A 285,201-nucleotide genomic window follows, 5' to 3' on the forward strand; every position below is an offset into this window, starting at 1 on the left:
AGACTAACCCTTCTGTGACAGTCCTTTGGGCCAGCTTAAATACATATAAGTACATAAGTATTGCCATACTGAAACAGACCGAAGGTCTATCAAGCCCAGCATCCTGTTTCCAACAGTAGCCAATCCAGGTCACAAGTACCTGGCAAGATCCCAAAACAGCTTCATTTGTTACCATTCCAATCTCCCTCTAGGTGTTCCTAACGCAAGTCACATGACATCAGTAAGAATATCCTTAGTTGGGAAGGCACAAGGCTGAAGAAAGCCAAAGACAAGACTGAGGTACAGGTAGATACTGTGACTTGGCCTGTGACCAGTGACAGAGTGTCACTGGGGATTAGAACAGAGACATATGGGGATTAAGTAAGTCTCTTGCTTTCACACACAGAGGACAGTGACAGAAATGAATATAGAAATGATGCACATGGTGTTAAGCAAGTCTCCCACCAGATCACAAGGATAAAAGTACAAGAACAGCACTACTGTGTGTGGAAAGGGAAGGTCCTCATGTACCAACAAATGCAATCAGAGACCAAGAACATGTGGTAAAAAGATACAGTACTGGGTCCCACTGGCTTGATTTAGAAAGAATTTTCAATCACATTATGGGGTGCTGCCTGTGCATATTACACCTTATGAATTCCAGAAGGCGCTCACTTTGGAATAATGCAAGTATTGAGGCAAACATTAGCAGCGAATCTGCTCCAACATACCCTGAGATTTACCGTATTTCTGTCATGGTATGTGCAAAACAAACTGCCCAGAGACTCAATGATAGAGCTGGGGATTAGAACCCTGGCCCAGATCACATTTATTTATTTATTTACAGACACTTGCTATACTGCCTTCACTAACTTGACACTAAATTAGCAGAAGAAGAAGGGGCCCTTTTACTAAATAGTGGTAAGCATTAATGCGTGCTTGTCACAGGTTAAAATCCACTACCGTGGGGTGTACTCAGACATCCTGCAGTAGTTTTCAGACTGGTGCGCGCTTCCTACATGCTAAAAAAAATGAGTTTTATTTTTTAGTGCTGGGGGTGTGTTTGGGGGCATAGAGTATACATGCCCAGTGCTAATCAGTTAGCGCAAATACATCGCTGCACACTAACCGATTAGCACGAGAGCCCTCACCGCCTAGAAAATAGGCATCAGTAAGGCCTCCCACACGAATGGCCACACGCAAATTGGGAAATTAGCATGTGGCCATTAATGGTGAAAATAGGAAATGTGGCCATTTTTTTCTCAAAATCTGTTTATCCAGAATTTAAACATACAGTCCTTAACCCTCAACCATTTTCCCGTACAAACATACAGCAAGATCACTTCACAAAATAGCAAGGAACACAGCTATGCCCCCCCACCCCCCAAAAAAAGGCCTATATTGATCACTCATTGATCTCATAACAGACAATAACTTTGTAATTGTCCTTAATTAAGGAAAGGGAAAGGGAATGGGACTTATATACTGCCTTTCTGTGGTTTTTCCAACTACATTCAAAGTGATTTACATATTATATACAGGTACTTATTTGTACCTGGGACAATAGAAGGTTAAGTGACTTGCCCAGAGTCACAAGGAGCTGCAGGTGGAATCAAACCCAGTTCCCCAGGATCAGAGTCCGCTGCACTAACCACTAGGCTACTCCTTGACAAGGTTGCCCAGAAAGGTTCCCATGTTTGGCAGAAACGAGTGCCAGGTATAGAGTCCAGATATTCTACTGAGTGGCGTTCCATAGAAAATTGTTCAAAACTTGACAAACTGATGGGAGGGTCCGCTATGAGCTATTTTTGCAGGCTACACTTTGCCCCAAGAGCCGCACGTTTGAAATGCGGTCATTTTACAGCTGCACTAAAAGTGGCTTCAGCATGCATGAATCCCAGACGCTAGTCATAGTGCAGGCCACTTTTTAGCACAGCTTAGTAAAAGGTCCCCGAAGTGTGGTAATCCCAGGAGTGCAGCCACATCTGCATTCTCAGTCAACTACGAGACAGGAACAGATATCTTAAGTGTTGTCTTGTTTGCTTGTTTTAAGTTAATCAAGGTAAAATTTTATAACACTTCTTTGATGTACAAGACCTTGTAACTGCATCCCTGGAACTGCTAATGGAAATCAATCATGGGCTGATGCTCAGAACCTTTAGCGCCGGTGCTAACATGGGCAGAATGGTCAGAGGGCTACAGTGCAGGAAACCACAGCAACGCCAAAGATTATTTATTTATTTGTTATTATTATTATTATTTATTGCATTTGTACCCCACATTTTCCCACCTATTTGCAGGCTCAATGTGGCTTAGAGAGTGTTGTAATGACAAAGTCATGACAGGATATTGGAAACAATCAAAAGTAAACAGAGGATAGATGAGGAATTAGAGAAGATGGAATCTTTGTGTTTTGTGTCTTTAAGGGTTCTTTTTGTAGGCTCTATTGAAGAGATGTGTTTTCAGAGATTTGCGAAAGTTGCTTAGATTGTCCATAGTTTTTAGGGCTGGGTGTAACCCATTCCATATCTGTGTACTTCTGTAGGAGAAGGTAGTGGCGTATGCCTGCTTATATTTAAGTCCTTTACAGCTGGGGAAGTTCAGATTGAGGAATTTGCGGGCTGATCTCTTGGCATTTCTAGGCGGTAGGTCCACAAGGTTAAACATGTACAGTGGGGCATCTGCATGAATGATCTTGTGTACGATCGTGCAGATCTTGAATTCGATTCGTTCCTTGAGTGGACGCCAGTGAAGTTTCTCTCTTAAGGGTTTCGCGCTTTCGTATTTGGTCTTTCCAAATATGAGTCTGGCTGCGGTATTTTGGGCTGTTTGGAGTTTCTTGATAGTCTGTTCTTTGCAGCCAGCGTAGAGTGTTACAGTAATCCAGGTGACTAATTACCATAGATTGTACCAAGGTGCGGAAAATGTTTCTCGGGAAGAAAGGCTTAACTCTTTTGAGTTTCCACATCGAGTGGAACATCTTTTTTGTCGTGTTCTTCACTTGGGTATCGAGAGTGAGGTTTCGGTCGAATCTTCAGGTTTTCTGAAATAGGAAGGATGCAGTATGGTGTGGTTATAGTGGAGTAATTGTTTGTGTTGTATTGAGAAGTGAGTACTAGGCATTGAGTTTTTTCTGCGTTGAGTTTTAGCTGGAATGAATCTGCCCAGCTATGCAAGCTTCTGAAGCTTTGGTTGATCTCTCTGGTGATTTCGTTTAGATTGTGTTTGAACGGGATGTAGATCGTGACATCGTCTGCATATATGTAAGGGTTAAGGTTTTGATCGGCTAAGAGTTTGGCTAGAGGTATCATCATTAAGTTGAAGATGGCTGGTGAGAGGGGGGATCCTTGAGGAACTCCGCATTCTGGTATCCATGGAGGTGATCTTTCTGTGTCTGTTATTACTTTTGTACCCCACATTTTCCCACCTATTTGCAGGCTCAATGTGGCTTACATGGTACCGGAGAGGTGTTGATAGACTCCAGAGTAAAACAAATACAAATAATGGTTAAGTTGAGGTAGGAAGGGTAGGGACCACATGAAGGAACAAGTGGTGGGACCATAAAGAGGATAGCAAGAACAGATGAGATTGTTTGGTGATCAGTACAGACTGTGGTGTTATAGTGTCGCAGAGTTCAGGTATTTAAGGTGGGTCGGTGGGGTAAGCCTTTTGAAACAGGTGGGTTTTTAGTTTTTTCCTGAATTGGAGGTGGTCATATGTGGTTTTCACGGTTTTTGGTAGTGCGTTCCATAGTTGTGTGCTGATGTAGGAAAAACTGGATGTGTAGGTTGATTTGTATTTTAGCGCAAATTGTATTTAAATATAATCAAACGGATGTAAATGAGGTCATTTGCTATTCCCTCCCAATGCTCAAAGAACAGCGCATGAACCCTGCCCTTACCACTGGAAACCTAATGCCAGCTCAGAGATGGCATTAGGGTGTTTGAAGAGTGGATTTCTAATGTTTTTCAGCTTTAAATCTGCCAGTTTTAATTTATTTCAGAAGCAGAAGGAAGCCCCTGCAAGCTGGCAGTGAAAAACGCATGTGTAGGTCTGAGCACACCCGAAAGTGAAAGCACATATTAGCGCCTCTTTTCCGCACTTAAATATAAGCCTTTCAAGTGAAAAAAAAAATTGTTGAACAGCTTATAGTTAAAGGCACGGAAGAGTGGCGCTGATGTGTGCTTCACTTCCTGGTTTGCCTGGGCACGTGCTTACCGTAAAACTTCGGAGCATGCGTCAGGCATGTTCTTCTCCCTTACTTTCAGGCTCACAGCGTGCATACCATTTTCATACCATTAGTGTTGAGTATCGAGAAGCTATGTTTTGGCACTGTTCCCTGTAGCGTGGGAGTTCTCAGCATTGGACCATCAGTTTTGCAAATGAAGTGCCACATCTTCTGTAATGGGTGTGGCTGTTCCAGGTGCTGTCTTGCCCTGCCCCATTTAACTATGGTATATTTGCAGTGGCAGATGATAACTGCCATCACATTCTCAAAGATCCAAACTCACACTGTTCACATCATGCCCTGTGATCTGCAGATGTGGGATCAGAAGGTGAGGGAGTGAGGAAGAAAAAAATGTGGAGTATGGCTGGAATCTGAAGCAGAAATCCAGTACAAATACCTCCAGCCCTGCCTATGTGGCCCAGTGCTGCCAAGCTGTTAGCATGCTGAACAATAGATGGAAGTGCTTTGTATGCATAAAGGCCCAGTCTGGCCGGTCTCTATCCAAGCCCAATAATAGCTGTTATTACTATTTTCCTGTAATTTGTTTGTCTTTTTACCTTAATCATTTAGTGCAGTGTGCTTCATTGCAAGGCCTGGAGGTCAGTGGCAGCCCCCATTGACCTTAAGCGTGGCCTCTTGACTCTCCCTCCCCCCCCCTCCCAATCTCCAGACTACTGGTACTACATCCATATCAGTTCATACAGCTCCATAAGTTTGAGTTACATGTTTCTATTCCTAGGATTAGGCCTGGGTCTGCCATCATTACAGAGCACCCTTATATCCAGGTTATAAAGGTCATACAGGAGGATCAGGATGGATTTATTTACCATCTTTTTGAAGGCATTCACTATTGAATCTTGTTCCCCTTACTGGCTAGAGCAGGGGTTCTCAACCCAGTCTGGTTTCCAAGATACATATAAAGTAGCACATATGAGTTTATCTTTTTGGGCAGACTGGATGGACCATACAGGTCTTTATCTGCCGTCACCTACTATGTTACTATGTAATGGTTAGTACAGTGGGTGAAAAATCTGGGTAACTGAATGTCCCAAAGACTGGGACTATGGACCAATGTCTTGTGCTTTTAATGCCTTCTTACTTCAGTTCAACTGTGACTACAGTGCCACCCTGTGGACAATAAACTGCTTATCTGGATTATTGTAACACGGTGCACAAGCCTTAACTACTACTACTACTTAACATTTCTGCCCTTTTGAAAACATTTCAGTCTGTACAAAATACAGTGTTTTAACTCATGCTTGAAGATTTGATATACCATCATTGTCTACTGATTTCATACCACATTCAATATAAAGTTTTTGATTCTGACCCTACATTGCCCCTGTACTCTGGAATTCCCTTCCATGACCACTATGTTTGGAACCCTCTTAAGTTCAGACTAGTTTTGAAATTGCACCTTTCTCTACCTTTCCTGTGTGTGTGTGTGTGTGTGGGGGGGGGGGGGGGGGGGGCACGCACGTCGGTAGACACAAAAATGATTTACAATCCGTTTTACTGTTTCTTTCTTCTGCCTTTTTCTACTACTTATCTATTCTACACATCTCTTCAACAGAGCCTACAAAAGTCACCCTCAATGAAACAAATCATTCCTTAAACCACCCAAGTACACCAAAACACCTCTCACACGACCTTACCTAACACCTTCTATCTAAATTTCCTCTTTCACCTCAGCTTATGATCGACTGTTTTCTTATTTCAATCTACTTTATTGATGGTGTGCAGTATAAAGTCAAACAAAACTACAGATGAAACACAAAAAAACATAAATAGTATACAAAGTCAATACAACCAACACCATCAGAGCATTTTCCCCCATTTTAACCCTCTTCCCTCCCCCTCCTATCCCACTCTACTCATCCACTACACCAGGCTTGTCGTGTGGTGTCCTTATATTGCAAGACTACCACTACCCAGTGGCCCTAAGCGTGGACCAAAAAAAAAAAAACAACAGAACTCAACAAGGTCCACCGATGGTCTGTGGTCTCACCACCCCGGTGGACCTATCACTGCCTCATTACCGTCATGTCACTGAGTATCCGTTCAAGGTCTTTGTGTAACACAGTGAATTACTGACCCCACCTCCAGATAGCACATATCCCACAGTCCAGTGGTAGTGGGGGGGGGGGGGGGGGGGGGCGGAGCTCCACCCCGTTATAGTTCAAGGGTCTGCAAGGATACTAAAGGTACCATTACAGCCTTCTCAACAACTCTTAGTGATCAAGAATTGAATATCCACTGCTAGGACTGAATCAGGAGCCTTCACACACACACCCTAGGCACTGCAAACCCGCAGAACCTGTGCTCGACTGTTTTCTTAAATCATGTAATGACGTTCTCATTTCTATACTCTGTAAGCCACATTGAGCCTGCAAAAAGGTGGGAAAATGTGGGGTACAAATACAATAAATAAATAAAAATAAAATTCTACCCTATCCTATTAATAATTGTAGTTTCTTTCTTCTTTTCTTTCAAATTTTATATTAATTTGTAAACTGCTTTGACTGTACTCATTGAAAGGCAGTATATCAAGTGTTTTTAAACATTCTGTGACTGAAGAACCTGGAAATTTTCATGTTGGTAACCATTGCAATGAGATCCAACTAGATACCACCAATGTCTTATGATGTTCTTGAAGGCTTCCTCTGCAAGACTGCATTCTCTGAATCCAGAGTATTTCTGCTTAGGAAGTCTGCCTGGACATTTTCCACTCTGTCAAAGCCATGAGATGACATTCTGCCCAAGTCACAAGCATGCTCACCTCCACTGTGATATGATGACTCTCGGTAGCCCCTTGACAATTCACGTAGGACAACACTGATGCATTATCGGACAGTACTGTTATTGCCCTGTCCCAGATCAAAGACAGAAAAGCCTGCAGAGCCAAACACATGGTCCTTGCTTCCAGATGATTGATTGGCCAGGTTGCCTCTTCTGCCATCTCATCCTGACAAGCTCCCTAGCCTGTGAGGCTAGCATCTGTCATCACTACTGTCCAGATTCATACCTCTCTCTATAGGGGACCCTGAGTCACCAAATCAGACTGTCCCCTCACATTCTGAAAGGAGTATTCAGATTCTGAGTTTGGAGTGACCACCAGGACAACAGGGCTCTGTGCAAAGGATGTACATGAGCTCTGACCCATAGTACCAAGTCCAGAGTTGCTGCCATTGATCCTAGAATCTGGAGATATCAAGGCTGTGGCCTTGCCATGCTGCATAAGCCCGATCTGTGACCTCAGTTTCTTTGCTTTGTCCTCAGTCAGGAACACTCCCCTGCAGTGCTGAAATGTACCCCCAAATACTACTACTACTACTACTATTTAACATTTCTAGAGCGCTACAAAGTGTACGCAGCGCTGTACAAACACAGAAGAAAGACAGTCCCTGCTCAAAGAGCTTACAATCTAATAGACAAAAAGTAAAGCATTTAAATACTCTTAACATCTGTGATAGGCATAACTTGCTCTTGGATGGATTGCTCGTCCAGCCCAACTCCTGAAGAATTGAAGCACTCTCACTTTTAAACTTGGCCCAGATTAGCCAGCTATCGAGACAGGGGTGTATCATGATCTCCACATTATGTACAGCCACCATTACTGCAACCATCACCTTGAACAATGTCCTCAGTGCTTTAGCCAACTTGATTGGGAGAGCACAAATCTGAAAATGCTGACCCAGGACTGCGAAACAAAGGAAGGGCTGACATTTTTCCCAAATAGAAATAAGGTACGTTTCTATCAAGGATACGGATTGTCAGGAATTGACAATCATGGGCTGAATTCAGCCTGGATATTCGATGCTTAGTCATGTCCAGGTACTAGCATTGAATATCGAGGTCAGTGTGGTCAACCAGAATTTAACAGGGCACCAGCCAGTATTCATGGTCAGGTTGCTTTTTGCTGTCCTGTTTTGTAGACTGAATATTGCCGCTAACTGCTGTGTAATTCAGAGCTTATTTCAGTTGCACTGCATTGCTCAGTGACACTGAGTATCAGACAGCTGGCCCACTACCTCTTCTGCCCTCTTAAACCATACCAAATAGTGACCCTTTCTGTCCTGCTGAACGGATGAAACAGAGGGAGGAGCAGATAGCCCATCAAGTTGGAGCACATGCTTATGCCCAGAAACCCTTCTAGACTTTTCTGGGCTCCAGGAGACCAGATCCAGATTGGACACCCATATATGACTTATTTTATCCATGGAGAAAACCTGCTATCATGCCACCAAATCCTCAGGAGCTACAAGATGATCACCACTGTGTCTCTGGTAGGGCTTTTTAAAAATCTTGTATGTAGTAGAAAAAAAAAATCAAACCTTATAAAATGCAGGTTTATTAACAATACAAATTACAGTATTAAAATCCACTTTTAAAAGCCTCTGTCCATACCATCCATCCTCTCACACTGCTTCGGTAATGCCACTGTGCACTAATCAATCATGACACAGGTTTCTGTTAACATGGGCAAGAAGATTTGATTCGGCAGAGAAAAGGAAGGATCCCAAATATGTTTTTTAAAATTCTTTATAATTTAATTACTGTTTGAAATCCAGTGACACTGACAAACACACACGCATATGGCCCTCACACCAGAGGTGGGCAGGCCGGTGCTTCTGACCTCTTTAATAAAATACAGTACTAAATGGGCTGCAGTTGCTACAGACATGCGTCCCAGGGATCAGAAACAACAGTGATTCAATACTGAAACAGTACCACCAGAAAGAGAGACATTGTTCCCTAAGTCGTAATTCTTGAGTCCATTTTAATGCTCAGTACAAATGTCCAGGCTGCACACAGTTCCTCAATCTCCCTCTGCAGCAGGCTCACTGGAAGAGTTTGTCTTTTGGAAGTCTGCTGCTACCCGTTGAGCGAATGTAGTCGAGCACAGTCTGTGCAGAGACCACTGGAATGTTTCTGGCTATGGCTCAGTCCTCCTCAGTGCCGCTTCCTGAGCGCTCCTGCACAGTGAGGAAAGGCAAGGCAGTGTTAGTCCAGGGTGGGATGCTCGTGTAAGAATTACTGAATTGATTTTTAAAAATAAATATCTGACTTTCAAACAAAAAAACACACTATGTTTCACTAACAAAAGTATAAACAATATTGTGTATTTTTCAAGACAAACCCAACACTATGTAGATGTGTAGTCCTTTCTCTCATTTCCCCCCCCCCCCCCCCCCCCCCAAACATAACACTCCCATTCATCCAATCTTTTCATGGATTGGCCATCTTCCTCTTGTAATACCCCAGAACAGATCTATCCATAGATTGTTTTAAATTGGCCCTGCCAAAACACACCAGCAGTGACCTCTGGAGAGCATGGCCAACTGTCCAGGTCTATGAGCTCTCTTCTCATTGTACATAAAAAGTGACTTTGGTGTAATTTATATGGTCCATCTGTCAGTACACCTAAATCTTTTGCATTAGTGGGATACATGAAGCACTATGGTTACCTCCTCATGCTCTTCCTCACTGTCATCGTCACTGACCACTGGTTTGGCCCGGGACCCCCGACTGGTGCGCCTGCGCCCCTTCAGACGCTCCGCTCCCTTCTCCTTCCTGCTCAGCTTGATCTTCACTTTCACAGAGCGAGCTGTATAGAGAAGGAATCACAAATGAGCATTACAACCAGGGCCAGAAGCTCAGAAAGCAAGAGCAAAGATACCTTCTTAAAAAAAAAAAAATTCTGTATTTAAAACCTTGTCTCTTGCTCTGAAATTCCCATGTTTCAACCCCAGCTACCTGCAAGCGCAGTCTGATGACTTGTACCACAAGAGCACTTCTTTCTGCCCTCTTCCAGGCACTTCCCCTCCCTTGCCTGTAACTCACATTCTGATTCAGAACCCTCCTCTTCCAGCTCCTCCTCTTCTTCGCTCTCCTCCCCATCAGTCTCCTCCTCCTTTTCAATCTTCTGTCGCACACTGGTGAAGACGGACTGAAGCACTATGGAGTCCTCGTAGATCTAAAGTAAAAGTGACACTGGTTCAATGAGGGGTGCCCCATATTTTGCTTGCAGTCTCCCATTTTACTTCAAAGCCCTAGAGCGTCAACCTCCTTTCCCTTGCTCCACCCACTCTGACCATTTGCACAGGAAACTGCCCTTTCTCTCCTTACTGAGTACTCTAGTGCCCTGTATTTCATGGCTTATATTAAAGAGAATGCAGGCCATCATGAGAAGAGAAAGAGAGTGAAATTACTCCCAGTATGCAGACTTACTGACTGTATAGCCACAGTAAAGAACAGCTAGCAAACGAGTCTGTGGCTTACCAGTGAGCCCTCTAGGTTAAATGTCTGGGCATTCTGACAAAGCAGCATGACATCCTTCTCCAGGTCATTGAGGCTCCGATACTTGTGATTCCGAATCCGCTCCTGAGGAGAGGAACAATGATCACAACTTTCCCACTATGCCTGTCTCCACAGGACATTGCTAGCTCAGAGAAAGCTTACAAAATTAGCCATGTATTGACAACAGAGAAACTTCTCATGTAATACCAATAAAATGCTACACTGCTAGACAATCTTCACCCCAAGCCACTAGGTTGAACCCTGTAACTTTTAGAATCCTGGGCCTGCAGATCCTGTAGAGAAAAGGATGAATTTTACATAGTGTAGCCTCAGCACAGGGACTGCCAGGGCACTCAAAGTGCTCTGGTTCTCAAGGGGATCAATCTGTGAAATTATTAGACCAACTGGATGCCACTCTCAAATATGAATGCAGCCTTACAGAAAGGTGTGTATGACACACCTTGATCTTTTTGAAGTCCACAGGCTTGCGGATCAGCTCATAATATTCTGGCAGTTCCTTCCGAGATGGCAGCTGGATGAAGACTTCACTAAGCTGCCGCCCACTGCTGCTGCAAGATGGAAGAAGAGCACCAGATTAAACAGTAGAGTGGAAGAGTAGCCTAGGAGTTAAATCTGTGGGCTAAGAGTCAGGGTTCAAATTCTGATGACACTCCTTGTGACCTCGAGCAAAAAAATCACCTTCCACTGTATTAGGTACAAACTTAGGGAATAGGGAAATTCCTACTGTAACTGAATGTAACTCACCTTGAACTACTACTGAAAAGGCTTGAACCACTAGCTTTGTACAAAGTGAACGTCACATCCTCAGTAAGGAGACAAGCATACATGTAGAACAGATATCCAGAACAGCAGTAGCGTAGCCAAACACAGTATTCTGGGTGGGCATACAATTCCCCCTAGCATGCGCTTTCTGACCCTGCCCCACAACAACGACTCCAAAGAATAAAGTAAATACTTGAGCTGGCGGGGGATCCCCAAGCCCCGGCAACTGAAGATGTCCTCTGGTGATTTTCCTACCTGCTACAGCCGGTGGCACTTTCCATCCGTTGCTGCTGTGCTGGCCTCTCCCCTTGTGCACATGCTCAGTTTTCAGGCATGTGCATGAGGTGGTGGGGTGGAGGATTGGTACTGCAGCAATGGGTCGAAAGCGCTACCAGCCAAAACAGGTAGGAAAATCATTGTTCTGGCTGCCGAAGGACTTCTTCAGTTGGGGCTTGGAGATCCCCACCAGCCATAAGGGTGTCAGAATTTTCGGGTGAGCCTGAGACGAGACTGGGTGGGCCCCTGCAGAACAGGTGACCCAATATTCTGGGGGCAGATGTTTCCTTGTCATACACACCTCTCTTTATATTTGATCACAGCGTCCACTATCTTCTTCATCTTCTTAGTGAGGTTGGGTGGGTTAGGAGACAGTTTCTCGGCAGGAGGGCGGCCACGCTTTTTCTTTTTGTCCTCATCCTTGTCACGGCTGCGGGTACTGGTGGTTGGGGTGGAGCAGCTGGGGTCAAAGTCTCGCTTGCGCTTCCGAGAGGACTTTTTCTGCCGCACCTCCTCCTCAATCTCTTCCAGCGTGCCCTCCTCAATGGCCTGTAGGGGAGCAGTAATTAAACCAGTTCCTATGAACTGCAAGAATCCCTCACTAGCTGCTGTTTTGGTTTGATCCCTCTTGTCATAAGCAGCGGAATGGGAAAACTATACAGACAATTAACCTCTACATGTTTTCTTTTGTCAACATTCTTATAAACATTGTTGTCAAAGTAATGGAAGGCCTATCAACTTATGGACCAGAGCAAAGTAAAACTGGTTTTACACACGCACCCTGAGATAATGTTCTCTGTACATGCATGAGACACAATACCTTCAGCCACTGTTTCTCTGTCAGAGAGTCACTGTAGTCCACTTCCTTGCGGTGCCGAGAGCCACGGCCAAACATCTTCTCTTCCTCTTCCTCACATGTCAACCTCTCCACCTCTGCGTCATCCTTGATAATCCAGGATGGTAATTCATCTTCTTCAATCAGCCGTGGCTTACGCTTAGGGTTCCGAGCTTCCTCACGCCTACGGTCCAGATCCATGCGCTGCATCAAGAGAGTTCTGGAGATATGAGAGTCTAATTCTCTCAGATTCAAAGTCAGAATTTAGCCCCATCAGCCACCCTGATTAAAAAGTGATGAAAAACAGCCCCACCCTTCCACCCAAAACTCAAGGCTCACCATAAAGAGATCAAACTCCTCTTCGTTTCTGGCAATCATCTGATTTACTGTCTCATCATCAGGAACCTCATCTTCTTCCTGTAAGATATAAAGCCTCATTGTCCAGGTAGGGATGAGCAAACTGAAGCAGCACAAATCCACCATGTGCAAAACACATTAAAACTCAAACACGTTCTACAGCCTACCATCCCATCACTTGTTCTAACCACTCAACTGCAGCTACTGGAGTACACTGCATGAGACATTAACAGTATCAAGACTGGAATCTGGGAATCCTCAGCCCCATCCGTTCCCCCACCTTATCCTCACCTATCAAAGCAATCTGGATAACCTCACTTCCACTCCCCATCATGCCCATCCCTATTCACACAGCAACACAGGAGTCCTCATTTCCAATGCTTCCCCATGCCTGGAGGTCGTTGCAGCCCCCACCTCCCGCAGGAACCCAGGAGTCTTTCCTGTCATCCCTCTGCTCACCTCGTCCTGTTCCTCATGCTCCAGGATAGCCTGCAAGAATGCTCGCCTCTCATGGCTGGAGGATTTCTGGTCAAACATGCCAGCCTGGATGACCTTCTGATCCACATTCAGCTTGTATTTGGCAGCGGCAAGTATCTTTTCCTCCACGCTGTTCACAGTGCAGAGTCGCAACACACGCACCTCATTCTGCTGACCAATGCGATGAGCCCGATCCTGGGCCTGCAAGTCCTGTAGAGAAAAAGCTGAACGTCACACAGTGTAGGTACACACCTTTACAGGGACTCCCAGAGCATTCACAATGGCCTGATTTTCAAGGGAATCGATCTGTAAGAAGAACCCACATTATCAGACCAACTGGATGCCACTCTTATTTGCACCATGAACGTTCCATGAAGCTGCCTGGGTCTGTGCCTCCATTCTGATTGGCTGTGCCTGGGACTGAAGCCTCGGATGACGTCATCCAGAGAGCCCAAGCAACAGCAGTGCGGGCCCAGGCAGCTTCATCGAACGTACAGGGAAAATAAAAGCAAAGAAAAAGAAAGGGCAAAAACCAGAGGAAGACTCCCTGGCTCACGAGCCGCTCTCTCCTGTGCCGCCTCGAACCCTTCACGCAACAATGGCCGTCCCCACTGCTTCTGCCCCGCGCTTCCTACAGCGTGCAGCCCAGGATCCCTGGCTCGGCGCCCACGTCTTCCTCTAGGTAGCGCGATACAGCATGCCAACACCAGCCCGCCTGCACAGGAATGCACACGCAAACGCCAGCCCGCCCACCCAGGAGCGCGAGACAAGTTGCAGTCTGCCCCGAAAAAAAGACCAAACCCGCCAGATCACCCGCCCAACCGCTGCAAGTCAAAAGCGGCAGCTGCCAAAAAAACCAAAGCTTTCAAACCGCCCAGCACTGCGAGTCCACCTGCAGCACGCCCCGCGAAACTGTCAGCCAGCCAGCCTGCTGCCACTAAAAAACGGCAACCACATAAAAAAGATTCACAACTGCAAACCAGGTAATAGGAAACGCGATCTTCAGCCCCACAAAAAATTCAACAAACCCATCACTCCAACCTCCCCCTCTGTCATTCTATTAAAAAAAAACCCAACATATATTAAAACAGTTCAGGTCAAAACAAACACAAATAGATAAAACCCTTGCTAGCGCCTGTTTCATTTGATTGAGAAACAGGCCTTTCTTACTAGTATATGAATATTTAATATGGAGATCAGGAATACCAGGCCCAACAAAGACCACTGTTTCAGCCCCACTTGTGTTCTGTTAATAGCAAGGCACCTGCAACCAGGCCTAGCATTCACAAATATTCACGGTATGTAATTATATCCATTAGGTGCTACAACCCAGGGGCGTAGCTATGGGTGGGCCTGGGCCCACCTAATCTCAGCTTAGGCCCACCCAGTTTTCCCTGCTCCTCCAATCAGTGCACAGCCAGCCTTTAGCCCTGCAGCAAACAGGAAAGAGTAGCACTTCTCTCTCCTTCCAGCATCGTGGCACCAGCCACCAGGTATGCCCCCCCCCCCCCCGAGCCTTCCAATCCCCTGATCCGTCGATAGTGTCAGTGAGAAAGCAGTACACACGCTGCTTTAGACCTGCCCGAGAAGCCTTTCTTGCTCCTTCAACTTCCTGTTCCCGTGTAGGAGAGAGAAGGGCTTCCAGGCAGGGACAGGTCTAAAGCAGTGTTTGTACTGCTTTAATTAACCACCATATATTAACTGTTATTCTGAAAGGGGTCACTGAGCACGGCTGTGAAAAGGTCAGGTAAACAAACAGCCACTGTGCTGTTTTGAGGGTCTGAGCTGCTTGTTTAAGAGCAGCTGGGTAAAAGAATAGTTTTTGCACTGTTTGCAGTTGAAATCGGTAACCGGAGCAAAAACGAAACTGAAGCCTGTGGCTCTCCAAAGCCTTCAGAAAAATACTTTCAAGCAATTAGCACCCTCTTGACTTGTAAAGCTAAACATTAGGATGGTGCATTCAGTTAACCTTACTCTTTCATAATGGGCTTGGGTCCTAGGTAGGTGCAGAGTTTGTTTCAAGGGATCCACTGGTCTGAATGGCTGCATGTTAAGTCTTTTTTTTCCCTAATGCAGCATAATTGTATGTGAACTGTAGAATTTGCATATATTTAGCATTTATTTCCCTTTGCAAGAAAGTTCACAGTGGTTTGCTGCTTAATTGCCCTTTTCCATGGATGGATTCCACTGTTCCACAGTGCAGCAAGTGCCTGGAATCACCCAAAATGTCTTTCCCCACCCACAGAGGAGGACTTTATATTTCTTTACAGAGATATAATACTTAATTTTCAGTCCTAATAAGAGCTGGGAGTCAGACAGGGGCAGATGGTGGATGGAAGGGGCAGAGATAGAGGGCAGATGTGCATGGAAAGGGCAGGGAGAGAGGGCAGACACTGGATGGAGGGGACAGCAGAGAGGGCAGACACTGGATGGCAGAGAAAGAACGAAGACAGATGCTGGATGGAAGGAAGACAGTGAAAAGAAGATGAGGGAAGCAGAAACCAGAGACAACAAATTGTAAATAAAATATATATTTTTTATTTTTTTGCTTTAGAATAAAGTAGTATTGTAGCTGTGTTAATAAATGTTTATAATAGAACATATAAATAAGGTAATCTTTTTATTGGACTAATTTTAATACATTTTGACAAACGTTCGGAGAACAAAGCCCCCTTTCTCAGGTCAGGATAGGATACTGTAACAGCACTAAACTGTATTGACCTGAGGAAGAAGGTTTTGGCCTCTGACAGCTAAATGTATTTGTCTAATAAAATGGTATTATTTTATTTTCTATATTTGTTTTATTTCTATTTGTTAATTTGTAAAGTGGTGATTGGTATTTTTCAAATTTACATCTGCTGTCTTTATGTTTTGCACAGTACTAGGGTACATTTTCTGTTTCTGTGGTGTTGCATTGTATGCAGAGTCTGGCATCTTGGGGGTTCAGTTTAATTTTTGTCTAAATAGAAAGTTTATGATTACTTATTTTATAGTGGATTAGGGTGTATTTGTGTTTGTGAAAAAGACATGGCTTTCAGTTGGCATTGACTGTGCAGGATCGACGATCTGTACTATTCTGTCTGGCTTCGTTGTACAATAGGTGAATTGATGTTCTAGTGCTCACTGAAGTGTTTAAGATGCTTTCATTTTCCTTGTGTGATTCACAGAAATGACTGCTTCCATATCATCAAGCTGATCAATCCATAGACTGGTGGGTTGTGTCCATCTACCAGCAGGTGGAGATAGAGAGCAAACTTTTGCCTCCCTATATGTGGTCATGTGCTGCCGGAAACTCCTCAGTATGTTCTCTATCTCAGCAGGTGGTGGTCACACACAGCAGTAGCTCTGGCTAGGCCTCCAAGCCTAATCCTTAGGTTTTGTTGAGGCCTGGGGTTGAGGGCTCTTTTGAGCAAGTGCAAACCTGGTGGTGCCAGGTCCCTCCTTTTCTCCCCCCTCCCGCTGGCTCCGTTAAAAAAAAAAAAAAAAATTTTAAACGTCCTTAAAGGCGTTTATTTCGACGTTTATTTAAACGTTCATTGCAGCTACTCACTGGGACACCAGTTCGTTACAGCTCGGAGCGGCAAGCAGGTAATTTTACCTTTTTATAGCGGGCAGGGGGTTCCCCGATTCTTCTCCTCGTGGCATATGGCGTCGGAGGGCGAGGGCGCAAAGGGTCGCTCCCCGGATCGCTGGAGCGCTTCTAGAGGGGATGCGGGGGTTTTACAGCCTGATTCGCCCTTGATGGGTGACAGTTTAGTGACCGATGAATGTCCCGGTCCTTCCTCCGGCGTGGCGGTTTTTCCCCGCCATAAACGCCCATCCCCCGCTCCTCGCCTCCGCCATCTTGGCCGGCCACGCGGCTCGGACGGCTTCTTCGTGGGCCGCCCTTGAGGTTGGAGACATTAATGCCATGAACGCCCTTAATTTGGGCGACGGCACAAAAGCGGCTAAAGTTAAGCGCCGTTCTTCCCGCGCGGCTCCTTCGCGGAGTGTCGCGCCGGACGCCATTTTGGATGCGCAGCATGTCTCTCCCCCGCTCTTGCGAGCGCCGGTTGAGGTGCGTCTAGGGCTGTTGCCCAGGCTGCGGAAGTGCACAGTCTGGGGGGTTTCTCCCCCGAGTTTGTTTTGCTGCTGCATCAGGCTTTCCTCATGCAAAACGCTGCCCCTGCTCCCTCGTCTGGTAAAGAGGTTGAGGTTCCCAGAGGTAACGCCCTCGGGTTGATTCCCAGGCCTTGGAGGACTTTGTCTCCTCCGATGTAGATGAGGGCAGCGTGTCTGAGGTCTCCCAACGGTCCTTTGCGGATTCCTTGGAGGAGATAGATCCCCGCTCGGATGGAGCGGATGACCCCTCTGCAGCGCGGCTTTTTAGCCCAGAGGATTTGCCCAACCTGTTGTTACAGGCCATGGACACTTTGAAGATTTCCTCTCCGGAGGACGTCTCTCCCTCAGCCCCTGTTGGCTCTGCCATTATGCTGGGGACGAAGCGCCCGCCTAGAACCTTCCACGTGCATGATGCCATGCACACCTTAATTTCGGCTCAATGGGATGTCCCTGAAGCGAGCCTTAAGTGGCTAGGGCTATGTCCCGCCTCTATCCTTTGGCTGTGAGTGAACGTGAGGCCTATCTGTGGCCTACCGTGGATTCTTTAATCACTGCGGTGACTAAGAAAACGGCTTTGCCGGTGGAAGGTGGCACGGCCCTGAAGGACGCCCAAGACAGAAGATTGGAGGCGGCCTTAAGGTCGTCCTTTGAGGCGGCTGCTTTAAGTTTGCAGGCCTCAGTTTGCGGCTCCTATGTGGCCAGGGCGTGCCTGACTATGGTGCAGCGGGCTTCCCCCTCGGATCATTCCTTGAGGGCTGATTGGCCGGCCCTGGAATCGGGCTTAGCCTATTTGGCAGACTTGCTGTATGATGTCTTGAGGGCCTCAGCTAAAGGCATGGCTCAGACAATCTCTGCGCGGCGGTGGCTTTGGCTGAAACATTGGTCTGCTGACCACGCCTCTAAATCCCGCCTGGCTAGATTGCCTTTTAAAGGCAAGCTGCTCTTTGGGGTCGAGCTGGACAAAATCGTGACCGATCTCGGCACGTCTAAGGGCAAGAAATTACCAGAGGTCAGGGCTCGGGCTAGTACTCGTCCCGGTACCTTCAGAGGACGGTTGCAGGAAGCCCGTCGGTACCGCCCGGGCAAGTCGGGCTCCTCTGCCCCTTCTTCCTTCAAGAGGAATTTCTCCCCCAAGCAGCATTCCTTTCGCAGAGACCGCCGTCCCGGAGGTGCTCCCTCCGGTCCTCCCCCAGGGTCTCGTACCCAATGACGGGGCCTTGGTCCACGCCCCAGTGCAGATTGGAGGACGGCTGACCTCGTTTCTGGGCGAGTGGACCACAATAACTTCAGACGCGTGGGTGCTGGAAGTCATCAGAGACGGCTATAAGCTAGAGTTCTGCCGACCCTTAAAAGACGGGTTAGTACTCTCTCCCTGCAAGTCTCCGGTCAAAGCTGTGGCAGTGCAGCAGACCTTGGACAATCTGATCCGCCTGGGCGCGGTCGTTCCGGTGCCAGAAAGTCAGCTTGGCAAGGGACGTTACTCCATTTACTTTGTGGTACCAAAGAAAGGAGGTTCTGTCCGGCCTATCCTCGACCTCAAAGGGGTCAATCGGGCCTTGAAAGTGCGGCACTTTCGCATGGAGACTCTCCGCTCTGTTATAGCGGCAGTGAAGGCAGGAGAGTTCCTGGCATCCTTGGACATCAAGGAAGCGTACCTGCATATTCCCATCTGGCCTCCTCATCAACGCTTTCTGCGTTTTGCAGTCCTGGGCCGACACTTCCAGTTCAGAGCCCTCCCATTCGGGTTGGCTACTGCTCCGCGGACCTTTTCCAAAGTAATGGTGGTCATCGCGGCCTTCCTACGAAAGGAAGGGGTACAAGTCCATCCTTATCTGGACGACTGGTTGATCCGAGCCCCCTCTTATGCAGAGTGCGGCAAAGCTGTGAACCGGGTAGTTGCTCTTTTGAGCTCCCTGGGATGGATCATCAACTGGAGAAGAGCCAGCTGCGCCCGACTCAGTCCCTGGAGTACCTGGGAGTTCGATTCGACACCCAAGTGGGCAGAGTGTTTCCTGCAGACAATCGGATTGTCAAACTTCAGGCTCAAGTGGACTAGTTCCTAGTAGCCTCTCCTCCTCGGGCTTGGGACTATGTGCAGCTGTTGGGCTCTATGTCGGCCACGATGGAAGTAGTGCCCTGGGCCAGGGCTCATATGAGACCACTTCAACAATCTTTGCTGCGGCGCTGGACTCCGATGTCGGAGGATTATGCTGTGCGCCTTCCCTTGGACCCAGCAGTGCGCAAGGCGCTGAGCTGGTGGATGCAGACAGACAAGTTGTCTGCGGGAATGCCTCTGGTGACCCCAGAGTGGATTGTCGTCACGACGGACGCCTCTTTGTCGGGCTGGGGAGCCCACTGCTTGGGAAGGACAGCGCAGGGGCTCTGGTCTCCTGCAGAGGCAAAGTGGTCTATCAACCTCCTGGAACTCAGAGCCATTCGGTTGGCGCTTTTGGAGTTCATACCCGGTACTGGTGTTGAAGCCTGTACGGGTCCTGTCAGACAATGCCACGGCTGTGGCCTATGTCAACCGCCAGGGAGGTACCAAGAGCGCCCCTCTAGCCAAGGAGGCTATGAATCTTTGCCAGTGGGCGGAAGCGAACCTGGAGCAGCTTTCAGCGGCCCACATTGCCGGAGTCATGAATGTCAAGGCGGTCTTTCTCAGTCGCCATACCTTGGAGCCCGGAGAGTGGCAACTATCTGCTCAGGCGTTCTTGGACATCACGAAGCGCTGGGGCCAGCCGAGCCTAGATCTGATGGCGTCATCGGCCAATTGCCAAGTGCCGCGCTTTTTCAGCAGAGGTCGGGACCCTCGATCCCTGGGAGTAGATGCTCTTCTCCAACAGTGGCCGACACAAGAGCTCCTCTATGTGTTCCCGCCCTGGCCCATGTTGGGCAGGGTGCTAGACCGGGTGGCAAAGCATCCCGGCAGGGTAATCCTGGTGGGTCCGGATTGGCCCAGACGTCCCTGGTATGCGGACTTGATCAGGCTCTGTCGACGATCCTCTGCGGCTGTCAGTGGAGCAGGGCCTGTTACATCAGGGTCCCGTGGTGATGGAGGATCCCTCCCCCTTTGGTCTTACGGCCTGGCTATTGAGCGGCAGCGTCTGAGGAAGAAGGGCCTTCTCAGACAAGGTCATCGCCACTATGCTAAGAGCGAGGAAGCGCTCTACTTCTACTGCTTACGCCAGGGTTTGGCGTATCTTTGCAGCGTGGTGTGAAGCAGGCTCACTTTCTCCCTTCACTGCTCCAATTTCTTCAGTGTTGGCGTTCCTGCAAGAAGGTCTGGAGAAAGGCCTGTCGCTCAGTTCCCTTAAAGTCCAGGTAGCGGCTCTGGCTTGCTTCAGGGCCGCCTGAAGGGTGCTTCCCTGGCTTCGCAGCCAGATGTGGTGCGCTTTCTCAAGGGAGTTAATCACCTGCGCCCTCCTCTGCACTCAGTGGTGCCTGCGTGGAATCTCAACCTGGTGCTAAGAGCATTGCAGAAGCCGCCTTTTGAACCCTTGTCAAGGGCATCTCTGAAAGACCTGACGTGGAAAGCAGTCTTTTTGGTGGCTATCACTTCAGCCAGAAGAGTTTCCGAGCTCCAGGCGCTCTCACATGTCGAGAGCCTTTTCTGCAGTTCACTGAGGCAGGAGTGACTATTCGCACAGTGCCTTCCTTTCTGCCCAAGATTGTTTCTCGCATTCCATGTGAATCAGCAGCTCTGTCTCCCTTCCTTTCGTAGGGAGGACTACCCAGAGAGTACTCTGCTCTTAAATATCTGGATGTGAGGCGAGTCATCATCAGATACTTGGAAGTGACCAATGATTCCGGGAATCGGATCATCTGTTTGCAGGTCCTCGTAAGGGTCTGCAGGCTGCTAGCCTACAGTGGCAAGATGGGTCAAGGAAGCCATTGCAGCGGCTTATGTGGCCGCAAGGAAGGTGCGCCTATCCAGCTGAAGGCTCACTCCATGAGAGCTCAGGCGGCCTCGATGGCAGAGGCCGGATCCGTCTCCTTGGAGAGATATGCAAGGCGGCAACTTGGGCTTTCGGCTCATACATTCTCCAAGCATTACCGTTTGTCGGTGGCTGCACGGGCGGTGGCCCGGTTTGGAGCTTCAGTGTTGAGGTCAGGGATTTCAATGTCCCGCCCTGGGTGAGTACTGCTTCGGTACATCCCACCAGTCTATGGATTGATCAGCTTGATGATATGGAAGGTAAAATTATGTATAATCATACCTGATAATTTTCTTTCCATTAATCATAGCTGATCAATCCATAGCCCCTCCCAGATATCTGTACTGTTTTTATTCTGGTTGCATTTCAGGTTCAAGTTTAGTCTTCAGTTACTTCAGAAAGACTTCGTGTTCAAGTTTTTTCACTTGGATTCTTCAAGAGTTGAGACGAGTTTGTGTTACAGTGAGCTGCTGCATTCCTCTCCCCCCCGTTTTACGGGGCTGGATTGAGACATAAATTCTGCCGGCACTCCCTCCCGCTTCGTGCGGCTGTAGGGCAGCTTTGTACCCCTCCCGCTTCGGCGGTGTTAGGGTCAGTCAGCTCCTCCCGCGGTTGCGGTTGCAGGATAAGCCAGATCCCCCGCATCGGCGGGTGTGGTGTCCCTCCCCCGCTCCGCGGGGATGAGCTGGACGGATTCCCCTCCCCCACTTGTGTGGGGATGAGCTGGGTTAATTCCCCTCCCCCGTTTCGGCGGTGGTGAGCTGGGCAGAGTGTCCCTTCGTGGGTGTAATTCTCTAAGTGCTGAGTCCTGCAGATGGAGCTTTGATATCGACATACTGAGGAGTTTCCGGCAGCACATGACCACATATAGGGAGGCAAAAGTTTGCTCTCTATCTCCACCTGCTGGTAGATGGACACAACCCACCAGTCTATGGATTGATCAGCTATGATTAATGGAAAGAAAATTATCAGGTATGATTATACATAATTTTACCTTATGGTATGGTAGAATTGCTCTATAGGTCCTGAGTGTTTTGTATTCTTGGTATGGTGGTTTTAAGGTTTGCAACATAGGTTCCGAATATGTATGTGGTTTATGTTGCTGTACGACAGCTGTTGGGCAGACTGTTTATTAAAAATTATTTAGGATCCCCCCCAAAAACCTACTCACACCCTATATATACATACTGCCCACCCATATTAGCTCTGGGCCCACCCAAAATGTCAGGTCTGGCTACGCCACTGCTACAACCAAGTTAATTTACACAGTTTGCTACAGCTGTTGAGGACTGGAAATATGGCAAACCTCAAACAGCAAGTGACGAAGGCAGGTGTGAATCCCTTGAGCAACCCAGCTACTCTCTGCTTCGGATCAGGCTATCGCAGTTTGATTCATGTATGGAATAATTTCAGATTTGGCTCTATCATGTAATGACAACCTAAATACAAACTTCTGGAGGAACAATCCCTATTGTCACTTTGGTCATTTTAAGTATATTTTTTGCCCAGCAATTTCCTCCTTTCAGCATTCAGCTCACTTAGAACTAGGATTGCTACCCAGTGGCTTAAACCTTCATGCCAGTTCTCAGCAAGTGACCATAGACTGCAAACTCCCTCCTGAAATTAGTATGTCTTCACCCCAACTCTGGCCACTAGGTGTTAACCTTGAGCAATGACTGGGTCTACCCTCCTTCTTCCAATATCCTCAGGGAAGGGAAAACTTAAGCCAGGACTGGAACCCAGATCCTTCACATGGTAGCATAGAGCTCTGTGGCTGAGTCACTGAAGCCCAGGAACTGTTATTCCCTGATGGAATTAGTGCTTTCCTAACCTGATGTGGGTTCCAGTCGCTGTCAAAAATTATGACCGTGTCGGCAGACTGCAGATTTAAGCCCAGCCCGCCAGCTCGGGTGCTCAGCAGAAAGATAAAATACTCTGATCCCGCCTCATTGAATGTTTTCAGCAGCAAGCCACGGTCCTCTGCTTTTGTGGTACCTGCAGAAAACACCGCAAATTGGAAAGTGTTTAGAGATGTTACCCAATGCCTGGTAACGGCCAAGCTCTCCCCCCCCCCCCCCCCCCCAAGTTCCTCATTTATCTTAATGCCTTTGTCTGAGACTCTGATGGACATGCTGGTCCTGTCATACCCACACACACAGTGTGGGGATGGCATTAACCATGCCATCCACTGGCTAGGCTCTGGTTCCTAGGTGAGGTCCCACCTACCATCAAGTCGGAGATATTTAAAACCACGATAAGCAAAATAATCCTCCATTATCGTCATGAGTGCAGTCATTTGGCAGAAAAGCAGCACCTTGTGGTTGGTTGCACGTAACTTTGGAAGAATTCGGTCTAGGAGCTCAAATTTGCCGGAGGCTCGGTACAAGTCTAGTCTGATTCATGGAGAAAGCCAAACAGAAAAGCCATGAAAGATCAAGTACAGACAGTACTTGCAGCCAGATATGTTTGCATAAACAGAGCACCAGTACTTTAGGCCAGACATCAGCACGTACAGAGTGCTAGTACCTGAAGTCAGACACTTTATCATAATAATAAAGAGACACTATGTCCCAGCAGGCACATAGCACATGTTAACTGAACCAGACATACTTCATTACTCCCCATCGCCCGAAAGCCCTGATCCCAAGCATATACTCCCAACTCTTCCACTCACCCCTGCACAATTCCACCCGTGAATCCTAAATGCTCCGAGAAGGATTCCTAGGACAGAGAAAAAGAAAAGGCACATAGATGAGAAGCATCACAAGCTGAAAGTCATCAGCAGGTTCACCAGAGGCATTCCAGGAAAGGGGGCACAAATTTACAATTTTCAAACCGTTTGCCTTGGGTTACTTTGCTGGTTATATTGCTGGTGTGAACTTGCTATGGGTACATGGATATTTATGCCTGCTTTTTCATGGAAAATAATGCAAATAGAATTGGAAAATGCAGTCTATGCAGCTGATCTAAACCAATCCCTGGGACTGCCACCTCTCAATGCTGCTGAAAGCATGCACAGTGTGCACCACCACACAAACTAACGGGAGGACTGAGTAACAGTAAAATGCATTGAAATGTTGTCTCCCCGTGGACAGTGCTCCACAAGAGTCTGCCAGGGGCTCTCACCTCAATCTGCTGGAACATGTATGGATGGTTACAGATCTTCCTCAGCTGCATGATGGTGTTCATCAGAGTTTTAGTGCCACCTTTGCCCTGAAGAGACATAACATTGTGAGTTGCCTGCAGTACGTGTGACTGCCCTACACACAGGACTCCACAAACCTCAGGCGCTAGGATACCATGATACTTAGAAATTGCACTATAGCACCTGGGATTTTGTTTCTCTCAATGCTTGTTTTTCTTGCATTGTTTGCCATTGAACAAGGGTTCTTATGCAGTCTGCACTGTGCATCTTGGCTTCCAGTAAATTGAAGCTGAACAACAGAGGAAGATAAGGTAAAGGATAGTTTATAGTTTATTAAAACTTGCTATACCACCCACTTTTCTGCGGTACAACCAAAGTGGTTTACATATTACGATACAAGAACTTTTGTTGATCTTGTGAGACTTGAGACCATCAGACAGCTCTAGCACCCCCTGGTCTAAACTTACTGTAGCTCAGCCAAATGGTGCAGACTGTATAAAGGCCCTGTCTCTCTGGCAGGGAAAGCATCAGTAGACAGAAAAGTAAGGGAAGCCTGGAGGCAAGCTAGAGTCTGGGAGATGCATCAAGCCTGCTGCCTGTGGGGGTGTGGGATGGCCATTTAGAGGATGGGAAATCTGAGAAAGAGGCAGGGTGGAACGTGGTGGTGGTAGGGACTCAAGCCATGAAGCTCATTTCTTCAGATGCAAGCATTGGGGGCAGGGGTGCCAGCATGTACAGGGAAAGGAGCTGCTGGCTTTTGCCAGTGACATACACTGGGTGCACTACGAGTCTGATTTACTCCACTTTTTTTCCCCCATACACACTGAAGGAGAAAACAGCCTTAGTTGATCAGGTTCTAAAAGGGGCAGAAGACTCCAGTCTTGAAATTATGTGGGGAAATGGGTGCTGGGGGAGAGGAGCACAGAGAGGCCTCAACCTCTACCGCTTAGGTTTTGTGGCTGACCCCTAGATTTAAAGAATAATTATCAAGGCCTCATGTGACACGGTTGTTAAATAACCCATTGACAGACCTTTTTGTCCTTCTCTGATCCATCAGTGAGCAGGACACCCTTGGCCTGCATGTGTCGATACAGCACCCTCTGCAGCGCAGACATGTCACATTTAATGACATACTCCACCTGAGAAAGAAAGGGAACCAGCAATAACCCCAACACCAAATTAGAATCCAGTTCTGCTCCAGTCATTGACATGTTCTGCTCAAGGTGGCAGATTTACAATATGGTTCTGCTTGTAGTGACAGGATTTGAAACTAGCTCTCCTCCAATGAGGCTGCCATAACACCCTGAGAAATGGAAACAAAACTGAGTCCCCTGATCCCCAACTTTAAATGAGAATAACAGAGTAGCAGCTCTCTGCCAATACTTTGCACCAGTTTCTTATCTAGAAACCAGTGGTGCCATCACTCATAACCTTGGTTCTTTTCTCTCTTACCTTTTCTGGAAGCTGGGCCTCCACCTCTTTCTTCAGCCTTCGCAGGAGAAAAGGCCGCAGCACTTTGTGAAGACGCCGAATGATTAGGATTGTTTCTTCCTCATTTAAGTCCACCTGTGATGTGGCATGAAACAACAGGAGAGGAGAGGAGAGGAGAGGGGAGGGAGTAGACAGCAATTGTAAATTGCAGGCATTACAAAGACATTTTTAATCCACTTTCTCCAAAACAAAAATACAAAAGATGATACAGTATTCAATCACTTTGTAGGCAGCAGCTCTTCTTAGGTACAGAAATCTAGTATGTTGCTAAACTCCATATGAGGCTTACATGGATTACTGCCACTCACCACATTCACCACTGACATCACACAAAGTGCATAAACCAACTATAACTCTCATACATGGCTGCTGGCTAGTGCTTTGATGGCTACATTTGAAATGGAGAAATTAGGTCTTACCTGATAATTTTCTTTCCATTAGTCCTTCCCACTATTCCAGAACCAAATGAGTTTTGCAATTCGGACAGACTGTGCTTTTTGGTAAGCATGGCTTCCAAGCCCACAAGGAGAAATTAGATCTTACCTGCTAATTTGCTTTCCTTTAGTCTCCACCTGCTGGTAGGCGAGCACAACCCATCAGTCCAATCCTGGTCCGGTCCGGAGGGACGCTAAGGAATTGCTAGATAGCTAAAGGAAACTATCGATTCAGTTTATTTGCTTGTGAGGAACCAGGCTCCCCAGGCCTTGCAGCCTCTTTCTACAAGGCATACAGTGACATCCCTGGAGATTACCTTACTGTCTCTGGCGGATATTTGGAAGGTGGTGACGTGGTTGATGCTACATACCTTTGCCAAGCACTACAGGGTGGATATTACAGTGCGCTCAGAAGCTAGTTTTGGGACTCGGTCCTCAGGGTGGCGGCGTCAGGATCCCACCCGCTCTAAGGATTGCTTTAAAACATCCCACAGGTTCTGGAATAGTGGGAAGGAGAAATTAGGTCTTACCTGATAATTTTCTTTCCATTAGTCCTTCGCACTATTCCAGAGGCCCACCCAAGGTTTCTGAGATGTTTAGTCATGCAAAGTAATGGTCAAATAACTGTCACCTTGCACGGTGCTTCCTGCATATCTCTTGCTCTCTACAAGTTTCCAGAGATAAGAGAGGTCCTCAAGGGGAGGGGGGATAGGGAATTAGGGGGGGAGAGAGGTATTAGAGGGGAGGACGATAGGCAGGGAATGGGGTCACTCATAAATAAAAATTAAAAAGTTGAAGTATATTTTGTATTTGATTATGCATGACAAATCTATTGTGTATTCTTTGTTATGTACTTGGCACATTGCTATGTGTAATTTTGTATTGAGAATGTGTTAGGTACGCTATGCTCAGAATTAACAATGTTCAATAAAAACTTCTAAAAAAAAAAAAAGGAGAGGTCCTCAGATGTTTGCTCGAGTTGTTTAAGGTTGTTGTTTTTATTCTGAGTTTCTCCTTGTCTACATAAATACTGAGGAGCAGGACTGGATGCCAAGAGAGATGTGTCAGCTCAGTTTTCAGTTCACTACTATCCCACAGGCTCTGGAATAGTGGGAAGCTACATAATGGAAGAGAACATATGGACACTGCCCTTTGCACTGAACACTTTGGAAATACTATATACAGGGCAAACAGGTTTTTTGAAATATACCCCAAAGGTAATAACTAATTACAAAACCCAAAAAGTGAATGGGCAACCAGGCTGCTCTTACACACACCAGAGTCTTGATCCCTACCTCCACTCTCTGCAAGAGGGACAGGCAAAAAAGGAGGACAGGGCATTACTACAATACCTTTTCTCCAGTCATGGCAAATGGTGCATTGAACCACTGCTCAAAGGTGCTGCAACTCTTGAAGATGGTGGGCAGCAGGAAGTTGAGCATGCCCAGAGCTCTGGCAGTTTGTTCTGAAGTGGGGTCCCTGTCAGAAGCAGACGCCTGGGTGCCACATAGTGAGTGTTCAGGACCTGGGTAAGCTTACAGTGGTGATTCTTCATTCGGTGGCCTTCATCTACAATCATGTACTTCCAACGGATCTGTGCAACAAGAGAGAAAACCCAAAAGAACCCCTTCTTAGCCCAAAGTTTAAACATTCCTTCCACTCCCCATTTTTATCAGAACAGAAACGAATAGGTAATTTCTCATAGAAATATGTTTAATTGAGAAGCTAAGCAGTTGATTCCTGGAACACAGAAGAAGCTTCACTCAAACTGACCTTGTAATTTATAAGGAGAGCTGGGCATACACTTGTGAACGTATGATGAAAACACACTTCCCTTCTCCTCATGCAGGCACCCCCCCCCCCCAACTGAGCAGAATACATCAGGTACAAGGCACAGAAGGTGTTTTACTAATGCCCTTGCCATTCACTTAACAGAGCGGCACTGTGTTAGTGTTAGAAAGCTGGGGTTGCTACTGGATATCTGTGCACAGACAGAGATTAGCGAGATGTGAAGAAGCAACAGAACAAAAAAAAAAAAAACCCTAGCCAATAGAAGCAACTGTAGTTTACAAATCCCTCCATCGAAATCAACAGTTGGTAGAATTAAAAAAGATTCCGGGGAAACACAGACCAGTGTTAGAACCGTAACAGATTGGGATGAAGGTATAGTGCCAGGGCTGTGGGGGAAAGGGGAGGGATAGAGCTGAGAACAGCAGGAAAAGGATGGAAAAAGCTGATAGAGCAGCAGAGGAGGTGGGAGAAAAGGGAAGAAGTTGCCAGAACCATTGGTTATCACCTATTACTTATATTAAGCAACAAACTTGTCATGAACACACTAGGAAGTAAACGTGAGCCCTCTTATGTGTGTCCAAGAGCTCAAGCCTACCTTAGCGAGTATGTGCTTATCTTTAATAATATATTCATAAGTAGTAAGCAAACGTTAAACTTTCCACTTCTAAGCTGAGGTACAAAAGCTCTACGTGCGGCAGGAGATCCCTGGGAGAGGAAAAAAAAAACCACAATGCAGTTATGATTAGAATCCTGCCCAGTTGCACCGAAGTATGCATTGTGCAGAGTCTGTCCAATAATCTGTTCTGCTAAAATAGCACAGACAGGCTGCGAGTACAGCAATAACTACAGCTGGAAGTCCTGCATTTCTGCTAGGCACTCAAGTAGCAGCCGGTTGCAATGAGGACCTAGAAGGCTAGATATGCATGCAAGTTTTAGCTCTTTATAATACTACAAATCCTTGTAGTTAGCCATGGAAAGGGCAGGAAGTGGACTAACAGGGGGATCTTTCGTGCTCCTCTCCTTAAAAGGGTTGAGTGCAAAGGAGAAAGAGGAGAAAAGCCAGCTTTGGATCAAGGTTTTGATGCTGGCGGCTGAGCATGTTGGTCTTTTTTATTTATGTATGTAAATACATATTTCTTTTTCTGCTAGTCTAGTACAAATCACTGAGAGGAGGCTCATTACTATTTTAATAAGTTAGGATTTTAACTGTTTTTATGTATTAGAAAATCCCAACTTAAAATACATAACCATCTTCACACATATAGTTCTGTACATCATTTTAGACACAGAAATCAATTTCACTCACTTACCTTGTAGGAGACTTTCACTACTGAAGGGCCCCATTTGTCAAATTCATAAACCCAATTTGAAAGTGTTCTGAAATATAAAGAAAAAGAGGTGGTGCCAACAAACCGATGTCCTGGCTAATAGTCGAACATTGGGAGATGCTTTCAGGGGAAGGGTCTTGGAACTCCTCTTATGAGAGAGTTAAATAAGGAAGGGACCATGTGTCTTCCCCCAAACCCATACACTTACGAGAGAGGTACTATAATGAGGAAGGGTCCGTTGATACGCTTGTGTTCCATGAGGTATGTAATTAACGCAATGGTCTGGATGGTTTTCCCCAGCCCCATTTCGTCTGCTAGGATCCCATTCAAGTTATTATTATAGAGGGAGACCAGCCACTCCAACCCTTTAATCTAAAATGGAAAGAAAGAAATCGACATAAAAAAATGCCATGAGCTCCAAGCTGAACCCCTTCCCTCTATTACATTCTGTGGAGTTACAGCAACAATGTAATGTAACAAAAGCAAAAGATTACTTTTACCTCACCTAGAATTTCATTTCCATACTTCTTCCTCCTGCCTCAGTACTAATCCACAGATCTGCAATGGATTTTCTACCAAATGTTTTGCATTGTCTGGCTGCACTGCCTGATGATATAGCAAACCCAATCCAAAAACTCAACCAGCAACCTTCTGAGTCACTGGGCCAGCCACAGGTGAAACCTCTACACAAAACGCTGCACATAGGTTTGAAAATAGTTTTGCTTGTTATTTTCTGATCCTGTCAAACATGCTCCTGAGAATGTCTCCCCTCCATTTGGCTAAAATGATGTACAATATGGAAATCCCTGTGTGCCTTCAGCCAGACTGAGCGAGCATAATTTTCAGCCAGGCAATTTCCCCAGGAAAGTGGTTTTGCAAATGTTCCTAATGGCCTTTTATAATGTGAGCACTTTGTGTTGGTACATAATGGTCCCCTGCATTCCTGTAGGGGCTCAGCTCCTCTTCTCACCTGGTACTGCTTGAGGTAACCATTCACAAGCAGTGTGGACTGCTTGTCCACCCTTTCACTGACAGCATGTGCCACTGCATAGTATGACTGTAGGCCCGGGCAGCAGCTTGGGAGACCCCGTACTCATCATCCACATCCTGCTTGGCATTCCTGAAAGGAAAAGAGGATACCGGACAAAGCAGTCAAGGATCCCCAGAGTAAAGCCTCCAACACAGCTATGCTGTCAGCTGGAGAGCTGGGCCATTTTTTTTCGCTCACACAACTATCCAAGTCACATTCACATTAATACTCAAATCTAAAGTTACTGAATGCTTTTCGTAACTGTCAGACATGACACCTTTTCTTACATTGAACTGGAACTATACTTTTGGCATCCCCTGGTGTGATGCTCTCCCACCTGCTCTCCCTCCCTTTGGAGAAGTGGAAAAGCACTGAAAAGTCTGTGCATACAAGTGTGAGATGTAAAATCTAATAGTACCACCAGCACAGCAGTACATTCTGAATGACAGGATACAGAGCACTGATGAGTGATGTGTAATAAGAAGGGCTTACTCAATTATGTGCCTGGCGTATATATCCGACACCTCATCACTGTCTGGTCAGGGATTTTTCTTCTCTTCTGTAGGCAAGGAAGATGATGAGGTGGGGGGTTGCTCCTCCTCCTCCTCCTGTCCAGAAAGGAACAGCTTGTCAGTCTAATAATATGTTCACGGTCCAGATGTTCTAGCTCTTGGCTGTCCTGCTAATGTCACTGAGATTTGATAAAAAGCACCTGTGACCTCTCTCACTCTCTCTGTTCCAAGCTTCTCTTTAGATGACCTACAGCAGCGATGGCGAACCTATGGCACGCGTGCCAGAGAGGGTACGCAGAGCCCTCTCGGCACGCGCGCCGTCGGCCCACTCTCCCTCCCTCCCTCCGAGCACTAGGCCGCCCGCCCTACTCCCTCTTCCAAACCGACGAAGCACTAGGCCGCCCGCCCTCCCTCCCAGCACCTCCCAATACCAGCGCTCGCCCTCCTCCTCCGAAATTGAAAAGGCGTCGGCAGCTGCAGCGAAACGCGTGGTCTTCGCTCGGCGTGCCTTCGGTCTTCGCTTGTCTCTCAAGGAGGGTGAGCACTGGTACTGGGAGGTGCTGGGAGGGAGGGCGAGCGCTGGTGCTGGGAGGGAGGACGAGCGCTGGTGCTGGAGGGAGGGCGGAGGCCTGGTGCTTCGTCGGTTTGGAAGAGGGAGGGAAGCAGGCCTGGTGCTGGGAGGGAGGGAGAGAGGCAGGCCTGGTGCTGGGTGCTACTGGGGCTGGGAGGGAGGGAGGCAGGCGTGGTGCTACTGGGTGCTGGATGGGAGGGAGGGAGGCAGGCTTGGTGCTGGGTGGGTGGAAGGGAGGCCTGATGCTGGGGGGTGGCTTGGTGCTGGGGGTAGGTGGGTGGGTGGGAGGGAGACCTGGTGCTGGAGCTACTGGGTGCTGGGAGGGAGGGAGGCAGGCCTGCCTGGTGCTGGGAGGGAGGCAGGCCTGCCTGGTGCTGGGAGGGAGGGCAGGGGGGGAGAGGAGGGTGGCTGGACATGAGTGGCTGGAGGGGAGAGGAGGGTGGCTGGACATGGTTGGAGGGCAAGAAATGAAGAAGAAAGGAGGAAAGTAAAGAAATACATGGAAAGGAAGCCCTGGAAACGGAGTTAAGAGAGCAGACAGAATCAGAGACAACAAAGTAGAAAAAGTCATTTTATTTTCATTTTAGTGTTTGGAATATGTCCAATTTGAGAATTTACATCTGCTGTCTTATTTTGCACTGGGTATATTGGAGCTGTAACAGCTTACAGAAATGATTTATAATGAAAAAAAAATGTTATTTTTTTTCTCCTATACTAGTATAATATTTTCAATGATGTCTGTTTATATGCACCATGGCTGGTGTAAGGGGTGTGGCTATCATAGGGGTGGAGTCATATGTGGTGACTCCGCCCATAATGAGTACTGGCACTTTGCGATAAATAATTAGATTTTGGGTTGCTGTTTTGGCACTCGGTCTCTGAAAGGTTCGCCATCACTGACCTACAGGAACAAAGTGGCCACACAGAACAAATAGAAATGGCCCAACGCACAAGAACCTACGAAGCTTCCAAACAACCAAGGACAGAAACTGTATTTCAACTCCACGAAGACACTTGCCTCCTCCTCCTCCTCGTGCCACTCTCTTCACTGTCAGATCTTGGTGCTACCTCATACCTGAATCAAAGAGAAAAGGTTTCGATTGATTTGGCCTGCTGCTTGTCACGAGCACTGTATTCACACACTTGTGAGAGCTGTAATGGAACAAAACATCTGGGTCTTACCCTGGATTCATCTCCAGCCAGGTCTCCAGCTGGCCAGCCTTAGGAGCATCTGCACCAGTAAGAATTTTCCCACTGTCTACGTGAATCACTTTCACTGGGAGATCACTCATCTGGCTGGTCTCATCCAGGGGCTGAGAAAACAAAAAGGATTTGCACATTCAGCAAGGTTAAAGACTGTGCACTCTGGCACCTGCTAGTACAGCTCTGAACACATTTCCCTTCCTCCATGACTCTGCACCTCCTATTAAACTAAGCATCTGTTTCAGAAAAGCAAAATTACTGGGATCCTTCCCCTTCACAGAAGCCATGTATTCTCTAGGCTGTGATGAATTTCAACTGATGCTTCATTTGGTGGGAGGCAATGGATACTCCATTTACTGACTAATACTTACTTCCCCATCTGGTCCCAATGCTGGGGGCTGTCCTTCCACGTTCTCCTGCTTCTGAAAAGAAAGGGGACACAGAAGTGCTATGAAAAAAAACCAGCCATGCATGAAAACTTATTCCCAATGCGTTAGCGACAACAAAATCTTAAGCTTAAGATCCTGTAACTTACGAGAAGTGCCTTATGGGAACCTACACAATGCTTCATTTCATAGGTCTGGCAGAGGATCCTCTCCCAGAAAACACAACAGGGTAGGCAATTCGGGCAGCATAAGATGTCAAGCCAAAAAAAAGTAATGCACTGCCTTCTTACAGATCCACCACAGCAAAACCTGTCTAAAGTCACTGTTTTCAAACCTGTTCTGTTTCATACCACCAGATACTTAAGAAGAAAATGCTGGGGAATCCAAGATGGTGTTGGAGTAGGAAGACGTGTCCCGAGACCCTCCTAGTAGGAACATGCAAAAATGTGGATGTAAGCACACACTTACCCCCTGAGAGAGAGCTGAGACCGAGTGTTATGAGGGGAGAAGCAGTGGATGGCCAGGAGGTGTGATGTTGAAGGGACTGGCAGCGGGGAGCAGCGAATATCGGAATTGAGGGCCCGTGTCTGCACGTGCGAGAGGCGGACCGGCGAGTCTGCGAACGGGGCAAAGCTGGTGCGGGAGAGAGAGCCCATGCCTGCACATAATGGGAGCGGCGGAACGGTGAGTCCGCAAGCGTGGTGCTGAAGCTGCGGATGGGAGAGAGAGCCCGCGACTGCACGGGGCGGGAGCGGCGGATCCGCGAACATGGGGCCATCGCTGTGGATGGCAGACAGAGCCCGTGATTGCGAGTGACGGAGAGTCGGATAGGTGAGTCCGCGAGCGTGGTGCCGCCGCTGCGGACGGGCGAGGTGTCCTGTAAATGGCAGGAGTGGAGAGTTGGTGAATCAGAAGGCAGCTACAGTGGAGACTGGGAGACGTGACGGGCAGAGGCAAGGGAGGGCTGGTGCAGGACATTATCGGAGGTCTGGGCCTGGAGGTGCTGGCATCTGACTGCGGATTGGAGGGGGAAGCCCAGTCTGGATGGAAGAGCATGGTCAACCGGGGCACTGATGGGAGAACAGCTGGAATGTATTGAAGACTATGAGTGAGTAACAACAGAGCAGCTTAAGAGCATAAGATTAAAGGCAGACGGTTTTGTGGTTATTGTGGTATATGGCCGCCTCATCCCTGTGGAGGGGTTGGAACTGTTACCACAGAGTGTGTGAAGGCTGAGTGAAAAAGAGGAAGAGATTGGAAAACAAGAAAAAAAAAGACAGAAGTAGCTCTGTGGGTGACTGCAGAGCATGGACTGAGTTGACAGCTTAAGTAAAGCGTTCAGTTGGGACAGAATTGGACAAACTTAAGTGGCTGCCTGAACTGTGTATTGAAGGGAAAGGTCCCGGAGGTATGCCTCCAAAGAAAGGATTGGAGACATTTCGTTTTTCAACGGAGCAAGGAAAAACACCTCCAGTGGCGTTGGCGGGGACTGCGGAGCGGAGCAAGGATGGCGGTGAGCCCGGTGGTGGCCGAAAAGCAGGTTGAGGAAGGCACTGAGTCTGGTGAAGTCGTGAAAAGAGAGCTGGTGGCCTGGTTTCAGGATCCGAAGGCTGATTTGGCAGGGGTCAGACAGGATATACAAACTACCCTGAGAGAAATTAGGGATGAAATTCGTGATCTGGGAACACGTGTCGGTGAGGTGGAGGGGGGGTGGAGACTATCAAGCAAGATGTGGGAAACCTATGCAAGAGAGTGAACGAGGACATGCGGAATTACAACAACTCAGGAGCAGGTGGAGGACCTGGAGAATAGGTCGCGCCGTAATAACCTGCAATTTAAAGGAATTCCTGACTGATATCAACTATAATAAACGCAACCTCAACGTTCTGAGGACACTGACGTCACTGAAGTCAGTCAGTCTCCCAGAACGGTTCGTGGATTCATGGTGGTGAAGCCACCCCACTGACCCGTGCCCCGCGTCAAACGTCATGACGTCGAGGGCAGGAAAAAAAAACTCAACTAAACAAACGGCGTGTTTCCCTACTCCTCCCCTGCCAACCCACCCGCAGAAAGGGTTGCTTTGCCGGCGGGGGACCCGAAACCCTGCCAGCACAAGCCCTGTCTGCTCACTATGGCGACATCTTCGGCGTTCCTAGCCTGTGGAGGCAGGGCTTCTGTGCGTCTGACGTCCTGCACGTGCACGACGTCGACGCACAGAACTCCGCCCTGCACAGCTACCAACTCCAAAGATGACGCCGTAGTCAGCACACAGGACTTGTGGTGGCGGGGTTCCGGGTCCCCCGCCGCCAAACCAACGCGAAGGTGGGTGCGATGGGCACGGTGGGTCGGATGGCTGCGGCCGGCTGCATCGCTATGGGTGGGATGGCGCCGGGGGGGGCATTGCACCTCACTGGCAACAGCAAAATGAGAAAACCTTGCTAGCGCCCGTTCATTTGTGTCAGAAACGGGCCTTTTTTACTAGTATTTAATAATTGTGAAGCAGTGATTCAGGAATTGTGTGGGTTCATTTTGAATGGGGAGGATGAGGGCCAACTACCAGAACTTGGAATCCAGAGAGCGCATAGAGTGGCTGGCCCGCAACGGGATGCTTGTCAGAAAGACATAGTGGTATGTTTTGCTGATTTCCTCATGAAGGAGAAGATCTTGACTAAAGCAAGGCAGCAAAAGAAATTATTTGGAGAAATTGTAAGATTGGAGTGTTTCAAGACTTGGCCTGGACTACGTTGCAAAAGCGTTTATCCTTCAGAGAGCCACGATATAGATGAGGTCAAAGGGATCCGGTATAAGTGGCTTTTTCCATTTGGGATGTGGCTGACAGTGGAGGGTAAATCGTGTAAAGTTAAGACCCAGAAGAGGCATGGGTAACATTGCGCTCGTTGGATGCGAGATGTGCCAGTTCAGACGGAGTTGCGGAGATCACCAGGGAACCCAGAGTGGATTCAGCGTGGCAGAAGGTGGTGGAGCGGGGAAAGACTTCTAACAAGCAAGGTACCTGAGGGAGCACAGAATTGTGTGGACTGGTGGTGAAAAGCTTGAATCAGTGGGAGGTTGGGTGGAGGAATGTGACTGTATGAATGTAAGGGCTGTGGGTACATAGGATTCTGGGAGGGATAGGATTAACGTTCGAAAGGTTAAAGTTAGGAGTGTGTGCGGATTCCTTATGGGATGGCTGATTTACTGATACAGAATCAGCTACAGGGAAGGGGAGGATGGGGAGGGGATGGGGATAAGTGGAAGCAGAGGAGGGTGGGCCTGGAGTGGGTGGGGAGGGGGAAGGGAAGGGAAGAGGGGTGATAGGGGAAAAGGGTGATACGTTGTTGGTGGGCACATGGAATGTAAATGGATTAAACAACCAGGGGAAGCGTAGTAGAGTATTTAAAGAGTTGGGAAGGTTGAAATGGGAGGTAACATTTTTGAAGGAAACGCATTTACGACCGAGGAACATTCACCTGTTGAACCGTAGGCCTTTCCGGAAGTGGTGGTGCATCAGGGACCGGGTCCACAAAAGAGGGGGGGGGGGCTATTTTGGTCAGGCAAACTTGTGCATTTGTGACTAAATAAGTGTTTTGGGACACTAGTGGAAGATGTGTGGGTTTTAGAGGGTGATTACAGGGAAAGAGTTGACATTGATTAATATATATGCTCCAAATGTAGGGCAAAGGGAGTTTTTTCAAAAAGTGGAAAAAGAAAGCTCGGGATTTGTGAGAGGGCAAGTTGTGGTTGGGGGGGGGGGGGGGGGTTAATATTGCCCCTGATGCAGGTTAGATTATTCAAAGGGAGGAGGGCAGCAGAGTGGTCCAGAATTTGAGGATGAGAGTGGAAGATGGCATTATACTGATTCAGATATAGGAAAGAGTTGAATATTATCAAAACTTTATAGTGCGTCTGGAGAGCAGCAGGGGGTAGATATGGTTTGGTTTTTGGATCGGATCCCTTTGCCATGTTTGGATGAATCTGAAAGAGTTCAGCTCGGGAGGAGGGCAGCAGAGTGGTCCTGGGAGGAAAGCATTGCTACAATTTTTGAAGGGGTTGGAAGTGATGGATTGTTGGAGGGTATTGCATGGAGTGCAGCGGGATTATACTTTTTACTCACATGCTGCTCAGACGTATTCTCAGATAGATGGGATATGGGTGCATCGTAATGGATAGCACATGGTGGGGGCAGCTGAGATAGAGACCATTTGCATTTCTGATCATGCACCAATGTTGGATTAAATTACTTGGAGTGGGCAGCTGCAGGAGAAAGGAGTTTTGGAGACTCAATGAATCTTTGCTTGGGGATGAGAAAGGACGGGAGATATACAATGCACTATCAAGAATTTCGAGGATTTAATGATAATGGGGAAGTAAACGGGGTGTAATGGGATGAATTGAAAGCAGTGGTGAGGGGGACACGTAGGAAAAGGGAAAAGGCCAGCTGTCATTGACCCTACAAAACAGACTATTGTATTTAGAACAGATGCACAACAGGAACCCTTCACCGCAGGTATGGGGAGACCTAAAACAAGTCAGAGGGGAACTTGCACAATTCCAGATGGCAGAGGTGGTGTTTATGAGAACTAACTTAACAATATTTTGAATTTGGTAATAAATCAAGTGCAATGTTGGCTCGTTATTTGCGGGCGTGGAGAGGCCGTTTTATTATGCAGAATTTGAGGATGAGAGTGGAAGATGGCATTATACTGATTCAGATATAGGAAAGAGTTGAATATTATCAAAAACTTTATAGTGCGTCTGGAGAGCAGCAGGGATAGATATGGTTTGGTTTTTGGATCGGATCCCTTTGCCATGTTTGGATGAATCTGAAAGAGTTCAGCTCGGGGAGCCCATTAGGCTAGGGAAGTATAAGGAGTGATAAAAGATTCCCTAATGGTAAAGCTCCTGGTCTAGAGGAAATTCGGTGCAGTTTTATAAATGCTTTGTGGGGAGGTGGGTGACCTCTTGGGTGAGTGGGAAATGGTGCATTAGAGGGTAGTGGGCTCCTGGGGTCTATGTCTGAGGCAGGGATAACGGTTTTGCCCAAATCCGGGAAAGATCCGGTGGTCTGTGGGGCCTATAGACCTATTTCACTTTTGAAGTGGATGCGAAGATATTGCCTAAAGTTTGGCTAATAGGCTGGCTAGGGTGTTACCGAAGTTGGTACATATTGATCAATCGGGATTTATCCCGAGAAGACAGGTAGGGGATAACTCAGGCGTACACTTCACTTGATATGGAGGCGCAAAGGTCCCGGGTTAGCACAGCTTTGTTGGCTACAGATGCAGAAAGGCTTTTGATCGGATGAGTTGGGGGTTTTATGTGCAGTGATGAATCATATGGGTTTAGGGGATAATTTTGGGATGTGGTTGGGAGCTATGTATGCAGCGCCGAAAGCGTATGTTAAAGTTAATGGGGGATATACTCCCTTCTTCCCAATAGGTAGAGGGACCATGCAGGAATGCCTTTGTCACCACTCTCTTTTTGCCCTGTACATGGAGCCCTTGGCGTGTTGATACGGCAGCAATCCAGATTTTCGGGGATTGAGATTGGGGGGATGGAACATCGAATTGCGTTATTTGCGGATGATGTGTTACTTTATGTGGTGGATCCTGAGCGGACAATACCTGTGGTTTTGGGGATTTTTGAGCAATTTGAACAATATGCTGGCCTGAAAGTTAATATGGATAACAGTGAAACATTGGGGATCTCGTTGCAACAGGGGGAACTAAGTAAATGGAGAGAAATGTTTGCGTTTAAGTGGGCCATGCACCACATTAGGTACGTGGGGATTCGGATTCCTAGGGACTTAGATAGGGTATATAGCCTCAACTACGGGAAGATAATAGATCAAATTCGGGGGGAGTTGTCCCGATGGAGGGAATTGCGGCTCTCATGGTGGGGACGAATGGCAGTGGTGAAAATGAATGTGCTGCCTAGATTGTTATTTTTGATTCAGGTGCTTCCAGTTGAGGTTCCGAAACGGGTATTAAAGCAATTGCAGGGGTTGGTGGGACAGTTTATATGGGGGGGGGGGGGGGGGGGGGGGTAGGCATTGTCGATTGGCTAGACGGGTGTTATGGGGAGCTCCTGAGATGGGGGGGTAGAGCAGTACCTAATCTTGATGGTACTATATTGCTACTCCATTACGGATGATCATGGATTGGGAGAGGGGGATAACTAAGCCTGCTAGTCAGTTGGAACAATCATATAGCCCACATAGGCCGATGAGCTCTTACTTATGGACTACTGAAGGAATGGGAGTGGTACTGGCAGGGATACTGAATCCCTATGTGAGGCACTTGATGGAGGTGTGGGGAGGTGTGAGGAGGCAATGGGGGCAGTCAGGGGGGGTGTCGACATTGGCACTCTTGAGATGGGAGCCAAGATTTGGGGTAGGGAGAGGAAATATTAGTTTTGTACGGTGGGAACAGGCGGGGATTGTGAATTTTCAGGCGGAATTGCAGGGGGAGAGGATGAAGAGTTTTGATACGTTATGTTCTATGTATAGTTTATCAGGGAAAGATAAATTTATATATATGCAGATCCAACATTTTGTGGGGAAATTGGGTTGGAAGGGAGGAAACCCACAGGAGAGGGAGAGTTTGGAAAATTTATGGCTTTTGCTCAAGAAGGTGCCTAGACCAATATCAGTGATATATAAATTTTTGAGGGGACATGATCCTAGACCGTTTGGTTTTCAGGGGGCTACCGCTTTTCTGATCAGGAGTGGGAAATTATTTACGGGGAGGTGCGTAAGGCCTCAGTATGTGTCTTGGTGCAGGAAAATGCATATAAAGTTCTATCTAGATGGTATTACACACCGGAGAGATTGAAGAAGATGTACACTGGTGCTTCGGATCTGTGTTGGAGGTGTGGCTTACAAAAGGGGTCTTTTTTGCATATATGGTGGGCGTATCCTAGGGTAGTACCTTTTTGGCAAGATATTATGAAAGCATTAGTGAAGTTAATTGGATCATCATTGGTATGTAGCCCTGTGGGGTGTCTCTTGAAATTATACAATGAGAGGAAATCTTGGGAGGAGCGGAAATGGATGCGTTGGGGGCTGGCAGCAGCTAAGTGCCTTATAGCACAGTATTTGAAGAGGGTGGATCCCCCAACACTGAGTAGAATAGAAATGCAAACTAGGTCAATTAATGCAAATGGAGAGATTAATGGCTCACCACAGAGATGGGACATGGGGACACAAGGGAAGATGGGCTAGCTTACAACAAGGACTGACAAGCATTTAGATTAATGGAATCGTATAAGAGGGGGATGGGTTGGGGGGGAGGGAGGGAGGGAGGGAGAGAGAGAGTGTCCCAAAGAACCATGGGGTGCTCAAATTGAGTGGGGGATGGAGAGGGCTAGAGGGAAGGGGAGGGGATGTTATAGGAGTATAAGGTTTAGTTGGGTAGTCGTTGTGGTGTTTTGGAAAGGATCTTGTTACTTGTTGCAGTGGGTACATAGTAGTGGAGTTCTTATGAGCCCCTGCATGGGCAAATGTGAGCGACATGTGCTCTTGTTATGAAGTTATGCAAAATAAAAATATTTCAAAGTGAAAAAAAAAAAAAGAAGAAAATGCTGGGGGCAGGGTTAGGGAGAGAAAAATTGCCAAATAAAAGCCTGCTTACACTACCAAGGGATTCCTAAGTTGGGAAGATCTCCGGGCCAGAGATCCACTTAAACCAGTATGAGGTTCCTTTGGACAGGGAAATCTCTGGGCAAGAGCCCTGCTTACACTGGTATGGCGTGATGATAGGGTAAACTGCTCTGTGAAAGACCTGTTTTCACTGGTGGGGGGTGGGGCGGGGCGATCCCCTAGGTTGGATAGGTTCCATACATGACCCTGGTAACCCAGTGTAGAGGTTTCTGGGTGAGGATGGCTGTGTGGATAACTAGTTACACTGGCACGGAGACCTCTTGTATAGGGACAATTCTATAGAGAAATTTAATTTAAAATGTATAGTCCAAGCATTCAAAAACAGAGTGGATTACAACTGTAGTAACAATCAAAACCAGATAAAATGACTATGTGGATGAGCTGCTTATTCTGGTACGACAGCCCTTCCAGATGAACATACCTTCTTTTTCTTTTTCTTCTTCTTCTCCTTCAGCACTTGCGCTGCCTTGTGCTGTCGTACCAGTTCAGTCAGATTGGCCACATACTCATCCGTCTGCTGGAGGAGATAGGCCAGACGCTTGTCCTTCTTCTGATCGATCAATTTCCGATAACCTTCTTCATCTTCAGCCTGGATAGACAAGGCAAGCTGTCAGCCAAAAGAGGCACATGGAAGCCCAAAGAGGGCCCCGAAAATTACCCCCCCCCCCTACAACACACACCATCTAGCAAAAGCCAACCCTTGTTACTATCGTTGGCTACTTCTCCTTGAAGGCAGGGCTCCGACTCGGTTACCCCAACACCCTTAGGGGTAGATGAAGATTCAATTTGATTACTTCTCCTCCCCAGAACAGAGAGAGATGAGACATAGTTACATCTCCTGCTTTCGGTGGGGGTTTGGGAAAGGCTGTTACTCAGTTACTCTTTCATTTTTTTGAGGACGGGATCTGACTGTTACCCCTCCTCCACAGAAACATTGGCCTCTCACCATCAATCTACGCATCCTCTCCTTTTCTATCCTCTCATTTTCCTTCTTTTGTTCCCGCTCTGTGTTGGCATGGTACGTGGCCACTGCTTTGGTGAGCTTCTGGATTTTGCCTGTCACTGATCTGTGGTATTCCTTGAAATCCTTGGCATGCTGAAGGATGCTGTTGAGGTATTCCTGAAATGTAGAAAATTGACCTATTTGTTATACAACTTTAGCACAGCTGTCATAGTTATCAGAAGCTATAATCACCCCATAGGTATTTGCCAAATCTTTGTTTGATGGTAAAATTTGTGGCTTGCAGTTAAGGGTCACCACTCTACCTTGGAAGGCCATGCTAACCAGACAAAGACAATATTCCCTGGATGGCATCCACCTCCACCCCTCTTTTGAGTGTATTAGTGAACTCAGGATAACGGGCTCACTTGGTGTTTTTGACGGCGTTTGCGCTCCTGCTCAATCTTCTGCTGTTTCTCCAGTTTCTCAGTGATGCGGGCCTCCCGCAGGGACTGCCTCTTGCTGCGCTTGTAAGCTTTGGCATTCAGTGCCGTCTCCAGCGCCGTGTCCCTCCTCATGCACACCACTACTTCCTGACGCAGCTTTAAAAAAATTTAACACATTAGCAGCAACACTGGCTTTTGGCAGGGCTCAGGATCCCTGATGGGCAGCCACTAAAGTGGACCAGTATGCTTTTCTATTTGGATTTTTCCTGGAGCCTAAGTTCTTTTTTCTATCTCCAGGCCGGAGCCAAAACCAGCACACTCAAGCAAGACCTAAACAGAGCAGGGCTGCACAGGTTCTCACCTACCATCCTGTTGGGAGACTGAGAAATACTGGTTGTCTCAGGGTTGCACAGGACCCATTTGCTGGTACAAGAATGGTCTAGAGAGACATAGTATTTTAAAGTGTGGCTACACACTCAGCATCAATAGAAAATAAACAAATTAATGGCAAACATATTAGACAGAGGATAGTGGCCAGAATAAAGGGGTGCACATCACTTGTCCACCTCTCCCCTCCCAAAAAAAAAAAATCCAGGTCAATCCTCAAAAGCACTTATGCATGGTCACAGTACTCCACTCTGTACTGTTTTATAAGTGAAAGAGCAGAATATAAGTATTGATATCAAATTACAATATGTCGTTATCCACATTGAACCTGATCTATTGGGATATAAATGAGATAAATTAATTAAATCAATTAAACTATGCTGATCATATCTAATTTTGGAGGGACAAGTCTATTCAAAATGTATCTTTTCAGGCCTTGCTGAACCTTAGGAGACCTCTTCCATTCATAGCACTATCAGAAGATGTCACCGGTGAGTGACATTTGATCAACTGAGAGACCACTAGACTCATGACTGTAGAGCTCCACTTCTGTTTTAAAATGTTTATGGATTTCCAACTCTTCTGAGACAAGATGGCAATCTCTTACATCAAGGAAAGAGTAGGAATATTGTGTGTGTGTGTGGTGGGGGGGGGGGGGGGGGGGGGGGACCAGGCTAAACCAGTCCTCAAGTTATCCCACTGCAAGCAGGAAGACGTGGTCATGCTTTTCTTAACAAATCAATAAGAAAATCAGAACTACTTCTCCCTGGACTAATAACCACAGGGTCAGCACCCCTCCTCTGTTGATCTAGTCCAGTCCTGCCCACCTGTCTCTGAAAGTTCAGAAGTCTCAGAGCCTTCAATTCAATGGTAGCTTTGGTTCTTAGGTCACCAGCAAGTGACCCAGGCAAGTTCTCCAGCTCCTGGATGCGATGGGCAATACGAGCCTGCAGTCTGAACAACAAGAAAAAGATAGCAATCCTCAGGAATTTACAACAAAAGAACCTGCAATAAAAATTCATACCTTGCTGAAGGAAAGTGAAGCATGTGAGCTTTCTTCCCACCTGAAGTGCTCACCTGAACAGCAGACTCTGAAATTTTCCAGGTCCATGATATCTGGTGTGCATTTTACAGCTTTAGGCAAGGTGTTTTCTCCACCAGAAAGGCTGCAGGCTGGCATTAGAGGCTGTGTTCAATATGAACATAATTGGAACAGCTTAACCCCAAGGTACCCTTACCTGTATTCTCTCTCCTGCAGGATCTCTACTGGGTCCAGGCCCCGTGGCTTCTGGATAGGCGTAATCCGGTTCTGCTTCTGGTGCAACTGTACCATGGGTGGGGGCTGGGCTGGCTGCCCTGGGGACTGTGTCTGGGGTGGCATGACGGGAGAAGCTGCAGGAGGTACTGCAGGTGGTGCAGGTGAAGGGCGACCAGTAGGCTGAGTGGGGATGAGTTTCTGGGGGGTACTCGTGGGAGCTGCTGCATTCACAATTGGTCCTGTGAGAGATTGGAGAAAAAGCAAGTTAAAAGCAAGGGCCCGTAAAAGAGCATTTCTTTTGGCAGGCAACACTCTATTGGAATAAGTTGCCTAAAGTTAAGAAATTTAACATTTTATTAAAAACCTTACTTTTTAAGCAAGTCTTTTTTTATGGGGAGTTTTAGTGGTATGGTACAATAGGGATTCTGCAAATTACTATTTGGTTTTATAGTTTGTGTGTGGGTATGAGTGTTGTCTTTTTGCTTGGGGCAGGCTTTCCTATTAAATTATGGCGTTCCATATATTTTGTTTGTTTTCCCTTTATTCATGTTTAATTTTATGTAAACCACTTTGTACTTCATAAGTGATACATGAAGTTTAATAAACAAACATACAATCAGCACTGCTATAAAGGATGTGCAAATTAGGAATTTGCCAGTATTATCTGTCTCCAGCAGATGGCGATATATAATAGACTTGTGCAGCAGAATAATCTTGAGGGTACCAGGGTACAATGTCACAGCTGTCCTTCCCAGTAGAGCTGGATCCTCTTTCAGGCTGCCAGGGTGACAACCTGTAGGTTGCCTACTTGAGTCATCTACCAAGGCATAGCTGAAGCTGTCTTGGTTGAACTGGTCTTATGCTATCCTCCAAACTGGTTGAGGCTTCCTGGTTGGCAGATGCTGTGTTTAAAGTCCTTCTCAATAAGCTGTCATTCAAGGATAGGCTGCTGTTTGGTCAAGTAGTTGGTTAAGTACTTGGATGAGTTGAAACTCCTGCAACTCCCAGAGGATAAGCCAAAGGCAACTGAGCTACTCCCACCTTAAGGATTCCAAAAGATGCAGTTTCAGGAAGCAGTCATCATTCTAGTCCAACAGGTTTTGTGGGAAAATGCAGCCCCTTTTCGGGGGGGGGGGGGGGGGGGACAAGAAAGTTTAAGAAAGCTCCGGCACTACCCTCAGTGGATCCTGCTTTTCCTAATGAAATGAGATATGTCGGAGAGCTGTGACGTCACGCTGAGTAATGGCGGTGTGAGTGAACAGCTCCGCATGCCACACGGGAAGATTCATAAAATATAACCGTTTGCTGGAGTGTATAAGCTTGCGGACCCTGAACCCACCTCACGTAAGAAGTACTGGGTGCAGCGATGACTGGGAGAGACTCAACAGTGCCCCGTAAATCCTTAAAAGACTTTACATATACACCGCATCCTCATGCTGATAAGATGGCATCTGCCGAGGAGCCTGGCCAGGCCGCTAGTACAGGGCGAAACACGCCTTTGCGTGAGATGTCAGAGGAAGGCGAGTTCTCAGCGAGGGATTTTCGATCATTATTGGAGGAGATTTAGTCAGATATTAAAGGTGTTCGAGAGAATTTCTCGACGTTGGCAACGGATCTCCGTGGAGAACTGGTAGAGATGGGCCGTCGGGTGGAGGAGGTGGATGAACAAGTGGAGGAACAGCAGGAAGCCCTGAGTGCTGTGGAAACATCACTGAAAGAACAATAAGCTCTATGTAAGTCCCTTATGGATAAAGTTGAGGATCTCGAAAACCGGGGACGGCGGTCAATATCCGCATTCGGGGCATCCCAGAACAGGCGGACTATCTAGACTGCGAAAGGGTCACGCGGCAAATTGCCAGTTTGATTGTCAGAAGAGGACCAGGAGGTGGTCCCAGAAGCCATTAAAGTGGATCGGGCTCACAGAGTGATGGCTTGCTTAAGGGCCAACGTGCCGACAGATATTATCGCTTGCTTCTCAGACTACAAAATTAAGGAAGCTCTCCTCCGCAAGGCTCGTAAAATGGAAACTTTGAAATGGGACTCTTTCCCCATCGAGCTGTATCAGGATTTAGCTCCCACTACACTAAAACGGCAAGCAGAGATGAGGAGCTTTACTAGATATCTTCGTGATAAAGGAATTGTGTACCGATGGCAACATCCGTTTGCTTTGGCTTATAGTAAGGATGGAAAATGGTGCCGGATTCACAACTTGGGAGGAAGCACGTGCGACATGGCCAGAGGTGGAGGCGCCCTTGGAAAGATTGGAGGATCATAGGGAGTCGGAGTCGGGCCCTCGCTCAGTGCGTCAGCGGTGGACCCGAGTGGCGAGAGGCAAGGGACACCTCACCAGGCAGCAGTCGGCACAGATGTTGAAATCTTCAAATAATATGACATGAACATTTTTTTTTTTGAGACACTAAGTAGAATTCATGGCTTTGAATATGTCTACGAGGGGGTGGGTATGTGTGTGGTTCGGATATGGACAGGGACGGGTTATATTTGTACAATTGGGGTTATGTTTGAGCATATAAAGGCATGCGTTTGGTTGCCGTTCTCTATCTTTTTTTTTTTTAGTTTTCAACAGTTTTTATTAATGAAGCACAAAAATAGTGTTTACATATTGAAAGTACAAGTACAATCAACCAACAAACACTAGGTTCGATAACTGTCAAATATTACACATCTTCATTAATCTTTTAACTTTATCCCCCCCCCCCCCTTCTTGTTACTGATATTTGACACTTTATTCAACAGGGTTTATTAACAACAATTTAACAACTCCTTTCCCCCATACTCTTTCACTCTACCAATTGACATCATATATTCAAATGCATTAACCCCCCGAAATATAACCACTTTCAGATGTCAGCTTTACATTACACAAACAGAAGCATTGAACTAGAGACAAGCAAGGATATGGGGTCTTACTCCCCTCCGTAAGAGACCCAGGGGGCCTGTGTTCTGATGGCCCTCCTACCCCTCTCCGGAAGATATCTTTAACAGACTTGAAAAAATGCTAATATACCCCCAAATGAGCTTCCCACCCCTACTACCCCCCCTCCTAAACCCTCCCTCCCCCCTCCCAGGTCTGCTCTACTGTTTCTTTCCCAATTCCAAAGAGGTAATAAGGAAAATCCCTAATCCCATTCAATTTCCATTAGTCGCCGAAGGAAGCTTAGACAATGCTCCAAGTTTATTGATAATATGACTCCTTGCCCTATGAGACAATGTATTAATATATCCTTCCCAGGTAAGATAAAAATTGCTTTGTGTCTTAAGGTTAAGCAGAGAGTCCTGGAGCTCCATCATAAGTAAGTCATGTAAACGATTCCTCCATTGCCAAAAAGAGGGGTTCAATTCTTGTGTCCAATTAACAAGTATGCACTTCATGCCAACCAGAAAAGCCTTATGGGCCATTACATTCTGATATCTCGTACCCCCCTCCACTGGAGGCTGACAGCCCAATAGAATGCACATAGGCAGCTGTTTAACCGTCTTCCCTCCTATCCTTTCTAAGAACTTGACTATCCTAGTCCAAAAAGCTGTTATAGCTGAGCATTTCCAGAAAGCATGGTAGAAGTTATTATATAGCGCTCCACAGCGTCTACATTGGGCCGATTCTATATACCCCATTTGACGCATCCGAGACTGAGAGGTGTATGCCCTATATATCACTCTCTTTGTAGATCTGCTGTCCACTTTGCTGCCACTTGTGTGAGATCTCCCTGTGGCCGAGCCAGTAGTAGTCTTTTATATAGTAAGGATATCGAAATAGGATCCCCTGATACCATCTCGAATAAATCCCCCAGTTTAGTGGTCAAATCAACACCAAGTGCTGCTCGGGGTAGTGAGGCTATATAGTGTCTAAGCTGTTCATATGCGAAACATACCCCCCAATCTGCCGCATCTAATTGCAACTCGACCATCGTTTTGAGGCTGCCATTGGGCTCCAACCAATGGTGTAAAAGTATATGTTCCCCCTCTCCCAGGACCTCAGTATAGGATTTTCATCTCCCGGGCAGAATGCCTTATTCACTTGAAGGGGTAGTAGCCTACTGCACCTAGGATCGAAGGACCACAGCCTAGCCAGGTCTTTCCATATGGCCTTTAAGGGCCACACTAAAACACTAGTCCGCAACCTTACAGGCAGGTCTTTCAGTGCCCCACGTAAAACATACAACAGGTTTAAGGGGCTACACCTCGCTTTTTCTATCTCTAGCGGGGTATAGTCCTCCCTCTGCAGGTACCAGTCCCTTAAATGGCGCAACAAACATGCTATATTATAACGTTTAATGTCCAGCACTCCCATCCCCCACTTCTCCAAGGCCCCACTAATTGTGAAAACCGTATCTGAGGTCTTTTCCCTGCCCACAAAAATTTGGAAAGCAGTTTTTGCAAGGATCTCACTTCCTGGTGTTTGAGGTATAACGGTATTGTTTGTAAGAAGTATAGCCATTTAGGGAAAAGCACCATATTGAACAAGGAGATGCGGCCCACCAATGATATCGGTAGTCCTTCCCATCTTCCCAATGTTCTCCTGGTGTCTTCTAGCAAATATTCTATATTAGCTCTATAGAGCTGCTTGGGGCCTTTAGTAAGCTGGATCCCTAGGTATGTAAACGCACTTCCCCACTCTTTTAAATGGACAACATAAACTTTCCCATTGTTCCTCTCTCATGTGAAGTGTCATAACCTCAGATTTGTCTAGATTAAGACGAAATCCAGAATAATCCCCAAATTCAGCAAAAATATCCAGCAGGGACGGCAAGGACACCTGGGGGTCCTGTATTATAGTTAAGAGATCGTCAGCAAAGGCCGAGATCTTAAAAGAAGTTCGCTGTATCTGTACCCCTCTCACCTCCTCCATACTCTGGATGTCTCTAATAAGGGAGTCAAGCACCAACACAAAAAGAAGGGGCGAGAGGGGACAACCCTGTCGGGTACCCCTGGCAATCCTGAATGTTCCCGAGGTCTGCCCGTTAACCCATACCTCCGCAGTAGGTCCTTGGTACAGAGTCTCTACGGCATGTAAGAAAAACCCCTCCATCCCAAATGCCCTCAAGGAGGCAAACATAAAGTCCCAACTAACCCGGTCAAATGCCTTTTCGGCATCAAAGCTAATTATTAAAGCAGGGGTTGATGAATCATGTAAGCTTTCCAGTGCTCCCAAAATCTGTCTCATATTGCAGGCTACTGATCTTTCTCATACGAAACCCACCTGAGACTCCTCCACTATCCCCGGCAGGATCCGTGCCAGTCTGTTTGCCAGAATCTTTGCCAGTAATTTTGTTTCAAAAGAAAGCAAAGAAATAGGTCTATATGAACTAGCTAGAAGGGGATCACGGCCTAGCTTTAGCAAGACCATTATTTGTGCTTTCCTCAAAGACTCTAGCAATCCCCCCAGCTCTATACACCTATTGAAAACCTCTGTCAGGCAAGGTACAATGTCCGAGCTAAGAAGCTTATAGAACTCGGAGGAGAGCCCATCCACTCCCGGTGATTTGTGCAATGGGCTGGCACATATACCCCAGCTCACCTCGTCTTCTGAAATTAACCTATTAAGGCTGCTTTGTTGCGTCTCTGTGATCTGGGGAAGTGATTGTCCTGCTAAATACCACTCTGCCTGGAGCCCCTGATCCTCTGGAGGGGAGTAAAAAGTCTCATAGAACTGCCGGAATACTTCATTCACACCCTCCAGAGTATGTTGAATACCTCCCCGTGTATCCCTGATTTGTGACACATATCTTGAGCCACCCGCTTGCTTCACCAGTCGTGCCAACAATTTCCCTTGCTTATTTGCATATTGGTATAACTGATATTGATAATAAAAATTTGATTTTTTTGCTTTGGCATGGATTAACTGGTTCAAAGATGACTGCGCCTCCAATAGCCTAAACTTATTTAAGCGCGTTGGGTTGATTCCAAATATCTGGCGCGCCTGCCCCACTATCTTCCCCATCCTGACTATCTCTGTCTCTCTGGATCTTTTCTTATAGGAATGATATGAGATTATGGCTCCTCTCAGCACGGCCTTGGCCGCGTCTCAAAATAGTATCGGATCTACATGATAGCTATTCTCATTAAACTCTGAGTATTCTCTCCATTGAGATTGTATATAGGAGGCGAATTGTGGGTCATAGTAAAGTTCTCTGGGAAACCGCCACCGAGCCCTCTGGGTTCCATCCCCTCCACACCCAATTGTAATCCACACGAAAGCGTGGTCTGATACCTGTGTCGGCCCTATCTCCGCCTGTCGTAACCAAGGTATCCTATTTGCCGAAACCAAGATATAGTCAATTCGAGATAGTGTGTCATGTGCTCTAGATAAGTGGGTATAGTCCCTCTCTCCCGGGTGGTATAAGCGCCAGGCGTCTACTAGATCCAACATAGAACACAGCCGTGGGACTCCCTTTGTCAAATTCACAGGTCCCACTCTGGAGGCTCCAGTACTATCCAATAACGGGTCATAGACTGAGTTGAAGTCCCCCCCCATAATTATAGGCAACTGGTCAAAGGAGTGCACATGTCTCACCAGGGTCTGATAAAACCTCTTGTTATATTGGTTCGGTGCATATACATTAATTAGTAAAAAAGGGTGGTTGTTCACATGGAGAAAACATATCTTCCCAACGGATCCGCAATTATCCGCTTCTTAGTGATATGAAGCCCTTTGCGGAATAAGATGATAACTCCCGCCTTCCTATTTGGTGACGGGCTTTCCACATAGTCCCCCACTCACCATTTACATAACTTCCTATGTTCTATTGCTGTTAAGTGTGTCTCCTGTAGCATTGCTTTATGTACCTTTTGTCTATTTAAAGTCTGTAAAATCTTACTCCTTTTGATTGGGGAGGAAATACCCCCCACGTTCCAAGATATGAGTTTAACCATATCCTGTCGGAGTTGACCTACATATGTTGTTAGACATGTAGTAAAGAGAGAGGCGCCCCAGCCTACACCTCTCTCTGCTTCTTTTTTTTTTCTCTCAGCAACTCCTAGTTGTCTTCTCTTACCCCTTTTGCAAACCATATTCGAGCAGACCCTCCCCCTCCTCTATTCTCCCACTCCCCTCCCCCCAAGAACTTACCCCGTCCCCTCCAATCCCTAAGCCCTTGAGCTCCAAAAGGGAACTCATCACGTATTAGTGCCCTTTCCCCCTCTTTATCATTTATCCATCTGCTCATTAGGGAATACCCAAACATATGGAATTTATGCCTGTCTCCATTTATTGAGACCGGTTCTTCTCCCTGTACCCCCCCGTCCAATTACTCATTTGAGACATGGGTTTAGATATGGAAATTTAGTCTCAAAGCATACTTAACAATCTTCCAGTCTCAAGTTTATCAGTCCAGCACAAGTCTCAGAATCTCTGTTCAACTCACTTATCCAGACGAAGACTTTCTTCTATTAAACGCTGTCCTTTCGACATCAGGTTGCAGATTCCTGTGCAATGCACTTGAGGAAGTCTTTAGCTGCAGACACCGCTTCAAAGAATTTCTCTCCTCCCTCGTGCTGAACCTTCAGTTTCACGGGATAAATCAGTGCAAACCTGATTCTTTTCTCATGTAAGGCCGCGCACACAGGCGCAAACTCCTTTCGCGCCATGGCTACATGTGCAGAATAGTCCTGGAAGCAGAGGATTCTTTGGCCTTCATGACGGAGCTCTCCTCCGGCCCGCACAGCCTGCAATATCGCCTGTTTGTGGCCATAGTGAAGAATCTTCATTATTACCGCCCGCGGTCTCACCGCGCCTTGACGTCTTGGCCCCAGCCGGTGTGCTCTCTCGATGCGCAACGGGCCCGGTAAGTTATTCAGTGTCAATGTGCTCGGAAGCCAGGTCTCTAAAAAACTCCCCAGCTCCGAGTCCTTGATCTGTTCCAGGAGCCCAATTAGTCGTAAATTATTACGACGAGACCTGTTCTCTAGGTCATCTAGTTTATTTTCTAGCTCCATGATTTTCTTCTGTAGGGCCTCCACAGGTTGTTCTGATGCTACTGCTCGGTCTTCCAGATCACTGACCCGCTGTTGCATGTGGTCCAGGTCGAGGTGAAACCCGTCAAGCCTTCGTGGACGGATTCTGCCCGGTCAAACGCTTGCAATTTTTTATCGAGAGCCGCCTCTACCGCCGCTGTTACCTCCGCAGTGATTTCAGCCGTCCATACCGAGCAAACGCTCGAATTCGGCGATTGCTGCCTAGGCGCCATCTTGGGTTCTGCGATCTTGCCTTTCTCTTTATCTTTTCTAAGCATTTTCGCCGCCATTCTTCTTGCTCGAGTCTGTCGGGCAGGTTCCCACCCGGTCTCCAAGTTGTTAGGCTGGCGATGCAAAGGTTCGTTTTTCCCCTTTGAGGCTGATAATAACGTTAGATGAGGGGGGAATCGAAGGAGCTCAGTACCAACGCGACTTCACTCCTGCATCACACCACGTGATCCTTCTTCTGCCGCCTTTCTCTATCTTTAGTGGTGGGATAAGTTTGACCCACTGGTTGAATATGGGGGGGGGGGGGGGTAACTCAGGAGGATGCTAGTTGTACATGCATGCGCTGGAGATCCTATAATAGACAATGGAAGGATAATAGTATTACTTGTTTTGAACCTCCATAACCCATATAGTTTGTATGTCACTGAATGTGCGGGGCTTTAATTCTCCCATAAAGCGTAGGAGGCTGTTTAAGGAAGCTAATCGGGTAGGAGCAGATGTAATTCTGGTCCAGGAGACGCATATGTTGCCTAGGCATGAACATCTATTACATAACTCTAAATACGCCCATCAATATTTAGCGTCTAATAGGAAGCAGATTAAAACAGCAGGAATGGGGATACTTTTCAAACAGGACCATGCATGGGAGATTCAGGCGGTTAAACTGGACCCAGGGGGGGCGGTTTGTAATTGTGGTGGTAAACCTTGGGGGACAAGTTTATACTATAGTACTACTACTACTACTACTTAACATTTCTAGAGCGCTACTAGGGTTACGCAGCGCTGTACAGATTAATATAAATTGACATAAACGACAGTCCCTGCTCCAAGGAGCTTACAATCTAAAGGGCGAAATGTCAAGTAGGGGCAGTCCAGGTTTCCTGAATAGAGGTATGATGGTTAGGTGTCGAAGGCGACATTGAAGAGGTGGGTTTTGAGCAAGGCTTTGAAGATGGGCAGGGAGGGGGCCTGGCGTATGGGCTCAGGGAGATTATTCCAGGCATGGGGTGAGGCGAGGCAGAAAGGGCGGAGCCTGGAGTTGACGATGGTGGAGAAGGGTACTGACAGGAGGGATTTGTCTTGAGAACGGAGGTTACGGGTAGGAATGTAAGGGGAGGGAGGGGCTGTAGATCGAGTGCATTTGTAGGTTAAAAGGAGAAGCTTAAACTGTATGCAGTACCTGATCGGAAGCCAGTGAAGTGACTTGAGGAGAGGGGTGATATGAGTGTACCGGTTCAGGCGGAAGATAAGACGTGTAGCAGAGTTTTGAATGGACTGAAGGGGGGATAGGTGGCAAATTGGGAGGCCAGTGAGGAGTAGGTTGCAGTAGTCAAGGCGAGAGGTAATGAGAGAATGGATGAGATTTCGGGTGGTGTGCTCAGACAGGAAGGGGCGAATTTTGCTGATGTTATAGAGGAAGAAGTGACAGGTCTTGGCTATCTGCTGGATATGCGCAGAGAAGGAGAGGGAGGACTCAAAGATGACCCCGAGGTTGCGGGCAGATGAGACGGGGACGATGAGGGTGTTATCAACAGAGATAGAGAGTGGAGGGAGAGGAGAAGTGGGTTTGGGAGGGAAGACAATAAGCTCGGTCTTGGCCATGTTCAGTTTCAAGTGGCGGATGGACATCCAGGTCGCAATGTCGGCTAAGCAGGCCAATACTTTAGCCTGGGTTTCTGCAGTGATGTCTGGTGTGGAGAGATAAAGCTGGGTGTCATCGGCATAAAGATGATATTGGAACCCATGGGAGGAGATTAGGGAACCCAGGGAGGAGGTGTAGATTGAGAAAAGGGGTCCAAGGACACATCCTTGAGAAACTCCAACAGACAGCGGGATGAGGGTGGAGGAAGAACCCTGAGAATGTACTCTGAAGGTACGGTGGGAGAGATAAGAGGAGAACCAGGAGAGGACAGAGCCCTGGAACCCAAGTGAGGACAGTGTGGCGAGAAGTAAGTTATGATTGACAGTGTCAAAAGCGACGGATAGGTCGAGGAGGATAAGGATGGAGTAATGACCTTTGGATTTGGCAAGGAACAGGTCGTTGCATAGTTAATGTCTATGCCCCTAATCATTCACAGGGTGAATTTTTTGAGTCTCTCAGCATTCAACTCTCAAAATATATACAAGGGGAGGTCCTGATGGGTGGGGACTTTAATCTGACCTTGGATCCGACTATGGATAATTCGACCGGGATAGCTGGTTATACACAGATTGAGAGGGACAAGTTAATTCAATTTCTTAATCATTGGGGGTTGGTGGATCTCTGGAGGGTGATGCACGGGGAAGAGAGGGACTACACTTGCTATTCGGCCCCACATGATACACACTCGAGAATAGATATGTGGATGGGTAGTGCAGGAACTGCTTTACAAGCAGTGTCCACAGACATTCATGTGCATTCCTGGTTGGATCATGCTCCAGTCACAATATCCTTACGGGGACCTCAGACAGCCAGGGGTTTGAGAGGGTGGCAGTTTCCTGATGGATTGCTAGATGATCCCAAAAACGTTAAACGCATAGAAGGGGAACTTAGAGAGTTTATGAAATTTAACGACACCCCAGATGTTGCACCAGAGATCTTATGGGAGAGTTTGAAAGCGGTGATTCGAGGGAAAATGATCTCTTTGCAATCATATTTACATAAAGATACTAGAGAAAAAGAAGAAGAACTTAGACAAACTGTACAACAATTAGATATGCTTGTGAAACACCAGCAGGCTACGGCCTGCCAGCAAGAGGAATTGCATAGGGCTAGAGTACAGCTATTGGCTTTGGAACTTACAGTTATTCAGGATCAAATGCAATGCCTACAGCAAGAGCATTATGAATTTAATAATAAGGCCAGCAAACTCTTAGCATACAAATTACGACAACTATCGAGCCGTAATGCTATCGGTAGTGTGAGAGATGAGGAAGGGCAGAACTAGGACCAGTTAGACGATATTCAGAGAGTTTTTGCACAATATTATCAGAAGCTGTATCAATTGCAGGACCCTATGACGCCCGAGGCTATACAATCTCTTCTGGATAAGGTGAATATGCCGAGCTTAAGGGGGGCTGAGCAGGAGATGTTGTCGGCTCCTATTGAGCTGGAGGAAGTTGTCTCGGCCATTAAGGGCCTGCCCGGGGGGAAAGCTCCGGGGTTAGATGGCTATAGCAACCGGTTCTATAAATGCTTTAATTCAATCTTAGCACCAATATTGGTCACAGTGTTTAATGATATTGAATCTGACACTACACTTCCTCTATCATGGAGGTTGGCAAATGTGGTGCTGTTGCTTAAGCCACATAAGAACCCGCAATGTTGCAGTTCATATCGTCCAATCTCTGTTGGGGACAGATTATAAAATCCTAACTACAATTCTGGCTACCCGTTTGCAAAAAGTGTTACCCTGTTTGATACATGAAGACCAAGCCGGTTTTATTGCGAATAGACAGACTTTTGATAATACCAGATGAACGCAATATATACTGGACCGGATAGAGGTGGTTGGTCAGCCAGCTGTTTTTCTCTCATTAGATGCAGAGAAAGCATTCGATAGAGTGCTAAGGCCCTTTCTTTTTGCACTGTTGGAGAGACTGGGTTTTAGAGGGCAGTTCCTGTACTGGGTTTTAGCGCTTTATCGACACCCCATGTCTCAATTGAGGATTAATGGTACCAATACGGAACCTTTTGAGCTTTTTAGAGGTACTCGACAGGGGTGTGCATTGTCCCCATTGCTATTTGCTTTGTTTATGGAGCCCCTCACACTTTTAGTTAGGAATGACCCAGCAGTGCAAGGCATAAGAATAGGGAGACAGGAAACTAAGCTTATGCTGTATGCTGATGATGTTTTGCTCACACTATCAAATCCTAAGGCCTCTTTACAGGCAGTGATGGATATCCTTAAGCTATATAGAGTGACAGCTGGCCTTAATATTAATATTCAAAAATCAGAGCTTATGCCATTACAATTCCCATTGGGGCTGCAAGAGGAGTTACAACCTCTCTTCCCGTTTAAATGGTCCACCCGATTCATTCGCTATCTGGGGTTAATTTGACACCGAAATCTGGGGACCTGTTTTGGAAAAATTTCACTCCTAAACTACAGGAACTGTTTCAAGAATTAGAGAGATGGGGGGTCTACGAATGTCATGGATGGGTAGAATAGCAGCGGTAAAGATGTCTCTGCTTCCTAAATTACTCTATTTGTTTCTGGCTGTGCCAATTTATATACCGCCCACCTTTTTCCATTCACTTAATAGGAAAATGTTCGCCTTTATCTGGCGTAAGAGACCACCGCAAGTGAATAGAATGATCCTATATCAACTTCAGAAAGATGGAGGTATGGGGGTACCTAATTTTGGGTTACACTATAGAGCTGCCCTGTTTCAAATGCTGGCTATAGGTCAGAGAAGGCTTTCTAAACCTTGGACCCATGCAGCGCAATGGGGGTGCCTATTTGGGCTGCACCATGGCTTCCCCTGCTGCTGCTGAAAGGTCTTCTGTCTGGGTTGAAAGGCCAGATGGGGGTAGCCCTGGGAGAGTGGGCAAGGTGCAGAGCTGCTTGGTTCCCGGGTCGTAAATACCATTTAACCACTCCCATTGCGTATGCCATGGATTTTACCCCTAGTAGAGTGGAAGGAGTATATGGGCAATGGTCAGCGGCCTCATTGCGGGTGTTGGGGCAAATATGGGAAGAAGGGAGGTGTCACCCATTTGAAGTCTTACAAGACGAGTTTGGGTTAACGGATAGGGATAGATTCTATTACATGCAGATTAGAGATTTCATACATCGCAAATCTAAAAAGGAGCTCTCATTGGCTGCCAGAGAGTTAGAACTGGCGATGAGAGCTGGAGAAGGGAAAGGAGGGATTTCCAGGATCTACAGGGACCTGCTCCACAAGTCCCAACTCCTAGATAAATGTGTTCGCAAATGGGAGACCATGTTATCAGCTATGTATGAACAGGCCACATGGACAAAGATATTCAAATGATTACTGAATTTTTCGGTGGCGACTCCCTTGATGGAAAATGGGTATAAGACGTAGGCTGCAAAGAACAGACTATCAAGCAACTTCAAACAGCCCAGAATACCGCAGCCAGACTCATATTTGGAAAAACAAAATATGAAAGTGCAAAACCCCTAAGAAAGAATCTGCACTGGCTCCCACTCAAAGAACGAATCGCGTTCAAGATATGCACGATAGTTCATAAAATCATTTACGGAGATGCCCCAACCTACATGCTAGACCTCATCAACCTACCTCCTAGAAATGCTAAAAGATCTGCCCACACATTTCTTAATCTACACTTCCCCAGCTGTAAAGGATTAAAATACAAACTAACACGTGACCAGCTTTTCCTACATGAGCACACGGCTGTGGAATGCACTGCCAACAAAATTGAAAACAATCAATGAGAAAGCTAACTTTCGCAAATCTATGAAAACCTCTCTTCAACAAGGCGTACCACGAGACCCCTTAACCACAACACTTCACTGCTCCATCATGACTCTGAATGACGTCTTTCTATAACTGTCTGCTTAGTTCTTCTCTATCATCCTTGATCTCTCTGTAACACCAATTGTATCTTTCTACCCTGTAATGGCGATGCCATAACAGATCTTTGTAAGCCACATTGAGCCTGCAAATAGGTGGGAAAATGTGGGATACAAGTGCAATAAATAAATAAATTGTATCTGACCCCATACCGGTTGTCACGCATCTTTAGCACTGGCGAGGCGACTTGCTTGCGTAAATGTGGGGCGGTGGGAACGTTTTGGCATGTGTGGGGGGATTGTCCGGTAATACAGCATTTCTGGATGAGCTTGCAGTCTTGACTACAGGGAGGTCTGGGAGCCTCGGTCATACTGAATCCTGGTTTATGACTTTTGAATATACCAGTGAGGGGTGGCCGCGGCTCTTGCCATAGCCTTCTCTCTCATATTTTTACAGCAGCCAGGATATTAATTGCGAGGATGTGGAAGCAAGCTGCGGTGCCTACCGTGGATCAAGTACTCAATAAGGTGGATTATTGCTGTTTAATGGATAAACTCACTACTTTTCAGCTTGGAGAAGAGACGGCTGAGGGGAGATATGATAGAAGTGTATAAAATAATGAGTGGAATGGATCGGGTGGATGTGAAGCGACTGTTCACGCTATCCAAAAATACTAGGACTAGAGGGCATGAGTTGAAGCTACAGTGTGGTAAATTTAAAACGAATCGGAGAAAATTTTTCTTCACCCAACGTGTAATTAGACTCTGGAATTCGTTGCCGGAGAACGTGGTACGGGCGGTTAGCTTGACGGAGGGGTTAGATAGATTCCTAAAGGACAAGTCCATAGACCGCTATTAAATGGACTTGGAAAAATTCCGCATTTTTAGGTATAACTTGTCTGGAATGTTTTTACGTTTGGGGAGCGTGCCAGGTGCCCTTGACCTGGATTGGCCACTGTCGGTGACAGGATGCTGGGCTAGATGGACCTTTGGTCTTTCCCAGTATGGCACTACTTATGTACTTATGTACTTAAGGCGGGGAGGAGTGGTGAAGTTTCTTAAAACATGGACTCCATATTTGGAGTGGCGTGATCGTTCAGTGTGACAGGTGGATAAAGGGGGGGGGATTTCAGTGTCTAGTGATGGTCATGCATCTTTCAGTTTCTCCGAGGGGGGGGTATTGTTGATGCTGTATCGCTGAGATGTGACTTGACTTTTGTATTATGTCTGCCTTTTTGTTTTTGTATGGAAAATGTTAATAAAAACAATTTAAAAACAAAAAAGAAATGAGATATGTCCTCTTTGAGCCAATCTCTAGCACTTTAACTAGTAATGGACCCACACAACTTCAAATCCTGAACAGTTATTCCCTAGATATTTCTAATGCCTACATGGAGTCCCCTAGGAGACCAATTCTCAAGAGATTGATGCCGAGTCCACCTGGGAAAAACTTCGCCAACAACAGATAATTACGCCAGTGCTCAAAGTCAGTACTCCTTTCTATTTTGTGGAGCTGGAAGACAACTCTTTTTGGCCCAAACCTGACCTCTTCTGCACTTCAATTTATAGCAGCAATGTAATCACTGAGAAAATTGTGGCTCTATCTCCATCTGCTGGTAGGATGACATAAGCCTACACATCTAGACTGGTCCAACAGGATTCAAGGAAAGGTAAAAAAACAAATATCTCTTTTTTCAAGTCCTACACAATCCGGCAGTAGCTCTGCCATGGAAGACACTCAGAAAGCCTGGGACAGGACAGGATAGGCCAGGAACACATTCCTCTGGGGATCTGCTTATATTATCACCATAGCCTAAAGAAGAAACAAGCTATGGCTTGGCAGATCGCACTTGGAAAAAGAGATAAGCCCACAAGGACCACAAGCCCAGCATAACTTCCTCAGTTTTATCTGTGGCTTGGTGGAGATGGATTTCAGCCTGTTTAGGACATCAGAGGGGCTTACATTTACCACAGCTAGTTTCTGCTTTGATTCCAGGACTCATACTTTACTAGGTGCTCTGAAAACACCCATGACATATACCATGTCGATTCAGATTATATTTGTAAGGCAGCCAAACAAAAATCAGCAGAGGATTAGGTAAAACAGGGTCTGCTGGCTCTTTGCTCTCTTATGGCATGTGAATGAGTTGCAATGTGATTACTGCATTAGGTGAATAAAAAGCGTGAGCATTACCTTCGGGCCAAGGTTTTGGAGGAGCACCAGAAGCCTGCCCAGGCATTCCTGGAGGGACTCCAGAGGGTCCTGGAGGGGGCATGGTAGGCCCTCCCATACCTGCAAAAGGAAAGGAAATGGAGAGAAAATATCAATGAAAAAGGCGCATCCCTTTCCAGAACAGTTCAACTTTTTAATGGAGAGCCAAGGCTCAGTCAGTGAGGTGTATGTGAAGGAATCGGTGGTGGAATAACAGGAGTGAGCTGAACTGGCAGAACTGTGTGTGCACATAATGGCCTCAATCCAAGTGTTGCAGGGCAGGAACGGGATGCACTATTAGAGTTTGTGGGAGATGCTGCAGGTGAGGAGTGAGGAACATAGGCTAAGACCTGATGGATCTTTGGTCTGTCCCAGTATGGCAATACTTATGTAAAATGTAGGAGTGTGTCATTGTGATACTTATCATGAGGTCTATTGTAGTTTGGAGGTGCTGGTCCCGGTGCTTGTCCAGATACGGATCCTTGCGCTTGCCCGGTTCCAGACACCGTGGGTGGAGGTAGTGCTGGTGATTGCTGCTGCATTCCAGGCATTGGACGCTTTCCCTGCACTGCCAACTGCAGGTGGTCTGGTAGTGGCTGTCCTCTGGCAAGCATCTTGTAGGCCATGATTTGTGCCCGCAACTGGTGCAGCTGGTTCTGGTTGAATGGGGTGGGACTGCGGCTCTGCTGCCCCAGGGCTAGGGGGTCAGTACTGTCAGGGCCAGAAGACATGGGAGGACCAGATGGTGGACCATTGGCTGGAATGGGACTTGATGCGTGCTCTGAGCCACCAAGAGGAGAAGGGTAACCTGCAAAGACAGTCACCATTAAAACAGAGGACCTAGCTGGGTTGCAATACAGGTGGCAGGAGCGATTTTATGGAACCATTTATTTATTGCATTTGTATCCCACATTTTCCCACCTCTTTGCAGGCTCAATATTGCCTACAATACATCATGAGTAATGGAAATATATCAGAGAATAGACAATTAGGTTATTTGAGACTGCGTCCCGACAATATGCAATTTAAGAAACTTTTAAATACATACTTTTAAATACTGTTTTTGTTGATTTTAATGTATGTTCTTATTGTAACCCGCTTTGGATTCAAAGTGAGATATAAATATGACAGATAAATAAATAACTAATAGGCTGCTGACAGAACAGAACTGCAAAATCCATTCTAAGATCAGATATACCCTTTGAGCACTGTTCCTCAAGCTGTACCCCAGCCACTTTGGTTTTCAGGCAACCCACATCGACTCTGCATGAGACAGATCTGAAGCACTACTTCCACTGCATGCAAACCTCTTATGACTATTCAAACTGGCTAGGTTTTGCTTGAGGAATGCTGCTCTATCACAGAACACATAAAGGCCGTCATGAAACAGTTTATTTCAAAACTCCGGACTGGAATTGGTGAAGACAAGGTAACTCGAGGACACAGGAAAACATACAATTTGCTGTCTCCTACCCTACCCCAACTCCTCCTTAACGAGGTCCATTAATTATAGTTTGATAGGCAACAAACCAGAACAAGCTCTTCAAATACCCCCAGTATTTCAGGAAAACAAAGCCCCAAGCTGAGGAGCTGAAGTACTGGAAGCTAGAAGTAACTCCTATTAGCTTGTTCATATATTTACAGAGCTGAGGGATACAGACCTTGTGAATGCTGATCCATAGGGCTTGGAGGTGGCCCCATGCCACTATGCCCACCTGGACGCAGAGCCATGCCTTTCATCTGACTGTAACGAGGATCCTCAGATATTCCCTTCTCATGCAAGGAGTCCATGGGCTGGGAAGAAAAAGGAAAGACAGCTGTCTGAAAAGAGCCACACTGCCAGCCCATCATTTAGAGCAATATTCAGGGTTGGCGTGATCTGTTTTGCTGTGTTCTATTAACCATGAAGGAGTCTCCTGCTGGCTTTGCACACATATACCTCCCCACCCAAATCTGGGTGATAGCAGCCACTTTTTTCTTTGTGTGGGATGAGAAACTACACAGCAAAGCTAAGAAAAACTCCTTCCTTCCTTTCCCATCTCCTTGCACTCATCTCATCTCTCTCCTCTTCGTCCCTCTTCATGCATTTCTCTCCCTTCTCTGTCCCTCCCCTGTACCCCACCCAGCTTCACCATTCCCTCCATCCTTGTCTCTTCCTTTAGCCCCTTTCCTCTATCTTGCTGTTTTTGTTCATGCTGCCCTCCTCTTTCCTTTCCTCCACCTGACCTGGGGGACTCAGATCACTGCAATAAGCTGGGTTCCAAGGTCATTTTAAGTAGGACATGCATAGTTGATTATCTACTCCATGCCACAAGTCACACAAATCTTTTAAATGCATCCGGATTTCCAAGTTTCAAAGTAAAGCATAGTGAAGATTTCTTCCAGATCCTCCGATTGCTGGTGTGGCACAGAACAATTTGGAAGAGATAATATTACATTACCATATGCCCCTCAACACCTTACAATAGATTTGGAGTGGATTACATTTAAGAATATGACCAGTTCAAAGAACTGGGAGCTTAAAATCATAAATGAAATACAGTCATAAAAGAAATACAATCACATATAATTGAGTCCAATTAATCTAAGCTATAATTTTTGAGAAAATTCAGTTAGACTAAGCTCAGGTTTCTAAATAGCTTACCCACAGAACCTTGGTAAGATGGATAATAAAAAAATAATGATTAGTCTAACCTGAGAGCATGTATTTCCTAAATAAAAGTGCCTTAAGAGATTTGTGGAAAGGCACATAATGAGATAAGGAAATTACTGGGGTTGGCAAAGAATTCCAGATTTTTGTGGCCTGGTAAGAGAGTAAAGCTGTGAAATTTCTCTTAGAACGCAATCCTTTATAAGAAGGAAAAAACAAACTTAAGCTTTTATAGGTATCATATTTTGAGGCCAATATATTAATCATCAAATACATAAAATGGAATTAGACCCCTCAAGATCTTGTAAACAAAGCAACATAGTTTTAAAATAATTCACGCCTCCACCGGCACCAGTGGGACGTCTTATAGCAAGGAGAAACTCTGTCAAATTTAGTCAAACTAAAAATAAGGCGAATTGCTGTGTTTTGAGTAGTTCTAACTTTTCTCAATAGATGTTTTGCACAGCCAATGTTACAGTAATCTAGTATCATCAAGATTAAAGCTTGAACTAACAGTTTAAATTTTCTTGGGTAAACTATTTCTGAATACATTATAGATTATTCATCAACCAAAAACATTTCTTTACAAGGCCATTTATCTGAGACTTCCATGACAAATAACTCCTAAAATCTTCAAGGAGGAGTCCAATTTGTAATTTAAGCCATTTAATAGTAAAGAAGATGATTTCAATGGGATGTCTTTACGACCAACTAGGAGAAACTTAGTCTTCTTACTATTAAGTTTGAGACGATTAATAAACATCCATCATTGTCAAACAGCTTTCTATCTGCAGAAATGCATGTTTCTACGGGATATTCTGTAAAGGTGACTTTCACATATTAGAAAAGGTGATTGGTATGTTCAATACAACAACAAAAAAAAAACACATCAAAGGATCTGGATTTAGCTCACACCTTTCTCAGTAGTTCAAGGGAGCTCAGAGAGGTTTTGGCGGGTCCTCTTAAAGATTTGTTTAATATATCCTTGCAGACGGGAAAGGTTCCGAGGGACTGGAGAATGGCAGAGGTGGTCCCTCTTCACAAAAGTGGTGATAGGGAAGAAGCTGGAAACTACAGGCTGGTAAGCCTCACTTCGGTTATTGGAAAAGTAATGGAAGCGATGCTGAAGGAAAGGATAGTGAATTTCCTGGAAGCAAATAAGTTGCAAGATCCGAGACAACATGGTTTTACCAAAGGGAAATCGTGCCAAACGAATCTCATTGAGTTCTTTGATTGGGTGACAGGAGAATTGAATCAGGGACGAGCTATGGACGTAATCTACTTAAGATTTCAGAAAAGCTTTTGACACGGTTCCCCACAGGAGGCTCTTAAATAAACTGGATGGGCTGAAGATAGGACCTGGTGAACTGGATTAGGAACTGGTTGACGGACAGACGCCAAAGGGTGGTGGTGAATGGAATTCGCTCGGAGGAGGGAAAGGTGAGTAGTGGAGTGCCTCAGGGATCGGTGCTGGGGCCGATTCTGTTCAATATATTTGTGAGTGACATTGCCGAAGGGTTAGAAGGTAAAGTTTGCCTATTTGCGGATGATACTAAGATCTGTAACAGAGTGGACACCCGGGAGGGAGTGGAAAACATGAAAAAGGATTTGAGGAAGCTAGAAGAATGGTCTAAGGTTTGGCAATTAAAATTCAATGCGAAGAAATGCAAAGTGATGCACTTAGGGAATAGAAATCCACGGGAGACGTATGTGTTAGGCGGGGAGAGTCTGATAGGTACGGGCGGAGAGAGGGATCTTGGGGTGATAGTATCTGAGGATTTGAAGGCGACGAAACAGTGTGACAAGGCGGAGGCCGTAGCTAGAAGATTGTTAGGCTGTATAGAGAGAGGTGTGACCAGCAGAAGAAAGGGGGTGTTGATGCCCCTGTATAAGTCGTTGGTGAGGCCCCACCTGGAGTATTGTGTTCAGTTTTGGAGGCCGTATTTTGTTAAGGATGTAAAAAGAATTGAAGCGGTGCAAAGAAAAGCTATGAGAATGGTATGGGATTTGCGTTACAAGACGTATGAGGAGAGACTTGCTGAACTAAACATGTATACTCTGGAGGAAAGGAGAAACAGGGGTGATATGATACAGACGTTCAAATATTTGAAAGGTATTAATCCGCAAACGAACCTTTTCAGGAGATGGGAAGATGGTAGAGCGAGAGGACATGAAATGAGATTGAAGGGGGGCAGACTCAAGAAAAATGTCAGGAAGTATTTTTTCATGAAGAGAGTAGTGGATGCTTGGAATGCCCTCCCGCGGGAGGTGGTGGAAATGAAAACGGTAACGGAATTCAAACATGCGTGGGATAAGCATAAAGGAATCCTGTGCCGAAGGAATGGATCCTCAGGAGCTTAGTCAAGATCGGGAGGCGGGTCTGGTGGTAGGGAGGCGAGGATAGTGCTGGGAAGACTTATACGGTCTGTGCCAGAGCCGGTGGTGGGAAGCGGGACTGGTGGTTGGGAGGCGGTGATAGTGCTGGGCAGACTTGTACGGTCTGTGCCAGAGCCAGTGGTTGGGAGGCGGGGCTGGTGGTTGGGAGGCGAGGATAGAGCTGGGCAGACTTATACGGTCTGTGCCAGAGCCTGTGGTTGGGAGGCGGGGAAAGTGCTGGGCAGACTTATACGGTCTGTGCCCTGAAGAGCACAGGTACAAATCAAAGTAGGGTATACACAAAAAGTAGCACATATGAGTTATCTTGTTGGGCAGACTGGATGGACCGTGCAGGTCTTTTTCTGCCGTCATCTACTATGTTACTATTCAGATAGATTGTGCACTTTCCTGTCCCCGGAGGGCTTGCAATCTAAGTTTGTACCTGAGGAAATTGAGAGATAAATGATTTGCCCAAGACCACAAAGAGAAGCAGTGGGATTTGAACCGGGTTTCCATGTTTCTCAGCTCTATTAGGTTGCTTCTCTATACAGACAAACACAAGAGAAGATTTCCATTCGGCCTGGGCAGATTTTATTCTTCCTTACCTTGTGCATCTGATGCATATTGTCCTGAGGGTAGCCCCCAGGCCCCTGGGGGGGTATGGGGTGACCAGCTGAAGGAGGTCCAGGGCTGGGTCCCATCATACTATGTGTAGAACCAGGTGAGGGACCAGGACTAGGACCCAGCATAGCACCAGGTGACGGGCCTGGCCCAGGAGAAGTTCCTGGGCGGGGCGTCCCACCCAGGGGAGGGTCTGGTGTGGACATCCTCTGTAGATTTGCCCCGAGTGTTTATTATCCTAGAGAGAAAAAAAAGAAAGCGTGAGAGGACAAGCAATCTTTTCCACAAACACAGAATGAGGCTAGATCTATGTGAGAGGGCTAAACCCAAAAGCTCAGAATGGGACGGCCTGTCCCGTGAGGATGGTGGGGGCATTTACAGAAGTTCCTATTTCTAACTGTAAGGACTTTGCTTGGTTCTTGGGAAGACAGATACTAGTCCAGTAACCTCCAGTCCTAGATTCAGGATGGCCTGACTACTTTAAGACTGGTAAGTCAATAAAGGCTTGACACTCCTTTTGAAAGCAGCCTGATGTGTAACTAAATTCTACATACCCTTACGAGCATGGCCGGTGCAAGGGTACTGGATGCCCAAGGTGAACCTTCGGCCTTGCATCCGCCCTCCCTAAAATTCTCATAATTAATCTGAACAATCATGACCATTACGTCTTCCAGAATGATCCAATTATAAGGAATAACCAGGCATCATTGGGTCAGTATTCAATAGCAGTCATGACTGCATTCTTTTAGATGCCAGCTATGGCATTTCAAAATGATCTGGCTGATATTCAGCTAGCAGTGATCAGACGACATTCAATGCCCTGCTATGTCCAGGCACCAGCATTATGTTGGCTAACACTTATGCGATTAAGTGCAATATTCAGCCCTTAATCGCATAAGATGAATGGCATAAAGATAGGACAGTTTTTTCGCAGCCCAATTTTTGCAGTTATTTTACGTGGTTACTACTACTTATCATTTCTATAGCACTACTAGACATACGCAGCGCTGTACACTTGAACATGAAGAGACAGTCCCTGCTCGACAGAGCTTACAATCTAATTAGGACAGACAAACAGGACAAACAAGAGATAAGGGAATATTAAAGTGAGGATGATAAAATAAGGGTTCTGAACAAGTGAATAAGGGTTAGGAGTTAAAAGCAGCATCAAAAAGGTGGGCTTTTAGCTTAGATTTGAAGATGGCCAGAGATGGAGCTTGACGTACCGGCTCAGGAATTCTATTCCAGGCATATGGTGCAGCAAGAGCTAAATACAGTGGCGCAGGAAGGGGGGGCGGTGGGGGCGGTGGGGGCGGTCTGTTCCGGGGCAGAGACAGAGCAGGGAACCAGCGGAGCCGACGCAGCTCCCAGCGACGACGTGCACTCGGGGCGGAGCGCAAGTGGGAAGAATGCGCTCCGAGGGGGGGTGCACGCGCCGAGGGGGGGTGCACCGCCTTCGCTACGCCACTGGCTAAATATTGACATTTAACTGCATAAGTGCTAACTCTGCCCCTGGAATGCCCACTAGTTATGAATATCAGCTGAATATTCATTTCTGGCCCAGGACAAGTGATTTAAACAGCCGAGCTTGTACTGCTAAACAGATAGGTGATGAGGTGGCCTAGGTGGGGAGGCTAAGTAAGCCCCTATTTTATAAAAGCTACAAATAAATCGTGAATGTACAGTATGCCCGTACAGGTATATATTATAAACACACATAAATCGTGACGCCTGCCTATACTCACATCACATAAAAGTACATGCACGCTTATTCTATCATATACACATGAAAAACACTTCATAAAATTATCCCTTATACATAAGGCGTAGTTATGCCATTTAATTTAGAACAGGTTTTGAGCTTTGTTTTCTTTCTTTTATTTAATTTATTGAATGATCACAACAAAGAAGGCGATACAAAAATACCATAAACTCAAGAATTCATGGATCCTCTGTGCTAGAATGTTCAAACACCTTCTTATAACAGTAACATGAACTGTTCCCCCCCCCCTTATAGTTCTGAACATCCTCTTTGCCCTCCCCCTCCAACTTTTTTGAGCTAATTTAAACCACACAAGGTTAAAGGCTAAATACTGCCACGGTAGTTAGATGGAATTTCAGTGGCACTACCTGGAAAGTGCTGTTCAAAATTCATAGATAGAAGACCACAAAACGTGCAAATCCTCTTGTACACTGACCCGCATGCTTTTAAATATAAAACTTTGTTTTGCACTATGCATATGTAATAGGGATAATTTTATAACAACGCCTATGTTGAAAGTTCAAGGCGGTCTCTATTTTAGAAGGCAATGCAGGCACCTATGAGCCTTTATTAACAAGCTACAAAATGAGATTGTTTACATGTAATAGGGGGTTTCTCCACAGACTAATGCAGACACATCGTAGGTGGCTGCCAGCTTGCAGCACTGCTCTCCGATGCCCAGCAAAAGTCCAAAAGACTTGACTGAGCATGTTCCACTGTTCCTGCGCTGCTCTTCCGCCCTCTGTCATCAAGATAGCCATCCAAGTTGTAGTACTCTTAAGAAGGGAAGCTAGGAGGGATAATGAGTCTGCAGGGAGAACCCCCATTACAGGTATGCAATCTCGCTTTCTCTGTAGACCGACAGGCAAATGCAGCCATATTGCAGATAACTTCCAAGCCTAGGGTTGCTTAAGTTAATGAGTCTTAAGGAAAGCAACCCATAGTCCACAGGGTTTAATCCTATCTCTCTGAAGAGAAGTTACAAAGAGGAAAAACTCTGCCTCTGCCACTGAAATCTCCTTCCTAAATACTAAGGAACTTGTGACAAAACCACACCAAAAGCCCAAGTATGTGAAGATGAAGCATCCCGGTGCTTGTTCACCTGGTCCAAGCTTGCACAATTACCTTTCCAGTGCAAAAGGGACAGATTTATTCTTGGGGGGAAAAAAGATGAGAAACTCTCTCATCTCTCTTGCAGCACAAGGAGAAAATCTGCCAGTTAGACACTTGGAATTCCCAACACGTTCTTCCACAATTTTTCTTCTAACAGCTGCAGCTGATGTGACTTGCCGATCACAGGTACTTCAAGGAACACAGAGGGGGGAGAGGAGACTGGATTTAAAAGAGATTTGCCAGCAGCCTTTAAGGAAGGACGTTCTTGAAAAACACACAATCTGCAAATCCTAACACCCTGGCATGACAGTTAGGGAGAAGATGATGGTAGATATAGCAGTCAAGGAGAATGGGCCTTGCAGCCTTTAGTACCGCAGCCCCTCCTTCAGCTTCACCCTCCAGCTAGAGCTCTAATTTCAGCACCCAACTGCAGCCCATGAGACCATGAGAAGAATACACAGAAACCAGCATTTTGGCCATTTTAAATACTGTATTTTGCAAAGATTTTCAGCAGTTTGTTTTCACCTTTTTAGTTAAATACTAGTAAAAAAAAAGGCCCGTTTCTGTCACAAATGAAACGGGCGCTAGCAAGGTTTTCCTCAGAGTGGGTATGTTTGAGAGAGTGTGTGTGAGAGTGACTGTGTAAGAGAGAGTGAATGTGCGAGTGTGTGTGTGTGAGAGAGAGAGACTGGGTGTGAGTGTATCTGTGAGAGAGAGACTGTGTGTGTGAGAATGAGAGTGTGTGCCATGGGCCCCCCTCCCTCCCTCCAAGTTCCAGGGTCATCCGTCCACTCCGTCCCTCCATGTTCCAGGGTCATCCCCTCCCTCCGAGTTCCAGGGTCATCCTCCCCTCCCTCCGAGCTCCAGGGTCATCCCCTCCCTCCCTCCCTCCCTCCGAGTTCCAGGGTCATTCCCTCCCTCCCTCCCTCCGAGTTCCTGGGTCATCCCCTCCAAGATCCAGGGTCGTCCCCTCCCTCCGAGTTCCAGGGGACAGAGTTTCAGGTTCCCCCCTCCCTCTGAGTTTCAGGGTCATCCCTCCCTTCCTCCATTCCAGTTCCAGCACCCTTCCCTATGAATTTTAGAAGTCATCTTGACTTACGAAGTCGAGGTTATGGCGGCCATCAGCAGCGGTAAAAGGCGTGCAAGCTCAGCCCTTCTCTCTCAGCTCTGGTCCTGCCTTCATTTCCTGTTTCCGCAAGGGTGGAACCAGAGCTGAGAGAGAAGGGCCGAGCCTGCATGCCTTTTACCGCTGCTGCCGGCCGCTGTAAACTCGACTTGGTAAGTGAAGATGACTTTTAAAATTTGGAGGGAGGGGGCCTGGAACTGGAAGGAAGGGAGGGACATCGCATTCCATGGCCTGGCAACTCTGCAGTGTTCCCTTCCAGTAATTGGTAACTGCTGCTTGTGACGAACCCGGAAGTACGTGACATCAATTCAGAAGATGGATACAGCAGGAGCACGAATGCTTCAAGGCTTCACTTTCACGGAGTCAGCTTCAGAACGCTGGCGGTGCTTTTTATTATATAGGATTTGCTTATTTATTTATCACAGAAGATCTATGGAGCTCTGTGCATTTCCAGTTCCGATATTACACAATGTTGCAGCCCACTAGGGATAGTGCTGACATTCATGTGGCCCTCTATGTATAAATGTTGCCCACCCTTGGCCTCAGCCAAAACCAGTATTCAGTGGGCAGTCCAGGGGCAGAGTCAGCACTAACTGGTTAAGTTAGCCAATAGGACTGCATAAAGAGTGGTCCTATCTTTGACCAGTTAAATGCCTGCCACCTGCCCACACGGTGACTGGACATGGCCTGGCACTGAATATCTGGGCATAAAGCCAACAGCAGTTAAAAAAAAAAAACCCACCAGCTGAATATTTACCCCTAAGTGTATAGTCTGTTTAATCTGTTGCCCAAACAATATTGTAAATACCACAATTCTTCTACTAACAAAAATGTCTCCCACTGGAAAGCTATCTGAGTCCTATTCAATCACAAATGATCTCTCCATGTTTTTGTTTTTTTAACATTCAAAACCAACTCCTGCAATAGCAAACAAGCCCTCATTCAACTCTGCTAGTACCTTTGTCTGATCCCCCAACAAGCAACTGCACATCTTCTAGAACCCAACCTCCTTATCACTTCTCCCAGTGTTGAGAGAAATCACCCCTATTTAATATTTTTCTGCCTTTTCCAGTCCTCCCCACGTCCCCCCAGGAGAGCATCACTATTTGTAGCAGGGGCAGCAATCAAACTGCCTGGAAGCCACAAAAAGCAAAGGACCACACCTCCGCCCCAACAGGATTAAGAAAGGCAGAAATTGCCACTCAGCACTGGCATCTTCCATACAACAGACTACCCTCTATCACATCCTTGCATCACAACTTAATTCCATTTTCATAGTGTCATGTAAAAGATAGGGGGAGCTGAGTTTTCAATCAGCAGCCAACTTTGATGTATAAGGACTTGTTAAAAAGTACAAAACCATAAAACTGACACATCAAGCCCATCTCTGGATTTAGAGAGATCAGTATTCTGTCCCCCCACAGCAGGATCTTTCTCGTTTCTCAGAATTTTTCTCTCATTCATCTCAGTGCATTTTTTCAAGCATGTCTTGCACACCCTAGAAGTATGACCCCAAAACTTTAATTAGATTATGTGGTGGATTTCTTAAACTAAAAGGAGATTTACTTATTTCACATATTTTTTGAAAGAGCAAATGCAAAGTTTTGTGGGTAATCTGATGGTATCCAGCCCCATTTTGTTTCTCCCTACAGTTGCTGTGCTGTGGTTGGGGTGGGAGGAAGAAAGACTACAAAACACAATTGTCTTTTTTTTTCTTTTTACTGGATTGCGCCCAGGACACTTTAGAAGGGCAATATATATTTAGATGTGCCTCACCCACCGGCTCCCTAGTTGTAACTATCACACAGTTCCAGAATGATTCACACATGAAAGGAATGATCTCCACAAAGAGAAATGCTCTTATCCTCTCCCTGTAACTTCCGGAGTGGTTTTCCTTTTAAATGAGCAGTGTTTTCTGGTAGCTATATCAGTCCTGGAGAAAACGAATCAGTGTGGCCCTCCATATCTTAGTGCAGTGGCCTGAGAACCAGGTTTGATTTCCACTGCAGCTCCGTGTGACTCTGGGCAAGTCACTTGACCCTCCATTGCCCCAGGTACAAAAAGAAAATGCTTATAAAGAAAATGTAAACTGCTTTGAGTGTAAACACAGAAAGGCAGCATATCAAATTCCATCCCCACCCCCATCTTCTGACCATTGCAGTAATAAGATAGTCCAGTGCCAACCCATACCCATCTCCAGGCATACACAACCAGGGAAGAGCCTCAAAAGCTCATGTACCTGCCTTTCCACTTTCATCCAGAGAAACCTACATTCCTAAAAAGCAACACAACAGAGAGAACATCCCTCCCTCCAAGCAAGTAGGATTTTGTCCCTGAACCACTTTCAGTGCTACTTGGCAGTACCACCAGTCCTGCTGGGTTTAAATGTCTCAGCGTGGTGGTGGGGGAGGAAATCGCAGACCCGCCAATCAATGAACAATGTGAATAGACAGCGTGGACGCTCCCAAAACTTTACAACTCATTCTTGTGGGGTTTGGTAAGAATAAATGTTGAAGCCCCCTTCCCTACCTACCCATGCAACACAAAGAAAGGAGGGGCAAAAGGAACAAACTCGACTGTGCAATACAATATCTAAGAGTGATGCATCCTAGTGCTAAGGAGGGAAGAGAGACCCCAGCCCAGGAAATGGGGAGGGAGTTGCGCTGCCTTTGTCTGTATCAAGACAGACCGTACAAGCAGATGGTGCATCGCACATCACCTCCCTCCTTCCTTCCCACGGGAACCCACGCTGCTGCTCCTCCCCCTCTCCCTTTAAATATCAGGGATCGAGGCTCAGGCAACAAGCGCGCGCGCGCAGCGGCAGAGCCTTATTGATCGTCCTGCGCCTCCGTAGCTCCGCGCGCTCCGGTGCTCTCGCCCGAGCCCCCGCTCTGTCCTCAGCCCCTTTTCATTCAAAGCCAGGAGACGGGACGGCCGCTCGCACACTTACCGTCCGAGCCGCGGAGGTGCCCCCGCCCCCTTCCTCTGCCTCACTCCTCCCCGTCCCTCTGCCGGTCGCCGCCACTACAAGCCCTGCGCGAACAAAGAGCCACTACCGTCCGTCTGCCGCTCGCAGGCCCCGCCCCCGGCCGGCTCCTCTCTTGCGCCCGCCGGGCCCCGCCCCCTGCTGTCCGACCAGAGGATTCAGCCCCCTAGGCTCCGCCCCGGTTCCTCCCCCTCCTGTCCCGCTAGCCGTCCAAGGAGCCGGCTTGGCAGGCCACGCCTCCGCTGTGAATCGAACAGACCCCGCCCTCTTCCTACCAGCCTCGCGCAGTTCTCCGCCGGCTCCCTAGGCTGCAGCTGCTCGAACGAGATGCACGAGAAGAGGGGTGGGAGTGGGAGGGCGGGCGCGCGCTCAGAGAGGCCGGCCCGGGTCAGCGTGCGATTGCGCACTGGCGGCTCCACTGCGGCGAAGGGAGAATGAAAATGGGAGAGAAGATGACTGCACCAAAGGAGCAGGGGAAGGGAGGTAGCAGCAGATCTCCGCGCTAGGACCGTGCACTTGGCCATGTGTTTCCTCCGTGCATTCTGAGAGATCCAGTTCCAGCTCAGCTTGAAAGGCACCGGTGCTCATCACTGCTTTAGAAATGCAACCCTTGCACCAACAATGGGGGGTGGGGACATGACTCGATAACAAAAAAATGTGCCACACTGGATCAGATTCAAGCTCTTATTTCCAACCGTGGTCAGTCCAGGGCACCCTGCTTGGTCACAGACTTTTGTCATGCTGATTAGGGGATAAACTGTATTGCCCATGAGCGCATGGCAAATATTAGGTTTGGTACTTTTTCTTGTCTAAACATTTTTTGAAACAAGCTATGACTATTTCTAACAAAATTACATAACACATTAAGTGAGAAATGCTTTCTTCAAGAATAAGTAGGATACTACCTTCTCCATTTGTGTCACACCTAGAACCAGTTCAGGAAAAACTGGCCGCTGGTTCTTGCTAAGGTGAAAAAATAGAGGAAGACAAGGACTTCATCAAGAAAAGAACTGAAACCATAACATCCCTCTGTGGCTGTTCCACCAGTTTTTCCTGAACAGGTGGTTCTGAGATACAAATACATATCCTATTGTCCTCAGAGAACACTGTTTACAGGTAACTTTGCTTTTACTACTGGTTTGTTTACATGTTAGTACTACTTGAAAGACTAACCAACTCTTCCCTATTTACCTCTTTCTTTCATCCATGCAGGATTTTATAAACTTCTGTCCTCTCTCAGCTGCCACTTCTCCAAGCCCAAGAGGTCTTGTTCCAAACCAGACAGACCATCTGACCACAACAACCCCCACCCCCCTCCATGGCCGGTTTCAGGAGGAAGGGGTTTAGAAACTAACCTGGAAGGGTAACGGTAAGCCCCCAATAACAAGCTCATTTGCATACTGGTAAATAAGTTCAAGCTTGTTTATACTTGATTAAACACTTAGGGTGATGCCATCAAAAGTATTCAACACATAGTACATTTGATAAGTATAAAAGCAAAACAGAGATATGATAAATATAGATACTAGTAGACTGACTAACCTACTGCATCTCTTAGGATCTTAGGCTAAAAGTGGTACAGACCAAAGGTGCATCAAGCCCAGGATCCTGTTTCCCAGTGAACAATGCAGTTCACAAGTAGCTAGCAAGATCCCAAACCAGTACTCTAGAAACAAGCAGTGGATTTTGCCCAAGTCTATTTTAATAATGGTTTATGGACTTTTCTTTTAGGAAGTTATCCAAACCTTTTTTTTAAACCCCACTAAGCTAACTTTTAACTACATTCTCAGGCAAAAAATTCCAGAGTTTAATTACATTTTTAGTGAAGACATACTACTTTGTGATTTCATTGCATGATCCCTAGTCCTAGTTTTGGAAAGAGTAAACAATAGATTTACGTCTACCTGTTCCATTCCACTCATTATTTTAGACCTCTATCATATCTCCCCCCTCAGCTGTCTTTTCTCCAAGCTGAAAAGCCCTAACCACTTTAGCCTTTTGTCATAGCGAAGTCATCTCATGCCCTTTATTGTTTTCGTTGACCGCTGCTGTGCCTTTTCTAATTCCACCATATAATTTTTGAGATGTGGTGACAAGAACTACACATTCTATTCGAGGCGCAGTAACTTCATGGAGCAATACAAAGGCATTATAATGTCCTCATTTTGTTTTCCATTCCTTTTCTAATAATACCTAACATTCCATTACTCTTAGCAGAGCAATCAAAATAAATAAATACATGAAAAATAACTATCAGTGAAAAGCAGACAAACAGATGCATCTTAAGATTTAAATGAGGAAAGAGACAATTCTGTATCTAGCAGAGTTGGTAAATTATTCAAGTGTAGGTTCCACAATGTTACCTTCCAGAATGCAGAGGGCAGTACACACAATAATGATTGTTGACTGGAACGTAAAGAGAGAGGCAGAACAGGAAATAATCCTGAACACAAGATAAAGCTAAATATTTATTTAAAAATAAGATGGCACAGAAAAATCAGAAACTAAAGAAAAAAATACAGAATATGCAGAATGCACACTGCTGCTCCTGTAAAACTTTTTTTGTTTAGTATAGCAGAAGCAAACTGTTAGACAAGTCTTACAGCTTAGTCAAAAGCAGGCTTCAATGGGGTTTACCAAGCCTTCCTTCACAATTTACTGTCCCAGCTGAAACGAGGGACGGAAGCAAATCCAGAAATATTCCAGATCAGCAAGCTGGCTGAAATCGCTTCTGCATTCTTGCATGCATGAACTATCGGAGAGACATCATTCCATTACTTCATACTAAAAAGCATTCACTATTCATCCACGACACTAAAATCTGGGCTTAATACTCTAAAACTCCATGAACAGTCACCCAATGTACCTTTTAAAATCTTATTTCAGAAGACGATATAGCAGTGTGTGTATTTTGAATCAGTGACAAGAGGTGTGCTGAGAATTGTGCTTTTTTGAAGTCTGATGTTGAAGACAGGACAGACCTCATTCACAATACAATATAAAGACACAGGCGACACAGCAGAGGCTGCCGTTAGTGTAGTTGTGCGATACACAGCTGTCCGCATGAGGGTCCCACAAGCAGCGGCTCACCACCAGCAGATCCTCCTGACCCTTCTCTGCCAAGGCCACAAAGATCAGAACTTTGTACCGCAGTGGCACCAGCGACTTCACCATTTGCTTGAGTTCCTCCGCCACTTGCTTAGTCAACTCTGAACCAAGCTTGGGTCCATAGGTTACGTCGGCCAGCTTCTGGGGCAAATATTCTTCTAACAGCTTCTGCAGGGCGGAGAGCCGGATCTTGTGGTTCGGTTTAGAGGCAAAAGCAGGCACCTGGAATGAAAGGATTCAATAGTCAGGAGGAAATCTTAAAGGAGTTTAATCTGGCCATCTTTTCTAGCGCTTAGCACCGGGTGTGCAAGGGCTGCAGCAGGGATATCCTGAAAGCCTGACTCATATACAGCCTTCGAGGACCAGGCTTAATGCCTGTGAAACTCATTTTGCCACCCAAGTAATTCAGGCTGCTCAATCCTCTCCTGGAGGCACACTTATCCAGCTGGGTTCTCTACATTACCACAAAAAAATATGCATGAGTTATTTGCATACAGTGAATCGCCAGTCAGTGCAAAATTACCTGATGCACATTCGCTGTGGCCATCCTGAAAACAGAACTGGCCGGGTGCGACACCTAGAGAGGTTTTGAGAAGCACCGAGTAAGTGCCTCAAAAGTATTTGTAGAAGCCTCCGTGAAAGAGCTGATTGTGAGCAGCTACTGAACAAAGCCCAGACCCAGATTCTAGTCAAACCAGCAGCCTGAGCTGTTTCCAGCTTTTACCATGGATGAAGAGGAAAAAAGACCCCTCAATGCACATGAGGCTATGTACAAGAGCAATGCTGAACAGACTAGACCCTCTCTCTCTTGCAGGCAAGGATGGTACATTTGGGGATTTTGCAAACTTTATAGCACTGATCAGGATACCCCTATGTCCAGAACCATTTTGGGATATTTATGTTGGTGTTTTCAGTGAGGAGGTGGTGGGTTGGTGCAGACAGCCAGCCAAACTACCAAGGGGTCAAAAAGGGGTAAGGTAGGAAACAGAAACATAATTATTCACAAGAAAGAGGTGAGCACTGATGCTCACTCATCCCTGCATATTCTGTTTCATACACTGTCCACATTTCCACGCAGGATTTGTAGCAGTTAACACTCAGAAAATGACCTCAACATCCGAGGGATGTATAATCAACAGCAAATTCATAATCACAATAGTTTTCAAACAAATATGTTTTCAAAGCCTTTCTAAAACATGTGTAGTATGGAATTGGTCTTAGTTCGTGAAGCAAAGAATTCCAGATTATTGCACCTTGAAATATGAACAAGTTCTCATAAATGGACATATCTAAGTGAAGGGTATCCTATTTGTAAATTTTGCAGAAAACAAGAATTATGTCTATAAGCAGGAATAGCAAGTAATTTAGTAACCCCCCCCCCCCCCCCCCCCCCCAAATTTTGGCCAAATTTAAAGATTTGTTATACCGGGTCTTCTATTCTGCCACTAACTTCAGGGCAGATTCCATTAATAAAAGACCAGACCAATATAGCCAGGAATTACAACCGAAGACAATCAATAATAATAAAACACAGCCAAACTAGTATGCTCTGGAAAAAAAAATTACATCAGGGGCAATATAAACAATTAGTGAGTTCAAGAGGTCAAAAATTTTTTTTTAGATTTTTTCCTGAAACGGAAATTTCTACAGAATCTAAGTGATAAGTTCTAGATTTCTACCATCTGGTATTGTATAGGATAATGATGTTTGACCAATTGCAATTTAGTTACTACTGGAAAATGTAGTAAAACTGATTAGCACCATGCAATAGTGTTATTAAATTCATTCCTCCCAAAATTTTAAAACCATGGTACATAATTAAAAACTAAGCAAGCCAACGTAAACTTAATACGCATATTAACAGATAACCAATGAAGATCCGGAGGAGCAACACTGTCAAACTTGCATTGGTTGATATACTGTAATATAGGGGGGAAAAAAAAGTCACAGCTTTCAATGGGCAGATGCCACTCCAGGGCTCCGGAGCAGGGCACCAGTGGGAGTCACTGAGAAATCAGATCTCGGAGCAGTAATTTACCACAAGAACTGGAGCAAGTTCAAAGAATGGGGTCAAGAGCAGCCATCACCAGAACATAAAAACCTTTGGGTTAGGGAGAAAAGAACAGAAGCGTGCAGAAGGGCACAGGGGCACCATCTGTATCCCAGCTAAACATCAGATTCTCCTGCAGTTCACGTGCCTTAACACAATCCTAGCCATGTGGAGGGCTGATCCTTACAGCACACTGCCCATGATTCTCTCCTCATCCATCACCCAAGAAGTTCAAAATTACAGAAAACCTGAGTACAAACTGGAAATGCACATCTCCTTTCACAGGGGCACTCACCTCTAAATGTTATCCATCTGCCTGGAAAGTGTGTGTGTGTGGTGGGGGGGGGGGGGGGGGGGGAGCGCGCAGGAAGGACATTTTAAAACTTGCTTTTTATGTTCCTACTACTTGCATTTGCTGCCTACTAGTGGACACTTTCCATAACGTAGCAGGGAGGTTAAGCCACTGAACTGTTCTACGATGATTAATAGTGGTGCAAACATTTTCAGTCTGCCATGGATGCCAAGGCAAGGCAAACTGAATGGAGAGTTTCATGTTTAAACTTGTTAAATGTTTTGATGAAAGGCACTTTCTGGCGAGTACACACACTCGTTTGTACAGACTCTTCATAGGTGTCAACTAACATTTATCGATGGCAAATTTACTTGTTCCTCTGCATTGAGACAGCGGTATGACCCCCCCCCCCCCTTTCTTGCAGTATCTGTTACCTCTGGACATGCAGTGATGGGGTACCAGGAGAAAGGCAGATACTTCCTCTCCAAGGAAGACACCAGTCAGCATCACTGGAAGGTGCTGAGGACTGCGACTCTCCCACCCTCAGGATCTCTCTCTTCCCTAGCTAGCAAATGGTGTTCACTGCAAGGCCTGCAGTAGAAGTTGCCCCAGCATGTCCTCCTATTATCATCTTATATAGATTGTTAAGCCAGATAACAGCCATTACCTGAGGTGCTACAATGCTCACGCATTGTCTCTCAGAGCCCAGCTTCAGCATCCTCCTCTCCTGAAAGCAAAGAATTCATTCTGGTTATAATTTCCCTCCTAAAGGCAGTATCTGCTTGCAATTGATGGTGCTCTCTAAGTGCTGTCATCAGCCAGCTGCATGTGAAGATTAGCTCCCTGCACAGGGGAACTGCCACCGCCAAAATGTACTGGTTTTTCAAAGATGTCCCAACAATATCCCCTCCCCCATGAGTTCCTGTACCTTTAAGTTCTTGGTGAGTCTCTGTGCTGCCAACAGTCCCTTGAAGCTCCAGACAGCTGGGCTCCCACTTGCCATGGCCTTACTTCTCTTTTCAGCATTTACATTTTTCTATACCCCCCAAAAAATAAATAAATAAATAAACACACATAGTAAGATAAAGAGAAAATCACCCCCCCACCACCACCACCAAAAGCACCCCATCACTATAACCCTCATCCACCCAAAAAGCAGCCTCATAGTCTTGTGCTGCAGAAAATTATGGTTACAGAACTCTCCCCAAAACAATCACAGGAGAAAAGACTAGGTAAAAATATAGAAAGATTGATGGAACAAACACCTCTTTCCCCAGTACAGAATAAGGGTGTGCAATCAGCAAAACAGGATAGTAAGGGCATTTTACAATTCACTCAGCAGAACAGAGAACAAATGCACTCCAGGACTGCCTTGAAGTGAAAAATTCTGTAGTTTTCTACTACTCTGAAAAGACAGAACAGTTACCTGGTGGCTTCAGATAAACCCAGCAGCCCTTATCAAAACATTCACCTAATCTTTCCTGCTCTAAGCTAGCACTCAGCTTCAACTCCTGCCCTTGGATGGGAATAGCCCTAAGGTGGAGATCAGGGTATCAAAGGTAGCTTCAAAGAGCTGCTTCTATCATAGGAGAGCCCTGCAGGGCATTTTCAGGGATGAGACTCTGAAACCTTTCAGGTGGTAGTGAACCTCTCACTGAAGCCTACTAGAAAACATGGGCAGTGCCAGTACAGGAATGAAACACCTGAAGGTGGCACTTTGCCCAGGATCTTGCCAACTCACCCCTTTCTCTGTAATGCTCCCCTCGCTGGCAGTCGTGCTGAACGGATAAGACCCTACCAAAGATAATCCCTTTGCTGGTGCCCTTGAGGCCATTCTGGCAGCAATCACTTCAGAGTCCTGAAGACACAAGCAAAAGATGCTGGGATATTAAGTAGCACAAATTACCCCACAAAAGAAACTTAACATAAAATGAGGTGGGGGACTAATTTAGTATATACTTACTATTTCATCTGATTTAATGTTGATTAATCATGTACAGTTGTTATTGTTAATGTGAACTAAGTTTTTATAAGGTTGTCACCAATAAAAACACATCCCCCCCCAATAAAATTCCCCATAAAGACTATCAAGATGCATGCTTAAGGTATTTTATTTAAATCATGCATTAAACAAAAGTTAACTCATGATGCAGTGAGAAAGGTGAAATTAGATCTTACCTGCTAATTTTCTTTCCTCTAGACCCTCCAGACCGGTCAAGACGCGTGGGTTATGCACACCTACCAGCAGAGGGAGACTGAGAAAACACTGAGCTTTTGATACTGTATATATAACCTGTGCAGTACACCCACTAGCCAGTATAACCTTAACAAAGCAGAGAAACTAAAACACTAAACAAAACTATCAACCCTGTACGTGGACAATGCCAAATGGAAGAACCACTGTATGTTCTTTTTAACTGTTTTACTCACTGAATTCTGTTAGTGCTTCCATAGGTGGGCCATCCAACCACACCTGACTCAGACTCATAGTAACAATCATCTGAAAAACCTAAGAGTCTGAATTATGTAAACTACAATCATCAGCTGCCAAGAGATATCCAATTACTAAAGTCTACCTCCTGGCCTACAGAAAACCACCGGGCGGGCTCTTGACCGGTCTTGGAGGGTCTAGAGGAAAGAAAATTAGCAGGTAAGATCTAATTTCACCTTCCTCAGCGACCCTCCAGACCGGTCAAGACGCGTGGGACGTACCAAAGCAGTAAATCTCTACGGGTGGGACCCCCTTAGGCCAGAGGTCAACACAGCAGCCCCAAAACCTGCCTCCTCTTTAGCATGAACATCAATCCGATAATGTTTAACGAACGAATGCAGAGAGGACCAGACTGCCGCCCGACAAATCTCTAGAGGAGGAAGCATACTACTTTCCGCCCAAGAGGCTGCTACTCCCCTGGTGGAATGAGCCGAAAAACCCTTAGGTACCGCACGACCCTTCAAAACGTAAGCAGACGCAATCGCCTCCTTCAACCACCGAGCTATCGTTGCCTTGGACGCAGCTGCTCCCTTTTTAGAACCGCCAAAAAGAACGAACAGCCGATCAGAAGTTCTGAACCCTCGAGTTCTAGATAGATAACACCGCAACACTCGCTTCACGTCCAACTTCGCCAGACGACGCTGCTCCGAGTCTCCAGCTAGATTCCCTAATACTGGCAGAGAAATGACCTGATTCACATGAAAGTCGGAGACTACCTTGGGCAAAAAGGAGGGCACCGGACGCAGGGAAACCCTTTCCTTGGAAAAAGACAAGAAGGGCGTTCTACAAGACAACGCCTGGAGCTCCGAAACTCTGCGCGCTGATGAAATGGCTACCAAAAACACTGTCTTTAAGGCTAGATCCTTGTCCGTAGCCGAAGCCAAAGGCTCAAACGGAGGTCGAATTAACGCTTCCAAAACCAGATTCAAATCCCACGGAGGAACGAGCCGGCGTTGCGGAGGCCGAAGCAATTTCACTCCCTTCAAAAATCGAATCACATCCGAAGACGAAGCCAACGACTTACCTTGAACCTTGCCACGAAAACAGGACAATGCTGCCACCTGAACCTTCAAAGTAGACAAGGCCAGCCCCTTGTCCAGACCATCCTGCAAAAATTCTAACACATCCGCGACCGAAGCATGTATAGCCCTCAAATTCCGAGCCAGGCCACAGTGCTCAAAAAGCCTCCAGACTCGAACGTACGCCAGTGAAGTGGACTGCCTCCGGGAACTCAACATCGTAGCAACAACTCTGGAAGAAAAACCCTTCTTCCTCAACTTGCTCCTTTCAAGAGCCAAGCCATAAGCGAGAACTGAGCCGGATCTGGGAGACTGATGGGACCTTGACACAACAACACTGTCTCTGTCAATGGCAGGGGATCCGCCACCGCCAGACGGACTAGGTCTCCGTACCATGGGCGACGCGGCCAATTTGGAGCTATCATAATCACCCGCCCCGGGTGACGTTCGATGCGTTGAACTACTCTCCCCACTAACGGCCACGGAGGGAACACGTACAGCAACTCCTGAGGCCACGGTAGCAGCAGGGCGTCGATCCCTTCCGACCGCGGGTCTCTTCTGCGACTGAAGAACCGCCGCACTTGCGCATTGCCCGCCGTTGCCATGAGATCCATCACAGGCATCCCCCACACTGACACAATGCGATTGAAAACCGAGCGATGAAGCGCCCATTCCCCGGGGTCTAGAGTATGCCTGCTGAGATAATCGGCGTCTACGTTGTCCACCCCGGCCACATGAGCTGCCGACAAGGCCTGAAGATGAAGTTCTGCCCACTGGCACAACAGCTCTGCTTCCTCTGCGACCGCTCGACTCTTTGTGCCCCCTTGCCGATTGACGTAAGCTACAGCCGTGGCATTGTCGCAGAGAACTCTGACAGCCCTGCCTTGAAGTAGCGTCTGTAAATACTGAAGAGCCAAACGAATGGCCCGTGTCTCCAACCGGTTGATGGACCACTGGGCTTCCTCCTGAGACCACCGTCCCTGCGCCACCTGACCGAGACAATGAGCCCCCCAACCGGACAGGCTGGCATCCGTGGTGAGAATTACCCATTCTGGAGCTTCCAATGGCATTCCCTTCACTAGGTTTCGAGCGTCTAGCCACCAATGGAGGCTGAGACGCGGATGAGCAGTCAGAGGCAAACGCATCTCCAACCCCTGCGATTGAGGAGACCACCGACTGAGAAGTGCCGACTGTAACTGCCGCATGTGCGCTCTGGCCCAGGGCACCACCTCTATAGTCGCTGCCATCATGCCCAAAACCTGAAAGTAAGCACGCGCTGTCGGTCTGTCTCCCGCCAGGAAGTGACGAATCTGATCCTGTAACCTGCGGATCCGAAGAGTCGGCAACACCACCCGACCGTTGAGCGTCTCGAAGCGCACTCCTAGATACTCGAGGGATTGGGTCGGGACGAGATGGCTCTTGCTGTGGTTCACTACCCAACCAAGCGATTCCAGCAAGGCTACCACCCGCGCTGTAGCCACTTCGCTCTCCGCCTGAGACTTGGCCCGAATCAACCAATCGTCCATACGGGTGCACCAAAACGCCCTGTCTCTGCAAAGCCGCCGCCACTACTACCATCACCTTGGAAAAGGTGCGGGGAGCTGTTGCTAGCCCGAAGGGAAGAGCACAAAATTGAAAATGCTTTCCTAAGACCGCAAAGCGTAGAAAACGCTGATGCGCCGTCCGAATGGGAATGTGAAGATAAGCTTCCGTCAAATCCAGCGACGTCAGAAACTCTCCCTGCCGCACCGCGACAATAACGGACCGCAACGTCTCCATGCGAAAAGAGGGAACCTTGAGCGCTGAATAGACTCCCTTGAGATCCAACACCGGACGCCAGGCATCCTCCTTCTTTGGTACTACAAAATAGATCGAATAGCACCCTAAGCATCTCTGCGTTGGAGGAACAGGAACCACTGCTCCCAGGGCCAGAAGGCGACGCAACGTGTCTCGAACTGCTGCTTTCTTGATTCTTGAATGACATGGGGACTCCAGAAACCTCTCGGAAGGCGACTCTTCGAATTCCAGCGCATAACCATCTCGAATCACCTCGAGAACCCACCGATCGGACGTGATTTGGACCCAGCTCTGATAAAACTGACTCAGCCGAGCTCCTACTCGCACCAGAGCCTGGGTCCGCACACCTTCATTGCACATTCCGTCCGGACACCTGTCCTCTCGCGGCAAAGTCACGCCCTCCGCGACGATTCCCTCGAAAGGACTGGGTGCGCTGAAAAAAACGTCCTCTAAAAGCCCCACTAGTCCGTCCCGGCCTATACCGGCGGGCCTCAGCAAAACGACCACGAGAAGACACCCCTCTGGTGCCCGACCTGGGACGTAAATCCGGCAGGCGAGGAATCTTAGCATCACTAAGGCCTTTCACCAAATTGTCCAAATCCTCTCCAAAGAGCATGGTTCCCTTAAATGGCAGAGAACACAACTTCGCTTTAGAAGCTGCATCCGCGACCCAACCTCTTAGCCATAGGGCCCTACGCGCTCCAACTATCATAGCCATGTTCTTGGCGGGCGCCCTCAATAAATCATAAAGGGCATCCGACAAGAAAGACGAACCCATCTCGAGCTTGGCTAATTCCTGAACTCCGGAGGCCCCAACCTCTACTGACTCATCAAGGAGTTTCTCGGCCCAGCGAAAACATGCTCGGGCCACCAGGCCCCCACATACCGAGGCCTGGAGCGCGAGCGCCGACAAATCAAAAGTACGCTTAAGGAAGGCGTCAATCCTCCTATCCTGGGGGTCGCGGAGAGCGGCTCCGCCGTCTACCGGGATAGCCGTCGCTCTAGTCACAGCTGTAACCACTGCATCCACCGTAGGGGCCTTCAAGGAATCTTTGTCCTGCTGAGGAAGAGGATAGAGCCGCGCCATTGCCTTATAGACCTTGCATGGAGCATCCGGTGACTTCCACTCCTGGGAAATCATCTCCCGGAGGTCCTTGTTCATAGGAAAGGACCGCGCCTTACTGTGAATACCCTTTACCAAAGGGTCCTGCCCCGATTCACCCACGGGCACCTCAGGCTCAAACTTAAGTGTCACCGTGACTTAGTCTATGAGCTCCGCAAGCTCATCCCTATGGAAGATTCTGACAACCGAGGGGTCCTCCCCAGGTAAGGCCTCAATCAGGTTAAGAGAGTCTTCAAACCCCTCTCCCTTCTCCTCAATCCCTATTGGTTCTTCCGAACCCAGCTGAGACAAACAGTCCCCTTCTTCTGACCATTCCAATCTTGGTCTTTTCGTTAATATAGAGCCATGCCCCTCCTCCACCTGAGGAGGCCCGGCCTTCCAGGCCTGGAACAGAGACCATACAAAATCTGGAGGAAAACCGACACATCCTGAGCCCTCCGAGGGAACTTTCTGGCCTAAACCGGAGGAAGCTGGCCCCACAATCAGCGCATCTGCTGATCGCAGCGGATTCAAAATGGCGGCCGTTCCCGCCGAAACTGCAACCGCCGACATCGCGCCTGCCTGCGATCCCGCTGACACCAAAACCGGCGATCCCGTCGGAAGTTCCGCGGCCAACACGGGGGGAGCCGAAATTGACTGTTTAGGCTCGCCACAGAGGCGACACTGACCGCCCGCCGTCTCTAACCCCCGCCGCGAACAGGCGCGACAACGAAGTAGCTTGCCGGTCATAATCAAACACACACACAGTCCGCCTTTGCGCTAATTAATTCCTGACCCTGTCAAGCAACTTCGCACTGCTCTCCCGTCTAGTGCAGGGAAACTGAATTCCTCTTCAGTTCCGCACTAAATAAATAATAAAAGGCTCTTAAAGGGCCAGAACACTGCTGGCAGCTGACAATTGTGAGGCACTCAAGGCTCCAGTCCAGAGAAAGCAGCCGAGGCACAGAGCTGCCACTTATACAGAGATGGAGAGCAGCTTAGGGGGAGGGACCCACAACACAGGTGTAACACCCCAGGGAAAACACTGGGCCCCACCGGACCCAGGGCCCCGAAGCACACTTTTTTTTTTTTTTATCCACGTACAGGGAGACACAGAATGAACCAAAATGGAACAAACCACCCAATTTTCTACTTCCTATGAGGAAAACTACCTCACCAGACCAGTGAAGACTGCACAGGCTGTCCTTCTACCTCTGCTGAGACTGAGAAAATACTGGCTAGTGGGTGTACTGCACAGGTTATATATACAGTATCAAAAGCTCAGTGTTTTCTCAGTCTCCCTCTGCTGGTAGGAGTGCATAACCCACGCGTCTTGACCGGTCTGGAGGGTCGCTGAGGAAAGGCATTTCTGAGTAAAGGGGCGTGTGAAGTTTGGTGCACTCGTGTACTGATGGAAAAAAGCCAAATATGTAGGTCAAGTCCCTATCTATTAGTGGATAGAAATGGAAGTAATATTAACATATGCCTCTAACTCTTTTCATGAGCTGTGGTCCAGCTTGTTATCCCACCGATCCACAGTGGGTCGGGGGATCCTAAGTCCTCCTGACTTAGGTACACCAGTGCTTAGCCTCTGCTTTCACTCCTGGGAGAGAAAAAAAAAAAAAAAAAGAGGGTGCAAATTTAACTCACATTTCTGGGCTCAATTATGGTGCTGTGCCAACGTGGTCCCTGAACCTGGGAACCCAACACCCAAGAATAGGCACAGACTACCACTAATCCCGGAAATGTGAGTTTATTGTATTTCACTTCTTGACCCAGGAGTCAAATTACAGGCATTAAATATACAGTGGGGGAAATAAGTATTTGATCCCTTGCTGATTTTGTAAGTTTGCCCACTGACAAAGACATGAGCAGCCCATAATTGAAGGGTAGGTTATTGGTAACAGTGAGAGATAGCACATCACAAATTAAATCCGGAAAATCACATTGTGGAAAGTATATGAATTTATTTGCATTCTGCAGAGGGAAATAAGTATTTGATCCCCCACCAACCAGTAAGAGATCTGGCCCCTACAGACCAGGTAGATGCTCCAAATCAACTCGTTACCTGCATGACAGACAGCTGTCGGCAATGGTCACCTGTATGAAAGACACCTGTCCACAGACTCAGTGAATCAGTCAGACTCTAACCTCTACAAAATGGCCAAGAGCAAGGAGCTGTCTAAGGATGTCAGGGACAAGATCATACACCTGCACAAGGCTGGAATGGGCTACAAAACCATCAGTAAGACGCTGGGCGAGAAGGAGACAACTGTTGGTGCCATAGTAAGAAAATGGAAGTACAAAATGACTGTCAATCGACAAAGATCTGGGGCTCCACGCAAAATCTCACCTCGTGGGGTATCCTTGATCATGAGGAAGGTTAGAAATCAGCCTACAACTACAAGGGGGGAACTTGTCAATGATCTCAAGGCAGCTGGGACCACTGTCACCACGAAAACCATTGGTAACACATTACGACATAACGGATTGCAATCCTGCAGTGCCCGCAAGGTCCCCCTGCTCCGGAAGGCACATGTGACGGCCCATCTGAAGTTTGCCAGTGAACACCTGGATGATGCCGAGAGTGATTGGGAGAAGGTGCTGTGGTCAGATGAGACAAAAATTGAGCTCTTTGGCATGAACTCAACTCGCCGTGTTTGGAGGAAGAGAAATGCTGCCTATGACCCAAAGAACACCGTCCCCACTGTCAAGCATGGAGGTGGAAATGTTATGTTTTGGGGGTGTTTCTCTGCTAAGGGCACAGGACTACTTCACCGCATCAATGGGAGAATGGATGGGGCCATGTACCGTACAATTCTGAGTGACAACCTCCTTCCCTCCGCCAGGGCCTTAAAAATGGGTCTTGGCTGGGTCTTCCAGCACGACAATGACCCAAAACATACAGCCAAGGCAACAAAGGAGTGGCTCAGGAAGAAGCACATTAGGGTCATGGAGTGGCCTAGCCAGTCACCAGACCTTAATCCCATTGAAAACTTATGGAGGGAGCTGAAGATGCGAGTTGCCAAGCGACAGCCCAGAACTCTTAATGATTTAGAGATGATCTGCAAAGAGGAGTGGACCAAAATTCCTCCTGACATGTGTGCAAACCTCATCATCAACTACAGAAGACGTCTGACCGCTGTGCTTGCCAACAAGGGTTTTGCCACCAAGTATTAGGTCTTGTTTGCCAGAGGGATTAAATACTTATTTCCCTCTGCAGAATGCAAATAAATTCATATACTTTCCACAATGTGATTTTCCGGATTTAATTTGTGATGTGCTATCTCTCACTGTTACCAATAACCTACCCTTCAATTATGGGCTGCTCATGTCTTTGTCAGTGGGCAAACTTACAAAATCAGCAAGGGATCAAATACTTATTTCCCCCACTGTACCCTTAGCTAAACCTTCAGGGCCTTTGCCTACCTCCCAGCATTAGCAATGCAAAATCCATTTAAATTAAAGCATTGCTTGGAGGCAATGCTAAGTTTAAGCCATTTTTGTCACAAACAGTTAAATACTCGAGTGAAATGGAAACAGATTACATCTGACCCCAATTCCTAAAGCTCTCTATACCAGGAAGCAACAGCAGCAGAGGTAAAGTGATCCCCTCATCATGCACCCCCCCCCCCCCCTCAAAAAGAGACTCCCTGAAACACTCAGAAAATACTGTGTCCAGCCACCTCCCTTTATTCAAATTCTCTGGAAAATTTAAAATCCCACTAGAAAGGATAGTTTTCCCTTTCCTGATCTCCTTTCTCACTCCCCAAAGCACTGTGGGAAAAGTCTCCATATGATGAAATACATTTTCCAAAGAGCACAGGGGCAAAACCCTTCAGAAAATCCGATAACTACTGCCAATAAACGTGAGGAGCTTAAAGCAAATTCTTACCGCAGTCAGGAAAGGAGAGAATGAACTGCTGGTAGGGCAATGTTGTCACTGTCAGAATGTTCTGTTCTGGGCAACCACCAGCCCTTCCTTACAACAGAGAAATTAGCAAACCTCGCCTTAACTCGTAATAAAATAAACTGCCAAGTGCCAACGTGCATACCAGGAACAAAGAGTCCTTGGAAGAGAGCAGCTGATTGCAAGGAGAGACATTAGGGTGCCCTGGGAGATGCAGTTGTCAACTGAAACATAAGAACTCATTGTTAGCAGTCACAGAAAGGAAGTTCCACCCCAAGCGCCCAGCAGGTGTGACCCTGAGTCTTATACGAGATACAGCAAAAATCTCCTGCATGTGACATGCCTGTACCATACACTGTCAAACACAAGTCATCCAGGGGAACCCAAAGAACTGAACACTGTGTAGAGGGGTTCAGTCTTCATTTTTCCTCTCTGCTGTCTCCAGACAAGGGGAAAGAAACACTTGGAGATGATATTCAGGCATCCATCTACCTTAGCTAAAGTAGACATGTGCGCCCAAACTCTTAAGTTGCTTCTCTTGGTGTACCATAGTGCTCCAGATCCCTAGAAGATTTCAGCAGATTCTCAGAACAGATAGGCAGAGAACTCTGGGGCTTGGAGACTCATTATTGCTGTAGGTAGGCAGTGAGACCCGAGCACCTCATTTCCTGTTAAATCTACTGCCTCAATGATACCTTGCTTGTTAAAGGCTGCCCCCTCCTTTCCCCAGCAAATCTACTTCTGGAGGAATTCTGTATAACTTTAAAATGCAGAATTTGCACAGGAACAGGAAGCAGCATTGCAGCTCACAATGCCTAGAAAAATGATGCCCCCAAGTCACAGACCTCTGCCACCTTCTAGGTGATCATGATGCAAGAAGAAAAGGTGTGACTGCATGCTGGGCTGCATCCTCTTCCTATGCTGTTCTGAGACCGACTGCACAGTTCAACAGAGAATAGCACAGCTTGCTGCTTCCTCTTCCCACATGATGGAGGGATGGCTTCAGGGCAGCACAAACAAAGTGCTTTGCCTGGGTCACCAAGCCAGCCTAAAATTGAAAGCAATACAATCTGCTGGGGCCCAGAGGAGAAATGTACACCACCAACCCGCAGGTGCACATCTAGAAAGACCTAGAAGGGGTCAGAGAGTAGGCAGAGGGAAAAAGGCTACTAGGGTGTGTGGAAGTAAGGGCACAGAAAGCAAGCTAGGCTAGAAAGTGTCAACCCTGGAGAGGGAGTAGAAAGGACTGGATAAGGAGTAACCAGACTTTATATGGTGGGAATCAGTCCCACAGACGTTCTATAAACATGAGCGGCAGTGGGAAGCCTTGCTCTCTGTGTCCCTTCTTGTAGGAGGCTCACTGCGAGTGGGTGGCGTTGCTGATGTCCGGTGCTGGAGGAGGGGGGGGGGGGGGTGGAGGACAGGCATTAAGCCTGTGCCTGCCGGAGGTGCTCTTCGGTCAGCGGCGGCACCGCCTCGTACTTCTCCAGGAAGAGCCTCTCGTTGCGATCGGAGCGCAGGTCCCGGGCAGACAGGCTCCGTAGGTGCGCGGGCAAGTGCTGGAATTCCTCCTCGTTGACGTCGAAATCACGCATCTTGGCGCGCAGCAGCCACCAGCGGCCCAGAAAGCCCACGTCCAGGACGCGGCCGGGAAACTGGGTCCAGCGGACTTTTAGGTGGCGGCACTGGGCCTGGTACAGGTCGCAGTCGGGGTGGTAGGGCGCCTCGTAGACCAACGAGCAGCAGCCCAGGCCGCAGTGGCGAAGGCGGCCCTGGTTGCGGAGCCGCAGCAGCCGCTGTACGTGGCCGTCCGAGACGCCGTTGCGGGTCCAGGGGGAGAGCAGCAACAGGGTCCCTGAGGCCTCCAGCAGACACGTCTCGAAGGAGCCGGGGCCAGGGGCGCCGTGGGCGCAGAGGCCGACCCCGGCCAGCAGCGACACATACAGCGCGGCCCGGGCCGGACGCTCCTTCGCACCCACAACCACGTCCTTGCAGGCCTCGGCGTAGTCGCTCAACAGGTTCTTGCACCAGGATCCTGCGGGGGAGAGAGAGGGAGAGGATCAACCCGGTGCTCAAGCATGTGTCAACGCAAGCAGGCAGCCACCTCCCCGCCGTAACACTCACCCAGGCGGCTGGTCCGGAGCCTGGCCCACAGACCTCCACTACCCGCTTCGGTTGAGCTCGCGGGGCTGGGGAGCCGCTGCCGCCACCGGGCGCCCAGGAGCAGCGCCATCATGCTCGTCCACTTCCGCCCTACAACTTCCGCTCGGAGCTCCAGTTTACACAGACACGTGGCAGCCCACGTGACCCGGAAGTGGCGCTTGGGGTCCAGAGAGTGAGGTATGCGAAGGCTGTTGTTGTTGTTGTAGGGAAAGGAGACCCGCCCGGCTCTTCCAGAGCGTGGACAGGAGGTGAGGCGGGCTGTCGGGGACGCGTTAGGGCTGAGACCGGGGGAACTTTCCTCTCGAGCCTCCCTCGGCGACTGCGCACTGTCCAGCAACTTTGTTTGTGTTAGGTGGGCCCTTCCGCATCTCAAAATAGTGCAACGTTTGCAGCAAAAGCCCCAGGCAAGATTTAAACACCTTGCTGGACAATAAAAGAGCGTGGCCAATCCAGGTCACAAATAGCCCAACGAGTAGCAATCCCAGAGCAAGTAGTGGCTTCCCCTTTAGGATTAGAGCTAGGATTGAAATCCCACTACTATTGCTTGTGATCTTGAGCAAGACACGATACTCAATCCTTTGTGGGCAGGGGAATAGCTGCCGGACTGGACCGGACCTCACCTTGCTCTTGGCAACTGTAAGCATAAGTATCACCAAAGGACTTCTCCCCCATAAAGTAAGGGCTAGCAATAGAAGATCCTTTCTTAAGTACATAAGTATTGCCATACAGGTCCAGCGAGCCCAACATCCTGTTTCCAACAGTGGCCAAGCCAAGTCACAAGTACCCAGCCAGATCCCAAAAATGTACAAAACATTTTATACTGCTTAACCCAGCAATAGTGGATTTTCCCCAAGTCCATTTAATAACTGTCTATGGACTTTTCCTTTAGGAAGCCATCCAAACCTTTTTTTAAACTCCGCTAAGCTAACCGCCTTTACCACATTCTCTGGCAAAGAATTCCAGAGTTTAATTACACATAGAATGAAAATTTTTTTTCTCTGATTCGTTTTAAATTTACCAGCATGTAGCTTCATCGCATGCCCCCTAGTCCTAGTATTTTTGGAACGCGTGAACAGACACTTCACATCTACCCGTTCAACTCCACTCATTATTTTATAGACCTCTATCATATCTCCCTTCAGCCGCCTTTTCTCCAAGCTGAAGAGCCCTAGCCGCTTTAGCCTTTCCTCATAGGGAAGTCGTCCCATCCCCTTTATCATTTTCGTTGCCCTTCTCTGCACCTTTTCTAATTCCACTATATCTTTTTTGAGATGGGGCGACCAGAATTGAACACAATATTCGAGGTGCAGTCGCACCATGGAGCGATACAAAGCCATTATAACATCCTCATTTTTGTTTTCCATTCCTTTTCTAATAATACCTAACATTCTATTTGCTTTCTTAGCTGCAGCAGCACACTAAGCAGGTTTCAACATATCGTTAACGACGACATCGAGATCCCTTTCTTGGTCCGTGACTCCTAACGTGGAACCTTGCATGACATAGCTATAATTTGGGTTCCTCTTTCCCACATGCATCACTTTGCACTTGCTCACATTAAACGTCATCTGTCATTTAGACGCCCAGTCTCGTAAGGTCCTCTTGTAATTTTTCACAATCCTCCCGCGATTTAACGACTTTGAATAACTTTGTGTCATCAGCAAATTTAATTACCTCACTAGTTACTCCCATCTCTAGGTCATTTATAAATATGTTAAAAAGCAGCAGTCCCAGCACAGAGTCCTTCTCCATTGAGAATACTGACCATTTAACCCTACTCTCTGTTTTCATCCTTTAACCAGTTTTTAATCCACAATAGAACACTACCTCCTATCCCATGACTCTCCAATTTCCTCTGGAGTCTTTCATGAGGTACTTTGTCAAACGCCTTCTGAAAATCCAGATACACAATATCACCCGGCTAACCTTTATCTACGTTTGTTCACCCCTTCAAAGAAATGTAGTAGATTGGTGAGGCAAGATTTCCCTTCACTAAATCCATGTTGTCTGTCTCATTAATCCATGCTTTTGAATATGCCCTGTAATTTTGTTCTTGATAATAGTCTCTGCCATTTTGCCTGGCACCGACGTCAGACTCACCGGTCTATAATTTCCCAGATCTCCTCTGGAACCTTTTTAAAACATCAGCACTACATTGGCCACCCTCCAATCTTCCGGTACCATGCTCGATTTTAAGGATAAATTACATATTTCTAACAATAGCTCCGCAAGCTCATTTTTCAGTTCTATCAGTACTCTGGGATAAATACCATCCGGTCCAGGAGATTTGCCCCATTACATCCTCCAGGTTTACAGAGAATTTATTAAGTTTCTTCGACTCGTCAGGTTCAAATACCATTTCCAGCACCGGTATCCCACCCAAATCTTCCTCGGTGAAGACCAAAGCAAAGAATTAATTTAATCTCTCCACTACGGTTTTGTCTTCCCTAATCGCCCCTTATACTCCTCGGTCATCTAGCGGTCCAACCGATTCTTTTGCCGGCTTCCTGCTTTTAATATACCTAAAAAAAAATTTACTGTGTGTTTTTGCCTCTAACGCAATCTTTTTTTCGAAGTCCCTCTTAGCTTTCCTTATCAGCACTTTGCATTTTACTTGACATTCCTTATGCCGTTTCTTATTATTTTCAGTTGGTTCCTTCTTCCATTTTCCGAAGCATTTTCTTTTAGCTCTAATAACTTCCTTCACCTCACTATTTAACCACGCCGGCTGTTGTTTGGTCTTCCGTCCTTTTTTAATACGCGGAATATATTTGGCCTGGGCTTCCAGGGTGGTGTTTTTGAACAGCATCCACACCTGATGTAAATTTTTGACCCTCGCGGTCGCTTCTCTAACTGTATTGCCTTATCAAAGGCAAGATGTAATAGCAGAACAGCCTAATGGCTAAAAAAAAAAACCCAGAGAACCCAGTTCAAATCACACTGACACTGCTCCTGATCTTGGTGACTTAAAGCTCCATTGCCTTGGGTACAAACGTAGATTTTCTGTCAGTGAAGAGCTCACAAAACCCTACTAGTGCTTCAGGAGCTTTTATCTAAAAGAATACATTTTAGATAACTGCATTTTGCAAACAAAGTAAGCAAATATACTGGTAAAAATACCTACATATTTATTACATTTGTATCCCGCGCTTTCCCACTTAAAGCAGGTTCAATGCGACTTACATATGTTGCAAAGGCTATGTTGGGGGGGGGGGGGGGGAGAGGGGGAACAGTCAATATTCAGCCAGCAGCAGTAAGCATTTTGCTGACTTGACCCGCCATTGACTATCAGGGAATAACGCTGGTGCCACGTCCAGGCTTCAGCACTGAATATCTGTTGCTTGTAGAGCCAGTTAAATCGATGTTCAGTACTTAACCATGGTTTATTACAGAAAGATGACTGTGTATTATGCAGTTACCCTGGCTGCTTAAGTACTGGATATTGGCATTTAATCTGCCAAGTTCTAACTCAGCCCATGGAACACTCCCAAAATTGCTGTTCTTCACTTAGACGCCAACTGCTAACTTTAGTAACACTAGTTAAGTGCTGATGAAAATTAGACAGATAAAAACATAAGAATTGCCATAGTGGGACTGAAAGTCCATCAAGCCCAGCATCCTGTTTCCCCAAAAGTGGCCAATCCAGGTTACAGGTACCTGGCAAGATCCCAAAAAAGTACAATACATCCTAGAAATAAGCAATTTTTTTCCCCAAGTTCACCTTAAGAATGGCTTATGGACTTTTCGTTTAGGAAGCTATCCAAACCTTTTTAAAACCCCACTACACTAACTGCTTTTACTACATTCTCCGGCAACGAATTCCAGATAGCCCTGGACAAGCAATTTAATTGGTCAGCATGTGTTGGTGGCTAGTTAAATTGCTTTGAATATCAACTCCATTGCGTGTTCCAAACAGTCCCATCTCCCCACTCCATCCTTTTCTACTGTGGCTGAAAATACATACGTTTGTTGAGGGTTGACCAGTACGCGTTGAAAAATTGCCCTTTTCCCTCTTTATCTGCCTTTAGTTCACATGGAGATTAGCTGTGGCATTGGCCACAACTGAAAATGTGTTGCCACTGGCTGGGGCTTCCTGTCTTGATCTGCTGTTATAGTCTATGTGTAGACCGCTATAGTCAGCTACCCCTATTCTTCTGCCATAGTATGCGAGCAGCAGCCCTGAAAGACCTTTTTTTTCCCCCCCTCTATAACAGACGCAGCAATCCAAAGCCATGGCTTCAGCCGAAGACCTCAAGTTCCAGGGTAAGAATTGTACAGTTATCTTTCATGCACACACTTCCTAAGTTTTCTTTTTTTGGTGGGCTATAGGAAGCTACCACACCCTCTCTCCTCCCCCCCCCCCCCCCCAAATTCAGCATCAGAACCATGCCTGAGAGCGAAGTCTGATCATTTTCTTCTGCTTGTTCTTTTAAGAATTCGAGGAAGCTTCAGAGTTACTGGCTTCAAACCCTGAAGCAACAACCAGAAGCATCAGTGACGGTCAGAGCCATGTTCATGTGAACATGAGCTTCAACAGAGAGGAAGAGGAGGGCAGTGGGGAAGAGACAGACCAGACTGAGGTAAGGTACAACCATTGTCTGTGTAAAAGCAAATTGGGGTCATAGATTCCTTGGTGAGCTCATCTTTCCTGCTTCAGCTCTCCTGCTGCACTCATCTTCCTGAACTCCATTTCATCACTTTCGCTGGAGCTGCAACTCCTTGTTTGCTAGGCTTGTAACTTGTGCCTGAAGTCTCATGCCTTTCTTGTGTGCCCGAGTTATCACTTCCTTCTAAGCTCCCTGTGTGCAAGCAGACCTCATCAGTTCCTCCTCCACACTCCAGTAATTAAAGTGTAGAAGATGCACTGCTTTTCCTTTAGCACTTTAGGTCATGACTCAGGTTTATCACTTCCGCTTTAGCTCTCTGGCACTTCCTAGGGAGCAAGTTCATTTCCTCCCCAGTGGAGTTTTAGCAGCTTCCGCCTCAGCTTTCTTATGTTCGTTGGCTAGATTACCACTTCCTCCACTATTAACTGTGTAGTTGGTATATCATTTTCTCCCGACTTCCCTGCCTCTTATGGTGCAGCTTTCCACATCTTCCTTTGCAGCTCACTTCTCCCATCCTCTTGAGCGTCCTAGTACTTCCTGTGTAGTAGGGTCATTACTTCCTACAGCGCTAGTTAACCATACCTTCACCGCTCCAGTAGTCTCTAGTCCTCCAGCACTTTCTGGGTGATAAGCTCGATTGCGCCTTGGCTCTCCTCTGGCACTTCTGGGTGGTGGACTCGTTTCCCCCTCAGCTCTCCACCTTTGCAGCTGCAGTTGATTTAACCCATCCCTTTTGCTGTATCCTCACTGTAAGAGGAGCTGGTGACACTCTTGCTCTTTGTCAGGGTAAGATAAACTGTGGATAATTTTATTGATATCATCAAACGTCTTAAAACAAAGTAAAACCTACATGAGCATGATTCACGCTTTTGCTGCTTCAGGGGTACACAAACTGAACAAAGTACACCAAATGCCATACTATTCAAATAAATTCAGCATCGATAGTGCTGTCATGATAATATACATGCAAATCTGAAACTCCACAGATCACAGAAATACACCATGTCTTTATAGATCACTGTAAATAATATGGCAATATCCAAGTCATAACCCATTTTCCACTTAAAGAATACATTAATAATGAATTCCTCCTGCTGAGCAAATCTATACTAGCCAAGCACTAAAAGAATATTCCAAAGCATCTAAAAAAAGATCTTAATTTAATGCACATCAAAACCAATTCACATTTCTGCAGGTTTACCTTGTCTTATAATTAGCTCAACTTTAAACCACAATTATTGCCACATTTATATTTTAGAGTGACAATCAAAACTGATCACAATGTGCTGTCTTTAAAACTAAAATGTGGACCCCCCAGTCGTTACTAAGAAGGGCCAAATTCATACAAATTAAAAACCATTACTTAAACTACAAAAAGCCTGAACACCTAGCCATTCAAAGCCAACAACAGCTCTTTTCCATAGGACCCGAAACCAAACGCTTCACCAGCAGCATTCTCTCGCTTATCAGTCAATCATTAACTTTAAAAACAGTAAAAGCACAGCTCTCCAACTTTCTCAATGTGTATCATGAAAAGTTGAAAGATCGAAGAAATAAAATGCCGCCACCACCACCATTTTGAAACTGTCCTGCTGTTTTGTCAGCGATAGCCACATGGACTCTTCACCATTCTTTTAAAGTTTTTTCTTGGCAGCATTAATTCTGCAAGTGTAATCTGCCAGTTTGACTGCTTGGAATAGGAAGTGTTCATTCTTGAATTAATGCTGCCCCATAAATTCGATCTGGCTACATCAACTCGTAAGACTAGCATTACATAACTCTGAAAACTGAGATACCTAGTTCACGTTGACGAGACTGCAAGCCAGAAAGGATGACTTTGATACACAATCTAAAGATATGACAAAGGTTTATTCAGAGGTGTCATCTACATGATGTGGCATTAATCATGTGGAAAAATAGAATTCATATATGCAGTATCTGAATAACCTAATTTAGTTGCGTTTACAGTTCATAAAAAGCTGGCGTATCTCTACATGATTTGTGGTGTTTGAGATTAATTTGTATATTAATATGATCTGCACTGAACTTATTTCATTGGTGCACTTATATTTCCCTGTCCATTGTTGGGTTCTGCTTTATTTTAAAATATATTTATCTGCAGTTTATCATATTTTCTTGTTACCTCCACCATATGAGACATGTTCTGCTCTCTTGCAGCTCCTGGGTAAGAAACAGCAACAGCCAGGATTCTGGACCTTTGAGTACTATCAGACATTGTTCGACATTGACACCAAACAGGTAACTTGTGTGGCAGGGAAGTGCAGGGCTGCCGAGAGCCTGGGCCAGACTCGTTATCGCGCCCCCCCCCCCCCCCCCCACTGAAGTACCTTGGTTGGCCCTGCCAGCTGCAGGCAGCGCTGCTCCTCCCTCTGCCCAGCATTGCCTGGCCCTGCGGCTGCTTTCCTCAGGTTGCACATGCTTAGTCTCAAAACTGAGCATGCGCAGCCTGAGGGCTCAGCAGCTGCTAGGCAGGTAATGCAAGGGGGGCCCGGCCCCGGAGTTCTCTCCTGCTCCTGTCGGGACGCAATCACCCGGGTCCCGTCAGGAGAGAGAGACCCCCAGCACCGGCCCCCCCTGGAGGCCCAGGAATTTTGCCTCCCCTTTGAATGTGGTACAGTGTAGAATATGGACATTGAATATCCTGACCCACCTCCTTAACATCTAGCCTCATATTAAAAGATCAGGGTTTTCCTCCACGACCCTCCAGACCGGTCAAGACGCGTGGGTTATGTCCTCCTACCAGCAGAGGGAGACTGAGAAACACTGAGCTTTTGAATACTGTATATATAACCTGTGCAGTACATCCACTAGCCTGTATTTTCTCAGTCTCAGCAGAGGTAGAAGGACAGCCTGTGCAGTCTTCAATAGTCTGGTGAGGTAGTTTGGATACTAGGTCACGGGGACTGGTGGGGTTCCTGACCATTTTCTGTTGCTTGGCATCCCTGTACGTGTGTTAATTAAAAAAAAAAAAAAAAAGCAGAATAATAAGTGCTTCGGGGCCCTGGGTCCGGTGGGGCCCAGTGTTTTCCCCCTGGGGTGTCACACCTATTTTGGGTCCCTCCCCCTGTGCTGCTCTCCGTTTGAGAACTTGGCAGCTTTGTGCCTCGGCTGCTTTCCTGGTACTGTAGCCTTGAGTGCCTCACAATTCTCAGCTGCCAATTTAATGTTACTGTCTCTTTAAGGGCAACAGTGAATTTTCTCCTGCTCGGAACGAACGGGGTTTCAGTTCGTTGTTAGAGCGTGAGAGCAGCGCGAGTGTGTTGAGTGAGTGAAAGTTTTTTGGATCCGGCTCACGCGGCATTGTTTTTTTGGTTTGCCCTCGTGTTTGGATGGCGGGTAAACTGCTCCGGTGTCGCGCGCGCCGCGGTGTAGAATCCCCGGGAGCTCAATGCCGTCTTTGCGGCGAACCGAAGCAAGTGCCGGTGGCAGCGGCTCCCCCCGAGTTGACTGCGGAGGTCCCGGCAGTTTCGGGAGTTGCTGGGGCAGTGGGGACGCCGCTCGGGACATCGTCGGCGGTTCCGGTTTTGGCGGGAACGGCCGCCATTTTGTCAGCGGCGCGCACTGCGGAATCAGCAGTTTTTGGGCCCGCTTCCCCCGTTTTGGTCACAAAAAGCCCGTCTGAGGCTCCTGGAGGGGTTGGTTTCCCCCCGGAGTTCGTGTGGACCCTCTATCAGGCATGGAGGACGGGACCCCCCCAATTGGAGGAGGGGGCTAGTACCTCTTTGGCTAAAAGACCAAGGGTGGATTGGTCAGAGGACGGGGAGTTTTTTTCTCAGGGTGGTTCTGACGGAGCTGTTAGTGAATTGGGGGACCCAGAGGGGTTTGAAGGTTTGCAGGATGCGGAGTGCCTAATTCCTGGTGAGGATCCCTCGGTGGTTCGTATTTTTCACAGGGATGAGCTGTCTGAGCTTATAGATCAGGTGTCGGCCACCCTTAAGTTTGATCAGCCAGAGGTAGCCATGGGGGAGGCTAGACAGGTGGATCCCTTAGTTAAAGGTATCCAGAGGAAAGCCCGGTCCTTCCCCATGAACAAGGACCTCCGGGATATGGTCTTTCAGGAGTGGAATGTTCTGGATGCGCCATGTAAAGTAGCGAAAGCCATGGCGAGGCTTTATCCTCTTCCACAGGAAGATAGGGATTCCTTTAAGGCTCCCACTGTGGATGCCGTGGTGACAGCAGTTACTAAAGCCACGGCGATCCCGGTAGACGGAGGTACCGCTCTCCGTGACCCCCAGGATAGGAGGCTGGAATCATTTCTCAAACGTAGTTTTGATCTGTCAGCTCTCGCCTTGCAGGCTTCGGTGTGTGGGGGCCTGGTAGCTGGGGCGTGTTTTCGCTGGGCCGAGAAGCTTCTGGATGATTCGGTGGATGTTGGTTCCTCGGGGGTTCAGGAGTTAGCCAAGCTGGAGATGGGATCGTCCTTTTTGTCGGATGCTCTTTATGATTTATTGCGGGCTTCGGCGAAGAATATGGCTATGGTAGTGGGAGCGCGTAGGGCCCTTTGGTTACGCGGTTGGGTCGCGGACGCGGCCTCTAAGGCTAAGCTGTGTTCTCTTCCCTTCAAGGGGTCCATGCTTTTTGGTGAGGAATTGGATAAGTTGGTGAAAGGTCTCAGTGATGCCAAGGCCCCTAGGCTTCCGGATTTTCGTTCCAAGGCGGCTTCCAGGGGCACTTCCTCCCGAGGTCGGTTTAAGGAGGCTCGTCGGTATAGGCCAGGGAGGTCTAGTGGGGCTCCTAGGGGTCGTTTCTTCCAGCGCACCCAGTCCTTTCGTGGGAGTCGTCGCGGAGGGCGTGACTTTTCCACGGGAGGGCAGGTCTTGGGGTGTAATGCACAATGAAGGTGTGCGGGCCCAGGCTCTGGTTCGGGTAGGGGCTCGTCTGAGTCTTTTTTACCAGAACTGGGCCCAAATCACTTCAGATCAGTGGGTTCTCGAGGTGGTGCGAGACGGCTATGCCCTGGAGTTCGACAGTTCACCTCACGAAAGGTTCTTGGAGTCCCCTTGTCATTCGAGGCTCAAGCGGGCAGCTGTGCGGGACACGGCTCGGCTGATCAGGTTGGGGGCGGTGGTACCGGTTCCCCTCGCTCAGCGCGGCTCGGGCTGCTATTCGATCTATTTTGTGGTCCCAAAGAAGGAGGATGCCTTTCGGCCTATCTTAGATCTAAAGAGGGTCAATGCAGCTCTCAAGGTTCCCTCGTTTCGCATGGAAACGTTGCGGTCGGTCATTGTCGCGGTTCAGGACGGAGAGTTTCTAACGTCTTTGGATTTGACGGAAGCTTATCTCCACATTCCTATTCGTGCTGCTCATCAGCGATTTCTTCGCTTTTCGGTGTTAGGGAAGCACTTTCAGTTCTGTGCTCTACCTTTCGGACTAGCAACGGCTCCCCGAACGTTTTCCAAAGTTATGGTAGTAGTGGCAGCGGCTTTGCGGAGGCAGGGTGTTCTGGTGTACCCGTACCTGGACGATTGGCTGATTCGAGCCAAGTCCAGGTCGGAGAGCGAGATGGCTACTGCTCGAGTGGTTCAGTTTCTTCAGTCTCTGGGCTGGGTAGTGAACTTCGGCAAGAGTCATCTGGTGCCGTCGCAGTCGCTGGAATATCTGGGGGTGCTTTTCGATACCAAGAAGGGTCGAGTATTCTTGCCGGGTCCCCGGATTCGCAAGTTGCAGGGTCAGATTCGTCGGTTTCTGGCGGACTCAGCACCGACGGCCCGGGAGTATCTGCAAGTGCTGGGGTTGATGGCGGCCACCATAGAGGTAGTTCCGTGGGCCCGGGCGCACATGCGGCAGTTGCAGTCAGCTCTTCTCAGTCGTTGGTCACCACTGAGTCAGGAGTTGGACAGTCGTCTTCAGCTGGCGGTAATCCCACGCCTCAGTCTCCGGTGGTGGCTAGACACAGACAATCTGGAAAGGGAATGCCGTTGGAGGCCCCGCAGTGGGTGGTCCTCGTCACAGATGCCAGTCTACAAGGCTGGGGAGCTCATTGTCTCGGGCAAGTGGCTCAAGGTCGGTGGACTCAGTTAGAGGCTCAGTGGTCCATCAATCGTTTGGAAACTCGGGCCATTCGGCTCGCGCTTCAGGCTTTTCAGAGTCTCCTGTGCCGGAAAGCAGTCAGGGTCTTCTGCGACAACGCCACCGCCGTGGCTTATGTCAACCGTCAGGGGGGCACAAAGAGTCAGGCGGTCGCGGAGGAGGCGGCGTTGTTGTGCCAATAGGCGGAGAGTCACCTGCTAGCGCTCTCCGCGGCACATGTGGCCGGAGTGGACAATGTGGACGCAGATTACCTGAGCAGGCATACTCTAGACCCAGGAGAGTGGTCTCTGCATCGGTCGGTGTTCGAGCGCATTGTGTCGGTCTGGGGTCTTCCCAAGGTGGACCTGATGGCAACGGCCCACAATGCTCAAGTGCCGAGGTTTTTCAGTCGTTGGAGGGACCCTCGAGCGGAAGGGATCGACGCTGTGCTGGTGCCCTGGCCTCAGGAGTTGCTGTATGTTTTTCCTCCATGGCCGTTAGTCGGACGCGTAGTTCAACGCATAGCTCGGCACCCCGGACGGGTGATTTTGATAGCCCCGAATTGGCCGCGTCGGCCGTGGTTCGGAGATCTGGTACGGCTGGCGGTAGCAGACCCTCTTCCGTTGTCAGATTCAGTGGTGTTGTGTCAGGGCCCAATAGTTATGCCAGATCCGGTTCGGTTCTCGCTTACGGCCTGGCTCTTGAGAGGCACAGGTTAAAGAAGGGTTTTTCGGCCAGAGTTATCGCCACAATGTTGAGCTCTCGTAGGCAATCTACTTCGTTGGCTTACGTCCGGGTTTGGAGAGTTTTACGGCTGGCGGTAGCAGACCCTCTTCCGTTGTCAGATTCAGTGGTGTTGTGTCAGGGCCCAATAGTTATGCCAGATCCGGTTCGGTTCTCGCTTACGGCCTGGCTCTTGAGAGGCACAGGTTAAAGAAGGGTTTTTCGGCCAGAGTTATCGCCACAATGTTGAGCTCTCGTAGGCAATCTACTTCGTTGGCTTACGTCCGGGTTTGGAGAGTTTTTGAGCATTGCTGCGCAGGTAGACAGGTTCTTCCTTTTCGTGCGCCTGTGACTGATGTATTGGAGTTCCTACAGGATGGTATGGACAGGGGTCTGGCCTTGTCCTCTTTAAAAGTACAGGTGGCAGCTTTGTCCTGTTTTCGGGGGAAGGTTCAGGGGAAGTCTTTAGCTTCTAGTCCTGATGTGGTTCGTTTTTTGAAGGGCGTTAAGTTGCTGCGACCGCCTCGGCGGCGGATGGTGCCTCCGTGGGATTTGAATCTCGTTCTGGATGCTTTGGTTAGGCCGCCGTTTGAGCCCTTGGTGGCTGTTTCGGACAAGGATCTTTCATTAAAGACGGTTTTCTTGGTGGCCATTACTTCAGCTCGGAGGGTGTCGGAGCTTCATGCTTTGTCTTGTAGGGAACCCTTCTTGATTTTTTCCAAGGAAAAGATTTCGTTGCGGCCAGTACCGTCCTTTTTGCCCAAGGTGGTCTCAGAGTTTCATGTTAATCAAGTCATTTCCTTGCCAGTTTTGGGTAATTTGGCGGGGGATACGGAGCAGCGTCGTCTGGCAAAGCTAGATGTGCGGAGAGTCTTGCGCTGTTATATTTCCAGAACTCGGGAGTATAGAGTTTCTGATCGTTTGTTCGTCCTGCATGGTGGTGCAAAGAAGGGCGCGGCAGCTTCCAAGGCAACGATAGCAAGGTGGTTAAAGGAGGCGATTGTTTCGGCTTATTTGCTAAAAGGTCGCTTGGCTCCTAAAGAGTTTTCGGCCCATTCTACCAGGGGAATGGCGGCCTCTTGGGCGGAATGTAGCATGATTCCTCCGTTAGATATTTGTCGAGCGGCGGTTTGGTCTTCTTTGCATTCCTTTGTTAAGCATTATAGGATTGATGTGCATGCAAAGGAAGAGGCTGGCTTTGGGGCTGCAGTGTTGACCTCTGGCCTTCGTGGATCCCGCCCGTAGGATATTTACTGCTTTGGTACGTCCCACGCGTCTTGACCGGTCTGGAGGGTCGTGGAGGAAGGTGAAATTAGATCTTACCTGCTAATTTTCTTTCCTCTAGACCCTCCAGACCGGTCAAGGCCCGCCCTGTCTATCTGTCTGTCTGTATTTTAGGCCAGGAGGTATGGTTGGTCTGTTGTTATTTCTTGGCAGCTGTTGATTGTTGTGTCTATGGATTCAGACTCTGGTTTACCAGTTTTTTGTTGGTTGGAGTCTGGACAGGTGTGACAGTGTTTGGTAGTCCACCTATGGAAGCACACACGAAAAAAGGGACACAGTAAGTGAAATAAAGAAAGTGTCCAGTTGGCAGTGACCACGTACAGGGTTGCTCATTATAGTTAGTGTTATGGTTTCTCTGCTTTGTTAGTGTTATACTGGCTAGTGGATGTACTGCACAGGTTATATATACAGTATTCAAAAGCTCAGTGTTTCTCAGTCTCCCTCTGCTGGTAGGAGGACATAACCCACGCGTCTTGACCGGTCTGGAGGGTCTAGAGGAAAGAAAATTAGCAGGTAAGATCTAATTTCACCTTTTTTTTTATTGCTGGTATTTTCAAGGAGTTATAAAGTAATCCTGAGCTTAGATTGTAGGCACAATTTGACCGACTCCTTTTGTTTTTTCATCTTGTCCCGTATGAAGGGAGAAGTACAGTACTGTTAAAGAGGAGAGAAATAGACATGATTTTCTTAACAGCTGTATATATGGGAAAGGGCTTTAGTGCTATCTGGACCACCAATTTTTCCGTTCAGGGAATGGCAGGTCCTGTTTCACGTCCCTCCTCTTAGAACTCTTCTTGTGAGCCTGGCTGTTTGCTGTGACAGGTTGACGGCGTTCTCTTCCGTTCACGGCTTACAGGTGCTGAATCGGATCATGGGATCACTGCTGCCGCTACCAGGGAAAAACTTTGTGAGACACCATTTACGGAACACACCTGATCTGTACGGTGAGTTCAGATACGCAACTCTCAAATCTTTGCCGGGGCTTAGGCTAGACACACAAGGAAGAGCAGAGGAACACCCTACGCTTTTTGGAGGGACGAAAAAAAAAAAAGAGGACATTGTTTGACTAGATGGAGGAGGAGGTAAGCTCTGTATAGCACCAAACACATGAATAGCAAAAGCTGCTTGAAATTGGGGGTTAGTATTAACAATGTGCGAAGACAGGGGGTTGGAAGCTTAGCAGGCAGGTGCCAGCAATACAGTGCATGCATTTACCTCTCAGTAAAATGGGCTAAATCCATATTCCAAGCCGTGGGCCACTGCTGTTCTTCCTTCGGTGTCCCTTTAAGGCCTTACATTAAAATACTCCAGCCTTGCCATCTTTTCTCTCTGCTCTTCTCCCATGCCTTTAGGTCCCTTCTGGATCTGTGCCACCCTGGTCTTCACAGTGGCTTTTTCCAGTAACTTGCACAGACTGTTCCAAAGGAGCAATTCCACTTTCCACTACCACCCTGAGTTCAATAAAGGTGAGAGGCCACGCCTGTGATTCACACTACTGGTGCTGATGTGCAGCTGATCAGCCACAGGGGGGCGATGTTGAACAGGAAAGAAGCTGTCAGCCTGATTTTCTCACGGCTCCTCTTTTCTTTTCCAAAGTGACCATAGCTGCAATCGCCATCTTCGGCTATGCCTGGCTGGTACCTCTGGGCCTGTGGGGCTTTCTTCAGTGGAGAAAGGGCAGCAGCATGGCTGTCTCTTCCTACACTCTGCTAGAAACCATCTGTGTGTATGGATACTCTCTGTTTGTGTACATTCCTACAGCGGTAAGTATGGGTGCTCATAGTATGTCTACACGCACATCGTAATTCCAGCCACTGTGTGGTTTCCCACCATCAATTTTTCAAGATGCTCTGGAGGGAGGAGTAGCCTAATGGTTAGAGCTGAGAACCAGGGAAGCCAGGATTCAAATCCAATCAATCCTGGGCAAGTCACTTAACCTCCACCAGGGGGATTGGGGAATGCCAAAGGAAGGGCTAAATAGTGCAGCCTCCCTCCTGCCTATGGATCTGTGGGAAAGCACCCAGCCATCGCATGCATTGTACCTGGGATGGCTTATTTCCATCCCAGCTTTAGACACTCTTTCCTGTAATCCACTGCAGTGCTAACTCCTCTTTCTGCCACTCAGTTCCTGGCAGTGGCTCCCTACGAGTGGCTCGGATGGATTCTCCTGTCATTTGCCATGATAGTCTCTGGATCTGTGCTTTTGCTCACCTTCTGGCCCAGTGTCCGCGGAGACACCAGACTGGCAGCTCTCCTTACAGTGACCTGCATCATAACTCTCCATGCCCTGCTCACTCTCGGCTGTAAGGTAGGCTCCATGATCTGCATGCACACCGATCTGTCTTTGCTGTACTAGGTGGTGGTGGTGTGGGTCTCGCTTGCTCTACAAAGGAACTAGCCTTACAGTCCCTTATATTATTGTTCTCTCTCTTCTGTGCCTTTGTAGTTGTACTTCTTTTCGTCATGGAGATCCACTGCCAGTGATGTGCATCACACCACAGCAGCAGTCCCTCAAACTGTGATGATGGCACACACCACCCTAGTAACACATGCTGTGATGACAAAGCATACCTAGTCTCGCCATCTTCCCCCTAACGCGAGGAGGTAGGACTGTTCACAGCCTGTAACCTTCCTAGCATCGTTTGCGCTGAATGCCTTTCCTCTTCTGAATCGCCGACGGTCCTTTTGTATCCCTCCTTACGATCATTTATGTCCAGGCAGGGGCTCCTAGTTAAATGGCTTCTAGTAACTGTTTACTGAATCTGTTCTTTCAATTGCAGGGTTTGACTAACCCCAGGAGTCCTTGCTCTGTCTCAGCTGGGGAAACAGACGCAGATTTGTTTACTTTCAAAATCCACTTCTCTGGTGCAGGGAGCAGAGTTGGAACCTCCAAATTGGGATGACGGCTTTCCAACTGTACAGTGAAAGGAGAGCATGAGACACTTCCTGCTACGCAGGGAACCAGCCTGAGGGCTGCATCTTCAATTCAATTTTCTCCTTTTGTGGAAGGGGGATGTTTATTTCTTACAGATGATTCAGTTAGTTAATAAATTGTTCTGTATTTTGAATATAAATGGGCTTTTTTTTGTTACTGCTAAGACATAGATTTTTTTATTTGCTGGCACTTGGCATGCTACTCCTTAGTAGTACATTCCTACCTCCCAAGACAGTTCCTTATGGGCTGCACAAACAAGAAAAAAAAAATAATGGAAGTTGCGATTGTAGAGAGCAAACAATTGTGATTAATTACTGTCAAGGACCTCCTCTTGCCAGTCCACCAAAAATACAGATTATTAGGCTATAAAGCCACTGATTTTTCATGGGGAGGAGCACTTGTAACCCCACTTTAAAGAAAGAGATGCCCATAGAGGGATCACAGAAATGAATAAATCCAAAGCAACCCCCTTCCTTTCCATGACAGAAATCCCTGGCCTCTGGGAGAGGAATCCAAACTCACCTGCATCCTGATATTGTACACACAGCCTGACAGAGGGCTAAGGAGGGGAGAAGGGCACTTCTTGCAGCAATCCTGTGGCGTTCTGTTGCTCGCATCTCTGAAAGGTACTCAAAACTGTGACAAAATAACAAGCGTTTAAACAGCAAAATGCTCTTTTGGCTTGGCGGAGAGATGATCGTAAGAAAATAGGGTGAGGGATGTGCCTTGACACAAATTGTAGAAAGTATTTTTTTTCAGTGAAGCCAGAGGATGTACTCAAGGTATCTGGTACAGCTAGTTTGTACTGGTTCCTGGAGGAAAAATCTATAAACTTTTATTAGTCAAGTAGACTTGGAAAAGCCACCAGTTCTGAGAGGGAGCTACAAGGGATGGACCTGCTACATAACTTTCTAATGAGCCAGATAAACCACGGTTGGAGACTTGATGCTGGCTGATAGCTGCATGATGCATCTTGCTGGCTCTCACCCATGTCCTATACTTTACACACATCCCAATAGGACTCCCTTGCAGCAATCCTACACACTGGCAGGAGAGGGGGGCAGGCTCTTCTGCTGAGTGCTGGAAGGTATAGACAGTATCTCCATTTCTGAAGGGAAAAAGACAGTTTAAGTTATTGGGTACGAAAGCAGCCAGAAGTACAGCACAGTTGCTTACCTGGAACAAGGTTTCATCGTAGATAGCAGGTTGTGGTATCGGGAAAATGGCACAAGGATGGCTAATTCTCTAGAACCCAGAAAAGCCTTCAGCTGTCCCCAATGACTTTGTGGAGAGGGTGAGGGTTGAAGCACAGGGAGTGGAATGGGGTGGGCTACTGACCATAGGCCCTCCTGTATTTTACCCAACATGGTATCAGTTCATGAAGAGATCAGGGCCTAAAATTAGTTTGCTTGCTTGCCCCCCTCCCAACCCAACAGCTGTTCCACTGTCCCTGTGGAGAGTAGGCTTTGGAATGTGTTGGAAAGTCCACTTGTAGTGATCACACTCCCTACAGCCAGTTGTACCTCGGAGGATAGCTTCAACTGCCTGAGAAAGGCAGGAGGGGTTGTAGCTGTCCCCAGTAACTCCAGGGTTGGTGAGCTCTGATAACAAATGGAAGCTTTTGGCTGAACACTGTGTTGGGACTGTGTTAGTTATGGCAGCTCCTACTAAGAAAGTGCACCACCGCATTGCCTGGTTTCCACGATTTTAGGGTGTGCCATAGCTGCAGAAGTTGCATCTGGGGACACTGTAGTACTGGGCCCTGCAGAAGGGTTGTCACAGAGAATGCACTCCCCCCCCCCCCCCCCCCCCCCCGAGCGGCTTGTTGCTTAGGTGGCCTCGGATGAACAGCTAGTGGCAGGAAACTCCACCATATTGAGCACTCTTGTGTTGGCTTAGGCTGTCTCTGAAGAACTGAACTACTGAACTGTCAATGTTTCTCCTAACCTTCTTCCCTCCCCCCCCCCCCCACCCCGCATTTGTTGTTGTTTTGCATCAGGCCTTTTACCTGAAAAGGGGTTGCTGGTGCCAGGATCTTTAGGGCTCAGGAGTCAGAAGGACCCTCAGGGGGCCAAGACACAGCAGATAGCTCTTAGACAGGAGTTGATAACCTGGACTCCTTAGCCTCCCTTACTCCTTTGGAAGAAGATTTGGACAAGGAGGAGCCTTGGGGGAGTCCAAGGTTCCTCATCTTCTGAAAGATAAGTCCCTTTTAGGCTCAAGGGCCAGTGGGTACTGTCCAGGTAGATCCTTGGGGTGGTAGGGAAGGCAATCAGGCAGGTCCGGATCTTCCCAACAAATGTGTTGTTTCAGGAGAGAGGGGCTAACATAATATCAGATCAGTGTGGCCCAGAGGTTTTACAGTTCATCTGCACTCTAGAATTTTGCCATACACTTCCCACTGATATTCTCATGGCAGTCCAGAAGACCTATGCAGCCTTTTAGCCCTGGAAGCTGTAGTTCCAGTGTCTCCTCAGGAAAGAGTGCCATCAGATATTACATTTACTTTGTGGTTCCCAAAAAAAAAAAAGAGGGCTCCTTTCATCTAATTTTGGACCTCAAGAATGTCAACAGGGCGCTGAGGGTCTTGCCCTTCCGCATGGAAACGATGAGGTCTATCACAGTAGCTGTATGTTGGGAGGAGTTCCTGACTTCCTTGGATGTCAAAGTTTACCTTCACATTCCTATCCATGTAGACCATCAGAGATGTTTGTGTTTTGCGATTCTAGGGAATTACCAGTTCAAAGCCCTGATCTTCAGCCTGGCCATGGCTCAGTGAACCTTTTCCAAGGTCATGATGGTGGTGCCAGCACATCTCAGAAAAGAGGGGATATTGGTTTATCCCTACCTGGACGAGTGGTTGATTCGAGTGAAGTCCTACGAAGAGGGCAGGCAGTTCACCAACTGGGTGGTGCAACCTTCATCACCTCAGTTGGGTGCTGAATTTCACCAACAATATGTTGACACCAACCTGGTCTAGGTTACCTGGGCATTCGCTTTGACACCCAGGTGAGCAAAGTTTTTCTTCCAGAGGTATAGATTCAGAAGCTGCATGTTCAGATACAGACTGTTCTCCAAGCCACCAGTGTGGCAAATCCTGTAGGTTCTGGGCTGTATGGCAGCCACCGTCGAGGTATAGTCCCTTGAGCAGGGATCTCTGTTGTCCTCCTGGTCCCTGCTGATAAATGACCTGCATTTTCTGCTGCTTCTGAACCTGTCTGTGAGCCTTTGTCAGGCGTTATGTCGAGTGTAGCATGAATCTAGAAACCGGGGGGTGAGGGGGTTTATTGCCAGAGTCAAGTAGCAGAGAGTCATTGGATGGTAGCAGAAGCAGCGAGGTCCATCAATCGCTTGGATACAATGACCATTCATCTACCTCTCCAGGCCTTCCATCACTCCCTTATCCACAGAACTGTTAGGGTCCTCCTGGACAGTATTGATTGCAGTAACATGTCAATTGTCAGGGTGCATGACAAACTATTCTGTGGCTTGAAAACTGCTTCTGTCCTGTCATGGACAGAGCAGAACCTCTTAGCACTTTCCATGGCTCACATGGTGGAGGTCGCAAATGTGGAGGTGAACTTCCTAAGCAATGACTGGTTGGATTTGGGGGAATGGTCTCTATCAGAGGCCATCTTTCAGGCCATTGTTGCATGTTGGGGGCTTTGTGGTGAATGCGAAGATTCCACACTTCCTCAGTCGCAGGAGGGAGCCGGCGGCAGAGAGAACAGATGTGCTGGTGCACCCTTGGCCCTGTGAGGTAGTGCTGTATATATTTCGTCCTTGGCCCTTGCAAGGCCTGTTAATTCAGTAGTTTGAGGCACATCAGAGTCAGGTGGTGCCTCCCTTCCAGTTAAAGGCAACACCAGATCATTAGCAGTATTCCTGCATGGTGAGCTTCCAATACCTTTTAACCCCCTGGGTACACTGTAGGCAGGATGAGATAGTATGATTAGCTAGTGGACACACATGTTTGTTTGAATCAGGGATATTCTCTGACTCATCATAGTAAAAAGAAATAGAGCTGTACATCCAGCTGAGGCTCTGGCTTTGGGAAGGGCAGAAACCATCTCTAGGGTTTTCTGGGCTCTGAAGAGCTATCTGTCCTGGTGCTAGCTGGTGACATCACCATCCTGCCTCCACAGTAGCTCTTCCCCTGCCCCTCCCTGTGCCAGCAGCTCCTGCGTATGCTACAAATTTGGTTTCTCTGGGTGAAATTTATTTTAATGGCAACTAACCACACATACAAATTAATTCCAGCAATTAAGAAGCCAGGAGCTGGCACCAAACACCATAAGAACTGGATCCATCTTGTACGTCTTGGCCATGTCTGCCTACTTTGGCTACAATTTAACCTATTTCTCCATACACAATACTCAAATCTACACAGTCGCGCAGTGCCTACCAGGCCTGCTCTGCAGACCCCCCTCCCCGACCCGGTCTCCCAAAAATCTGCTATGGAAGAAAGAAGGGCACGACCATCACATGATTTCTGGTAAAAGAACTAGCATCACCCATGAACAGCGGCTGAGACAATGAGGCAGTCTCACATTCTGTTTCTTAAAAAGAAAATAAAAACTTATGCAAGTCCAAATATGAGAGAGGAAGAGAATGCAGTGTATTGTCCAGGCTTCCTGTACAGGGATAAAATCCTGCCCCGCACGGAGTGGGGGAAGGGTGACGGAGGACACATGTCCGAGAGTTCATGGAGGGAGCAGCAGCAGCATTGCTGTCAGTTCAGCAGGAGGAGTTGCTTTTAGCTTCCGTAATGCATTGTGTTGGTGGTGATGGACATAGGGGAGGCCATGGATATGGCTGGACCTCCCATGGTAAACTGGCTGTTCACAGTGTAGTGGCTACCAGAGCTGCTTCCACTCTGACCGCCAGAAGAACCTGGAAGGAAATAAAAAGGGGACGGGGAAGCAGAAATCAGGTGTTAATATTGAATGTCTCTCTTTCATATACTGCATGCTAGAACTTTGATACTGTCTAGACCTAATGAACTGCAGGAGGGGCAGAAACTCATGTACCAGGGGACGGCTAGACGGGTCCCTGACAGAGGACAGCACGGGATACGGGAGGGAGGGAGCACAGAGGAGGGCATTAAGAATGTTTACATGTACTGGATAAAAAGTGCAGCCACCTCTGGGGAGGGAATGAGTCTTGCATGTAATTAACAGAGCCTCCCAAAGTCAATTTGAAATGTTAATTTGGGGTTCTTGGATGATACCAGATGCCGTGTAAATTTTTGGAGGTTTCAGGGGGCTCTGCTCATAGAATTTCATCTTTCTGGCGCTGTGAGATGGTGAGAATTCCCTAAGTTCATTCACAAAAGCACTCAACTGACCACAGATACTGGGGAAAAGAGGGAATGGCAGAGGACATAGGGCTGGGGTATCTCAAATTTCTTGTCTGTTGCATTTTTGCTGTTTAAAGTACATTCCAGCTACTTAACCCTAGTGTCCAATTCCTCCCCCACGCTCACACAGTACAGTCACAAAAACAAAAATTCTGACAAATTAAAATTTCTTAAGTTCAGATTCCCACTTTACCAATACTTCCAATGTCCCTTTAAATTGGAAAGAGCTGTAGGAGATTAAAGCACTGTACAAGTTGTTAGCTCAGTGAACACAGGATGTCACTTATCCGGTACACCACAGAACAAACATCCATGGAGGAAACATTGATCTGGGGTCTCCCTCAGCAGTATATGCTTTGAAGTTGATACCTTATAGAGAGTTTCTTCAGCAAGGTTGGTGCTGTAGTATGTGAGTGTCGAAAACCGTGACCAACCTAAGTATCACTCACTCTGCTTGGATTCTCCAGAAATAACTAAATATTCCCCTCTCGCCCCAAGGACGACAAACACGAGCAATATCCGCAGCCTTCTTACAAGCCATAATGGCCAGCAGGAGGCGCTGAGGCAGCAAGGGCCCTGTGGCATGCAAAAATCGCGCCAGCTGGATGGAGCCCTGCACGTTACCTTGAAGAAAGCCCGTGCTCATGATAGATCCCATCCTGGAGTGTGTGTGATTCACAATCCCCGTGTTAGCTGCGGAGGGAAAGGGAGGAGGAAAGAGAAGCGTATTAAAGACCAGACGCATCCTAGAGCGGCAGAGGAAGACCTTTCTGCATGGCGACAAACATCATAGATGTGTCTCTTACCTGCTTATCAAAAGGCGACAGGGACACCATACCGCTAATTTCTCTGATTTTGGGCAATCCTGAGAAAACACACACAACAACACTGCCAGGGAGCGAGGAAGCACCTGCTTCCTTATCAGCCCTCCAAACCGGTCCAGACACTTAGGAGTCTGTTTGGAGGGCCTAAAGGAAAGAAAATTAGCAGGTAAGACCCAATTTTTCCTTCCAAGGCAGCCTCCAATACTCTCAAGACTATTAACAGTGCTGTATTGCACAGGCAGTAGAGGTTGCCAGGCCTCTGCACCTAACTTAGTGTTGTTCTGGATTCTTTTCACACTTTTGAGTCACAAGTTGCTAACTTATGGAAGACAACTATTTTTCGATTAAGACAAGATCTTTTATGAGCATCATTTTGCCCAATTGGTCCAAAATGTTTGTTTTATCCCATTCGGATTATTGTAACTCGCTGTATATAGGATTAAATTCTATGCATCTAAGAAAGCTGCAGCTGATACAAAATACGGTAGTTTGATTTTCTGGATTAAGAAATGATAGCATTTCTGGGCATCTTCGACGGCTTCACTGGCTTCCCTTAAAATCTCTAATTGTTTTCAAAATTGCATGTTCCGTTTTTCATATTTTACATATTAATTCACCAGATCTTTTAATTCAATTTTTCTCTCATTCGTTTCTTTCTTCATCTCAAGTATTTAAGGCAGTTTTACTAAGGTACCCTATTGTTAAACGTTTACGATATAAATGTCAGTTAGCATGGAAGAAAAATATAAAACCTATCTTTATATGGAATCATCTATCACACTATATCAGAACGGAATCTAATTATCTTCATTTTCAAAGTAAAGTTATTTTATTAAAATGTTGTTTTTTAGTTAACGTACTGTGGTTGATGTAATTCCTCATACACTGTCTTTTGGGCCTCTTATGTCGTAAGCCGCCTCAAACCACCAGCTGGGATTTGTGCAGTGAATAAATTCCGCATTTGATTGCATTAGATACTACAGCATGGTACAGCTAAGAAAAAAAAAAAAAAAAAAAAAAGAGTACCAGACTTCTGGCACTCTCCCAAACAAATCCTTAGTTACTAACACCAGAGGAAGCCAGGCCCTTGCAGATCTCACCATATCCTGCGTTCTCCATGGACAAGCAAGATAAGAAAGCCACACCCGGGCAACATTATCCAATGGCACCATGGACACTGCCCTATATACAACATCCTGCTGTCCACGGAGAACTTCTGTTATAGGTAACCAATCTTGATATACAGCAGAGAAGTCAGGTCCCTATCACTCTCCTGAAAAATTACCCCCCCCCCCCCTTTAACCCAGTCTGTTTGGAAATGAGACAGCTGAGGGGTTTATATGACCAAGGTCTATAAAATCCTGAGTGGCGTAGAATGGGTAGAAGTGAATTGTTTTTTTCAGTCTTTCAAAAAAGTACAAAGACCAGGAGATACTCAATGGAATTACATTTAAAACAAACAGGAGGAAATATTTTTGTCACTCAAAGAATAGTTAAGCTCTGTAACTTGCTGTAGGAGGATGTGGTAACAGCGGTTAGTGTATCTGGGTTTAAAAAAAGGTTTGGACAAGTTCCTGGAGGAAAAGTCTGTTACTGAGATGGACATGGGGAAGCCACTTCTTGCCCCAAGAATAGTAGAATGAAATGTTGCCACTATTTGGGTTTCTGCCAGGTACTTGTGACCTGGATTGGCCGCTGTTGGAAGCAGGTACTAGGCTAGATGGACTATTGGTTTGACCCAGTATGGCTATTCTTATTGAGTACCACATAGCTTACAGCGCAGCCAGACCCCTGACACTGATCAGACATGCAATAGCAGCCAAGCCCCTCTCACTGACCCCACACTGCACAGACAGAAGCAGGCCCTTGCCTCTTTTGGGCAGAAACTTGAATGACCAATGCAGAAAACATAACAAGTGATATTATCCATTGACCCACCATCCTATTTTCAGTCACCTGCACGGGTGAAATTCAGAAAAATAGCTGAATTAATCTGTCCTCTGCAAACCTGGCCAAGTCTTCTTTTGCTGCATCCTCCAATACCAAATGCCACAGCCTAATTGTGCGCCAACTGAAAAATGTGTGTCTTTTAAATTGGTTACCAGTTACTGTAGTAGTCTGGAACTAGAACTTGGCTGGAGCCATCTCCGCCCCCCCCCCCCCCCCCCCCCCATTTGACATGTACAGAAATGCTTGCTGCTCTAGTCACGTTATTGGCTCTGTGGTGAAATTACCCCTGAACACCATTTTTCCTGTGGGAAAATCCCCCTGGCTTTGTCACTGCTTCTCTGTGTGAGTCGTCCCCCCCCCCCCCCCCCCATACGAGTTGAGATGATGTTAAGATACCAAGTACATGGCTCCCTTATATGCAGGGGACCCCTTCCTCCCTAGAGGCAGCTGCAGTCCTGATGATGCCTCCTGGTAAAATCAGATCAGGTAGCATGAAATATTGAAGAGAGCTGATCCTAATAAACCACAGATGAATTGCTAGAGATCTCGTCTCCTGCTGTCTACCCCCCATCCCACCCTGTTCCACTGCTTCGCACTCACCTAAAGGAATGAGGTTACTATGTCCAATGGCTGATCCACCAGCTGCAATAACACTGCTAAGGTCATAGGCAGTGGGCATTCCTGCATACAGGGGAAGAAGAGATAGTGGGGAATTAATTTCAGACAAAACTTCAAGTCCACTCCCTGACCTAACAAAGCTGACAGTCCCTCTGACAAGTCATTTCAAAGTCCTGGGGAGCTTCCAACCCTCAATGAGAAGCAATTGACAGAGCCCCTGGTCTCGTCACTACCCCACCACATAAAGCAATGACCCATGTATCTCTCATCCAGTTTATATCAATGTAGGAAGAACTGTATCATGCTATTAGGTAAGGAATTAAACACACACCACAGTTATTCCCTCCAGGTAGAGGGCAGCTCACAAATTATGTCTGGCCCACGAGGGCAGAGATCACGTTGCAAGAATCCTGAAGTGGTACTCATGGGGTTGATCTCCCATCCGAAAGACAGGATGAAAGTGCAGCTGAGAAGTGATGGGTAGTGCAGGTGCCAGGGATGGGCAGGGCTCAGTCCTGGGGAGGGAGGAAGGGGTGGAAGGTGACCGCTTCCACTAGCTTGGGATTGCCCGCCACAGCAAAGGAGCAATACAGAAACGACCTCTCCGGTCCTTTCCATCAGTAAGGGCACGTGCTTCAAGTTTCAAGTGTATTTATATCTTCATATACTGCTCAAGAGTGAACTATCTGAGCGGTTAACAAATTAATAAGGTTCTAATATGAAAGTATGGAAATGAACTATAACCATTGATAGGAAAGAAAAAAAAAGTCAACAGGGTTAAGAGCAGAAAAAGGAAAAAAAAAACCCCACATACTTTGGTAGCAAGTAATACCTCAATCTTCAAGAGGGCAAAAGTAGGAGGAGAATACATTTAGAGGAGAGTAGTGCGGAGGGAGAGGTGGGGGGGGGGGGGGGGGGGGGTTAAAGAACTCAGAGATGGAAAGAAATCTCAAAAGGTGGCAGGAAACATGCCTGCTATAAACTCGTGGTAAAGGAGAAGGTACAATACCTGCCATAGACATCCCTGTGTTCATACTGTACGCGCTGCCGCTACTCCACATGTTCTCTGATGGAGATGTGTAGTGAGAGCCAGGGGGAGGAGAGGGGCTATTGCCTGTGTATCTGAAAGAGAAAATCAAGGCCTCTGAATGTGAAAATGCAACTTTTTTCAACTAGGTTGTCAACCAAGGTATCTTATGATTCTATAACAGTGACAGGCCCAAGAAGGGAAAAGGCAGCAGCACAGTCCAGAGATGAAGAAAAGGGAAGAAGAAGAAAAAAAAAGTATAGGGCAGCTGGGAGAGGACCGTGACACCAAGTGAGAGAGGTATATAAGTGAAGAAAGGGGGAAAAAAGGTACAGGGCAGTCAGGGAAGGATTGTGACCCCAAGCGAGGGAGGTACAGTGTACGAGTGAAGAAAAGGAGAAAAGTATTGGGGGGACAGGGGAGGACTATGACCCCAAGCGAAGACGCTATATGAGTACAGAAAGGAGACAGTAAAGCCCTCAAGTGAGAGGGGAAGAACAACCCAAAGGGAAATGGAAAAGACATACAGGGGTGCACACTGGTAGTACAATAGCAGAATGTGTGCACAGAGAAGAGCAGAGCGGATGGACGCTGGAGCACCAGAGGCCTGCTCACTTCACAGCTAACCTGCTAAGCACATCAAACATCTCCCCGTAGCTGTATAAGCCTGGGATCCTCCTAGTTGAGCACCAGAAGCCATGGTTGATAGAGCACTGCCGCAAGACACGCACGGAGACACCAATCCCTCCCAGCATTACTCGCCGCATACACGCAAAATACACACATGTATGCACACAGGATAATACCTCATCCTGGTCCTGACAGATGAAACAGATTTCCAGAACACACATCTGCCACTTACCTAAAAAAGGGATTTTTCAAGTCTAGGAGGTTGCTGGATTTGGAGCCTGTCTGATCCACCTGGGCAACAATACTGATATCGTAACTCTGTCTACAAGGAAAGCAATGAAAAGTAGTATGTAATAGTAAACCTAGAATTATCCTCTCATACACATAATAAGTCAACGCTGACAGGGCGAGAGATAGCAGGGCACCTCTTTGTGCATGCACGGGGTGAGGAAGGGAGGGGAGAGCAACACAAGGGCATGGATGGAAGTCAGAAGAAAAACGGGTCAGCACACATGCACAGATTGGCAGAGACATCTCCATATTCACCTCTTGTTAGCGATGAGGAGGACTGTTCCTGAGAGTGTGTCACCAGCCTTAGCAAACAATGGTGACTGCAGAAGACACCGTACCTGGTACCAGTGTGTCAGCGGCTCAGTGGGAGCTGTGGAGAGCCACACAGTCATTCTACACCAGGGAGGGAAAGAGATAAAACGACAACACAGTAATTAGGAAATGGTAAACTACAAATTCAACCACTAAAGTAGGTTGCAAGGGGAAGTACCTCCCAACCAACCCTCCCTCCCCCCTCCACCAAGCTGCAAGGGAAAATTAGGTTCTTACCATTATAATTTTCTTTCCTTTAGTCATAGCAGATGAAGCCATTACGTATGGGTTGTGTCCATCAACCAGCAGGGGGAGATAGAGAGCACTCAACTTTTCACAGTGCCTCATGGCCAGCTAGCTCCACTGCCTCTTCAGTATTTGAAGCTTCCAAAGCAGTATGGCAAACCGCAATGGGAATAACATGAACTTTCCTCACAGCGAACGATGGCCCCTTAACAAGGGCATAAACTCAAAAAAGGAGGGAATGAACTCGTCCTCCACTTTGTATAAACGGAGGGAATACTTGCATCCTCCTGGAGGGAATAAACTCATCCTCCCAAAACATGAACTGGAGGGAATGAACTCATCCTCCTATAACTGTAACAAGAATCCTGAAGACTGTTTTCCGACTCCCCAAGGAAGGAATATAACTTCAGGAAACAAGAACAGCACCTAAAATCAGAATCACTGCAATACAGACAATCATACAGGGAGGGCTCATGGCTTCATCTGCTATAACTAAAGGAAAGAAAATTATCATGGTAAGAACCTAATTTTCCCTTCCTTGTCATCAAGCAGATGAAGCCATTACTTATGGGATGTAACAAAGCAATCCCTAAATAGGGTGAGAAACAAGCCACACCACACGCTAGCACCTGTGCTCCAAAACGCGCATCCCTCCGGTAGCCACATCCAGCCTGTAATGTCGGGCGAAAGAGAGCTTAGAAGCCCATGTTGCAGCACTGCAAATCTCATGAAGAGATAGTGCTCCAGTTTCCGCCCAGGAAGAGGAAATCGCTCTTGTGGAATGTGCCTTAAAGGCTTTCAGGCAGAGCCCGGCCAGACAGCAGATATGCTGAAAAGATAGCTTCTTTGAACGGACAATAGTGGCTTTAGACGCTGAAGACCCTCTGCGAGGACCTGCAAACAGCACAAAAAGATGATCAGAGGTCCTGAAAGATACTGCAACAGAGTCCTGCGCACATCCAAAAGGTGCAACTGCCCAAATGAATCTGGAAACTCCTCCTCAACAAAGGAGGGAAGAAAAACAGGCTGGTTTAGGTGAAACGCTGAAACCACCTTAGGCATGAAGGAAGGCACGGTCCGAACCGTGACCCCTGACTCTGAGAATTGCAGAAAAGGGTCTCTACAGGACAGCGCCTGGAGCTCTGACACCCGTCTCGCCGAGGTAATGGCCACTAAAAAGACGGCCTTCAGTGTCAAATCTTTCTCTGAAGCACGCCGAAGCGGTTCAAAGGGAGCCCCCCCTGAAGGGCCTTCAATACGAACCCCAGATTCCAAGCTGGACAAGGTGCCCGCACGGGAGGACGAAGCCGAATCACTCCTCTAAGAAACCGTGCTACATCTGGATGAGCAGCCAAGGACACGCCTTCAACCTTGCCTCACAGGGAGGCCAATGCTGCCACTTGCACCCGCAGGGAATTATAGGCCAAGCCTTTGTGTACACTATCCTGCAAAAAGTCCAGAATCGGCGAGACAGAAGCCTGCAACGGAGAAAGCGCTCTTGAAACACACCAGACTTCAAACTGGCGCCAAATCCTGGCATAAGCCAAGGAAGTGGAGCGCTTACGGGCCTGCAGGAGAGTGGAAATTACCTTATTTGAGTAGCCTTTATCTCTCAATTGTGCCCTCTCAATCGCCATGCCATAAGACCAAAGCGGCAGGCGTCCTCCATGGCCACCGGACCCTGTGACAACAGGTGCGGAACCAGAGGTAACGGAAAGGGAGCCTCCAACAGCATCTGTCGGAGGTCCGCATACCAAGGCCTCCTGGGCCAATCCGGGGCGATGAGCACCACTTCTCCTGGATGCAGCCGAATCCGCAGGATCACTTGCCCTATCAAGGGCCACGGAGGGAAGACATACAGCAAGCCCAGGGGCCAGGATTAAGCCAAGGCATCCAACCCGGCAGAGCGAGGATCCCTCCGTCTGCTGAAGAAGCACGGGACTTTGGCATTGGAACTGGTCGCCATAAGATCCATCACTGGCTTGCCCCATTTGGCACATATCTGCAGGAATACATCGTCTGCTAGTTCCCACTCCGCTGGATCAATCTGATGCCTGCTTAGATAGTCGGCTTGCACGTTGCTCTGACCGGCAATGTGAGCTGCTGACAGGGACTGTAGATGCAGCTTGGCCCAGTGGCAAATTTGTTCGGCCTGCGCGGCTAGAGCTCTGCACTGAGTTCCGCCTTGTCGATTTATGTAGGCCACTGCTGTCGTGTTGTCCGACATCACTCGGACAGCCAATCCTTCCAGGGTCACTTGAAAGGCCAGAAGAGCCAGAAACACCACTTTCAACTCCAGGCGGTTGATAGACCACTCCGACTCGTCGGGCATCCATAGACCTTGGGCATGCTTCCCCTGGCAATGTGCGCCCCAGCCCTTCAGGCTGGCATCTGTCACCACCAGGCACCAATCGGGGAGCGCCAGCGGCATTCCCCGCCGCAACATGCTGTCCGAGAGCCACCACTCCATACTGAGGCGGGCCGCAGGGAGCCAAGAAAGTCTGCACTGATAATCCTGAGATACTGGAGACCATCGTTGAAGTAGAGAATACTGTAGAGGTCTCAGGTGCGCTCTCGCCCATGGCACCACTTCCAAGGTGGCCGTCATCGATCCCAACAGCTGGACAATGTCCCAAGCTCGCGGGCGGGGCATCCTCAGGAGCAGACGGACCTGATTCTGAAGCTTGCACCTGGCCCCCAAATATTCTAGAGATTGCGAGGGGGTCAGGTAACTTTTGGCCATATCGACGACCCAGCCCAGAGATTGAAGGACTGAAACCACTCTGGCTGTAGCTAGATGACTCTCTCTTTCCGAGTCTGCTCTGATGAGCCAGTCGTCTAGGTACGGGTGAACCCGGATACCCTCTCGCCTGAGAAAGGCAGCTACTACCACCATTACCTTGGAGAAGGTTCGGGGAGCTGTGGCGAGGCCAAAAGGCAAGGCCCGAAACTGGAAATGTTTTCCCAACACCGCAAACCGCAGAAACATCTGGTACGGGGGCCAAATTGGTATGTGCAAGTAAGCTTCTTTCAGGTCCAGAGACGTGAGAAACTCTCCTGGCTGTACCGCCGCAATGACGGAGCGCAGGGTTTCCATGTGAAAATGCCGCACTCTTAAGTACTTGTTTAGCTCTTTTAAGTCCAGGATCGGGCGAAAAGACCCGCCTTTTCGTGGCACCACAAAGTAAATGGAGTAGCGGCCTAGACCTTGTTCGGCGGGAGGCACCGGGGTCACAGCCCCTATCCGGCACAGACTGTGCAAAGTCTCCTCTACCGCCGCCCATTTGGCAGCAGAACCGCATCGGGACTCCACAAACACGTCTCTCACCGGGGCATCGAATTCTATTCGGTATCCGTCTCTGATCAGGTCCAAGACCCACTGATCTGCGGAGATTTTGGCCCACTCCTCGAAAAAGAGGGAAAGTCTTCCTCCGATGACAGGAAACGAGGAGGGGGCCGGCGCGCCATCACTGAGAGGGTCGCCCCTGAACTCCAGGCCTTGAACCGGCAGCTGCGGAACGTTTGTCCGAGCGAAAGGAGTTTCTCTGCTGAAAGCGGGCACGCGAAGTGAACCCAGCAGCACGCTCCGGGCCGTACCTTCTAGCTTCACGGAAGCGAGGTCTGTAAGAGGAGCGGACCGCCTGACCCTTAGAGGAAGGCTTCGGCCTATCTTCGGGCAAATGCTGAGGTTTGGAATCCTCCAGGCCTTTAACAATGTTTTCCAGCTCCTCACCAAAAAGGAGAAGGCCTTGAAAGGGCAACTTCACCAACCTTTGCTTAGAGGCCATGTCCGCCGCCCAATGTCGTAGCCAAAGAGTGCGGCGAGCCGCCACTGCTACAGCCATTTGTTTAGCCGAAGCTCTGACCATATCATAAAGGGCGTCAGCCAAAAAGGACAAGGCCGACTCCATCCGCGGAGCCACTTCAGATAAGGTCTCCACTCCATCACCGGGCTGTTCCACTGCCTGCTGTAACCAAGCCAGGCAGGCTCTAGCAGCATAACAACTGCATGCAGACGCCTGAACAGTGAGACCTGCCAAATCAAAGGACTGCTTCAGAGCTGAATCAAGCCTGCGGTCTTGAATATCCTTCAGGGCAACACCTCCTTCAACAGGGAAGGGGAATTAGCCCTTCTGCGTTTATCAGAAGAAACAGGCAAAGCTAACTCCAAAAGGCCAGGATCCACTGGGGGGGCAGGCAGAGGGTCCGATGATCCCTGTGGAAGAGCTCTTTTAAGCATGTACGCCCTAGGCAGCATTAAAACAAAATCAGGGGAGAAAAATTGCTCCCTGACCGCCCGGATCCTGCCCAGGGCTATCAGCTCTATTATTAGCCTCAGAGGATCCCCCCCACCCCGGATTCAGGGCTTTCCGTCGCAACGGAGGCCGCGCCATGTGGAAAATCCAAAATGGCGTCCGCTGCCAGCTCAGAGCGCAAAAGATCGTCGCTCGCCATGCTCGGGCCGGCTCTACCGTCTGTACAGCACAGATTACAGAGCCCCGCTGCTGATTTGCGCTTGCCACATTTATAACAGCGCTTTACAGTCTCCGCAGCCATCGCCAAAAACGGCGGTAAAATTCAAAAATGGCGGTTCGCGCCAAAAACGTCCCGATCGCGGGCCCACCCTGGAGGAGTCCGAAAACACTCTTACCTCACTAGACCGAGTATCACAGCTCCGGTCCTGCAGAAGAATCTCAAGAAACAAACCTCTTTTCCAAGATCGCTGCGCTAAAGCGCGACGCGACTTTAATTTTTTTTTTTTTTTTTTTAAACGCTGTGAGGAAAGCAGAGGCAAAAGAGGTAAATAAAAACACTCCGGGGGCTCAGATAAGTGGGAAAGGCAGGGAAAGGAGAACCAATGTGCCTGCATCCACTGAGTGGGAAAGGACAGGGAAAAGCAAGCTAATATGTCCACATCCACGGGGGCATGGGTAAGGCAGGGAAAGGGCTGACCTATGTGCCTTCAAAGTGAAGCTGCTATAGCCTCTAACACCCCGGCTAACAACTGGCAAGCCAGGAGCCACCCCCAGGCAGATTTTTGATGGAGCTCGAAGAAGTTGCAGCCACCCTGCTTGGGGAGATAGAGAATACTGAAGAGGCAGTGGAGCTAGCTGGCCATGAGGCACTGTGAAAAGTTGAGTGCTCTCTATCTCCCCCTGCTGGTTGATGGACACAATCCATACGTAATGGCTTCATCTGCTTGATGACAAGGAAGGGGCAGTTCTTCTCATCCCCCTACCAGGCTGAGAAAGCGAGCAGAAGGGACTATTCCTCCATCACTTACATTGAGCCAATGAACGCAACATCAAACCAGAAAGCCAAGCCATGGACCAGCCCAGAATGCAGCATGTGAAATTTGAAGGGGATTTCTATTCTGCGGAGAGCAAAAGAAACCAGTCAGGGAAAGTAGGCGCAACACAGCACAGAATCTCAACAAAGTGTAACAGCGCACACCGATACGACACCAGGCCAACCACACCACCACAGCGGGTGCAGCGCAGCTTACGAACAGATCACAAAAGGCAGTTGCAGTCGGTCCTGGGCTTGCTGCTCTTCGTGCAGCCCAGCTCTGATAAGCTCTAGAGGCAGGGAGCACACAGTCCACCCACTTCTGTGTGGCTGGCAACAAACAGCCTAATCTAGAGGTCTGTTCAGATGCTATAAGTACGACTTCTCCCCTCTCCCCTCCCCACAAATCCATGCTGTGCATACCTGTGCAGATCACCTTCTTTGGCCTCTAAAAAGTTCACGGTGTACTTAACCGACTTGGCCATTAAAATCCTGATATCAAACGTGTCCTAGAAAGAAGCCACATGCCTGTTATCGCCATGTGGATGAACGGGACAGTTTGTGCAGTGCATACAGCAAAGTGTGTCTCTATCACTTGCTGTAGTTAGTTGCAGAGAGACCCTCCCCTTTGCCCTCTTCCCCAAGGCTCCACTCAGGGCTATGAGCAGCTGAAGACTCACCACCACAGGTTGTCTAAAGTATTCGTCCACAGCAGCCCCTCGAAGTGCTGATAAATCCACCCCATGGAAGGATGGCTGATACCTGCCAAAAGAAGGGGAGGGTAAGTTGAAAAGGAAGTACCCTCAACTTCCTCACTAGACTCCTCCCACCTGGCAAAGGGATGCCAAATCCTGTCCCATACACTCCCCGTTTGAACCATGCACCACAAATTGGAACACCTGAGAAACCAGCTAGGTTTCTTACCTTTAATGGGAGAGGGGGGGTTCTTCTGATGAAAGCAGGATAAGTGATCTGCCAGAAGGTGACATCATAATGAGGATACTGAATGCTCCTCACACAGCCTAGCCTGGACAGGTTGCTTATAACATCTTATGACCTCCAGAAAGAAGCTCTCTTTGGCAAAATGCAAGTACTACAGCAAACGTTTGCTGTAAATTTGAAAGACTAAGATCATACTCCACGTGTCCTGGCTTAGGAGAGAGGTTCACTGCTGTTATAGTGTGTGCAAAACTGACTCATTTGGAGACATTACCCCCCCCCCCCCCCCTCCAGAAACACCCAAAATATCAAGCTCCGGCGAGGGATATTTCAGGGAGACTCCCTGTCGCCACTTTTGTTTTGTATGGCACTTAATCCTCTAAGCAGTCTTATTAACTCTCTGGGTTATGGGTTTAGCCTAAATTTTAAAGATGGTAACGACCCAGAGATCGACTGAAAACATTCCCCTGAGGACTGTGAGATAAAGTAATTTGAAAATAAAAGTATATAAAAATATCTAGGCATGGAGGAGTGACAAGCCTAAATCCCCGAAAAAAAAAGACCAGTAAAGAATATTATAGGACACTAATATTGATACTGAAGACTGCACAACTATTATAAGAACATAAGACACAGGCCATTAATCAGCTACCAATTCTTGCACTCTCATACAGCTTTTGAATTTTAGACTGGCCTCTTAAAAAACTGGATGTACGAACAAAAAAACTCCTCAATGCCCACAAGGTCAAGACAGTACATTTCCTGACTTTGAAGGAAAAATAGGCTTCATACCTATAAAGCTACTATTATAGGCCCCCAGGCTTATTTAACAGCACCATAAGACCCAAACACACAAAAAGGTGTAGGGTACAGCTGTGGTTTTGATGGACCTTCTGGGACATTTTAACATAAAAGGGCAGGGCATAGTCCAGACTCTCATGGGGTTTCCCCAAACAGTGGACACCAGAGAGGAACATCACAGAAACATCAAAAAATTAAGGCAGATAAAGACCATATGGCCTATCCAGTCTGCCCATCCATGCCATCTACTCTCCCTATCACTCCCTTAGATATCCTATGGACTTGTCCCAAGCCCTCTTGAATTCTGATACTGTTTTCGTTTCTACCACTTCTACCGGGAGGCCATTCCACAAATTCACCACCCTTTCCATAAAGAAGCATTTCCTCAGGTTACTCCTGAGTCTGTCCTCTTTCACCTTCATCCTATGCTCCCTTGATCCAGAGCTTCCTTTCAATTGAAAGAGACTCATCTATCATATCTCCCACCTTTCTTCCAAATGTGCCTGCATCTAGACCGTGTCAAATCGCACCAGGCTTTTTTGATGTTTTAAGCATTGCAAGGACCAGGAATAAAGTTTGCAAAAGTAGATCGCTGGCATTAAATATTTAAGACAAGAAACAATTGCCAGGAGGCCTGCTGAGTAGAAAATAAATGGACTGAGGAGAAAGGAAGAGTGCAGGCTTGCACACAGTCAGAACATTTTAAGTTTTCTGGGCTATGCGAGAAGCCGTTGGTTATGTCATCACCTTCTGTGGGCATCACTATATCCTATTTGTCTATGAAGAAAGACCTTTCCCTCCCACCCACCCTCATCCGAGTCAGCCGCTAGGGAAAGGGGTACCCCCCCCCCCCAAACCCACCTCTGAACTGTGCAATGAGCAAAGGGGTATATACCACTCTAACTACCCAATGAATAAAGGAGTATTCTTCTTCCCCTACAGAGGAGCGTCCAATCCTATCCATGCCCAAACCCAGGGGAAATAACCGCCCTCCACTACCCACTGAGAAAGGGGACATAATACAGCGCTATCTGTCAAGGAATTCAGCCCCCACCCGCCTCAGGACTCAACCAGCAGTCATGCATTCAGGCACTGGGGAGAGGTACAAACTCAGGACAGTGGCCTCACCAGAAATTGGCTTTTGTAAACTGTTCCATGTAGAGCTGCTCATCAGTGAACGGGGCCAGATGAACATCACCAATGGTGGGGAACATGTTACCTGCAATCATACAACCTAATGAAGATATAATAGCCAGCCCATCGGCTAAAGGAGGCTGCAACCCCAAACTCTAACAGTAACAAAACCAAACAACAGAGAAAACGGGAGGGTGCAGGGAAGGGGATTAGAGGCCAACTGAATTTCGATTTCGGTGCCAAAACTATCCTGGAATCCTAATTCGGTATTTTCGGCTGAAACAAACTCTGGTGCAGCCCCTGCTCCCTCCCTTCCCCTGAGCAGCTCCCGTTTGAGGTCCGAGCACCCCCCCCCCCCCCCCCCCACAAAGCTTACCTTAAAAGCATTGTTGGCACAGTGAGGGCAGGAGCTGATATCACTCCTGCCAGCTCCACTGTCAATATAGCAAGTCGTGGCAGCCACGTTAACATTGGACCTTGCCCGTATAAGCAATCTTGACAACGGAGCCAGCAGGGGCAGTGGCGCGTGCAGATCGCCCCTGCCCCTACTGTGCCACCAATGCTTTTAAGATAAGCCCGGGGGTGGGGAGCCGAGCTGCTCATTTTCAAGAGGAGAGAGGGAGGCGATGCATCGCAGGATTTATGGTTTCCGTTTCAGCTGAAAATTGAGCAACAAAATTTGCACGCAGGTTCAGTTTCAGCTGAAATGGAAAAAAATTTGGTTTTGGTCGGCCTCTAAAGGGGATACAGGGGCTCAACATCACAGCAGATAGTACCCATGAATTGTGGGATCTACAAAGAATAGGACAGAGTCACACACAGTCTCAAAATCTGCTTTTGTGAGCTGCCCAGTACAAGGAGGAATAAAGAGCACCATGCCTCTTTCCTTTCCTTCTTTGTCCCCCTGTCCTATCATTAAATGGAGTTCTCTTCATTCTATTTCATTTATAAGGAGCTGGATATCTAGTTTAATAAACCATCTCTGTGAGCTTCAGGTATAAGAGCATTTGGGTGCCCCCACAGTCTCAGAGCCCTTGAAACGGAACAGAATACTGACAGTTTACGACCATGTGATACTATCTGTTAGCAGCCCTACCTGCTACAGCTCTTATCCTCTGCCCCAGACACACACAGCACTGAAGGAATACCTCTGGAGCTTCTCCTAACAGACACACTTCTGATGGGCAGCTCCAGGGTTTCTGAAATCCAAAGCCACTTCCTGCTCGCTCTTCAAACAGACTGATCAGTATGCCCGCCCCCCCCCCCCCCCAAGCTCTTTTAATCAATGCAGACTCTTATATTCGTAATAAATTAAATGAATCAGACAGATGAACACTCCTTCCCCTCCTTTTTCATACTCAAGGATACACTCGCTCACTTTTCCTTCCTCACGCTTGCATGCACAAGCGCCCTCCCCCACCACTCACCGTTAGGTTTCAGGAACTTCTTGGCATGTAGGTAGCTCTCCAGCATCCGCTCATTGAACAGCATGTAGCCCATGGGCTCCGAAATAATTATATCCACCTGCTCAGGGAGAGAGATCTCCTCCACCTTCCCAGGAAGCACCAGGATGCGCTCTGTCAGATTATTACTCTTCACCAGAAGCTTTGGTGGGGGAGGGGGAGCACAAAAGTGGCAGGTTACATGGAGCAGCTCTACATGTCATACTGAGCTCTCTTCCCCCTCTCCCCATGCGCTCTGGCCATCTCCCTCTCACATGAGCACTTCTCCCTCCCCTGGCACTCCCTATCACATGAGCACCCCCCCCCCCCACCATGCACTTTGGCAAACTCCCTCTTACATGAGCGCATTACCTCTGCATGCTGTGCCATTGTACTAGCCTCTACTGCATAGATTTTTCTTGCTCCAGCCTGTGCAGCAAAAAAGGAGAGGATCCCAGAACCACATCCGACATCAAGTACCACCTGGACAGAGCAAAGTCACAGCCAATCACACATCAGCGAGAGTCACAGTATCTCACACAAATACTTGAACTATCAGCTGGAATCAGAGTGTTGATACAGTGTGAGGCAGACACAGCACTCGGGAGCCACGAAGCACCATGAAACCAGCAGAGCACCAGCAGGGCCCATGGCCTCACCCCCCCGGGAACATCAGTAGGATATATTTGCTCTAATGCAGGATTACCAAAAGCATTAGCGCTGCAGCCTTCTACCCTGCTGACCCCAAGGTGAGGAGTGGCCTAATGGTTAGGGTGGTGGACTTTAGTCCTGGGGAACTGAGGAACTGAGTTCAATTCCCGGCACAGGCAGCTCCTTGTGACTCTGGGCAAGTCACTTAACCCTCCATTGCCTGCCGCATTGAGCCTGCCATGAGTGGGAAAGCACGGGGTACAAATGTAATAAAAATAAAATAAATAAAATAAGGACACAAGTCTTACCCTGTCCTTGAAGTCGCTGTGGTTCTGCAGGATTGCCCTCTGGTAGGTACCAGTCCGCACATAATCCTGCATCATATTCTGTTGCTGAGAGAGATACCCGTAGAACTGGAGGCAAAGAATGAGAAGACAGAAAAGTCATTAGAGCATGCGGCTGACAGCGGTGTCCCGAACTCTCCTCCCTGCCAGCTTCTGCCCCTCACCTGGAAGTACTGTACGGCCGAGGACTCTTCTGTGCGCTCGCTGAAGACCGAATGCTCTGTGTTTTGACCCCGACAGTTCTTCAGGAGGTTATAAAAGGAAGAGAAGTCTGTAATGAGGGACGAGGATAGATTGAGATGAGACAGCAGCAGCGAAGGGCAGGTGCGACCGTGCTACCTGGGAAGATTCTTCAGATATTGTCCCATAGCCGGCAGGAGTACTCGGGGAGAACCTGAGGAGGCCTCTGACTTCCACTGGGCCCATCGGATCACCAGCACCTCCCACAAAGACCAGCAATACCACCCATCAGAAAGCAACAGCACACCTCCCCCAGAGACCAGAAGGGCCCAAAAGCAAGAAGAAGCTGCAGCACCCCTCCCCCACCCCCACCCAGCACCACTGAAAAGACCATCAGAAACCAAGAATGTAAGCAGAATAAGACAGAGTCTGAGGGGGTCACTAAAACGCAGTAGTACCCCATCAGAGAGCAGCGACACCCCCTCACAGAGCAGAGGATGGGTATCAGCACTTACCACTGGGCATTGCGAACTGGATCAGAACACTGTTACAGCCCAGTGTGATGATGAAGGACTGCTTGCCCACACGGCTGCATTCTGTGTCCTTGGCAACTGAACACTTAAATACGCACATGTCTTCAACTGCAGAGGGGACAGGAAGCAAAGGGTTAAAGTGTACAGGAAGTGCCACCAGCTCAAATCTACACATGCGCAGGAATCCCCTCCTCATACGTGGTCATCCCCTCCCCATGTCCCATCTCTCATTTTATTTCCATGTATTTGACTACATGCCGTAACTACAAAGCTCCAGGTACATTAAAAGTCAACAAAATATATTACAGTAGTAAAGTACATAATTTATGAGTCAAAAAACAAAAATACTATCAAACCATCTATCATTCATTTCAAGAGTCCTTAGCCTACTCAGACTCTGTTGTAAGCCCTGCAGAGAAAACCAAAGAAACCAGCATGGAGCTTACAGTTTTTTTGAGATGTAACAGATATCTCTTTCTAAGACCTCACGCTTCCAAAACCCCCACTTTTACAACAGCAGCGGAGCAGCCAACGCCAATTCTTAAGAACTGGGGTTCACGGTCACTCGCCTTTCTCCCAAGCCTCTGAATTTTGCATCCAAGGATGACCCCAGTAAAGAATGTTACAATAGTACAATCAACTGGAGACTAGCATAGCCAAGGACAATTTTCAAACTGTGTAAACGTGAACAAATGTAATATCTGAATTTTTATTCCGTTTCTTTAAGCCTTAGTGACCGTACAGTGAGGATTACATCATATTGAAAATAATTAAAAAGGATTCATTTCCCCTCTCCCCAGATCCCCATACATCATATTTCCAACAAACAAGCACATTAACTCTCAAAATGTAGAAGTCTCTGACACCTCCTTAAAATTCACAAAATACTTTGAGAAAGCTTCCCCCCTCCCCTTTTTAACTGGAAAAGTCCCTGTGAAAATCTGAAAATGCATATTTCCTCCCTATCCCCGGGTCCACCTCCTTTCACTGTGTCTCAAAGGGCTTTCAGTCATTCTAAGTGTGGGCAGTCTTCACACAACTGATTAATGTGGCTGAAATGCTTTTCACCCCAGTAAATCACTCTGCAAGCCGGCCTCAAACTATAGCAACCATGCTAACACCTGGCAGCTGGGAGAGCTTTCATTGCAGGAGTGAGAGAATGGCCGAGCGCATTTAATTCTTGGGGATAATGTCTGCTGACCTTTGCCCTTTCCTTTCACATCAAGTGCCAGAGACCCAGCTGGGTCCCCCAGCCCTCCTTCACTCAGTAAGAAACCATGAACAGAATCCCCAAAGCCGAGCCCTGGGAAAAACAGCAAGGGTGTAAACCAAAGATAAGAGCGAGGTGATGAGATTTTTCCGGGTCTATTTACTGCTAAACTTTCTGTACCACCTTTCAAACAGAAAACCAAAAGGCAGGCCACAATAAAGTGACCAAGGCAGGAGTCTGGAGGACAAGCTGAGTTTTCCTCCTGAGCAAGTCCATGACAAATGGTTCAAACTGTGTGACATTGCACCAGAAATATCACTTTGGGTAAAGACTACATGACCCTCATCATCCTCCTCTACCTCTGAGGCTTCTCCAGAACTTTCCAAACTGTAGTACCATATACACCCCCGACAGATGTCTGCCCATGTGTATTTCACACAAGGGAAGACCATCAAGAGAAGAACTCAAAGTGCGAATAAAGGTGAAGCCACCTGATACATCATGAGCACAGTACAGTCGTAGGATAGGAGGCAAGATCGAACTGTGAACAGTAGTACACACCTACATTCTGAGGTCCGCAGAGGCAGAAAAATACCTACTGTACCTGACCGTACACTGCTTCAACAGCTTTTGGGCTTGCAGGTGGTATACAACTGGGATTGGTGCTTTTTAAAATGTTTATAAATAATCAGGAAAAATAAGCAAACAAGCAGATAACACAAAAATATTCAAAGTAGTTAAAATACAAGCAGACAAAGGGGCTGTGGAAAGATCTTGAGGACTAAACATCAAAAGGGCAGATGAAATTTTAGGTAACAATTTCAATGAGATACATACAAGGAAAACCAACTTAAGTATAGATAACTGATACAGGAATGGATCTTAGTGTTATCATGAACAGTACACTATGCAGCAGCAGTCATAAAAGCAAACAATGTTAGTGGAGGAGTAGCGTTAATGGTTAATGCAGTGCCTGTGGGACCGGGTTCAAGACCCACAGCAGTACCTTGTGACTCTGGGAAGTCACTGAACCCTCCGTTGCCCTTGCTACAAATTAAGTACCTGTATATAATATGAAAACTGCTTTGATTGTACCCACAGAAAGGTGGTACATCAAATCTCATTTCCCTTCCCTTAATTATTTGAAAGGACAGAAAACAAACAAAAAAAAAAAAAGAATATCATAATGTTTTTGTATCTTTCCATGGTAAGATGCACCTTGAGTTTTCTGTGTGATTCTGGTTGCCATATCAAGACATAGTGGAATTAGGAAATGTATAGAGAAGGGTAGCCAAAACGATTAAGGGAGTGGAACAACTTTCCTATGAGGAAAGGCTAAAATGGTTAGGGCTCTTCAGCTGATGGGAGGACTATAAATGAACAGGTAACTAGGAAATAGTTATGTATCCTTTTTTACATACAGTTTGTACTTACATCTTGTCAATAAAAGAACCCCATATAAATGCAAATCAACTTTTGTGAGACAACATATAGTATGCAATAGAAACCATTGTGTCACATTGCTTACAATGTTGATATACTAAGAGTAGGGGGATGCACCATGAAATAACAGGCAGCTGATTTCAAATATACTGGTGAAAGCATTTTCTCGCTCAATACACTACTAAGCTGTAGAATTGGAGCATGTGGTTAAGGAAGTTAGAATAGCTGGATTTAAAAAGGGTTTCGACCAGAGCTTCTCAAACTTGGGGTCTAGACAGGTCATGACCTAGGCGGGCTTTCCATAGCTATATCATCGCTCCGCATCAACAGGAGGGTCACACAGATTTTGTCTGGCTGCACTCATATGGGGGTCACAGCGTCCAAAAGATTGGGAAGCCTAGTTCCTGAAGAAAAAGTCCATAAAGTAGGGGGGGGGGGAACACTGTTCATCTCTGGCTACGATGTGCTCTTTTGGGGTCTTGTCAAACAAGATTTGGGGCTTAATGGATCTTTTGGTCTAACTCGAGGTGGGAGAGGGATCCTGGTCTCTGAATGTGCACAGGGTGTTCCCAGGGTGTATATGGTGATGGGTGCGAGTGAGGATATGGAGGGCTGTGTCGGACCTGCATAATTCAAAGACACGCTGCTGCCTCGGGCTGATCGGAGGTGTTGCAGAGCACTGGGAGCCCCCCAACCCCCAGCCCCTCGCTCACCGCTGTACAGGGTCAGCAGGGCGCTGTCCGGGGCCGCCCGCACCTCCAGCCTCAACGGCTGCTGCTCCTGGTGTCGCTGAATCTCGCCGTTCGCATCCCCGATGGTGAGAAGCCGCACGCCCAGGAACACAGATATCGCAGACACCGCCATCTTCAACCAGGCCGCGGCCGGGGAGGAAGAGGAGCGAGGCGGAAGGGACTAGAGCGCCGCCAGGAGAACGAGAGGGAAGCTAGAGAGAAGAGCGGCAAGAGACAGCGACGCCGCTAAACACAGGGAGGAACTGCAGCCAAGGAGGTTTAATGACGGCAGCCCGAGCAACGAGAGCATGCAGGAGGAGCCTAGAATACCACAGAGATAGAGGAGAGCGAGAGAGGGCTAGACAGGAAAAAGGGAGGAGCTAGCGACGCCAGAGGAGACAGGAAGGTACTGCCAAGTACTGCGGCCCGAGCAACGAAAGAGGGCAGGAGGGGAGTGGGGATTGAGAGGGAGGCTAGAGAGGACACCGGGAGGACACAGCGACGCCGGGGAGACGATGAGGTACTGCAACCTAGAGAATCACAGAGGGTCAGGGGAGAGCTTGCTGGCTGTAGGGAACGGAAGTCGAGGCCTAAGGCTGAATTCTGGAGAAAGCGCGACACCTGCCGGTCTGAAGGAGGTACTTTATCTTTCACTTTGCAATACTCAACGTCACATCAATAGATTCATTTCGCTTTGCTCATTTTTTTATTATCCAAACATCTTGGTCATATTGAGGCAGCCATGGCATAATTATATATATAAGAAATGATATTAAAAGCTTGAAGTTAGAATTCTAACTTTTTACTTTGCAACTAAAGTGAAGGTATGCCAGATGGTTCAGATTATATTGAACTCTAGCGTTTGCCGGGCTGGGTTAGAAAGGTCAGAGACAGGAATTTCTTTCACCCTGGTGAATGATGAAAGCTAGCTCAACAGCTGTATATTATTAGGCATACTGAATAGTTTTGTAAGCAGGCAGTTTGTTTAGGATTAAATAGAAAAATGCTTAGATAGAAAATACTATTTAGAGAGAGAGAGGCAATAGATTAGTATTTACAAGTTTTTGATATTTAGAATATGTCTTATAAGAAATACTGATTCTGTGTAGTTAAATGTAGAATACCTTTTTAAATCTAATGTTACTCTCTGCTGTATTTTCTAAGCAAGGACTGCAGTGAAGAGGCCAACATGTGGTTTGACTTAGCCATAGTTCTGGCTGGTTCAATGTATAAGCTGATAGGTGAAAAAGGTCAGAACTAGTCAGCTCTCTTCTCCTTGATTAATTATAGGTAAAATGTAGAAATGGTCTTGAAAGTGATAACCTGATATGTATGCTATTAAGTAAGATTGACTTTTGACCCCTTTAATGAATACCAGAGTTTAGTTAGCAGTTAGTATGAACCAGACTAGGAATATGAGAATAACCAATCTCACTAGGGCCTCTTGGTCTCTAAGGGAACCCAGTTTAAGCTATAGATGAGACATCAATCATAATGAGAAATATAAGAGTTCTGGAGACCAAATGTCTGGCTTAAGGGGCCCCAGGTCACAGGTCAGTTTGAGGAATACCAAACCTATGTAACTGATATTTCAAAAGTAATGATTGGTTGAGGCAAAGTGACCAATCTATTCCTTAACCAATTGGAGAGTAAGGGGGCTGGGCTAGGCTAGGCTGGATAGAACTGTATTTAAGTAGGAGCAGAAGCAGTTTACGTCAGAAGGAGCTCAGAAGAAAGAGAAGGACAGAAGGAACAGACAGAAGAAGGAGAAGACAGCATAAGAAGAGAAGCAGCTGAGACAGAAGCCACATGACACAAAAAGAGCTGAGAGAAGGAGAAGAGAGCTAGAACTGATGTCTTGCTTTGTTTGCTGGCAAATAAAGAAGATTTTTCTCTCATACTGGTGTGTGCTGTCTGACTCCTGAAGTATCATAAATTCATGCATCCATTCCTGCAACAATATTTCACTCATATCTTGAAGGTGATGCAATACCCTTGGGCAGATTTTACCAGCAGGTTTTGGTAGTTGGTTACTTTTTTTTATTTTTTGTTTCATTTGTACCCCGCGCTTTCCCACTCATGGCAGGCTCAATGCGGCTTACATGGGGCAATGGAGGGTTAAGTGACTTGCTCAGAGTCACAAGGAGCTGCCTGTGCCTGCAGTGGGAATTGAACTCAGTTCCTCAGGACCAAAATCCACCACCCTAACCACTAGGCCACTCCTCGTTATGTGTTTTATCATGTCAAACTATATGTTTAGTTTTGCATAACATTATTGTACATTTGGGCCTTCTGTTTTCTTCAATGTTTTGTTAAACTTTATTACAAAATTCAAAACAAATGTTTTGCAACAACAAAAATACCCATGAACTTCTCATATTGGTCAAATTTTAGCAGCAGGTTTTGGGGCTCTTTCACTAAGCTGTGCTAAAAGGTGGCCAGAGTTATAACTAGCATGTGGGTTTCCCTGTGAGCTGAGGCCACTTTTAGCACAGCTGTAAAATTACATTTCCATTTTTCCCATTAATGGCCAATTAGCACAACGTGAGCCTGTACCATCACCTATTTAGTAGGCGGGAAAGACTTACACGCTAACCATATGCTAAACAGTTGGCGTGTAGCAATGTAGCTGCAGTACTCTCCGCCCCCACGTTGAGAAAGCATATACAGATGCCAGAACTACCGCAGGACACCTGGTAGTGCATTTTGGGGCATGGGAAGCACGCATTATTTAACAAAGCTTAGTAAAGGACCCTTTATTATTTGGTTGTTACATGTTTTATTAAACCAAAATATATGTTTATTTTTTCATAAATGTATACACATGACTAATTCCATTTAACAAAACAGAATAGGCCCCAGATGAAAGACTGCTTTGTGACCTGGGATCTGTTATGGATCCATAGCGCCTGTCTTGTGTTGGGTTGCTAATTTCATGTAACTGCATAATCTGATTTCATCAATGTTTTGTTACACTATATTATAACAATTCAATGCAATTTATTGCAATTAAAAAATGGCTACAACAAATATGGATACAATACAAAATGGAGAAATTAACATACTAGTGAAAAATAACACACATATTGTATGTTGATAACTGTACTAAATAATTGGATATTTTGACTCCATTAATGTTTTGTTGTATTACATTATTAATACTGCAAACAAAAATATTTGAGAACATATGGAACCTTTTTATAAATTATCCATTGTAAATTTAAATATAATGGGCATCTAAGCGTTTAGCACCAGCTGATTTTTAGCATGAGCTAAAAACGCTAGCACACCTTAGTAAAACATCCCCTTAGTTATTATACAAGTTCAAAATGAACATTGTTAAGTTGCTTCATGAGGACACACATGTTCAGGTCACTCAAGGCACCAGTTCAGGTACAGCAGGGTATTTCCCAGTCTTTGTGCCTGAGGCAACAGAGGGTTTAGTCATTTGCCCAAGATCACAAGAAGCATCAGCCACTAAGTTCCTTCTCCGTATAGACCTACGTGTCACACGCAGGACTGCATTTTACAAAATCTGACTTTTATCATTAACATTTTATAACATCAAGAAGCATAACACATTGTGGTACTTCTGTTTTTGAGTGAGAGCACAGGTGGCACCCAGGAGGCAAGCAAGGACACGTCCCATGTGACTCCCTCTGCCACCTCTTAGGAAGAAACCATCTGAGAATGAGAAGGGTCCAAAGCACTTCCAGTAAAATGCCAACCAGGCTGCCCAGTAGCAAGGAAGATGGAGGTCAAGGGCCATTCCTTCCACCTAGTGCTCCAAACCAAGGCAATATGTCAGAAGGCTCCGGTGCCACTGGACGGGGTAGCAAGAAGAGTCAGAAGATTGTCCCATGCTCACGCTAAGATCTGAATGTGCTGAACTGAAGACTGGAGACAGAAAGAGGTCCTGGAGAAGCTTCGGGGTCTGAACTATGGCTCTGACTCTGGCTCAGGTCCCATAGTTTTAGTTTTTTCAAAGAACAGAAATAAAGGGAGAAAGACAAAAGACCATGAGTGTATCTAGATATACCACAGTAGCACAATTGTCTACTTCTGAACACATCCTCTGCAAGGACTCAGAGCAGCAGAGCCTGTTGAATTCAAGTGATTTGACTAAAAGACCTGCACACCAGGTTCAGAGCTCAAAAAACTCTCTTGGGTTACAGCATCTTTCCATGATCTTCCACAGCTGACGTTACCCTCCCCACACATCAGTATGGCCACTTTCTAGCCACTGGATGCCCTTTTAATGCTATTCATTTCCGTTTCCGCATACAGTTCAAACTCCTCTTACTGACTTACAAATGCATTCACTCTGCAGCTCCTCATCTCTCCCTACATTCCTCCCTGGGAACTCCGTTCACTGGGTAAATCTCTCTTATCTGCACCCTTCTCCTCCACTGCTAACTCCAGACTCTGTTCATTTTATCTTGCTGCACCATATGCCTGGAATAGACTTCCTGAGCCGGTACGTCAAGCTCCATCTCTGGCCGTCTTCAAATCTAAGCTAAAAGCCCACCTTTTTGATGCTGCTTTTAACTCCTAACCCTTATTCACTTGTTCAGAACACTTATTTTATCATCCTCACCTTAATATTTCCTTATCTCTTATTTGTCCTGTTTGTCTGTCCTAATTAGATTGTAAGCTCTGTCGAGCAGGGACTGTCTCTTCATTTTCAAATGTACAGTGTTGCATCATCTAGTAGCACTATAGAAATGATATGTAGTATTAGTAGTAATTTTGTGAAAGCTAACTATTGAACTTTACTCATGTACCTAAGTACTTCCATAATGGGACAGACCGAAAGCCCATCAAGCCCAGTATCCTGTTCCCGTATCTAGCCAATCTAGATCACAAGTACCTATAGTTACCACTAATACATATAATTTCTGTAGCACTACTACACCTTACAGTCAGCTGAACTATCTTTTCGATTTGGGCAGTGAACGTCATTTTTGACACTACATGGAACCCAATTCTTGGGCTGGGATATCAGGCCTATGACAATTGTTTATGGTCATTAAAATTGAAGAATTAAGAAGAGACAGGATAACGGCGTGCTTCAATTCTCTAAGATAAGTACCTGTCGATATTGTTGACACCCAAACTTTTTATGAATGAGGCTATATGCATTAAAAATTAAAACCAGGAGGTTTTTTGCCTATGATGAAGAAGTCCTAGCTCTCTTAACACCATTGTGGATTGAAGAGGAGCTTCTTGAGGCTTTTTCCTCCTGTTCCTTTATATGCTTACAATAGATGGAGTTTTCCTAAGTTTATATTTTGTGGGTATTGTTAGTGGATACTCTTTCCCCGATTGAAGATTTAATTGTTTATGGAAACCACTTTCTGCTTGGTATCAACACTACAACCATTAAGCCTTTAAATTCATCTGTTTTAGTGTTTACATCTAGGTATGGATACTGTAGCTCATTTTTAATTAACTAATTATGTAGTTTGGGGAAGGCAATTTCGATCTCTTGTTAGATCGTAATAGGGTTGTTTGATTTTTTTTGAAAACTGCTACTACTACTACTACTTAACATTTCTAGAGCGCTACTAGGGTTACGCAGCGCTGTACAAAATAAACAAACAAGGACGGTCCCTGCTCAAATGAGCTTACAATCTAAAGAACGAAATGTCAAGTTGGGCAGTCTAGATTTCCTGGGTAGAGGTGTAGAGGTTAGGTGCCGAAGGCGACATTGAAGAGGTGGGCTTTAAGCAGAGATTTGAAGATGGGGAGGGAGGGGGCCTGGCGTATGGGCTCGGGGAGTTTGTTCCACGCGTGGGGTGAGGCGAGGCAGAAAGGGCAGAGCCTGGAGTTGGCGGTGGTGGAGAAGGGTACTGAAAGGAGGGATTTGTCTTGAGAGCGGAGGTTACGGATAGAAACGTAAGGGGAGATGAGGGTTGAGAGGTAAGGAGGGGCTGCCCTGAAAAATCCTTGTTAATTGTATAAAGGCATGCTGTGGGCTAGGCTTTGTAATGTGTGAATGTGATATGGATGGTAGTGTTTTTATGTTGTGTAGGATTGGGTTGGCTTGTTTGAATAAAGTGATTGTTTGTGGATGAGGAGTTCTATGGTTAAAATTTAAATGTAAGTTGTTTAATAGTCAGTATACCTTTATCACTGTTTATTTCATACAGTTTTTGGTTGTGGTTGGTTCTTATTAAGCCTGTAAATAAGTCATCAAAACAGCAGCACTTTTTTTTCTCTCCACCCCTTCCCCCTTTAGAAGCTGTTGAAGATAGACTTTCAGACCTCACTCTCCAGAAGTGGCTGCAGGACTGTTACTGATAAACTTCAATGAATGGCTTTGTTTCAAACTACACAACGTTCAATAATTAGACTTACCACGGGATCAGCAAACACCAAGTTATCAAAGGTCAAATCTGTAAAAGAAAAAGTAGAGAGAGGTGAAAGCTGCCAGGGGCTAAATGGGACTCAGGGGTAGATGCATCAAGCAAACGTAAAAAAATCAAAATCGTTAAAGGCCCTAACGATTTTTAAAAAACGAAGAATGCACAAAAAAAAAAAGTCACACATGCTCAGATCGGTATAGAAACGTACAATGTATCAAAGAATCACAATACACATCGTTAATCGGTCCCCAAATCATGCGCAGAGCAGCCAAGCGTTATGTTAGCTGCTCTGCGCATGCCACAAACAGTCAAAACACAGTCAAATCACAAGCACATGGCTCCCAAATCAAAACAAAAAGAAAAAAAAAGGGTCGGGAGGGGGCAAGGGCGCTCATCAGGAGCGTCCTGTACGGACGGCCTTGCCCCCCCCCCCCCCCCCCGCTGCTCCCCACTTTCCGCCGCTCCCCCACCCCGAAAAAGCAAAATTCAAGCAGCCCTGCTCCCCACTTTCCGCCGCTCCCCCCACCCCGAAAAAGCAAAATTCGAGCAGCCCCTGCCCCCCTCCCTTCCTCACTACTCTCTCACCTCAGCTCCGCCTCCCGACATCCTCCGTCCTGTGCCCCGCCCCTTTTGGGGTCGTCGCCGCCATTCCCCTCCTCCATCGGGCCCCCTCCCTCTTACCGGGCCCGTGCAGCGCCTCTCTCCTCTGTCCGAAGGCGCTGCACGGGCAAGAAGAAAGCCTGATGCCTGCCTTCGCCCAGCTTCGATGGCGCGTCTTTCTCCTGCTGGGCCCGCCCCTGTCTGACGTCAGTAACCTACGTAGGTAACCGACGTCAGACAGGGGCGGGCCCAGCAGGAGAAAGACGCGCCATCGAAGCTGGGCGAAGGCAGGCATCAGGCTTTCTTCTTGCCCGTGCAGCGCCTTCGGACAGAGGAGAGAGGCGCTGCACGGGCCCGGTAAGAGGGAGGGGGCCCGATGGAGGAGGGGAATGGCGGCGACGACCCCAAAAGGGGGCGGGGCACAGGACGGAGGATGTCGGGAGGCGGAGCTGAGGTGAGAGAGTAGTGAGGAAGGGAGGGGGGCAGGGGCTGCTCGAATTTTGCTTTTTCGGGGTGGGGGGAGCGGCGGAAAGTGGGGAGCAGGGCTGCTTGAATTTTGCTTTTTCGGGGTGGGGGGAGCGGCGGAAAGTGGGGAGCAGCGGGGGGGGGGGGGGGCAAGGCCGTCCGTACAGGACGCTCCTGATGAGCGCCCTTGCCCCCTCCCGACCCTTTTTTTTTATTTTTATTTATTTATGTTTTTCTGACGTCCTTTGGACTAATCACAGCGCTTTTAGCTCTGCTAATGCGCTGGGATTGGCTCAAAGTTTGTTTATTTTTTCTCTTAATGATTTTTCCTGGCACAGAGCTGTCCTAACGAGTGGTCCAGACCTGTCGTTAGTTTTCCTGCCTTTTTCCTGCGTAAAGGCAATCGGAAAAGGTTAGTGCATGTCGTTTCAATGGGGTTTTCACACTAATTGCTCATCTCCATTCCGTTTTCGTTAGCTGCTGGCTTCCTCGGTAAAAGCCCTTTGATGCATGCAACGGATCAAATTTTCCTCGTTGGAGAGTCATTAAAGGCTCATTTAGCTTTAGTGCATCTGCCCCTGAGTGACAAATTTATCTCACTATGAGATAGTTGAAATGTTTCACAGATTTCACAATCACAGATGCAGTTGTAGCACTGTGTACAAACCTATAGGATAAGTGTTCGTGTTTTGTGTCCAGCAGGATTCCTTCTCCCTGAAAGATGACCAAAAATATCAGTTAGAACTAGGGAGATCACTTAACCCTAAGTCCTAGAGGTTACAGGCTCTGTATCCCTGTGTCCATCCCCTGAGCCCTCTAGCCCTAAAGGTTACAGGCTCTGTATCCCTGTGCCCATCCTAGGGGTAACAGACTCTGTATCCCTATATCCATCCCATGAACAGTCCTAGAAGTGATAGGCTCTGTATCTCTATGTCCATCCCTGCCCTTTCCAGTCCTATAAGTAACAGGCTCTGTTTTCCTGTGTCCATCCCTTGAACCCTCTAGTCCTAGATATAACAGTCCAGAGGGCAGCTACAAAACTGGTCAGCAGTCTCTGTCATAAAACATAAAGGGACAGGCTCATGGACCTCAACATGTATAAGCTGGAAGAGAGGCAGGAGAGATCAAGAAAGGGATCTGGGTGTCGTCGTCGATGATACGCTGAAACCTTCTGCTCAGTGTGCTGCTGCGGCTAGGAAAGCGAATAGAATGTTGGGTGTTATTAAGAAGGGTATGGAGTCCAGGTGCGCGGATGTTATAATGCCGTTGTATCGCTCCATGGTGCGACCGCACCTGGAGTATTGTGTTCAGTACTGGTCTCCGTATCTCAAAAAAGATATAGTAGAATTGGAAAAGGTACAGCGAAGGGCGACGAAAATGATAGTGGGGATGGGACGACTTTCCTATGAAGAGAGGCTGAGAAGGCTAGGGCTTTTCAGCTTGGAGAAGAGACGGCTGAGGGGAGATATGATAGAAGTGTATAAAATAATGAGTGGAATGGATCGGGTGGATGTGAAGCGACTGTTCACGCTATCCAAAAATACTAGGACTAGAGGGCATGAGTTGAAGCTACAGTGTGGTAAATTTAAAACGAATCGGAGAAAATTTTTCTTCACCCAAATTGTGATTAGACTCTGGAATTCATTGTCGGAGAACGTGGTACGGGCGGTTAGCTTGACGGAGTTTAAAAAGGGGTTAGATAGATTCCTAAAGGACAAGTCCATAGACCGCTATTAAATGGACTGGAAAAATTCCTCATTTTTAGGTATAACTTGTCTGGAATGTTTTTACGTTTGGGGAGCGTGCCAGGTGCCCTTGACCTGGATTGGCCACTGTCGGTGACAGGATGCTGGGCTAGATGGACCTTTGGTCTTTCCCAGTATGGCACTACTTATGTACTTATGTACTTATGCTATCCCTGTGTCCACCCCCTGAACCCTCCAGTCCTACAAGTGACCAACTCTGTATCCCAGTGCCCATCTCTGACCTTTAATCCAATAAATCTGTTTCCAATTCCCCTTTTAACTCTAAGCACAGTAACATATACTGCAGTCCTCACAGGTCCCTTCCCATAGGCAGTGTTCCTCTACAGCTGATGCTGTTTTCAGATACTTTCTTCATAGTTTGTAGAAGCTGTCCGCCGATCCTCACCTTTCCTTTTGTCTCCTTGAACTCTTAACTGGTGGCAAGCAAAAAAAAAAAATATATATATATATATTTATATCATCCGAATAGCCAGCCTCTAGAATTCACATCACAGAACCTCCCCAAACCAGACCACTACTGACTGTCAGAGCAAGAAAAGCACCAGGCAATCCAGGATTCCCTCCTATAGAAACGATATTAAATTCTGCATTAAAATCACCATATTTAATATATGAATTCCTCCGTCTGCCCTCACATCCAGGGTAAGGAGGAAGGTTTTAATTTTTTTCTGTTTTGCTTCATGATGTTTTAACTAGTAAAAAAGGCCCGTTTCTGACACAAATGAAATGGGCGCTAGCAAGGTTTTCCTCGGAGTGTGTATGTTTGAAAGAGTGTGTGTGAGAGTGAGTGTGTGACAGAGAGAGTGAGAGTGAGACTGGGTGCGAGTGTGTCTGTGAGAGAGAGAGTGTGTGTGTGATTCTCCTCTCTCCCCTGCCCCCCTTCCAGTCACCCAGCGATTCTCCTCTCTCCCCTGCCCCCCCTCCATCCACCCACCCAGGGATTCTCCTCTCTCCTTTGCCCCCCCTTCCAGCCACCCAGCGATTCTCCTCTGTCTCCTGCCCTCCCTCCAGTCACCCAGTGATTCTCCTCGCTCCCCTGATTACCTCCGTGGAAGCGGCCGCATCATTGAAAGCCCTGCCCGTCTCCAGCCTTCCCTTCGAGTTCGTTCCCTCAGAGTCCCGCCCTCTGGCTGGCTTCTGTAACGTTCCGTTCGTAACATCTCCTCACGTCAGCCAGCCTCCAGCGTTTCCTTCCCTCTCACTGCTCCGCCCTTTGACATCATTACGTTTTGACGCAAGGGCGGGGCAGTGAGGGGGAATGGAATGCTGGAGGCTGGCTGACGTCAGGAGATGGTTACGAACGTAGGTAGACACATTGGAACGTTGCAGGAGCAAATTATTATATAGATTTAAAGTTGGAAAACAAAATAACACATATTGTATTTCTTTCAGTTTGAAACAAAATACAAGAAGCTTGTTTCATTGTTTCAAAATGAATGCACATCCCTGGAAAGTACAAGTATCCATTAGTATGATGATACCATGAAATTTTCACAATGGAACTGACAGGCTCCCAGTACCTCGTCTGATAGCCAGAACCATTAGGACCAGCGATAGAATCAGAAGCAGACCAGTAGCGCTGCTCACGGACACCGGCACGAGCCAGGCAGAACCTGAAAGGCAGTGGCAGGAGAGAAACGAGGAACCGTTTACTGCCAGAGTTTCCATTCTCAAACCCCCTACCCAAAGTGTCTTATAAACAAAACATAACATTACCTGGGGGAGGAATGGACGCAGGGGGCAAAGCAGAGTAGTTTGTGGTCTGGCTATGCTCTGAAAGAAACAAGAGAAAGCTACATTTAAGTGTCTGACTTCTTGTTGATAAATTGGATCTCGAAACGTCAGACTGGATCGGGTGGGAATACTTCAGTGGACTTACTGAAAACTAATCACAATGAGTGCTACAGAGATACAGGACAGAAGAAGGCCGTAGACCATCACAGGATTTTCACATGAATGTAGAATGTGTTACAAAAATGCTTGGATAAGCCAAGTGTCCACAACTCGCTAATAACTGACAGGGGAAGGGATAAGCTTACCAAGCAGGAGGTCAGTAGTTACTGTGGGCATTGTTGAGAGTTTCCACAAGTGCATCTACAGACAGCGAGATGGAGAGCAGATATTTGTATATAGCCAGAGCAGAAAAAGAGAACCAGGTTTACCCACAAAGGTTCTGCATGCTGGCAAGGAAGTTACTCACCAGAATTTCATCACTGTCAGGGTTTGTTTTCCACACCCTCTATTGAGAGGATCACTGGTACACTGCATTTTTAGCAAATCCACAATGCTTGTCTCTGACTCCATTTTTCTTGGTTCGGAAGGATGCAAAACTTTTTAGATTGTGAGTTCACTAGGGTCAGAGAAAGTACCTGCATATAAGACATGTAAACTTCTTTGGTTGTACCACAGAAAGGCAGTATATCAAATCCCTGACCATTTACCCTCTTCCATTCACTGACTCATATATGTGGATGCAGCTTTCTAGGATGGATGATCCGACCAGGAAAATGGTATATAAATGCAAATAAATACATAAAAGCAGATTTTTAATAGATTCAGATTAAATTAAGTTTATTAGCAGGACAAATTTACATGTATTGCTAAAGTAGTCAGTTACTGGTTGCAAGAGAAAGAGAGACATTTTAACAGTCCAGACTCAGTGGATACCAGAGAGGAATATCATAGAAACACAGAAAAATGAAGGCAGATAAAGACAATATGGCCAATCCAGTCGGCTCATCTGTGTCATCTACTCCCAGGCTTTAGAGATCCTATGGACTTCTCCCAAGCTCTCTTGAAATCAGAAAAGACTGAAGGAGATCATCTACAAAGTAACCGTATAGTCAGTAAAAATAATGGGGGGGGGGGGGTTGGTTCTGGTCTGCACTGTCCCTGGTTATGTCACATGGATTTTCAAAAGGCATTTGACAAAGTACCTCATGAAAGACTCCAGAGGAAATTGGAGAGACATGTGATTGGAGGTAGTGTCCTATTGTGGATTAAAAACTGGTTAAAAGATAGAAAGAGAATAGGTTAAAGGGTCAATTCTCAATGGAGATGGGTAGATAGTAGGGTTCCCCAGGGGTCTGTGCTGGGACCTCTGCTTTTTAACATATTTATAAATGATCTAGATATGGGAATAACTAGTGAGGTAATTAAATTTGCTGATGACACAAAGTTATTCAAAGTCATTAATTCGCGGGAGGATTGTGAAAAATTACAAGAGGACCTTACAAGACTGGGCATCTAAATGGCAGATGACGTTTAATGTGAGCAAGTGGAAAGTGATGCATGTGGGAAAGAGGAACCCGAAGTATAGCTACATAATGCAAGGTTCCACACTAGGAGTCACCGACCAGGAAAGGGATCTAGGTGTCGACGATACGTTGAAACCCTCTGCTTAGTGTGCACGTGGCGGCTAAGAAAGCAAATGAGGATGTTATAATGCCTTTGTATTGCTCCATGGTGTTACAGCACCTCTAATATTGTGTGCAATTCTAGTTACCACATCTCAAAAAAGATATAATGAATCAGAAAATGTACAGAGAAGGGCGACAAAAATGATAAAGGGGATGGGATGACTTCCCTATGAGGAAAGGCTACAGTGGTTAGGGCTCTTCATCTTGGAGAAAAGATGGTTGAGGGGAGATGTGAGACGTCTATAAAATAATGAGTGAAGTGGAACGGGTACAAGTGAATCCCTTGTTTACTCTTTCCAAAAATACTAGGACTAGGGGTCATGCGATGAAGATACAAAGTAGTAAATTTAAAACAAATAGAGAATGTTTTTTTTCACTCAATGTGTAATTAAAGTCTGGAATTTGTTGCCAGAGAATGTAGTAAAAGCTGTTAGCTTAGCGGGGTTTAAAAAAAGGGTTGGATAGCTTCGTAAAACAAAAGCCCATAAGCCATTATTAAGATGGACTTGGCGAAAATCCACTGTTTATTTATAGGATAAGCAGCTTAAAACATATTGTTTTGTTCTGGGATCTTGCCAGGTACTTGTAACCTAGATTAGCCACTGTTGGAGTATGGTAATACTTATGTTTCTCACTGAAGGTGAACTAAAGGTGTAGTTTGCACCCCTAGTGTAAAGTTATCCTGGGTGTTACATATCGAAGGGTTCTCAAAAGAACACCACCTGCCCCAATTTTACTTGCATAAAAATGTGCTAACTACTCACAGGCACTGCTTTAGGCTACTCAAAAGGGGGACGAGGACCGAAAAAGGCAAGATAGGGTATTAATCCAGGACCACCTGCTTGTGATTGGTCCAAGTCATCTCCCCCTTAAGTCTCGTACGCGCACGTTTCGAGGGTGCGCCTGCGGCGCGGCGTGACGTCCCTGCACAGGTTCCCCATCCGACCAATCGGAGTTTCTTACGCCAGGTCATGGGCGTGCCAGCGCCCAGGTGCTGGCGGAGGAAGTGGCCGGTGCGGCGCGCTTGGGCAGGGCTCGCCTCTCTTTAGCCCACTTAAGCGCTGTGGTTGGAGATGGCCGCGTGGACCGCTCTGTGGCTCTGGTTCCTCCTCTTGACGGGACCTCGACTCGCCGTTGTTGCCTTCACCCAACCGCAGGATACCGAGTTTACTTTTTTGCTGCCTGCCGGGAGGCAGGAGTGCTTCTACCAGGCTACGGTGCGAAACAACAGCATGGAGGTGGAGTACCAGGTAATGGCCAGACCCGAACATGCTAACTACATGCTAATAGTATGCAGATTCTGGCAAGAGCTTTCTATGTGTTAGGAGCGCGCTAAGTATCTTCAAATTGTATGGTAGGAGTACTAAGAGTCTGCAAACTGTGTTCCAGGAGCATGCTACCTGCACGTTAAGAATCAGCAGTCTGTGAGCCAGGAGCACACTAGCTGCACGCAAGCTCCCAGATAACAGGGAGATAAGAGTGACTTTGTCAGCGCATTTTGTTCCCAAGCAAAATACCCTTCTTCTAAGTGTTTGCATGCCAAAATTCCAGCCCAGCTAATGGTGTCTCATGGCAGGTGATTGGAGGCGCAGGGATGGATGTCGATTTCACCTTGGTGAGCCCCAGGGGTGTGATCCTGGTAGCAGAATACAGGAAGTCAGATGGCGTGCACACGTAAGTCTGTCACATTTCCTAGCTGGGGTGAATTCTGACCGTGCTCGGCTCATTGTGTTTGTAGATCTGTTACCTGTGAAATGAGCTGGCGTTCTCAGTTTGTTCACAATGAATGGGGGTAGGGGTGTGGGTGTGACTAAATCCACCACTGCATAGAGTGCTTGTGCAGGCTCCTTGTGGGAGATGGACACGGAGAAACCATGAGTGGGGCGTGAGGGAACCTAGTTCATGTTCAGTTTTATTTGAGAGGTAAGCAGTTTACAATGGAGACCTACCAAAAAAAAACAAAAAACTACACAAGGAAAGGAGAGATAGGCAAAGATACAATCTGTATGGGAGGAAAAATATAAACAGTTAATTGAAGACAGCTGGTATTTTATGTTTGTTTGTTTTTTTAAATTGTGTTAATTGTGTTTTATGGTTTGTGTTTTAAGATTTGTGAATAAATAAATAAGCTAATCCAGCTTGAGGATTAGAGCAGCCTGTGCCATATTTGACCAATGGTGGGGGCAGCCATCTGTAAAGTGACGGTACAGGAAACAACAGTGCATTTATTTTAATGTTCGGACCTCCGGAGCAGGGGACCTGACTTCATGAGCTCTGGACACAGCTGCTGTACATGAACTCCCCCCCTCCCCATCGGCTTTGCATTGTGTGTGTGTCCGAGTTTCTTCACATTTTGTCTTGTTCTGCCTGTGATATTCTGCTAATGCTACAAACATTCCTCTGCTTCCAGTGTAGAGCCAACAGAGGACGGAGACTACATGATATGTTTTGACAATTCCTTCAGTACCATCTCTGAGAAGTTAATTTTCTTTGAGCTGATTTTTGACAGCCAGCCGGGTGAGGAAGACGCAGATAACTGGTCTGAAATGGTGGCGCCCGAGGAGATGCTGGACATCAAATTAGAAGACATTAAGGTGAGGCTGAGTGAGCTGCATGGCCAGGTACCTCCTTAAGTACTCGTGTGACTCTAAGCCTATGGCCCCCACAATGATTATGGGTGAGGTGAATGAGTAGTTTCTTTTAACCTCCTGCTCTACCAGTCCAGACCAGTGGGTTGTGCTCCTCAACCAGCAGATGGAGACCGAGACCATTGACTTTGTGATGTCACAGCCACTGTATAAGTGCAGACCTGGATAGGTGGAGCAGATAGATTAGGAAGACCCACTGAGGCCTGGGTTGAGAAGCTGCTTGGGTTCACTCCATCGGTCTGAGGACTTTCCTGTGCTTTAGCCTGGGGATGGGGGTGTCTTTACATCTCCTTTCAGTTTGTGGACATCTGGTCACTGAGGCCTGCAGCCCAGGGGGGTAAGATGGAGAGATCTTCCCCCGTGTAGTCTGTGTGATGCATGTATGTCTTTCCATTCCCCCTCCCCACCTTTCTCAGGGCTTTAGGGTCCTTTTGAAAAAAGGAAAAATAAACAGCAAAGGGGTTTCCATTGTATGAAAACTTCTCTCACATGTATTTTTCATGGGTCTCCTGAAAACCTGGTCCTTCCAACCGTTTTAGTAGTCCACCATAAGACTTGCTGTGGTGTCAGAGCCTGTCTTCATTGTAAGAAGAGATGACACTTGCGCTCTGGGCGTGCTGACCCTTCTAGTTCTGAGTTTCTTGGCTTCTATCCTTGCCTGTATGCAGGATGAGAGATCGGAAACTGGAACTGGGTTCATGTTTTGTGAAGATGTGATTGTGATATTGTGTGTGTATTTATAAGAAACATGTGAAGGCTCGGTGTTTAATGCACTGGAGGGCGCAGGTGACAGGAGCAGAAATGTAAAGGAAGGCCCATTCTTGAACTGCCATTTCCTTTCCCTCTTTTTCAGGAGGCCATTGAGACCATGAAAGTCCGACTGGAGAGGAGCATTCAGATGCAAACAGTGCTGCGGGCATTCGAAGCACGTGATCGCAACCTGCAGGAGAGTAACTTGCAGCGGGTGGACGTCTGGTCTGCTGTGAATTTGAGTGTGCTGGTGTCGGTGGCCTTTCTGCAGCTTTATATGTTGAAGAGTCTCTTTGATGACAGGAGGAAAGTCAGGATGTAGGCCGCAGCAGTGATGAAGTGGACCCAGTATCTCTCTCTCTCTCCCTCCCTCCCACCCAATCGGTTTGGGCCAGGTGCAGAAGCCTACCAAGCTGCTGGAAGGGGCTACTGCAAACTTGGGCCCACGCACAAGACTGCTCTGCTTGTGTCTGTGTGTTAACAACAACAACAATAAAAAAAAGTTTCCCTGATTTTTTTTTTTTTTAAGAATCTTTCTACGTACCTACACTTGTTGTTAATGGCCCTGCTGCTGCCTTCTTTCTCCACTTTCCATCTCGGTTTTAACCCAGCAGGTGTCAGTTCATAGGGGACCATTTGGTCCCTGCCTTACACTTTCAGTTAAGCTGGTTGTTCCACGCCTCTGCAAGCTTTCTGTCCTTTGCTCGAAAGTGTACTTAAGCCAGCCTCCTCTGGGAAATGTGTTCCTTCTGACTGCTGTCTTCTGGGATATGCTTATTTTTTCCCCCCCCCTTTTAGGAGATCTGGGGATTAAATGTGAACACTTTTTAAAATTCTTTACTCTTCCCAAGCACCTGTGTTCTGTATGTGGCAGCATGAAATCTGCGCAAGGGACAGAAAACAATGGATCTTGGATGCTCAGCACAGCAATGGCCCTTTCTACTTAGTTTACAACCACAGCAGCAGCTAAGCGAAGAGGTACTTTTGACGCTGCTTCTATCTCCTCAGGAACAAAATAAAAAAACAAACAAAAAACCCCCCAAGCTGAATGCTGCTGCTGCTCTCCGTTTCAGCTGGCAGCTGACTTTTCTGAAGATTCACCACTGACACTTAAAGGTGGAGGTGTAGACATGATACTAGAAACAGACTGATGGGGGTTGGGCTCACATTTTTTTCTTTGCCTGGCCCAAGACAGGATGGTGTCTGCTTTCTGCCTGATCTTTGGTGCCTTAAGAGAAGGTAAAGACCACGTGAAGCAGATCAAAACTGTACAGTTTTGCCAAGCACTTTCACCCTTCAACACCTGCTCCCCTATTGCATCTCCCTTACCTTGTGTTCCACCAGCTGTCGAGAGAGATTCAACCACCAAGGGCTACTGTGAAGACAAATGTAGTTTTAACATGTTTTTTTTTTTTTTCTTGCATGCATTTAAAGGTTTCCTTTTTGTGACACCTGCACAAAATGAAAAACTGTTGGGTGTTGAGCCCTCAACAGAAAAATGTGTCATCCTGCCTCATAGATAAATGTTTGCTGCTGATTGCTTTAAGCTTGGCTGGACTACAAGGCACCTTTTCCTGCTATATAGAAGACCTACATTAGAAACTGACCTTACCGAATGGCGGTGATTTTAGAAGGCTTAGGTGGTATTCCACTTGCATGGTAATTTTTGAAAAGGCCCTATGTAAATGTGGCAGAACAGCACACAAAAATTTGAATGGGGTATGTTCTGGGTGACGCTTCAAAGTATTATGTGGATGCCTGATTTTACAAGGAAAAATTTTGACCTTACCTGCTAATTTTCTTTCCTTGAGGCCAACCATCCTAGTCCAGAAACACGTGGGTGTGTGTGTGCAACCCAAGTGTTTCTGGACTGCTCTGGTGGACAAAAGGGAATTCAAGTATTCTGAGGAAAATGTCTTCATGCACAGCTGTGCCAGCTTTAAATCACATATAACCTCTCATTTGTAGGAGTTCTTGAAGGGGATGGGGGTATAATGCTCACCCTTTCAAGCATTTAAAACCACCTTGAACTCCAAAAACTAAAACTTGGCTTTTCAGCTCCTTAATTGGCTCCCGCAGAGGTGTAGTCTTACAAATGCCACCACTCGCACATTTAAGTAGAAAAATGACAAGAGTAAGTGCTGTTTCCACATGCAACACCCTGGGCGATGCTTTTTTTTTCCTTTTTAAAATGGCTTCTTCTGATGTGTTTGCTGCCAAATACTGTACATATTTTGGAAAAGGCTCTGTATGCTGTCAGCTTTTTTTTGTTATAAAATAGTAGGGATTTTTTTTTCCCAGGCATGGACCTGAGTATCTGCTTTGTGACCTAAATGCTCTCTACAACATTATCCTCAAAGTCTAGCAATAATGGCTTCTGCCAGTGCACTGACTGGTGATTAAATCTGCCCCCCCCCCCCCCAATTTGTTCTGTTTGCCCAAGCAGAGCATTTACTGCCAGCATTGAGGACTTCTAACACTGTATCTACTGGGCACTTCAGCTGTAGTAACTGCTGGCCTAGGTCTCCGTTGCTACCTCCTAGGCAGAGTCCTGGAACATACAAGAAATTCCCCCTCCACCAGCATCTATGCCTAGCAATGAGATTTTGCTCTAGAGCTGGCTCTCTGCTGTCACTGGTTGAGTAGGATCAGCACAGAACTGCTGCTGAATTTTAATACATCTCCACTGCAGCTGCTTGTATACCCTCATGAGAGAGAGGAGGTGAAATGTGACGATTGACACTTTGCTCTCAGAGAACAGATGATGGTTCCTTTTAATACTTAGGCTGAAATGTGGCTTTTATGCATGTCTTCTACCTCGTGGATCAAGCTCTTTTTAAGCGCCCCACCCCACTGGTCTAACCCTCCAACCGTGTAAATAATTTTTAAAGTCTGGAACTACCTCCTGTTCTCGCTCTGTCCCTGTCCCATGCGTTGTCTAGTACAGCAGTACTGCTCACCTATTTGCGCAGCTCGCCATGGTGTGCCTTTCTGTTTTAAAAGGAAGGATGTGAGCTTGATGGATTTGAGGACTAGTAGTATGATAGCCACGGACCACCCCTTGCAGTGGGTAGGGATTGGGTCAATGGGTAGGATTAACTAGAGTCACATCCAAGCCTGCCCGCCGCACTGACCAGTCAATCAAGTTTGGCCTGGGTGTAGAAAAGCTTTTAAAGTTTGTCAGTATTATAGCAAAAGACTATGTCAGTGTAGTGACGTACTGCTATAGGGGGACATGGATTTTGACCCAATTACCTGAATCACACTGCTTCATCCCTGGTCTAACCGGTTGTGCCTGCCTCACCTTTCGCACTGCTTTCTGATAAGTGCATTTCTAATTTTATTATTTTTCTTACAAGAATTAACAGCTTGGAGATAATGTAGAGGGACCCCTAGTTCCTCTAGATGTGTTTTTAATTACAGAGGCTGCTTGGTTACTTGGATGTCTTCCAGTGGTGGTTTGGTCAAAATGTAACTGTTTACTACAGTGTGTATAAACAATTTAAGCATGTGAGAGAACACAACTGAAGATTGATTTTGTTTTTGTCTTGCAATAATGTCAATAAAATAAAGTTTCTAAGTGTGCACTCACCCTAATCATATTGGATTCAAAATTATATATAAAGGGTCAATAACCTTGGTCTACGAGCAAAGTAACTTTAAAATGTAACAGAATAAGACTGAAGTTGAAAATGGACCAGGTCAGGTGCAAGAGCAATAGAGAATTCCAGTTTCTGAGCCCTGATCCATACTTGCTAGTAGCTACTCACATCCAGCTCAAAAACACAGATGCACAATGAAATGGGAAAGGATTCCATAAGCCATGTTCCATCTGCTTTTTGGTCTCGTTTCTCTTCCACTGACATAGCATTCGCTGTAAGAGTTTAGGACAGTAGTTCCCAACCCTGAGCCACCACTTACCCACCAAGAGTGCGTTATATTTTTCTCCTCATTCTATCTCTGTTTCCTGGACGCAGTTGTAAAATAAGATAGCAGCAAGCCACCTCTTCAAGGATTTGAACTATTGAGCCACCTACTACTGCTGACTCTGCTGCTGTTTCTTCTTCTACATCTCTTTCTTGGACTCTGCTCTACTCTAGCAGTTGAGTTTCTGTTTTCCAGTGCTTTATACCAGCCTTAAACAGCCCAACCTCAGCTCCCTAAACCTGGTGAATTAAATGTCTAAGGGTAAATTAGACCTTACCTGCTAATTTGCTTTCCTTTAGTCTCTCCGGACCGGCCCAGAATGTGACTGATGGTTGTGCACGCCTTCCAGCAGGTGGAGACTGAGAAAAAAACTGTGACTCTAGCCAGCCAATAAGAGCCCTTGCCAGTTAGAGAAAGATCCAGTAATAAAGTACCAAAGCAGAAGGAAAGTCATAGAAGAAATACAGAAACTGTGCATCCAAAAACCTGAGCAGCCACCGGCACATTGCCAACAACGGGTGCGTGCCTTCAAACATATCATGGTCCTTCATACCAGACCTTTCAGAAAACTCTTTTTTTTTTTTTTTAAACTATATAGATCAAGAAACTAACAACACAGCTCCGAACAAACACAGATATCTGAAGGGAGGGATCTGGGCCGGTCCGGAGGGACTAAAGGAAAGCAAATTAGCAGGTAAGGTCTAATTTACCCTTCCTTAGCGTCCCTCCGGACCGGCCCAGAATGTGACTGATGGGAAGTAACAAAGCAGTGAAAATATGGGATGGGACCCTAGAAGCCCCGCCGATAAAACGCGTTCTCTAAACAACTTGATGACGACTGAGAACGTCTAAACTGTAGTGGTTAGAAAAAAGAAACAAACAATCAGATCACCGGATGTCATCAGTAGACCTAATATTGTGCTACAACACCGCTTGACATCCAAATACTTCAAAAACCACTGCTCTTCTGAACCAGAAAGCGAACCGAAGACAGGCAATAGCACCGGCTCAGAAATATAAAACACCGAGACACTACCTTAGGAAGAAAGAAAGGGACGGTTCATAACACTAGCCAATCGGACCAGAACTCTAAAAACGGAGAACTACACGACAGCGCCTGCAACTGCGAAACTCGTCTAGCCAAAACAACAGCCACCAAAAATACTGTCTTCAGAGACAAGACCGCCAAAGTAGAGGATAACAAAAGCTCCAAGGGGGTCTTTGTAAGAACCTTAAACACAAAAAGTCAGATCCCAACGAGGAAAAGAAATTTGTGAGGAAGGGCAAAGGACAATAACCGTCCTCATAAAACGGACCCCATCCGGAAGACTAACTAGAGACCTCCTTCGGATACGACCACGGAACTGTAACAAAACCGGAAACTGCACCTTAAGAGAAACCAAAAGAAGGCCTATATCACAGCCCTGCTGCGAAAAAAACAAAAGATGCGAAACCGAAGCACAGAAAAGCGATAGGCCCAAAGCCTTTACCTCTGTACTCCAATCTCCTCCAAGTGCGCATCTCCATCAATGACGTAGAACGTTGACAAGAGCAAAGCATAAACGCAAGGACCTGAGCAGAATAACCTTACTTAACCAGGATAGCACTAACAAGATGCAGGTCATAAGACCGAATCGATCCGACTCTGGATGCAAGACAGGACTCTGCGACCAGAGAACTCGCTGGACCGGAAGTCTAAAGAAAAAGCCATCCCAACAACGTCGAAGATCGGCGCACCACGTCTTCTGAGGCCAATCCGGTACCACAAAAACCAGACTTCCCCTGTGCGTCTCTACCTTCTGAAGAAAGCGACATATCAGAAGCATACCTTAGACCGGCTGCGCAGGATTGTAGAAGATTGTCCATTCCCTGCGCTAAGGGAGCCTTTTGACGACTGAAGAACAGAGGAAGTTTTGCATTGCTGGCAGAAGCAAACCGAAGCATTCCGGGCACCCCCAACAAACGAGTAACGGCCGAAACGCAACTTCGCTTAGCGACCACTCTCTCGAATGGAGCAGAAGACAACTGAGAAAGTTTGCGTGAACATTTAGGACCCCTGCTACTTAAGCCGCTGAAAGAACCATCAGATGGACCTCCGCCCAATGAAGCAGGAGCGCCGTCAGCAACGGCAGACTCCCCGTACCTTATGATCTATTGAAAATTGCGACCACTGTGGCATTGCCTGACCATAGTGGAACTGCTCGGCTTCTCAGAAGAAAAACACATCTGGAGCCCCAGAAGAAATTGCTCTGGTCCCTAATGCCTTCTGAAGAGACCAGAGACCCTGAGGAAACTGCCCCTGACAGCGAGCTCCCCAGCCGAGGAAACTAACATCTGTCATCACTACAGACCATCTGGCCTGATCTAGAAGCATACCTTTGAACAAATTGGACTCCCAAAACCACCAATATAAACATGTCTGCACTTAGAGTGAGAGAGGCAAAGTTTGATGAAGCGAAACTTTCTGAAATGACCATCTCGACAACCACTAGGTCTGAAGAGATCTCTTGTGAGTCCTGGCCGGGCCACCACCTTGATAACTGCCGGACTGGTTCCCTAGGCTGTAGAGAACATCCCACCGAAGGAGTAAAATCTGGCCGAAGCGACGAAATCTGAGTCTGCAACTTGAGGACCCGAGTCGATGGAAGAACACGCGACCGTGGCTTGTGTCGAACCTGACCCGCAGATACATAATTGACAGAGAAGGCAGAAGACTGCTCTTCTGCACATTAACTACCCAATCTAGGACCTGCAAGAATGGTACCACCCAAGCTGCCAACTGAAGATACTTGTGGGAAGACCATGCCCGGATCAACAAATCATCCAAAGCAGGATGCACTAAAATGCCCTCCATTGTGAGAGCCTCTACCACAACTACCCTGACTGTGGTAAACTTACGAAGAGTAGATGCCAACCCGAAGGGAAGAGGCTGAAACTGAAAATGGTGGACTAGCACTGCAAAAGAAAACAAAGGAAACGTTGATGTGCAGAACGAATAGGAATGTGAAGATAGGCTTCTGTAAAATCGAGAGAAGTCAGAAAACTCCCCTGACCGCACAGCCATAAAGGAGAGCACTTAAAGGACTTGACTGAGCGCCTTGAGATCTAAAATTGGATGGAAAAAAAAAAACTGTCTTTCTTGAAACCAGAAAGTAAATGGAGTAACGATCAATTGCCACTGATCCGCCCGAGGGACAGGAGAAAATTGCTCAAAGGATCAGAAATCTGCAGAGAGTAGCTCTGACGGCCCCGGCCACTGATCCGCCCAAGGGACAGGAGAAAATTGCTCAAAGGAGCAGAAATCTGCAGAGAGTAGCTCTGACGGCCCCGGCATGTGATGCGGAAACGGCAACGAGATTCTAGGAAAACATCTGACAAAGGATGAACAAACCTGAATGCATATCCTTCTCATCTGGGCCCACCTCTCTTGAAATGTTACAAATTGAGCGCTACGAGCAAGGAGAGCCTGAACCCGCAGCACTTCATTACTGAGAGCGGGAGAACTAACCGTTATGTGTGAGACAGCAGAAAGACACATAACAGCAGACGTATGCTAAAATTGTAAACTAGGTATAACTCCTGTAACTGCAACATTACAGTACCTAGGTGACCTGTTGAGGATAACCCCAAAGGAAACAGTATACAAAGAGATTAAAACTGGATAGTGGTGATGAACATCTGCACTAAACTGGGCAACCCAAGACCATTCAGTGGAGAATCAGCGGAGAGCCTGGAAACAGAGGTGGCTACTGTTAGAGATGGGACGCTGAGCGTGACAAACCTTCGGCCTGTCCCAGAATGACAACACTGATGTTCTTATAGTCTCATTCAGCCTTGATCGGATGAGTGTGCCCCGACAAATGAGACAACAAGCTCTACCCATGGCTGAATTGAACAGTCTAGTTTGGACGGAGAGGAGAAACGAATACCGGTAGAAAACAGCAGTCCACTCATACCTAAGCAATGCTGCTGCTGCTGCCTTCTGGACATGGTCCAGCATTGGAGTAAAATCATAAGAAAAATTGTAAACTGAAATTTGAAAACTACATTAAGAGCTTCTTATTCCAGACCTTCGCACCCTCAGGCAAGGTGGCAAAGGTAGGTAGGGAGGGAGGGAGAGGATAGGAAAGATGAGCTTGAGACAAGCTGATTATATACTGCTCTCCACCAGGTAATCCCTGCCAGTCTACAACCTAACTGGCCCACCATAAAAGTAACCTAGACACAGCATTGAGAAGAAAATAGAAGGAAACATGGCTGAAAACAGTGAGAAACCATTTTGTTTATTTATTTATTCTATTTATGTATTTATTATTATTATTTTTATTTATTTATTTAATTTTATTAACTGAGGATGCCATGCAAAACATGCTTCAGAGCAAATGTTGGCTGACATAGCATAAAACAAATGGGCATCAAAAATATTTTGGTTAGGAAGCCAGAAACATTACCTTAGCCTACCCTGCTGAGATGTTCTCGCCATAGTTCCCAGAGAGGGCAAAAATAGAAGCTGAATCACCTAATGCCGAGAGTGCTATGCCCAGAGCTGAACCTGTAAGGTCCTGAGCACTGCTGCCCACTTGATTATATGCCTCATAAGCGTCCCACATAAGAGGCTTAGGAAGGGTAAAACTGCCCCAGCTAGCAGCTCCCTTTTTAAACAACAAGCATGAGGCTTTCTGCCACAGACAGCTCTCTCTCACTAGGTTCAGCTCTTAGCCTTTCCAACATAAACAGATTCAAAATGGCGGCGTTTCCCGCCAAAATCGGCACCGAAGAAAAGACGCGACCGGCGGTAAAACGAAATCGGCCCCAAAGAAAAGACGCGACCGGCGGTAAAACAACGAACTCACGCGACCGGCGGTAAAACAACGAACTCAGACACCCCTCCGATGGCGCTGCCGAAACATCGATACCAGCAGCCTGGTACTGGTTGTACAGGTGAAGGAACATCGGCCCACACAGCTGCCCAGACACGGAGCTCCCCGACATTGCGAAAAACAATTAAAATAGAAAACAGCTGATCAGCCAACAGCTGATCGCTACGGAGCTGTCCTGCTCGTTTTTACAGCCCAGAAACGGCTCTGCCAAGACAGCAGACCGGGAGGCTTTTTTTTTTTTTTTTTTTTTTAACTGAGTAGCTGCCTCTCCCTGCCTCCACAGTTCTTACAATTAAGATCTGGAGGAAAACTCACATCAGTCAGACTGTTCCTGACAACAGTCTGCTATGGAAAGCATCAGAATTTACCAAAGAATGCTTTTACTTCAGTCAGACTGTTCCTGACAACAATCTGCTAAGGAAAGCATCAGAAGTTACCAAAGAATGCTTTTACTTCAGTCAGACTGTTCCTGACAACAGTCTGCTATGGAAAGCATCAGAATTTAGCAAAGAATGCTTTTACTTCAGGGAGGAACAGGGGGGAGACACTCGACTACCCGAGTGTGGCACCCCCAGGGCAAACAGAGGCCCCCACGGACCTCAGCCCCTACCAAGCAGGTTTTTTTTTTTTTTTTTAAAGATGCACAGACAACCTGAACCTTTCAGCAGAAAATAACATTAATAAGAATTAACAAGAAAGAATAGACAAAAAGGAATGAGACTGAAGGACTCACTACCTTCCACCTGCTGGAGACTGAGATTACTGGATCTTTCTCTAACTGGCAAGGGCTCTTATTGGCTGGCTAGAGTCACAGTTTTTTTCTCAGTCTCCACCTGCTGGAAGGCGTGCACAACCATCAGTCACATTCTGGGCCGGTCCGGAGGGATGCTAAGGAAATGTTGGTTTATAGGTGACTGATAAGAGGGTAGATACTGAGAAAATAAGGGACCCTGTACCAGCAGCAGAGACTGAGCCAGAATATACTTCCAAGCACAAGTAGAGGGTGTGAAGGAGACTGTCCTTAACCTCCTGAGGTTAGAGTGTATAAGAGAGACAGCCCTAAACATCCCAAAGTTAGCGAGTATCACAGACTGCATTGTTAAAGGGTGCAAGGGCGACAGTCCTAAATCTGCTCAGGTTTGAGAGTGCCTTGTTAGAGGGTTTAGGGTAAAGTGTCCCCAATTTCAGCCCCTAGTACTGTACACATTCTCATGGAAGTGGGGAGTTTAAGGGGAAATTATGTCTTTCAACTCCCCCCACCCCATGAAAACCTCTCCAGTGCAGCAGATGACCCACAACAGCTTAAGTCTCCCACTCACTACAGGAGACTTGGGAGGGCTGAATTAAGGTAAAAAGGACAGAGACATAATAGGAAAGGAATACAGGGGTTAGGAAGGGGTGAAGGGGATTTCTGACAGAGAAAGAGAATTACGCCATGAACAGCTGGAAGAAGAAAAAAAGGAACTGTAAAGGGAAGAGAGGCTGAGTGTGGAGCAATAATGGAGAATAATAGGAAGGAGTTACACCTCCTGGCAATGAAAATGCAGCTGTAAATGACTAGAAGAAACAGTAGGATCAATAACCGACAGAAATGCTTGGTGATCAGAACTGGCAATGGAGCTATGGCGAGAGAAATATAAGGGGCTAGAAAGTAAAAGGAAATTGAAAGAGGATATTGGTGTAAAAGCGTAGCTAGGTGGGGTGCAGGGGCCCCCAACTGGATTTGTAAAAATTAATGGCACCTATATGCATGTGCTCTGCCTGAGCCTGCCCTGCCACTGACCGACGCTGTGACTGCCCTGCTGCTGCCATACCGCCATAACGGTCCGGGCCGCCGTGAGCGCTGTCACCGGGAATGGAAAGGCCAGGGAATATCACAGCTGCTGTACCCTCAGCTGTCACTCACACAACACTTGGCGTTAGCCGTTCTCGACGTCGTTCCTCCTCAGCCCCAGGTCGTCCCCCCTCGTGCGCGCACACACAGTACAGGTCGGCACCAGAGAGAGTGCACAGATAGCACTGCAGCATAGAGTGAGCCCAGCTGTCGCCGGTCGGAGGACTTGAAGCTTCTGGCCTCACTCAGCTTCAGCTCAGCTGAGCTCTTTTTGTCGATAAAGGTAGGGGACCACCGCTGTGCTGTGTGTGTGGTGGCGTGGGGAATCTAGACTGGGCCTCTGCCTGGGGATGGAAATGGTTCTTCCTCCACGGCACTAGCTTGTTAAAGCTAAAAGGAGAAATTAGACCTTACCTGCTAATTTGCTTTCCTTTAATCCCTCCGGACCGGCCCAGGATTGGACTGATGGGTTGTGCTCGCCTACCAGTAGGTGGAGACTGAGAAAAACTGACTCTAGAGAGCCAATAAGAGCCCAGGTCATGTGACCTTAGGCTCAGTATTTGAATAACAAAGCAGAAAGGAAAAGACAGACCTTTCTTCTGTGCCCTGAGGAATATAAGCAGCCAGAAAGCACCATGAAACAAAGCGTGCTTATAATATGGCAGACCTGTAATCGTAAGCTCACCAACAACTCAATGCAGAGCTGAGGTATGGCCAACTATGTACTGATTTATGAGTATATGAATGTACCAAAATTTATTGTACAGTGAAAAGACAAACATGAACTTGCAGAATATGTTAATTATAGCCTTGCAACTTGTAGAACCTTTAAGTATTTCCTTAAGACTGTCCAACTCACAGCAACAGCTCGGTAGACAATTGAAAATCTGTACACAGTCAAGTTGAATATATATTCTGAAAGATAGCACGGGAGGGGCGTGGGCCAGTCCGGAGGGATTAAAGGAAAGCAAATCATCAGGTAAGGTCTAATTTCTCCTTCCTTAGCATCCCTCCTGACCGGCCCAGGATTGGACTGATGGGACGTAACAAAGCAGTAGTCCTAAGAGAGGGACTCCCCTGAAACTAGCGGTGAGTACCCTTGATGCGGATGGCCTCCTGACGACACTGAACATCCAGCCTGTAATGCTTGGAGAACGAATGGAGGACCACGTTGCCGCCTTACAGATCTCCGCTGGAGGTACCAAGGAGCACTCTGCCCACGAGGCTGCCTGTCCTCGAGTTGAATGAGCTTTAACCGCTTCCAGAACTGGTCTGCCTGATAACAGGTAAGTAGACGCTATCATTTCCTTAATCCAGCGAGACAAAGTTGCCTTAGAAGCTGACAAACCTTTGTGGTGACCCGCAAAAAGAAGAAAGACGGTCCGAGCGACGGAAGTCTGCAGTAACCGCGAGATACCTTTTAAGGACTCTCTTAACCCTCTCTTAACGTCCAGAGTACGCAAGTTCCGTTGCTCCTGGGTTCCTGAGGCCGATCCCAGTACCGGGAGAAAAACCGACTGGGACAGATGAAAACGAGATAGCACCTTTGGCAAAAAAGAAGGAACTGGCCGAAGGACCACGCGCTCTTTAGAGAATTCCAGGAATGGAGATCTACAAGAAAAAGCTTGCAACTCCCAGACTCTCCGAGCGGATGCAGTAGCCACCAAGAACAGCGCCTTAAGCGTCAAATCCTTCAAAGAACAAGCTTGTAAAGGCTCAAAAGGAGGTTTTGTTAGAGGTGTGAGAACCAGATTGAGAACCCAAGATGGAGAGATCGCCCTGACCGGAGGACGAAGAAGACTCACCCCCTTCAAAAAACAGACCACACTGGGAAGGCTAGCGAAAGACTTACCCCGAACCCGACCTCTGAAACAGGAGAGAGCTGCCGCCTGCACTTTGAGAGAAGAAAGAGAAAGTCCTTTATCAAAACCTCGTTGCAGAAAATCTAACATCTGAGCCACGGATGCCCGGAAAGGGACAATGCCCACCTCTGCACACCACGCCTCAAAAATTCTCCAAGTTCGAATATAGCTCAAAGAGGTGGAACGCCGACGAGAACGAAGCATGGTGGAAAGCACAGGTGCTGAGAAACCCCTCTTAGCTAACTGGGCTCATTCAAGAGCCAAGCCGTAAGACAAAAATCGAGCCGGATCTGGATGTGGGACTGGCCCTTGCACCAGCAAGTCCTTGTGCACCAGAAGCCGAAGAGGAGCCACCGCAGACAGACGTTGGAGATCTGCATACCAAGGCCGCCGAGGCCAGTCTGGAGCCACCAAAATCACTGGTGCCCCGTGTTCGTCGATCCTCTGTAGGAGACGACCTATTAGAGGCCATGGCGGAAACGCGTAAAGAAGACCAGGGGGCCACTGTTGTAACAGGGCGTCTACCCCTGCCGCTCTGACATCCTTGCGGCGACTGAAGAACTGAGGGACCATGGAGTTGAGTCCGGAGGTGAACAGATCTAGAACTGGAGCGCCCCAGTGCCGCACTATGAAATGAAAAGCTCGATCGCTGAGAGCCCATTCCCCGGGATCAAGAGTGTGTCGACTGAGAAAGTCTGCCCGCACATTGTCAACTCCCGCTACATGCGAGGCTGAGATGGGGGAGAGATGAACCTCCGCCCACGCGAGGAGACTCTCCGCTTCTCGATACAAGAGACGACACCTCGTTCCCCCCTGGCGGTTGATGTAGGCCACTGCTGAGGCATTGTCTACTAGGAGATGACCGAAGTGCTGCAGGGCTAACCGAATCGCCCTGGTCTCCAATAAGTTGATGGGTTGAGCTGCCTCCAGCAGGGCCCAGAGCCCCTGGGTCCACTTGTCCAGGCAGTGAGCTCCCCAGCCTCAGAGACTGGCATCTGTCGTTAATGGTATCCACCGAGGAGACTCCAACGGCATTCCTGCCGAGAGATTCTCCATTCGTAGCCACCAGCCTAGAGAGCTGCGTTCCGGATGACTGAGGAACAACTTAATCGTGAGAGGATGTCTCTGAGAGGACCACCGGGAGAGCAGGGACCACTGAAGAGACCTCATGTGAAATCTGGCCCAGGGCACTACCTCTATTGTTGCCGCCATAGAACCGAGAACCTGCAGATAATCCCGAGCCGACGGGGCTTTCTGTTGAAGTAACCCCAGAACCTGAGACCAGAGCTTCAAGACTCTTCCCTGTGGAAGGAAAACTCGACCTCTCTCTGTATCGAAGGTGACTCCCAAATATTCAAGCGACTGAGAGGGAACCAACCGGCTCTTGGTCAGATTCACTACCCAACCTAGGGACTGCAAGAATATTACCACTCGCTGACTGACCTGGCAACTCTCCTGATACGACTTCGCTCTGATTAACCAGTCGTCTAGGTAAGGATGAACGAGGATTCCCTCTCTCCTGAGAGCCGCTGCCACCACTACCATAACCTTGGTAAACGTGCGAGGAGCCGTCGCGAGACCGAAGGGCAGAGCACGAAACTGGTAATGCTGTCCTAGGATCGCAAAGCACAAGAACTTGTGGTGAGCCGGACATATTGGAATATGCAAATAAGCCTCTGTGAGATCTAATACTGTTAAATACTCTCCTTGATGAACTGCTACTATGACGGAGCGAAGAGTCTCCATACGAAAGCTTGTAACCTTGAGCGCCTGATTGACCGCCTTGAGATCTAAAATTGGCCGAAAGGCGTCTTCTTTCTTTGGGACCACAAAATAAATAGAATAGCGACCCCGCTTCTGCTCCGAGGGGGGAACTGGACAAATTGCTTGAAGATCTAAGAGCCTCTGTACAGTGTCCCGAACCACTCGTGCTTTGCAGCGAGAGCAACAGGGGGACTCCAGAAAGGCTTCTGAAATAGGCCTCTCGAACTCTAAGGCATAACACTCTCGAACAACTTTCAAAACCCACTGATCCGAAGTAATGTGGACCCACCTCTGATAGAACTGTGAAAGACGAGCTCCCACAGGGACCAGAGGAGAGTCCGTCGCACCTTCATTGGGAAGCACAAGATGGGGAGCGAAAATTCGTGGACGAAAGTCTACCTGCTCTGCGGTAACCCCGAAAGGACTGAGATCTGTTAAAAAATTGAGACCTCTGAGTCTGAGGACCCCGATCAGATTGAAATCTACGGAAAGGACGAGTACTACGACGACCGAACAAAGCACCCCGACTAGCAAGCCGAGGCCTATCTTCAGGAAGGCGAGGAACTTTAGCGTCCCCTAGTGACTGCACCAACTTATCCAATTCCTCTCCAAACAAGAAGGAACCCCGAAAAGGAAATCTACTTAACTTGGATTTAGAAGCCGCATCCACTGACCACCCTTTCAACCATAGGGAGCGGCGAGCAGCGACCCCCAAGGCCAAGGACTTAGAAGATGCCCTCAACAGATCATATAGGGCATCGGCTAGAAAGGCTGAGCCCGTCTCAATCTTGGCCACTTCTACATCAATAGCGCCTAGATCATCAGATCCAAAACTCTTTCCGCCCAACGAAAACAAGCTCTGGCCACCAGAGAACCAGAGATGGCCGCCTGCACTGCCAGAGAAGAAACATGAAAACTATTCTTCAGAAGAGTAGCCTCCTATCCTCAGCATCCCGCAAAGCAGTCCCTCCATCCACAGGGACCGTGTTGTGCTTAGTAACAGCCGAGACCACAGCATCCACCACGGGAAGCTTAAGTAGAGCCCTCTCCACCTCTGGGACAGGGTAAAGGCGATTCATAGATTTGGAGGACCGAAAAGTGGCATCCGGGGCCTCCCACTGCGCTTTAATAACCTCCCAAATATCCCGATGCATAGGGAAAGTCTTAGAGGAAGCCCTAGACCCCTTAATCAAAACATCTATCTTCCGCACCTCTGAGACAGGGAGCGGATCCTCAAAATGCAAAGTTGAGGCTACCATGGAAATAAGCTCCTGCAAGTCCTCCTTGTGGAACACTCTAGCCACCGAGGGATCCTCCCCTTGTGACAAAGGTACAGAGTCTGAATCTAAGGAGGGAAAATCCTCCCAAGAAGGATCTGCTAGGCCCTGTAGGCCCTCTTCTTCCTCTAAAAGGGGCATATCCTGGTCCTGGTGGGAAAAAACAACCAATTGCAAGTCCCAATCCCTAGGTCTCTTGGGAGGGAGAACAGAGCTGACCGGAGCCCCTGGCGCTGCTGCTCCTGCATTGTCCTTCTGCATAAGAAAAGCGTGGTACATCTGCAGCACTAACTCAGGAGGAAATCCCCCTACCTTAGTGCCTGCAGCCTGCACCATCACCCCCGATTTTGGATCCCCCAAGGTCCCTAAAGCACGGGACAGAGATGGACCCCCAGAAGGAGAAACCGGAGGAGGAACCAAAATGGCCACCATTCGTGCCACCCCCCGACACCGCGCTTGAGGCCCAAATGATGTTAGATCCCCTAAGGTTGTGGCAATGATCTTTACACCTTGCAAACTACTGGACCACAAGTCTTGGGTCCATGTGAAAGATATACGTGTTTACTCAGTCGCAGAACCTGATGTTACCAGCCTAACCATCTCAAGACCAGCCACTTCCTTCAGCAGGCCAACCATGAAAATCCAGCCCTGTTAGATCTTCCAGATCTCCGTCCAGATTCTTCAGCGCTTCCACCGCCTCAACCATGATCGATGAAAGAGAGTTCAGAACTGATACTTCATTTGAGATTAACTGTTGCTGTTTATGGACATTATAGATTCATATTTTGTTTTATTTTCCAGTTTAGCAGCAATCCTGTCTATATATATTGAAAAGGTTTTATTTTTATTTTCCTATTATTTCCTTTATTGTTCTAATTGTTTTTCTAAGAGTTTCCCCGTTATTTCTGTTTATGTAATGCAGGTGTAAACCCTGCTTGTATCAACCTGTTATGCAATTGTTTAACTTTGGTATAGGCTTACTTAAGCTGCATGTCTTTCTGTAGGTTTGACTAAGCTCCAAGTGGGGTAACGGATATATAAAATGCTTCCCATACTTCCAGGTCATTATGCATATGTCAATATCCATGCATGACCTTTGTTAATATAAATTTTCCTAGGATTGACCCTTTTTGCTGGATATGACAACCTCATACTTGTTTAAGGATTCTGAATACCTACAACCTAAAACAGCCTGCAATCTGAGTACTAACCATATATTTGTTGAGCCACCATAACAATGCTTAATCAAAACCACTGTTCCTTCCGAGGACCACTGAGATAGATACATTAGATTATCTCCCCATGTACTATGCAACAGATGCAATAGAAGTCATAGCAAGACCTGAAAGTATTTATTAGTATGATCCACCTGAAATTGCTATTACCCACATACCTATACTTCATGAGATTTTGCAGATGAACTCATGGATTTGTCCCATTCATGAAACCTCTCTCACTACAGGTTTGAGTTAGCCTCAAGAGGGGTAACATCAAGATTAAGGCCCAAGGGATTGAGTAATATAAAGGGAATTCCATATGCCCAAATAATATATCACCTGAGAATGAAGTTTCCTATCTTGCACCATACCTTCTAACAATTTGTAAGACCAAAACTCCCCCTCTCGTTTGATAGCTTACCACCTTCTGGAATGGATGATGACGAGCTTGACGAGCTTTGTGTCACCCCTCCTCAGAGGGGGTGACAAGTGGGGAATGTATAATTATACTACAGCAAGAGGCCCTCACTGGATGCCCACCGAAAGGGTGGAAGGCCAGATTTTAGGACTCAGGCTGTAAAAATACCAGCTAGGTTTAAAAATCTATGACTGGCTGAGCATGGACTTGCTTTTCCTGCAAGTTAATATGTGTTCTACCCTAAGATCTATCCACTGGAATAGTGGCAGGCCAAACTACATAGCTTTGTACAGCTGAAAAGCACTGCCTAGGCCTGATAACCTACTAATGGCCTTATAGAACAAAATCAGGTACAAATTGAATGTAGCACTTATTAAAATGGAGTTTGTCTTTCTATAAGATGAAACTTAGATCATAAGATAATAGAAAAAGGGGAAGTGAAACTGATATGCTAAGAATAAGATGTTCTGGCAGAAGAGAAAAACATGTTGACAAAAGAGGAAATTGCGAAATAACTTGCAATAGCTGGAACGGAAAGAGTTGGGTACAGAACAACAGATGGCAGGACACGACAGTTTAACCACAGAAATTGAGAAATAGTAGAAAAAAAAACAGGTCCCAAAATAGGTCCAGCCATAGACTTCTATTGAGAGAAGAGAGTATAAAAGAAGGGTGATTTGGGCTTAATTTCGGAGTCCGTCCCCAACGCCTCGGAAGCAGCAGAGCTCCGGTCAGCTGAATTCAGAATTTGTCTGATGAATGTACCTGACTAAAATCTGATATGCAAATAAACTCTTCATTCTAAATGATGGTTTGTGGGCTTCACTTAATGATGAAAGGCTGTAAGTACAAATGCTTTTGTTGCATCCAGCAGCTATCTTTCACTGCATTGTATAACTTGTAATCTGATTCCAGTTTGTCATAAGGCTGGTACCTTTTCCTTAGACCTAGCGTCTCTCTCAGTGGCAATTTCTCTTAGAACTTCACAACCCCCTGATTACCCCAGTACTAGTGTTATTTAGAGATGGAGTCAGATGGAGGTCACTCTAGCCTTCTTGGGGGGCTCGGGACCCCCCTATTCCCAACAACGGCAAAGATAGCGGGGGAGAAGGAAGAACCGCCACACTGGGCCCCGAAACCGACGAAGGAACGGAGGAATCGTGCGCCGTACAATACTTACAAGCGCCGGAGGAATTAACCCCCCGATGCTGACAGACGGAACATCTCTTTAACTTTTCCGACATCTCGGAGTAAGTAAACGAGCACACACGTGCAAGCGCCGGCGCGAATCGTGCGGGAGAGCTTTTCTCTATTTTTTTTTTAAATGGTCTCAAGGAAACAAATAGCAATAGCGCCAATAAAATAAACAAATGCTGGCCCCAATCAATAGACTGCAAGTTCTGCTTAGGCTTGCTGATAGTCTTAGCACCTTTTTTTTTTTTTTTTTTTTTTTTAACAGCTGCCTCAAACCAAGCACAATGCTGGTTAGGTCAGTGGGGAAAAAAAACAGATTTCTGTGAAATTACACTGGCTGCCTCTCCCAAAGGCGAACACCTTTCCTCAGAAAGGGTGGCCCTTCCCTCTTTTTTTTTTTTTTAATATGTTTATATTCTCAAGAATTATCACAGCCCACGAGGGAGATGGGGAGGAAGGGGGGAGGGACTCGGGACACCCGAGTGTAACACCCCAGAGGCTACCAATAATGAGGAGAATATGAGAACAGCCTCTAATCAATACTTCTCAGGCACAGAACAGAAGATAAACAGAAAAGAAATATATAGAATAGAGAAGAGACTAATGGGCTCGCTTCCTACCTGCTGGGAGACACAGAAAATACTGAGGCTAAGGTCACATGACCAGGGCTCTTATTGGCTCTCTAGAGTCAGAGTTTTTCTTAGTCTCCACCTGCTGGTAGGCGAGCACAACCCATCAATCCAATCCTGGGCCGGTCCGGAGGGATGCTAACGAAATATAATTCTCAGGGAGACATTGACAGGAGGGAGGGGGGTTACACACACTAGAAGGCAATCGATGGACAGGAGGCTGTCTAGAATTTTGGAAGAGAGAAATAAGAAAATAAAAAGTATGGGATGTACTCTGTAGAAGTTGTTTTGCAGTGTGTGTATGGATGCTTGTTCTGGTGTGGGCATGTTATATTTGAATAACTGGCTATACTTATGGCTATGATTTCTGAACAACCGGCATCACTAAAGGACAGATTTTAAAATCCCAGTTGGTATATATGCTAATCTCAACTTTGTCAAATGTTTCAGACATGTCTATGTACTTGCTGCCATGATATAACTGAATTCTGTGGTGATGGCACAAGGAAAGCAAGTTTGGTTCAGTGAAGACTAACCTGTTCCTTAGTTGGGCTCTGGTATTACCATAGTGAAAATGCGACCATACCATGCCTCTGTGGTTATGTTCCACTAAGTTAAACGATTAACTGACTTTCTTGAACGGACTATTTAAACTTTGGATACATGACTAGGGATACAGTATACTTATTTATTCAATATCACAATTCCTCATGTACAGCAACAAAACAACCTTTTAAGGTTGATAGTGTTTGCATTGAGCTCCTTTTATTACTGACCAGACAGAGAAGAGTTTTCATTTTTGGCACAGCATATGTCATCACAGGAACAAAATATAAGAAAACCAATGGACTGCATTAGTAACTTATATTCTGTTTAGTTATGTTTAAACAGAAGAAATTTGCATGAAACAAAATATTTATTTTTATTTTGACTTATAAAACCAGTTGTCCCTGAAACATGCCTCAAAATGGAATAATCCATTTGTGTATCTACAGTGTAAACTTCTACAAAATAGATGAAGTTAAGATTTGATTCCACATGCCCCAATGAAAGGAGAGTTTAATTTAATTTTACTTCCATTTAAATTCAGTATATTCCATCTTTATAACACCAGCTCTGGAACTCTTTGCCGGAGGATGTGGTAACAGCAGTTAGCGTAAAGACTGACTCATGGAACATGAAAAAAAAAAAAAAAAAAGACTGGGACCAGCCCAATTAGAAAATTAAATTCCCAGACAACAAAGGTAGAAAAGAAAAAACATATTTTTATGTAATACTTTGTAAGGACTGAGATGTACCTGCTTTGTAAAATGTAGGTTTTTTTTCTTTTGCAAAGTACAGGAGAAAAAAATTCATTCTGTTTTTCTTTTACCAGTATTGTACTGAATCTGGATTTCTTGAGCAGAGTGGAGGAGGTCTCTATTTCAACTTTTGTATGTTTTTTTTTTGTCTACCTAATCTGTATTAGATGAGGGTCTATCCATGTTCTGCATGTGTGAATGATATGAAGGATTCTGCTAGCATGTAGTGTCTATGTAGGAATGTGTAACAGTGCAGCTTGTTCCAGTTTCCCAACAGTAGGTATATTGGTGCTCTGAGTCCAGTGTAATATATATAGCACTGTCTTTACATTGGTGGGTTAGAGCTGTTATGGTGTGGTAAGCTTGGTATTCTAGGGCAGTGTTTCGTAAGTTGGACCTAGAGTACCCCCTTGCCAGTCAGGTTTTCAGGGAATGCACAATAAATATGCATGGAAATTGATTTGCATAAACTGCCTCCATTACATGCAGATTCATTGTGGATAGCCTGAAAACCTAAATGGCAAGGGGATAATCCAGGACCACCTAGGGAAACACTGCTCTAGGGCCCAGTGTTTTCATAGGTGGTTTAGGGCTATTATGGTGTTGTAAGTTTTCAGTATAGGTTTTGGGTGTCATTTTGCAGAGTTTTGGTTTATTTCACAGTGTCTGGCCCTATTTGAAAGTAGGCTGTGGGGCAAGGGGTACCTTTGGTGGCCTTTGTTACATGAAACAAAAATGCTCAAGGCTAGTGGTCTCCACATCCTGTACAGCCCATCTGATTTAAACATAGTTTCCAGCACTTGAAGAAGTGTTATATGCTGTTCCTGAGGTGATGGTCACAATTTTAATATTTTTACTAAAGAAAATAGGTTGCCTGGTCTGGACAGTCCAAGGATCTCTTCTGCGTCCTATCTCCTGATGTAACTTCCTGTTTCCTTGTAGGTAGGACGCAATAGAGACAGCCTGTATTAATCATTACCCGCCACAGCCACTACACCTGAAAACAACACAGGCACTGCTGTCTAGCTGACACCAACTGGCACCTATTTTATAAAAGTCTGCTCCCCCTGATGTCAAAACCTGGCTAAGCCTCTGAAAAGTGGTAAAGGGAAAAGAGGCTGAGTGATAGAAACAACCACTGGGAATGTGGGCAGGAAACACAGAGAGTGAGAGGCGGCTCAGGAAGACAGCTGGGAGGAGACGTGATTTGGGATAGGAAGAACAGGAAGACGGGACTCAAGCTGCTGAAGGAGGTGGAGCATATCTTTATAGGATTGGAAAAAGAGGGGCTGAGGTGAAAGGGTCATGATGGAGGAAGAGGCATAAAAGTGACAAGGGTGAGAACTGGCAGCTTAAGACTGTTTTGAAGACATCTTTTTACAGTTGTCAGTGAGGAGGGTGGCTGAAAAGGTGAAATTAGATCTTACCTGCTAATTTTCTTTCCTCTAGACCCTCCAGACTGGTCAAGACGCGTGGGTTATGTCCTCCTACCAGCAGAGGGAGACTGAGAAACACTGAGCTTTTGAATACTGTATATATAACCTGTGCAGTACATCCACTAGCCAGTATAACCCTACCAAAGCAGAGAAAACAATAACACTAACTCTAACGAACAACCCTGTACATGGTCACTGCCAACTGGACACTTTCTTCATTTCTCTCACTGTGTCCCTTTATCGTGTGTGCTTCCACAGGTGGACTATCAAACACAGTCACACCTGCCCAAACTCATACCAACAAAACTGGTAAAACCAGAGTCTGAAACCATAGAAACCACACTCAACAGCTGCCAAGAGATAACAGACAAAGCAGACCTCCTGGCCTAAAATACAGACAGGGCGGGCCTTGACCAGCCTGGAGGGTCGTGGAGGAAGGTGAAATTAGATCTTACCTGCTAATTTTCTTTCCTCTAGACCCTCCAGACCGGTCAAGACACGTGGGACGTACCAAAGCAGTAAAGACCCTAAGGGCGGGCTCCACGAAGGCCAGAGGTCAACACTGCAGCCCCAAAGCCTGCCTCTTCCTTGGCATGCAAATCAATCCTATAATGCTTAAAGGAATGCAATGACGACCAAACGGCCGCTCGACAAATATCTAACGGAGGAATCATACACTACTCTCCACCCAAGAGGCCGCCATTCCCTTGGTAGAATGAGCCGAAAACTCCTTAGGCACCACGCGGCCCTTCAGCAAATAAGCCGAAGCAATCGACTCCTTCTTGCTATCGTCGCTTTGGAAGCTGCCGCACCCTTTCTTGCACCACCATGAAGAACGAACAAATGATCAGAAAGTCTATACTGCCGAGTTCTGGAAATATAACAGCGCAAGACTCTTCATACATCTAACTTTGCCAGCCGACACTGCTCCGCATCCCCCGCAAATTCACCCAAAACTGGCAAGGAAATGACTTGATTCATATGAAACTCTGAAACCACCTTGGGCAAAAAGGATGGCACCGGGTGCAACAAAACCTTTTCCTTGGAAAAAGACAAAAAGGGTTCTCTACAAGACAAAGCCTGAAGCTCCGACACCCTCCGAGCTGAAGTAATAGCCACCAAGAAAACAGTCTTTAGGGAAAGATCCTTATCCGAAACAGAAACCAAGGGCTCAAACGGCGGCCTCACCAAAGCATCCAACATGAGATTCAAATCCCACGGAGGCACCATCCGACGCCGGGGCGGTCGCAGCAACTTAACACCCTTCAAAAAACGGACAACATCAGGACTAGAAGCTAACGGCTTCCCCTGAAACTTTCCACAAAAACACGACAAAGCCGCCACCTGTACTTTCAAGGAAGACAAGGCCAGACCCCTGTCCATACCATCCTGCAAAAACTCCAATACATCCATCACCGACGCGCGCCAATGCTCAAAGACTCTCCAGACCCGGACTGCCTGCATGAGCTCAACATCATATCAATAACTCTGGATGAAAAACCTTTCTTCCTTAACCTGTGCCTCTCAAGAGCCAGGCCGTAAGCAAGAACCGATCCGGATCTGGCATAATTATCGGTCCCTGACACACCACCACTGAATCTGACAACGGAAGAGGGTCTGCTACTGCCAGCCGAACCAGATCCCCGTACCATGGCCGACGCAACCCATTCGGGGCTATCAAAATCACCTGTCCGGGGTGCCGAGCGATGCGCTGAACCACGCGACCGACTAACGGCCATGGAGGAAAAACATACGCTTCTGATGCCTTGGCCACAGAAGTTGCTGTATCTATGCCTTCCGCTCGAGGATCCCTCTGTCAACTGAAAAACCTCTGAACCTGAGCATTGCGGGCCGTTGCCATCAGATCCATCACGGGAATTCCCCAGACCGACAATGCGATTGAACACCGACTGATGTAGAGACCACAATCCGGGGTCTAGAGAATGCCTGCTTAGGTAATCTGCCTCCACGTTGTCTACTCCAGCCACATGTGCCACGGAGAGCGCTAGAAGATGAATCTCCGCCCATTGGCACAACAGCGCCGCCTCCTCCGCGACCACCTGACTCTTTGTGCCCCCCTGACGGTTGACATAAGCCACGGCGGTGGCGTTGTCACAGAAAACCCGGACTGCTTTTCGAAAAAGAAGACTCTGAAACGCTAACCGAATGGCTCGAGTTTCCAAATGATTGATGGACCACTGAGCTTCTATCCGAGACCAGAGACCTTGAGCTACCTGCCCGAGACAATGAGCTCCCCAGCCCTGGAGACTGGCGTCTGTGACGAGGACCACCCACTGCAGGGCCTCCAATGGCATTCCCTTTTCCAGATGGGTCTAGCCACCACCGGAGACTGAGGCGCGGGATCACCGACAGCTGAAGACGCATGTCCAACTCCTGATACAGAGGTGACCAACGACTGAGAAGAGCTGACTGCAACTGCCGCATGTGCGCCCAGGCCCACAGAACTACCTCTATGGTGGCCGCCATCAATCCCAGGACTTGCAGATACTCCCAGACCGTCGGAGCCGATTCCGCCAGAAACCGACGAATCTGACCCTGCAACTTGCGAATCCGGGGACCCAGCAGGAAGACCTTTCCTGGTATCAAAAAGGACCCCCAGATACTCCAGCGACTGCAACGGCACCAGGTGACTCTTGCAGAAGTTCACTACCCAACCCAGAGACTGAAGAAACTGTACCACTCGAGCCGTAGCCTCCTCGCTCTCCGACTTGGCCCGAATCAGCCAATCGTCCAGGTATGGGTGCACCAGAATACCTTGCCTCCGCAAGGCCGCCGCCACTACAACCATAACCTTGGAAAATGTTCGAGGAGCCGTTGCTAATCCGAAAGGCAGAGCACAAAACTGAAAATGCTTCCCTAATACTGCAAAGCGAAGAAATCGCTGATGAGCGACGCGAATGGGGATGTGCAGATAAGCTTCCGTCAAATCTGAAGACGTGAGAAACTCCCCTTCCTGCACCCCGACAATGACCGACCTCAACGTTTCCATGCGAAAAGAGGGAACCTTGAGAGCTGCATTGACTCTCTTCAGATCTAAGATAGGCCGAAAGGCAACCTCCGTCTTTGGGACCACAAAATAGATTGAATAGCAGCCCGAGCGGTGCTGAGCGGGGGGAACCGGTACCACCGCCCCCAGACTGATTAGGTGAGCCAAAGTGTCCCGCACTGCTGCCCGCTTGAGCCTCGAATGACAGGGGACTCCAGGAACCTTTCGGGAGGTGAGCTGTCGAACTCCAGTGCATATCCGTCTCGCACCACCTTGAGAACCCACTGATCTGATGTGATTTGGACCCAGTTCTGGTAAAACACTCAGCCGAGCCCCTACCCGAACCAGAGCCTGGGCCCGCACACCTTCATTGCGAATTACGCCCCGAAACCTGCCCTCCCGCGGAAAAGTCACGCCCTCCGCGACGATTCCCACGAAAGGACTGGGTGTGCTGGAAGAACCGACCTCTATAAGAACCACTAGTCCTCCCGGGCCTATACCGATGAGCCTCCTTAAACCAACCTCGGGAGGAAGTACCCCTGGTAGCTGTCTTGGTACGAAAATCCGGAAGACGAGGGGCCTTGGCATTGCTGAGACCACGCACCAACTTATCCAAATCCTCACCAAAAAGCATGGACCCTTTAAAGGGAAGCGAACAGAGCTTAGCTTTAGAGGCCGCGTCCGCGACCCAACCTCACAACCAAAGGGCCCTACATGCCCCCACCAGCATAGCCATAGTTTTTGGCTGAGGCACGGAGCAAATCATAAAGCGCATCAGACAAAAAGGACGATCCCATCTCGAATTTGGCTAACTCCTGAGGTCCCAACCTCCACCTAATCAAGAAGCTTCTCGGCCCAACGAAAACACGCCCGAGCAACCAGCCCCCCCACAAACCGAGGCCTGCAGAGCGAGGGCCGACAAATCGAAACTCCGCTTGAGAAAAGATTCAAGCCTACTATCCTGGGGATCACGGAGAGCGGTCCCACCGTCTTCCAGAATAGCTGTGGCTTTTGTAACTGCCGTCACCACAGCATCTACTGTGGGTGCCTTAAAGGAATCTCTATCTTCCTGTGGAAGCGGATAAAGTCTCATCATCGCTTTAGAAACTTTACAGGGAGAGTCCGGCGAATTCCACTCTTGAAACACCATATCCCGGAGATCCGTATTCATCATGGGAAAGGACCTTGCCTGCCGCTGAATGCCCTTAACCAAGGGATCCACCTGTCTAGCCTCCCCCAAAGCCGCCTCTGGCTGTTCAAACTTAAGGGTGGACGTGACCTGCTCAATGAGCTCCGCAAGTTCCTCCCTATGAAAAATCCTCACTACAGAAGGATCCTCTCCAGGAACCACAATAGGGGATCCTGAGGGGTTTTCCGGATCCTGAGAGCCTTCAAACCCCTCAGGATCCCCTATTTCACTAACAGCACCTTCAGACCCTAAGGAGAGAATCCCTCCCCGTCTGACCACTCAAACCGAGGCCTCTTAGCCAGTGCTGAACTAGTCCCCTCCCCTAAAGGAGGGGGTCCAAACAAACTCCGGAGGAAAACCAACGCCTCCTGGACCCTCAGGCACAACTTTCGGAGCAGACACCGGGGCAGCAGGCCCAAAAACAGCAGATTCCGCGGGATGCGCGGAATCCAAAATGGCGGACGTTCCCGCCAAAATTAAACTCGCTGACGCCGACCCTGCCGGAGTTCCTGCTGCTCCAGACACCCCCGAATTTGCTGGACCCTCCGCAGATAAAACAGGGGGAGCCAACATCGACGAGGCCTGCTTTGGTTCACCGCACATCCGACACTGTCCTCCCGGAGTTTCTACACCGCGGTGCGAACAAGCTCGACACCGGATGAGTTTGCCGGTCATAACTCTGAAGGTAACCCCACGCTGTGTGAAGCGCCACCAAAAATCTAAATTACTGCTCTCTCACACAAATCACTCGCACTGCTCTCTCGTTACAAACAGGAACCGAACCTGCAGTCCGTTCCTAGTCAGATAAAGGCCCAGATAGCTCTTAAAGAGATATCACCACAAATTGGCCGCTGAGAAGTGGCAGGCACTCAAGGCTACAATATAATAAAAGCAGCCGAGGCACAAAGCTGCCAGAAATCTCAATCGAGAGCAGCACAGGGGGAGGGACCTGAAACAGGTATGACACCCCAGGGGGAAAAACTGGGGCCCACCAGACCCAGGGCCACGAAGCACTTATTTTTTTTTTTTTTTTTTTTTAAGACAACACATGTACAAGGTATATTCAAAAACCAATAAATTAGCAAGAAGAGTACAATCCCCTTAACCGAATAGCAAAACTACCTCACCAGACTATTGAAGACTGCACAGGCTGTCCTTCTACCTCTGCTTGTAATTCATTCTTTATTATTTTAACTATAATTAACAAGGATACCCTTGTATTGGAAATACAGGCAAGAAAATAATACAGGAACATAACCATATCTTCAAGATTATACACAATGAAGTAAGCTATTTGAAGCAACAAATAAAGAAGATAAATTCAAAATATACAGGAAAAATAATTTTAGCCTCTCTTAGACCCCATATCTTTGGGAGGGGGAAAAGAATTTAGAGAAGTTATCAGGAATAACTGTTTAAAAAAAAAAAAAAAACAACAACAATCAAGGCTGTCTAACCTCCAAGTCTATTTATACATTATCTCAGTTGTTTCAATTCTAGGAACGATTTCAGATGTTCCGGCGAAAAATAAGTATATTTTGTTTGACCCAGCTTAACTACACACTTGCACGGATATGCTAAAAAGAAAGAACCCCCAATATCAATTGTCTTTTGTTTCAGAGCCAGAAAAGCTTTCCTTCTTTGTTGGGTTTGTTTAGTTACGTCTGGATAAATCCAGACTTTAGAGCCACAAAATTGGGCTTTAGCATTTCTGAAATATAGTCTTAAGATGGTGTTATAGTCCTGCTCAAAAACCAGTGATACAATTAATGTAGCTCTGTCGATTATTGTGTCAGTAGATTGTTCCAGTATATCAGATATATTCTGTAAGTCAGGAATAGCTTTTTCTTCCACACCTCTTGCTTCTCCTCTAGGTCTAGGAATATAGTATAACTTATTAACCGGGGGGGGGGGGGGGGGGGGGGGGATATGGCCTCAGGAGGAATTCTTAATATTTCATTCAAATATCTCCGAAGTGTATCCATCGGAGTTACCCCAGTTAAAGTAGGAAAACTTAAACGGAGATTGAGGCGTCTATTATAATTTTCAATCTGCTCCATTCTCCTCCTTATGTCTGTATTATCTTTAACAACTGCATTTTTGAAGTCTTTAATTAAGTCCACTTCTTTTTGGAGTGTTGCTACTTGATTTGAGAAATCTGCTTTAACAGAGTCTAGTTAATTTTAAACCTTCCAATTTAGCGTTAAGGTTTTCTACATCACCTGAAGTCTTCTGAATTGTTGAGTTAATCCGGATTAACATCCCCCAAACCGTTTCTAGAGTCACCTCCGGTTTCTTCACTGAAGGGGCTCCAGCTCCTTCAGCATTCTGCGCCGTTTGTTGCGTGCCTGGGTCCTCTCTGGTCGCCCCAACCGACACACTTCCAGGGTCAGTGGGGTTTCCCTCCAGGGCCGCTCTCAACGCTGGACACGGAGGTACCGTCGAGAAAGGTGGTGGAGACAGGGAGGTTTCTTCTCCCAGCGGGGACGCCGCTTCTCCCGAAATCCCCGCAATGGGGTCCTCTCCCTGCAAATTCCTGGAGGCACTGGGGTAGTATCGTTCCAATGTCGGCTGGACCGGTGAAGACGCTGAGGTAGGCAGAGGAATCGACCTCAGCGTTCCCTTTCTTTTGGAGTGTGGCATTTTGGGGAAATAATTATTGTAGCCCAGACCGAACAGAGCGTCTACTAACCAAACCGGTCAGGCAGCCATCTTAGATCCCCCTCTCAGAGAACCTCCGCGCTGGGTGTCACCTCTGCTGAGACTGAGAAAATACTGGCTAGTGGACGTACTGCACAGGTTATATATACAGTATTCAAAAGCTCAGTGTTTCTCAGTCTCCCTCTGCTGGTAGGCGGACATAACCCACGCGTCTTGACCGGTCTGGAGGAATATATGTTCGTATATATTCAGCACCCCCCCCCCCCACACACACACACCTGTAAAACGATGTCCAAGGCAAGTTCTGAGTGAAGCCTAAGGGGCAAATCATTCCAAAGGGAAAGGACCAAAAAGAAAAACAGTCAGTCATGTTGACTCATAGTATGCCTGAGCAGAAGGGAGAACTAAGTGGGGCTCATGGAGCATGTGATGGAGAGGGGCTATGATAGAGATGTTTAAATACCTCAGTGGCATTAATGTACAGGAGTTGAGCCTTTTTCAAAAAAAGGAAAACTCTGGAATGAGAGGGCATAGGATGAAGTTAAGAGGAAACGGGCTTAGGATGAATCTGAGAAAATACTATTTCATGGAAAGGGTGGTGGATGTGTGGAATGTCTCCCAGTGGAGGTTGTGGAGACGAGGACTGTGGCAGAATTGAAGACCGTGGGACAGGCACATGGAATTCCACAGGAAAAGGAGCTAGTGGTTAATGAGGATGGGCAGACGGGTTGTGTTGTTTGGCCGTCATGATTCTATATTCCTATGGAGGGCCCCCAAGAAGGCACATAAGGTACAGTGACTTGAGACAAGGAATTAAGAGTAGCACAGGGCCTTAGAAGTTAAAACAAGAACTTTAAATTGTATCCTAGCAGGGACAGGAAACCAGTGCAACCGGCGGAAGGGGCTGACAGTCCAGACGTTTAATGCTACACAAGAATCAAGCGGCCATGTCCTGTTAAGACTGCAACCTCTATTTTCAAGCGAGGTAGCCCTGCCTACACTGCATTGCAGTAGTCCAGCTTCGAGGTTACAAATACGTGATAACAGGGCATGCACTGTGTCTATCTGTAGAAATGTATGGGACACAGAAAAGCTGACAAAGGGCACAAAAGCCCACATGCACAACAGAGGAAAATTTTAAAATACAAAATCACCCAAGATAATGAAAAGAGAAGTCCTGGAGGCAGTTGCCTACCAAACAAAATGGGAATTGTAGAAAGACGAGCAGGGATGGAAATCCAACAGTTGATAGCTTTATCTGCATTACAGACAAGCTGATTCTCCCTTAACCATTGACCCACAGGTAAGTCAAAGCAAAAGAAAACACACACAGCAAACAACAAATATATTACAAGCCATATATAAAATCTTTAAAACTAAAAACAGAGATCAAAATAAATCTGGTACTGCATCACAGAACCCATTTCAAGCCTTCCTATGAATACAATGCTCAAGTTTAACCCGCTCCCCACCCCCCCTACAGATCCCTCTCAGAAAGACAATCTCAGTATCTGACTTTATGGTAGCTTTTCCTACAACATGTATTTAGTTCGATTGTCTGGGTCTGCTTAAAAAAAGCAACCAGTACTACACCGAAGACTTTGTCACACCATAAAGCATCAGCAAGTCTCCACCCCCCCCCCCCAAAAGAAAAAAAAAAAAAAAAAACCAAATACACAGATTCAGCCCTACATGAGTTTATTTGAACAAAGTTGTCTTACCATACATCTTGGTAACACAATACATTTTAGCCAGAGCTGCTGTGCAATCTCATTTGTGAAACCATAGCAAAGGAATGGAGCATCTGGTCAGATTTCAGAAGCATTACAAAACCAGAGCAGGCAAATGAAAATAACCAGGATCTGTCCCACTATGTCCATGAAACCTACTCCCGCTTGTCTCAGAGAGCTTTACGCTCAGGGCTTTAAGATCACACAGGGGGGCAAAATGGCCCAAATTAGCCTTCTGGTTTGAAGACTGATGATGAATCAACCCAAGGGAATATTAGCATAACTAGTGCAATAGGGAGCATCTGTCAGTACAAAGTGAAAACCTCAAACCAGGTTCTATTTACAAAAATAAAATGACACAGCTCTTAAAAATTATGCATTGCAGGAAAAAAATCCTCAGTTAACATCTGCAAATATTTTAAGCATGTTTAGGACTTCTCTTAACTGTTGATAAATTACACATTTGGAATCCCTAATTAGCTGGAAAATAAGCACCTTGGACAGTACAAAAATCAGTTCTGGACAGCTCTGGTGAAGATACTAAGGAAAGAGTAGTTAGCCAACAAACCCCTATTTTTACTTTTATTTTTGTAGTGGGGGTATTTTCAGTGTTGATTATTTAAGGCTTGATTTTAGGTTTAACCAGTCTACTCTCAAGACGCTAGAGCTTTTGCATTTGTAAATTGGGAATGCAAACTTTATAAGCAGCATATTTCACTACAGCTGCCTTCTCTCTGCCACAAGCTGCAAGGGCCTAGGGTGACTAAACAGGAACAAGTATCCGAGAACCAGCCGCACATTTTACTTCTCTGCAAAGCTGAGATTTATATACCGAGTGATTCTTAATCCCTTTGTAGCCCTTTAAGGCATGAGATGGGTCATCTTGCTTGTTGCTACATCACCCTCACTTCTAGCCTGTGCTAGTTAGTAATGACATCTTCACACTGTGACCAACATTAGACTTGGGAATGAACACAAAAGAAGGAATAAGCAAAAATGGCATTTCCTTCCATAAGCTGATGGTGGAGAGACAGTAGCATGTTAATGCCAAGAAACGTCTTCGAGGTAGATGTGGCAAGTTCTTCAGGGTAGCTGGATTCTGGTCAAATACACAGCTAGGAAGGACTCTCTCTTGTCCTGTTGCAGCAGTGGTAGTGAAGATGTTGTTTCAAACCAGCACCGAGTAGCAGGCAGTCAAATGAAGCTTGGAGTCTAGGAAGCGCTTGGTCTTTCTTCACCTTCATCGACTGGGCTCAAACTAGAAGCACCTTAGTGGAACAGATCAGGGTCCAGGCCCAAGTGACCAAGCACGCTGTTTAAGGCTCCAGCCAACAGTGGTCCTTCCAGTTCTGCGTTTACACAGTAGTTTAAGGAACATACCACAAATCCCTTTTGTATCCATTTGTATGGAAGCCAAGTGGGTAGTTTTTACATTTCAGAATGTCCAAGGCGATCAGAACCCACTTTACATGACACAAAACTACGAAACAAAGGATCCATGCTTCAGGAAACATCACCAGAACTGAGGCTTGCTGGGAGTGTTAGGAGGTGGGCGCCTGGGCATGAGAGAGGAGGGGGGGGGAGAGATAAAATGAGACCTTCACACGTCTTTTAACAGGACTTGGAGCCACTACATGCTCTCACGAATTTAGAATAAACCCTCCCTCCCTAGCACAGAAATTCTCTACCGATTCAGAAGGAATAAAAAAAAAAAAAAAAAAGATTCTCGCAAGATTCACTAAAGCAGGACACAGTTCCCTTACCCCCATCCCCACAAGCAGCAGCAGGTAGACAGACACCAAGCAACCCAGGCATCACCAAGGGCCTTCAGAAAGCAATTTCCAGCACCACATTGCACCGGGGGGGGGGGGGGGGGGGGGGGGGGGGGGGGGGGGGGGTGTTAGACTTCAATGCCACCCAATGCAGTTCGCTTAAAACCCTCCCCAGAAATGTTTCAACATTCCATACAGTACACGTGTTTCTCCTGGCAGAAAGAGGGTTTGGGCAAGAAACTATAGGTTCTGGGTCAGAATCTTAGGAAAATTCCCCTTGATTTAGTTTTTACATTTCTGAGATAGGGAACAATTTAACTTTAATGACCTATGAAGTTTGCTTAATGCAAATGATGGGGCTCTCTCACCCTTTTCGGCCAAGCACAAGTGCTCATACATCTGTAAACAGAATGCATGTTAAAAAAAGTTACCAAATAATGTGGTAAGGGGCAAAGGAAAAAAAAAAATCACCTTATTAAAACACCCATAACCAGAACAGCAGGAACCACCACCAAAGCCAAAAGAGAGGGCAAAGAACCCAAAACGCAGAAAGCCACACACAAGGTGAAATCACCACCACCACAAGAATGTTTTTTATTTGCATTTTATGAATACGGTACAGAATCAGAGGCACTTACAATTTTCAAAACTCAGTAAAACAGTGGCCATCTTTTTAATCTCTCTATACACATATAAATATATAATATTTTAAAGTCATACAAAGTGAGATGAAAGACCTCAGAATCCATTTTATACACTACCACCAGAGGACAGTCTGCAGGTAGTCAGAGTTTTTGAAGTTACCAAAAAAGTGTAAATGATCCCAAGGAATATTAATTTATCAAGCACAGGAGACTGCAAAACGATCCTTTTCCAATTTTAAGTAAAAAGTAGCCATGTGAGGGAGCTGCTCAGAAATGGAGAAATTAGATCTTACCTGCAAATTTTCTTTCATTTAGTCCCACCGGATCAATTCAAAACACGTGGGTGTTGTAGCCGATGGCTGCAATACCCACATGTTCTAGAATGATCTGGTGAGGGCGCAAAGGAATCAGCAGTTCATGCATTAGGCTCCTGTAGAGTGGAATAAGGAGGAGTGCAGGATGTGTTTTGATTTGCAATTAAGATGATTGAACAGACAGTAATTGTTCCAGCAGACAAGAACACACGTTAAAGCACTGTAGTCTCATTTCACTTTGCAATAGCCAAGCACATAAAAATATGACTTAAGAACAGAGGAGACCTGAAAGGGACTCAATTTTATATAGAGGACTTATGATTTGTTAAAAGATGCTCATTACTAGCTAGCAAAGGAAGGACTGAGCAGGTCCCCCAGTCTAGGCTATAACAGGAAAAGGAGCCCATACAGCATCTGCAGGGTAGTGACCAGAGTTTAGGAATTTGTGCTTACACAAGGAGCTTGGAACCAGAGTTTCCTATCAAGGGCTGATAACCTCTGGCGTCCTCTAATGGCCAATAAAGAAATTGTTAGTCTTGCGTTTCAACGTATACAATGAAGACCAGTCTAACCATGCACAAATTCTTATTCTGGGAGCTTAAACCCCCCCCCCCCCTCTATTGGAAGGCAGAGGTGGCTGTAAACGTGTCATTCTCCTTAATCCGTAAGGCAGTATAGAGCCTGCTTCTGGTTCTACACAACAGGGTTCATGTGTGTATTAGGGGTAAAGAAAAAAAAATATCTAGCTTTTACAATTAGCAATGTTTGTTCTTTCAGAAAGACATTATATACATCGTGTGAGCTTTTCCCATGTAATTCTTTTAAAACGGACTGGGAAAAGTCAATGACTCAAATCAGCACCCAAAGGGAGGCACTGGAGATCTAGACATTCTGTTCAATAGCTGGGACTCCTCAGTTCAGCACCTGAGTCACAAAGAGGCACTTGTGGAAAAACCAGTGGCAGCTGCCTCGATTTAAAAACTAAAGAATTATAAACCACTCCCTGCATTACATCTAACCTCTGTACTAACACACAGCTAATACCCAGCCTGACCCTCCACTATAAAATTTATAGGAGCCAACAGAATCCAGACATGGCTTCCTTTGTAGGCTCCGGTCAGCCTGAAAGCTGGATCGGATGAAGGTCAGAGACTGGAAAGCTGCAGCACTCTCACCCCTCAAGCTCTACTCGGTACTTGCCCAAATATCCATTTTAAGCCCCAGGGGGTATGTTATGTCCTTACAAACCAAATATTAAGGGAGTCTACCAGAAGGGTGAGGCAAGTGTGTTACATTCCATTCATTTGACAGTGGGTTACTCATGACTGCAGCTCTCACTTCCAAGAGACAAGGCAATCTAACTATCTTCAACATCTAACTGCCCACAGGAAACGTCTCCCTAAAGATGTCACCAGCATGGGCATTTCAGAGTTTCAGTCATGCAGAAATGTCCTCTTAAAGTAGAAACACCTCCCTAAGCTCAGCACTGAAGTCTTCTAGAAGCGAAAGAAACATATTAATCTCACAAGCGCAGTTCTTACGAGTGTTAAAAGCAAGGCTGTAGTGATTTTATATTAACAGTAATGCTATTTCCATCACCTGAGTCTCAAAGCAGGCCAAACTGTGCTTTTCACAAGGCTGAGGTTTAGATCAGGCCAGCAGCGCTACATGTCTGCTGCTCTGTTCAGAGCCCAGGGACAGCTGCATTTTAGAGCTTAGCACTTCAGAGAACGTATGCTGCCACAGTCCTCTGCCTGGGTTCAAGACTGCACGTATACATTGAACGTACTAAACAACTGAGCTCACCGGGTGGCTATACAATGAGACAAGATTCTTCCGCCTACAGGAGTCCAGAACCAGACAGACAGTGCGAAGGCAAAAAAAAAAAAAGTATCTTAATTAGATGAGCCAGAGCTCTGTTAATAAGTGGGGGTGGGAAAGGATGAAATCTTTACTGCTGCTGCCTCTCAATAGCACTCTCACCTCATCCCCCCCCCCCCCAATTCCCTTTATGCCTTCAAATCTCCAAGATACTAGAAAAATATAAATGCCAGAGCAACCTTGATCAGATTAATAAAATAAAGCTACATTTCTGAGCTACCTTAAATGTTGCATAGGTGAAAGGTGAGGAAGGGAGGAAAAGTGTCTTAGCATGATGGAAAAATTGTTCATTATGCTTGTACTTTAAAAATGCCATCTTTCATACATTCAACATCTCCTCACTTAATTCACTTTTTTTGGATTTTCTTTCACACACAGTGCACTGTTCATATCATATATATATTTTTTAAACTTTATTTAACCTTCACAGAAAACGAAGAGAAAACCCCAAAGAGTCCGATTTTCCCCACGTACTGGGCAGCAAGCAGAAATGCTGCAGCACACTCTAGGATGAGGCCACTTTTACTGACCCATGCTACGAGGTCTGGAGCAGGAGAGGTGGTGGGCATGACGGACAGGACAACGGGAAGGCCATAGGGAGGGGACACAGAAGAGCGTGGAAATCGCAGACCGCTTCTACGCTGCAGGATGGAGAGGACAGCAGACCAAGCACTGTCTTTTTAAAGATCACTTCCTCAACCTGAGTTGATCGTGGCTCTAGAGGCTGACTGGGGCAGAGTTGCTCGAGGCTGCAGAGGGTATCGTGCCTACCCCCTGCCTTTTCCCTCCCTCAAGACCAAATGCACGACATGCATTGGCTTCTTTTTACCCCACCCACCCATGATTTAATCTAGCAATGAAGGTTCAGCTGGTCGGATAATGGTGGGGCGGTTCGGGGCTGCTGGGGGTCTTCTGCTGCAAAGAAAAAAACATAGCAGGGGAGGTAGAAAAAAGGAAAACAGGCATGAATGTTAAGCACAAGGAGGGCAAAAGGAGTCACAAAAAGATACAAAGGCAACTCAGCAACAGGAACAGCCACTTTTGAACACCTCCCCCCGTGTTCTCTGACAACAGATACACTGAAGACAAACTGACAGAGGCGATCAGGAGACACTGAAGCGGAACATATTTCACGGAAGACAAAACTCTCAAAGAAATCTGTAGTCATGACTGGCTTCAGGAATCCAGCAGTGGGAGTCTATTTAGTTGTAGTCACTAAGTACAGCATTTTGTTTCACACACCAGAAAAAGTTACATAAGCCAAGTAGATACTTCAAGGGCTGCAAGATTGCCACTAAAATACAGCTCTGGGAGGCTGAATACTTACCTGGGCAAGCCTGGAGGAATACCAGGTGGGATACGAGCTGGCCGGGAAGGAATCTGAGGAGGGGCTGAGAAGGGGTCCAGGTTAGCAGCAGTAAATGGGCCTTGAGGTCCAGGGCGTAAGGGGATAGGAGGAGCCACAAATGCTGAACTTCCTGCTGGGACAGGGATAAGAGGGGGCCCTGGAGTGGGGCCCCTCACAGCTGGGGGCCTGCTTGGAGGCAGTGCACTGGATGTGGGTCTGCGCTGAGTTGTCGGACTGCAAAGCAAAACAGAAAGTATACAATGAAAAATAAGGGATGGCAGGAGGCCCTGGGTGTTTCTAAAAGGTGGCAGGCACTCAAAAGCCACTTCCTCTGAAGCATGCGCTGCCTTTTAACAGTGTTCAGCTATCACTCTTCGTCCGACAGCCCCTGCTATGTATGAACCAGGCCTGATAAACCAGCAGCATGTCCCCCAGGCTACCTGTGCCCGCTGCTCGAGGTCTGCAGCCAGGTATCATCCACAGGGGGTGGGACAGGGGTAGACACAGTGCTGGTGGTGATGTCACCAATTATGTTCAAGGATTCCTTCAAGGCGTGATACATGCGTAACATTTCCTCCCGACGCTGAGCCTGCTCTGCCGATTCCTCCATCAAGCTGTTTTGGTCCGCAGAGGAGTAAAGGTAAGCCAGCAGCTCCGAGTGGATGAAATCCTTAGTCTGCACCAGGAGAGAGAAAGAAAGTGTTTTTTTGCTTTTTTTTTTGAGAGGGGGGGGGGGGGGGGGGAAACAGAAGTATCCTCCATGCTCATATGCCCAGAAGCAGCAAATGCTGCTCTGCTACAATATATGTTTTATCTGGGCTTCCTACATAAAGTAGGACATTTAGACCTGCAGCTGGTGCTGCAGTGAACATCTGCTCTAGTACAGCTTTTTCCTAACTGTATCAAAAGCTCAGACTCTGCTTATTAAAGCAAGCCAGACCAGCTCCTCTGTGAACCACGTGCCCAGAGCATGTCTCGTTATCCACATCCTCACCCAACTGAGGCTACTGAAACATCTAGCATCAAAACAGCCCCTCTACCCTCCCTCCTCAGGCATGGAGGCCTACAGACACCAAAAGTGGGGTTCGCTCAATCCCTTAGCACCGAGAGGAACCCTGGATGAGTGCCGCTGTTCTTACGTTATTTATCATAAGGTGCATGATTGTCTTTGGCATGAGATCACGGATCGACTTGTTGATTATCGCCACATAGGAGTCCACCAGGTTGCGAATAGTCTCCACTTGACGCTCCAGCTGAGGGTCCATGGAGAAGGTGTTTTCCTGACAATCTTCATTCTCTGGCTGTGTCAAAGGAAGAAAGCAGAGGTTAATGGCTCACAGGCACAATTTTCGCCTGTCCTCAGCTCCGGCCGTTAAGTCCTATCCAGTGGTATATTATGTCACCAGATTTGGAACTACACATTTCCTTCAAAAACAAACCAGCTGAAAAACAAATAAAATCCTGAAGTCTGAAATTTCATTCCACTCTACTAACACTAAATGGTCAGGGCTGGATTAAGGAACGGGCAATCAAAGCATTTGCCTAGGGTACAAATGTTTAGGGGGCCTTTATCAGATGTGCTAATTCAGTATTCCCCCACTGCTGTGCTGGGGGGGGGGGTCACAGGCCAGAGCTACCAGTACTCTCTGGGCCCTGCATGTTCTCAGCCATTGGCCAGGGGTCTATGAGCAGCGCCTGCCTCTTCTGCTTTCAGAACCAGCCCTATGCGTCCTTAGTATCATTCTACGGTATCTTTGTATTTTTTTTTTTTTTAAAGAAAGATGCAGAAGAAACGTCTGCTTGACCCCTGAAAATGTCTACATTTTTTTATTTAATATGCCAATCTAGGGCCTAAAGGGACAGGGCTGCACAGGTATCAACTACAACCTGCTGACCAGACTGAGAAATAACGAGTGCCTCAAAGCCGCACAGGACCTTATTAGATCAAGTTGCTCAGTAGTTCACCTGCTGGTAGGGCGGCATATTCTTGCTTGTCAGGAATGATCTGGAGCAGATGCACTCCATTTAAATAAAATTCTGCTCGCAGACCTCTGCCCACTGGCTGAGAACATGCAGGGTTCGGGGAAGATGAGGGCGCTTCCAAAAGGTAGGGGATAAGGGGTTAAATTAAATATTATGGCTAAGGGTTAATCGTGCACCTATGTCTGGGATCTTAAGGGTTAATCGTGCCCCACCTGCCAGAATTCCTCCCACCCAATACTAATTCTCATTTTATCCAGCACCCGTCACATGTGTCTAATACCTTTCTGCAATGTTGACTAATCAGATAACCTTCACTCAGGCACCTCACAAGCTAGAGGAACTGCGTCAACACAACACATGATTCCTTGCCGATATTTTATACACAGTAGAACATGCAGGGAAACAAAGGGTTTCTGCCCCACAGAAATCCTCTCCCATGTGAGCTTACCTGGTCTTTTTCGGGGTAGACCCCAGCCCGAAGGAAGGAGGCTTTCCAGCTATCGACATCTTCCTGGGAGTCGCAGGCTAATTCAATCTGACGAAGGTCCTTATAAACATTCCTGAGGAAGTGGAGAAAGCAATCAAAGCCCATTTCCTGAGCCCCTCCAATCCCAGAGGCGAGGGATGCTGCCCCCCATGCCCCTCCAGTCCCAGAGGTGAAAGGTTGCCCCCCCTCCCATGTCCACCAAGCCCTCCAGTCTGTTGTGTGTAAATATTTCAATGATAAAAAAAAAAAAAAAAAAAAAAAAAAAAAAACTTTTCCAGGGATCCACATTTTTAAAAGGCAAATTAGTTTGGTAACTTTATTGTGGACCAGTGACATGGCTTCCCTCACCTTTGCTCCGTGTTGAATATGGCAAAGACATGTTTGTTGGACATGAAGCCCTTCTCCACATCTCGGATTTTGAGGTTATCCAGGGGCAACATGTATTTCTTCTCTTTCTCCTGCAGGAGAAGGATGAGGTGTTAAGACAGAAGTCTGCAAGGCCTGTGCCATATACTATCACCTAGTCTGACCCCCTCCCCCATCTGTCTCCCACTCCTCTTTACTATAAGATGCCCTCCGAGGCTTGAATACCATTAGAAGTAAAACCTCTCTTACTAGCTCAGTTTTGGTTGAGCTTTCTTACTGTTAGAATGTCCCAGACCTCCACTACTGAAAACTTGTAAGTGGGACGAGACACTGCGATAAGAACCTGACGGAACAAGCTTGGGTTTGGTTCAGCAACATCATGTCAACAAGACAGAGTATGTGTGAAGGTCTACAAGAGGTCAGCCATCATCCTGCACACCGGGCAAGGGGTAGATTAACAGGAAAGAACCTCAAGCAAGAGTGAGCCAGGTATGGTCCTATTCCATATGGTACTAATCCCAACAGGGTCACAAAACCCACTTTTGTGGTCATGAGCTGGGCAGATACTCTACAGGATCTCATTATCCTATGCTTTCTGTGGCTGTGTGAATTTGGGGGGGGGGGGGGGGGTCACAGCTGAAGAGATTGGCAAGCACTGTCTTAATCGCTCCGATTTACTGACCTGGCTCTGCTAGTTATGGGCAGCATATCAAGGGTCCTCTGTGATCAGTCTACCCCCCTAAAAAAAATCTGAGACACTGACCTCAGATACTCATCAAAAACTTGCAGAGCTGCAAACTACCCGATCAGTTTCCTGTGTGCACAGATTAATGAAGGAAGCCAGCCTGACTCTGCTGGGCAACCATCCCCCTTCGATTTCCAGACATACCTAAGCTCTGGAGGAAGTCTAGAAAGCTGAGAAGTGTGTCTCTCTACCCCCTCCCCCAATCATGAAAATGTTGTGTCCGTCTCTCCTTTTGAAGGATGGGGGAAAATTGAGTCCTCTAACAGGCATGGCCCGCCCCACCAGGCCTTCAGCAAGAGCCGTCTGGAGGTTGAAAAAGAACATCTGGAATCGCTTTCAACTCTGCTGTCTCCAGATGCTGCAGCGCAGACTGCACTCCCAACGTGACGTTCTCTCTACAGAGGCCACGGACCTCAGCCCTCCCCTCTCCCCAGCCCCCTTCCCAGGTTGTGAGGCAGCCAGAGGCTTGTGCCACGTCAGAAGGAAGACAAAAGCTCTTCTCCTCCTCCCTGTGCAGGAGCACCCTTCCGTCTGGTGATTTTCGGGCTGCAGGGATTCTTCCAGCAGGCGACGCCCACCGGCCCCATCTGCCCAGTGTTCAGACTACCTGTTCAGGTAGCTAGAAGTTGCACAGTAGTCTACACACTGGTTAGGTTGGGCTTGGTACAGCAGCCTCTCCACTGCCAGCGTGGGAAAAGCACACAGGTAAGGAGAACCGTCCTCCGAGATGTTTACAGGTCGACCCAATTCCAGCTACAGATGCAGTTGATGCAACTCTTCTGGACCCTCCCCAGACCTTTGATGCCATCTCGCATCTCTCATGCACAGGCAAGGAAGGCAGGGGTGAGAGGCTGGGCCACTTCTGTATTTTTAATCAACTGCTTTTCCGGCTTCTGGCTCTCTTCCTCTGAATCTGTGCTAAAATCTGGCTCAGTTTAGCCTCTTATTAAAAAGAGGAATTAAAGAATGCTCATTTCTCTCTGGAATCTTGTGTACATTTGTAGTGTGAAGCTATTTCTCAAGAAAATAATTGAATTTACTTTAGTGCAGAGCTGCGACTTATTTCGCCCTCTGCATATCAGTGTAGAGATGGATTTTCCAGCTGTTGGGAGGCCCCCCTCCTTGCTCAGCAAGACAACAGCCCTCATTCATTCACCCTGGCGGTGGCTGGTTTTCATTACTGCACTGTCCAAAGGGTAGATGCAAAGGCCCAGCCCAGCTCCTGACAGGAAATGGAGCGTCTGGGGCTGGCTGCTCTGAGTCTGCCTCAAGCTGTCCGAGAACATTCTTCCCTCCAAGGATGCCAGTGGAGGGGCCGTCACAAAGAGGATGGGGAGGGAGGGTCTCTCCACCCCAGCTAACTTCGCTTCCGAGACGTCAGATAAAAGGAGTTTCAGTTTAATGAGAATTGTAAAAGTTTGCAATAAAAAACATTTCACAATTTCATTCTTTCATGAGTCTTTGCTTGTGGGGGGGGGGGGGGGGGGGGGGGAGGGGGATCTCGCTTGTTGCCCTTTCAGGCACTGAAGTCTGCAGGAGTCTAAAGTGCAGACACTGCCTGCGTTCTTCTAAAGAATTTCCAGTCAAAACTCTACAGATGTCATTTAACCGGATGCAAAGTCAATCACAAAACTGCCTCCTTTTACACCCAAGCACACACTCCACATTCTCAGAGCGGTTTAGGCTGCGAGGGGGGATACTTTCAAATCTGTGCCTTTTTCCTTGAGCCAGCATCCATAGGTACTCCACACGTTAAACTTCAAAAAGCACATTGCATAAAATGTACCCGCATGCAGGGAACGGGCTGCCAGGATGCTGGAGCCCTTGCAAGGTAATCAGCCGTCAGATACAAAGGGACAACAGACCAGAGGGTGGGGGATCCTTACCACAGGCTACAGAGGTAATATTCAGTGCACCCCCTCCTGCTCAGCAGGACCCCTTTAAAGGCCCTGATGCTCAAAGGTCTGGCACTAAAGCCGACAGCGCAAACCTAGCTCTCCAATGCTCAAAGCAATTGGCATTCAAATTTTGTGCGTGCTAGTAAACCAAAAGCAAAAGGGGAGAAACGTGCCTGGCGCATGCGCAGAAAAGCTTTGTGCGCATGTCCAGACAAAGCTGGAGGTGGAAGCTCACATCTGTGCTGTTCTTTTCCACAATTGTTTGCACTTAACATTTTTGAAAAGCTGGTTATTTAAGTGCAGTAGAACAAGCACCGCGTGCTTTCACTTTCGCTCAGAGGCACACACATTTCTCTCACTAATCAGCATGGGTTTCCTTCCGATCCCAAGACAAAACCAGCAGTTTAGTGGGAGAAATCCTCTCCTCAGAAGCTTTAATACCTCTCCTGAGCTGGCAGTAAATTTTCAGCATTTTTTTCTGTGCTGTTTGAGCACTGGGAGTGACAAACAACCTAACATCCATTTCATTACATTAAAATACAATGTGGCCATATTTGGCTCAAATGTTTGATATCTACAGTCCTACACACATTAACGTGTTGCTACTCCAGCACTAACTGCCTTTAGGTTTTAAGCATCAACTCCTACATCCAGTTCGAAACCCTCACACACAGAGCTCTGCCAATGCACCTCACTCCTTCCCTGCAGCACCCCCTGCTATTTCAGTAATTATCGCCCTCCTGCCACAAAAAGATCCCTTCTGTAATGTTCCACCCCCTTAAACCTGGAAGCAATGAGCTCAGGAGGACACAGGGCACCACATGTTCTTACCTCCTCATCTTTGTACCAGGACAAAGACTCAGCTGTCAGCACGAACCAGTACTCCTTGGAGCCGCCCTTTATGATACTAATGTTATTAATTGTCAACCAGCCTCGGCGGATCACCTGCAGGAGAAAAAGGGAGAGAACCAGGGAGACACTGGTGACCTACCACAGATTCTCTCTAATATTCCCCCTCCCCACCACCACCCATCCCATCCACCAAGAGGAAGAGAGAGAAGAAACCTGTTCAATATAATATTTTTAAAACATCCAGACTAAAAGATCATCTCCCAGGTATGATCCCCTTCTGTGGGGGTCACTCTTGCCAGTTTAGACAATTGACTGGAAGCAGTTTTCCACAGTGGGTATGCTAGAGGAGTGAGGATGCAAGAACCAAACCAAGCTAGCAAGTCCCCCACCACCACAGGGGGTTGTAGCACCAAGCCAGGGGGCTTTAGGTGCCTCAAAACAATTAATGCAATTTCCCCGAGGTGAAGGCCCACCCTAAGTCATGGCATATTCAACCACCTGCCTCACTGCATAAACTAGGTACCATAACTCTGTCCCACAGAACCACCAGATAGTGCACTGGTCCCATCGCCAACAGGGAATCTGGCTTTTGGAAAGTTGACTTATCTGCACACATTTAACCAATGAAACTAACAATCCCTTATGCTTGCACATCCAGAAACAGATCCTGGGAGGGGAGGGGGGGAGAAGGGCCTTGTTCTGTAGGGGGCAGGGGAGGATGAGAAAACTTTTAGGAAATGCTGAAATTCTTTTTTTTTTTTTTTTGGACTACACTATTATATTCATAAATCTCATTTCCAACTGTTCAGCGGTGTCCTTTTAAATTCAGAAAAGCCCACCTGCGTAAGTCCAAGGATGCTGAAGGCCACTGGAGCTGGTCTATCTCCTGCCCAACACGGGCAGGTGCGCAGTGGGCTTGGTATGCTCAGATTCAGTAAGGCCACATCAGTTTGCACACCCTTCCCTCCATCTCTCAGCTTCTCGACAGGGAGGAAAGGAATGATCCTGTACCTCATTGGTCAGCTAATTAAAAGCACATTTCCAGTTCCTCATGCTTTCAGATCCCACTAAGAGCATTCTGAAAGCATGAGGATCCCACTAAGAGTGCCTCCCAGAAATCTGCTAATATATAATACTGGCAGGGCTTCACACATTCAGGAGAATTTACAGTCCTACATAATGCCAATGGAGGTGTGGCTCTTACAGGTAAAAGTGGCCATCTCAGATGGCTCCAAATCCTTTTACCAGCTGCATAAACGGTAGAACCACCTTGGGAATGCCAGGTGCTACTGAAGCTGGACATCGAGAAAGGTGCTTTTAATGTGCCATGAAAAACCAGACGTCACATGAATTGCGACAGACAAGGCTCCAGCAAACATTGGCTATCACTGTGCAAGAGCTCAACCACCTCCTCTGCACCACTACTGCCATCTACTGACAGAGCAGCAGAAGTGCTGGACAATGTTCCACACAAGGAGAAGAGCCAGGAAATGGAATCAGCTTTGGCTCCATACTGTGACTGGATCGCGCGTACTCGTCGGCCCGCTTTACACACTACGTTAACAGGTTAGAAGGAATTCAGATGCTACACAGAGAGACTTGCAGCTGGGGAAAGTAGTTATGAATTGCACTGGGTCATGCACCGCTCGCCGAGTCAGAGTGGGAATGCAGCTGAGATTTTTAAAAAACCACACCCACAAACAAAAAAAACCCTTAATCCATATAGTTTGTACAGTGGCAGGAAGAAGGAGCCATGAAAATTAAGATGGCAAAAAGGGAGTTTAAGAACTCCATGACTTTCTGACTTTGTGGCAAGACTGGAGGTGCCAGATTAAAAAGAAAAAAAGCTGCGATTAAGATTCAGTTGAAATTTTGCTTTCAAGAAGGGCAATTTAAGGCAAAAAAGGAAGGCAGGAAGCCAGAGGCAGGGCAGAGGACAATGTAAGAATCGGATCATGGCACTGGCCACTCTGTTCTCAAAGGCCACAAGTTCTGGGACACCCAACAGTGCACACAAAAATGCAATCCCATTTTGCTATTAAAAATCCACTACACCTGGCTGTAGATTCAGCACTCTCACCATTCTGTCCTCACCGAGCTAGCCAACAGACTGCAACCAGCCTTCCCTACTTAGCTCCCCACTGCTCAGATAAAGCAAGGCTGATGGATGCCTCCACTTTGCCATCACTGTAACACTATCTGGACTCTTCTCCAGCCGGTGATAAAACACCCAGCCAATCATGCCCTCACTATGTTTTCTTTCCTTATAATCCTGACCAGACCAGTCCAGAATTTGTGGATTATAGCTGTACACCAACAGATGGAGACAAAGATCTGCAAGCTCTGCCCTATAAGATCACCATGCAGCCTTAGGTCTCCAGCAGAAGGTGATAGGTGGACCATGCAGCTTCTGAGCCATTTGGAAGAACTTATTCCCAGTTGGGCAGGGAATGTCCTTCTGAGTGACTATCTTGGAGGAGTCAGTTTCCTTCCCCCCCCCCTTTTTGTTTGTTCCCCCTTCCCTTTTTCTGTAGCTTCAGAAAAGTGATGTTCTATACAATACACAGATCTTGAGCTTCTGCCAGTAGGCAAGCTGGGCTACTCACTAAGGCAGCCAAGACCTGAGGGAGCTTGGGCAAATAACCATGTTGCTGAAATGCTGAGGTGGCCATTAGTTACAAACTGTGTTAGACCACAGCACTGGGCCCTAATACTATCATGGCCCATGCACTTTAGGAAAAATATGGTCATAGGGTGAGATGGAGTCCCAAGTGGAGTGTGCCAGTGACTGGCAGGGTGCTTCTCGTCATGGCGGGTCTTCTGCTGATAGTGGGGAAGCCTGCCATACTGCAAGAGAAGTGTGAATCCTGATCAATGGCTATGCAGTCCTGCAGTTCTCAGGCAGAAACTGTAGGAAGCGTGACCATTTTAGCTTGTTGTTCCTACAAGATGCTTCACACACAGCATCCCTGGATGAGGGGTCTAGCCTCCAGGCTACTGATGGGGTCCCTCAGGAAAAGTTTCCGATGCATTGGTGGTCTCTGCAGTTCCTTTTGGGACCTTCTGGCAACTCTGAAATTCCATTTTCTCCATAGTTCTGGCAACTCTGAAATTCCATTTTCTCCCTAGTTCTGTATTACTCCAGCACAAGGTTTTTCATCTGAAACACTCTCAAAGGGCTCAAGAAGCAGAGGTTCTCACCTAGCCTTCCTCCAAATTGGCGGGGATTTCAGCAGAGATGTCTGCAGGTGCTGGACAATTAGGAGTCCCAATCACTGGTCTCTGCTGCAGTCTCAGACCACATGGGATCACTAGGGACTAGAACAAGTTCCCTTGAAGAGCAGCTGGAAGGTGGTAGATCCCTGAGGGAAGGAAGAGTGACAACCCTTCAATAGTCTGTCTAGTCTGGAGGGAAGGGCTCCTGGCAGTGATTACTAGAATCCTGGCGGCTTTGTATCAAATGAGCCTCAATACAAGAGCACCTTAGCTATGCAAGGGCCTAGTGTTCTCCTTCAGCTTAAGGCAGGCTTGGAGCCCTGGGCAACTGCCTTGTTTGCCACCCTCCAGTAGCACCCTGGAGGGGGGGGGGGGTACATCTTTGGGAGTGGAGTAGCCTAGTGGTTAGTGCAGTGGACTTTGATCCTGGGGAACTGAGCTCAATTCCCACTGCAGCTCCTTGTGACTCTGGGCAAGTCACTTAACCCTCCATTGCTCCTGGTACAAAATAAGTACCTGAATATATGTAAACCACTTTGAATGTAGTTGCAAAAACCTCAGAAAGGTGGTATATCAAGGTCCCATTTCCCTTTCCCCTTTGAAGGGATTAGCAAGCCTTCCAAAACTTTTCCGATTCATCAAACCATTTAGGCTCTTATTTCAACAGAGTGGGACAACCCCTGAAGTGGGCAAAGTCAAGGCTGAGCTTTACCCCTTGGTTCTTGAGGATAAGGAAAAGCTGAAATAGTCCACGGTAGATGCTTTGGTAATGGTAGTTACCAAAAACATTACTCTCTCAGTGGAAAGAGGTTCTGCAAGAACACAAGTTGACATTTGATGTTTCAGCTTTGGATCTCCAGGTGACAGTGTGCAGTGCCAATGTTTCTAGGGCTTATCTTTATCAGATCCAACATGGTCATGGTTTGACACTCCCATCAGGACATAGGTCCAGCTTATGTGGCAGATTCTCTTTATGGCCTAATTAGGACACCTGTAAGGAGTATGGCAGTGGCATCAAAACGTTTTGTGGCTCTGTCATTGATCTGCACACACCATTTCTCAAATCTGTCTCAGCAGGCTTCCCTTAAGGGCAAGCTGCCCTTCAGTGAGGATCTACAGAAGCTGGCAAAGGAAGGCTTCTTCTAGAGTAAGGTTTCACAAAGCTAAGAGATATACGCTGGGAAAACCAAGATCTTTTTAGCATTCTCAATTTCAAACATTCAGTCTTCCTTTCAAGGAGACAGAAAAATAGCTAACCAAGGACCTCATGTCTCAGGTTCTTCCTGGATAAATAGATGGGACAGCTGTATTTCTCAGGGAATGGACCCAAAATCACATCCAACCAGCGGGTCTTAGGGATGGCTGGGTTACAAGCTATAGCTTTCCCACCCTTGGGAACTCTGTGATGGAGAAGAAGGGCACAGATCAGAGCAACTTGCTTGAGGACCAAACTCCACATTCTGTTCCTTCCATCTTGCTGCACCCATATGCCTTCAATAAACTTCCCAAGTCCGTAGATCATGCTCCATCTCTGGTCCTATTCAAATTCAGGCAAATACCTATATTTTAATCATTGCCATAATAAATGAAATTAAGTACTCTTAGTTGTCCTGTTGTCTATCTTGAACAGACTGTAAGCTCTGCTGAGTAGGGACAGCCTCTTATATGTCTGTGTACAATGCTGTGTATATCTAGTAGCAGTCCAGTGGCTAGATTACAAGATGGCTACCAACAAAGACAAACCCTGTTGCAGTTCCTTACAATCCTGAGCAAGTCACTTAACCCTCCATTGATCATCTCAGGTACAAACTTCAACTGTAAGTCCTATGGGGACAGAGAAATACCTAGTGTACCTAAATGTAACTCACCTTGAGCTACCACCAGAAAGGAGTAGTCTGGGGTAACTTGTCTTATGCTCATACTTGGGAAGACCAAGTCTAAAACACAGCTGCCAGCAGCACCGAGATATGGATTTTTCCAGAGACAAGTAGGCACACCCGATAGCGACGTCTGATGGATCCATATTGGTTAAGATGCCCCCAAGCTCATTTCAGACACTTTGCACAAAGACCCAATGAGTCCTTTTATTCAGGAGAGTCCTGAGCCGAAATCACACGTTGTGTGACATGCCCTCTTCCCCCACCCACTGTGTCACAGCCCCTACAAGGGAACAGCAGACTGGGAGCGATTTTTGCACCGTCTCCCTTGCAGCTGCACCACTCGCAGCCCTTGGGACAGCCCTGCCCTTATCAGGATCTGCTGAGAAACCATGAATCGGTGTAATGGTATAGGCTGGGTTGTCTGATCTAGAGATTCAAGATATTTTTAATCCTTACTTTCCACCCCAATTTTGTATTTTTGTACACACACACACACACACACACACCCTGCCCTCCCCCATCCCCAAAGCTGCAGGGATAGGCAGCTACACCTGTGAACCTTGAAGGCTGCAAGCGGGTCTGGTATTCAGGAGAACTACAAAGGCTATTCATGGGGTACAGCCATAATCACCTGCTCTCAGAAATAATTCAATTTGGTTATGCTGAAAGGAACTGCAAACCTAGCCAAGCTCCAAGAGAGAGAAACTGACTGACACTTGCTGACTTCTGACAAGAAAGGAGATCAAACAGGCTTACATGCCGTCAGTACTAAGCCAGGCCCAGGAGAAGCTTAATACAGTTAAGAGGAAGACTACCTCATTTCTGTCTCTCTTATTTTTGAGGTTGTACCTACTATCATTGGCTCCATCTACATTCACATGCAGGAAGAGGGGGTACTTACCAAGATCTCACCCTGCCGGTGCAGAAAGTTAGGATGTGGTGAGGAAAGCAGGAAGGATAAGAAAGGAGGAGAAAAGCACAAGAGGAGAAACCAGGAGCAGTGTGATAGGAGGAAAAATAAAGCAGAAAGAAAAAAAAAATAATTACGTGCAATTAATATAAATTTACAATGTTAATGTTTTATTCAATTTAAAAAAAAAAAAAGTTATTTCATCCTGCAAGCATTAAGTCATGCAGTGGTTACACATTCCATCCCATGTCAGGCATGCACTCATTCCATGTAAAAAAAAACAATCAAACCAAAGATGATGGGAGAGGGGAAGGGACAGCCAGCGAGCATGGCAGGGTAACACGGGTGGGCGGAAGGCAACTCATTTAGCTCCAGAGCCTCCTCTCAATAAGGATTACTGTGATGGGAAAGGTTCGGAAGAGAGACTCAACATTTCCCTGGCACATCAGCTTACTGTTATATGATCTCTCGCCACCTACCCCCCCATCTCCACCTCAAGATCTGACAGCTGTAAGTAGAAGGGTCAAAGGTCTCTGGTTGGGACAGCTTGTGAAGCAAGATTTAACAGGAAGGAAAGGGCATCCACAGAGTCTACTACCACTACTTCCTTTTCTCCCTCTGCCATATTGTGTATAAAGGCGTCGGCTGCAAAATGCCATCCAATGCTCAGGCTGCAGTTATGGACACCTACGAGTTTCTTAACCCAGCCACCCCTAATCTTTCCCTTTCTGACATATCCCGAAATAGCAGCTATCCAAAAAGAAGTCTCAGCTCTTCTGCAGCCTGGAAAAGTCGACAGTGCCCGTGTGTGCCAAGTGCTCGATGGGGAGGAGGGTAGGGAGGGTGAGTTTTGTGAGCTGCAATACCTGATTCGGGATGGCTCTTTTCTTGTTCAGCTGTGTGCTTCTTTGCTGGGCGCTGGAGTGAAAGCAGAAACAGCGTTTAAGTTCACATTCTTACAGCCAAGTGGAGAAAACAGCTTCTATGGCTTCATTTGTAGCTGGTGGTGTTTTTGCAATTCTGCAGGAAATTGAAGGCCAGATGCACTAAATTTAACGAGCCATTAACGAGCAAGTAGTAAACCCTGGCATGCACTAAAGACTTCTCAGAGCCATTTTCCGACGACGGTAGCAGCTAACGAAAATGGAATGCAGATGAGCAAATTGTGTAGAAACCCTATTGTAATGAGATGCACTAACCTTTTCTGACTGCCTTAACACTGGAAAATCTAACGAGAGGTCTGTACCTGTTGGGGCTGCGCGGGTTTGCCCCAGCCTCCCCACCATCCTCCGCACCCCTGTGGCCCCGCCCGTCACCCCCTCCACCTGCCACCGGGCCCTCACAGCACCTCTCACCTCTGTGTGAAGGCGCTGCAGCAGGCAACAGCTGATAGCCTCTCTTCGTTCTTCCCTCCTTTCCTCCCTGGCCAGCCCTCGTCTGACGAAAGTAACGCGTCAGACGAGGGCAGGCCAGGGAGGAAAGGAGGGAAGTGATCAGCTCATTTGCATTCCTATTCCTTGATGCATGCCCGTTCCTTACCGATTCGCTAAGGGAATCGGTAAGGAAAGGGGTTAAAACGAGTCTTTAGTGCATCTTGGCCTGAGTAACTACTGGTAAACTAAGGGGCCGGTGGGGGGGGGGGGGGAATCCTACCCAACAGCACATCTCCTGAGGGCAGTGAATGAGAAGCAGCCCACAGTACGAGCAGAAAGCCAGAAGGGATCAGCAAACGAAAAGCACAATCCCAGCTCAGAGAGATCATTCTAGAGGAGGGTACTACTAGACAGACTAGAAACTGCAGCTGGTTGCACATCACACCCCCCCCCCCCCCCACCACCACCACATCAGCCAGATACGCACCCGGTCAGGAGCTGCTCTGCATTGTAACAGCTGAAGGGGATGGGGAACAGTTTCAGAGAAGTCCATGGAGGAAAAGATGAGGTGTGAAAAGAAAGAGGAGAGACTGTGAATGATGTGTGAAAGCAGAATAAATCAAAAGGAGAAACACACGCAAGAAAAAAAAAAAAAAAAAGCAAAGCAAAACACAGAAAACAAAACAAAAAAAATCAATAGGAAGGAGGCAGGTGGAGACTTCTGCCCTAGTTTCTGTAGAAAATCTGGGCATCGCAGCAGACATGGGCCAGTACACAGAGTGAGCGATTACAGGGGTGAATCCGGTTCAGAGATGGCCCAATTCCCCACTCCCTGCAGCTGGGGAACCTCCAAGCCCGGCGTGGTACAACCCTGCCATTCCCGTACACACATACTTGGCAAAGCCAATGAAGTCTTCGTGGTTGGTGTTGATGTACGACAGCTCGATGTCAATCAACAAAAGGATCTAAAGGAAAAAAAATGGGAGGGAAAAAAAAAAAGTTTAAAAAAAGTGGTTACAAACAGGTTTAGGATTCAAATCAAGCTGCTCTGCGCTCATCACACCTTTGGGGCTTTGGCGAAGACCTGACTAACTTGAAGGCATCAGGCAGCGACTTTTCAGTCTGGATTTCAGGCAACTTGACTCATGGCCTGCTTCCCAATGTGCAGATGCCAACCTGATGAGGATTTTAAACGAAAGCTGCCCCCGACCCCCCTCAACATGGCCACAGATATACAAGATTCAGGAAGTACCATGACACTTCCTGGACCCCCATGTCATTTTCAGGCAGAGAGGAGCTAACACCCCCAACACCCCCCAGTGCTTTGTCTACTCTCTGGGAAAACACTTTGGCTTAGCTGGGTTACCAAGTCTCTGCTAGGCCATCACAAGAGGCAAAGATACCTTTAACCCTCAGCTCACACCCTACCTGATCCTTCGTCTTCCCTTCCCGCTCACGGATGTGGGTCGACACAATCCTTTCGCTTTCCTCTCGCAGTCTGGGGTACGAGGCCAGCTGAGCGCCGGGGAGACAAACGGCAGGTCAGAACTATCGCAACGGCACGTTGATAAAAAGGTAGTGGAGAATTGTAAAGGAGAGGCAATTTCACGATCGTGCAGTCAGTGATTTGTGTTAATTAGAAGTCTGCATTTATGATTTAGACAGGTTGAAAAGCCAGGCACAAGTTAAGAAATTTACGCACATTCTGAATCAAAAACAATTTTTTTATAGGAAGGGTTGCAACAATACACTTTAGGACCTGCAATGGGTAATACAATTTCACTTATGAAATGTGTCACTGGTGACAAGACTAGTTAAGCAGACATGCACACTGTCCCCCGATACCATGCTGCGACCCTGGGTGAAAGGAAGAGTGCCCTAACGGCATGCTGGAAGGCCAAGGCAGTGCTGGCTCGGACAGAGAAGAGCACCCACTGCCGAACCAGCTCAGTCTCCCTTCTTCAAAGGTCTCTCATCCTAGCAGCACCTGGATAGAGCACTGCAGGTATCCAAGATCGCATGGAAATTGGAATGCAAACTGCAACACACCCCACAGCCATGAAATGTCTGCCAATCAAAGACCAGGGAAGGAGAGGGGCAAGGTGAGATATCACTTTCACAACACTGGCAACAGGAAGAGACTGATTACCTTGTCTGGCGGCTCTCAAGCCACCAGATCAACACACTTCAAACTGGGCTCCAGGTGTGAAGAGCCCAGCTTTGTGCCACTTGGAAAGCAAAAAAGACAAAAGCAGGCAGAACAAGATAGTGGGGGACAGACAGGAAAAAAAAAAAAAGTAGTAATAAGCAGGTTAGTAATCTGCCTGTCCCAAATCAGACTCCTGCCTCCGAGCTCAAGCAGGTGCAAAAAAGTGTTCTAAGCATGTGTGGACTTTAGAAAACAAACATTCAGGTTCTTTTGTGGACTAAAAACACTGGTCAATCATCAACGTCCCCCCTCCCCACTCGGGACTACACCACTGCCCTGGAACAATGAGGAGTTAAGAGGAGACATAACCCCTCCACACCATCTTCCTGCCTCCCAGGGAGCACCAGATAGCAGCAGGAGGAAGTGTGCTGTGTCGGGGAGGGCAGGGCAGCAGACAGCCTGCCCACCTGCTCAGTAAAGTCACTAAGGGCAAGATGCACTAAAGACTCATTAAAGCCCTTTCCTTACCGATTCCCTTAACGAATTGGTAAGGAATGGGCATGCATCAAGGAATAGGAATGCAAATGAGCTGCTTGTTGTAGCTCACTTGATTCTCTATTCCGTCATTAAACAGTCGGCCAGTCAAGCATGCGCAGAGCAGCCAAGTGTTATGCTGGTTGCTCTGCGCATCCCAAATATGCCTCCCTCTGACGCCCGAAGACGCCACGCTGCTCGATCCAGAGGACAGTGCAGTTGGATGCCCACCCAAAAAAAACGTCCATTTTGGCCATCACCCCACCCCCGCAATAATGAAAACATCTTTGGCAGTGCTTCACTCAGCTGAGAGACCTGGAAGTCCCTGAGCCAATCACAACACGTTTAGCTGAGCTGTGATTGGCTCAGAGATTTCTAGGTCTCTCAGCTGAGTGAAGCACTGCCGAAAGACGTTTTTATTATTGCGGAGGAGGGGGATGACGGCCAAAATGGACCTTTTTTTTGGATGGGCGTCCTCTGGATTGAGCCGCATCAGAGGGGTTGAGCAGCACAGCGTCTTCGGGGGGGGGGGGGGGGGGGGGGGGGGGATGGGCATCCTCAACTGCATTGTCGAGCTGCATCGGAGGGGGTGAGCAGCGCGGCATCTTCGGGCGGCACAGGGAGGCATATTTGGCATGCGCAGAGCAGCCAGCATAACGCTTGGCTGCTCTGCGCATGCTTGACCGGCCAATTAGCCCACTGTTTAACGATGGAATACAGAATGCAAGTGAGCTACAACGAGCAGCTCATTTGCATTCCCTTTCCTTAATGCATGCCTGTTCCTTACCGATTCACTAAGGGAATCGGTAAGGGAAGGGCTCTAACGATTGTTCAGTGCATCTGGCCCTAAGCCTTTCTCCCTAGCACTCTGGTCACAGGCTCACTGGCATCAAATAGCTGCTCCTGGCTTGTCTGACTGGGTGTCCCCTGTGGCACAGGCGTATCCTGGTCACACCAAGGAAATGCAGCTGTTCGAGTTACTAACAGGTCCTCTACATTGATATGGTAAAATTATGTATCATACCTGATAATTTTCTTTCCATTAATCATAGCTGATCAATCCATAGACTGGTGGGTTGTGTCCATCTACCAGCAGGTGGAGATAGAGAGCAAACTTTTGCCTCCCTATATGTGGTCATGTGCTGCCGGAAACTCCTCAGTATGTCGATATCAAAGCTCCATCCGCAGGACTCCGCACTTAGAGAATTACACCCACAAAGGGACACTCTGCCCAGCTCACCACCGCCGAAACGGGGGAGGGGAATTAACCCAGCTCATCCCCACACAAGTGGGGGAGGGGAATCCGTCCAGCTCATCCCCGCGGAGCGGGGGAGGGACACCACACCCGCCGATGCGGGGGGGATCTGGCTTATCCTGCAACCGCAACCGCGGGAGGAGCTGACTGACCCTAACACCGCCGAAGCGGGAGGGGTACAAAGCTGCCCTAAAGCCGCACGAAGCGGGAGGGAGTGCCGGCAGAATTTAAGTCTCAATCCAGCCCCGTAAAACGGAGGGGAGAGGAATGCAGCAGCTCACTGTAACACAAACTCGTCTCAACTCTTGAAGAATCCAAGTGAAAAAACTTGAACACGAAGTCCTCCTGAAGTAACTGAAGACTAAACTTGAACCTAAAATTCAACCAGAACATAAACAGTACAGATATCTGGGAGGGGCTATGGATTGATCAGCTATGATTAATTGAAAGAAAATTATCAGGTATGATACATAATTTTACCTTCCATATCATCATGCTGATCAATCCATAGACTGGTGGGATGTACCAAAGCAGTACTCACCCAGGGCGGGACATAGAAATCCCTGACCGCAACACTGAAGCTCCAAACCGGGCCTCCGCCCGAGCAGCCAGTTAAGCGGTAATGCCTGGAAAAGGTATGGGCCGAAGCCCAAGTTGCCGCCTTGCAAATCTCTTCCAAGGAGACGGACCCGGCCTCTGCCATCGAGGCCGCCTGAGCTCTAGTGGAGTGAGCCTTCAGCTGGATAGGCGGCACCTTCCCCGCGGCCACATAAGCCGCTGCAATGGCTTCCTTGACCCATCTTGCCACTGTAGGCTTAGCAGCCTGCAGACCCTTACGAGGACCTGCAAACAGGACAAACAGATGATCCGATTTCCGGAAATCATTGGTCACTTCCAAGTATCTGATGATGACACGTCTCACATCCAGACATTTGAGAGCAGAGTATTCCTCCGGGTAGTCCTCCCTCCGAAAGGAAGGGAGACAGAGCTGCTGATTCACATGGAAGCGAGAAACAATCTTGGGCAGGAAGGAAGGCACTGTGCGAATAGTCACTCCTGCCTCAGTGAACTGCAGAAAAGGCTCTCGACATGAGAGTGCCTGGAGCTCGGAAACTCTTCTGGCTGAAGTGATAGCCACCAAAAAGACTGCTTTCAACGTCAGGTCTTTCAGAGATGCCCTCGACAAGGGTTCAAAAGGCGGCTTCTGCAATGCTCTTAGCACCAGGTTGAGATTCCACGCAGGCACCACTGAGTGCAGAGGAGGGCGCAGGTGATTAACTCCCTTGAGAAAGCGCACCACATCTGGCTGCGAAGCCAGGGAAGCACCCTTCAGGCGGCCCCTGAAGCAAGCCAGAGCCGCTACCTGGACTTTAAGGGAACTGAGCGACAGGCCTTTCTCCAGACCTTCTTGCAGGAACGCCAACACTGAAGAAATTGGAGCAGTGAAGGGAAAAAGTGAGCCTGCTTCACACCACGCTGCAAAGATACGCCAAACCCTGGCGTAAGCAGTAGAAGTAGAGCGCTTCCTCGCTCTCAGCATAGTGGCGATGACCTTGTCTGAGAAGCCCTTCTTTCTCAGACGCTGCCGCTCAATAGCCAGGCCGTAAGACCAAAGGGGGAGGGATCCTCCATCACCACGGGACCCTGATGTAACAGGCCCTGCTCCACTGGCAGCCGCAGAGGATCGTCCACTGAGAGCCTGATCAAGTCCGCATACCAGGGACGTCTGGGCCAATCCGGACCCACCAGGATTATCCGGCCTGGATGCTTTGCCACCCGGTCTAGCACCCTGCCCAACATGGGCCAGGGCGGGAACACATAGAGAAGCTCTTGTGTCGGCCACTGTTGGAGAAGAGCATCTATTCCCAGGGATCGAGGGTCCCGTCCTCTGCTGAAAAAGCGCGGCACTTGGCAATTGGCCGATGACGCCATCAGATCTAGGCTCGGCTGGCCCCAGCGCTTCGTGATGTCCAAGAACGCCTGAGCAGATAGCTGCCACTCTCCGGGCTCCAAGGTATGGCGACTGAGAAAGTCCGCCTTGACATTCATGACTCCGGCAATGTGGGCCGCTGACAGCTGTTCCAGGTTCGCTTCCGCCCACTGGCATAGATTCATAGCCTCCTTGGCTAGAGGGGCGCTCTTGGTACCTCCCTGGCGGTTGACATAGGCCACAGCCGTGGCATTGTCCGACAGGACCCGTACTGGCTTCAACGCCAGTACCGGGAGGAACTCCAAAAGCGCCAACCGAATGGCTCTGAGTTCCAGGAGGTTGATAGACCACTTTGCCTCTGCAGGAGACCAAAGCCTCTGCGCTGTCCTTCCCAAGCAGAGGGCTCCCCAGCCCGACAAAGAGGCGTCCGACGTGACAACAATCCACTCCGGGGTCACCAGAGGCATACCTGCAGACAACTTGTCTGTCTGCGTCCACCAGCTCAGCGCCTTGCGCGCTGCTGGGTCCAAGGGAAGGCGCACAGCATAATCCTCCGACATCGGAGTCCAGCGCTGCAGCAGAGAGTGTTGTAGTGGTCTCATATGAGCCCTGGCCCAGGGCACTACTTCCATCGTGGCCGTCATAGAGCCCAACAGCTGCACATAGTCCCAAGCCCGAAGAGGAGAGGCTACTAGGAATTGGTCCACCTGAGCCTGAAGCTTGACAATCCGATTGTCTGGCAGGAACACTCTGCCCACTTGGGTGTCGAATCGAACTCCCAGATACTCCAGGGACTGAGTTGGGCGCAGCTGGCTTTTCTCCCAGTTGATGATCCACCCCAGGGAGCTCAAAAGAGCAACCACCCGGTTCACAGCTTTGCCGCACTCTGCATAAGAGGGGGCTCGGATCAACCAGTCGTCCAGATAAGGATGGACTTGTACTCCTTCCTTCCTCAGGAAGGCCGCGATGACCACCATTACTTTGGAAAAGGTCCGCGGAGCAGTAGCCAACCCGAACGGGAGGGCTCTGAACTGGAAGTGTCGGCCCAGGACTGCAAAACGCAGAAAGCGTTGATGAGGTGGCCAGATGGGAATATGCAAGTACGCTTCCTTGATGTCCAAGGATGCCAGGTACTCCCCTGCCTTCACTGCCGCTATAACAGAGCGGAGAGTCTCCATGCGAAAGTGCCGAACTTTCAAGGCCCGATTGACCCCTTTGAGGTCGAGGATAGGCCGTACAGAACCTCCTTTCTTTGGTACCACAAAGTAAATGGAGTAACGCCCCTTGCCAAGCTGACTTTCTGGCACCGGAACGACCGCACCCAGGCGGATCAGATTGTCCAAGGTCTGCTGCACTGCCACAGCTTTGACCGGAGACTTGCAGGGAGAGAGTACAAACCCGTCTCTTAAGGGTCGGCAGAACTCTAGCTTGTAGCCGTCTCTGATGACTTCCAGCACCCAAGCGTCTGAAGTTATTGTGGTCCACTCGCCCAGAAACGAGGACAGCCGTCCTCCAATCTGCACTGGGGCGTGGACCAAGGCCCCGTCATTGGGTACGAGACCCTGGGGGAGGACCGGAGGGAGCACCTCCGGGACGGCGGTCTCTGCGAAAGGAATGCTGCATGGGGGAGAAGTTCCTCTTGAAGGAAGAGGGGGCAGAGGAGCCCGACCTGCCCGGGCGGTACCGACGGGCTTCCTGAAACCGTCCTCTGGAGGTACCGGGGCGAGTACTAGCCCGAGCCCTGACCTCTGGTAACTTCTTGCCCTTAGACGTGCCGAGATCGGTCACGATTTTGTCCAGCTCGACCCCAAAGAGCAGCTTGCCTTTAAAAGGCAATCTAGCCAGGCGGGATTTAGAGGCGTGGTCAGCAGACCAATGCTTCAGCCAAAGCCACCGCCGCGCAGAGATTGTCTGAGCCATGCCTTTAGCTGAGGCCCTCAAGACATCATACAGCAAGTCTGCCAAATAGGCTAAGCCCGATTCCAGGGCCGGCCAATCAGCCCTCAAGGAATGATCCGAGGGGGAAGCCCGCTGCACCATAGTCAGGCACGCCCTGGCCACATAGGAGCCGCAAACTGAGGCCTGCAAACTTAAAGCAGCCGCCTCAAAGGACGACCTTAAGGCCGCCTCCAATCTTCTGTCTTGGGCGTCCTTTAGGGCCGTGCCACCTTCCACCGGCAACGCTGTTTTCTTAGTCACCGCAGTGATTAAAGAATCCACGGTAGGCCACAGATAGGCCTCACGTTCACTTTCAGGCAAAGGATAGAGGCGGGACATAGCCCTAGCCACTTTAAGGCTCGCTTCCGGGACATCCCATTGAGCCGAAATTAAGGTGTGCATGGCATCATGCACGTGGAAGGTTCTAGGCGGGCGCTTCGTCCCCAGCATAATGGCAGAGCCAACAGGGGCTGAGGGAGAGACGTCCTCCGGAGAGGAAATCTTCAAAATGCCCATGGCCTGCACCAACAGGTTGGGCAAATCCTCTGAGCTAAAAAGCCGCGCTGCAGAGGGGTCATCCGCTCCATCCGAGCGGGGATCCGTCTCCTCCAAGGAATCCGCAAAGGACCGTTGGGAGAACTCAGATACGCTGCCCTCATCTACATCGGAGGAGACAAAGTCCTCCAAGGCCTGGGAATCAACCCGAGGGCGTTTACCTCCGGGGGCCTCAACCTCTTTACCAGACGAGGGAGCAGGGGCAGCGTTTTGCATAAGGAAGGCCTGATGCAGCAGCAAAACAAACTCGGGGGAGAAACCCCCCAGACTGTGCACTTCCGCAGCCTGGGCTACAGCCCTAGACGCACCCTCAACCGGCGCTCGCAAGAGCGGGGGAGAGACATGCTGCGCATCCAAGATGGCGTCCGGCGCGACACTCCGCGAAGGAGCCGCGCGGGAAGAACGGCGCTTAACTTTAGCCGCTTTTGTGCCGTCGCCCAAATTAAGGGCGTTCATGGCATTAATGTCTCCTACCTCAAGGGCGGCCCAAGAAGAAGCCGTCAGAGCAGAGTGGCCGGCCAAGATGGCGGAGGTGAGCAGCGGGGGATGGGCGTTTATGGCGGGAAAAACCGCCACACCGGAGGAAGGACCGGGACACTCATCGGTCACGAAACTGTCACCCAACAAGGGCGAATCAGACTTTAAGACCCCCGCATCCCCTCTAGAAGCGCCCAAGCGATCCGGGGAGCGACTCTTTGCGCCCTCACCCTCCGACGCCATATGCCACGTGGAGATCAATCGGGGAACCCCCTGCCCGCTATAAAAAGGTAAAAATTACCTGCTTTCCGCTCCGAGCTGTAACGACCTGGTGTCCCAATGAGTAGCTGCAATAAACGTTTAAATAAACGTCGAAATAAACGCCTTTAAGGACGTTCAAAATTTTTTTTTTTTTTTTACGGAGCCAGCGGGAGGGGGGAGAAAAGGTGGGACCTGGCGCCACCAGGTTTGCACTTGCTCAAGAAGAGCCCTCAACCCCAGGCACTCAACAAAACCTAAAAATTAGGCTTGGAGGCCTAGCCAGAGCTGCTGCTGTGTGTGACCACCACCTGCTGAGATAGAGAACATACTGAGGAGTTTCCGGCAGCACATGACCACATATAGGGAGGCAAAAGTTTGCTCTCTATCTCCACCTGCTGGTAGATGGACACAACCCACCAGTCTATGGATTGATCAGCATGATGATATGGAAAGGTGGAATTTCAGGCACCCGAGATGACATCAGTGCACTGGTTACTGGGAGGTTCCCTTCTCTCAGGGGTGGGGGGAAGGCTTAACACTGCTGGGCTCATCTCCCTCCCTCCCTCCCAGAGCAGCAGGTAGAGGCCAGACCCTAGCAGTGAATCCTGCAGGAGTCAACATACAATTACAAGCCCCCTTCTCAGTCAGATCCTTTCCCTGCAGCCCCCCCCCCCCCCCCCTCACCCACCCCGGTCTCCCTAGCTAGAAAATCACTCAGCGGTTTACTGGGCAGACTGTGAAAGCTCCAGCTGTTCCCTGTCCCACCCTTAGTAACGGAGCCCCTGGCAGATGGTGGTTCAATACCTTAACTGTACACTGCCTAACGGTATTGATTAACTCCTGGATCACCAAATCCACACACTTCAGGCAGGGCTCTTTCAGTTTCACCACCTGCTTCTTCACAATAGCCTCGAAGGCCATATCCGGCGTGAAGAGACCCGTCCTGCGTGTGAGCAAGAGAAAAATGAGGGGGCAGGGAGAGAAGAAAAATGTCAGAAGGGTGAGAAACAAAATAGACCAACAGGACAAACAGTTTCAAAGTCACCAAAATGTATCACATTTAACACCTTACAGATAGAGATGAAATATCATCCCCCCCCCCCCCCCCCAAGTGACAAATTCTCTGCTTTAAAAGCCCTGAACAAGGCCTCGGAGCCTTACGTTTTCCACACCGGATCTTTCAGCAGCTTGTCTGCAAGCACATAAGGGAAGATACGGGAGGAGAAAGGCAGGAGATACCTGTTAATAGACCCTTCCTCAGCGACCCTCCAGACCGGTCAAGACGCTTGGGTTATGCACGCCTACCAGCAGAGGGAGACTGAGAACACAAAAACTGAACCAAGTATAAGCCAGCAGCCAACCCCCAAGCAGCCAGTAAATCTCAGTCTCCAGCAGAGGGTAGAACGTGCAGCCTGAGCAGTCAGTCTGGTCTGGTAGGATTAGAGATTCTGATTTTTATACCCTGTACTTAGAATTTGTGCTTCGGGGAAGCGGGTCCGGTGGGGCTCCCTGTTCCCCTAGGGGTTTGCACCCGTGTCCGGGTTTTGCCCCTGCTGTACCTTGTGTAAAGGCAGCCTGGTGCCTCGGCTCCTGTGCTACAGGAACCTTGAGAGCCTTAGCCCTTGTCAGTAGATAGCAACTGGGCTGTTTGCTGTGTGTGTGGAGAAAAAAAAAAAAAAAGGAAAGTAAGCAGCAGACAGTGCTGCCCTGCATCAGAACATTTTGTTGTTTCTCTTTTTGGGGGCTGGCAAGGGTTTTAGTGTGGTTTTGAGGAAGGGAGTAGAGCTGGGGCGATTTTGGCGGTTTGTGTGTGTACCGCTTTAAATTTAGCGATGTCGGCGGGAAAAGCGGCTCGTTGCCGTTCCTGCGCGCGTCGGGGGATTGAAACGCCCGGAGCTCCGTGCAAGTTTTGCGGTGAGCCTAAGCACTCTCTCTCTTCTCCTCCGGTTTTGTCTGCTGAGGTTTCGGGCAGCAGTAAGGGCCTCCCGGGGTCTGATTCAGGTTCTGGTGCGGTGACGGCGGTCCCGATTTTGGCGGGAACCGCCGCCATCTTGGATTCGGCTCCGATGGCGATCCCGGCCCAGCAGGTGGTGGAGGGCCCGGGTCAGAATGTTGGGTGCTCTCCAGGGCCTTCAGGGGCTATGGGTTTCCCACCGGAGTTTGTCTGGTCGATGTTTCAGGCCTGGCAGGCAGGTGCTTCTCAGCCGGAGGTACAGAAGGGGGCAGCTCCTTTGGGGGGCAAGCGCCCACGGCTAGACTATGTGGAGGACCCTGATTTTTTGTCTTTCCCTCCCTCGGAGGATGAGGGTAGTGGATTGGGTGATGAGTTCCCTTTAGACGTTGATCCTGAAGAGGAGGGGTTCTTCCCAGGGGAGGATTCCTCGGTGGTAAGGATTTTTCCTAGGGATGAGCTTCCGGAGCTCATTGATCAAGTGATGTCTACGCTTAGGTTTGAGGCTCCTGAGCCGGTAGTAGCGGAGGTTAAGCAGATAGACCCTTTGGTTAAGGGTATTCGTAAGGCTTCTCGTTCTTTCCCTATGAATCAGGATCTGAGGGATATGATCTTACAGGAGTGGTCCTCTCCAGATTCAGCCTGTCGGGTGGTTAAAGCAATGGCGAGGCTTTATCCTATTCCCCAAGAGGATAGGGATTCTTTTAAATCTCCTACAGTGGATGCGGTGGTGACGGCGGTCACCAAAGCTACGGCCATCCCGGTTGATGGGGGGACTGCTCTCAGAGACCCGCAGGATAGGAAGTTGGAGTCGTTTGTTCGGCGCAGTTTTGATCTCTCGGCCTTGTCTCTGCAAGCCGCTCTATGTGGAGGTCTAGTGGCTCGGGCGTGTTTCCGTTGGGCTGAAAAGCTTCTGGATGGTCCCGCGCTGGACAGGGCTGCCGTGGTGCAGGAGTTAGCCAAGTTGGAGATGGGATCTTCCTTTCTGGCAGATGCTAGTTATGATTTGTTGAGGGCTTCGGCGAAGAATATGGCTTTGGTGGTTGGAGCTCGTCGGGCCCTGTGGCTTCGTGGATGGACTGCGGATGCGGCTTCTAAATCCAAGTTGTGTTCGCTTCCCTTTAAAGGGTCCATGCTTTTTGGAGAAGAGTTGGATAAATTGGTGCGTGGTCTTGGGGAGGCTAAGATTCCGCGGTTGCCGGAATTGCGACCTAGAGGAGGGGGTCGCGGTATGTCAGGGCGTGCTCGTTTGAAGGATGCCCGGCGCTATAGGCCAGGTAGGTTTAGTGCGCCGTTTAGAGGCAGATATTTTCAGCGTACTCAGCCCTTTCGTGGGGGTCGTCGAGGAGGACGTGAGGTCTCGGGGGGAGCTCTGTCCTCCGGTCGTGCTTCGCAATGAAGGTTTGCGGGTCCAGCCTCTGGTGCGAGTAGGTGCTCGGTTGAGTCAGTTTTATCAGAGGTGGGCCCATATCACGACAGACCAGTGGGTCCTCGAAGTGGTGCGAGACGGGTACGCCTTGGAGTTCGAAGAGTTTCTGCCAGATTTCTTTGTGGCCTCCCCATGCCGCTCTCTGCTCAAGGCCAGGGCAATTCGGCAGACTCTCCAGCGGTTGATAGATTTAGGGGCTGTAGTTCCGGTGCCGGTTGCAGAGAGAGGGACCGGTTGTTATTCAATTTATTTTGTGGTTCCCAAAAAGGAGGATTCCTTCCGGCCTATTTTAGATCTAAAACGAGTCAACGGGGCGTTGAAGGTTCCCTCGTTTCGCATGGAAACGTTGCGGTCGGTCATAGTAGCGGTTCAGTCGGGAGAATTTCTCACTTCTCTGGATCTGACGGAAGCTTATCTGCATATTCCCATTCGGAAGGCGCATCACCGGTTTCTTCGCTTTGCGGTTCTAGGACATCACTTTCAGTTTTGTGCTCTGCCGTTCGGTCTGGCTACGGCGCCGCGTACTTTTTCCAAGGTTATGGTGGTAGTGGCGGCGGCTTTGAGGCAGCAAGGAGTATTGGTTCACCCATATCTCGACGATTGGCTGATTCGAGCCAAATCCTATCAGGAGAGTGTGGAAGCAACAGCGAAGGTAGTATCTGTTTTGGAGTCGCTCGGCTGGGTGGTGAACAGTGTCAAGAGTCATCTGGTTCCGTCCCAATCCCTAGAATATCTGGGGGTTCGTTTCGATACGGTGCGGGGCCTGGTGTTTCTGCCGCCCGTTCGGATTGCCAAGATTCAGGGGCTGATCCGTCAGTTTTCTGCCAAACGGTCTCCGTCAGCTCACGGGTATCTTCAGATTTTGGGGCTGATGGCGGCATCGATAGAGGTGGTGCCGTGGGCCAGAGCTCACATGAGGCAGTTGCAGTCAGCGCTGTTGGATCGTTGGTCGCCGCAGTCTCAGAGTTTGGAGGTCAGACTATTCTTGCCGGAGGCGGTGCGATTCAGTCTGCGGTGGTGGCTTCATACTCCGAATCTGGAGAGAGGGATGCCCTTGGATTCTCCGGATTGGATTGTGGTGACCACAGATGCCAGTCTGGCAGGCTGGGGAGCACATTGTCTGGGTCAGGTGGCACAGGGGCTCTGGTCACCGGACGAGGCCCTTTGGTCAATCAATCGGCTCGAGACTCGGGCGGTCCGGTTGGCGTTGCAGGCCCTGCAGCATCTTCTCGCCGGGAAGGCAGTTCGAGTTCTGTCCGACAACGCCACGGCGGTAGCTTACGTAAACCATCAGGGGGGCACAAAGAGTCGCGATGTGGCCGAGGAGACGGCAGAGTTGATGCAGTGGGCGGAGCTTCATCTGCAGAGTCTCTCCGCAGGTCATGTGGCCGGAGTGGACAATCTCCAGGCGGACTTTCTGAGCAGGCACACTCTGGATCCAGGAGAGTGGTCGCTGCATCGTCCGCTGTTTCATCGGCTGGTGCTGGAGTGGGGACTGCCGGTGGTAGATCTTATGGCAACAGCCAGCAATGCTCAAGTGCCCAGGTTCTTCAGTCGGAGGCGGGACCCTCGGTCCGAGGGGATCGATGCTCTGGTGCTTCCGTGGCCACCGCGTCAACTGTTGTACGTGTTCCCTCCTTGGCCTCTAGTGGGGCGCGTAGTTCAAAGAATAGAGCGATACGTCGGCACGGTGATACTCGTGGCTCCGTATTGGCCACGTCGTCCGTGGTTCGGCGATCTAGTGCGGTTGGCGATCAAGGGTCCCCTGAGGTTGGACGGGTCGGTGGTGTTGTTGCAGGGCCCTATCGTAATGCCCGACCCGGTTCCATTCTCGCTTACGGCCTGGCTCTTGAAAGGGACAGGTTGAAGAAGAAAGGGTTTTCAGCTAGAGTAATTGAGACTATGTTGCAGTCTCGTAAACAGTCCACGTCCTTTGCTTATGTGCGAGTGTGGCGGATTTTTGAGAACTGGTGTAGGGATCGTTCTTATTCGCCTTGGAACTCGTCTCTTCCGCAGGTGTTAGAGTTTTTGCAGGATGGGGTGGACAGAGGTCTAGCTCTTTCTTCTTTGAAGGTGCAGATTGCGGCCTTGGCTTGTTTCCGGGGTAGGATCCGGGGGGTTTCCTTGGCATCTGCTCCCGATGTGGTTCGGTTTTTGCGAGCGGTGAAGTTGATCCGTCCTCCTCTTCGTCCGGTAGTTCCGCCGTGGGATTTGAACTTGGTCTTGGAGGTTTTGGTGGGACCGCCCTTTGAGCCTTTGGTTACAAGTACTTGGAAGGATTTGACTTTGAAGACAGTGTTCTTGGTGGCTATTACGTCGGCTCGGCGAGTTTCGGAGTTGCAGGCTTTGTCTTGTCGGGCGCCCTTTCTGACCTTTTCTAAGGAGAAGGTGTCGTTGAGGCCGGTCCCATCTTTTTTGCCTAAGGTGGTCTCTTCCTTTCATGTGAATCAGGACATTTCTTTACCGGTTCTGGGAGATAGGCTCGGAGATTCTTCTCAGCGCCGTTTGGCTAAGCTGGATGTTCGTCGAGTTTTGCGGTCTTATTTAGTCAGGACGCGAGAGTTTCGGTCTTCGGATAGATTGTTTGTGTTGTTTGGAGGACCTAAGAAGGGAGCTGCGGCTTCTAAGGTAACAATTTCCAGATGGTTGAAAGAAGCAGTTTCTTCTGCGTATTTGCTCAAGGGACGTAGAGTGCCAGAGTTACTAAAGGCACACTCGACCAGGGGAGTAGCTTCTTCCTGGGCAGAGAGTGGTTTAGTGCCGCCGCAGGATATTTGCAGGGCGGCGGTCTGGTCCTCGCTGCATTCATTTGTGAAGCATTATAGAATTGATGTGCAGGCCAGGCAGGATGCCAGTTTTGGGGAGGCAGTGTTGACTTCTGGGGTGCAAAGTTCCCGCCCTTAGATGTTTACTGCTTTGGTACTGCCCAAGCGTCTTGACCGGTCTGGAGGGTCGCTGAGGAAGGTGAAATTAGATCTTACCTGCTAATTTTCTTTCCTCTAGACCCTCCAGACCGGTCAAGAACCCTCCCGCTGTGTATATTTCTGGTGCTTTGTCCTAGTGTGCTTGAGAGATGATTGATATGGACATTTCTATGTTGCTATTGCTGATAGGACTCTAAATTGGGAGCTTTGGATTTCTGAAGTTCCATTGTTTTCCTCTGGGTTTCAGAGAAGGACCGCAACGCTGTGGCGTTCGGTTATTGGAAGCACGTTACCAAGAATTGTTTCTGAGTACAGGGTTCTTTGACCTTTCGGGGTTATAGTTTAGGTTTTTTTCATTGGTTGCGTTTTGCTTTGTTAAGGATTTACTGGCTGCTTGGGGGTTGGCTGCTGGCTTATACTTGGTTCAGTTTTTGTGTTCTCAGTCTCCCTCTGCTGGTAGGCGTGCATAACCCAAGCGTCTTGACCGGTCTGGAGGGTCTAGAGGAAAGAAAATTAGCAGGTAAGATCTAATTTCACCTTTCCGCCTGTTCGACTTGCTTACCTCACACCATGAATATTCTTAATTGCATAGCTGATCTCTCTTCTTAAGTCTTTCTCGTCAAACTCCATCTGCAAGAAAGACGTTTCACAAATCAGCCATCGCATCTACCAACCTTCCTACTGGAGTGTCTGGACATTAGGGTCCCACAGACGTTTTAATTAACACAGCTAGGTTTCTCAGAGAACCTGAATCCTTCACAGTGTAACATTGGAGAAGAAAAGGGTGTCCCTCCGAGGCCAACAAAAGGCAGAGCGCAGAGTACGCAGGACAGATCTGCAGAAGTTGGTATTGCTGTTCCGATGTCCAGATCTCTCTCGCACGTACACAGGCACACAAGAATCCAACAGGAAGATTTACTTCCACAAGTGCTTCACCCGACTGTCAATCCCTCCCCCCTCCTGAAGGGCCTGCATCAAAGGTACCTTCACCAGCTCAAATGGAAACCTCTCATGGAAGATACGATTTATCCTTGCACCGCCAGAGAGTTCCAGCGTGTCGACCTGATCTCCAGAGCCCTCGATCCTCTTCTCAAAGTCCACACCAAACTGCTGAACCATCCTGGAGCAAGCAGAAGAGAGCCATCAGTAACCTCGCAGACAGGCTCACATTTCCTAACTGCAAGACAGTGGTAGGGGTACCGTGGCCTCCGACAGCAGCAACTGGGGCTGTTCTATCAGGACGGAGGCAGCACAGGACCCCACAATGTCCCAGAAAGCTCAAAACCTGCTCTCCTACCCTCAGCCTTATCCCAGAACATACTGTAAAAGTGCTTTAGTTTTGCGGGCGGGATCATCTGGACGGAAGTTCTTGTACTCCTCCACCTCCTTCTCCAGGGAAAGCAGCTGACTTTGAAGCTTACTGCGCAATGCCGGCAGAGTCTCTCGGATGTGATTGGTCAGTTGCTGAAAGAGGTTATTTGTCCTGATTAGATTAAGCTCTAGTAGCGCTATAGAAATAAGTAGTCACAGTAGGTTTCCTATGCTGATCATTCTACAACTCGCCACAAGGAGACGCCTTAAGCAAGTTCCCCTCTACCCCCAGCACTGATCATCCTAAGCCTTTGGAAGCGCACCTGGTTCAACGTTTTCTGCAGATGCGGCGTGCCCATTCGGTCGGCCAAGTGCCTGTATGCCGGATGAGACAGGAAGAACTTCCTCTCGGCCGCCATCGCAGCTCGAATGTCCTTCTTTCCATCGATATCTTTCTGACTTCTATTTACAACCCCGATATAACCTGGAGAGAGTAATGCAAGAATTACAGAGACAGATTTTACTGCTGGGACGCTGGTTACAACTGGTACTTTGTGCAAATAAACCAACATTTGATATTATCCTCTCAAGTCTGACCAACACACGGCTCTATGAATACACCTCCACGTCCTCCTTGCGATTTACTGTACACCTTACTGGGACTCAGCAGCGACATAAGCCATTACCTCTCCTCAAGGGCAGAAGTTTATTCTCCAGGATGTCCCGGGCATCCGTGCCCTCGTCCATCAGGTCCAGTTTGGTGACGACGCCAATGGTTCGTAAACCTGGAAAGCCAATGAAAGAAGGCAAAGGTTAAAAGTTGAACGCAGAGTGGCTGTGACCAGTCCCAGGAGTGATGCTGGCTGGTGAAGAACAGCAAGAACTACTGCATCACATATCAAGCCTTGATCGTTTTGGGACAACATAAACGCCAGACCCACCCCGCAGCAGGCCTCCTTCTCTTACCTTGGGGATCCACCTCCTTGGCCAACTTGAGGGCATCTGAATTTGCCAGGTCCATGTTAGCCGGTGTCACTGCCAGAATCAGACAGCTCTCTCTGGTGATAAACTGCAGGATCATGTCCTTGATCTGGTACTCGATGTCCTGTGGCTGGTCTCCCACAGGCACCTTCGTTATACCAGGGAGGTCAATAAGAGTCAGGTTCAGCACTGGAAAATGGGAGAGACGGTATTACACGGAGTCCTTTAGGGATACTTAATCCAGACCCATAGCAGACACGTACATATTTCTTTAAGAAAAATTCTTGCCCCACATTAGACTCGCAACAATTTTCAGTGGCTCAGGAGGCCCTCCAAGCATAATCCTCCCATTGAAAAGAAAATTGAGTAAGTGTATTAAAGATACGTAAAGACAGCCAGGATGAAGTAAAAACCACACATACCATGTGGCGAATAGACCCGCAGGTTTATGGGAACAGGAGAAATTCCTTTGTTCGTTCCAGTCACCCTGTCCGTCTCCGCTTCGATCTCATGCCGAACTTCATCAAAATCCGTAAACTTTTTGGACTTGCAGTGCAAGAACTCTGCATATTCTGGAAAAGGAAAGGGGGGGGGGAGGAGACCGTCACCTGACGTCAGGGGAAAAAAAAAAAAAAAAAAAAAAAAGGCAGGCACGGACCACGTGGCTGGAGCCAAAACAGGGCAGACATTTTAAATGTTACCGAGGAAGCCTCCACACCATGTGGCCTTTCCCCCACTTCCCTCCCTGAGAGACAGAACAGAAACCAAGCCAGGAAAGGGATGTCGAATGAAGTCCAGTTCCTTATTTACATCCCCTGAAAATATATATATTTTTTTTTTGCAGAGCTAAAGAGGTATAAAACAAAGTGCTGTGCTATCATGTTCAATTAAAGATGGTGTCAGAGCAGGGATACTTATAAGAAAAACACCACCATGCGCCAAATACAGATTCTCATAGAGGACTGGGAATGAAGACCTCTGGTGTGTAGAGAGAAAAGTGGAGTTATACTTTCTAGACCTGTGGATCTCAATCAATCAGTGTCTCAAGACACAGTGGTACATCCCCAAGTGGTGGCAATTCTCATTAAAAATTTTGATATAAGCAGGGAACCTGCGAGCTGTGAAGAGCAGAAATCCAAGAGTTAAGTTCTTGAAATCTACAAAACTGGTCCTTATTTTTGCTTCCTCATGATCCTCAATGATAACTGCTGCAAGGTGAAAATGAAGGACTGCTGTCCAAGGGTTCTGTTTGCTACATACTTTGAGTAGCACGTTTGAAAGGTTTTGTTTCGTTTCAAGTATATGGCAGTGAATGGATTTTGTGGAGAAATTGGGTCTTACCTGAAGTTTCTTTCCATTAGTCCTTCCCACTATTCCAGAACCTGTGGGATAGGACATGGGATAGTCGTGTCCATCAACCAGCAGGTGGAGATAGAGAACAAACTGAGCTGAGATCTCTCTTGGTATCCAGTCCAACTCCTTAGTATTTACTTAGATAAGCAGTAAGGAGAACCCAGAACAAAAAACAACCTTAAACAACACTAACCAGATGAGCAAACATGTATACCTCTCTGTTCTATGGACAAGTAATATGAAGGAAGCACTGTGCAAGGTGATAATTATTTGACCCATTACTTTGCGCTAACTAATTATCTAAGAAACCTTGAGTGGGCCTCTGGAATAGTGCCAAGGACTAATGGAAAGAAAATGATCAGGTAAGACCCAATTTCTCCTTCCATTACATAACTTCCCACCATTCCAGACCTGTAGGATGTTCAAAAGCAATTCTTAGAGTGGGTGGGATCCTAGCACTGCCACCCCGAGGAACAAAGTACCAAAACATGCTTTCAAGCGCATCACAACATCCACCCTGTAGTGGTTGACTAAGGTATGCAGTATCAACCATGTTGCTGTCTTGCAAATATCCAGAGACAATAAGGTAGTCTCTGCCCAGGATGTCGTTGTATACCTTGTAGAATAAGCCAGTAAGGCCCGAGGAACCTGCTTCTCCGCAAGCAAATAAGCCAACACAAAATATAGTCTCCCTTCAACCATCTAGCAACTGTGGGCTAGGAAACCCTCGAGGCCAAGCATGTTTACCAAAAGCATAGTCTGTCCGATTTGCAAAACTCATTTGTGACTTCCAGATATCTAATTAGAACTGTGCACATTGAGAAGCTTCAAGGAAGAACTAAGCACCTTTGTCCTCCACAGACTGGTTGGTTGGTTGAGACGAAATGCCAATATCACTTTTGGAAGAAAAGGAACCATGCGCAGGGAGAACTCTGCCTCTGAAAAGCGAAGGGATCCTGACAAGAAAGCCTGAAGCTCTAACCCTACATGTTGACACAACAGTCACCAAAAATGTTATCTTTTAGCATAAGATCTTTCAGGGAGGTTTTCCGGAGTGTCTCAAAAGGAGGCTTCTGAGAGCCCAAAGGACTAAATTAAGGGTCCACAGCTTACAAAAGGAAGACCGTGAACAGCCTGCTCCCTGCAAGACTTGAATATCCAGGTGAGCACCATGAGAGGTCTTCTGTAGCTGACCCCTGAAACAGGCCAAAGCCACAACCTGAACTTTTAGAGAACTCAATACCAGTCCATTCTGAAGGCCTGCCTGGAGAAACGCTAGGATGTGCGCGATCCGAGCGGAGAAGGCAGAAAGCCTGCGTCAGAACACCTGTCCTCGAACGTTCTCCACACCCTTGCATACACCATGGATGTAAAGTGTTTCTGTGCCTAAAGCAAGGTAGCAATGACAGAATCAGAACAACCTTGTCTCGATCGAGCCCTTTCAATGGCCAAGCAGTAATATCAAAGAGGCATGGATCCTCCACAAGACCCAGACCTTGCTTCTGTAGGCCATGTACCTGCGAAAGACAGAGGACCCTTGTCCAGCAGTCAAATCAGGTCTGCGTACTACGGCCTCCGTGGCCAATCATGTCGCTGAACTCCAGGGGCCAGCCTAAAAAGAGAGGCTATAAACCACCGCCGTGGCACTGTTGGAGAACTCAGACCAGGGCCCCCATAAAAAAGGAAGCACGTCGCATAATGCATTCTGCACTGCCCTGAGCTCCAAGTGATCTAATCAACCACCGACACTCCTGTTCTGTCCATGTGTCCTGTGCTAGATAGAATTTGTAATGAGCTCCCCAACCTAATTTGCTGGTGTCCGTTGTCACCACCTCCCATTGTGTTATTGGAAAGGGAGCTCAGACGGTCAAATTCCTGGGCGACAACCACAACTGCACACTCTGCCTAGCAACCAGTGTCCCTTGCACAACACCACTTTCATCACTGCTGTCATTGACCCCAGAATCTAAGGAAGGCCTGCCACCAACACCATAACCCTAATAAATGTTTTTGGAGCCATGGCAAAGCCCTGAACCGGAAGTGATGGGCCAGCACTGCAAAATGTACAAACCTCTGATGCAGCAGCCATGTGGGTATATGCAAGTACATCTCCTTGAGATAGAGGGCTATAAGAAATTCTCCTGTTTGAACGAGGCTATGACTGCTTAGTGTCTCCATGCAAAAGCAGGTCCTAAGAAACAAGATGGCAAGCGATCTGCAAAATCCAACATGGAGACAAACAAAGCAGATCAATCAGTGATATGGTTCAAAACTTTATTTTCAGAGATTCGCCCGACACAGACTGTGTTTCGCCCACAAGGGCTGCGTCAGGGGCTAATAGTCCAAGCAGGACTATTAGCCCCTGACGCAGCCCTTGTGGGCGAAACACAGTCTGTGTCGGGCGAATCTCTGAAAATAAAGTTTTGAACCATATCACTGATTGATCTGCTTTGTTTGTCTCCATGCAAAAGCAGGACAAGCAGAGGCAGCAGTATAGACCTTTTGAGATTTAAGGCAGGAATAAAAGGCGCCTTCCTTCTTTGGGACAATGAACTAGAAAGAGTATCTGCCTTGTCCCTGTTCGGCCTGAGGAACTGAAACAACAGCCCAGAGCACCAGCAAAGAATCTATGGTGGCCTGAACCTCAACTGCAAGAAGATATGAGTAACCAGGCAGGAGAATTCAAACTTGTAACCTTCTGGAAGAATATCCAGAACCCACTGGTCTGACATGATTTTGGTCCACCTTCAAAAGATGACCTCCCACTGGAGGAAGAGAAAAGTGGACCAGATTTGAATCATTGCAAAGCTCTAGAGGCATTGGGCGCTCTAGCTGACAGGACTTCCTGTCTGTACAAAAGGAAGATTGGCGTGCCTCAAAGTGGGAGTTCTGACCATATTGCTAATGACCAGGCCAAGAGCCCCAGATGACCAGAGGCTGCTGGCTTATCCCCCAGCAACCGCTGCGACTCAGCTTTCCCCAGTTTTTTCACCAAGTTGCTGAGATCTTCTCTAAATAGCCATTTGAATTGGCAGTTTTAACTAGACACTGCATCCACTGCCCAATGCCGCCACCAGAGTTGCCGACGTGCCATGACATCCAAAGATGTACTGCAGGCCATAACCCCTAACATGTCATAAATAGCATCCATCAAACAGGCCAAACCCAATTCCAGCTAGGCGTTATGGCGTCCATCTTGTTTTGCCGACTGCTGATGTAACTTTAGGCATTCCCTAGCCACGAACGAGCTGCACAGTGTCGCTTGAAGACCCAAAGAGGCCACTTCAAAGGCTTGTTTCAGCGAGCTTTCTAGCTTCCTATCTCGTAGGTCTTTTAGGGCAATGTCCCCTTTTACCAGTGCCTCAGAAATAAGAGTACTGAACATCTCTTTATGAAATAACCTTTCAGATCATCCCCCTCCTCGGGGGGGGGGGGGGGGGGCACAGCTCTCCCACCTCTTAGGGCTCATTCAACAATGGCTCAACATTAGATGAGGGAGGTAAGGCAGAAACGGCCTCATATGCCCACTCTGAGGTCTAAACAAGATTTCTTAGAAACCAGAGGGACAGCGGGCCGAACTTGAAGCACCTGGCAGCAACTCTGTCCCTGCTTCAGTAAATAGACCTGGTGTGAGAGCAATATAAACTCTGGAGAAAAGAAAGATCCTGATGCAGCTGAATGCTCTGTTAGGTTTGAGATTGTAAAATGGCAGCTGTGCGCCGCGCGTGATCAGAGGTTGCTCCTCACTGCCAGTCGGCTCAGACGACAAAAAAACCCAAAAAACAGTGCCCATTCCTGTGCTCTCCTGCATCAAACTGTGCACTGGCCATGCCGGAGAGCCCAAAGACCCCAGCATATTCGGACGCTGCACCAAATCCGAAGACGTGATGCCGTCACCTGGTTTCCTCCGCGTACTGCACATATTGCAACACCCTGACACCGGCTTGTGGGTCTCACAACAGAAAACCACTTAACTGCTTCCGCAGGCGTCACCATTTACTCCGGCTGTCACAAACACAGCACAACATGTCTCAAGGGGTGAGTCAGGATCCCTCCCCTGCACCAAGTGGAACTTGCAACCCTCCAAGTGGCTGCTCCCACCAAGCTCACAGATAAGAAAGGCTCAGGACCCATACTCTGTCCCACGCTCTCCAGAAAACCTCTTTCCTTTGTTGTTTTAAGGTTGTTGTACTGGAAAAGGAGAGCTACACAGGAAAACAGGGGAAAGGTGAAGGGAGGGAAGAAGTAAATTCACAGGACACTAGAGACAGGTGAAGACCTTCAGATATCACTCTGCAGACTCAAGCCACCTGCAAAGCTCAACTGAGGACCAGCTCACCAACTGGACTAGGAGCAAATCACTCAGAACCAGTGGCTGAAAAGTGTGTCCATCCACCTGCTGGAGATAGAAAATTCTGAGGAGCTGGAACAGATGCCAAGAGAGAGAACTGAAAACTGAGACCCACTGCAAAATGTACAAACCTCTGATGCAGCAGCCATATGGGCAGCCTGCTGGTGGAAGGACAATTCTCCCACAGGTTCTGGAATAGTGGGAAGCTACATAACAGAAGGTGCTGTTACTGAGGTGACACCAGAATTGTTCGTTTTATATGGCAAGTGAGAAATCCGAGACTGATGTGTTGCATAGTTTTTGATATGGGAATGAAGGGTAGGCAAATTTACACTAAACGTCAAAAATGAAATATTTACATTGTTCATTCAGCTGTGAATTTTAGTTTTCAGTGTGTCACATACACGAACAATGTCTGCCAGGTGTGTCACAACAGAAGAAATGTTGAGAACCACTGCTCAAGACAGAAGCTGTGGACCAATTCCTGACATTATGTACCTGGTGGAAAGAAAGCTCTTACAATCAGGTGCATAGGCAGGGGGAGGAAAAAAATTAATCCAGCCCAGATACCCTTCAGACAGCCAAAAATGGACCTCATAGCAGCATTTGTACAACTAGGCCACAGAGAGGCATATTTTCAAAGCACTTAGCCTTCCAAAGTTCCATAGGTTTCCATAGGTTTCTATGGAACTTTGGAAGGCTAAGTGCTTTGAAAATATGCCTCAGAGTGTCTGTACTATAAGAGAACGGCTACGCCATTAGTCATGGGTGGGGTTTGCACATTGTGTTATGGCCAGGTGACCGTTTAACTTTGCTATCCGCTCACCATACCTGTTTTTGAAAAGATGAGCTGGAGAACTAGAGGACGACGGGTGACAATTCCAGATCCACGGGGAAGGAAATCCCTGAAGGGTAAAAATCAAGAGCAGCAACATTAGCAAGGCCAATGAAGAAAACAGCATTTGTGCTTCAGGACAAGGCAGCCGGAGACTGACCAGGCATTTAATATGCTTATGGTTCGTTGATATTTTGGTTAAAAATCATAGAACAATAATAACTGTGACAAACCTCACAAATCAAAAACTGCCCAATTCTCATCTTGTCTTGTGAATTAGCTAATATGCATCTGTTCAAACATCGGCAAAACCTCTCCGTCAGCTGTTCTTACACCTTAGTAAAGAAAGGTCCCCTCAGTTTTTCCAAACCTGGAATTATCTGTTGCCAGTCTGATCAGTTATCAAAATGTATTTTTTTTTACCACGACAAATGTGTTTTAAACAAAACGTCCAGTACAACTTGACCCCTGGCTTGGGAAGCTATTGAAAAACTTGAATTTCCTGACTACACGGATCAATTTTTTTAGTGACACTTTCTTCATGTACTTCTCCTACCGTCATTTAACAGTAATTTACTAAATCCTAACAATAATAATGAATTACAGAAACATAAGTGTAAAGGTGTTACTATCCCAGCTATCTGTGAAATGAGGGAGGGAGGGAGGGAGGGAGGGAAGGACAACTGAAAGCTTATCTGATTAAAAGTTTATTAGTGATCATTTTTTCTGGTATCCATTTCTCTTCATCATTGTATAATAGTTAATACTTGCGTTAACCGCTTTGAACCTATGACTGGGAGTTAGCGAACTACAAGCACAGTTACCAGTCATGCAAAACAGTTTTTCTGGTGTTAAAATGCTCATTTCATTTTTCTCAAACAGGATTTTTAAATCTCACTATATATGACCAATTAATTCCATGAGTGCACGAGCTTTACAATCTCAGCCATGTGGCAGAACGGCCAGGATTCCCCCTCCAGTTAGCTGTTTCCAACAGGATAATGCCAGAAGTAGCTGCCATAATATACATTAAATAACGCATGCATCCTTTCAGACTTCTCTGGAGACGAACCTGATAGTACCGCCCCATATCCAGAAGGCAGATGAACATGAGACCAAGAGGAATGCTGCAGGGCTGCCCCAGTCACACAATGACTCACTACAGGGCGTGAACCGAGAAGCGGCAAAGCCCGATGCCTCTTACTGCCGAGTGGCCTGGTTTCCTTACACAGCTCCCCGGGGAAGGAAGAAGCCATGCAGGTAGTTTACAGGTGGAGACCTTTAACTAGGACACAGCTGGAAGTGCAGAGATGATACTGGTTATTTGTGTATATTTACTTACTTATTGGGATTAACTGCCTTTATGAAGAAGATAATCGCACACAATAGTAAAATAACCAAGCACAAAGACAATAAATGAGGTAAACTAGAAAATTGAAACCTAATAGAACTACTATGAAACAGTATCAAAAATCTACACATTTAACAGCACTGGAATTCAAATACCAAAGATATAATAGAAAGTTAGCATAATACTAATGATACACTTAATAAGCATGCATGAAAACATTCAACTAGATGAAGAGGAAAGGGACTGAGGGGAGGAAGATGGAGGATAATCAGTAAAGGAAAAAAAAAAAAAAAAAAAAAAAAAAAAAAACATACCGCATCACCAGAAAATAAAACAAACACGGACAGGCAAAAGGAAAGCAGCAAGCCTCTCTCTGGAAAGAGCTGCTGTACCGAGTCAGACCAAAAAGGTCCATTAAGCCCAGTATCCAGACGACTGCCAATCCCAATGGACAAGTGGAGTCTTTCCCCAGTCTATCTGCCTAAGAACAGCTTTAGGACTTTTCCTCCAGGAACTTGTCTAAACTCTTTTTATGTTACATTTGTATCCCACATTTTCCCACCTATTTGTAGGCTCAATGTGGCTTACATAGTACCGGAGAGGCCTTTGCAGGCTCCGGTGTGAACAAATACAGGGTGATGTTGTGGTAAGATCAAGTTCATGTGGCACAGCCACATTAGGGAATCGGAGAACGGAAGAATTGTGTTTATGTCCATTACGTGCTTTAGTTTGGTTGTGTTGCAGAGATTAGGCATTTAAGTTGGATCAGTAGGGTATGCCTTTTTAGTGATTCTCGGAAGTTTAGGTGGTCGTATGTCGTTTTCAAGGCTTTTGATAATGCGTTCCACAGTTGTGTGCTTATGTAGGAAAAACTAGATGCATAGTAACTGTCTTGACTGCATGAAGTTGAGTAAAAAAACTCTTCTCCAATTTATTTTAACCTGCTACCTGTTAGTTTCCTGGTGCATCTTCTAGTCTTATACTGTCTGAAAGGATAAATAACGGGTCCCTATGTACCTCTATCACATCCCCCTCAGCCGCCCTAACCTCTTTAGTCTTTCCTCATAGGAAAAGTCGTCCCATTTTTTTTTTTGTTACATTTGTACCCCGCGCTTTCACCACTCATGGCAGGCTCAATGCGGCTTACATGGGGCAATGGAGGGTTAAGTGACTTGCCCAGAGTCACAAGGAGCTGCCTGTGCCTGAAGTGGGAATCGAGCTCAGTTCCTCAGGACCAAGGTCCACCACCCTAACCACTAGGCCACTCCTCCACTCCCTTTATCATTTTGGTAGCCCTTGATTGAAACCATTTTCAAACTCTGCTATATCTTTTTTGATACGGTGACCAGAACTAGAGTGATACAAGGAAAATAGGATAATTCTTCTATTTGGTCTCGATTCCTTTCCTAATAATTCGTTCGCTGCCACACATCGAGCTGAGGAGTTTGACAACTAAGATCCTTCTCCTGGATGGCGACCCTTAGTTGGGATTCTTTTTCTATGCCTGTCACTTTGCTTTAATCCACGTTAAATTTCACCTGAATCATTGTCTCGCCTGTGAACCTGATCACTTCACCCCTTTCCTTTTGTAGTTCAAAGCACTGGCCCTGGTAAACTCACTATAACTTTCACCACTGAGAAACTTACTGTTCAGCTTTACTCTATGTTTGCTTTTAACCCATTTCCAATTTAAGACATTGTCTCCTATCCTATGACAATCTCTCAGGAGGCTCGTGAAGGACTTTGGATTTCCTGGCACTGTCTCGACTGGCTCACCCTTCTCATGTTTAACACCTTAAATAAAAAATGTATAAGGCAAAACTTCTCATCTGGTGGCTTTGTCTATATTTCCAGAATGGTTCCTACCACATTGACCGGCACCCACAACAGAGTCACCAGTGCTCTTTAATTAAACAAATTGGTTCACCCTGCAGTCCTCAGACCAATACACATCTGCTCTACCTTGCCATCCCTCCTCTGAAATGTTCACCAATATGACCATGTTATTGTACACGGGAAAACCAGGCCCAATATTTATTTTAAAATATTTATAAACCACACCATCTACAATTCGGCGGGGGGGGGGGGGGGGGGAGGAGACAGAATACAAAGGAAACATACATAATTCTATAACAATACACAAAACCTTAAAAAAAAAAAAAGCAGCTACAAAAACATCAAATACAAATCATGAGCATCCAAAGTTCAAAACAAATACCCAGCCAACTCTCACTAATCATCATGTTAAAATGTCCACTGCGTAAATGTGTTATACAATACCCCTTATGTTTTATCCAGTGCGTGACACATGCAGGAAAAGCTTTTTGAAATAAAAGTAACAGATCTCAAATTGGGTAATGCATTCCATAAAGCTATCCTAACCACAAACATACGGTCACGATTAGTCTGAAGACTAACTGTTTCATGGCAGTCAGCCTGGAACCCATCTTCTCCTGCTTGCCTTTATGAACTGTTGACGCTTTACACCGGAAATACTCATGACTTTCCACTTAATCTGTAGCAGCTCTTCCTGGGCCTGGCAGAAAAGTAGATACATTTCATCAGGCAACCCCACCCTGTGCTATGCATATCACCCTCCGAAAGCTGTAGGTGTTGAGCTGGTGCAACTGGTTAGGAAGGCACCTCCTTAGTGAATTGTTCTTGGTCAAACACACAAAAGCTGTTTCCATTTGGGATCCTCCACTAGCATTCACAGCCTGGTGATAAATGTCGGCACATTATACACATCTGTTCCATGCACCTCCAAGCGCCTTCTGCCCCATGAAGCAGTGTACTGATGTTCAGGTTACTGCTCTAGGGGTTCCACTAACACAGCTGTTCTGCAGTCAGTTGTGCTGTCTAGTTCCTCTTCTTCGCTCTTCTGTTTTTGAGGAAGCACGTAGAAGGGAGATGGGAGAAGGGCAGAGAGAAGAACACTTCCCCCCCACCCCACACACATTCTCACAGGGTACATCTACCCTGGCAGAGAGGCCTAAAAACCCTACCCCTGCCCGCACCTACCAACCTAGGAGAACGGCTCAAGGACTGATCTCCTGAGGATCCCTGTATAAGCCTGTAGATTGCACGCCGAGAACTAGGACCTCAGCCCTATCAAAGGGCAATGCCCATAGGCCAGGCTCCGTGACAGCAGCAGAAACCATCAATTAGTCCTGGGCTGCACTGCTCAGACATAGTGAAGATGTCACTTGAAAGCTGCTCTCCTCTACCAGGAAGACAATTTGATCACTCTTGGCTTCAAAGCTCTGCACATGTCCATCACCTCACGCCCGGAAGCGAAGCTGCAAAGGAGGAGAACAAGGGTTCAAAAATCCCACACATCCTCCCTGTGACCTTGAGATAGTCAGCTTAACCCTCTGTTGCCTCAAGTGCAAAATTTAATTGTAAGCTCTCCCAACATATGGAAATACCTAGCATACCTGAATGTAATTCATCTTGAGCTACTATTGAAAGGCCACAAATACCCTTCCCTACCCTCTCCTCCTCCAACCTAGGCAACAGGGTCTTCATGTCATCCTTCATCCGTAGACAGCCATGATTTTAGGGGGACGCAAGTCTCACTCAGATTACTCAAGCTTACTCTTGTTTCTTGATCTGTCTGTAAAATAGGTTGCCTCTTGCCATTAGATCCATCGATGACCTACTGGGTTTTTGGAAGGCTGTAAAAACTTCTGTTCTTGGAAGATTGTTAGAACTTATGATGAGGAAATGCTGAACTGAATTCTGAATGTTCAATATATACTACTGCAATTGGAATGAAATCATTTCTAAAATTATTTGTGAGTAGTGCTCAGTTAATCCACCCTCCCAGCACAGGAGGCGTAGAGTTCCACCATCATTGGACGAAGCTGGAAGGAATCAACATTAGTATAAACGATCTTACAACGTAATTTTGAAAAATACCAAAACGTACTTATCTTGATATAGAAAAATGTCTCTGCTGACCAGCTTGGCTACATCTTCCTCTAGATTTGAAATTCAACACCGAAAAAGGTCCCAAGCTGCACCATCTTCGTAAACTCAGTTAACAGCAGATTAAGGTAGAACAAAATCCACTTGTCTTGCAGGAGAAATCAAACGCTTAGTGATGTGCATAAAAACAAAAAACTAATCCTCAACAGTTCACAAAAACAAATCCATATACTGGCATCGTGGGAGGAAAGGGGAGGCGAAGGGGTCCCCGAAGTATATATTACGCTTCACACAAACGTGAAATCCCTATTTGCAAGAGTTGAGTCTGCTTCTCAGTACTATGCTATACAGGGATCTGTTGAAGTTATTAAACCATTAAGCTTCCTTGGGGGGGGGGGGGGGGGGGGGTTAGGAATAAAGGTTTTTTTTTTTTACCAATGTCTATATTGTTGGCTAAGTTGTATTGGAGCTAAAGGTTTTAGTTATTTGTGATTTGCACTTATTCATCAATTAAATTGTTGAAAACTAAAAATAAATCCATAATCCATAAATGGCTCTTTAAATAAGACAAACATTTTCCAATCACAATGTCATTCTCTAGTTCGTGCTCCTCCTACACCCAGGTGAGCGCCTCGCTGCCCTGCTCTTACTCCTCCCACCTAGGATGCAGACTCCAGCTCTAATGGGAAGTGACCACTATTCACAAATATTTAAAGTATTTTGTTTATGAAGCAAAATTTTTTTTTTAATTTCATTCCCATTGCAGTATATCTTAGGTTTTTCTCCATTATTTTTGTATTGGACGTGTTTTTATTAAGTCAAGTGTTGTATTAGGTTTTATTATTATGAAATGTAATTTTGTAACTGCTCCTGGGTATGGTTGGGAGGCAGACAAAAAAAAAAAAAAAATCAAGTAAATAACCGAGAAATTATATACCTGCCTCTCCTCCCAGAGCGCTTCCTGCACACAACCAGCACTAGTGATACCTACCGCAACCGTGTCATGAAGAAAGTGGATCTCTAAAAGGGCAGGGGGGTTATGAACATGAGAAGGGGAGCAACCTGAACTGGCTGGCTCAATGCAGCTGCTAATGAACTTCACACACCATGAACAGAAGACCTGAAAATTCCCTGCCAAGCTCCGAGGCCATCAGCTATCCCCAGCCAGGCTCACAGGGACCAGGCCCCTTGAGGCAGGGTTCTGCTGTACTGCTGGAAAACGGACCCGGCTTTAATGGTCGTTATAAATGAATTCGGACTGTTCCAGTGGGAATTTCACAGACCATGAGATGGTATGCAATCCCTGGAAGAACAGCCAGTAATGAGCTGGTTCCTGCCACCCATAATAAGTCAGCATAAAGGTGGCCATTTCCATCACTCCACAGATCAGGTGAGAGATGAACACCAAAGGCCTTTTCAAAATAACCAATCCGTGCTTCATTTCTCAGGACCTGCCTGCTTCTCCTCTCAGGGTAATGCAGCACTTGTGCTGTTAAGGGGGTCTAGGGTTGAACACAAGTTCGATCCCAGCACAGCTCCAGAATTCAGGGTTAAGGTTTTGCTTAGGATTTTTAAACTTGGCATACCTTACCCTCCCCATTATCTGCCCTATCACCACCATATACCCAATAAGTACTGAGCACATACGACTCCAGCAAGGGCACTCTCTGGATTACCAATGTCATGCTAAGAGAGAGGTCTGGACATTTCAGAAGGACTTCAAGACATATCCGTTCGGTCAGGCACAGGATTAATGATGGCGGGAGTAGCCTCCAAAATAGTGATCTTCACTCATGTGTCAGGATATGTGGAGTAAGATCCCAGTCCCTCAAATTTGCATTGCTGTTTTGTATTTTTACGTGTACTTGCAACTTCAGTTTACTTGTAGCTATAGGAAATGGGATTAAATTGAACCCTGCAAAACGGGAGGCCACCCGATTTTCTAGTAGCAGACTGCCCGCAGCTTTTAAACCAGTTAGCTCTCTGGGAGTATCAGTAAATAGTTCTCTTTTTTCCAGCGTGATCTGAAAAACTTTCTATTCTCTCAGACTGTACCTTAAAAAGCAAAGCTTTAAAGATCCAGTGGTTCTCAAACCTGCCCTGGGGGACCACTCGCCACTTGCTTTCTTAAATTCAGATACAGTTTTCATCTGCACCCCTTCCGCCAGGAGGCGATTCCACTAATTCACCACCTTTTCCGTGAAGAAGTATTTCCTCTGCAGTCTGTCCCTGTTCACCTTCATCCTATGCCTTCTCCTTCCACAGCCTCCTTTCAACCCAGGCTCACCTCCTGTGCCAATGAGGTATTTAAATGTCTCTATCACCAGGTTTTCCAGGATATTCCTAATGAATATGCATGAGAGAGATTTGCATGCCTAGTACCTCCGTTAGAAGCAAATCTCTTATACATATCCTGAAAATTCAACTGGCTGGGGATCCCCCCCAGACCCACTGCCTTAGACTATTTTAAAATTGTTGAGGGGTCTTCAACTTTTGCAGGACACAGTATAACACTAACCACTGACCAGTCACCTCTAGTATGTGACCACCACAGGCTGTCTCTTGCAGAATTACATCTAAAATGTTATTTCTTGCCCAATCAAGCCTTTCATATGGATTTGCCGCTATACTCGAATTCTCTCGTTACTCCTTAGTGCCCTTCAGGGTCCCAGGATCATCTCAGGCTCGTCTACTCGCTGTTTTTCCCGCTTCTAAAGTGTAGACTGGACACTACCCTTGTATCAGGGGTCTGGGAAGAAAGGTGGTTATTTCGCTAGCAGCCTTGAGACCCACTAGATTTCCTCCCTCCCTTTCGTCTGCACGATATCTACAACTTTTTGGGTAAAGACGCTTGTTCTACACTTTTCCCTCCTCTTTGTTGTTATTTCTTTCACAGAGGTATTAATTTGTGTCTGGTTTGTTGTTTGCTACACACTTGTAATGTGAACTGCGCCGATGTGAATGTTTATCAATGCATTTAGAGCTTTAACAAATAGCATATTTTACTATTCAGCCAAATAGTAACAATGGGCATTGAGTTTTAACAAATAAGCAACGAGCAATCAGAGAACAAGCGTTTATTTCAGTAGGATTTAGCACAGTAAAGGCCTAGATTATTTAAATTGTTATTCGGCCAAATATGAATATTGAGCTTTAACATAATAAAAGCAGCAACGAGAAATCAGAGATCAAGTGTTAATTTCAGTAGGATTTAGCACAGTAGTGTCCTGGATTATTTGTATTTAAATTTAAAATCACTATTTTATGTCAAATCGAATATTCGATATAGCCCTAACACATCCTATATAATAAAAAGCACCTCCAACGTTCTGAAGCTGACTCCGTGGCACTAAACCTTGAAGCATTCGTGCTCTCTGAATTGACGTCAGTACTTCTTGGTATGTCACACACAAAAGTTGACCAACCAGAGGTGGGAGGGCGGGCGCACAGCGGTGAATGGATCGATCGTTCAGCGGACCTGCATGGCAGAGGGAAAGAGAGTTGGCCGGTATCGTTAGGGACAGAGGAGAAAGGAGCATCGCTGGGTGGCTGGAAGGGGGGGGGGGGGGGGTCAAGGGAAAATGGAGAACCGCTGGGTGGCTGGTGGGCAGAGGACAAAGGACAATCGCTGGGTGGATGGAGGGGGAGCAGGGGAGAGAAGAGCATCAGTGGGTGGCTGGAGGGGGGGGGGGCAGAGAAGAGAGGAGAATCGCTGGGTGGATACAGGGGTGGGGGCCAAGGAAAAAGGATAATCGCTGGGTGGCTGGTGGGGGAGCAGGGGACAGAGCAGACACGCTCGCACCCAGCAGTCTCACTCTCTCTCTCACACACAGTCACTCGCACATTCACTCTCTCTCACACACAGTCACTCACACACACAGTCCGACAAAAACCTTGCTAGCGCCCATTTCATTTGTGTCAGAAACGGGCCTGATTTACTAGTAATAAGAAGGATACCTTGCCTTGAAATGTTACAAATTAAACATTTCTTTTAACCTCATGGAGAGGAGAGTTGAATAAGGCACCATCGCTTGCAGCAAGGATAATATGGGAGACCACCAGGGCTCCGTTCAAGCCTAGAGGTGCCCCAGAGGTAGGTGTAACACTGGACTGGAGGGGAAATGTTGACCGTGTAAAGAAACCAGCCCTGCACCCCCTCATGTACAGTCTACAAACTGATGTCACCAATTCCACTCCACTCAGATGAAGGTTACGTCTTTCCTCGCTTTCGGTGTGTGGGCATCACTTTTCTTTTTATTTATTAGGATTTATTTACCACCTTTATGAAGGAATTCACTGAAGGCGGTGTACAGTTAACAATATATCAAACATGAGCAATAGACAATTACAGCAGTAAAAATATTCAAAAACAATACAAAGTATGGCATGGTATACTACTTACAATGTCAACACAATACATAATAGAACATTTTAATAGACAGCGTAGGGTACAAGCAAAGATGTAACATATAGATAGGTAAGAAAGTAGAAAGTTAGAAAGTAAGGTGATCGATTTAAAGAAAGTTGCACATGAGGCTAGAGAAATGGTTCAAGATTGTAAGCTCTGTTGAGCAGGGACTGACTGTCTCTTCATGTTCAAGTGTACAGTGCTGCGTACGTCTAGTAGCGCTATAGAAATGATAAGTAGTAGTTATCTCAGCTGGAGCAGGAGTAGATAAACATGTTCTGCTGCAGTATATGCAGCCTGAGTACTTGTGCGTGTGAGTGAGATTAACAAGTTACTTCCTTCTTCCAGTAAAGGCCTGGAATTGAAACTTCATCAAGGTAAAACAAAATTTCTTTGGTTAGATCAACCTAACATCATAAAGGTAAAAGACTTGTCTTTTGAGAGTAATACCTTGAGTTCACCGCTGGCTGGTACATTAGGAGTTCAATTGGGCAGTCTGCTAACTATGTTAAATCAGGTTAATAAAGTGCTTAAGAACTCCCTTTCTATTAAGGAAATTAACAGCAATACGTAGACCATTTTGGAAAGCAACAAAGACTGCATTATTGCAACAGTCTAAAGTTGGTCACACGTACAAAGTCCTAAAAAAGCTTCAAACCATTTGAAATCTTGCAGTCCGTTATCTTTTCTCTAGGCAGGAAAGAGCATACATCTCCTTCCCATGCTAAACTTCATTGGTTACCAGTAGCCGCAAGGTCTTATTTTAAATGACCTATTATGTTTTTTAGGGCACTATATTTGGTTGAGTTTTCCTTTGTTAAATAGATGAGTAGATCGGGGTCAGCTAGTTTTGTGTTCCTTCAATGGCTATGATTGAATTCAGGAATCAGTTGGCCTCATGCCTATTTTATAGGGGCTTCTTCGGTTTGAATTCACTTTCCACGACAATCAGCTCATCTAAGGATTATTTGACTTTTAGAAAACTATTGAAAGCATTTCTTTTGTAAAATTTGTAGGCTGAGTTTTTGAACTTACTGTACTTAAATTGTAAATTCCTGAATTGTCTCAGTTCTTAGTCTTTTGTATTTCTCACTGAACTGCAAAGGCTTTTGCGGAACACAAGATTAATGAGTAAGTGGTTCAGATGAATCACTGTAGCATCCCAAAGCATTGCTCCTTGTGCAGAGACCAGGCTCACCCACCCCTCACCTCCAGCTGCACAGTATGGTTTACCACTCTCTCCAACTGTCTCCATCTGCTGGCCAGGGGGGCATAAATCATTTGATGTGGACTGGTTTGGACAAAAAGGAATAGCTATTGTTAGGTCCTAAAGAAAAGGAAAAAAAAATGACAACCTCCTCCTCCTCTACCCCGCTCCCCAGACTCCATCTTACTAAATCCATTTAACCACAGCATGCAGAGAATTCAGCTACTGGGTGGCCCAACTGACAAGGAACATTTGTACCAAGCCTGGTTGGAAAATCCCTTTCATAAAACACTTCCTAGCAGGCAGAACAAAAAGTGTCTAAGCTACTCACTGTAACCGGTGCTAGTTAAAGTTTAATTAAAGAATTACAGCTCTGTTCAATAAGGACCTCGATAAGGTCTGGGTATTCAAAAGCTGCAATACTTTGGTATAATGGCTCATTATATCCAAAATGGGACACCAACGTGCTTTACGATAATAGATAATAGCAGCTCAGCAGAAGTGACCACACTGCTGCCTTTGGAGCGAACGGGTTAGAGAGAGAGTTTCAGGCTTCCACTGGAGCAAGAACAAAGCCAGCCTTATTCTGCTACGCCTGGTTCGCTGAGGAAGGTGTGAGGAGGTGCAGTGCCTCAGCTGCAGAGGGTTCTGTGACAAAGACCTAAAACACAATTAGAAACCATTTCTCCGAAAATGGACATCAGCTCCCCCCCCCCCCCCCCACTAGACAAGGCAGATACAGAGCACAAGGCGTCCAGAGTTAATGGTGTGGTACTCAGACGGCTGACGGGTCACAGTATCAATACCATGCAAGCAGACTCCCATCGACTCTGCAAAGGAGGCAGTCAGAGGACTGCAGCTTCTACTGCTACTGATGAGTTGTACCACCGTACAGAGCATCTCGTGTCCGAACACAAATCAGCAAATCCTGCAATAGGTGGGAATGTTTTTGAAAGCATCGATGCATTTACATATTGCAATAAGAACCAACGTAAATAAATGCAATTTACAAAGTCACACACCAACCACACAATAAAAAAAAACAAACATTTGAAATCACACAGCCCTACTCACTGCATTAACTCCTCAACAGAGCCCAGTCCACTCCCACAGTAAAAAAAAAAAAAAAAAAAATTTCATTCAAGATCTAATTATAACCTTAAACCAACTAGCATCTCAGGGCCAGATGCACTAAACTTAACAAGCCAAAATGGACGCCCATCCAAAAAAAAAAAAAAAAAAAAATGTGCATTTTGGCCAATCACAACGCGTTCAGCCTAGCTAAACACACTGTGATTGGCTCAGAGACTTCCAGGTCTCAGCTGAGTGAAGCACCGCCAAAAAAGACGTTTTTATTATTGCGGGGGGAGGGGGGGGGAATGACGGCCAAAATGGACGCCCATCTATAAAAAACATCCATTTTGGCCGTCATTCCCCCCCCCCCCCCGCAAGAATAAAAACGTCTTTTTTGGCGGTGCTCCACTCCCAATCACAACGTGTTTAGGATTTTTATTATTGCGGGGGGGGGGGGGGGGGGGGGGGGGGGGGGGAATTGACGGCCAAAATGGACGGTTTTTTTGGATGGCCGTTCTCAACTGCGCTGTCCTTTGGATCGAGCCACATCGGAGGGGGTGAGCAGTGCGGTGTCTTCGGGCGGCACAGGGAGGCGTATTTGGCATGCGCAGAGCAGCCAGCATAACGCTTGGCTGCGCTGCACATGCTCGACCGGCCGACTGCTTAACGATGGAATAGAGAATGCAAGTGAGCTACAACGAGCAGCTCATTTGCATTCCCTTTCCTTAATGCATGCCCGTTCCTTACCGATTTGCTAAGGGAATCAGTAAGGGCTCTAACGATTCTTTAAGTGCATTTGGCCCTCAGTCTACTGTTTAGGTGGCATCACAGGGAACATCCAGGTCTGCAACCCCTTCCTTGCACACCCCACCCCCTACTGTCAGAGCCTCTAATAATCATCTTGAAATATAAAAATCACCCCTCCCTTTATGCCCAAAAAGCCAAAACCGCAGGTGTCTGGCCCAGCACCATCCTTTTTCAGCAGCTGAATCCTCTTGCTCGATCTCCCTGTGAATCCTGACACGAATGCATTGCAAACATCTAAATTGAAAGCGACTAAAGCTAATCTTGCCCTAGTCAACTAATCTTTGGTTAGATAAGATTTCAATCCTCTAACCACTGGCTCACCACCGAAATGTGATTCTCCAAATCACTAGCGCCACCCCGCAAAACTCTAACCTCTTCTGGAAACAGTTATGCGACTCCACAGGTCAGGGCCCGGCACAGACAGACCCACAGCTTGACCTTCACTGCCTCGCAGTTGGCCCCATTACGTTTCAGACGACTGGTCTGCAACCACTGGTTTCCAAACTGCCATACCCCCCCCCCCCAATCTGATATGGGCTGCTGGAAACATTCTGCCTTCCACTAAGACTAGTCTCTTATGGAGCTAAGCTTTGAGAGCATCCCACAGCAGGACGATTTCTACACATAATTTTCAGGAATGTCCTGCTACAATAGGGGAAAAACCACAACAGCAACTGATTCTGCTCAGCGGATGAGCACTCTGCCTTCTGAACATTTAGCAGCTAGGCTCAGAGCCCATGTAATGCAAATGTGAGTCAGAGAATGAGGAACAACATGCACTGTTAGCGTCCCCCCCCCCCCCCCCCCTTGGGGGCAACGTGGGCCAGGACAGAGGCTTTTCCAGGACAGTCAGAGGCTCTTTCAAGCTGCTTAACTGCCTGCTAAGTTTATTCATTCTCTGGTTACCCAACCCATGGGACCACACCAAGGCCAGAATGCTCAGGACTTTGCCTCAATTTAGGGACAGCAACATCCCCTCTCCTGTACTGGATAAGGCCCTTAGGCTCATAGAACAGGTATATTAACCCAGAACAGCAGCCCCAAAAGGGAGGACAAGTGATCCTATTGAAGCAAAAGAAAGCTAACTTTCTAAATCCACCCACTGGTTCTCAGAAGGTATTATCAACTGGCAGGCAGGCAGGCCGGCCAGCGACAACGCCCAGAGGATGAGGTCCACACCTCCAGGAAGGCAGCTACAATATAAAGAAGGAAAACAGGAAACTCTCCAGCCCTGAATGTCTCTGTACAAAGTACAACCATACACCCCGGGGAAACATGAGACATTAGCAGAAGCTGAAGGGGGGGGGGGGGGGGGTGGTCGGCTCTGACCTTTCAATTACCTGGGTGTGGCTGCTTGCTCACACTCAGGAAAGTAAAGAGAGTTTGTTGAACACCCAGAAAGGTAAAATCTGGCAGGTTACAAACTCAGGACCTGAGAAGAACTGCCACATCCATTAAGCGGGGCAGGGCCTGAAGGCACAAGCACTGCTGTTTAGGGAACTCAAGGGCCTTCATCTAGTATAGAAAGGCATTTCGCCAACAGCTAAATATAGACACGGGGCAAATGAAATACGAAAACAGGCATCGTTGGCAGCAGCGACCAGGAGAGTTCAAACATATAGGGGGGAGAAACAGGAGGATCAGCAAAGATATAGGATGCAGGAAGCAGCTGGGCCCAGACTGGTCTTATCTGCCGACACCTTGGCCTTCCAATTGTCGTCTAATCAGAAGCAGTCGGTACCTGGCATCTCACCGACTCAGACTTGAAAATAAAACCAGGCGGTTACCAAATAGACAAGATAGGAGGAAAGCTTTTCTTGCCACAAGACATCCTTATCCATGCAAGTGCTTAAAATATGGTGGAATTAAATAAGTTCTCTTTAGCCTGGAACAACTGCGGTGCTTTGTAGATGGCAAGCGAGATCCGGGAAAGAAGAATGCAGGGTGTTAGATCTTTATTTTATTTTTCCACCTACTTGAACTCTGTTCACAACTCCGCCTGTCCAAGGTCTAAGAAGGCTAATGTTTTCTTTTTAAAGATTCCGGGGTTTTTTCTTCTGGATTCCTTAGGTAGTTTTCTTTTGGGGAGTCTTCATACCTTAAAATTGCTATTAGTTTTGCATGAACAAGTGGATACTTCTGTATTGTATTTTGTTGAAAGTTAAAAATGAAAAACGGAACCAAGTGATGCGACACTGCCCCAGCACTACTGTCAGTATTTCACAGTCTTGAACATTACCATCTCAAAAGATTTCTACACACAGACACAAGGCATTTGTGGTTTAACAGCCCGAACTGGGCACAAAGAGGTGCCCAGAGAGAGAACAGCACCCCTTCAGAAGCCAGGATGATACCTGGAAAGGCTTCTAACAAGGACACCATTCCTCAAGTGCAAGGAAACACTTGGGGAAAGGATGCAGGAAGGCCAGGATGTGAACATATCAAGGAGCCCTTTGGCTGGTTTTCAGCAAGGCTCCTCTTACAGAGGAATCTTAGCAACTCTGGTACCACAAAGAAGTGGCGAGCATGCAAATCGCAGCACTTGCGGTCACAGCCTGGAGGGAAATCTCTCATGTCAAGCATTGGCATGCTTCTGCCAAAAACCCAAGACAAGCTGTTAATCACACAAGACTGTCTGAACTATTATGTACTTAAATTATGTACTCAAAAAAAGATATATTAGAATTAGAAAAGGTTCAAAGAAGAGCAACTAAAATGATAAAGGGGATGGGACTCCTCTCATATGAGGAAAAACTAAAGAGGTTAGGACTGTTCAGCTTGGAAAAGAGACGGATGAGGGGGGGATATGACTGAGGTCTACAAAATCCTGAGTGGTGTAGAACAAGTAGATGTTCCAAAAGTACAAAGACTAGGGGACACTCGAGGAAGTTACATGGAAATACTTTTAAAATAAATAGGAGGAAATATTTTTTCACTCAACAAATAGTTAAGCTCTGAAACTCTTTGCCGGAGAACGTGGTAACAGCAGTTAGCGTATCTGGCTTTAAAAAAAGGTTTGGACAAATTCCTGGAGGAAAAGTCCATAGTCTGCTATTTATCGCATTTGTATCCCACATTTCCCCACCCATTTGCAGGCTCAATGTGGCTTACAATATTCCATCATGGCAATCACAATACAAGCGTAAAGAAACAGTTGGTATTACATAATGAACAAGTGTAATATAATAGATATAAGCAAATCGGTATATAACAGTCATAGTATCAGGAAGTAGTGATGTGCTAAAATTCCTATTATAGATCATTATGGTATGCCTTGTTGAAAAGAAAAGTCTTTAGTGATTTTCGAAAGTTGAGTAGGTTGTGAATAGATTTCAGGTCAAGAGGCAATGCATGCCACAGCTGCGTACTCACGTAGGAAAAGCTGGACGCATGTGTTAGTTTGTATTTTAGACCTTTACAGCTTGGGAAGTGAAGATTTAGGAATGTGCATGCTGAACTATTAGCATTCCTAGGTGGCAAGTCAATAAGGTCTAACATTTAGGCCGGTGCATCTCCATAAATAATTTTGTGAACCAGTGTGCAGACCTTGAAGACAGTGCGTTCTTTAACTGGAAGCCAGTGTAGCCTCTCTCTCAGGGACTTAGCACTTTTTTTTAAAAATAATTTATAAAGGTCTTTTATTGAGCATTGACATAAATACATATCAATCCAAACATCAACATAAATAAAGCATAAAATAGTGCTAAACATATACCAACCCTCTGGATCATCATAAGCAAAAATCCAGCAACACAATAGTCAATGCCGCAACAAGTATCCATGAAACCTCCAAATTTTTAAACAGTTTAAGTTTTTGTTAGTTATAGAACCCTCCCTCCCACCGTCCCCCACTCAACCCTTCCCACTCACCCCTCCCTACCCCTCTAACCCTCCACCCACGAAAACTAAGGGGTTTAGCACTTTTATATTTTCCCTTTCCAAATAGGAGTCTGGCTGCGGTGTTCTGAGCCGTCTGAAGTTTTTTGATGATATGCTCCTTACAGCCAACATATAGTGCATTGCAATAGTCTAGGTGACTAAGCACCATTGACTGTACCAGGTTGCGAAAAATGCCTCTTGGGAAGAAAGGTTTTAAGCTTTTAAGTTTCACACATTGCTATTGAGGCAGACCTGGGAAGCAACTGCTTGCTCTGGGATTTGTAGTATGGAATGTTGCCACGATTTGGGTTTCTGCCAGGTACTTGCAACCTGGATTGGCCACTGCTGAAAGCAGGATACTGGGCTAGATGGACCATTGGTCTGACTCAGTATGGCTATTCTTATGTAAGCAACTGGAGCTTCCACGATGGCCCCCTTGAAACATCAACTTCGCTGGGCCAGGATACAGTCCCGACTATAATCAAGACATATCAGCACATGTTCCAAAATGTGCTGAAAACCTCAGCACAGTGGGGATCATGTCTGGCCTGGCTGTTGGGGGACAGTGAACAGAATAGAACTACCAGCAGCAGGCAATAAATTCTTTAACTTGCAGCTATCGGTAAAGAGATCTTCTCGAAGGGGCTGGGGGAGACATCATGCTTTACCTCTCCAATTAAATACAGCCAGCAGGTCACAGCTCTGACCAGTGTAAAGCACCCGCTGGGAAGTCTGGGGTGGGGTTGGTTCTTTTGGTCTTACTGTTTTGCCATATGGTATATGTTTCATTGTACCATGCTAAAAATTTAGGGCCCTGTTTACAAAGGCACGCTAGCATTTTTAGCATGTGCTAACCATGTTTACGCCCGCAGGATTATTCTGTGCATCTACATGGTTAGCGCACACTAACTTTTAGCGTGCACTAAAAGTGCTAGCGTGCCTTTGTAAACAGGGCCCTTAATAAAATTGTTTGAAAATGAAAAAAAAAATATATCATATACACCTGAAAGATACATAAAACATCTCCTACGTATCCAAAACAGGTCAATTTCATTACAAGAATTAAAAGCCTTTCACTGCCAACTGCACCCCCCCCCCCCCCCCCCCCCCCCACAACCTCTCACTCTGGCTAAAGAGAAAAAGGATGTTTATGTATAACAAACACCCTTCCCTACCTCGGGCACATTGGAGGACTGCGATTACCACACCAGCAGACTGTGCCTTTATAAGAGCGTTTAAGTAGCTCTTATGAGGGACATCACATCAGGCACCAAGCTTCAGCTCGGTGAGATCATGCTGTTCCCTGCCACCCAAAGAGCCCTGTATTAACTAAATGCACCTCATTCAAACTCTCAATGTGAAGAAGATAATTTCAAGCTACTTCACCACAATTACAAAAGACTGGGCAAAATAGGGGCCCGTTAATACACCAGAAGCAGCACAACCTCTACCTTGTGAGCATGTTCTATTGAGAAAGTCTCCTTTGAACGTGATAACCTTCCTCCTCTTGCCACTGCGACAACGACGTCCTGTTCCCATCGAGTCAGATAACCTAACCTTCACCCCATCCTCCCTCGAGTCTAAGAAGTGCCCATGCTCTGCTCCCAATTCACATCTTGCATTTGATCTCAGGTATGGGAGAAACCCGAACAGAGATCTACTGGCACCGACGCACACACCGAGATGAGTGAGTCACAGCAAATGTATCTCAGAACCAGGGAAAACACAGGCTTCTAGATAAAAATAGCTATTAGACACAACAGCTTAGTCCTGAGGGACACATTACCGTTTTTGGTTTATGTGCATCTTCAAAATGAACCTTAGCAGCTAACTTACAACCTTGCAAAAACACCAAAACACATTAGCATATGTCAAAATACAGGTAAAACAGTGATTTCTCTGTATCACAGTCCACAGCAAGTAAGTGCCTAAAGAAATGTCAGGAGCCTGGAAACCACAAGCATCACAACACAGTAGCACAACAGTAGATGACAGCAGATAAAGATCCCCCCACAGGTTCCATCCAGTCTGCCCGACAACGTGGCCAAAGCTGCACTCATGGCTCTGTGTAAGTTATACTGGAGTTGCCATTAAAGCCCACTGCATAATTGGGGCACAAACATACCAAGGTAACTGACGCAGCACACTGAAGCGAGGCATTTGGGGAGCCCTTTTGGATGAAAGCAGGTTCCGGCATATTACAATAAAAAAATATAAAAAAAATCTACTGTATAGCCCATTACAGGCTGCGATTTGATTGTAACAGGGACTATCTCCATACTTCCTCCCCCTTGCTCTGGTTTTGTAAATTGAGTTTGGTCAGAGGAAGAGGAACTGCTGACTGCCTGCTTTCCTCATAAGGACTCTCAAAAGCCTCATTACTTGCTACCAAACTACTTTATCAAAACAAATACCTGAAACCCAAACATGTTGTCGGTTTATTGCCAGTTTGTTTGTCTGATCAGCTTGTAAGGTTCACAAAGCAGGAACTGGGTATGAACAAGCCTTTGAATACTGATAGCTGCAAACGATATTGTGGATGATCTACCAAGTTAAAAACTTAAAAAAAAAAAATTTTTTCTCCAAGTTGTACAGTTTGTATTTTAAAACTACAATCCACTTTAAAGGTTTAATCATTTTTATTCAGGACCAAAACAAGAAAAAGATAAGCTTCTAAACAATAGCACATAGCAATGTTGACAAATCAACTGCATGACAAAGAAAGAATGAGGTAACAGGGAACAAAGCATCATACACAAAAGAAACTTATGATCCCAATTTTGCATTACTACAATCCACTTTAAAGAGGTAATGAAATTTTATTAGGATTTATTTACCGCCTTTTTGAAGGAATTCACTTAAGGTGGTGTACAGTAAGAATACATCAAACATGAGCCGTAGGCAATTCGAGCAGTAAAACATTTGAACAATATGAAAATGAAGATACTCAGTTAAACTGGGGAGGGAACCAGAGACACCAGGGTTCAAATTCCACTGACACGCTTTGTGCAAGTCACTTAACCCTCAAGTACAAGTTTAAATTGCCCATCCTCTACGAAAGAGGGAAATAACACAGAAAAAAATGTAACATCTAAATTCTCTCTAAAACACAGCAGACACCAGGTAACCCTACAACAGAGCTTCCCAAATGGGGTCACTGCCGGGACAGGCTCTCTATAGGTGTATCATTAATTCTGTGCTGGGGAAGGGGGCATCATGTAATTTTATTTGACCATTATGATAGGGTTATGACCAAAACAAAAAGCCCTATAGTAAGGCTGCCAAACTGTATCCAGACTGGCAGGACAAGGTTGATCCAGTCCTGCGTTTGCCCTGTTGCATGCAGGGACTTGTGGTTCTGACTTCCCCATTGCATTCCTTAAGAAAAGCAAGACTACAAGTCCCTGCATGCAATGTGGTAAACCCAGGACTGGATCAACCCTGTCCTGTGAATCTGGATCCCGTTGGTCGCCTTGCCCCTATAGTCTTTGTCATTAATGGGTGGGGGGGGGGGGTAGGAAGCGAGCATCCCTCCGAGGTGGTGAGCATCACACTGGTCCCGGTTCTGCGGCCCATTTCTCCAGGGATTCTACCCTCGGGGTTAGGCAAGGCAGGGCACTAGCCGGCCCCTGCGCAAAGTGCGCTGGAGACGTTACGCAAATAGCGGACCGTCCTCACTCCTACCAGAGAGGCCTTACGGAGGCAGCGTAAGGGTGCGATGCACAGAGCTCGGTTACGCCAACTCAACAGGTCCCGGCGCTGGAGGAACGGGGCGGGGATCGGGGGAGGAGAGGGGGATCGGTTAAACCTAGCTCACCGGCCCACGAAGTTCTCCAGCACCGAGCTCTTGCCGGCGCTCTGGCCACCCACCACGGCGATCTGGGGCAGGTCCAGGTTGCAGCTCTGCCCGATGGAGCTGAAGGCGTCCTGCATCTTGTTGACGAGCGGAATGAGTTCCTCCATGCCCCGGTTCCCCATGATGGCGGTGGCGGCGGCCCCCGCGAGCCCGATTCCGCTTCTTTACTCGCGCCCCGATGCCGAAACTTATCGCCTCATCCGGTCAGCCGACCTAAGTGCGCGCACGGCCCCCGCCCGATTCCCATTGGCCCACGCTCGCGTCGCTCTCCGCCTGCCCTCGGCGCTCATTGGCCCAGTGCCACGTCGCTTTCTGCAGGCCGTCGCCGCCCATTGGTCCCGTGCTCACGTTGGTCTCCGGCCGCACTCACCCCATTCTTTTCCTAGTTCTCGCCCACTGAAGCCTTATGTGTTCTGATTGGATGGGAAGGTTGTCATTAGACGCTGGTAATGAGTGACGTCACCATTCGTGGCTGATGGGTTATGACGTCCTAATAGTTGTCAAAGAACAACCAGGAAATGACAGAGGACCTTATATCCCAAGTCCCGGTCCCATGATGCAGCAGTAAGTTTTAACATTTATGGATGGTAATATAAATGAATTAAATAAGAAATAAAAAAAAGAAAAGAATTGTATGCCTTCTTTGTTGGACTAATTAGGCAATGCCATCTTCAGATCAGAAATGAGCAAATGATGGCAGACATAGCATAACTTGAGAACATATTTATGGATGATCTGGAGATGGGAACAAGTGAGGTGATCAAATTTGCAGATGTCATAAAACTATTTAAAAAACTGTTTTAAGTCTAAGTTTCTTTATTCAAAGATTTTGCAAAATACAAAAGAGAAACAAGAAACAGCAATGTAGAAGAGCAAACTGAAAGCCTTGACACTGTGATACACCTTATACAGAGGATATATTAGTTAGGTAGTATCCTGAACAAAAGAAAATATGGGTGACCATTTATCTGTGAATTTATGTATCTGGTTGAATTTCTTTGATACATAAGATTCAAATGTATATGTGGTGCACACTAAATTCCACCATTGATTATAATTAATTATTGGATACATTCTTCCACGAATTTAGAACAGTTTTTAAAGCAAGAGTTAGTAGAGAATTCAGTAATACACATTCAGACAGCATCCAAATGGCAGATAAAATTTAATGTGCAAAGTGATGCGTGTTGGGAAGAATAACCCAAATTATACCTTCAGGGTGCTGGGTTCTACTTTACGAATCACCACTGAGGAAAAGGAGTTAGATGTCATAAGGTTTAATGGGAAATACTTATAGATCTCAATATGTATAGTTTGAAAGTTAGGTGTGAGAGGGGAAATATGATAGAGATATTTAAATACCTCCCTGGCATAAATGCACAGGAGATGAGTCTCTTTCAATTGAAAGGAAGCTCTGGAATGAGGGGGCATAGGATGAAGGTGAAAGGGGGTAGACTCAGAAGTAACCTGAGAAAATACTTCTTCACGTAAAGGGTGGTGAATTTGTGGAACTGCCTCCTTGGTGGAATTGGTGGAGATGAAAACTATATCTGAATTCAAGAGAGCTTGGGACAAGCACAGAGCATCTCTGAGGGAGAGGAAGGGATAGTAGTAGTAGTAAAAACAGTTTGCTTAACAGGGTTTAAAAAGGTTTGGAGAGCTTCCTAAAAGAAAAGTCCATAAACCGTTATTAAGATGGACTTGGGGAAAATCCACTGCTTATTTCTAGGATAAGCAGCATAAAATGTATTGTACTGTTTTGGGATCTTGCCAGGTACTTGTGACCTGGATCGGCCACTTTTGGAAACAGGATTCCAGACTTGATGGAACTTCGACCTACTACTACTACTTAACATTTCTAGAGCGCTACTAGGGTTACGCAGCGCTGTACAATTTAACAAAGAGAGACAGTCCCTGCTCAAAGAGCTTACAATCTAATAGACAAGTGAACGGTCGGTCCGATAGGGGCAGTCAAATTGGGGCAGTCTGGATTCACTGAACGGTAAGGGTTAGGTGCCGAACGCAGCAAAGAGGGGGCTTGGCGTAAGGGCTCAGGAAGGTTGTTCCAAGCATAGGGTGAGGCGAGGCAGAATGAGCGGAGCCTGGAGTTGGCGGTGGTGGAGAAGAGTACTGAGAGGAGGGATTTATCCTGTGAACGGAGGTTACGGGCGGGAACATAAGGGGAGATGAGGGTAGACCTGTCCCAGTATGGCAATGCTTATGTTCTTATGTAAAAAAGTCCAGCCTGTATCAACACCTGTTCCTCTGCGCATAAATATCAGCCTTGCAAAAATTTTATGAGCAAGTCATTTTTGCGAGGCTGATTTTCACGGATGAACAGGCACCAATTTGAGCTGTCACTTTCGGTTTTCTTTGGACTTCTGCACATGAAGCTGCATTTACCATGAGACCTTTGTGTTCATGTGCTGGGATGGCTTTCCTTGATTAGCGCAGAAGTTCTGCATTATAACATTTGCATGGCATGGAATGAAGTTCGCGGTAGAAGCTGCGTGTTTTGTGCATGGCTTTCTGCATTGCCTCAGAAATCCTTGCGACTGGCCACTGTTGGAAACAGGATATTGGGCTAGATGGACTTCTGGTCTGACCCAGTGGGGCAACTCATGGTTTTATGGTGAGGTTATCAGGAAACCAGGACTGGTCCAAAATCTCACTCCTGGAATTGGATAACTTGGAAGCTCTGACATTACGATGCATTAAGTAGAGCAGTAGTTCCCCAACTTGGCTGAGAAGACCCTCAGCCAGCCAGGTTTTCAGAATATGCCCTGAAATTTAGAAAATGGGCTGGAGTGGAATTAGCACATCTGTGAAGCTATTGGCTTTTGAAAGGCAAGGACCCCACAGTCCTGGAGCAGTTATGATATGTACGACTTTTTCAAGCTGCACATTTCACAGAGGCTGTGGCTCTGGAATTTATGTATTTGTGCTAAGCTAGTGTGGTTTCTAGCCTGAGATGTGTGGCAAGGCACAGGCATGCAGATATAAGACTGGGGAATTTTATACCAACAAGGTGGCATGGCTGCAGCAGGGAGGCACGGTGATTACCGGGCTAACATAGGATGCACACACATATACACAGGCGACAGTCGGAAGAGATGTCTGCCATAAGCACTGAGCCGGGGGCATCATGCTGCCCTTTTGAGCACAGTAATCTGAAAGGGAAGAAATCCCCTCGCTCAGGATACTATCTTGTCCGGATTTGGTATATTAGCAAAAACAAAAGTTTAGTGTTTCTCAAATAGAAACATATTTCTTCAATATTTTGTAAGTGGAATAACAGATCCCGTATTGTTCAGCCCTAAACATTCTCCCTACCTCTGCAACATGGGCCCTTTTAATGGCGAGAAAGTCCATTTTTTACTTATTTTAATGGGAACTCATATCTTTGCAGTAACAGCTCATTCTTTCCCTGTCTTTATGGCTAGGCTGGAAGTTGTGAGTCAGGGGATCCCTCTCACCATAGAACTACATCACCTGTAAAAACTGAACCAACAGAAAGGATTATGGCATGGCGTGAAACCCCCCCCCCCCCCCCCCCACGTGGCTACATGAGTACTTGACTGTAACTTCTTTGAAAAGTTTGATTTCCCCCACTACTGGGTCTGCCTGTCCCCTCCCCAGCTCTCTCTTTGCTTAGAAAACATTTAGTAGCTTCCTGTGCTGGCACCGCGGTTTAAAAGGGTGGCCACAAACTCTCGCTTGACTATTGCGAGAGGTCACATCTGTTGTTTTAAACTATGGGGCCGGTACAGGCGGCAGCGGCTGGGGATTGCTGCTGCTCAACGGTACCCTAGACCACCAGAGCAAGGAGTCTGAATGAGAGGTACCTGCATGGGATGGGGCAGATGTGAGAGTGCTGTATTGGGGGGGGAGGGTAGGAGTGAGAAATGCTGCATCAGGTGGGGGGGGGGGCAGGAGGGAGAGATGCTGCATCAGGGAAGCAAGGAAGGAGAAAGGTGCGGGACAGATAGGGAAGAGAGATCCAATGAGGAGGTGAGGAAGAAAGAGGTGCTGGACTTTAGGGAGGGGGGAAGGACAAGGAACGAGAGATGCCAGAATCTATGGTGAAAGAAGGAAGAGGGGAGGTGGCTCTGCAAAGGGGAGACAGAATAGGAGCTCGGGAAGAGAGAGAAACACTTGCTAGACCCCTGGGAGGGAGGCAGAGGGAAGAAAGAGACGGAGAGATGCTGGCCAGGAGAGAAAGACAGGAGGGAAGGGAGAGGGAGAGATGCTGGCATGTGGAGGGGGACTAGCAACACAGAAACGGGAGATGCTCAATATGGCGGGAAGTCAGGGGTGATGCTGGGTCAGATAGATAGGGAAGCAGAGAGAAGATGGACGGTGGACATGGAGAGAAAAGTGCCAAATGGACAAGGGGACTCTAGCAAGACAGTTAAGAGAAGAAAGAGGACAGCAGAACCCAGAGACTAGAACCAACACAATAAGAAAAATAAGATGACCAGACAACAAGGTAGAAAAAAATAATTTTAGTTTCTATTTATTGATTGGAATATGTCAGTTTTCGGAATGTGCATCTGCCAGAACTAGTTTTAGACATGGCTGGGACCCAAGAAAAATCTCACTCATTTGGCCTTCAGTCTGCAGCATTGGCTTGGGGCACCCTTGGCATCTCTGTCCTCAGCTCAGAACAGAATAAGCAAAAACTAGCAAGCCCAGAAAATATGAGGGAATAAAAAAAAAAAAGCATTTCAACGACAGTGTGAAGAGGAAAGGGGTGTTAAAGGCGACAGGCCGTAGACTGCATTAGAAAGTCCACATCTGTCACCTGATCAGCCGTCAACTGTCCCCTCCATTTTCCCAGGATGACCTGGAGCCCATTGACTGAACAGTTCTTTCCTGAAGGCTTCTCTTCCCGATTGAATGCTGCGTTGATCTGGTTCTTTCAAGCACCCACCCCACGTCAAACAGAGACGTGTTTCATTGCATGGCCTGCCGGTGCTGGAAGAAAACCAATCACAGCACTGCTCTGGGCAGATCTAAATTCTAAAATCACATCTGTGGGGATATTTGTACTCAGCACAATTGTGTTAATTCATTCCAGACAGTTGTACTGGCTTGCTGCCTTAGGGCAGAGAGTGCATTTTCCTTCTTGCAGCTGCAGCTCAGTTTTCAGCTTTGAGATGGCCACTTTTCCAGCTGTGTACGTAAAAAGCTGTAAGCTGATCTCTTGCTACTTCTTTTCTGTGGCCCCAAATTAGGGGTTGATCATCAAAACTACTGCCGGCATTAACATGCAGTTAACACCGGGTTTGCGTGAATGTTATACTTATTTATTTATTTTATTTGTTACATTTATATCCCACATTTTCCCACCTATTTGTAGGCTCAATGTGGCTTACATAGTACCGGAGAGGTGTTACAGACTCTGGTGTAAACAAATAGAGTGATGTTGTGGTAAGATAAAGTTCATGTGGCACAGCCACCTAGAGAATCGTGCAACGGAAGAGTTGTGTTATGTCCATTACGTTCTTTAGCTTTGTTGTGTTGCAAAGATCAGGCATTTATGTTGGATCGGAAGGGTATGCCTTTTTAAACAGGTTAGTTTTTAGTGTTTTCTGGAAGTTTAGGTGGTCGTACTTAGTTTTCAAGGCTTTTGGTAATGCGTTCCACAGTTGTGTGCTTATGTAGGAAAAACTGGACGCATAAGTTGATTTGTATTTGAGTCCTTTGCAGCTTGGGTAGTGCAGATTTAGGTACGTTCGTGTTGATTCGGATGTGTTTCTAATTGGTAGGTCGATCAAGTCTGTCATGTATCCCGGAGCTTCACCGTAGATAATTTTGTGAACCAAAGTGCAGATTTTGAAAGCAATGTGATCTTTGATTGGGAGCCAGTGTAGTTTTTCGCAAAGGGGTTTTGCACTTTCAAATCACGTTTTTCCAAAGATAAGCCTAGCTGCTGTGTTTTGAGCAGTCTTGTTTCGTTAAGTGCTGAATGCCCAGAGGGCTCCTGTGTTAATGTGCGTGCCAAAGATGGCCACAGATTGTATTTAAGTGGATATAAATGAGGCTAGTCATATCGCTTCCCTGGGCTCAAATGGAAGCGCTGCAATGCACAGAAGCAAATGCTGAAAACTTACTGCCAGCTTGGGGGTAGGGTTAAAGGTTTTTAGGAAAAGATTTTTTGTCAAGTTGTCACAAACTGCTTTTGCAAGTGGAAGGAAGCCCGTGCAAATTTTAAGCGCTGAGAGTGAGAAACAAACATGCATGAGTCCGAGCTAACCCGAAGGCGGAAGCAAACATCGGCACCTGTTGTTCTGCGCTTAAATATGAGGCTTTCAAAAATGTAAGTGCAAACAATTTTTGAAAAGCTTATACAAAAACACAACTTTGTTCATACTGGAGTTGGCGAACGCCCCTCCGGTATTATGTAAGCCACATTGAGCCTGCAAATAGGTGGGGAAATGTGGGATACAAATGTAACAAATAAAATATTTAAAGTAGGGATGTAGCCAGAAGTACATTTTTGGGGGAGTTGGGATTGGGGAGGGCTGTGAAGGGAGTTGGGGTGGTTTGGGGAACTTTTGACGGGTCTGTGAAGGGGGGAGGGAAGCAAACGAACTACTGCCACCACTGTCATCGAGCCGGGCCAGGCTGCAGGGGGATGCGGCCCCCTTGCGGCTAGCCCGGTCCAGCTCGGTGACAGCGATGGCAGTAGCTCGTTTGCTTCCCCCCCCCCCCCACCCTTCACAGACCCCTGGAAAGCTCCCCCAACTCCCCTTACTTCCCCCCATCCCTCCTAACAAGAGAGAAAGCAAAATCTAGTTTGCTATTTTCAGTGGCCTTTGAGATTGTGTTGGACAAACCAAGATGCTTGCTGCTGGGAGAACCGACTTCAACTTATTGACGTCATGCCGAGTCCTATTAATCCAACCTCCTTGAGCTCAGTAGCGCATGAGCTTGTGACGCCTTTTCCGCCCTCCTCTGGGATGGCCCGGGAGCCAAGAACATTACTTCCGCCCCCTCGGTGGAGTCCTATGACGTCACTTCCGGCTTCATTCCCCCTTGCCGGATAATGGCGACGCCGCGGCCGGTTCCGTCGCTCTCCCTGCGGGTCTTGGCCGAGTGCGAGCGCAGCAAGGCTCGGGCTTGCGAACTGTGGCTGCCCCATGGCCCTGTGCTCACGCCCGTCTTCATGCCCGTGGGCACGCAGGGCACCATAAAAGGGCTGACGACAGAGCAGCTGCAGAACCTGGGCTGCAGCATCTGTCTGGGAAACACCTACCACTTGGGCATGAGGCCTGTGAGTGCGCAGGCATAGCATGTGGGGAGGGGCCTGGGGAGGTGATAGGACACGCCATAACCACGCCCCTTACCCATGGCCCCACCCCCTTGGAGGCTGGAGTCTCCTGTAGGTCTGGAGTGGGGGGTGAGGTGTGGTCTGTGGCACACTGGAGGGGAGGGGAGGGGAGGGGGGGTGGATGGGTAGGCAGGGTGCATGTGGTTTGGAGGAAGGAGAATGTGCAGCCTAGCATGTGTGTGAAAAGGGAGGGGTACTAGTATAGAGCCTGTTTTTTTTTTTTTTTTTTTTTTTGGGGGGGGGGGGGCAATGTTGTGGGTATGGAGTCTGGGGCACATGGGAGGGCAGGGGCATGGAGCCTGATGTGCACTTGGAGGGGAAGGGGCAGGCATGTTTGGAGCCTGAGATGGGGTGGCACGTTGTGGGGGAGGGAGAGTGGATTGGTGGCGGGCTTGCAGTCTGGCATGCCTGTAGAGCTGAGAGCAGGACCAGGGAAAGTGTGGAGCTTGCTGCATGAAAGGGGGGTGGGCAGTGAAGTCAGAGGTGTGGGCATGAGGGAGAACAGACTGTGACACCTTTTTTTTTTCTAGGGTGGGGAGAGGAAGGTATGGTGCATTTTGGCTGATGTTGAACATTTGTTATTGTGCTGAAGGAGAGTGAGACTGCTGGCAGAGACATGTATTATTCGATTATCTCGCATAACTTGTACAATGTAACCCATAACCAATTTGTAACAACTGTATTCTCATTATTCATATCTTATTGTAAGCCACACTGAGCCCGCAAAGAGGTGGGAAAATGTGGGATACAAATGCAAACAATAAATAAATAAATATTCTGAGCCTTTCTATTCTCACTTCTTTGCCCCTTTTCAGGGTCCTGAGCTCATTAAGAAAGCAGGTGGCCTGCACAGCTTTATGAACTGGAAGCACAATCTGCTGACTGTGAGTATTGTCCATGCTCATGGCATTGCCTTGGCTCTCCTCCCACTCCCAAATCCAGTTCAAACTTCTATTGCATATCTGTAAATGCCATCACCCTACAGCACCTTTCTGCTCGCTTCCTTGTGAATTCCACTCATCTGCTATTTTCCTAAATTGCTAATACCCATCTCCACTCTTTGGATCTAAAAACTCACCTTTTTGAAGTTGCTTTTATATTTTTACTGCTTCTCTAATACCTTCTCTTAGTCTCTCTCGTTTGTCCTGCATATTTTGATTAGACTGTAAGTTCTGTGGAGCAGGGACATTTAATTTGTGTCTCCGCAGTGCTAGTATCGCTTTAGAAATTATTAGTACCAAGGGAAGTTGTCCATGTACAGACATCCTGGAGTCATAAGAGTCCACACAACAGGCCATCACAGCTGCATTCATGTAGGACCATGAGGAGGGATAGGGGGATGGGGGATAAAAGGATGTGCACATCTGTCCTCATTAATATTTTTTATCCAACCAAATGTGTGCATGTTTCTATGACTGTGTACATCTCCACCTCATTCCTGGGGGCAGTGTTCTGGATACATATGTAGGTCTGCCTCCTTGGGGTATGTTCTTCCATTCGCTCCTTTAGTACGTCTCTTCCCTTATCCCTTATTTGTCCTGTTTGTCTGGCCTGATTAGATTGTAAGCTCTGTCGAGCAGGGACTGTTTCTTCATGTCCAGTGTACAGCGCTGTGTACATCTAGTAGATCTTGGAAAAGTAATGGAAGCCATGCTGAAGGAAAGGATAGTGAATTTCCTGGAAGCCAATAAGTTGCAAGATCTGAGACAACATGGTTTCACCAAAGGGAAATCGTGCCAAACGAATCTCATTGAATTCTTTGACTGGGTGACAGGAGAATTAAATCAAGGACGTGCTATGGACGTCATCTACTTAGATTTCAGCAAGGGTTTCGACACGGTTCCCCATAGGAGGCTCTTAAATAAACTAGACAGCCTGAAGATAGGACCCGAAGTGGTGAACTGGATTAGGAACTGGTTGACAGACAGACGCCAGAGGGTGGTGGTGAATGGAGTTCGCTCGGAGGAGGGAAAGGTGAGTAGTGGAGTGCCTCAGGGATCGTTGCTGGGGACGATTCTGTTCAATATATTTGTGAGTGACATTGCAGAGGGGTTACAAGGTAAGGTTTGCCTTTTTGCGGATGACACCAAGATTTCCACAGAGTGGACACCCCGGAGGGTGTGGAAAACATGAAAAAAGATCTGAAGAAGCTAGAAGAATGGTCTAACGTTTGGCAATTAAAATTCAATGCGAAGAAATGCAAAGTGATGCACTTGGGGAGTAGAAATCCAAGGGAGACGTATGTGTTAGGCAGGGAGAGTCTGATAAGCACGGACGGGGAGAGGGATCTTGGGGTGATAGTATCTGAGGACCTGAAGGCGACGAAACAGTGCGACAAGGCGGTGGCAGTAGCTAGAAGATTGCCAGGCTGTATAGAGAGAGGAGTGACCAGCAGAAGAAAGGAGGTTTTAATGCCCCTGTATAAGACGTTGGTGAGGCCCCACCTGGAGTATTGTGTTCAGTTTTGGAGGCCGTATCTTGCAAAGGATGTTAAAAAAATGGAAGCGTTGCAAAGAAAAGCTACGAGGATGGTATGGGATTTACGTTCCAAGACGTATGAAGAGAGGCTTGCTGACCTGAACATGTACACCCTGGAGGAAAGGAGGAACAGGGGTGATATGATACAGACGTTCAAATATTTGAAAGGTATTAATCCGCAAACGAATCTTTTCCGGAGATGGGAAGGTGGTAGAACGAGAGGACATGAAATGAGATTGAAGGGGGGCAGACTCAGGAAAGATGTCAGGAAGTATTTTTTCACGGAGAGGGTGGTGGACGCTTGGAATGCCCTCCCGCGGGAGGTGGTGGAGATGAAAACGGTAACGGAGTTCAAACATGTGTGGGATATGCATAGAGGAATCCTGTGCAGAAGGAATGGATCCTCAGAAGCTTAGCTGAAATTGGGTGGCGGAGCAGTTGGGGGGAAGAGGGGGTGGTGGTTGGGAGGCGAGGATAGGGGAGGGCAGACTTATACGGTGTGTACCAGAGCCGCTGATGGGAGGCGGGACTGGTGGTTGGGAGGCGGGAAATACTGCTGGGCAGACTTATATGGTCTGTGCCCTGAAAAGGACAGGTACAAATTCAAGGTAAGGTATACACATATGAGTTTGTCTTGGGCAGACTGGATGGACCATGCAGGTCTTTTTCTGCCGTCATCTACTATGTTACTATGTATCTATAGAAATGATAAGTAATAGCAGTAGAATAGAAAGTTGTTTATAAAATCAGGGACATAGGTTCTTGTATTTTCTGCATTATGAAACTTTCTTCGCTCATGTGTCACTGTTTGACTGTTCTCATATATTTCATTGTGAATTTTGCGTTGTCATGTTGTTACGCAGATGGTTGTATTGTTATCCTGATCCGGAATAAAAACCATTAAAACTTAGAAATGATTAGTACCAACTCTCTCCAGTGCAAACAACAATTACAGCGCTCAAAGTAACCAATGCAGAGAGGGGTCAGTGTATTCAAAAGGGGCAGGAGAGGCCCCTGCTTGGTTAAACCCTGCAGAACATTCAACAGTATTTAACCAGGTAGTGATGCTAAATATCGCCACTAACCAGTCATGGATCTTCCTCCACCCCCATTCCGCTATCTGTTGGTGTTCCTCAGGGATCTGTCCTTGGACCCCTTCTCTTCTCAATCTACACCTCTTCCCTGGGCTCCCTGATCTCATCTCATGGCTTCCAGTATCATCTCTATGCTGATGACACCCAGCTGTATCTCTCCACACCAGACATCACCGCGGAGACCCAAGCAAAGGTATCGGCCTGCTTATCCGACATTGCTGCTTGGATGTCCAACTGCCACCTGAAACTGAACATGTCCAAGACCGAGCTCATCGTCTTTCCACCAAACCCCACTTCTCCTCTTCCTCCACTTTCTATCTCAGTTGATAACACCCGCATCCTCCCCGTCTCATCTGCCCGCAACCTCGGAGTCATCTTCGACTCCTCCCTCTCCTTCTCCGCGCATATCCAGCAGATAGCCAAGACCTGTCGCTTCTTCCTGTTCAACATCAGCAAAATTCGCCCTTTCCTCTCTGAACACACCACCCGAACTCTCGTCCACGCTCTCATTACCTCTCGCCTTGACTACTGCAACCTACTCCTCACCGGCCTCCCACTTAGCCATCTATCCCCCCTTCAATCTGTTCAGAACTCTGCTGCACGTCTTATATTCCGCCAGAACCGATCTACTCATATCACCCCTCTCCTCAGGTCACTTCACTGGCTTCCAATCAGATACCGCATTCAGTTCAAGCTTCTACTTCTTACCTACAAATGCACAGTCTGCTGCCCCTCACTACCTCTCTACCCTCATCTCCCCTTACGTTCCCGCCCGAAACCTCCGTTCACAGGACAAATCCCTCCTCTCAGTACCCTTCTCCACCACCGCCACCTCCAGGCTCCGCTCATTCTGCCTCGCCTCACCCTATGCCTGGAACAACCTTCCTGAGCCCTTATGCCAAGCCCCCCCCTGTCCATCTTCAAGTCTTTGCTCAAAGCCCACCTCTTCAATGCTGCCTTCGGCACCTAACTCTTACCTTTCAGGAAATCCAGACTGCCCCAATTTGACTACCCCTATCGGACTGACTGTTCACTTGTCCTTTAGATTGTAAGCTCTTTGTGCAGGGACTGTCCTTTATGTTAAATTGTACAGCGCTGCGTAACCCTAGTAGCGCTTTAGAAATGTTAAATAGTAGTAGTAGTAGTTAGGTCGGAGCAGCTAATCAGCTGATTGATATTCTCATTCGATCCCCTCCCTACTTAGTTCTCCATTGTTAGCAACTGCTCCCCCTGTTTATTCTTTGACAACTTTACACTGCTTTCTAAATTGTAAAGTTTCCTAATTTTTCTGTAAGCCACATTGTGCCTGCATGTGTGGGAAAATGTGGAATACAAATGAACCACAAATAAATAAATGATACCCAATCCTGCTGTTTGAGGATCCCCCGTTAACAAAACTTTTGGTTTGCAGGACAGTGGGGGATTCCAGATGGTGTCTCTGGTGGAGCTGTCCGAGGTAACAGAGGAAGGGGTGAAGTTTAAATCCCCATACGATGGGAAAGAAATTTTGCTCACTCCTGAGAAGTCCATTGAAATACAGAATGCCCTGGGTACGTGTTCATTATCCTTTGCTTCTCACCCTAAATGAAAGTTGCCACTCTGGACTCTCTTCCTGATACAGAGTCGGCAGGTTCACATTCTCTCTCACGTTTTTCATTTTTTTCTGACTTCTTTCTTAGGCTCGGATATCATGATGCAGCTGGATGATGTTGTGAGCAGCACAGTCACAGGCCCCCGAGTGGAGGAGGCAATGCACAGGTCTGTCTGAGCCCCGTTTACCCGAAGCATCAGCTTCAGATCTCTGGTACACCCTCCCCCACAAAATAGCAACGTCTCTCTTCGGCCTCAGTCTGAAGATGACATAGACCTGCTTTGTTCCCAATGATCTGACTGTTTTTAGGAAAATCGGAGCTACCCCTCTATGCTCACAGTGGGACAATGCTAGAACTAGACCAACACCTTTGGGTTGATCTGGTTGGGCGCTCGTGTGTCTAGGGATGGTCTGTCACAGAAAGAATGGAATATGTAAACATTATAAAAATATATAAAACATTAATGTTTATGTAATATCCTGGGGTCAGATAATATAGCTAGGTTGTCATTGTTTTGATGTTATTCCTTTCATGATATGTATTGTAGGCTAGGTTGTTATTGTTCTGATGTTATTCCTTTCATAATATATATATATTATTTATTTATTTATTTATAGCATTTATATCCCACACCCACGGGCAGGCTGAATGTGGCTTACAACACTCTGTAAAAAAAACATACATCAATTCAACAAACAATTTCTTAGAAGTGTAAGAGAGAAAGGGTAAAAGCAAAGAAGAGAAAGAGTAGTGGTGATCAATATGACGCCTTGACAGAGACTGTTCAGAAGTAAGAGATGCTAGGCGGGATTTGAGCGTAAGCTTTTCCAAATAAAAAGGTCTTGAGGCGTTTTTTGAAGGTCGGGTGATCAGGAGTAAATTTCACCAATTTAGGTAGACCATTCCACAAATGAGCGCTGATATAGGAGAAGGTGGATGCGTAGGTGGTCTTGTACTTGAGGCCACTATATACTGGGTAATGGAGATTTAGGTACGGACCAGCTGATCTGTGAGAGTTCCTAGGTGGCAAGTTGATTAGGGTGTCCATGTATGCTGGGGCTTCACTGTAAATGATTTTATGCACCAGAGTGCAAATTTTAAAAGTGATTCGGTCCTTGACAGGAAGTCAGTGCAGTTTTTCACGCAGTGGTCTTGAACTTTCGAATCTCGATGTATCATAAATTAGCCTAGCAGCTGTATTCTGGGCAGTTTGTAGTTTTTTTTAGAAGCATATCTTTGTACCCTGCATATATTCCATTGCAGTAGTCAAAGCGGCTTATGACTAGTGATTGAACTAAATAGCAAAATATTTATATTGAGTTGTTAACCGTTCTGATTGGAAGTTCCAGATAGGACAGTATGTCAAATCCAATCAATATCTATTAGCAAGAGCTGTCATATCTGACTTCTAGCATTTTCTCCAACGTTCCTTCCTCCCGTTTAGGTAGGTGCTTGTCGTAGGTGATGGGTTATAGCTCCAGGTCTGTCATCTTCCTGTGTCCTTGGGTCTACTTGTAACAGTCTCTTTGTTGCCCTTTTTCATTGTAGGTCAGTCCGCTGGCTGGATCGCTGCATCGCCGCCCAGAAGAACCCAGAAAAGCAGAATCTATTTGCCATCATCCAGGGTGGCTTAAGCCCCGAACTGCGCAAGAAGTGTTTAGAGGGTAAGTGATTCACTCACTAGGCAGCCCGACAAGTGGTCCTGGCCTGCTGACAGTCTCTGTATACAGGTTGGGCTTTCATGCTCTAACGAACAGACCCCACTTGTAAACAGGATGACACAATTATCCCACAGGTTCTGGAATAGTGGGAAGAACTAGTGGAAAGAAAATGATCAGGTAAGTCCTAATTTTCTCCATTTGATACTATAGGTTGTGATTTGACTAGACGGCTGCTCCAGTGTTAATTCCAAATCCTCCTGTTGTCTTGATGATGTCTGTCCATATAGTTTAATGAGAAGTGCTCCTGTTCTTTTGTCAGCTTGGTTAAATTTTTGTTCCCAGAATTAGGGAGACGTATAGTTTTAACACCTATCCCTTCAACAAGGCCTACAAAGAGAACCCTTAGCCTTACAAAACTACCTCACCAACCACCCAGTTATAAAAGCCCACCTTCTATACTAACCTACCTAACACCTTCCTTCTTGCTTCTTACTTAATCTTTGGACATTACCTATTGTATCTGATATCCTGGAATGACTGTCATAACAAAACTCTGTAAGCCACATTGAGCCTGCAAATAGGTGGAAAAATGTGGGATACAAATGCAATAAATAAATAAATGAAAACCCCGGGGAATGTCTGTATCGACCTTATGTAGGACGGTGCGGGCGCTCTTACCAGCTCCGAAGTACGAGGACCTTATTGCTAAATGGAGTCTTGACTTGGGAAGGTCCAGGGCTTTGGGAGACCCACTTACTGTTGTTAAACGTATACCAGAGATCTCAATAAGTGCGGAACTTAAAGAGTGCCAATACCTTGCATAGGGCGTATATGTCGCAGGATCAACTCTTTAAGATAGGGACGTTAGAGTCCCCAACTTGTCAGAAGTGTAAACACGGACAGAATACATTTTGCCATGCCTTTTGGAGTTGCCCGATGGTACAGAGGTTCTGGCTTGCGGTGGCTAGTTATTTGACAAGGTTATTGGGGTGCGGTGTGCCCTGTTCTCTGACTGGCTTCTTGCTAGACAAAAATGAAGTTTTCCGTGTTCCAAATCGCTCGCAGACCCTGTTTGTCTGCAAAGCAGGAGCTATAGGTAAGAGAATTGTACTGGGGGTGTGGGTTGGGGGAGAGATTCTTTCATTTTGGGCCTGGAGAAACCGTATGCACGCATTGATACTTTTGGAACATCAGTATTTATTTATTTTAGATTTTGCTCACACCTTTTTCAGTAGTAGCTCAAGGTGAGTTACATTCAGGTACACTAGATATTTCTCTGTCTCAGGAGGGCTCACAATCTAAGTTTGAACCTGAGGCAATGGAGGGTTAAGTGACTTGCCCAAGGTCACAAGGAGCAGCAGTGGGATTTTAACTGGCCACCTCTGGATTGCAAGACCGGTGCTCTAACCACTAGGCCATTCCTCCACTCCGTATGCTGGGTGTTCACCTAAGTGCCTGAAGGAGTTTCATGTTGTGTGGGATGTGTACCTTTGGTCCATGCCACATAGAGTTAGGAGCTTGATTCTCAATTCTAATTGATGTTTTGGGCCTTGGTGGTGGTGCGGGGAGACTCCTTTCAGTTTCAGTTAAGGTGGTATGATTTCGGGGACTCGGAGGGTAAGTGCTGTATAGGAGGAGTGGTGTGTGCTTCTTCCCCTCCCCCCCTTTTTTTCTCTTTTTTTTCTTTTTTCCTCTTCCTCCCTAGCCTTTTAAGACATGATTTCAGCATGGCTGTTTTGCAGGGGAGGGATGGGAGGTTGGTGGGGGGGAGGGAGGGAAACTTCTGTAAATGAGTTTGATGATGACTAATGTTGTAATCTGTCTGATAACGCTTTATGGAAGTTTCTAGTTATTGTATACTGTTTCACTGGTTGTTTTGTATGCTGTGTCATCAATAAAAAATTGTTGAAATCTGAGCTCATAGAGGGTTGTTTTATAGCTGCAGCTGTAGGATTATTTGTCTAGGTTTGATCTTCTACATTACTGTCAATCAGGGTTTAGAAAAGGGTATTGCACAGAAATCACTGATTACCCAAGGGAGGCACATTGTTGAGTAAAGCTCAAAATTTGGTGTCATTCAGTTTGATTTATCTCTGCTTTTGACTTTGTAGATCATACTTTCTTGATAGCCCTGTTGGATAGTTTTGGAATAGCTGGTTCAGTGATGCACTGGTTTAAGGGATTTCTGAGGAGTAGGAATGCAGGGTGTTCTTTTTTTTTTTTTTTTTTTTTTTTGAGAGTTTTTTTAATAATTGAAAAGATGTCAAATTACAAACAAGAAATGCCAACTTTGTTCACTTGCTAAGTTTAGCGTTACAGTCTCTTGATTTCTACTAAATGCTCAACAATTGGATCGTCTATACTGATACATTATATTACTACTGCTGCCCCCCCACCCTTCCCTCCCCCATCCTGGTGAGGCTGACCACCATTTATATATTGTTCATATGGTTGCCACATTTTCATAAAAGTTTCCATTTTACCCCTTTTCAATGCTGTTAGTTTTGACATCTGGTATAAATATCCCACTTTATGGGTTACCACGCTCATGTCGGGCTAATTCGGCTGCTTCCAAGCTTTTGCTATTGCTAACTTTGCTGCCACCAAATATTGAGTCGTCAGCTTATGGTGAATCGTTTTAATCGCTGTGGGAGGGAAGTGCAGCAAATAGTGTTCTATCTTACAGGGATATACACATTGCACCACCCTATTAATCTGAGTCAACACTGTTTTCCAGAATTCCTGCACCTTTGGGCACTCCCAAAATATCTGTAAAAATGTACCCCTTGCACCACACGCCCGCCAGCAGTCAGCAGATGTTCCCCCATATATGCGTTGCAATCTATCCGGTGTGTAGTACCACCAATAATATATCTTGAACCCATTCTCCCTCGTGGATTGCGCTAAAGATGGTTTAAATAGGAATCTATAACATTTTACCCAGTGTTGCTGTGCATGTGAGGATTGCAAAATGTCCTCCCATCTATTTGTATAGTATCTCTGAGGGTTCCCCCTCTGTAGTAAGGCCTGGTATATCCGCGTTACACTACCCCTTCCCCCTCCTTTTCTCAATGCACCTTCAATCTTTGTTTCTTCTAACTCTAGCTCCTCCCTGGCGCACATTAGTATATAATGTCTGACGCTGCAATAAAAAACCTGATCTCTGGGGGGAAGCCCGTATTCCTCCTGAAGCCTATCAAAGCTAACTGTTCTTCCCTTTTCCCACAGTTGGCCCAGGGTATGTAACCCAGCCCGCGACCATTCCCAATATACTTTTTCTGTACCTCCCAATTTGAACACTGGAGCCCTAGATATAGATGTCTGAAGGTAGTATTTTCGCTCCGGGAACCACGTGGTCAATATATGAGTAACCCCCACCGGGAGTCTGCGTGCCACTTCGAGCATCTCTCTACCAGGTAGCCATAATATATCTCCCAATGCTTGAGTCCCCATCCACACCCTCTCCCAGTGTAGCCATTTCTTGTTCGTATATGGGTTCCAATCAGCCAGGATCCTCAATTGCGCTGCCTTATAATAAAGTAGGAAATTTGGGACTCCCATCCCTCCCCTCCCTTGTGGCTGAAACATAATTGCTCTTCGCACCCTTGGGGGGCGTTTCCTCCAGATATATATAAACAGTTTGCGGTGAAGCCGTTCAAAAAAGCTATGTGGGATTGGGATGGGGAGTGCCATAAATAAATATAACATTTTGGGGAGCAACATCATTTTTATTGCTTGGATTCTTCCCATCCAGGATACATTAAGCCCTTCCCATCTATCTAGTTCTGCCAGCAGTTCTGCCACTTTCTTTGGGAAATTTGCCTGGTACAGTTCTTCCATCTTTGACGTTAGCTGCACCCCTAGGTATCTAATGGAGTTCACCGCCCACACGAAAGGAAGGTTTGCCCTCATCTGGGATGACTCCTGAGGCGAGACCGTCAAGTTCAATATTTCAGATTTACTGGTATTGACCTTAAAGCCTGAAAGAGTTCCAAAATGCTCCATTACCTCCGTTACCCTCCTTATCAAGGTTGCAAGTCTCGTCAGAGTGAGGAGCACATCATCAGCGAATAACATTAGTTTATGCTCTCTCAATCCTTTCCTCACTCCCCGAATGCTAGAATCTCTCCTAACTGCACATGCCATAGACTCCATAAAAAGGGCAAACAAAAGAGGCGAAACTGCACAGCCCTGTCTGGTTCCTCTATGTAGTTCTATAGGCTTGGTGTAAGATCCATTAATTTTCAGTGTGGCTAGCAGGGCTTGGTAGATTAGGCTAATCCATCTCAGGTAGTTTACCCCTATTCCCACCCCTCGTAACACTACGAACAAAAGGTCCCATTCCACGCGATCAAATGCTTTCTCTGTGTCTATCGAGAGAAGCAAGGCCGGTTACTCCTCCTCCCTCACCTGCTGTATAACATGGAGCAAGCACATGATATTATCAAAAGCTTGCCGCCCTGCTATAAATCCCGTTTGATCACTATGGATGAGCTTAGGCAGCACTGTTTGCAACCGCTTGGCTAATATTTTAGTGAATACTAGTAAAAAAAGGCCCGTTTCTGACACAAATGAAACAGGCGCTAGCAAGGTTTTCCTCGGAGAGTGTATGTTTGAGAGAGTGTATGTGAGAGTGACTGTGTGTGAGAGAGAGAGTGAATGTGCGAGTGTGTGTGAGCGAGAGAGTCTGGGTGCGAGTGTGTCTGTGAGAGAGAGAGTGTGAGAATGAGAGTGTGCAAGTGCGTATATGAGACACAGTGTGAGTGAGAGTGTGATTCACACAGATACAATGTGTGTGAGACACAGACTCTCTGTGAGACTGAGTGTATGAGACCAAGAGGGTGTGTGAGTGACTATGTGACACATAGAGAGTGAATGTGATACAGTGTGAGACATAGAGTGTGTGAGAGACAGTGTGAGAGTGAGAGAGAGAAAGACTGACTGTGAGAGAGTGTGTGTGTGACAGAGATATCTCCCCCCGCCCCTCTGGTGTCAGCCCCCCCCTCTCTCTCTGGTGTCTGAGCGTTACTGTGCAGGACTCTCTGAGCTCTGGCTGTGCTTCAAGGAACTGACCAATCCTATTTAATAGAATGCACCTCCAACATTCTGAAGCCGAGAAACCTCGTGTGGTTGGTCACTTCTGCTTGTGACGAACCAGGAAGTACATGATGTTAATTCAGGAGATAGATACAGAGAGCAGGAATACCTCAGTCAGCTTCAGAATGTTGGAGGTGCGTTTTATTATATAGGATTTTATAATCGACATTGAGCAGCGAAATCGGCCTATAGGAACCGCATTCCTGCGAATCTTTTGCAGGCTTCAAAATTAGGGTTATCGCTGCTAGTCTCCACGAGTACGGGAGTTCCTGCTCCTGCTCAAATGATTGGAAGAGTCTCCATAATAGTGGTGCCAAATAGGCCTTATAAAGCTTGTAGAATTGCGCCGGGATCCCATCCGGGCCCGGTGCCTTTGCGAGGAGAAGCTCCTTGATATCCCTCTCCACCTCCTCTAATGTGATAGGCTCCGATAGCATCTCCTGCTCTGCCAGTGTCAAGTGAGGCATTTCTGTTCCCTTGATATATTCCTCTATCTCAGGCCCTGTGGCAACCTGTTCTGACTCATATAGCTTAGAATAATATTTATAGAACAACTCTTGGATTTGTTCCCTCTGATTCACAGTTCGGCCTGCCTGATTTTTGAGGCTTCCTATATAAGTGTGACTCGTCTGCTGTTTGAGTTTATTAGCTAAAAGTCTGCTCGCTTTGTCTCCAAACTCATAATATTCTTGTCTCTTTTGCTCTAACTGATTTGCTATCTCCGCCAACTGCAATTGTTGAGTCTCAGGTTGCACAGGTGTAGTTGCTCCCTCACCCTAGAATCAGAAGGATTTGCTTTATGAGACTTTTCTAGTTGTTTTATAGTCTCCCTAATTGACTCCTCCTGTGCCCCCCTTGTCTTCCCCAAGTGTACTCTCAGCGCTATCAACTGACCACGCAGTACCACTTTTAGCCCTTCCCATAAGCTTTATTTATTTATTTATTTATTGCATTTGTACCCCACATTATCCCACCTTTTTGCAGGCTCAATGTGGCTTACAGGATGTGAATTTGGTATGATCGTTACATAGAGTTGGGTACAGTTGGTAGTGAATTGTAGTAAAAGAGGAATTAATTAGAAGGTACTGGGCAAGGTCATGTCGAAGTGTTTTAGGGCGTTTGGGTGATGTACGGAGTAGTATGATTCATCAGGATTGTTTTGTAAGCTACGTTGAGGGGAAATGTCTTCAAAGGATGTATTCCCCCTACATCATTGAATTCTATGTAGTCCCTTATATACTTTTCAACTTCTTGTACATTTTGTGGTTCCCGGAGGATAGCCTCGTCCAGGCGCCAATATTTCGTCCCAGTTTGACGCCTATCTAACCCTAACTCCATTACCACTGGGGCATGGTCCGACCACGTTCGCGGTTCAATATGGATCTTTCGCAGCGCCCCTGCAACTATCCCATCCCCCAGTAGCGTATCTATCCTAGAGTAGGAGTTGTGGGACGCTGAAGAATAGGTGTAGTCTTTTTCTTGCGTATGTGTTGCTCGCCACAGATCTACCAGCCTCCACCTAGCCATACATTTTCCCAAGGCCAACCTATCCTTCTTTGCATACCCTGCCCCTCCTGTTGAATTATCTAAGGTAGGATTCACCGTGAGGTTGAAATCCCCCCCAATCACCAGTAGCCCTTGTACATGCTTCTGTAGTAGCCCCTCCAGCTCATCTAGAAAACTCCCCTGTCCCTCATTTGGGGCATATATAGTAAGAAAGGTGTATAGCTTGTTATAGAGGGATGCTACCACCAAAAGATAGCGGCCATTCTTATCCCCTATAGTTTTCCTTATTTGCCGGGGATTGGCATCAGAGAAGGCCATTAATACACCCCTCTTTTTCTGCGAGTTGAGGCTCGCTGCATGAAACTGTAAAGGGTATCGCCTGTGGGTTACTAGTTTTTCATGTGCTTTTCTCAAATGAGTCTCTTGAATCATAATCACATCAGCTTTCAACCTTGTCATATCTTTAAACAATTTTTTACGCTTTATAGGGGTATTTAAACCTTTAACGTAACACATTTAAACATTTACATAACCTCCAGTCATTCCGCTTCCCCCTGGTCAGCCTCCACCCGGCATGTATCCCTTTCCCCTGCATCCCAAACCCCCTCCTCCCCAGTCCTGTGAAGACAGACCCCATTACCATCATGAGGCATGTCTCTTGCAGAAGAAGTGTTGTCTCCAGCTCTCCATCAGCTCATCTCTTGTGTTCGCGATAGTCCTTCTTCATTCAATGCGTTACTCTCCATGCATTTGGAAGTCCAGTCGAGTGTTAATCCTCCCTCCTCATTTTCCATTGCGCTCCGCCAATTGCTTTCCTGATTGCTGTCGTCTCAGGCGGCCTCTCCCCTGGGAGACTCTCTGCCATTTCGGCTTGCTGGCGGGCGCCATTGCTGATCGCTCCTTCTCTTGGGGTATCTCACCATCCCCCGGCTGTCTCAGGTATTCCTGGGCTTCCGCTATCGAAGTCACTCGGCGCTGTTTGCCTTCTTGCATGAATGTTAGGGCAAAGGGGTACTGCCATTTGTATGGCACCCCCTCATCTCTCAATTTTGCTGTTAATGGTCGCAGCTCGCTTCTTCTCTTCAATATTGCTGGGGATAGATCCTGATATATTTCAACGGGGTAGCTCTCCCATGTTATCGGGGCAGCCGCTCTCGCTTTCTTCATTACCGCCTCTCTTTGCTGAAATTCGGAGAAGCAGGCTACTATATCCCGCGGCTGGTTGGTTTTCCTCATCCCCAACGCCCTGTGAGCTCTCTCTAGGCGTATAGATGCTGGAGCACATGGCACCGCTAAAGTGGATAACAGTTGAGCCACTATCCCTTGTGTAACCATCACACAGTCGTCTTAGTCGGGGAGCTCTGGTACCCCTTGGATTCGGATATTTGCGCAACGGCTCCTGTTCTCGAGATCTTCCACTTTATCCATGAGATATCTTGTCTCCGCTTTCTGATCTTGCATTTGCTGCTCCAGCACAGAGACAGAATTAACACATTCCTCCAGTCCAGTCTCCGTTTCTGCTACACGTGCTCCCATTTCAGCTATTTCCGCTCTGAGGTCTGTTCCCAGCTGGGCAAAATCCTGGCGCATATCTGTTATGCCCGTTTTGATCTCTTCTATCCAGCCGCAGAGTTTGGCCCAGATTTCTGGAGTGGCCGCGTTCCCGCCATCTAGCAGCTCCCGCTGGAGAGGGTCAGACGTTTTTTGCCTCGCTGAGGCTGCTTGGGCGCCATTTTCTTCTCCCTGCGTCTCTGCAGCCCTCTGCCGATACGAAAACGCCGATAGATTAGGCTCTTTGAGCTGGGTCGCGGACATCGCAAATCAGAGCACTTACTATGCCCTCTCGTTCCCGATCCGGTGGTCGAGTTTCGCTGTGATTTACGGCTTATTATTGCTGTTTACAGGCTGAATCACGGGAGCTCCGATTTTATTCAGCCATTCGCTGGCGTGACGTCACTTCCTCTTGGAATGCAGGGTGTTCTGTTGGATAGTTGGGTACCACAGGCTTCTCTCTTCTACCCTGTGCTATTCGGTTTAATTCTACAGCCATTGGGGAGAATTATGGAACACCTGATATTAGCATTCTCTTACCAGCATCAAAAAGTATATATGGATACTCTGAGTGAAATTCAGAAATCCTATATAATAAAACTCACCCTCAACGTTCTGAGGACACTGACGTCACTGTCAGTACCTGCGGGCACTTCCTTCCGGTTTGAAGGGTTCGTGGTGGTGAAGCCACCGAAATCGCTGTGTCTGGGCTCCGCCCTCGCGTCAAAAGTGATGACGTCGAGGGCGGAGCAATGGCATCAGTGGCTTTACAACCAACAAGGACTCGGGAGATGAAGGTGGCATGCGTTGACGAGCTCCGGAACAATGGCGGTCAGTGGCTTCACAACGCCGAAGGGGTGGGTAAGGAGGGGGGGGGGGGTTCGGGAGGAAAACCTTGCTAGCGCCCGTTTCATTTGCTCCAGAAATGGGCATGTTTTACTAGTGTATTAATGTTATTGAAAGTTGGGCAAAGGAGTTTAGATTAAAACTAGATCAGGACAAGACAACATTTCTTTAGCTTGGTTCCCCAAAAGAGATTGAGGGTAAGGAAGATTGTTATTGATAATACTCAATTTAAATTTGAATTTTCTGCCTGGATTCTGGGAATAGAAGTTGATAGCCAGCTGACTATGAAAAATGAAGTCAACGAGGTTGTAAAACATTCCTTTTTAATGTTAAGATTGATTTGTAGGGATTTTGAATTGTTTTCCTTCAGGCTTATAGTTCAATCTTTGTTGCTATCAAAAATGAATTACTACAATGTGGTATATGTGTTGATGTAACAAATACCTAATGAAAAGATTGCAGACAATCCAGAGGGGTGACTTTCTCTTTAAAGATGGTTGTATCTATCACCCCTTATTATTTTAAACTACACTGGCTTCCGGTTTCAGTGAGATGTTATTTTAAGCTGTGTACAACGGTTTATCAAACTTTACAAGGAAATATGCTTTCCTATTGGATGGAATTTTTTCTGTATTAAAAAGACAGCAAGTACGGGGGCAAATAACTATTTTAATCACAGTTTGGAACGCTTTCCCATTATTTGTGTGTTCCTTAACTCACTTTCAATCTTTTCGGAAACAGCTTAAGGCAGTTTTGTTTGGGAAATACGTGAAATGATTTGCATTTAGATCAAGTTCTATTGTGAATACTTCCATTGTGGAATATAAGCCTTTAATGTAACGTAATGTAAAAAAAGCTTGGGACAAGCCCATAGGATCTCTTAAGGGCTAGGAAGGGATAGATGGCATGGATTAGCAGACTGGATAGGCCATACGGTCTTTATCTGCCTTTATTTTCTATGGTTCTGTGAAGCAAGCTCCGCTAACAGGTGTAGCCCTCCTCCCCCCTTCCACTTGCTCCCCAGAGGGATATAACCAAACATGAGGGAAGTTTTCAGTACTTTGGTTGTTTTAGATTTGATAGTGGATAATAGCTGAACCTTCAGTTCAGTTCCCGACTTGATTCATATCCCTGTGCGTCTCTCCCCCCCCCCCCCCCCTTCCTGAAAGGCTACAGTGAGGTCTGATAGCTTTGGCCACTTATTATGTCTTGCAGAGATGACCAAACGTGATGTTCCAGGGTTTGCGATCGGAGGACTCAGTGGCGGAGAGGAGAAGAATCACTTCTGGAAGATGGTGACGCTCAGCACGGATCACCTGCCCCGGGAGAAACCTCGCTACCTCATGGGCGTAGGGTAGGATACCCCATTTCCCAGAGATTATTCCCTATGCAAAATTCGACCCCTGCATATTACTTGGTGCAATTAGAGCCAGGAAGAGGAAATGACAGATACCCCTCTCTGCTGCCTTTTGGTTGTACTTGATCCATCCTCCCTCCCCCTCTGCTTTGCTTGTTTGCTTTGCCTGTGGCCGTCATAAGCAGTGCGCTGCCTTTCTTTCATCCTGCATTCAGCAAGTGCAATGGGCGAGGACTGGTGTGCAGCCTGCTGATGACAGAGTTAAGTCAGTAGCATCAGAGATCCCTGGTACCACAGGATCCATTCTTTTCCCTTGGTGAGACCTTCAGACTCGGCTGTAGCTCCCCCGTTTTTCCCTTCGATGCCTGTTTTAGTATTCTGAAATTCACCTTGTCCTGAATCCACAGCTACGCGACGGACCTGGTGGTGTGTGTAGCCCTTGGCTGTGACATGTTCGACTGCGTCTTCCCAACCAGGACTGCGGTAAGTCTTAACCCTGCTGTGGGGGCCAGAAGTGTCGTAGTTGGTGTGGAAGTGAGGAGGGGACCTTGTGTCTGTCACTATGCGAGTGAAAGTGCTGCCGAGCACAGGGGAGCTGTGTATGACAGGCAGTCACGTTTTTGGGAACCAAGCTGCATAGTTCATTTTTATGAGTATCTTAGCAGTTTACATAGTAAATTAAAAACTAGGGAAATAAACAGAGCAAAGGCAAGTAGGGAAGCAAGAGCTAGAATATACTGAAAGGTACAGAAATTTCAGTTTCAAAAGAAAGAAGAAACTTGGGGGAAGAAGAGATGGAGACCGAAAGCATACTGCCCCCCTCAGGATAGCAGACGTGTGAAAAATAAGAAAGATGGCTCCATCACATGCTCCTCACGCCTGTTACCGAGTATTAAGAATGCCGCTGTGCTTGGGTGTTATCTCCCTGTCTAATCCAGATACAACCCGGCGGAGAGATTTCGGCTGCAGTTGTGCGGTTTATGAGGAACAGCTTCCTACCACGCCAGCCTTCTTGAGGGCTCGGTCCTGGGCTCCCCAGCTTTCCTCTGTGCCCCAGACACACTATGTGGCGAGTTACGGTATGGTTGGGGTGTCCATTCTGATGTCGCCTTCTGGTCTCTTTCAGAGGTTTGGCTCGGCCCTGGTACCCTGGGGTGTTCTGCAGCTCAAAAACAAACAATACGCCAATGATTTCCATCCCATTGACCAGAGCTGCGAGTGCCCAACGTGTAAGAGGTATGCGGTGTATTAGCAACGTTGGGCGGCAGCAGGTGTACAGCCATCATTCAGTTGTGTGTGCGAGGCGCTTGGATGCCTGTGTGACTGTTTGAGGTGTGCTAGTTATGCCCTCTTTCTCTGTTTCCCTCCCGCTGTGAGGCGAGAGGCATTGTGGAGGTCCAGAATGCTTTTACAAGTCCTGCACTGTGCTGACTTTCTCTTCCCTGCAGGTACACTCGTGCCTTCCTGAACACCCTGTATAAGAAAGAGACAACGGCACTATATCATATCACTATACATAACATCACTTATCAGGTCAGTACTGGGGTGGGGGCCGGTCCTGTCACAAGCTCTGGTTCTGGGTCAGGAAAGAGACTGTGAGGACTTTTATGGTCTCTTCTCTCCCTACCCAACATCCTGCATGCATTATGCTCCTCGCCTCTGTCAGGCAGGGGCGTAGCCAGACACCCAATTTTGGGTGGGCAGAAGAACTCCGCCTTGTCCCACAAGTGATTTGGTCTCTTCCTCTCTCGCCTGCATGCCATATGGTCTCTCAACCCTCCCCCCCCCCCCCCATCGCATGCCTTTTAAATAGCAGATTTTTGCAGGCAGCAAGCAGCAACTAATATACACTGCTCATGTTGGCCCCATAGCATGTATCAGTTGCTGCTTGCTGCAGGCGAAGATCTGCTATGTACAAGGTATGCAGGAGGGATAATTTGGCTGGTGGGGCTTGGGAATCCTTGCCAGCCACATCATAGGTGTGCTGCTACTGGGTGGGCCTGGGCCCACCCTTGGCTACGCCACTGCTGTCAGGGCCTGTCAGTGCTGCCGGCTGCCCTAAAGAGAAAGTATATGATTTGGAAATGGAAGCAGCCTCTCCATCTAGACAGCAGTGCTGCGATCGTGCCTGTTTTTCTGCTAACCGGTGCTGGGGTTTTTTCTCTCCTCCTCCTTTCTTGCAGCTGACTTTGATGCGTTCCATTCGAGAGAGCATCTTACAAGGCAGATTCCCCCAGTTCATCCAGCAGTTCATGGAAACTATGTATGTCAACAAAGAGAAATACCCCACCTGGGCCACGGAGGCGCTGGCTTCCGTTAACATTATACTGGAGTAGCAGGAACAGTGACGCTCAGATCCACCCGTCCCTTACAACACATAGATCTTGTGAGGATCTTGCGGTGTCCGAAGAGAGAACCAGTAACCGAAGAGCGGACACCACGGCCTCTGTTTCAGCCGGCAAGACTGGGACTGCATGAAGCCAGGGTCCTGCAGCTTGGATCTTCAGCAGGAAGAGAAAAGAAACGGGACCTGAATTCCAGGGCCGCTGTGACTGTCAGATGTAGATGGGGACTTAGTTCAGTTTATCCCTAAAGCATCCCGGGGACTCGGTTACATTTTTTACCTTTTAGAAATCCTGCTGGAATTTGTACACAGGCCTGCCGATTTTAGTAAGAAACCAATTTTGGAAGGTAGAAACACGTCTTCTGATGCTGTTTTTGAAGTTGAAAGAAATTCTTTGAGTTGCAGAAGAGACTGGAAAGGTGTGTTTCTCGCCAGATCACAGCGCTGCTTGCGGTCATTCCAATCAAAGCAGTCCTCAGGGGTGGAAGTGTTGGATGTTTCCATGTCGCCTCTTATCAAGTAGATAGGACTAAATCTTCATGTGCCAGGGACCTTAAAGAATACACAAAACTATTCCCAGCATCACACACAGCTCACATAACTTTACACATCCACTAAAGATCAGAACATATTTTTTTGAAAGACGGATCTTCAGATGTAATAACGCAGATGCTGCAGAATCAACTTTTCTTAAGCAGCAAAGTGTAAATCATCATTGATTCAAATTAATTTTTAAGAAATTTCTTTTTAAATTAAATTGCAGTGAAAAATAAAGCTACTTGGCTTCAAGTCACAATCGGAACCTCTCTGCCGACGTGGCCAGGTTTTGCTTTCTTCTTCAGCGAAGAGGTTCAAGTTACTTCATCTAACTTCCTTCTCAACATCGGGTAACCTGAAGAAGAAACTGAAACCGGCAGAGGTTTCGGTTGTGATTGAAGCTAAGTAGCTGAGATTTGCAAATAAATCTCCAGCCTGCAGATGTCCTGGAGACATGACTGCCATGGGTGTAGTCCAGGGCCAGGTTTGCTCACACGCGCCTGTTTGCTTTTAAAAAGTGCTACCTGTATTCCTGCCAAACCCATTTCACTGGCCCATTCAAAGACTTTGATAACTGCATAAGAATTTCTCCGAAAATCTCAGCCACTGCTTAGCCCTGCACAGCTGGAGGCTGTTCCTGGAGTCACTCTGGTCTCTCTCCCCTCTCCGGGGGGGAGGGGGAAGACCAGGCCTCTCTTTTCTTTGTGTTTCAGGCCCTCAATAAAATGTGAGACTACATTTCCCAGGATTCAGTGGGCTGAGGGGGGGAAAAAAGTATGTAATGGATTTTATTTCTTTTTTTTTTAATTTTTAGAAGTCTTTATTGTACTGATTCAGATACATGACAAAATAGTAACAGCTAAAAACATTACAAGATTATAGCAGTAGTAGAAATACAAAGATAAACTATGATCTGAATTTGTATCAGAACAAACTGAACTCTATACGTAACTTCAACTTTTTCATTTTTATACAAAGAAAACTCTCCCTCCCATCCCAACCAACCCATCCCTCCAACTCCCCCCCCCTTCTCCCACTCCCCGTAATCTACTATGAAGCCCTGTTTTAGAGACGTTCCGGTGACACTACCCCTACTCAGTTTTCAAGAAAGGGGCCCCATATTCTCTCCCATTTAGGCAGGACCTGGGCTTTAACTGCAATCAATCTCTCCATCTCGCACACATATCGTAACTTGGTAAGCCAGCGTGCTATTGGTGGTACCAATGGTGACTTCCAACTCTGAGCCAGGTTCGCTCTGGCTGTCTGCAAGGCTCCCCTTGTCAGAAGCCATTCATGTTCTTTGAGACCTACTGGTCGCTGTCCCAATATGTATACTAACGGATGCCACCGCACAGGTCCCCCTATCCATCTTTGAATGCGCGCCTGGACTGCTCTCCAATACGCTCTAGCCTTTGGGCAGGTCCACCATATATGGCCCATTGTACCTAAAGCGTCACATCTCCTCCAACATCTATCTGAGATCTGCCCATACATATGGTGCAGGCGCGCCGGAGTAAGATACCAGCGGAAGAAGACCTTAATTGCGTTCTCTTTCATAGGTATTGATCTCGCTGCACGCATTGTCCCCTTTTCCAGCTGTAACCACTTTTCGTCCGTTAGGGTGAACCCCAATTCCTGCTCCCACTTTCTCCTATGTAACAAAGATGGCTTTTGGTGCCCGGCTAGCACTGCATAAAGATAGGTGATCATCCCCCGTGTACTGTGATATCGCACACATACTTCTTCCATTGGGTGCGTTTCCCTCTTAAGACAAGTTGCATAAACAGACCCTTTCAGAAAGTGTCTCAATTGTAAATAAACATAAAAGTCACTTTGCCGTACCCCAAAATCCTCCTTCAAAGCCTCAAAGGAAGCCACCTCTCCTCCTACATGCAATTGGCCCATCAAGTCTAGTCCGGCTTCAGCCCAGCGTACCAACACTGGGTTCCCCACACTCGGGTCAAACAACGGGTTGTCAATTATGGGCGCCAGGCCCGAAACAGGCGGTTGCCGATCAATAAACATCCGATCCCAATAATAAAAGGTGGCTTGTACCGCCGGTGGAAAGCACTCAACCCTCCCTCTATATTTGTTGGGTAGCCACATCAAGTTACCCAGCTTACGGGATCCCACCATGGATTGTTCCAATTGTACCCAAAGCTTATGATCTTCCCCTCTGAACCACTCTACCGCCGATCTAGCCTGTGCCGCCCAATAGTACCAACACAGATTCGGCACTGCTAGACCTCCTTGATTTTTATTCCTGTACAGAATTGCCCGTGCCAAGCGGGGTCTTTTTTGATTCCAAATAAAGCGCATCAGACGGTCCTGCAAGTTAGACAAATAAACCCGGGGTACCTTCAGGGGAAGAACCTGAAAAAGATACATTAACCGAGGCAGGATGTTCATCTTAATTGCCGCTATCCGGCCCAACCAAGAGAGTCCGATGAGGGACCACCTGTCCAAATCTCTGTAAATCTCTTTCTGTAGCGCCGGGTAGTTAGCTGAGAACAATTCCGACTGATCCGCAGGAATCTGTACCCCCAGGTATCGTATGGATCTAGTTGACCATTTAAAGACGAATGACTCCTGCAAGGCCTCATACACTCGTGGCGACACTCCCACCACCAGACCTTCTGACTTATTAGCGTTAAGCTTATAACCTGAGACCCGCGAGTATTTCTCTATTTCCTTTAGTAGATTAGGCAAGGAGGTTAATGGGTTTGTTAACGATAATAACACGTCGTCTGCAAACAATGCAAGTTTGTATTCCTGCCCCTTTACCTCCACCCCAGTTACATTCACATTCTCCCGGATAGCAGCAGCCAACGGCTCCATTGTCAAGGCAAACAGCATTGGGGACAACGGGCATCCCTGTCGGGTGCCCCTCCCCAGCGCGAACATCCCCGAATTCCCTCCGTTAATCCTAACACATGCCTGCGGTCGTGTATAAAGCGATTGGGTCCAAGCTCTAAATAAGGGCCCTATCCCGAGCCTGTGCAGGACCCTGTCAAGGAATCCCCAATGGACTCGGTCGAAGGCCTTCTCCGCATCCAGCCCCAACAAGACCAACGGACAGGTCCTCGACCGAGCCCAGTGCATCAAATCCAGAGTTCTACGCACATTGTCCATGGCCTGTCTCTTTGGCACAAATCCCACCTGGTCAGGGTGAATCAAGGTAGGTAAGAACCTCCCCAGCCGATTGGCAAGGACTTTTGCCAGGATTTTAACATCCGTATTTAAGATTGATATGGGGCGGTAAGAAGCACAATCCGCTCCATCTTTTTGAGGTTTAGGTATTACTGCTACCCAGGCTTCTAACATAGTCCTAGGCAGTGCCTGCCCGTCTCTAACTGAGTTAATAACCAATGTTAAGCAGGGCGCCAACTCTCGTGCGAATTTCTTGAAGAACTCATTAGTAAAGCCATCCAAGCCTGGTGTCTTGCCCGTTGGTAAGTCCCTAATAACCTGCAATACCTCTTTTAGTTGCACTGGGTCATCCAATTCTTTTTTCTGCTGTTCGGATAATACAGCCAGCCCTCTATCTGCTAAATATTGGTCTATCCCCCCAACCTGTACGGCAGCATCTTCTCTATACAGAGACTCATAGAACTGAGCAAAGCGTTCTCTAATTTGGGCAGATTTATACAGCATTGTACCATTCTCAGCTTTCACTCGTATAATATGTCTATCAGCTCTCATCTTTCTCAATTTCCGAGCCAATAATCTCCCTGGCTTATTGGTCCCTTCATAATACACCTGTTTCAATCGTGCGTGCACAAACTTCAGGCTCTCCTCATGCAGCGCAGTCAGTTCCAATCTCACATCCTGTAGCTTACGGTAATCAGCCACCCTACCCGAAGTCCTGTATTTAGATTCTAGTTCCCCTATGCGGGCCATACATTTCAACAAGCGCTCTCTGTGGATCCTGTTTCTGTGACTGGCACATTTAATAAAGTATCCTCGTGCCACCGCCTTAAAGGCTTCCCACACAGTACTCAATGCCGGCCCCGAATCCATATTTATTTCAAAGTACTCCCTCAGGACCGGTAGGAAATCCGCTACTATCTGAGGATCCTGCAACAGGCAGTTATTAAATGACCACCTGCATTCTCTTCGCTCTCCCTCTAACGAAGGGATCACAACCCACGCCGGAGCATGGTCTGAGATTGTAATATGGCCAATAGCGGATTCCCCCCCCCCCTCCGAGAGGGTTCTGTCCAGAAAGACGTAGTCTAGTCTCGAGTAAGTCAGGTGCACTTGGGAATAGAAAGTATAGTCTCGCCCCCTCGGATGACACACTCGCCACCAATCACACAGGCCCATTTCTTCTACTAAGTTCCGCAAAGCTTGGGAAATGTTATAGTCAGCTTTAGTAGGAGATGCTGACCTGTCCAGACCAGGCTGCATGGTTGCATTGAAGTCTCCCGCCATGAATACCCTCCCCCGGGAGAACGATTGTAATTCCCTATGGAGATGTCTAAAAAACCCCTCCTGGTTTTCGTTAGGGGCGTAGATATTGGCCAGGGTAAACTCCTCCCTCTCAAGCTGCACATGCAAAAAGAGATACCTCCCCGTTACGTCTCTCTTCAAGTGGAGAACCTGTACCTGGATATCTCTATGGAACAAGATAGCCACTCCTCTTTTTTTCCCCCCCTGAACATCAGAGGCACAGTATACCCCTGGGTACATTTTAGATGCCAATAGCCCCTCATGCTTTGGTAACATATGCGTTTCCTGTAAAAACACCACCTTCGGGCACATTAAGCGTAACTCTCGCTGAAGGGCGTGGCGTTTGTATGGAGAATTGAGCCCTTTTACATTGTAAGTAAGTATCTTAAAGCCAGACATTAAACTTGTTCAATAAATCCTCCCTATAAAACAGTGTATGAGGAACAATCAAACCTTCTGGTATCACACCCTTCTTACCCCTTCTCCGGATTCTCACCAAGTAGTGTAGTTCTTGATCCCCCATTCTATACTTCATAGTACATTCATTCCCTAGGGAACACTCTTCCCCCTCCCCCCCTGTACTCCCTCCCTCCCATCCCCCCCGCCCCAGAAAACCACTAGCGAGGTTCTTAGTCCCTCGACTAGGAATATAAAAGGAAGAGCCCATTAACCCAAACAGCTACCCAAGGCCCCCTCCCCCCTCCCCCCTCCCTTCTTACCCCTGCTTTTTACGCTGTAATCCCTCCTCAATAGTACAGAACTTTCGCCCTCTGTGGAAGTGGTGCATCTTATTCCAATACTACTTTTACATAGTTCAAGATTTCCCATTCCCAGCACTCTTACTTATTTAGCATACTTAACACATACATATTTATACGACTCTCCACTGCAATGCACAGCACGAGTTCATTTTATAACTTCAGGTGCCTGTTCGGGCCTTTTTCCCCTTGCCCTGGACTCTCTGCCATTTCTGCAGCTTAGCTCGCGTGGTCGGGTCCAGTTCAGTTGGTGGGCCTTCCGTGGACACCAGTCCCTCGGTTCGTAGTATCTTCCACACTTCTTCTAGGGTCCGGGTTCGGTGCATACGTCCACCTGTAGTGAAGCAAAGGGCAAATGGAAAAGCCCATCTATAAGGGATTTTATTCTTTGTTAATACTTCCAGTGCCGGTTTCATCGCTTTCCTCAGGGACAAAGTGTGAGCAGACAAGTCCTGAAAAACTGTAATTTGTGCATCATTATACTCAATGTGCTGTACTTGGCGCGCTTTCTGTAGCAACTGTTCCTTGGCAGTGAAAGTAGTGAAGCAAACCACAATGTCCCGCGGTCTATTGTCTGTCCGTCTCCCCAATGCTCTGTGTGCGCGCTCAAATGTGATATCTAGAGAGTCTAGCAACTTGCTACAGAGCAGCTTTACAATGGCGCCAACATCCTCATGGTCCCCCACCTCCGGGACTCCACGAAAACGCAGGTTGTTACGACGCCCTCGATTTTCTAAGTCATCCAATTTAAGCTGCATTTCGGCATAGGAGGTGAGTATTTTCGAAAGACGGGTTTCAGTCTCGATCAATTTTTCCGCGTTCTCGTCCACCCGCACCTCCAAGTCTTCCACGCGGCCTCCCATCTCCCGGAGATCTACGCTCAACCCGTCCATTTTTTCTAGGATTTCCTCCTTCGACGCTTTAATTTCCTTGCGGATCTCCATTAAAAAACGCGTTAGGTCTTTGGGCAATCCCCGCTTACCGGTTGATTTTCCCGATTCGCACAGGGATGGAGCAGAATCTGAGTCAGAATGTGAGGCGGGTGCGGACGAAAGCACATGGCGCCGCGTGGTCCGGAGCACCGGCTTCTCCAACGTGTGTTCGCTATCCCTCCGAGACGCCGCCATTTATTTCAGCAGGGAGTATCGCTTTAGATTCCTCACACCACGAGGAACGTTGCGATAGCTGATTTAGCTCGTCAAACAAGCAGAGGAACGCTGTTATTGCTCAATTACGGAGGGTGGCAACGGAGCTAGCTCTCTAGGCAGCCATTCAGGTCCGTGACGTCACTTCCTCTCCAATGGATTTTATTTCTACATTTTTACAAATATAAGCTTTTTATATCAGTTTTGCTATGTACAGTGAGTTTTCATTTAAAATGACATCTGGCTGTAAAAGAGAGAGGTGGCTGAGGAGCATAGACTTATAACCCCTCTGCCGCTGCTTAGACCAGGTGCAGCTGGCCAGGGGTCCGATTGCTGTTCGGCGTAACAGACCGTTGCATAATTCTGCACTGGGTCATGCAAGAGGTGGAGAGTAATGTAAGACAGGCCAGAAAGCCAAGTGATGGGGAAAGACATAGAGATGAGCTCTTCAGGTGGAGAGGTGTGAGCTGTTTTCAGCAGATGGAAAAACTGAACGCCTAAAGCCAAAAAAAACCCCACCCATAAGGAAGATTAATAAAGGTGTAACCTTCATAAAAGAAATGCGTCTGGATACAACATCGCACTGCAAAAATAATTACTGAGATGCAAAGGCCAGAAGGGAAGGAGAAAGATAATGTCTCCCTGGTAAAAATGTATAAAAGAAAAGCTAAAATCGCTGACACTTCTGCATGCAGTGATAAATGAGTTCCTCTGTGCACTGAGAACACCTAAAATTGAGAGAGAGAGATTCAAAGCCTGAGGCTGAAAACTTGCTGCACTGACAGAAGACCTTAAATTCACATCCTCCGATAATACACTGGAAGCACAAAATCAGAACAGAGATACCAAAATAAATTATTTAGACAGAAGCTAAGCTAAATCTATAGTGAATTGGAGAACAAAATTAGGGCAGTTAAAACATGTCAACAATTTCTGGATGAGCTTGTATGAGAACTCTCTGGAGTACAGTAGAGAATGGGTCAACCAGCATAATAATTGAAAGAAATAGAAAAGGCTAAAGAAAGGAGCTTGAGGAAAGCCCTGGTCCTGAAGGAGCAACCAGTTTTTGTCTTGAACACTTAACAGTCCTCCACTATGATCTAACAAACTGCCTGACCTAATGCCACAGTGGTTAATAACTGGAAGAACACCTTTATTTATTTAGATTTTGCTCACACCTTTTTCAGTAGTAGCTCAAGGTGAGTTACATTCAGGTACTCTGGATATTTCTCTGTCCCAGGAGGGCTCACAATCTAAGTTTGTACCTGAGGCAATGGAGGGTTAAGTGACTTGCCCAAGGTCACAAGGAGCAGCAGTGGGATTTGAACCGGCCACCTCTGGGTTGCAAGAGCGGTGCTCTAACCACTCCACTTGTTATTCTTTAGGGTTCTACATGGAATGTTGCTACTCTTTGAGATTCTGCATGGAATCTTGTCACTCTTTAGGATTCCAGAATCATTGCTGATCTGCAAGCGCAGGCTTCTGTTTCTGTGAGTCTGACGTCCTGCACGTACGTGCAGGACGTCAGACTCACAGAAACAGAAGCCTGCGCAGCCGTGTTGCCAGGTACACTGGATCTTTCTCTGTCCCAGGAGGGCTCACAATCTAAGTTTGTACCTGAGGCAATGGAGGGTTAAGTGACTTGCCCAAGATCATAAGGAGCAGCAGTGGGATTTGAACCGGCCACCTCTGAATTGCAAGACCAGTGCTCTAACCACTAGGCCACTCCTCCACTCCACTTTACTTTCAAAGGGAGACCCAACCAACATCCCCAGAAACTACTGTCTAATAACATTCTTACATCCAATGTACAAGCTGTTCACTGCAATTGATGTAGGTAGAACATGAGGTTTGAACAATGTTATTGCAGTAGAATAGAAACCCAACAGAAGGGGGAGCATATGGCTGTGAAGAGCAGCTGATGCTGAATATGATGCTGAATAGAGCTATTATGATGAGCTGTAAAAAAAATATAGAAACCTCAGTATGGCATGGATCAATTATAAGAGTTTTTGATAGCGTCCCACGCTCTCGGATAATAAATTGCCTTGAAACGTACAGAGTGAATCATAGATTGATTGAGTCCATAAAGGCCACTGTGAAAATGTGGCAAACCATACTCCATCTGAATTACGAGGAAGAACAGTTTGTCATTCCTAACACCATGATCCAGAGAGAAGTCTTCCATGAAGAGTCCCTGTCACCGCTCTTATTGCGTCTGGTACTGAATCCATTGAGTGGTGTTAACTCAATAGCCTAGAGATGGTGCTGAGCCCCATATGGAACAGAAACCACAAAAAGTGGAGGTGCTGTAGATTCCTACGAAAGTCAATCAGACGAGAGAAGGGGAGTTCCTTGCCTGATTGAGCACCTCCACTTTTTGTGGTTTTTGTAGCTTGTCCTACTCCCCTTCTCTCAGCTGAGCCTCATATAACATCACACTGTTTGTGGGATGATTTGAAGTTGTTGAGTTTCTGTGCTTATCGTTGGACGGAACAACTCTTAAGTAGGGAAGAGTTTCTCAGATGACATCAGGGTGACTTCTGGACTAGACGAATGTGAGAAGCCAACCTTCCTTGATGGGATAGGGGAGGGAGAAAACAGCTGTCTGAGAGAAAGATGATACAAAAGAGCTTGAGTTGGAAAGTGTATATAAATATTTAGGAGTAGGAACAAAATATAACAATCCAGCACTCATTTTAGGGAGAAAAGATCAGCAAAGATACTAAAGAAGATTGTAATTGATATTGAAAAGTGCTCTAACAGCATTTATCTGATGCGAATAGGAGGCTGGCCCCATACTGATCTTGAAAAATTGGATGTAACAGCAAGAAAACTCCTCCATGCCTACCAGGTAATATGTAAGAAATAGTATGTGCTGCAGTTGTATATACATGTAGGAGGCAAGTCTAGAAGCTGGCACCTCCATTTAGGTGCATGAATGCCATGTGCTTGGGGCCAGTTCTATAATGTGCAACCAAATGCTGTTAAAGAGTAGTGTAAGTTGGCTGGATGTGCCTTCTGTTTAGGCGTCATTTATGTCATGTTGATGGCAGGTATCAGTGACTGAACCTCCGTATGTCTAGTGAAGTGTACGATAAGTTTTGTATAATGTACTTGTGTCAGTTGAAGACACGTTCGTACTCTGCCCACATCTCCTCTCCCTCTACAGTTGTGCGCTAACACATAACCGCTACCTTAAAGAATAGCTCCTGGTGCGCAGTTGCACTAGTTACCGATAATTTGCATCTGTGATGTGCCTAAGTGGCATGAACGTCTAAGTGCAATTTATATAACTACTAGTAAAACAGGCCCGTTTCTGACACAAATGAAACGGGCGCTAGCAAGGTTTTCCTCGGAGTGTGTATGTTTGAGAGAGTATGTGTGAGAGTGACTGTGCGAGTGTGTGTGTGTGACAGAGAGAGATTGAGACTGGGTGCGAGTGTGTCTGGGAGAGAGAGAGTGTGTGTGTGAGAGTGTGTGCCAGGGGCCCCTGCCCCTCCCAGTTCCAGTGTCACCCCTTCCTCCGTGTTCCAGGGTCATCCCTCTTCTTTTTTTTTTCTTAGTTTTTGTACAGGTGGTGCATTCCCTCCCTCCTCCCCTCTCGTCCCCTGCCACGAGTTCCAAACCCCTCTCCTCCACCGAGTTCCAGACCCCCTCCTTCCCTCCTTCCCCCCTTGAGTTCCAGACCCCCTCTCTCCCTCCCCCAAGTTCCAGACCCCACCTCCCTGCTTCCCTCCGATGGCCAGACCCCCTTCCCTCCGATGGCCAGACCCCCTTCCCGCCGCCAACCCTTCCCTGCCACCGTCGCATACCTGTACTGGCGGGGGACCCCAACCCCCGCCAGCCAAAGTTCTCTTCTCGACCGCGCGGCGTGGACGAATGATCTGATCAAGTTTGAATCTGTGTGCTTGTGTCTGACGTCCTGTGTGCAGGACGTCAGATGCACGCACACAAACAAATTGCAACTTGATCAGATCATTCGTCCACGCCGCGCGGTCGAGAAGAGAACTTTGGCTGGCGGGGGTTGGGGTCCCCCGCCAGTACAGGTATGCGACGGCGGCAGGGAAGGGTTGGCGGCGGGAAGGGGGGCTCGAGAGGGTCGCGGCAGGGGGGTCCATGGGTCAGGAACTTGGAGGGGGGTGTGGGAATCAGAGGGAGGGAGGGATTCTGACGTCGCGTTACCATGGGTGGAGCCATTATGAAGCCTACGAACACTACAGGGCTTCAGGGCTTCACTGCCACGGAGTCAGCTTCAGAACGTTGGAGGTGCGAATTATTATATTAGATCTCCCTAGAGATACCATTATAGGTCTTCAGGCACCCAAATACTCAGAAAGCTCTGAGGTATGAAAGCAAATGACCAGAGTCAGTCTTGGGGCAAGAAGGAAGAGAAAAGCTCTTAAACAGCAGGACCAGCAAACATGACAAAGCAACTGGCTTAAGCACAAAGTTATTTCAGCAACCACAACACATGAATGGTTAAAGGAGAGGTGGACTGAAACCTAAAGATGAGAGACAGATAATTGCAGTACAGGATAGTGCAATATGAAGAGGATTGGCTCACAGCCAACACAGGAACAACCAGGAAAACAGACAAATACAAATTTTGTAGCACCGAACACAACTCATTCCTGGATGCGACGTGCTGATCTCTGAAAAACAAGACAACGATATATTAGATAACATGTCTCATTCACCATAAGCTCTGCAAACAGGTTATCACTGTCCCAGAAACACACCGGCCCCGTGATCCTGTCAGATCTGCGGAGAATAAAGACGTTTGATCGTCTGGGACGTCCCCAGTCCCACAAGTTGTGGTAAATGAGAAATGCACAGAAATCGCACTACTCATAGAAGTGTCAGTACCGAGGGACTGTCCTGTCCTATGTGTGGGCAAAGCAAAGATCTTCCAGTACTGAGAAATGCAATCAGAGACTGAGGAGATGTGGCAGAAAGATACAGAACTTGCCCCAGTGGAGTTGGGCTGCAGAGGCCTCAATAAAAAGAATTTCCGAACGCTTTTGCTGATGCTGTCTGTGCATATCACGTCACAAACAGAAGAAAAACTGTGTGGATGGGATGCACCAGGCAAAAAAACAGTAGAGGAACAAAAAAGAAACCTCACAGATGCTGTCCAAAAAGGTTTATTTTCGGTAAACTTCAAGAACAATCAAGGAGACCTGACACGACTCGTGTTTCGGCCCTACTGGCCTGCATCAGGGGTCTCGGAATTCGTCATATCTTACATATTTCCAGTTTTATCAGTGCATTGCTGTTCTATTTTTTCAGTGTTTACCAAGTGGAGACTTTTTTTTTTTTAATGAACTTTTCTGGGAATATGTAAGATAGCACAAATTCCTAAACCCCTGATGCAGGCCAGTAGGGCCGAAACACGAGTCATGTCAGGTCTCCTTTATTCTTGAAGTTTACTGAAATAAAGCTTTTTGGACACCATCTGTGCGAGGTTTCTGTTTTGTTCCTCTACTGTTTTTTGACTCTGCATATCACATCTTACAAACGTCCAGAAGGAGGTTCACTTTGAAACAAGCATCATCAGCGAACCTGAGGGACTGAGATCATCTCCCACAGGCCCTGACATGGGATGAGATTTATTTGTGTCATGGTAAAAATAAAGGCTCTGTCTAATGTAGTCCTCAAACTGACCTATAAATCCGACACAGCATTCTAATGAGAATAAAAATTATAGCACTGATTTCCAAACTGGCTTCCATGAACTCTCTTCAGGGGTTCCTCAAGAAATTAGATTGTTGAATCTATTTGTATAAGCGTGCATATGTTTACATAAATTGAGGGTTCCTCGGTGTATGAAAAACATATTTTAGGGGCTCCACCATAGTAAAAAGGTTGGGAATCACTGGTTTGTAAGGTATAAACCATAACTTTAAGTGCAATTTCCAAATATTCAAAACCTTCTTTAAATAAAATATTCAATTGGTCTTTTGTGTTTATTCTTTCAGTGTTTCTAGTTCTAGCACTGGCTAATGATATTTATTGTTTAGAGACTAAAAATTAACCTATTTCATGAAATAACTCCAGGAGAATGTTTTTGTCTCCTATTTTACCCCTCCTTTTCCTAAACACCTCTGCAAAATCCTATTTTAATGAGATGCAAATCAAGCACTGGGCAAGCCCTGGTCAGCAATCATTACCTCATTTTCACCAAGGCCTAGGGTTTACCTCACTAGCACCTGAATGCGGATAGCTTGGGCTGTTGCAGGTTTGAGAGGTGGAAAGACCCCTCAGAAATGGTGCCACAGTAGCCAAGTGGGTGCGAGCAGTCTGGGACAGGGTAATCCTGCACCAAACATGAATAAATGAACCCCTGACTTTCTGAACAGCGGCACTGGAGGGGTTGGATGTAGGGATGTTTTCCAAAGTCCTGCCCTGTCTTCATGCTGGTGTCCTAACATAGGCAGCCGAGAGACCTCGGTTTACAATTTTTATAGCAGTAACAGCATTAATCATCACAAAACACAATGTATTTAATCTGGTATAACTCGGCCGCAGCTTTATTTATATACAAACATCTCACATATGGGTATACCCAAGCCTCCCACAGCCTCTGGCTCAATGTCCATCCGCAGTCCGCCGTCCTAGCAGGACTGACCAATCGTAACCTGAGCTCCCTGCCGTCTAGCAAGGGAGCTCCACCTTACTCGCAGCTGCCCCAGCTGCCTAGCTTACACCATCAGGCTTGGGTACCCCGCCAAAGCTGTGACAGTATAGAACAATGTACAGTAAACATTGCATAACTTGGGGAGGGAGGGCAGGGTGCACCTGGAGCCTGGACGCTAAAGAGGGCGTCCGGGCTCCTCCCTGGGGCTTTTATCCCCCGTTTTCTCTCCTCCCTCAGCGGGGTGCCCCTTTCGCGTTGGGCATGCGGCCACCTTGTACCTGGCCTGGGCACCCCGCTGGGCCGGAACGCTCATGCCCCCTCGGTGCACGGTGCCACGTTATCTTCGGCTCTGTGCACCCAAGGGGGCACTGCGCCTCTCTGTTATAGGCAGAGAGAGAGAAAAGAGTTCATAGTTAATGCTGTTTTAGAGTTTGGGAACTAGTATGGTGAACCTGATCTTTCAGCTTTGTGGAAACTCCTCACCTGGAGTTTTGTGTTCAGTTCTGGAGGTCATACTGCTGAAAGAATAGAGACAGGCAGCGGTAATCTGAACAAGAGGCTGGCAAAAAGAGGGCAGGGTCAGATACTGATTCACATTATTTATAACTAGTAAAAAAGGCCCGTTTCTGACAAATGAAACGGGCGCTAGCAAGGTTTTCCTCTGAGTGTGTATGAGAGAGAGAGAGAGAGAGAGAGTGTGTGTGAGAGATGGAGTGTGTGTGTCAGAGAGAGAATGAGAGCGAGACAGAGTGCTGTGTGTTTGTGTGAGAGACGGAGGGTGTGTGCGTGAGACTGTGTGTGTGTGACAGAGAGGTAGAGTGTGATAGAGAGTGTCAGAGTGTATGTGAGAAACAGTGTGTGCCCCCCCCTCTTGCAGGGCCCCCCTCCCCACCTCTCTGGTCTCAGGACCCCCTCCCCTCCTCCCTTTCCTCTGCCCCCCTCCAGTTATCCATGTTCAGCGGCCCATAAATGTTTTTAAACATCAAGCGCGGAACTGCAGACAGCCATCAGGCATTGGCTGTCGGCTCTGCAGCTGCTCCTCTCGCCTCTCACATCACTGCGCTCCTCCGGCGTCTTACTCCAGGGGCAGTGACATGGAGACAAGAGGAGGAGCGGCTGCAGAGCCGACAGCCAATGCCTGATGGCTGTCTGCGGTTCCGCGCTTGATGTTTAAAAACATTTATGGCTTTTTTTCTTTTTGTAGCGGCCACTGCTGCTCAACAGGAAAAGTAGCAGCGGCCAGACAGTGTTACCAGTGGCACGGGTGGCGGGGGGTGTTTGATGTGCCGGGGGGGGGGGGGGGGCTTGGGTGATGTACCGAGGGGGTGTTTGAGCGGCACACTGATTCCCAGGCAGGGGGAGGAGTAGGGAAACACGTGGAGCAACTTGCTCCGCGTGTTTCCCTACTCCTCCCCCTGCCTGGGAATCAGCAGTGAGTGACGTCAGCCTGGCTACGGAGCCTAGCTCAGCAACTCCAGGAGCCACGGACACAGGCAGCTACTTTAGAACATTGGTGGTGAGAATTATTATATAGGATTCCTTGCCTGGAGTAGATTCTGTGATTTATAAAAAACCTGACGTTGGATCTTTGTTTCATACTGAAAAGTTGAAAGATGCACCATGAAGCCTTAGAAAATGCACTGTTTGGTATTCCCAGTTTTGTATGTGTGTGAAGATTTGGTAGATACCTGTCCCCCATCCCCTCCTTCCTCTGGCCCAGTCCAGGCTCTCTTCCTCTACTTTTCCCTTCCTACCTGTAAATCTCCAGCATCCTCTGCCTTCCTTCAGCCCTGGGGCTTTGCAAAGCATGCATGTTTCATGGCACAGGGAGATCCCACAGCACAGTCCGTGAGAGACAGGCATCCCAGATCTATCTGATCCTAGATATGTTACACAGGATGATTGGCCCACTCGCTCAGCCATTTGTGTGACATTCTCCCTGCTTCTAAGGTCCCAGTTCCCCGTCTCACACATTCTCAAAGGCTGCCACAGGTTTTGGCCTCAGTTGGAGTCTGCTCCAGGTATCCATATAAAGGTGTTTTCCCTCTGACTCTCCCTTCTGTCAGCCTCATGCAATGACTTTGCATCCCTTGAGATTTTCACTCTGGGCAGTGCTTCCTTCTGGATATTTGAATATCTCCCCTTTCTTCCCTCTGGACAGGACATTTATAGTTGCCTTGTGCTCTCTGTGTGACTTCTAGTCCTCT

At 47.1% G+C, this 285,201-nt stretch overlaps 9 protein-coding genes across 21 annotated transcripts; 3 read left to right on the forward strand and 6 right to left on the reverse strand.

Annotated features, from left to right (window-relative positions):
• Window positions 1-8,542: 8,542 nt before the first annotated feature.
• SMARCA4 (SWI/SNF related, matrix associated, actin dependent regulator of chromatin, subfamily a, member 4) lies at window positions 8,543-72,403 on the reverse strand. Its single transcript, XM_030197015.1, is given in 37 exon segments — window positions 8,543-9,183; window positions 9,676-9,815; window positions 10,052-10,184; window positions 10,490-10,591; window positions 10,968-11,076; window positions 11,868-12,115; window positions 12,387-12,605; window positions 12,741-12,818; window positions 13,218-13,445; window positions 23,103-23,266; window positions 23,498-23,664; window positions 23,946-23,992; window positions 24,398-24,484; window positions 25,448-25,555; window positions 25,869-25,982; window positions 27,694-27,782; window positions 27,785-27,935; window positions 28,728-28,780; window positions 28,783-28,837; window positions 29,443-29,509; window positions 29,669-29,832; window positions 30,431-30,528; window positions 30,531-30,580; window positions 30,983-31,095; window positions 32,588-32,648; window positions 32,756-32,886; window positions 33,148-33,198; window positions 41,244-41,411; window positions 41,769-41,942; window positions 42,191-42,364; window positions 43,423-43,549; window positions 43,834-44,092; window positions 59,727-59,825; window positions 60,169-60,552; window positions 61,406-61,538; window positions 65,376-65,629; window positions 72,343-72,403. Coding segments are annotated over 36 exon segments (4,800 nt in total). The 5' UTR covers window positions 65,598-65,629; window positions 72,343-72,403; the 3' UTR covers window positions 8,543-9,150.
• A 2,430-nt stretch (window positions 72,404-74,833) lies between these two features.
• LOC115466045 (tctex1 domain-containing protein 1-like) lies at window positions 74,834-89,530 on the reverse strand. Of its 4 annotated transcripts, none has more exons than XM_030197018.1 (5): window positions 88,293-89,530; window positions 79,570-79,686; window positions 78,757-78,864; window positions 78,496-78,555; window positions 74,834-75,708 (listed from the first exon to the last, which is right to left on the reverse strand). In XM_030197018.1, the coding sequence occupies exons 2-5, from the start codon at window positions 79,660-79,662 to the stop codon at window positions 75,361-75,363; spliced, it is 609 nt and encodes a 202-aa protein (XP_030052878.1). In that variant the 5' UTR covers window positions 79,663-79,686; window positions 88,293-89,530; the 3' UTR covers window positions 74,834-75,360. The 4 variants fall into 4 exon arrangements, with proteins under 4 accessions (XP_030052878.1, XP_030052877.1, XP_030052880.1 ...); XM_030197017.1 differs by having other exon boundaries at window positions 88,133-89,528; XM_030197020.1 differs by lacking the exon at window positions 79,570-79,686.
• A 20-nt stretch (window positions 89,531-89,550) lies between these two features.
• TIMM29 (translocase of inner mitochondrial membrane 29) lies at window positions 89,551-90,393 on the reverse strand. The gene is made up of 2 exons (XM_030197016.1): window positions 90,272-90,393; window positions 89,551-90,182 (listed from the first exon to the last, which is right to left on the reverse strand). Exons 1-2 carry the CDS (start codon window positions 90,381-90,383, stop codon window positions 89,575-89,577), a joined length of 720 nt encoding a protein of 239 aa, XP_030052876.1. The 5' UTR covers window positions 90,384-90,393; the 3' UTR covers window positions 89,551-89,574.
• Window positions 90,394-90,442: 49 nt separating this feature from the next.
• Window positions 90,443-107,652, forward strand: YIPF2 (Yip1 domain family member 2). 3 transcript variants are annotated; one of them, XM_030197022.1, is made up of 10 exons: window positions 90,443-90,487; window positions 94,525-94,573; window positions 94,745-94,890; window positions 97,096-97,176; window positions 103,811-103,898; window positions 104,307-104,420; window positions 104,551-104,717; window positions 105,080-105,262; window positions 105,401-105,558; window positions 105,735-107,652. In XM_030197022.1, the coding sequence occupies exons 2-9, from the start codon at window positions 94,543-94,545 to the stop codon at window positions 105,527-105,529; spliced, it is 939 nt and encodes a 312-aa protein (XP_030052882.1). In that variant the 5' UTR covers window positions 90,443-90,487; window positions 94,525-94,542; the 3' UTR covers window positions 105,530-105,558; window positions 105,735-107,652. The 3 variants fall into 3 exon arrangements, with proteins under 3 accessions (XP_030052882.1, XP_030052881.1, XP_030052884.1); XM_030197021.1 differs by having other exon boundaries at window positions 90,451-90,558; XM_030197024.1 differs by lacking the exon at window positions 90,443-90,487 and adding an exon at window positions 90,585-90,662.
• Window positions 107,653-108,497: 845 nt separating this feature from the next.
• On the reverse strand, window positions 108,498-132,042 carry CARM1 (coactivator associated arginine methyltransferase 1). Of its 2 annotated transcripts, XM_030197025.1 has the most exons (16): window positions 131,826-132,042; window positions 128,442-128,567; window positions 127,911-128,017; window positions 127,711-127,815; window positions 127,124-127,234; window positions 126,737-126,914; window positions 125,304-125,394; window positions 123,116-123,197; window positions 122,859-122,944; window positions 122,431-122,520; window positions 116,844-116,981; window positions 116,530-116,619; window positions 115,650-115,762; window positions 114,623-114,703; window positions 111,873-111,941; window positions 108,498-110,782 (listed from the first exon to the last, which is right to left on the reverse strand). In XM_030197025.1, exons 1-16 carry the CDS (start codon window positions 131,974-131,976, stop codon window positions 110,646-110,648), a joined length of 1,755 nt encoding a protein of 584 aa, XP_030052885.1. In that variant the 5' UTR covers window positions 131,977-132,042; the 3' UTR covers window positions 108,498-110,645. The 2 variants fall into 2 exon arrangements, with proteins under 2 accessions (XP_030052885.1, XP_030052886.1); XM_030197026.1 differs by lacking the exon at window positions 111,873-111,941 and having other exon boundaries at window positions 131,826-132,041.
• Window positions 132,043-134,506: 2,464 nt separating this feature from the next.
• LOC115466049 (protein HIDE1-like) lies at window positions 134,507-143,233 on the reverse strand. Its single transcript, XM_030197027.1, has 7 exons — window positions 143,082-143,233; window positions 142,759-142,815; window positions 142,563-142,655; window positions 141,428-141,455; window positions 139,944-139,990; window positions 138,204-138,241; window positions 134,507-135,796 (listed from the first exon to the last, which is right to left on the reverse strand). Exons 1-7 carry the CDS (start codon window positions 143,134-143,136, stop codon window positions 135,713-135,715), a joined length of 402 nt encoding a protein of 133 aa, XP_030052887.1. The 5' UTR covers window positions 143,137-143,233; the 3' UTR covers window positions 134,507-135,712.
• Window positions 143,234-145,444: 2,211 nt separating this feature from the next.
• Window positions 145,445-151,450, forward strand: TMED1 (transmembrane p24 trafficking protein 1). 2 transcript variants are annotated; one of them, XR_003941496.1, is made up of 5 exons: window positions 145,445-145,711; window positions 146,038-146,135; window positions 146,872-147,055; window positions 147,963-150,588; window positions 150,621-151,450. XR_003941496.1 is itself a non-coding variant. In XM_030197028.1 (4 exons), exons 1-4 carry the CDS (start codon window positions 145,535-145,537, stop codon window positions 148,179-148,181), a joined length of 678 nt encoding a protein of 225 aa, XP_030052888.1. In that variant the 5' UTR covers window positions 145,445-145,534; the 3' UTR covers window positions 148,182-151,450. The 2 variants fall into 2 exon arrangements, 1 of the variants encoding a protein (XP_030052888.1); XM_030197028.1 differs by having other exon boundaries at window positions 147,963-151,450.
• Window positions 151,451-178,136: 26,686 nt separating this feature from the next.
• DNM2 (dynamin 2) lies at window positions 178,137-242,828 on the reverse strand. Of its 6 annotated transcripts, XR_003941497.1 has the most exons (22): window positions 242,562-242,828; window positions 222,085-222,158; window positions 215,972-216,121; window positions 215,535-215,738; window positions 215,255-215,353; window positions 214,892-215,052; window positions 214,579-214,721; window positions 214,242-214,377; window positions 213,820-213,887; window positions 207,758-207,896; window positions 199,283-199,369; window positions 198,749-198,819; window positions 197,348-197,399; window positions 196,473-196,484; window positions 190,455-190,568; window positions 186,963-187,072; window positions 186,576-186,687; window positions 185,284-185,445; window positions 184,585-184,820; window positions 184,124-184,378; window positions 178,955-179,741; window positions 178,137-178,912 (listed from the first exon to the last, which is right to left on the reverse strand). XR_003941497.1 is itself a non-coding variant. In XM_030197033.1 (21 exons), the coding sequence occupies exons 1-21, from the start codon at window positions 242,720-242,722 to the stop codon at window positions 179,699-179,701; spliced, it is 2,589 nt and encodes an 862-aa protein (XP_030052893.1). In that variant the 5' UTR covers window positions 242,723-242,828; the 3' UTR covers window positions 178,137-179,698. The 6 variants fall into 6 exon arrangements, 5 of the variants coding, with proteins under 5 accessions (XP_030052893.1, XP_030052890.1, XP_030052889.1 ...); XM_030197033.1 differs by having other exon boundaries at window positions 178,137-179,741; XM_030197030.1 differs by lacking the exons at window positions 178,137-178,912; window positions 178,955-179,741 and adding an exon at window positions 180,523-183,708.
• Window positions 242,829-249,647: 6,819 nt separating this feature from the next.
• On the forward strand, window positions 249,648-270,778 carry QTRT1 (queuine tRNA-ribosyltransferase catalytic subunit 1). Its single transcript, XM_030197034.1, has 10 exons — window positions 249,648-249,879; window positions 250,752-250,820; window positions 254,920-255,058; window positions 255,188-255,266; window positions 256,649-256,764; window positions 266,977-267,115; window positions 267,526-267,601; window positions 268,245-268,354; window positions 268,567-268,651; window positions 269,302-270,778. Exons 1-10 carry the CDS (start codon window positions 249,652-249,654, stop codon window positions 269,452-269,454), a joined length of 1,194 nt encoding a protein of 397 aa, XP_030052894.1. The 5' UTR covers window positions 249,648-249,651; the 3' UTR covers window positions 269,455-270,778.
• The last annotated feature ends 14,423 nt before the right edge of the window (window positions 270,779-285,201 follow it).

Source organism: Microcaecilia unicolor, chromosome 3, assembly GCF_901765095.1.
Source record: "Microcaecilia unicolor chromosome 3, aMicUni1.1, whole genome shotgun sequence".
Lineage (NCBI taxonomy): Eukaryota > Metazoa > Chordata > Amphibia > Gymnophiona > Siphonopidae > Microcaecilia > Microcaecilia unicolor.

Coding starts and splice junctions, on each gene's coding strand:
- LOC115466045 (XM_030197018.1), bottom strand. CDS start 79,662: ATGGCCTCAAGGGCACCAGCAAAGGGATTATCTTTGGTAGGGTCTTAT. Junction 78,865..79,569: donor GGAGCATTACAGAGAAAGGG/GTGAGTTGGCAA, acceptor TGGGGGGTATAG/AAAAATGTAAATGCTGAAAA. Junction 78,556..78,756: donor GACTCACCAAGAACTTAAAG/GTACAGGAACTC, acceptor CTTTGCTTTCAG/GAGAGGAGGATGCTGAAGCT.
- TIMM29 (XM_030197016.1), bottom strand. CDS start 90,383: ATGATGGCGCTGCTCCTGGGCGCCCGGTGGCGGCAGCGGCTCCCCAGC. Junction 90,183..90,271: donor GCTCCGGACCAGCCGCCTGG/GTGAGTGTTACG, acceptor TCTCCCCCGCAG/GATCCTGGTGCAAGAACCTG.
- YIPF2 (XM_030197022.1), top strand. CDS start 94,543: ATGGCTTCAGCCGAAGACCTCAAGTTCCAGG. Junction 94,574..94,744: donor CGAAGACCTCAAGTTCCAGG/GTAAGAATTGTA, acceptor TGTTCTTTTAAG/AATTCGAGGAAGCTTCAGAG. Junction 104,718..105,079: donor TTGTGTACATTCCTACAGCG/GTAAGTATGGGT, acceptor TCTGCCACTCAG/TTCCTGGCAGTGGCTCCCTA.
- CARM1 (XM_030197025.1), bottom strand. CDS start 131,976: ATGGCGGTGTCTGCGATATCTGTGTTCCTGGGCGTGCGGCTTCTCACC. Junction 126,915..127,123: donor CAATGGCACAGCATGCAGAG/GTAATGCGCTCA, acceptor CCCCCACCAAAG/CTTCTGGTGAAGAGTAATAA. Junction 110,783..111,872: donor GAGCACGGGCTTTCTTCAAG/GTAACGTGCAGG, acceptor ATTTCCTTCCAG/GTTCTTCTGGCGGTCAGAGT.
- LOC115466049 (XM_030197027.1), bottom strand. CDS start 143,136: ATGCACTTGTGGAAACTCTCAACAATGCCCACAGTAACTACTGACCTC. Junction 139,991..141,427: donor TCAAGGAGACAAAAGGAAAG/GTGAGGATCGGC, acceptor GTCATCTTTCAG/GGAGAAGGAATCCTGCTGGA. Junction 138,242..139,943: donor CACGAACACTTATCCTATAG/GTTTGTACACAG, acceptor TTTCTTTTACAG/ATTTGACCTTTGATAACTTG.
- TMED1 (XM_030197028.1), top strand. CDS start 145,535: ATGGCCGCGTGGACCGCTCTGTGGCTCTGGTTCCTCCTCTTGACGGGA. Junction 145,712..146,037: donor GCATGGAGGTGGAGTACCAG/GTAATGGCCAGA, acceptor GTCTCATGGCAG/GTGATTGGAGGCGCAGGGAT. Junction 146,136..146,871: donor AAGTCAGATGGCGTGCACAC/GTAAGTCTGTCA, acceptor CTCTGCTTCCAG/TGTAGAGCCAACAGAGGACG.
- DNM2 (XM_030197029.1), bottom strand. CDS start 242,722: ATGGGGAACCGGGGCATGGAGGAACTCATTCCGCTCGTCAACAAGATG. Junction 187,073..190,454: donor CCTGGTACAAAGATGAGGAG/GTAAGAACATGT, acceptor CTTCTCCTGCAG/GAGAAAGAGAAGAAATACAT. Junction 184,379..184,584: donor ACCTCGAGCAGCGGGCACAG/GTAGCCTGGGGG, acceptor TTTGCTTTGCAG/TCCGACAACTCAGCGCAGAC.
- QTRT1 (XM_030197034.1), top strand. CDS start 249,652: ATGGCGACGCCGCGGCCGGTTCCGTCGCTCTCCCTGCGGGTCTTGGCC. Junction 250,821..254,919: donor GGAAGCACAATCTGCTGACT/GTGAGTATTGTC, acceptor TTTGGTTTGCAG/GACAGTGGGGGATTCCAGAT. Junction 255,059..255,187: donor TGAAATACAGAATGCCCTGG/GTACGTGTTCAT, acceptor CTTCTTTCTTAG/GCTCGGATATCATGATGCAG.